This window comes from Sciurus vulgaris, assembly GCF_902686455.1.
Source record: "Sciurus vulgaris genome assembly, chromosome: 16".
NCBI lineage: Eukaryota > Metazoa > Chordata > Mammalia > Rodentia > Sciuridae > Sciurus > Sciurus vulgaris.
In genome coordinates, this window is record NC_136477.1 from 44839408 (window position 1) to 45127765 (window position 288358).

Consider the following 288358-nt stretch of genomic DNA (forward strand, 5'->3'; position numbering starts at 1 on the left):
CCTGAGTCACTCTGGAAAAGGAGACATGTGAATCAAATACCTGAGAGACAAGCACAAACATAGTGAAGTTAAAATGGGAAGCGTTTGAGGGCTGGAGCTATCACAACGCCTGACTTCAAATTATACTACAGAGCTATACTAACAACCACTGCGTGGTACTAGCATTAAAACAGACACGTAGACCAATGGAATCAGATAGAAGACACAGAGACAAACCCACACATCTACAATCATTTGATCCTTGACAAAGGCACCAAAAACACACAGTGGAGAGAAAACAGCCTTTTAAATAAATGGTGCTGGGACAACAGGTTATCATATGTAGAAGAATGAAACTAGACCCTTATCTCTCACTTGCACAAAAGTCAACTCAAAATGGATAAAAGACCTAGGAATTAGACCAGAAACAATGCAACTCCTAGAAGGAAACATAGGGTCGACCTCCAACGTATAGGCACAGACAACAACTTTCTCAATAGGACCTCTAAAGCTCAGGAAATAATGCCAAGAGTCAATAAATAAGATGGTGCCAAATTAAAAAGCTTATGCACAGCAAAGAAAACAACTAGGAATGTGAAGAGAGAACCTAAAGAATGGGAGGAAATCTTTGCTAGCTACTCTTCTGGCGGAAGGTTAACATTTAGAATATAGAAAGAACTCAAAAAACTTTATACCAAAAAAATAAAAATAACCCTATTAATAAATGGGTAAACAGACACTTCTCAAAAGCAGAAATACAAATGGTCAACAAATATATGAAAAAGTGTTCAGCATCATTAGTAATTAGGGAAATGCAAATCAAAACTGCATGGAGATTTTATCTCACACCAGTCAGAATGGCGGTCATCAAGAATACAAACAACAGTAAATGCTGAACAGGATGTGGAGAAAAAGGAACACTTTGACATTGTTGGTGGGACTGTAAATTAGTACAACCACTATGGAAATCAGTAGAGAGTTTCCTCAAAAGACTGGGCATGGATCCAGCTATACAACTTCTTGGATTTATCCTGAAGAATTAAGGTCATCATACTATAGTGATACATAAATACCCACATTTATACACACATACCCACATTTATAGCAGCACAATTCACAATGGCCAAACTATGGAACCAGCCTAGGTATCCATCAATAGATGGACGAGTAAAGAAGATGTGATATATATACACAATGGAATTTTATTCAGCCATAAAGAAAAATACAATACAATACATTTGCAGAAAAACGGATGGAACTAGAGACCATCATGTTATGTGAAATAAATCAAACTCAGAAGGTTGAAATCACGTTTTCTCTCATGCAGAAGCTAGAGAGGAACAAAGAAAAGGAAGGTGGGAGTAGATTTCATGAAAATCAAAGGGAGATCAGCAGAGAAAAGAGACAAAGGAATGGGAGGTAGGAAGTGTTGGGTAGTAATATTGGCCCAACTATATTGTTACATTGTGTACATGTATAAATATGTAATAACGAATTCCACCATTATGTACAACTATCATGAAACAATGAAAAACTATAGGAGAAAGAAAAGAGTTTGAGGTCTTAAGGAAGATTAAGGACAAGAACAATTGAAGAACATTCAAGAAGTAGCCATACTAGTCAATTGGTTGGGTCACAGTATCCAACACGGTTTGGTTCAAAATCTAGCTATTGTGAATTGAGCTGCTATAAATATTGATGTGCCTGCGTTACTGTAGTATGCTGATTTTAAGTCCTTTGGGAGAAGTCCATACAGGTTTTAAAGCTAAAGACCAGTCAGGATGAGGGTCTATTTTTCACTCCTTAGGGTGTCATTAAAGGATTTAAAGTTAACTGTTCCTCTCATGGTCTCTTTGTTCCTACTTTCCCCAATCTGCCCCATTCCTAGATTGGCAAAAAAATTAGTCAGTAAATCTACTGCCACCAACATTGATGGGGAAATCAAATAATCAACATATGACTCAGTGTGTTTAATGCTCCTCTCTGCCCTGAGGCGAACAGGCAGGCCTGTCCTCTATGAGCTCTGAGAGAGCCTTCTCTTAAAAGGCTGTATTTTGGTTAGTTGAGACTGTTGGAAATGTAACCCCAAATATATGGAACAGTCCTATTATTGGCTCTCATATGTAATTGCTTTTCCTGAGTTTTATAAAAGACAGTCTATATTTTTCCAGTTTTAAAATTAATCTGCTCATCCCCTCCTCTCTCTCTCTCTCTCTCTCTCTCTCTCTCTCTCTCTCTCTCTCTCTCTCTCTCTCTCCTTTGACCAATTCTCATTCCAATCAGATGGATTTCCAGGCCTTCTAAGACCAAACAATATGCTTTTGTTTTAGGCAAGATTACCCACTGCTCTGTAGCATAATTAGACCTCCTCCCAAATCTATCCACATAACTCCACCCCCATCCATTTTTTTTAGATTGGGTTTTTAAGGTAAGTTTGTCTGTTTGTTCCAAATGTTAAAGAAACACTTACTGATTTTTCTCCAGTTCTTGCTCTTGCCAAGGCCACAGTGTGATGTGTATATTGAAAAAGCAAAGTGAAAACACACACACTTTTTTTTAGAAGGCTTATTTTCCCCGTTGTCATGGTTTCCATTGAAGACTATTACCTATAGTGATACTATGCAGATAATTTGTTTGCTTATTCGTTTGTTTGTTTTAAATATCTCATCCTTTAGTACTTGAGTGAACAGGATGGGGGTGGAAGGGATTTAAAACCCTCACCCCAGCCTACATTCCAACCAACTGCTTCCATCTGAAAACATATCCCTATCTACTTCGTGGAGCTGAATGAGGTGTCCTGGATGACTTCAGACTCTGAGATCCATGAGAATGTGTTCTCCTGAACGTCCCTGATGGACTACCATTATATGCAATGGCTAAATTCCATCTGATAAATCTCATCTTATGTGACCTCCCAGCATCATGTGACATATGAGCCATTCTCCCTGCTTGAAACAAGGTCTCCTCTTGTCTTCTACATGTCATGCCCAGTTGGGTCACTCCTTCCCAGCATCACTAGCTGTTCTCTCCTGGTCTCCCTGAACCTGAGGTTCAGTCCATTGACCTCCTTCTCTTAGAGGTGAGTTGAGTGATCTCATCCAGTCTCATGACTTCAAATGCCATGTTTATGCTGATGACTCACAAATTTCCATCTCCAACTTGGCCTCTTCCCTCTAATTCAGACTCATGGATCCAAGTGTCCAAGTGTTCATATCCAGTGTTCATGTGGTCACTTCAAGCCTATGCCTAATAGATATGTTACTCTTAACATGTCCCAAAGCAGGATCTTAACAGTCTCCCCCCAACAAAAAATAATAATAATTTCTCCAATCTTCCTTATCTCAATTAAATCTCCATTTGACCAGTTACTCAGATCAATGTCTTTGCCGTAGCCATAACATTGCTCTTACTCCAGCAGCCATCTTCAAATCCTAATGATCTGTGGCCACACCACCCTGAACACCTCTGATATTTTCTGATCAAATCCTATTGTTTCAGCAGGGTGTGGTGTCACATGTCTGTAATTCCAGCTGCCTGGGAGGATGAGGCAGGAAGTGAGCCTGCCTGGACAACTTAGAAAAATAAATTAAAAAAAAAAAAAAAAAAGGGAGGGGGTGTTGGGGCTGAGGATGTAGCTCAGTGGCAGAGCACTTGCCCGGCATGCAGAAAGCAATTGCTTATCACCCCTACTGCCATCACCTGGGTTGAGTCCTGTCTGAATAATTCCAGTAGCCTCCTAACTAATCTCCCTCCATCCACCCTTTCACTTTTCCATCCAGAGTGATCTTGGTAAAATGTAGATTTGATTGAGTCAGTATTTTGTCCAAGATTTTCCATGACTTCCCAAGCAACACAAAGCAAAACAAATGTTTTTTTTCCTGTGACTTAAAAAGTGTTACATGGGCACTTTTACAGGCATATTGGCTCATGCCTGTAATCCAGGGACTTGGGAAACTGAGGCAGGAGGATCACAAGTTTGAGGACAGACTCAGCAATTTAGTAAGGCTCTGAGCAACTTAGCAAGATCCTGTCAAAATAAAACGTAAAAAGGGCTGGGGATGTGGTTCAGTGGTTAAGTACTCCTCAGTTCCATCCCAAAAAAGAAAAAATATTCTATGTGGTCCAGTCTTCATTACCCTCATCATTGACTTTGCTCTAGTAACCCCAGCCTCTTTGCTTTTCCCCACAAAAATGCCAGGCATGTCCCAGCCCATGACTTTTGCACTTGGTATTCTCTGCTTGAATTGCTGATCTACCCGATATCTGCATAACTCCTTTCTCCTCCTTTCTTCAGGTGTTTAAACAAAATCACATTCTCAGTGAGGTCATCTTCAGCTGCTTCATCTAAAACTGCCCCTCCTTTCTTCCTTTATTGCCTATTAGTCCTTATCATTATCTTTTTTCTCTTCCTTTATAATTCTGTTTACTAACTATCTCACTCAGTAGAATATAAGATGAAAGAAGGTGGAAGATTTTTCTCTTTTGTCCATTACCAAATCCCCAGCTTCTAGTGCCTGAAGTATGTGTTGAATGAGTAATGCTTAATGAACACAGAGATAACTTTATCTAGCCAAAGTATTTACCCTAAACAAAAGGAAGTTAGGCCAAGGAAGAGTTGCTCAGGAAATGGATATGAATAGTCACACAGGGACCACAGCTGATCTTTACTGAAGCAGCATAAGATGTTACACACAGCCAGAATATGCACCGGTTATCAGATGCATAAGGTTGGAAAGAAATGGACACCCCCCCAAATCATCAGGCACATTAGGCTGCTCAGAATTTATTTTATGCTAAATTATCTGCATTCTTTAACCAAGACCGCAACTTTTTTCCTTGCAGGAGGCTTAGCAAATTTACTATTCATAGTGATGATTTTATTAGGACCTACGTCATTGTCCCCTTCTTTCAGGTGTATATAAACATAAAGAGTCTTAGATACTGAAAAGAAGGTGGGTGTGGTGGCACACACCTGTGATCTCAGCAATTGAGGCGGCTGAGACAGAAGGATTGCAAGTTCAAGGTCAGCCTCCTCTGCAATTTAGTGAGACCCCAAGCAACTTAGCAAAACCCTGTCTCAAAATTTTTTTTAAAAAAAGTGGCAGAGGGTGGTGGAGTGTAGTTTGGGCGTAGAGCAACCCTGGGTTCAATTCCCAGTGCCACAAAAAAAATTTATATATATTAAAAAGAATCATGTGAGTTTTATTTCTAAATGGGTCTCACAGCTTAGAGATTCAAATCTCTCTGCCTGTTTGCCCTACCCTTTGTTTTTCTTATTTATACAATTTTCCTCTTTGCCAGTTCTGTTTTTCCTTTTTGCCTTCTTTTCTGCTGTTATTATTATTTTTTTTTAATTTGGAGGTACATAGCAGGAATCCTACATAGTTCACTTGAGAGCAACAGAAAATTAGTCAAGAAGTGAAAAAGTACCTGCAATTTTATTACTCAGTAGAGACCAATTTAGACAACTTTTCAGAATTGTGGCAAGTCTTCCAGTTTTGTTTGTTTGGTTGGCTGTTTGTCTGCTTTTCTGCTTCTCTGGTTCCATCCTACCTTAGACCAGGGGGAAACTTCCCTTCCCATATTGTATCACCTACAGGCACAGAGCTACCTAAAGGCTATTGTGTGTGCTTTCTGTTCATGTGGGGATTTGGGATATTACTATTAGGGTGTGGAAGATTTGTTTCATACAGGGAGTTATGTAGCATCTTCAGGGGATCTGAGACCTAGAAAACAGCAGTCCTATTCAAGGGAAGACCATGTTACCAGGGAGCCCAGTTATCAATCAATGTACCACAAAAATTAAACCGTCTCTTATAACAGCAGTGGAAGCACTGTGGGCAATGAATTCTTAGGGGGTGGCAAAACAGATGAAATCCAGTCATCACATTTTACAACAGATCTGCTGCTTGATAAAGTACAACTGGAGAGCAGACTGTTAGCAATAAGGCCATTTCTAAGAATAAAATGAGTTTGTAAAAGATCCGTTTGAATTATTAACTCCAAAAAGTGGCTGGAGAAGAAAATGGTTGCTGATACGACTGGCTTTTCTCCTCACATGTATGATTAGAACAAAGGGAGGCACAGGAGAGCAGGGGAAAGTAGGGGAAGCAAATTTCCCTCCGACATAAGGAGGCACATTTTCACACAGTGCCTCATGGATGCATGGAGAGGCCACCTACCAGGTAAAGAAAAACACTGCGGCCATTGTGAATGCAAGCAGATGCCAAAGCCGGGGAAACCGACACTCATTTTTACCAAGTATCATCTCTTTTTTGCTTGCAGAAGCATTCCTTGAATACCAAGTGGACATATCGTGCCTTTATTCTGCACCCTGTGGATTTTTACCCCCATTTCCAGACACCCCGGTCCAGATTCAATTTAAAATGCAAGCTAGGTTGGAGGTCACAAGGAAACAGCCAAGGTGACCATTAATATCTTCTTTTTGTTCTGAAGTTGCCAATGGAGGGCGAATCAATGTGAAAAAACAACGTTCGTGTCTTCCAATTCGATATTTCTCACCACATTAATGATGCGATTTGAAATCTCTCATCTGAAGCGAAGCGTAGAAACATGTTAAACAGGTCGCGGTGGTCAATGCTCTCCTTTGATTTTATAAGCATGTTTGCTCTATGTTGTAACTACATAAACAGATGCATTCCAACTCCAGAAAATAAGACACTTACAGAAGCTGGTCTGGGAAAAAAAGCAGAGCCATACTCTATGGCTGCTACTGAAGATCTGGGAATATCACTTAGCCTTTTCTTCTACAGGAAGCTGCTCTCAAGACCTTTCCAAGACGTCCTGTTCAAACCCTTTCAGCAGAAAACCCCAAAGTCTTCTTTAAAGAATGTACGACATAGATGGGCATAGTGGCACCTGCCTGTAATCCCAGGGACTCCGCAGGCTGAGGCAAAAGGATTGTGAGTTCAAGGCCAGTCTCAGCAATTTAGTGAGGACTTAAGCAACTTAGCCAGACTCTGCCTCAAAATAAAAAAAAAATTAAAAGGGCTGGGATCGTGGCTCATTGGCAAAGCACCCCTAGGTACCAAAAATAAAAAAAGAATGTACGATATGGTATTTCCAGAATACATGTCCATCAGCTGCAGCACTGTTAATAAGTAGTGTGGAAGTTTCCTCTTTGATGCATTCCTTTCTTATATAAAGCCACTGAATGTAAGATACATTGAGTAGTAGGATGAAATTATCCTTTTAAAAAAAAATCTCTTCTTGGGAGAAGAGTTTACATGGTAAGTATTGCATATCTGATCCTGATATGCACTTTAAGATACAGTAAAATACCAAAGGTTAGAAAGAAAAAAACAAAAGCACTAAAAATGTGCTTAGTCTAAAACTCTAGAGAATGGGAAGGGCAAATCTCGTTCACCAATTTCTGGAATCACAGAACTGTAGTACTTGAAAGAAATACTTTTAGGTTGGATTATTGTTGTTATTTATTGTTTTTGACTTAGATTAAGGAAATTTTTCATACAGCAGGGTAGACATAGACTTAAGAAGCTATGAAGTTATATATATGATCCAAAGAAGATCAGATTCATTTTATCTATATGTATTTACTATCTTTAAAGAATTCTTCTAAGCACTTTTTAATAATTCACTCAGTAATCCCCACAAAGGTCCAGAAAGTTAGGCATATGTATTATTCTCATTTTTCAGATGGAAACTGAGGCTCAGAGATGTTAAATAATCTGCCCAACCTCACACAGTTGGTAGGTGGTAGAGCCTGACCCTAGGGTCTTTGGTCTTAACTCCATCACTTCTCATTCAATCATATGTTTCATAGATGTTCAATAAGCCCATTCTTAGTGGAAGGAGCTGTACAAAAATAAGTTAAATGCTACTTTCCTTCAACACGTCTACGGATTAAGAAATGAAATGAAACGTGGATACAAATGCCCTTAGCCTGAAGAAGCATGAGACAAGCTACCTATCAGAGATGGTTGGAATGTATGAAGCAACTCCATAATCCCTAGAGGTGATCTGAGGGGAGTGGGGAAGTGGGAGGAACAGAAGAGAAGAATTTAGGAGGAGGAACTAACCAGCATGAGGAGGGTAATTATCAGAGAGCTTGTAGTAATTACTATTCAGATCTTGGAAAAAGAGAGGTTTTTGTGAAAGAAAAGTGAATTCTTACACAATCCTGGGGTTTACCCTGTGGACTCATGGAGGCTAGGTTTGTTTCTGGGAAAATTTTGAATAATTTTTTAAAAACTAGATATATGCCTATCCTCTGACCCAATAATTCTACTTTTGCTCAGGTATTTTCCCAAGAGCAATAAAAACAGATGTCAAAAAATAAAAATAAAAAAAACACTTGTACAAGAATGTCCACAGCACTAAAATGTGGAATGCTTTGGTGTCCATCAACAGGAAAACAGCTAAACAACTAGGCTATGCCCATATGATGGAATAAAACTTAGCAGTAAACAGGAACAAACTACTTTAAAATGCACAGTAATTGCAAAGGCATGGTGCTGGTGAAAAGTTTGTACAAAGGACTGGATGCTGTATGATTCCATTTATGTGAAGCTAGACTTGAAAAATTATTATATTGTGGAGTCAAATCAGGACAATGGTTGACTCTGGGCAGTGCAGAGATTTACTGAGAAGAAACATGAAGGAACTTTCAGGGCATTGGTGATGTTGTGTAGCTTGACAGAGTTTGCATGATATAGAGATATATATTGGTAGAAATTCACTGAATGGTGATTAGTGATTTATACATTTCATTGCTCATGAATTTGACCCCCCAAGACAAGCAAGAATGAAAAATATCAGACACTAGTGACAGATGTACATGATACAGTATTTAGGAACAAAGTGTACTCAGATTGGCTACTTACTTTAAAATGCATAAAAATAAGGTGGACTGATGAATAAATAGATGTGTGGAAAAGCAAGTATATTAAAATGTTAATTATAAAATCTTTCTGTTAGATCTATGAATGTTCACTGTACTGTTATTTCAATTTTTGCAGTGTTTGAAATTTTCCATAATAAAATATTGGATAAGCACAACTCATTCATATATTTTTTAAAAGGGTTTGAAGATTCGCATTAATTATTAGATAAAGTTTCTTTGGGAGAGGGATGTTTAAACTTTTGCTTGTGAAACTACCCACCTTTATTGAAGAATCAAAGATATAAGATATTTGTCTCTCCTGTATCTTAGAAATAATTTGACTATATATTTATGGGGTTTTTTGTTGTTGTTGTTGTTGTTGTTTTGCAGTGCTGGGAATCAACCCCAGGGCCTTGTGCTTATAAGGCAAGCACTTTACCAACTGAGCTATCTCCCCAGCCCCTATGGGTTTTTAATTTTTTAAAAAACTCAAATGGATAAACAATGACTTTGGAATATATGTACATTGTTGGCAAGGGGGTCCTCTGAAAACATGTTAAAGACATTTATTGCTTTATGCATAGAAATTTTTATTGATTTATTTTGTTCTTTTTAATTATGTATAGAAATTTTTTAAAGCCCCTAAGTGCACAGAGAAGGAAGAAAACCACCCATAATCCATAGATATTCATAGTTTGAGAAGTGTAGTTCTAATCATTTCTCTTTCCATAATTTTTACACCATTAAAATGATAGAAATAATATTTCTTTTTGTTTCATGTAAATAAAAATGTTTCCAAAAATAATTTTAGGGACTGCCTAATGTTATTTTAAATGAGAATGTCATATTTCACTGTGGAAATGTGACCCTATAGATTGCTTTCACTTTATTTCGTTATTAAAAAAAAAAAGTAATATTGAAGGGAAATATCTTTGGGCAAAAACTCTTTATATCGCTATTATATATAGGACAAGAGATTTCTGGAAATGTACATTTAACAGAGAATCTTAGCTGGCTTATGGGCTAAGAAGAGTCCCCATGCACTCTTGACAATGTGCTCTTATGCCTACAGACAGTTCAGTAATAGGAAATACGAGTTGAAACCCCAGCCCATGGTCTGTCCACATTTTAGGAGTGCCTGTCTACAAATAGAGGTACTGTCTACATCTGTAGCTCATGCCAACATGAACTTAACTCTGAAAACGGGTGGGATTGGGTGGGGAGTGGGAGGTGATGGTCTCTCATTTGGAAGTGTTTCCTTTGTTTCCCAGCAAGGGAAGCATGGAATAGAATCTTAAGAGATGCAAGATCCCAGCAGTAAAGGAAACACTGAGAAAACCAAGGTAACAGTTGTGCCTGTCAGGGTCAATTGGGTTGGATCCTCCAAGCTGAGGCCCCCGGTGGCCCCTAGGTATCCCTGGAACAAGCAACCTCTGTCACAAACAGAGGCTGTGGACAGAGAAAATAAGGTATTGCTGTGCTACAGCAGAAAAAGCTATGAATTACAGAGAGTCACTCAGAAATGGGGAAAAGAACTCAATTAAACTTGAAGTATCCTAAAGGCAAAAGGACCTGGTGCAAGGTGAGAAAAGATCTGTATCTCTCTCATTCTCTGCCTCAGCAAATGACTCTTGTCTGGTAATGTGCTGGAGCTGGCAGGCACCAGCTGGAAAGAGCTGATTGGTAAATATTCAGGAATTTTGCAAACCGGTTTGGCAACTTGAAATTGGCCATGATGAGAGTATTTACAGCATGGAAATCAGCAAATGCTACAATTCAGAGATTTTTTTTTTTTTTTTTTTTTTTCCTGGAGATCCGGTTTATCAGCTCACCACACCTTAAATGAAAAACTCCTTTCTGATTTCTCTCCTAAATCCAAGACCCATTATTGCCGACAGCATTCAGGATGTCTCTATCTGTTTCAAATTCAGTAGGTTCAAAAGAGAATGCATCATATTATCTCGCAGGTAAGATCTTTCTCATGTGTTCTGTATTTTTGTTAACGATTTGCCATCTTTCCAAACACCAACACTCAAACCTCATAATCATAGTTGACACTTTACTCAGTAATGAACAAGAAGGAAAAAGGAGGAGGTGGAGAGTTATTCAAGTGGCATTAATTTCTTAACACATTGTGTCAGCACTTGTGATAAGCCCTTTACATACATTCCCACAACACCTCTTGAGAGAAAGTATTATTTCAGTTCTGTAAAGGGAAAACTGAAGTTCAAGGAAGGTTGTTCCTTCTTAAACTTCCACAGCTAATAGTTTTTAGAACTATGGTTTGAATCCAGGATCCTGTAAAAAAACCCACACTTTACCAAATATACCATATTTCTAACCCATCAGTTGCCAAATTTCAACCCTGGTTGGTTTTTATAAAGGTATTATTTACATACAATCTTAAATGTTCATTGGGTATTGACAAACACACACACTGGTATAACTCACACAACTTATCAAAATATGGAACATTTCTACCAACCTAAAATTCTTCTCCTTGCTTGTGCCAATCAATTCCCATTTGTTACAGTCAATGCAATGTTGCTATTACAAAATGCAATAAATTGGTGGCTTATAAATTACAGAAATTTATTTCTCACAATTCTTGAAGCTGGGAAGTTCAAAATCAAGGATACTATCAGATGCAGTGTCTGATGAGTACCCATTTCCTAATCCATAAAGGGTGCTTTCTTGCTGTATCATCAAATGGTGCAAGGGGCAAGACATCTTCCAGGGGCTTCTTAATTGGATAAAGGCCTCTAATCTCAATTATAACGGTTCTGTTCTTATGGCCTAAGCACTACTCCAAGTTTCTGCCTCTTAATACTACCACATTGGTGGTTAGATTTCAACATATGTATTTGCAAAGGACAAAAACATTCAGACTATAGTATACTGCTTTGATTTATTTTATCACAGATAAATTTTATCTACTTTGGAACTTGATGTAAATGGACTCACATAGCAGGCACTCTTGTAGAAAACCTTTCAAGCTGAGCATTTTGGGAAAAATCCATATTACTTGTGTATATCAGCCATTTGTGTCTTTTTATTGCTGAGTAATATTCCACTGTACAGATAAACCAATATTTCTCTACTCTTTTATTGATGGTCATTTGAATGGTTGGCAATTATGGATAAGAATGCTGTGAGCATTCATTTGTGTATAAATCTTTTTGTTGGCAGATATCTTCAATTCTGTTGGGTAAAGACTCAAAGTATTAAGTACTAAGTCTTAGGTGAGCTGTGTCTTTACTTAAGTGAGAAACTACCCAAATTCCCAAAGCGGTTTTGCCATTTTATCTTCCCACAAGCAGTGTATGTTGATTCTACTTGCTTATCCCCGGTGCACTTAGTATTGTCTGTCTTTTTAATTTTAGTCATCCTAGTGAGTGTTTAGCAATAATTCATTGGTTTTAATTCATGTTTCCCTAAGGACCTATGTAGACCTAGACATTGAGGAAATCCCTGGAGCATATTTTACAGTCCCAGCAAAAATTCTTTTCACAGGATGCAGGAAGCAGTAAATATAAAAGAAAAAGCAAAACGAGTGAATTTTATAAGAATTAAAACCTTAAACAAAGGAATAAACAAAGGAATATACTGAAATAAATAGATACATACAAAGGACTTTCACCCAGACTACATAAACAGCTCCTAAAATTCAATTTTTAAAAAATACCCTGGGAAAATACGTGGACAGAGCCTGGGCGTGGTGGCACATGACTGTGATCCCGGCAGATCAGGAGGCTGAGGCAGGATGATCTTGAGTTCAGAGTCAGCCCCAACAATTTAGTGAGGCCCTGAGAACCTCAGTGAGACCCTGTCTCTAAACAAAATATTGAAAGGGCTGGGGGTGTGGCTCAGTGGTTAAGCACCCCTGGGTTCAATCCCAGGTACCAAAAAAAAAAAAAGGAAGATTTGAATAGGCCCCTCACAAAGGGGTGTGTACAACAGTCAAAAAGCACGTGAGGAAGTGCCTCACAGTACTTCATCTTCATTGTTTTTAAAAGCCATCATCTTTTATTTTGATCCACAGTTTGTGTTAAGTACAATTCCCACCCCAAACTGGACACAACATGGAAGCAGAATGGACATTCAAGGCATCTTTGTAACCCCCAGGTAGGACTACATGTGGAGTCCGGAGAGGCTCACTGACATTTTCAAATGGTTTCTGATGATTGAACAACTGTATACCTTAAGCCCTTCTAGCCGACCATTAATATTGTAAACAAATACAGCAATAACAATGGAGAGTGCCTAGAGAAGAAAAACAAAGCAGATAACAAGAGAAATAAGCCAAAGAAAGGGGGAGGGGGTACTTCTGAAAGATGGGAGAAATGACATTTAAAAATGCTAGTGTGAAATATAAAAGGAAATAGGGTGTGAGGATAAAACAACAAAGATAACGTGAAACAAACCTTTCCAAAAATAAGACACCTACTCTTTTGCATGGGCAACCATCGCTGTGTGGGTAATGTTGCATCTACAAAAGCCCAGGGGAAGCTATCAGACCAAAACAGGAAGCCCTGCATGTGCTCTCGGGCGGAAGTTACCACAACCTGCCCCTTGTGCACCCTGATGTGCATCCTGCCTGCCCAGAAAATTCAGGTGCCTTGTCAGAAATGACGACAGGAAATGCAGGTGGCATCACTACTGCATCGTGCTCCCAGATTCAGATTCCAGTGACATCATGGAATTCCCAACCCAGCCTTATTTTAACTCCTGGAGGACATGTCCCCTTCCAATAAAATCCATTTATTGAGGCATCTGTGAATAACTTATGTGAAACTTCCATGTAAAAAAAAATGTATATTATTTCTTGATAAGATGTCAAGATATCATTACTTCAAAGCATGGAAATTCTGACCAAGAGAAGCAATTTTCATGGTTCTGGGTAAAATAGAAGGAAAAAGAGAAGTTAGAAAGACAAGAATTAAAGGATTTAGAGGACCCTTAAAAATGATCTTCCAGAGGAATATCTTACCTAACTACACAATATATGTTTATGGGGGTGCAGATGGATGGTAATCAGAAAGAAAGAAAACGCTAAGTGAAAGCTCTTATTTTGTCAGGAAAACCTTGAAGGCTGAATTAGCTGTCATGAAACCAACACATAAAGCTACTTTGTAAAGCAATGGAAGATGGGAGCAGTTAGCTTAGAAATAGGCATAATTCATATACACATTCATTCATCATTTAAACCCCCGAGCAAGAACACAGAATGTTCTAAATGTAAACTGGACCCTAGTTTCAGTGCATTTTGAAACTCAAAGGATACCATTTTAGGATAAATTAATGTCATTTCCTATATATAAGAGAGGAAATCTGTCGATCTAAGATGTAGTGAGTAGGTTTGGTCAATGCACATCTTGTATTTCAGTCCCACCCCAAATTCCTGTAAATGAATTCAATCCACCCTCACACTGCCCATGATTAGATTGCTCACCGCATTTCAGTCTGACCTCCTAGACTTCCACCCAAACTACCACACTCTTCTTGGATTCCAGGTTCTACTCATCAGCTCCCAACATTACCCAAGTCCCCCTGGGTGTGACACTCTTGTTTCAGCCCACTGCTCCCACTATACTTCCAAGACTTCAGCTTTTCCTGTCCCACAGCAGGCTCTCAGGTGAGAATTCCCAGCAACTTGACCCAGGGTGATGGAGCCAATCCACATTTGCCTACTCCCACAACATTCTCTGTAGGGAAAGGGTTAGCAACAACTTTGGTGAATTCTGCTTGCCATCTTTGTTATAAGTGATCATTTTCTAGGAACTATCTCCTGGAAACTTTAAAGGCAGGAGAAGGCTTGACAGCTACCAAGTCATTGAATCAACTGCTTCAGATTTGGAAACTGTTGAAGAAGCAGAAATTAAGCATTTGCTGCAATCACCTGCTCTTGTAGAAGGATCCATTTGAACAAACATCCTGACTCTTGATGAGAACTGGAAAGTATACTCCATTCCACTGTCCCTTGACAAGGTTGGGAGACATGAAAGACCACAACCTAAGGAAATGAGCATGCTCAGGAAGGTTTGAAATGCATTTTAGATTTCAGAGTGAATGTATAGATGCGTAACTAAACCAAGCATAACATCAGAGTGGAACTATATTAAAGATTCATAAAACAGTATAACAAAACTGAAAATATTTCTTGCCTGGTCCATGTTGCTTAATGACAATTTCCTATTTTACTTTTAGTATTTGGATCCAGCTCTTTTTATAGCCATCTTTTCGGTGTTAAAAAGGAGTATTAGGATATTTATCTCTACTCAAGCAAAACCTACCAAGATAATAAGCATGACTCCTTTAAAAATTTAACCAAAACTGGTATGCCATCTCAAAAGCATCATTCTGCAATTAAAGATAACCATCTATAACAAATGACACACACGCACACACACATGCACACACGCGCGCTCCTGTGCTCACACCCACATATCTTAACACCAGGCCTGAAGCCATAGTAATACATGCAAAGAACTGAGAAGATGGAAACAGCAAAATGACAAAGGACCCTTAAACCCATTGAACAGACAACCTTCAAACCACCCTTAAAGACTAACTTCTCTCTCAATTTCTCTCAATGAATAACTAAAAAAAGAAGTGTTTGTGACCAGCACTGGGAGAAAATAGAGTTAATGGTTCCAAGTGCTAGACTGACATCAAGGTCAGAGCAAATTGATTCCAGTTATCACATTCTTTGTCCTTTCTAATTTATGGCAAATGGAGACTGAGAATGCATGCTTGGGGCCCCCCTGCTCTCCTCGACTGCCCTGTCCGGGAAATGATACCTTAGACTTTTCAATAAATTCAGTGCATCCCCGTAAAAGATAGACATATATCATTTTTTAGATCTGTCATTTTTTTTTTTTAAATTCTCAAGAAGAGCTTATTATTTAAAGGACTCCCCCTAGTTTGTGTATGCTGAAGTTCTAATTCTGGCATTTGGGACTCCCATAAAGTGCAGCATATCAGAATAGTATTCCATTTCAGAATCAGTGACTGGGTTTGCTACACTAGAATGTCAGGCTTCAGCATGTTATTTTTATATTTTGTTTTACATCGCAATCCAGTTCTTTTTTGTGACTACCTAGCCATTTCTCTTTTGAATTTTGCTGGGTGGTTTTAAGCCTTTTTAAGTCCTATCCTACCCACTCTTCAAGATGCTTAGTTTAGCATCTTACATTTCCCCCTGGGGTTTTATTTGTGCATAATTCTTGGGTACCCCAGGCAGTAGGCTCTGAAACAGTTGGGCTTTCTGTGGCCCCCAAACCATCCCAAAGAATATGAGGAATATGGGCAACTTGGGAGCATCTCAAAGGATTTGGTGCCTGGGGTAACGTGTGCTGCTTGTTTAGTGAATTAGCACCTCGGATAAAAGATTGTCAAGAAGGTGTTCCTGATGGCATGGAGCACAAAAATAGGCAGCCTGCTCAATCTGTTCAGCACTGTTTGGTGCACTGTCAGCACTACCCAAATTTTAGACTCTGTTTTAAAATTGATAACCTAGAAGAAGTTTTGAGCCAGTGTTTACAGTGTTTGAAGATACTATTTAAATATCAGCTGGAGGCCCATGATCTTGGAGGAAGTTTCAATGAGACCATGGTATATTTGGTGGCAGAGGATTCAAATGTCTATCTGCTTCTTTTGTGCTTCTTGCTGGGTTTGCAGGGACCTCGACTCCGATGCAGATTTCCCTAAATTCTGTGCTTTAGCAATAAATCTGCAATGAATCTTTTAAGATCTAAATATATGAAACAAGGTGAAAAGGAACCTGCATTATTACGGTAGTAGCAATAATAGCCACTAGTTCTGTAGTGCTATTTAGGGCACAGTCACCAGACGAAGCTATTTACATACAACCAATCATTACCATAATGCTGCAACTTAGGTTCTATTATCCATATTTTACAAATAAAGAAACTGAGCCTTTTGTGGCTGAAAATATATGTCACCTTGACGGCCAAGCCTGTTTTTGACCTTTATGCTACACTGCCTCTCTGTGTAAAGCATTTAAGTGTACTTTGCAAAGGCACAACATGCTCTGTAAATGTCACGTGGTACAAGTAACAAGGCAGCTGGAAAACAGTCTTGATCTTGCCCTATTCTGATTGCTGCCATCTGAGAGAAGCAATGCCTTAAAGTGGTATGAATGGTATAGCTATCCTTGTGAGCCATGTAAGTGAGAGGAGTTCTCTGGGAACTGGGTGCAGTAACACTTCAAAACCAGTGTAGCATAACTTCAAGAACTCAAGCTATGGGCCAGTGTTACCAGATGCTGCTCCTATCTATTTCTAAGAGTGAGAAGAACCTTGACAAAAAAAAACATAAAATACCAAACAAAACAACTACTTCAAGGTTGATGAAGGCCTGCCTTGGATGTCTACATTTTTCTACTATAATTACAAAGAAAACGTTTGCATTCTGAGAGCACTTCAGAATGAGTTCATTTATCTGCTCCTTGGAAGATTACCTGTATGTTGAGTTCTCCAAGGAAAAGATCTTGTTTCTGTGACACCACAGGTTAGACATCTGTTTCCACTATCCATTGCCATTATTCTGAAGTGAGATAACGATTGAAGGTGAAAGGTCAAGACTCCTGAAGCAGAAAACTCCCACAATGTTTTCAGTACTCTGGGAGTTTATGCCAATATGACAACTCATAGTTTAGGGGTTATTGTTCTCTGACATATCTCTGTGGGGGGAAAAAAAAAATCACTTGTCAGTCTTCCCTGAAATAGAAGCCACATATCGCTATTGAGACATGAGATTGCTTTTGCTAACAAGTTGATGATTTGGGCAGCAATAAGCAATTATAAGTTATCAATAATTGCTTTGTTAAGCAAACAGATTTCAGCAATATCTCGCCAGTAAAATATTGCTTTCATGACATCAACCCTTCAGCTGAAAAGAGGAATTTATCTGTCGTTGAGGCAACACAGTGATGTTAATTACAGCTGTGGGTTTGGTCTCACCCATAGATTAAGGAAACAATTTTGTTGGTCTCAATGGATTCTTAAATCTTCAAGCATGACCCCCTCCTCACACACACACTCCTTCTCTCTTTCTCTCCTCTCTCTCTCTCTCTCTCCTCTGAAAATTATGCAAGAATCTTCAGGCCTAAGCTGATGTAAAAGACTTCTACTCAGGAATTCAAATTATGTATCTCTTCTATCATCGTTAGTAAACACTGCTTCGGAGCAGGTAACAACAAACAGCCTCTCTCGGTACAGAGGGAATGAGGTAAGATACCTGTGATCACACACCTTCAGGAGAGAGCAGATGGGGTGTGTTTGGGTGAGAAAAGTGAAGAAGCAAACTTGGTGACCATCCAAGCCAAGGGTAACTCCAGACCTGGAACTGGAATATGGGAGAGAGCTGCAGAGCAAAGCTGACTTCTACCCATTTCTATTTTTTAAATTCTTATGGAAAAACTGTCCTTGGTATCCCCCTTTATCCTTTTGTTTTCCTCTACCCTAAGGAAATCTCATTTACCATTGCACATAATTTTAACTTGTTTTGTGTTATCACCAATTCATCCCATTTTTATTTTATCTCTATTTTATTTTGGAGGGGACACCTTGAAAATTTCATCCTCTCCTAAGGAAATGTGGTAGAGAATCCATGGTAGGCTTTTTAACCTCTTTCATTCTATATCTAAAGATACAATTAGAAAAAAATCATGGGGCTCTATGCAAATTATTATTCCTGATTAAGTGAGACAATGTCTTTGCAATTGGTACTGTCCAATCAACATACACTCTGCAGCCTTTAAAAGAAAGTGGGAAGGTCCATAAAAGATTTCTGACAAAAGCAGCTAAAACATGTTGTGCGTGCGTGCGTGTGTGTGCGCGCGTGCGTGCGTGTGTGTGCGCGCGTGCGTGCGTGTGTGTGCGCGCGTGCGTGTGTGCGCGCATGCACTTGCACAGACACAGGCATGCACATACCTTAGGTCTGGGGTAGAAACCAGAATAAGAGATGAAAATTAAAACTGATAGGTGAAGTCTCAAAAGTCTAACTATTGTTTTCAGTCTGAATCTTAAAGGAGGGTTTGAGTGGTTCACATTCTAACTAAAATGGTTTGCTCATAAATAATGAATGATAGCAAGGCAGCTTCCACACCTAAAGTCCCTTTCTATCCAAAAGAAAATTTACGATCCTTTCAAAATTTTAAATCATTTCAGACTGTGTAAAAAGAATACCTTCAGGTATTATTCTTGACCAAAGTTCTCAGGCAACTTGCTAGAATTATATTCCATATAAGGCAGGATTACTCAACCTCAGCACATTTGGGACCAGATAATTTATTGTTCCTGGGGACTGTCCTGTGAATTGTAGGATATTTGGCACCATTCATGATCTCTAGTCACTAAATGCTAGTAGCAAACCCCAATGCCAGTCGTGGGAATCAAAAAAGTCTCTAGTCATTGACAAATGTCCCTTGGAAGGGAGAAGAACAAAATCACCCCCAACTAGGATACACTGCTATGTGAACAGCCACAGAGTGTGTGAGTGTGCTTGGGGAAATTGAAAGGGGTGGAGTTTCTTACCAAAGAGACTTAACTGAAGTATAGTTTCATTTGTAAGATGGTAATTGTACATGAAAGACATGGCCACAGCATTTGGCATCTCCTCTCATGAAAAGTGAAGTGTATTCCTCCTCCTCTGGAATCTGGCCTTGCCTGGTGAAGAATGTTGACCCAAAAATTTTGCAGAAGTGACATTGTGTTACCACAAAGCTAGGTTTTAAAAGGCCTTAAGTTACCAATTTGTTGTATTGGGGTGTTTCTCTAAGACTACCAGGTAAGTAAGCTACCCAAACCTCTGAGAAGATGAGAGGGCACAGAACGAACCACAGTCCCCCAACCAAAAGTGAGCACCACCTGCCAGACGCAGGAATGAGGCCATGTTGGACCATGCAGGCTGGTGGTCCTCCAGTTGTCAGCCTCCTGAGTAAAGCTGGGTAGAACCATCCAGCTAATAGAATCAGGAGAAATAAGGAACTGCTGTTGTTTTACTCCTCTGCATCTATGTTATGCAGCAAGGACTAACCAGCTGATGGTTCCCTAGTTTGAGCCCAAAGTATATTGCTACCAAGAGGCTCCATTGTAAAGTGGGGTAGATCAGATCTAGAGAGGTGAGTGAGTCAAGATTCTAGTCAGGACATGGTGCCAAGCATCCTTAGAAATTTCAGTCTGCTTTTCAGGAGCATATTTGTAAATAAGATACTAACTTTCTGGAGGATTGTTCAATTCAGTTCAGAAAAAAATGCATTTATAGGATATCAACAATGTATGTAGTACCTAAGGGGAGAAGGGAGAAGGCTATAGTTTCCTACCTGTTCTAAAGCAGATTAAGGCAAAGCTTTGCTATTTGCCTCAAAAAATTGATGAATAAATAAAACACATTACCCTAGAAATAATATAAATGTATGTATTAAACAGATAACTATTGTGGAGGTTTCATATTGCTAACTTATCGACTTGACATACTGGAAGAATTTTCCTAGAATTTCCTTTCACTTGTGGTTCCAGATAAAAGTTGATAAAAAGAAATTTGCAGGAGAATTTTCCAAGGTGAAGGTGAAGGTGTAGCTAATTATATTTTGAAGATTTTCATGATTAGATTCAGGGAGAGACTGATACATAGATTACCAATGGATTCCAGCATGTCCTTGCCCCCACCCCACCTTGTGACCAGTTCTTTCCACTTTCTGGTGCTGCTGAAGGACAGCTACCCTGGACCCACCACCTGACACAGAGGCAACACTGTCATGGATTTCTCTAGCAGCTCTCCTTCATAATACAGATTTAGCATCTGGATATACTTCCCGGATTTTCTTGTAAAGAACTCGTACTCCCACACCAGCGTGGGAGAAGGAAGAACTGGCTACTAGTTTTGATCTGCTTCAGCTCTTGGACTTCTCTCCAATGTCTCCCAGCTTGGTGTAAGGTCTTCCTATTGTGGATTCTGTCTATCATGATACTTTATGGTGGTTTGGCATCTGTTGAAATCTGACAGAGGTTATAACACAGAACACAGCAGATCAGAAAGAGGAGATGCTAAGGACAAGAGTTTGCTCTGGCATTCTATATGACGATATGTTATTTTGAGGATGCCATATTAATTTGATTCCAAGCATCAATGATACTGAAAAATGTCCTTCTATTACCATGTACACACAGGTCACTCATTACCCATTGAGTTGTAGAGAAACAGAATAAGAGAGAACATTAAAATCATTCCTGTTTACTTAAGATCTAGGAAGGATTTTCACAAAATAGCGAGAGGGTTTCAGACACTGTCTAAAGAGATAAAGATTTCATAGGCAAAACACTGTACTGAGGAACAGTAATCAGGAGCCTTTTTAAAATCAAAAGTAGAGCAAAGGTAACACTAGACATTCTGGTGAGACAAGAAAATGTTTATGGCATTTGAAGAGAAATGTATCTCAGAAATAATTTAAATAGGTTTCAGTGCCTGTCATAAATACCAAAATACCAAAAGAAAAATCTGTAGGCAAATATAACCTTGAGGGGTATAAATCAGGAAAGAACAAAAAATTTTCTGTAAGACAAATTGAAATGTGTCAAGGAGAAATAAATGCTATGAGTTCCATGCTTGATAAAAGTGAGCTTTGGACTTCTGAAAGTATTACATGTGCAAAAAGTTATAATGATCATGTCCTATTCTGTAATGGTGGAAGGAATTTTGAAATTATAAAAATGGCACTACAAAACTGCAGTTCTAAACTGTAGGTAATATTTTTAAGCTCAATGGATCAAGTCAAATAAACATACGCTACTGGTTTCCACTTACTTTGGTCCCCAAATATTTATCCTTGGGCCAAAGTAGATAGGCGATCTACATAAATGATATTCCAACTCTATAGTGCATTGGAAATCTTCTGGAGACTTGCTGAAACTAGACCATCTAGGCCCACACCAAGACATTCTGATTTAATAGATCCTGAGCAGAATCAAGAGCTTCAAACTTGAAAAAAAAATGTTCTAGGCTGATATAGCTCAGTTGGTAGAGTGTTTACCTCACATGCACAAGGCCCTGGGTTCAATTCCCAGCACCACGAAAAAAAGAAAGAAAGTTCTAGGTGATTCTGACCTAGTTAGTCCAATATCCAAACAAAGGGAAGCAGTTGTCTGGTTCCAATGAACAAGTTTGCTTGTTCTGAGTATACCAAAGGAAAAGATGTAAATGTTATTTTTAAAGCATAAAAAGTTCACATAGAACTTTGCTGAAACAAAATCAAACATATTGTTTACTTTTGCTCCCATGAAAAGTGCACGTAAATTCCTTGTTGGGTGGAGGGAGTCAGACAGAGGCAGAAACAGAGAACATCCTGTGCCCTTGATGTGGGTGAGAAGACATGAATGTGCTAGCAGGCCCAGAAAGACAGTTTCAGACAAAAGCAAAATTTTCTCTCATTGCTATTGGCTAATTCCAAATAAATCCTTAAAATTGATCATAGGAATTTATTGATACAAGGAAAATCTATATTTTCTTTCTAATGCAGTATATTTAGGAAAATTAAGGAAAACTTCCATGCACTATGAAGAGTTTACTTTCAGCAAAATGGATAATGTTCAAACATCAAGCTTTCAAAAGCAGCAGAGGAGTACACATTTTGTGTTTAAGGATTTCTCAATAATTCAAATACGAAATGGGATATCAATCTTCCAGACTTGGCAACTTGATTTTGCTTATTTTTCCGTGAGTGAAAATGGCATATCTGAAATGTCATCGCATTTAACTAAGACGAGTGTCTCAAATGTTCTCTCTGGCATGCTAGCTTCATAGACTTTGTTCCCCTTGTACAAAATGATTCCCCTGTATTTTCTCACCTAAATAAACCCTGCCTTCCCTCAGACTCAGTTCAAACTGCACCTCACGTAGCAACCTTTACATGAAATGCCCCCTGTCCCCACCATTTTAACCCTCTGAATTAGGCATTTCTTCCTAACTGGTCTCACTCTAGTGGGTACCTTCCCTCTGTCAGTGGTGTGACACCAACAGCTGTGGCCCCTTTGCCTCTGCCAGTAATGTGGGAGTTCAATGAGGGTCAAAAGTCTGGTCCTTTTTATCTCTGTATATTTCTAGGGCTTAGCAAATAGCAGAGGTAACAAAGTATATGAATTTTTAATATTGAAGATTATTTACCATTCAGAAAATCCTAATAAGACATAGCAGTAGTGTCTGATTGTTAGCTGCATGTTTTAAAAATATCAGATCATTCGTTATAAGATGTGTGTGTATATTGCACAACCACAGCATCAAACATGTACCTCAATATGAATCTAAGAGAGTAGATCAACACGTTATGTTTAAGTGTTGCAAAGGTACAGTGTGATTGGTATGTGTTTTCCCCATTACTTTGCGAAAACACCGCACACACACACACACACACACACACACACACACATACACAAACACACACACCCACACAATGAAGTTTTCTAACTCTTTTTGTTTGTTCCATAACACAGAGCACAGAACTGAGCAAGCAGTGATTGGTCTATTTCTTTTGATTTTATTAATAGGCACAATCCAGTACTATTCTTTGAGGTAAGTGTACAAATTCTTCTAACCAAGAATAAGAACAAAAATAAATGCTTGATTTTCAAAGAAAAGGCATGAAATATTTCCCTTTCAATGATTTCTTTATTTAAAATACAACTCCATCACTTAATTAACATTGTTTATTTGGGTACAATTTTTACATTTGTTTGTACTGTTCAAAAAAAATTTTTTAAGTACAGATTGCCTATTTGTTTTGTATTCTTTTCTCCCACTGCAAGTTGAGCTGTGCAATGCCAAGCAAAGTGTGATTAAGAAAATGAGTTTTGCTTTTAATCAATTAAATTAAAAAGTTGGCACATGGAGCTCATAGCGCCTTAAAATAATGGCTAAATAAAGAAGAGGTAGTTTAATATTTAGCACAGTGAGACAATAATCAGAAAGTAATAAAAACAGACATCTTTAAATAGATAAAAGTGACAAACCTATATAATGCATAGGGTTTATTCCAATAACCTCCAAAATTAATATCTTATGAAAAAGTGCACCTTTTTCAGTGCAATCAAATTGAACCTGCCACCTGACTATAAAGCTATCATTGCTGAGGCGTTTATATCCTCAGCAAACAAATATTGTTCAGGAAGGAAGATGAACACACATGGAAGAGAAAAACATGTATATATTTCAAACAAAAACTATTTATTGAACCAAAAAAAAAATCTTCCAATATTTTGAGACCTACATTCACTCAAAAATCCCTAAATCACTATATCATTCTTAGAAATCAAGAAGCTTTATAATTTTAAATATAGTCCAAGTAGAGATGTGAGTGAAGATATCTTTAATCTTCTCTGAGGAATAATACCAGGCAAGCTGATATAGATATAAGATTAAAAAAGAAAAAGATGGTTTACCTACATCTTGGATTCTGAGATAGATGTGAACTAACACATTGATATATGTTATTCCAGAAAAGTAGTTAGACAATGCTGTGAAAAGAATTCTAGTTTATTTTAGAGAATATGCTGAGGGGTAATGTGAATTTGAGGTTTTTGAGTAAACAAAAATGATTTGCCAATTTAAGTAGAGGATAAATTCAAATCTTCCTTTGGGATCAACTTTCCTTTTGTAGGAGACTTAGAACAATATTTCATCATCCTATTCTGGTTTATCTTCTTTATCTTCACTCAGATGATTCTTGGCCACTGAGACCTACTCTGAAGACCTGTTTAAAATTTAAAATTGAAATCTCTCACCACACTAGTGATCCTCTTTACCCGGGTTTATTTTTCTTTTTTTAATTTACTTTTTTCACTTTACTTTTTTCCTAACACTTGTCTCTATTTAACTTGTGCACTGTGTTTATGCTTAGACTGCCCTCCTCGCCACAGAACATCAGTTCCTCCAGAGAGGCACTTTTTATCTGACTTGCTCAGTAGTGTATCACCAGTATCCAGATCTGTGACTAGCACATAGTGGGCACACAAGAAATATTAGCTGACTTCCAATGAATTTGCATGCTGTTTGATGAAGTTAAAATATGTTTTAGTACCCACTTTATCCATATACTGAAGTAGAACTCAAATATTACTTTTTAAAATTTTTTTGGTACTGGGGATTGAACCCAGGAGTACTTTACCACTGAGCCACATCCCCAGCCCCTTTTATTTTTTATTTTGAGACAAGGTCCCACTAAGTTGCTGAAGACCTCACTAAGTTGCTGAGGCTGGCCTTACACTTGAATTGTCCTATCTCAGTCCCCCAAGTTGCTGGAATACAGGAATGTATTGCTGTGCCTGCAACTTAAGTATATTTGACATCTATTCATGGTACAAATTTTAAGACAATTTTAAATTGTACCATAATATTCAGGTTATTTCCAAATATATTTTTGTTAACATAAATATGCCTAAATCTTCTCTACACTAGACTGTGAAACTATTTTATTTGCCTGTTTACAGACTTAGGAATATGTACCTGTGGGGAAAATCACTTTTACAAGATTATCTTAAAATTCAGAAGTCTGATAAAATTGAAGACCTGGGTTCACTCTACAGTCAAAATATTGAATCGGAAAACTCTGGCTTAAATCTGGTATTAGGAAATTTTGAAAGAAAACAATCAAAAGGTGTTTTCCATAAGACATTGTTTTATACCAGTTTCCTTGATAATCCAGTCCCATCTCCATTGCTCATCTACTGCCTACGTAATTATACATCCATCAAATTGCAAACCCTACTCTTTGTTTTGTCAGGATAACCTCAATGTTCTATCACACAAAGGACTATGAGCAGAGCAAGAATATTTATTATTTCTATTAGTACATTTTTATTAAATTTTTCCAGAGCCTACCTTTCCAGTCAGAAAAATGTAACCTTGTCTGTAACTTCTGCTATGGTAATAGGGTTATCTTTGTCCTAGGAATGCCTCTTCTTTTCCAAAAGGGCACTGTCCTCTTTAATCACACAGTGCATGTTTGGAGAAGAACCTTAGAATTCCCTGTGGATTTTAGGAATAAGTTGCCTGACCCTCTGATTATCATTTCTGGTCACTTGGGCTCACAATTTGGAATTGATCATGATTTCTCATTACCGGTATTCAAGTACCCAGCAACCCTAATATTCTTTTAACATCTAGCAGCCCATAATCTCTCTATTATGCATGAAATATTATTCTAAAATCTATACAACATGTAACAGTATCAGAGGTGTAGAACTTCATGCACTACTCTTCCTTTTTATGGTGTGAATAATAAAAATAGTAACTATTTTAGTCAGCTTTTTGGCTGTGGTGTCTAAAAGATCAGACCAGAACAATTGTAGAGGAGGAAAAATTTATTTAGGGGCTCACAGTTTCAGAGGTCTTAATCTGTAGAAGGCTTACTCCTTTCCTAGGGGCTCAAGGTAAGGCTGAACATCATGGTAGAAGAGTGTGGCAGAGGGAAGCAGTTCACATAATGCTCAAGAAGGAGAGAGAGAGAGACAGAGAGAGAGAGAGAGAGAGAGAGAGAGAGAGAGAGAGAGAGAGAGAGACTCCACTCTCCAGATATGCATATATATACCCCAAAGGCAAGCCCCCAATGACCCACCTCCTCCAACCACACCTTAACCCACCTTGGGTTTCCACTCAGTTAATACTATTGGTGATTAATTCACTGATTGGGTTGAGACTCTCATAACCCAATCATTTCTCCTTTAAACCTTCTTGCATTGTCTCACACATGAGCTTTTGGGGGACACCTCACATCCAAACCACAACAGTAATCAAATGAAACATAATGCAAACATTGTGATCATTGTGGTTGCTGATTAATGATGTGGTGCTTTATAAAGAATCTTGTGCCATTTTCAAATAAAAGTACAAGGGAGATTTTGGGTCAAGTGCATATGCTCCTCTTCCCATCTTTGAAGCTGCTGCAGCTTAGATGATAATGATCCTTCTGGACTAGAGCAATCACCTCTAAGAGACTTCCCCTTTGCAGTTCTATCTTTTCCCTTCTCATCCGCCACAGTATTGACAAAATTACCTTCCTAGATATTCCTTATCCCTTTCTATCTCCCTATTGTGTATATATATTAAAAAAAAAAAAAAATCCAAACTCTTTCAGAAAGTACCTAGACTAAGGAGGCCCGACTTGCTGGTCAGACCACTCCTGTGTCTACAGTCTCCCACCTTTTCCCACGTATCTTAGAGGACCATGTTTGTGGTCTGAGATGTTCATGATGTTCTGCTTATTGGTGGGGAGCTCTGTCGGCTTGTCCCTTCCGTGAACTAGCACGGAACCTCATACATACTTGACATCATTAAACAGATTTCAGGTTCAAATGTTTGGTCATTACTTTTAAGCACTATGTCCCTTTCCAAATCACATGGGGATAAACCTGAAGGTAATAATCTGTCGACAGCAGTACCAGAGACACAGGAAGAGCACCAACAGCAGATGAGCTCAGTTGGGAATTGGAAGAAGATAATAAACATTGGTGTGTAAAATCTCCAGTAGAATTGAGGAATATGTGGCCCAATATATGTTAAAGAAAAGGTCTTGAAAAATTTTTATTGGTGCATAATAATTATATAGAAAAGTGGGTTTCATTACAGCATATGTATACATGTACATAACACATTTTGATCAATTTCATTTCCCAGTAGCCTCCCTTGCCCTCCTCTCCTGCCTCTCCCTGACCTCCTTCTATTTTTCTATTGGAAAATAGAAAATATTTTTTCTATTTTGGACTCCCTTTCTATTTTCTATCTGGACTCCCTTTTTATTTTCAGGAGACCCCTTTTCCCCCCATACACTTTTTTTTTCTCTCTAGCTTCCACATATGAGAGAAAACATATGATCCTTGACTTTCTGCATCTGGTTTATTTCACTTCAGATGATATTCTCTAGTTCCATTCATTTTCCTACTAATAACATAATTTATTCTTCTTTATGGCTGAATAAAACTCCACTGTGTATATATACCGCCTTTTCCTTTTCCGTTCATCTGTTGATGAAAACCTTGACGGACTCCTTAACTTTGCTGTTCTGAATTGTGCTGTTATACACATGATATGTGTGTGTGTCCCTAAAGTATCCTGACTTTAATTCTTTTTTAAATTTTATTTTAAATTATTTATTTATCTTTTAATTTTTTTACAGACTGCATTTTGATTCATTGTACACAAATGGGGTACATCATTTTGTTTCTATGGTTGTGAACGAGGTAGATTCATACCATTCGGGTAATCATACATGTACATAGGGTAATGATGTCTGTCTCATTCCACCATTTTTCATACCCCCCTCCCTCTCATTTCCTTCTACATAATCTAAAGTTCCTCCATTTTTTTCTAACTCCCCACACCCCCACCCCTATTATATATCATTCTCCACTTATCAGGGAAAACATTCGGCCTCTGTTTTTTTGGGATTGGCTTATTTCATTTAGCATGATATCCTCCAATTCCATCCATTTATTTTTGCAAATGCCATAATATTATTCTTATTTATGGCTAAATAATATTCCATTGTGTATATATACCAGAGTTTCTTTATCCATTCATATTTTGAAGGGCTTCTAAGTTGGTTCCACAAACTAGTTATTGTGAACTGAGCTGCTATAAACATTGATGTGGCTGTGACTTTAATTCTTAAGGATAAATAACAAGGAGTGGTAGAGCTGGGTCACATGATGGGTCCATTCCTAATTTTTTTTTTTTTTTTTTTTTTTTTTTTTTTTTTGGTGCCAGGGATTGAACACAGGAGCATTCTACCACTGAGCTACTGCCCCAGCCCTATTTTGTATTTTATTTAGAGAAAGGGTCTCACTGAGTTACTTAGGGCCTCACTAAATTGCTGAGGCTGGCTTTGAACTCTCAATCCTGCTGCCTCAGCCTCCATATGGTGGTGTGTGCCACCATACCAGGCTCTGTTCCTAATCTTTTGAGGAAACTCAATACCAGTCTCCATGGTGGTTACACTAATTTACATTCCCACCTACCGTCTATAAGTACTCCCCCATTCTACCAGTGTTGTTATTTGTATTCTTGATGTTTGTTGTTCTAACTGGAATAAGATGAGATTTCAGTATAGTTTTGATTTGCTAGAGATGTGTAACATTTCTTTCATGTCATAGTTGGCAATTTGTACCTCTTCTTTTGAGAAGCGCCTATTTACTTACCCATTTATTGAATGGTATATTTGGGGCTTTTTTGATATGAAGTCTTTTGAGTTCTTTATATATTATAGATATCAATCTTCTGTCAGAAGAGTACCTGACAAAGATTTTCTTCATTCTGCATGCTCTTTCTTTGTGCTGTTGTTTCCTTTGCCACCTGGAAACTTTTTAATTTGATGCCATTCCATTTTGTGATTCTTGCCTTTATTTCCTGAGCTATAGGAGTCCTATTGAGAGAGCTGCCACCTCTGCCTACATATTGGAGTGTTGACCCTGGTCTTTTCCCAAGGTTTTTGATCCATTTTGAGTTGACTTTTGTGCAGGGTGAGAGATATATATCTATTTTCCATCTTTAAGTAGGGTGTTGTGAGGCCTCCAGCTTTATTCTTTCTGTTCAGAATGGCTTTGGCTATTCTGGATCATTTATTCTTTCATATAAATTCTAGGAATTTTTTCGTGTTTAGTTCTGAGAAGAATGTCATCAATATTTTGATGGGGATTGCATTGAATCTATATGCTACTTTTGGTAGTGTAACCAACTTTATTTTAATTAATTAATTAATTAATTAATTAATTTGCCATGCTGGGGATTGAACCCGGGACCTTGCGCTTGTGAGGCAAGCACTTTACCAACTGAGCTATGTCCCCAGCCCAGTAATATAGCCATCTTAACAATATGAATTATGCCTATCCACAAACATGAGGAATCTTTTCATCTTTTGGTGTCCTTTTTATTACTTTTTCAACATTTTGTAATTTCCTTTGCACAGGTATTTCACCCCTTTGGTTAGATTTATTCCTAAGTATTTTTTTTTTTTTTCTTTCTCAGCAGATTCATTATTGGTGTATAGAAGTTATTGATCTTTGTAAACTGATTTTGTAACCTACTAAATTATTGGCTGAATTTGTTTATCACTTTCTTGAAGTCTTCTAATAGAGATTTTAGGCTCTTCTAAGTCAAGTCTTGTAAATTTTTGTGGTTCCTTTTTTTTTTTTTTTTTTAGAAAAATTTGGGGTGGGTTGTTTTGTTTTTAACATAGACACAATGATGAAGAGATTAGTGACCTGAAAGATCAAGCAGAGCAATGTTATCAGAATGATCTGAAAAGGGCAAAGATGTGGAAAGTGTGAGGAAACCAAAAAAATAAAGAATAGATTGAGAAGTTCCAATTTGTACTTAATAGGGATTCCATATAGAATGGAGAAGGTATAAGTTTGCAATAATTAAAAAATAATATAACAAAATTGTCCTAAGCAAAAAAAAAAAAAAAATATATATATATATATATGTATATATATATACTTTTTTAGTTGAAAAGACTTTCAACTTCCAAGCAGAAACAGTCACAACCTGGTAAATATATAAGACTTCAAAAATAAAAAGAAAATCACAAAGGAATCACAGAACTATAAAAAGTGTTTTCTTGAGCTTCAAATAAATGGTTTTAGAATAAGGATACAGATGTATCGCCTAAAAAACTGGGTTCTAGGAGACAATGGAAAATTTCTTCTTGGGTTCTGAGATTAAATTATTTTGGACCTACCCACCAAGTTTATCAATCATGTATAAGAGTAAAAGAAAAAACAATTGGGGGCCTGAAAAGATTCTGACAGATTAAAATTTACAGACTTTTTCTATAAGAATTACTAATGCACTACTCAAAGTAAAAAACAAGGTATAATGAAGAGAAAAATAGGATAAAAAATGTAGTAAAGAAGAGCCGGGCACTGTGGCATACCCCAGTAATCTCAGGGGCTTGGGAGGCTGAGGCAGGAGGATGGCGAGTTCAAAGCCAGCCTCAGCAAAAGTGAGGCACTAATCAACTCAGTGAGACCCTGTCTCTAAACAAAATACAAAATGGGGCTGGGGATGTGGCTTAGTGATCGAGTGCCCCTGAGTTCAATTCCCAGTAACAACAACAAAAAAAAAAGTAGTAAAAAATAAATCTACTAAACTCTTGATTCAGTTTAAATGGTCACTTACTAATTTGTTAATTTACTGATCATTTATTTATTAAGTAAATAAAACATTAAAGGAAATTGTTTCTCTAGAAGTAGTCAGCTTTTTAAAAAAATGCAAATAGAAACATGAATAAGAGACTACTATATTACATATTCTTTTAAACCAATACACTGATAAATCTAGAAATCCAAATTCCAGTGCCCTAGATTCTAGGTTACAGTGGGTTTGTAATCTTGTAATAAATAGCATCTTTATTTCTACTAGCCTCTAACTGAAATTTAGCGTGACCTTCAATTATGAATGTAGGCAACAGACATAATGGTACTAACAACACCTATGACTTTCATCTGTAAAAAAAATCACAGAAATGTTTGCATCACTTTTCAGTTGGTGCATATATGTGAACCTATCCTATGGTAATCATTAGATCAGTTCATAGATTTCATATGATCTTCAAGTGTCTGTCTAAAAATGCTCCTGCAAATGAGCTGACCACCTGCCAAGTAAATGTGCCTACTTAATGTTCTCACATTGGTGACCTGGCCACCTATGTTGCTCTGCCAAATTCTTATCTGTCTCTATTCATCAACATTTAAAAAGGAAGTGAGTTTTTTCCTCACTACTTGTTAAACTCTCGCAAAACAAAACAGTTGCAATGAGAAGTTTTAGGTCTCTGTGAGGTGGTATGGTATTTTATAACATAGATAACTTAGGAGCTAACAGTATAAGCCTTGCCAGTTCCAACAAATCACATGACTGAGATAACTGTTGAAATATTATTTAAAATAGCTTCTTGTTCACAGATCTTATAGCGACACAGGGCATCCGTATTGCAAGTTCTATGGCAGTAGAGATTCTTTTCTGTATCTGGCTTGCTCTTCGATTCACATTTAGCCCATGTTGATAGGACATAAGGGCAATCACACAAGAGTATATTGCACAAGCAGTTTTTGTGTATTTGAAAATCACTGAGTATATAGAGAAAAACATTATGAGAAAACAATACCATGATCAGAAAACAGACATTTGTACACAGGCACAGAAAGATGTGTGAATCCATTCACAAGAATATTTTTAACAATGATTTTAAGAAAATGTCCATAGATTTCAATTGTGAAAGCATGCCCCCCCAACACACACACATCTAGATGATCTAGATGAAGTGGATGTTCTCTATGAGGAGAAAAATTAACAAAAATAACCCAGGAAGTGAGAGAAAACTGGGATAGATCAATAACTACAGGAGAGACTGAAGATTAATCCAAGATTTACATACACATAGTCTCTCTCTCTCTCTCTCTCTCTCTCTCTCTCTCACACACACACACACACACACACACACACACGCACCATTTCCCTTACCACCACCCTAAGACTTGTTCCAATTGCTTCCCCCAACCTTTCAAGGAACAGGTCATTTCTGATATTTAAATTCTTTGACCGCCTACAGAAAAGAAAACAAACAAAAGAATGTTCCTCAATTTATTCTACAAGTCAAACGGGCAAACCTTGATATCCAGACCAGGAAAAGCAGGTATACATACATAGGAAAATCATTATAGTAATAATATGTATAAATATGTACAAAATTCCTAAATAAAATAACAGCAAAGCAAATGAATTTTCTCAGTGTAACAAGAAAGAAGAAAGAAAAAATAGACAACTGAGAAGGTATACAAATCAGTTTTTGGAAATTGAGGTTTCATTGTCCACTGAATTGGGAAGTACCATCAAGCTCAGAGAGGGAAAATTGAAGGAGACTAGGGGAAATTCAATTTTTGAGGGAGAATTTGGAAATAATTATGGCAGACATGAGGAGAGTAGTCCAGCCAGAGAGATTAGTAGGCTTGCCAGAACATGTTGGGTGTCTGTTTGAGGTGGGGCATAGCTGCCCTATGGCATGATTTTCTTCCACAAAACTTGTCTGCTTGCTTACATGACATTGCAAATAGGGACAAAAAAAAGAATGTGTCCAAGGAATGATAACTATTTTAAGTTGGAAAAGCAGAGAAGTGAAGAGCTGAGAAGAAATAGATCAATCATCTACAGATCCTGATGTTGGGACAGAATGGTCAGGGTAGGAGTGATGGATAAGGAAGGATATTACGTATTTCTATCGTGGAATACTATTTAGCAATTTAAAGAATGCAATGCTGATCTATATGCACCATAATGTAACACTTTCCAAATATAGTGCTAAATTAAAAGAGAACAGGGCAAGGGGACCATAATGGGGTACAGCTCAGTGGTAGAATATTTGCCTATCATGCACAAGGCCATAATTTAAATCATCAGCACTGGAGAAAAAACAAAATAAAAACCTTAGGTGTGTGTATGTGTGTGCATTTCACCAAATGATGCAATTTTAATTTTTAGGGGAGAAAGCTAATAATTTTCATTTTACTTTCCTATGGTTTGAAATTTCTATACCTGCAACACATTTTTATTTAAAAATATTTTTAAAAAAGCTATAACCATGTTGGGGGGGGGAAGTCATCAATAATTCTGTTATATAGAGATAGCACAGTTAACGATTCTATGTGTTTTCATCCAATATTTTTGATGCAGATTTTAAATATTTTACAAAAGGAATTCACATTGTGCATGCTGTTTTTAATCAGCTTTTCCCACCTTTTTCATTGCATTAAATATTTCTCTAGTACCCTTTTTAATGGCTGAACAGAGTCTGGTTGTTAAATACATGTCTTATCCAGTTCTTATTTCTATCAAAAATATATCCACAAAAATCTTGTAGCTGTAATTTTGCAAACATCCATGAGTATTTTCTTAGTGTGAATCCCCTAAAGTAAAAATGCTGGTTTAAAGGTTTTATGGAAAAATCTGAGGCATTCAATAGCTATGGCCAAACTGCCTTCCAGATAGATTTTAAAAATTCACACCCTCACCAACAGCATATGACAGTACCTCTTTCCATACCATTTTGCCAACACTGAGGATGTGATTTTTAAATCTTTAAAATGTACTTTTTAGTATCAGGTCCCCAAAACCAGATCTATCACGAAGTTAGGGATTTTGACTAAATTATATTTATGAACGCAAATACAGTAGCCATAATGACTGGAAAGCAATCAGTTTGCTTCTGTGGATGTAGAAATCAGGAAAATATTTGTGTGCCTATTAGACTTTTCCCCTAAGTTTCTAGTCTTTGCCAATCAGTTACATTAAAAGATTAAGGATTCGTTTTTTGAGAGTCTGGTTCTAACGGACTCCAATGAGTAAAATTTATTAAAATTTAAATATAAGTATAAAATGCGCGTTGGACCTTTGTGCCATGGAAGAAGGTCAAGTTCAAGCTCCTTATTTCAAAAGACCTCTCCCTAAGAGATCACAAAAGGAAGCCTATTAACATTACATCTTTCCCCTTTCTTTTCCTCTTTGTTCATTTTAAAACACAGCTAATACTGACAAAGAGCTAATACTGACTTAAAGCAGAAAATAGTCATGGCTTATATCATGTTGATGTAGCATCAAAATTGATTGTGCTCCTGCTGAATTCACTAGACATGACTATTACTGGGAGCCCTTGAGGAATTATCCATCTAAACAAAGCCTAGCTGTTTTGATTTCTAAACAATAGAGGAAAGGACCCATACAGCTATTGCCATCTTAGGGATTTTGTGTTTTTATTTTGAGATGAGAAATTCAGAGTTGGGTCTGGTTAGAGTTTGGGCACTCAATATTCTATTACCCCTATAAAGGTCAGTGATAAAGTTTTCAAACAGGAATGTTGTTGAACTATAGCTGTTGCTATAGTTGTGCTGTACATGCAAATAAAATGATAATCCGCTGAGAAAAAGATGAAGATGATGGTGGCAAATGGTTTTATTGTGTAAACGCAGCCATACTCGTCACGTTCATTATAATGACAGTGTTAACTTTTATTGTTCACTCTCATGTAGAAATTTCAAAAATGCTACATGCTGAAAGAAGAGGAGCTGGGAGAGATCAAAGAGGATCAAAAACAATTGAAACCTCTGGTGTCTTAGCAGTTATCAAAGGAAATCACACGACTCTCAAGACATTCAATACTTATTTATTTCATTAAAACACATAGCTGAAGCAAGAGAGAGAGAAAGAGAGAGAGATACCACAGTAAAACGCTATTTTTTGTTCTGTATTTCCACCCAGACTCTTTGCAGACGTGTAATGATGTGCCTATTTGATTAAAAAAAATTATTATTATGAAATCCTAAAACTAAACTTTTACTTTTTCCTACTACTTACCTGGCCACTGACCTTTTTTTTTTTTTTTTTTTCCTTTCACTACTAAGCTTCAATTATAAAAGATCCATATTAAACATGTCTATTTCATGTTATTGCCAACATGATCTTTTTTGTAATCAGCTCCAACAAAATTTTAAGTTCTTGGTTTCCATGGACTTAATGCATTAGAGTAAGGAAGTGGTAGACAATGTGGAAATTTATAAAAATGATGTGCAGAAACCTGGTTCCAAATTTCCTGGAACCCCTCAGCCACCTCAAGGATTTGAGTGTTAAGTTTGGGAGATGAAAAAGGAATTTGAAAAGAGGATAACTCTAAAGGGAATTGCTCTTGAGTTCAACTCCCAAAGAGAGGGAGACTGCTACGTCTTTCCCCAAAACTGATAAAGGGGTCTTCAATAGGACCTCTTAGGCTGCCCCTTGGCCTGGGACCCTTGCAGTTGGGGCATGCCAAAGATCTTTGCTTGACTCCTAGATGGGAAAGCTGCAACAGTTTGAGCAGCACAAAGGGAGGGGGCATTGTTGGTCTGGGAGGTAACTGAAAATTCTCAGACAACAGGTAAAAGGTGCATGAATCCTGGCAATGAAGGGTCAGATGGGAGTAACTCAAAATTCTTCCCAAGAGGACCTCAAAGGGAGTGTGTGTGGAGTGGATCACCAGAGAACCATGGTAGAGGAATTGTGGCTGCCCAAGAAGACACTGACACATCAAGGAAGGTTCAGACAGAACCCAGCAGAGGAATTGCTAAGTGATCTATCACAGTGTCTGCAAGAGAAAGTGTTGACTTGTCTGCCAGGCATAGAGTGGGCATTATCATCTTAAAATGGTACCTGTAACATGGGTTTCCTTCTTCTCTTCTACCTCTCTTCAATCTTTGGTGGGTCATAAATGGTCTTTAGAAAGTTGGGGAAAGTAGAGTGGGAAAGAAAGAAGATTTAACTTCAAACCTGGATACTCTAAATGATCTGGCTGGATACTCTTACTTATGAGACGAGATGGTGGTTGTAAGTGACCAAAGCCCCAGGGACTGGGGATATAGCTCAGTGGTAGAGCACATGCCTTGCATGTGCAAGTCTGAGTTCAATCCCCAGTGCTGCAAAATGGGAGAAGAAGGGTGGGGGAAAGGGTCAATGAACTCTCATTTTTAACCAGGACAAGAAAGGCTACTACCTGAGTATGTTTAAAGAGATTGTGGAGAATAAACATAAAGTTGTTTATATAATTATACCCCAGGAGTCCTAAATGCTTCACTGATCTTTTGAATCTACTTTCTCAAAAATTGCCAATCATCTTTAAAGGCAATGTAATACAGTGAGAAAATAAATGGACATATAACATGAAATCTGAAATCAAATTCTGAATTCTCAAATAGCTGAGTGACCTTGATTAAGTCATTGAACCCCTTTGAATCTCAGTTTTTTTCATCCATAAAGTTAAGAGGTTAGGATAGTTAATATCTAAAATGTTTTCTTGTTTGTAATGCTATTTGTCTTGATTTGGGTTTCCCAGAAACAAAACCTCAGACTGGGATTCTAATGCAAACCTGGGAGATGATCCCAGGAAACCTAGTGGAAAAGACATATGAGACAGGAAAGAGAGTCTAAAGCATGTGTTATCATGCCAGGTACCACTGTGGGCAACAGAAGCTCCATCCTAGTGGGGAACCCAGGGACACTCTGGAGAAAAGAACTGCCCAATAGAAACACCAAGACAAAGTGATAATTTTAAAATTTTTAGTAGCCAGGTTTTTAAAGTAGCAAAACAGGTAAAATTAATTTTAATGCTGTATTTCACTTAACCCCATTAAATCTAATCTTAACACATTTCAATGTGCAATCAATGCAAAAAAATACTTATGATGTACTTAAAGTTTTTTTTAACTTAGTCTTTGAAAGCATGTGCATTTTAAACTTACAGTATACCTTCACTTGGATGCTCAATTTTCATCTTGATTTGTATTTAGATTTCCTCCCATTTACAGTTGAAAAAGTATATTTACACAGCCAAGTTTTTTTTCCCCCGAAAATACTTAAATGTTTTCCAGCAACTGAAATGAATATCACTTTTAAATTTTAAATCGATTAACATCAAATAAAATTAAAAATTCCCTTCTGCAGTCGCACCTGTCACATTCTACATGTTTAGTCGCCTCATGGGCTAAGTGGCTAGTGTTTGGGGCAGCTCAGATGTAGAATGGACTTCAGAGTTATTTCACCTGAGAGGCAAAGGACCCGGGGCACTTACCCACTTCATGGCCATCACTGGATAATGACTGTCTCTGGAGCCGTTGACAGTTGTGCACGTGACTGAGCTTGCTTATCACCAGAACAAAGCTTCCTGCAGATGGGTGCAGGTGTTCACAGTGAGAAGGCTTCTGCACATAGAGGTAAATGCCAGGGGATGTGGGCACAGCCTAGACAGTGTCTGCAGTACTATATGACCTCCATTTTGTCATACATTAGCATTTTTAGCATGTCTCTTCTCCCTGACAAATTGTTTTGTTTCACGTGTCTTCCACTGACAATGCGGCTTTTCTGTGTGCCAGAGGCCCTATGTTACCTAGCACAGTTGGCTAGAGTGGTAGCAAATTCCCTTACAACTTATGTCCACTAATTCAGGCAGAGTGCCACCTTTGGGGACCATGGTATTTATTATGTGGCCAACCCTGCTCTAGTCTTTAGAACCAAATCTGGTTTTAGGTAGAAAGAGCTAAGCTCCAACTTAATACTAGGACTTGACATTTAAATTTCTCTACACCTGGCTGACTCAGAGTTTGATCCTCAGGTTCTTATACTCAGGAGATCCTTTCAAACTTCTACCACAGTTTGTCTGAATCTCTGATCTCTTCCTGGAGCCTCAGTATTTTTTACTAAAGTGTATTTCCTAATCACAGGCAGAATGCAGTCCAGTCAGCCGACTTCTTTGGTAACTGTCTTTTACCTGCTTGCCCTAGGGCCATCCAAATGGCTATGGCTGTGTACCCCCACCCCGCCACACACATTTTATTTCTCAGTGCTCTTGGTCTCAGCTGCCCTCTGCTTTAGCGGATGTGTGAGGCTAAACTCTTGGAATGCCATGTCTGCCAGTCAAATTTTCTATCTTCTCTGCCCTGGCTTGAGCCACCTAAGTGGGATGATCTTATTCCAGGTCTCAGCCTCTGCAGCCCTATCCCATGCCACTGCACTTAACCAAGCCATATAACACCAGAGCCCCAAAATAGGAGAGCATCTGCCTTCAAGCCCAAATTAATGCATATAAGCTATTATTATTCCCCTTTCTTTCTAATTCATTCTGCACTATGAAGTCAGATTCATTTCTTAAAATCTTATACTTGACATGTCAAAATTTGCTAAAGAAATAATTCATAACTGTCCTAGATGGAGTGAGGTGCCAGGGAGACAAAAGAAGTATATGATAATGTTCCTGGCTTCAAGTACTTTTCAAGTGAATTTGAGAGGCAAGATTCATATGCATGATAGAGTTAGCAAATAGTGTAGAACAAAGATTTAGATTGGCAGATTTCATCTGCAAAGGTCCATTAGTAAATAGCAAATATTTTAGTTATCGTAAGGTATACATTCTCTGTTGTGTCAACCTAGCTCTTCTGTAGTATAGACCAGCTATAGGCAATGCATAAATGAATGGTCATGGTTGTTTTTCAATAAAACTTTACTGGACATTGGGGTGGGGAGCACTAAAATTTGAATTTTATCTAATGTAAACATGCTATAAATATTATTCTTCTTTTCATTTTTTCCAACCATTTAAAAATGTAAACACCATTCCTATCTTGTGGACAATACAAAACAGGGAGTGGGCCAGGATTTGTTGGGCTTTCACTTCCCCAACTTTTGGTGTAGCATATAATTTAGTAGATAGTAGGTGGGTTCAAATCCAAAGATACGGAAGTATGTAAGGAAGAAAGAGGTATCATCAAGTTCCCTTTGTAGGAAAGTCAAAACTTAGAGTGAATCTAGAAGATGGTAAAAAATCTGGTAGATGAAGCTAGGCATACCTGTAATCCCAGCAACTCTGGAGGTTCCTCAGGAGGATTCCAAGTTCAAAGTCAGCCTCAGCAACTAAGTGAGGGCCTAAAAATCTTAGCAAGACCCTGTCTCAAAATAAAAATTTAAAAAAAAAATTGAACTAGGGATATGAACTCAGTATAGATACTCCTGGGTTCAATCCCTGATACAAAAAATAATAATAATAATTATTTGAATGATGACAAGATATATCTGGTCCTCATTAGCACAATCCAAGCAATGAGTGGAATGTGGTAGTTTCCAGTGATGAGATGGCACAGCACAGAGGATCGGCCCTTATCACCCATCAGATGATGCTGATATACAATGGCTATCCAAATAGATAAAATGTCAGCATTGCTTCTTCCTTCTATTCCATCCTTGGAGAACTGCTTCTAGAAAAATACTGAACCCTCTTCTAGCCTCCATGATTCTTAAGTTCTCTCAAAATTTATCTTCTCCATACTTCTTTGATCTTTCTTCTGGATGATTTCCTCAGATCTGTCTTCTAGTATCTAATTCTCCTTCTCAATAATATATATTCTACTTTATAACACTTTCGCTAATACTTCAATACACATCTATATATTATTTCTAAAATTTCAATTTTCCCAGATCTTCTTTTTCTAATTTCATAACCACCTTTTCTCAAAAAACACTCCAAAATACAAAATTATACTTTTTTTAAAAAATTGTTTTTAGCTGTGTTTAGTTGTTTATTTATTTTTATGTGGTGCTGATTGGACCCAGTGCCTTACATGTGCTCTATCCCTGAGCCACAACCCCAGCTTTAATTTTTAAAAAAATTAAACATACTTAATAGCATATTTTAGATCGATTTATTATTTCTAGTGCTAATTGTCTATGTTACCCCTTATAATTTTTTATAGTAAACTAATATTCAAGAGGGTGTTCACCCATCAAGCCTTTTTTGCTCAGGATTAAGAAAGCATCCCTACAAGGTGGTTTTGCATTTGTTTCTGCTAAGCCCATTGGTGTTTTACCCATCTCATTACAATTTCCCCATTAATGTCTTAGCCTGCATTAATGCTATGCAGGTGGTATAAACTGATCCTCCAATCATGAAAGGTAGTACTTGAGTTTGATATTTATGAGTGATCATATACCTATTCATGGACTCCTAGCAAAATCCCACTTCCCTGACAGGTGACAGAAGTTTTCTAGGCCCTTCGTCCTGGAGTATGAGGAGGCTCCGTTCTGGCTTCTTGCCTCCCTCAGGCCTGGAGCTGCCTCTCCTGTGCTAGCAAAGGCATTGCTGTTTCAGGCTCTGCCCTTTAGTCCGGGGGTCTCCTATGTCTATGGATGATGGCTACCTGATTGAGCACCTGGGAATTTCCCTTCCATTCGAATTTACCTTTGTATTTCACATATTTTTTAAATGATATTTTATTCAGTATCTTTATGCTTGGGAGGCAAAGGAAGCTTCACCATCCACTTCCATCTGACAAGTTATCTGAAAGATACAGTATTCTTCATCTTTTGAGATGAGGAGACGAAAGCATATGAGGACTTAAGGAATGAGATTTGAAATGGGGAGAGTGTAAAGATTCTAAAGACAGGAAAATCAGATACCTCCAGAGACACTGAGGATCGACAGCTATCTCTGTATAGATGTTTTATTCGTTGTTTTTTAACTTTAGATTTTGAAATAATTTTACATTTACAGAAGGTTAACAGAGTACAGAGTTTCCATATACTGTTCACCCAACTTCTTCTCACACAAGCATCTTTCGTGACCATGATACAATGACCAAAAGCAAGACATTAACATTGATACCATATCATCAATTAAATCACAGACTTTATTCCGATTTTACCAGTTTTTCAATAATGTCTTTTTTCTAATCCAGAGTCACGTGGAATCTATTCCACGATTCCATGTTCTATTTAGTTGGGTTTCTCCTTAGTCTCCTCCAATCTGGGACAGCTCCCCCATTCATTATTGTTCTTTACAACATTCTTTTCATGTTGTATTATTTTATTTTATTTTCTGCAGTGCTGGGGATTAAACCCAGGGCCTCACCTAGATGTGAACCCCACACTGAGTCGCACACCCCAGTTCTTCACAGCATTCTCAATGAGTTCCTAGCAGATGTTTCATGAAATAGTCCTCATTTTACATTTATGTGGTGCTTTCTTATGAGCAGATTGAGGTTATATATTCATGGGAAAGACACCACAGTGGTGGGCTGCTCTTTCAACTGCATGTATCAGGGTCTTACTCCAGGTGATGCTAACCTTGATCATTTTGGTGAAGGTGGTGACTACCATGCTTTTTAATTATTGGAAAGTTACTTTGTTTCCTTTTGTAAATAGAAAAATATTCAGGGGCTGATACTTTGAAGCTACCAAATATCCATTATTTCCATAAATTTTTGCCCCACTAGTTTAAGCAAGCATAAATTGATGACTATTCCTATAGCAATTTTTATCAATGTTATAGTGTCCTAAAGATGATTTTCTATTTCCTCCTTTCCTTTTACACTTATTAATTGGATTTTTCTGTAAGGAGTTGTCCTTTCTTTACCATTGATTTACTTATTCAATTATTTATTTTATATCAATATGAACTTATTTGTTTCATAATCCAATATCTTATCTTGTTGTTGAAACTGTTCCAGCTTCAACTGCTGAGAGCTCTTTTAGGCTGCTGGTTCCTGTGTCCTTTCAGTGTGTCCCACCCTCAATTCTTCTTTTTCTTGGAACTTTCTTGCTGTTCAGTATCATCATATTCTCTAGACTCGTCTTGTATTATTCCTGCCCCAGACCAAGACTCAGTGACTTTTCCAAGAAGCTGGGTAGATGTTTTGAACTATAGTGGTGCATATTTAAAACCTTCTACTCTCACCCAGAGAATGAGAACAGAGTCAGAAAAGAAGGAGCTGGAAGGACCTAAGGAGAAGACCAACCTTCAGAGATTTGGTAGAGAAGGGTTGAGAGCCAACGAAGGAGAAAAAGGGAATTCTCAGAAAAGTGGAAGGAAACTCCAAGCATGGTTTCCACAAGGTAGGAGGAGACACCGCTCAGCTTTAACCTCCGGGTGCCCCATGAAGACCCCCACCTGATCCTTGTTGCCTTCTCTCAGGTTCTCATTAGGAAAATGGGAAACTTCCAGCCAGATATTCCTATTGTTCTGGGCTAACCAAATCCCTGATTCTGGCCAGACTGCAGCCACAGGGACATGTTCAGCCTGTGGGCTTTAGACCTCTGCCCTCCAGCTGCAATGTCTCCTCCACTTCCCCACACCCAAATCCTACTCCTCTTTCCAAAGCCAGGGCAAGTCACAGCTTGTTCCTGAACTTTTCCCCAAACTCCCAACCAACAATTATCCTTTTCTTTTTATAAACTCCATGGTTCTAGCTCTTCAACCAATTGTGTACTTGGATGACAGTCTTTAATTTTTTTTTTCTATTTGTTTCATATTATTTATTCCCCAGCAATACTCCTTTAGGTCAGTCAGGGCCATACCTCATACTCCCTGGAATGCTTGGTAGTTGTTTATATCTAGCTATTATAAGAAATTTAACACATAGATGTGAGTTTAACATTTACATCAATGATTCAACCTCTATAGATAGTCATCAAAGAAACAGTTGCATACTGGGAAGATTCTGGGAGCTATCTTATCTACGCAAGAATGTTAAAAAATTACTCCTTAAGATAAAAAGTTGGAATAGCTATGCAAATGGTTTATATCTCTGGTGGTATACTGAGAAAATGTAACCCAGAGTCAGGACAATTACTTCTCACCAGGAAATAATCCATCAGGATGTTCATAGTTTATCTATTAATCAAATCACTAAAATATGTCACAGGACCATTTCTTGCTTTGCTTTAGAAAAATTACCTGATTTATTTTTATTTTTAAAATCAATTATCTATTATAGAATTAATAGTATACAAAGTTACTGATTTTTCAAAGGACAACTGGGAACGTATTTATGGAATTCATTTTTTAAACAAATCATTAAAAAGCCTGGCATGGTGACGCACACCTGTAATCCTAGGAGGCTGAGGCAGAAGGATCCCAAGTTCAAGGCCAGTCTGGGCAACTTAGAGAGACTCTGTCTTAAAAAAAAAACAACACACACACACACACACACACACGCACAAACACCTTTTGTGTGTGTGTTGAGGATATAGTTCAGTGGTAAAGCACTCCTGGATTCCATCCCTAGTACCACAAATAAGTTAAATAAATATTGTTTTCCTTATTAGAAACACAATGGTTATTTGTTGAAGGGTCAAGAAAATATAGATAAACAAAAGGAAAATAATCCCATAATCCCAAAACCCCAAAACTTATACTATTAACATTTTATTGTATTATACACTATTGTATGAATACAGTGTATGTGTGTGCATGTGTATGTGTGTGAAATGATTTTATACAAATGATTTTGTGACTTACCTTTTTGACTTCAAGTTTATTGTTTTCTCACATTCTTTAATATTTTTCTACACTATCTCTTTGTGACAGTGAAATAAATTTTAGATTAGATGGATCATAATTTATTAAACTAGTCTCTATGTTTGGACATCAGGGTGTTTCCTAATTTCCTCCAATATGTGCTATGCTGAGATCAAAGTTCTTATGCTTAATTGTGAACACACTCATAATTACTTCCTTAGCATAAACTCCTGAAATTGAATATCTCTGTAAAATAGAGCTTCATACAGTTTAAGATTTTTGTTTTGTTTTGTTTTTTAATGACCTGCGTCCACCTGCCACCAAAAGGTGTGCTGATCTACCACCCCAACCACTGGCAGTTAGAATAATTTTCAAACAATGTATCATTTTATATTTTCAAAGGAACCATACATCCCTCTAGAGTCTCTGAAAAGATGATAAAATAAAGTTACACTTTCTTTTTTCTATTATGGGATGCCCTTTACCCCTACAACTTTTATTAATTTTTCAGTATTTTGCTTCCTGATATAAAAAATGCAAAACAACATGCATTACTTAGTGTGAGTTGCAAAGAAAGCACAAGGTCATCTGAAGTCATGCAGTCCAAGGGAACATGGCTGCAACTAAGAACAAAAACACAATGTTTTAATCAGACCTCTACTTATAAATTTCTTGCCAAAATAATTATTTTTAAGTAAGTTTTCCTGTCTTTTTTGGTATTAGTAGTGTATTTGCATGAAATATAATATCTAGGACTTTTTTTGAGATTTGTCAATTTTTCTTATAAGAAGAAACAGGATCAGTTAACACTTGTATGTGTACAAACTCATGATTGAGAACTGTTACATGTTAAGTAAGAAATAATGATGTTTCCCAACAGAAGTATGATCATTAGTTATTTATTGATATTTGTATTTATCTACACACAGCTTTACACAAAGAGTTTGAGACATCATATTTACATTTTAAATAAGAACAACAAATAGAATAAGAGGTCAAGCCTATTATTTCAAACAAACCAAAAAGTTCTAGAAAAGGAGAAATACAAACACATCAATATATGAGCAGTGCTTGAATTTTGAACTTGGTTTCATCTATCACTGGCTTCTACTTGAAATGTAAGTCTTCATCACTAACACACATATCAGAAGATTTCATATAAAGCATGAAAATCACAATTTAATAATTCACAATTATTAATATTTACTTCAAGAGAACAATGAACACAAGTACTGAAAAGAAACAATTAGTAGTGTCTATACTTTAACATTTCTATAGATAAAATCAGAATAATAACGTAGGTTAAGACTACTTTCAAACAACTTTTCAAACAACTGATCAGTCTGCAGTTTAAAAATGTAGCCCACTGGGCTGGAGTTGTGGCTCAGTGGTAGAGCACTTGCCTAGCATGTGTGAGGTACTGGGTTCAATCCTCAGCAACACATATAAATAAGTGAACAAAATAAATGTCTCTCAACATCTAAAAGACACTTAGAAAAAAAATGTAGCCCACTTTCCCCATCAGGCCTGTAAAGGTGGAGGATAAAATCAGTCCGCTTTTTTTCCCCTACTTGCCTAGCATCAATCATGGGTGACTGAATCTCCACAAGTTTGCTTTAAATTGAACAGTCCTCTAAACTAATATTGTATTCTTAAAGGGAGATGGAGTTGGCATCTAAGAAAAAAGAAACACTTTATTGATCCCCAAAGAGACTTTAAGAAAGCCAAAGATCACATAAGCAGTCCGTTGGCAGCAGCAATATCGTAAGGAAAAGCTATTACTAAACACGGCAGTGCCCACCAGGATGCAGGGATCTGCACACATAATCTCATTTTGTTATTTGCAATATTATTTTTGTTTTCTGCAAATTGGACAATAAGTATGTGGTAAGACAAGCAATGTTCTCTTAAACAAAGAAAGAGTTGGTAAAAGAACTGATAAGAGATTAGCAAAGTCAGGCCTGCTCTCGTCCAGTCCATCACAATATTAATGAATCACATATGACTGCCAGAGTGCCTACAGAACCACTGAGCAAGACTCGGGCTGCTGGAAAAATGTCTCACAGTTGAGATGCTGACAGCGACTGTAAATGCATAGTTTGCCTTGGAAGCGACTAATAATGTGGAGCAAAAACACACATATACACACATAATTCTTTATTTTCTCATTGCAATGTTCCAACTCTAAAAGTATGTATTTTTTTTAATTGAAATGAGCTGTCTTTTTGATACAAGAACATTATTTTTCTAGCTGAAATTTTTAGAATAGGTTTTGTTGTTGTTGTTGTTCTGTAGATGAAGAATGTACCTTGAAGAAGTGACATCATTTTCCAAAAACCATAATCATTAGAAACTTTTGAAGGAGGGAACAGATACATGTAGATGAACTCTGCAACTCAGTATTTGAGAACTGTAGATCCTCATTAATAGAAATTGGTGAATTTTTCCTCTCTGGGGAGAGGATATGACTGAATACAGTGAATTGCCTAGAGTTAAAATTAAACCTTCAAAAGCAGATTCACGCTGGGCACAGTGGCACATGCCTGTAATCCCAGCAGTTTGGGAGGCTGAGATAGGAGGATCGTAAGTTCCAGGCCAGCCAGCCTCAGCAACTTAGTGAGACCCTGTCTCAAAAAAAAAAAAAAAAAAAAAAAGGTGGGGGTGGTGCTGGGGATGTCCCTCACTGGTTAAGGGCCCTGGTTTCAATCCCCAGTTAAAAAAAAAAAAAGCAGATTCACTTGTATCCACTGAATGTCTGGGGTCTGTCTTTCACTCCATTCCATCTCAGTGTGAATAATAAAGTCATGCTTTGATTGATGTGTCTTCTCTGTTTAGTTCATTTTGTTTCTGGTCTTACAGAAGTACATACTGTGTTTCCTGTTTTTTAAGTCTCTGAGTGGTAAGTGCTTTCCTTTTGTTGACTGTACAGAGGGGAGAGGAGATGCCTCTTAAAGGGCCTAAGCTCTTGCCGTTCAGAGATCACAGCCTGGCATCATCTGTGAACTTGTTAGAAAAGCAGACTATCGGGCCCCACCCAAAGCCTACTGAATCTGTGTCAGCCTCTAAATAACCACAGGGATGAAAATGCAAATCAGAGTCTAAGAAGCCCTGTTCTGGAGCACCTTCACTCTCCCATGGTGAGGCATTTTCTCCCTGGCCATTCTCTCGCATAGAAAGAGACGTAGCTCTTTGAACACTGGCCCGTTTTTGGAAAGACATGACTGACATTCATCCACACTCTGTGTATGTGGCCACCTTCCTTGGTTGTCTGGAGACATCTACCCTCAGGATGTGAGGGATTAGTATGGTTACAGTAAGACTGTAAAGAAAAAGAGAAAGAGTTAAAGTTCAGCCGACAATATTCTATATAGAATGTTTTATTCTGCAAAAAGCTAAAAAGACTGGAAAGCCAACATTTATTAGGAGAAAAAAAAAAAAAAGGTACTGCCATGCCTGTCTTCCCCTTCTCATCACATCATGAAGCAGGCAGATGCAGACCAGAAGTTCTCCCCAAAGAATAGAGACGATAACCTCTCTACTTATTCCCCAGTGCATGAAGTTTTTCCCTCATTAGTTTTATCTTAAAATAATTTTATATTTGCAGAAAAGTTACAAAGATAGTACAGAGAGCTCCTTTATACCCTGCACCCTGCTTTGCCTGATGTTTAATCTTATAAAACCGTGATCCAATGATCATAACTAAGAAATTAATGCTATTGTAATACTAGACTTTCTGCTGACTTCTTCAGGTGTTCTACGAATGTCCTTTCCTTTTGGTCCCATTCGTAATGCCTTATTGAATTTAGTACATTAATCTCCTCCCAGTGGTGATCATTTCTTGCTCTTTTGTTGTCTTTCATGACCTCCACAGTTGTGAAAAGAATTGGTTATTTCGTAGAATGCCCCTCAACTTGAGTTTGTTTAATGTTTTCTTATTGATTTGACTGTGCTCATAGATTTAGGGGAGGAAACTAGAGAGGTGAGGTTAGGCCATAGATGCTCATTCTTAACATATAAGGATAAGCTGTGGACAAAGCAGAAAGCCAGAAATTTGCTCCTTCTGTTCCCTTGGGATGATATGGATAAGAAAAATAGGGCAAGTAGATAAGATGATATTAGGGTTTGGGTTATCACTCTTACCCACACACACATTCCTGGAGCCAATCCTTAAGGGAAGGGCAGCTTGGTAACATCTTGATAGGTATAGATAGGGTGATCAGGGGCCACTGGGTTAGTAGCTCTCTTTCCCAGATGCAGGCCCCTAGGCAATGGTGTGCTGATAAATGTTTAACAACTGGCTCCAGGGGTGGTGATGGAGGTGAGAGAGGGTGGAACCCTGATTTGTAATGTTTGCCAATGTCCATGATGTAAACACTCTGACCCTGGCTGATTTCAAGCTAGTAAAGTGATGTCACTGAACAGAGTTGGGAGGAGCTGTAGGGTCGTGTGCCACTACACAGTATTTTTACCAGACACAGCTGTAAAATGTAGAACAATAAATAGGAAGTAATGACTTTGTTAGTATTACCTTGTTCAAAATGTAACTTATTTGAATGTAAGTTTCTATTATTTGTTAATAATGGCCGTGTTTATCAACTGGCTGGCAAAACTTCTGGAAACTTAATAATCAGCTGAGGTATAAGCTACATCCAGCACTTCACTGTTTCCAGAAGAGACTCTGCTCCTTTGGCTCAGTAGCATATTCTATGTGACTCAGAAGCAAAGTCACAGAGGTGGCATATAGGACTTAAAGAGCATTCCTGGCTCACCCTGGTCTTTGTGTGAGAAGCAAGGGCTCTAGGGGTTTCTTACTTTCCCATTGAGAGTCCTGGTGAACCTGCAGAGTTTAGGGGAAAAATATCATGGGAAGGCTTTGATACCAGGGGAAATGACAAGCATTATGACAGTAATGATAAGAGCCAGTGCATACCATGAGGTGGGACTTAGTCACATTCAGTGGTCCCAATTCCAGGGAGAAAATTAATCCAGCCTGTCTACAGGAGAAATTGTCCATCATCCAGAGGACACTGCATGATCCAATGATGCCACAGGGATACAAGACCCCCATCACATGCCCAGATGCTATAATGGGAATGAGAAGCAAAAGAGAGGTAGAGAGCTTGAAAAAGAAAACATGTATTCCTTGGTCATTTACAACAATGATACTCAAAGTGTGGTCCAATGGTCAGTGTCAGTCCAAACTGTTGGACCAAACTGTTACTGGTCTGAGGGGAGATAAATACAGGTGGGAATTCATGTTTAGAAACCTGTATCTTAAATTGACATTTCTATGTGATCCTAGAATTCGATCAGTGAACTCATTTCTTTGGAAGAGGATGTACACTGGTTCAGGTACATTGAACTGACACGGTTAGTTGCTTGTGGCATAAGCTGAATACAGGTCATGGGAAACGGGACTAAGTATTTGGTCCACAATCCACTGGAAAGATGAATCAGTTTGAGAACCATTAATCTAAAAGATGTTTTAAACCAACACCTGTAGATGGGAATTAAACTCTGAATGGTTTGAATCAGAAATTCTCAAACTAACAATATGTATGGACTAATAATATCAGCATTACCTGGGAACTTATTAGAAATGTAAATTCTAGGGCTCCACCCCAGATGCACTGAATCAGAAACCCTGGGGGTACACTCAGCAATCTGTGTTTTAACAAGCTCTCCAAGTGACTCCAAAAGCATGTTCGAATTTAAGAAATAGTAATTCAAATGCTTAAAGTGAAAGAACAATGTTCAAGCTGGAGAAGAGTGAAACACAATAAAGTGTGAATTATCTTTGCTAGACTGAAGAACTGGGGTCCATGAAGAGGACCAGACCAGGTAGAAGAAAGAAAATCAAAGTTTCTTTGCACATTTAAATGACATGCAAGTAAATGAGGCCAAGATGGTAAAGTTGAACCCTTTTAATGGGTAATCACTTTTAATTTTTCTCTACAAGTTTATCCATACTGCTGTACCTCCACATAGCCAAGCATAACCCATTCTCTGAGCCCACATCAATTTACAAGTATCAAAAATAGGGTCATGGTAATAGCATGGAGCAACAGAGGAGTAGTTCTCTAGTTTTATTCTCACCCAACAATTGTTGAGTTTCTGGCTTTCCTTACCTTCCTTACAACTATTCCTATTAATAGTTCAGGAGCTGGGTGTGGTGGCATACACCTGCAATCCAGACTGAAACAGGAGGATCAGGAGGATTGCAATTTCAAGGCCAACCTGGGCAACTAATGAGACCCTACATGAAAATAAAATTTTTAAAAAGGACTGAGTATATGGTTCAGTGGTAAAGTGTGTTCGTGCACACACACGCGCACACACACACACACAAACACACACACAGCCAATGTTTAGGAGACCTCCCAGGGTTAATTTGTATAATCCATCCTTCTCTCTCTGGGCTGTTCTCCATCCCTGGTACTCCTAATACATAATATCTCTGATGCATCTACTGTATCCAAGGTAAGACTGATCTAGTTCGAGATTACAGTCTGGTCAACCATGGATATTAGCCATATTACAGCCAGAAAGAAATTCTCTCTGCTCTCCCCCTGTGCTACATTATCATAATGGGGGATGCCACCAGGGCTGATATGACATTCTAAGGCAGTCATTCTCAGATTCCAGTGAATCTGTGAATCTTCTGATTCCGCAGGTCTGGAGTGGGCCGAGGATCTGCCTTTCTAACAGGTCCTAGGTGAAGCCTAGGCTGAGAGTTTGTGGACTATATATATGTTCAGAATCAAGGTGGAGAGCAGTGATTTTCCCACTTTTACCATGCTTTCTCCTCAGGCCTGCAACACAGGTGGCAGAGAGCGGTGGATAATCTTAGAGAGAACAACTGTCCTGGTTTGACAAGGATTGCCCTGCAAAACCCATGTCACAGGAGAATCCCCAGTTGTGGGCAAACCAGGATATGGCATTCAACCTGTCTATACTGGTCATTCTAATAACCTGAACAGCTCCCCTGTTTCCCCCTGACCTCCTACCCACCTCCTCCCCAGCTCACATACTGCCTTTGCTTCTTGATTCTTTTTCCTTTAGATAAGTGTTTCCTTTGAGGCTCTTCACTTCTCCTACAGGTAATATGCTCCCATTCAGCATACATGAATCCACAGGACCTCAAGACATAGTTTTGCAGCCAACACTGCTGGCCAGCATTAGGAAGAGCTGCCCACTCAAATTGGTTTGGAAGGTTCTATTCAATGTTTCCCCACAGTTGATCAAAACTAAGAGATATACTTGCTCCTCTCTGCAGAAAGATTAGGGCCATATTTGACAGCTTGTCCTAATATTTCCACAAAGACACTCTCATTCTACATCATCTTGCAGAACAAGTGGGTTTCACCAGAGCTGGGCAGCAATGCTTACCCTGCTTTGCAATTATAAGTGATTAGGTAGGTATTATCTGGAATTAGAAAAAAAAAAAAAAAAAAAAAAAAAAAAAAAAAAAAAAAAAAACTTCAACTCTGGGGCTTGGCAATACAGGGTTTTGGTTTTTTTTTTTTTTTTTTTTTTTTTTCCTAATATTTCCAATTGTCTTATCCACACTGAAATTATAAAGCCTTTTAGATACAACCTCCTGCCTCTACATTCTAGAAATATATATCTCTATATATGTCTCTATATCTGTCCACGGTTGAAAACCTTCATTGGCATGGAATTAACTCAGATTAAATTCCAAACTCCTCATCTTAGTACAGAGTCATAGTTCTCAAACTTTACTATGCATCGGAAAGATCCAGAGAGATTGTTAAAAACAGATTGCTGAGCCCCACCCTAGGACTCAGATTCAGTAGATCTGGATGGGGTGGGGTGGAGAGGGGTTTGGCATTTCTAACAAGTTCCTGGGTTATAGTGATGTTTCCGAGGGCTTCATGGTTTCTGAAGAGCTGCCACGTGCAAGTTCCCATTTGATCCTCTCCAGAATCTGAAAGACTGACAGGGCAGGGATTATTTTACATCTCTCACAGATGAAGAGACAAGGTAAAGAGGAAAGTGGTTCATCCAGATCAATGCCAACTCATCTTTTAGTCCCAGGCCAGAGTCTTTCCACTCAACCACCTACTTCAGTCCTGGCTCATTGGATCCCCTCCCTCTTTGCTATACAAAATATACCCTTTCTTTAAAGCCAAAACACTGCCTCTTTCATGAAACATTCCCTGGTATCCCTGGTTAAAATAAAACTGTCTGCTCATAAACTAAGACAGTATTTTGTCTCTCTACTGATTTTATTTTTTTAAAGATAACCTCCCTTTAGACTCCAGTCTCCTTGAGAATAGGATTAACACCCATCTCTCCTTTTTGTCTCCACAGTACCCAGTTCTTAGTTTATAGTAGAAACTCAAAGTTCTGAGAAATGAAAGAAGGATTGAAAGATGAAGGCATGGGAAATTCACCTATTTTCTGAGTCAATGGTTTTATTTATAAAGTCATCAGTGAAGGATATATTTGAATATTAAAATGGAGTCTGTGTTATCTCTCTTCTTTCTAGCTCCATAAATAGAGGTGGCTAGCATTGATTAAGTGCTTGTTGGCTGCCATGACATTTTGCTTTTATCACCTAGTAGACCAAATAGATAAATGCCTCTGTTCCCATTTTCAAATGGAGGTACTGAAGCCCAGAATTGTTAGATACTCATCCTAGTTCAGTTCAGACACTGAAAGCATGTTAGAGAGGGGAGCAACCCCAGTTCCATTAAACCCCATATGACAAAATGAACACATATCACATCTAATTATATTACAACAGTAAGAAAGTGTCCAGTACCCAACATCACAAGAAACAAATTCATATGTAATACTAACCTTGAGACCTCCATTTGGTAACATTATTTACCACCTAGTAAGTGATTGTCATTAACTCACCAATGTTGATTGAACCCTTGAATCCATTCTTTCAAGAAGGGAAAGGATTTCACTATTACCATGTTCCTTTCCAGGTCTTCTTGTGACCAGTTATCACCAGTTGTGAAATGCTGGTCTGAGATTTAAACAGTAAATCTGTCTTAACAATGGAACTGTGCTACAACAGAACATGCCTGTTGGAAAAAAAAGAGTACAAAAGGTTTGGAGAAAGTTTTGGAAAAGGGCGGAGGGGTCTGGATAAACCCAGCAATACCTTCATGAACAAGTTTGAAAGGAATAAAAACTTTAGAAAAAATGGAATACACAGACACTAAAACAGTATGTTGTAACATTTACCCTATTATAGAACTGAGAATTATTAGAGGGTTTAACCAAGACTGTGCCAATGAATGTCATATAAACTCAATAGAGGCAGTTAACTGACAGCATTGTGATAAGATGAAGTAACCCTAAGAGATTCACACACGAATTGTGCAGCTAGGCTCTTAAAAGAACAGAGATTTGCAACATCCTGAAAACGAAAGAGATACATCAAAGGTGCCTGTTCTCATCAATATGTGAAATAACAGTGCACATTCCTTCTTCTTAAAGGTATTGCTGTCCTATCTGTTTAGCACTTGTTAGTTTAATTGGCAGGGGTTCTTAAAAGGTCTTAGTATTTCATTCGTTGTTAAGACAGCTAACCATAAGTCTTGGCAACTTAATGAATTTAAAATATATATAATTTTTATAATTTAATGAAACTATATCAAGAAGGAAGGAAATTCCAAAAGCTTCCAAACTTTTTGGATCTACCAGGTAGGAAAAAAAAAAGTTTTAAAGCACATTTTTCAGGCTCCCTGGAGTGTTTGATTCATACACAAAAATCAATTCATAGCAAATGTCCTCCTTCTTAAACAGCTTTCTATTATTATTCTGCTTGTCAGTTCAGAGACCTGGAAAAAAGTTGTGCATCTATAGACAGGTAGAAATTGGTGAAGTAGATATTTTTTCTAATTCAGTCCTGATGATGTTAATGCTTATTGGCTTCAATGGGCACTTTCAATCACTCTTGCGTGTGTGCTGAGACAAGATAAAAATCAAAATCAGGGAGCCCCTGGGCTGCTGCTTTTTTTTTTTTTTTTGGTCCCAGGGATTGAACCCAGGGGTCCCTAACCACTGAGCCACATCCCCAGATCTTTTTCTTTTCTTTTTTTTTTTTTTTTTAAATGTTTTATTTTGAGACAATGTTTTGCTAAATTGCTTAGGGCCTTGTTAAGTGGATGAGGCTGGCTTTGAATTTGCAGTCCTCCTGCCTCAGTCTCTGAGTTGCTAGGATTACAAGGGTGTGACATCATACCTGGCTGGAATTTTTGGGAAAAAAAAAAAAAAAAAACCTCATCAGATATTTGATCTCTGTCACTGTTTCTCAACCAGCAGCAGGTTAGCTCCTAGAAACCTCTGTATTGGGGAATTCACAGTCAGATCCAGGACAGAAACAAAATTTATTGCTAATGGGTATGTCTACTGAAGACCAGCTGTGGGGAATTGTCAACTTTGCCTGGTTAGCAAGAGGCTCTAAAACAATAAGTATTCTTGTAAACCAACAATAACAACAAAATAACTTATGCTTGCGTATTTTCTAAGTTCTAGAACACTGTTCTAAACATTTTAAAGTAGATTTACTCCTTACAATCACCTTATGAGGTAGTTACTATAATAATCCTCATTTTACAGGCTTAAGTTAGAAACTTAGAAAAGAAGACCCATAACTTGTCCAAGATCACACACCTAGTAAATGGTAACCCAGGCAGTCTGGCTAATGAGCACAAACTATAGCCCAATAATCTCTACTGATCTTTTGTATGTAGATGGGTGATATACTTTCACAACATAAGAAACACAGATTATTAAACATTTTGAAAAAACGAGAAAAGAAACTATTGTGCTTCTAAAATCATGCAATTGTGTTAGCCTGAGGTATTTGCTATCATATTTTTATGTGTATTTTTAAATTTGATTTTGTTCTGTGCTTTTAGGGTTTTTCCCTCTTTACATTATATCACAAGTCATTCCCATACTGCTAAAAGTGGTTAGAATGCTCACTAATACTTGCAAAACATTACATAGACTGGGTATAATGTATTTGTTTAGTAAGTATGCAGCTCTTAGCTATTTAAGTTGTTTCCAAAAGCCTAGAGCATGAAATACATATGGAGGAAGACAGCCTAGTTCAAATTCTTTCTCCTTTACTCACAAGTTATATAATCTTGAGCAATTTACTTCACCTCTCAATGTTTTAGTTTCCTCATATGTAAAACGGGGATAGTAACTACCAACTGGAGTTACTATAAGGATTAACTTAAAATAAAGCACTTAAAGTGTTCAGAGATAGCAAGACACAATACACATTTAAAAAAATCACTTCCTTATGATACATTCTGAGAGAGAAAATGAATGGGTCAGTTGGGTTTAATGTCACTTGCCTGTAATCCTAGTGACTGGGGAAGTTGGCAAGTTTGAGACCAGTCTCAGAAATTTAATGAGATCCTGTCTCAAAATAAAAAATAAAAAACAGGGCTAGGGATATAGCTCAAAGAATGTCTGTCCCACCAAAACAACTGCTGGGCCTGGGTTGTGGCTCAGTGGTACAGCACTTGCCTAGCATGCATGAGGCACTGGTTTGATTCCCAGCACCACATAAAAAAAACTAAATAAACAAAATAAAGGTATTGTGTCCATCTACAACTGAAAATAAAAAATAAACAATTGCTGGGTCAAAAGATATAAACCTCTTCTGTTCAAATAATTGATTCATGTCACTAAATTATTTCCAAAAAGTATTATACAGATTTATATATTACCACGTACATACGAAACCATTTTCAATGCACTTGATTTTCTATTGCTTTGTCTTCCAGTTCATTGATATGTTCTTCAACTGTTTCTAGTCTTCTCTTCTATGCATCTACTGATTTTTTAATTTTTTATATTTCCAATTTATCTCTGGAATTTCCATTTGTTTCTTTATTATAGTTACCACTAATTTGCTGAAATTTTAATCTTCTTATCCAATATCCTTAACTTAACTAATCACAGATATTTCCAAGTCTGTTATTCTTATATCTGAACTTATTCTAAGTCTGTTTTTTGGTTACTTTATCCTACATTCAGATATGCCTGGTAATTTTGCTAAATACCAGACACTGGATGGAAAAATCATAAGAGATAATTTGAGTCTCTAGAAGATCACATCTTCATCAAGTGACGTTTTAGTTTAGCTCCAGATGGTAGGTAGGTGAGGTAAGTAAGATCTCTCTTGGATTCCTTGCTCTCTGTTTTCTTGGCCTCTAGAGTTCTCTCCAACCTAAGGTTCTCCAGTGTCTTTAAACCATGTTTGCTAAATTTCACCCAACTTTTCTACTTGTTTTAGGAGGGTGATATTTAAATGTAATAGCTGGGAGTTTAAAATAGTTGATTAAATCTAAACATAACTTACTTTTTTGTTTTAGTGCATATTCATTTATTATTAAGACTGATATTTTCCTATATTTGCAAATATATTTCATCTTTTGTGAAATTTGTATCCTTATGTCACATATTGGTTAGATGCGATTCTTTTCTTATCTCATACATAGGTTGGGTATTATGAGCTTGTAGGAGCTCCTGTGTAATAATCATTAACCCTTTTGTTTATTATGTTTGAATAGTTGCTCCTACATTGTTTATTGTTCATTTTTCCTAATATAATCAAATGTATTTTACTGTTCACTTTGTAACTGGTTACATTTTTCAGCCTATAAAGTTCCTTTATACTTCCTATGGTTTGAGTTTTTATTATATGTATATTGTAAGTATAAAAGTTGATATTTTTGCAAATTAAACAGTCCATATATTGAAAAATGTTTCTTTCTTCATTGATTTATGTCCTCTCTTTATCAAATATTTTATTTTTATATAAAATTTTTTGGCCATATATTTTGTATCATTTATTTTAATGACAGTATCACATGGCTTAAATAACTATAACTTTATAATAAATTTTAATATTTGTTAAGAATAGTTTCTCATTACTCTTCTTTCTCAGATTGAGTTTTGCCATTCTTGAATATTTTCTCTTTCAGATTTATGCTAAAATAAATTTTCCCTCACCACTTCCTCAAAATGAACAAAAACAAAAGAGAGATTCTTATTGGATTTTCATTAAATCTGTACTTTAAAGGATTAACTATATAAAAATGTTATCCTCTAAACCTGAAGCCCATCTTTTGATTAAGATTTTTATAGTTTTCAAAGTTTTGCTTAGATAGATCACATATTTCTGGTTAAAAATCAGTCATAGAGCTTTATATATTTCATTGTTCTTATAAAATGAATCTCTTAAAATTTCATGTTTCAGATAATGATTGCTGTTATTTACAAATACTGTTGCTTTACGATAGTGTTTTTATTCTAATATTTTACTAATTAATTACATTTATTCATGTTTTCATTGATTCCTTTACGTTTTCAAACTAAAAATATATTTTCAGTACATCATGATAGGTTTTATTTTTTTCACTTATTATAGCTCTTCTTTCTTTAGTCTGTTTTATTACATTGATTAGGATTTTTAAAATACTAGTACATAATATTATTAAGGCAAATCCATTATAGTAACTTCACCCTACCCATTTCAAACATACATTTCTAGAATTTTTATAGTAATTTTAATGCTGATAACTAGTATTAAATATTCATTATCTAACTAGTATAAAATACTCGGTACCATTATCAGGTTTTGAAAAAATATTTTACTTTTTCTTTTTTACCATTTTATCAGGAATAGGTATTAAATTTTATCTAATGCTCTTAAAACAATCTATTAAATTAATAATTTACTTCATTTTATTTTATCCTATTATTATTAAATATTTCATAGTATAGTTTCTAATTTCACAAACTTTTATAATAGTTTGGATACACATTATTTTGCTGTGGTGAGTTCTATTATAATTAAAAAATAGAATGTATAAATCATTATTGTTTAGTTGTTTGCTGTACAATCTTTTAGTGTCATTATTTCTTCATTGGTATTACACTATTAGTGATTATAAAATAGTTCTCTTTTTCTTATTTGACAAAAATTCTGCTTCATTTGAATTCAGATTGCTGTATCTGATTTGGATATGAACATTTTATGCTTCAGAAAAGTCTTTGCTATTAAAAAAATTGTCATCTTTCTCTAAGTATTACTCTTGGAAAACATCACATCATTAGACCTGTATTTCAATTTACTCTAAGGATCTGTCCATTTGATAGGAAAATTTAAGCCATTTATATTTGTCATAATTTTTAATTCGATTGGACTTATTTTATACTTTTTTTTTTCTTCATAGTTCCTTGTTATTTCCTTTCCATTTTTTCTTTGGCCTGGACTATGTTTTATTTACTTTTTATCTTCTACAATAATTTAAAAAATAGATACTGTAGTTCTAGTTCAACAGGAGTTACATTAAATTGTCCTTCACTATCCTAAAATGTATTCTTATCTAATGACTGAAAAATAAAACAACATAATGCTTTTGTTTCTTTCATCTCCCCTTTCCACACTGTGATTATTAGTTACAGATTCTGCTAAAAATTGAAAAGCCTCCTCCTCAGAATTATATTGAAAACACTGCTCCCTCAGTAAAAACTATCTAGCTGCCAGCATCAATTTTGTATTCACTTTGACTTCACCACACATTATTCATTTATTATTTTGTCTCAGTGTAAACTCAGTGATTAGCATTAATATTTTCCCATTTTTGAATTTTTAAACTCTCATCCCTCATTGACCAGGAAAATCTCTCCCTATAATTTTTGCAGAATACTCTTGTTTATTGTTCTGTTTTTGATACCTGATGAATTTTTAAATTTTATTCTATAACTTGTACTTGTACAAGTAAACCAAGAATTACACTCTTAATGCATGGAGAACAAAACTAGTTTCCCTTAATATTTGTGTGGAAATTTACCTGAGGTTTTAAAAAGTTCTTCTTCCTTATAAGAAATGTGAGGGTATATGTTTTTTCTTTGGATATGCTTGCAGGAATTTTCTTGTCCTAGAAATTTAAAAATGTGCTAGCTTATGACAGGCATTTATTTTTCTTTATTTCTTAATTTTGCTCTGAAGAAGCCTTTTAATGTTAGTGCAGTTTTCATATGTGGATGGTTTTCTTCTGTTATAACTAATTTTTCTTCCAATTCATCCTGCTTTATTTTTAGGAGAACAAAATTATTTTGCTAATAAATTCAGGACATATTTATTTAATACTAATAGTACATGCTATGTGTTAAGTCCTCTGTTAGGAGTAAGATTATAATATGATATTTATTGTTGTTAAAGAGCTTACATTCTAAGTTAGAACACCCATAATTTGTACACCAGTTTCCCTCCTTCCCTTTAATTCTCTATTCATTCATACAGATACTTAGGAAGTTTTCCCTCTGCATCCCTGATTTCTATTTCTGCAAAACAGAAATTTACCCTAATGCATTTTTTAGTTCAGTCATGATCTAGTATTTTTTTTTTTTGGGGGGGGGGGGTTTACTGGGGATTGCACTCAGGGGCACTTGGCCACTGAGCCATATCCCTAGTCCTATTTTGTATTTTATTTAGAGATAGGGTCTCACAGAGTGGCTTAGTGCCTCACTTTGGCTGAGGCTGGCTTTGAACTCTGCAATCCTCCTGCCTCAGCCTCAGCTTCAGCAGCTGGGATTATAGGCGTGCACCACTGCCCCAGGCAGTCATGACCTATTGTTACTTTTACTTGTTCTTGTTTAATTATAAACAATACTATCTCCTCTATTTTATTACAATTGCATTTCAAAGAAGGTTCATGTTATCAAAAGGTTATCATAAAAACAATAATTTCAGGGGATAAAGGGGCTAGGGGATAAAGGAGTTGCAAATACACAATAATTTTTTTTTTACAATAGTAGTCTCAGTTATAAATGTTTGCATATTTCTATATGGTTTCAGCTGAAATTACAACTGATACATTGGTTGATCAAAACCAGTAATTTACAGTCTTAAACATTACTTATCGAGTAAGATAATACTTACAAAGTAAAACAAGGACAAATCTTAGACAAGGAGTTTCTAGGACCATAAAATAAATTATATCATAGTTTCCAAATGTCCATGGTAAAAGAAAGACTTCAACACTAATTGAGCAACCAGCCTTTCAAACAAATCCATTTCAAATTTTTTTATGAAACAACTTCATTTTGATGTGAATAGTTCCAGTTCTAAATATGCCATCATATTAAAACTAATATTAGTCAATACAATTAAATAATTTATCTTTATGTACCAATGATATCTCCACTTCCATCTATAAGACCTCAGGAAGTAGATGTGATCGAACTATTATACAGAAGCAGTTTCTGCTACCCTTCATGCATTGGGATGTTAACTGCTCCAAGTTCAAAAAACTGCCTGGAGATTCAAACCACAGGGAGCCTAGGAAGAAAACTCCCCCATGCCTTCAGTGTGCTTTCACAAATTTTCCCTTCTGCAAGCTCACAGTCAGCTTCTAGCAACTCATAAGTAGAGAATAAAGGAGAAAACAAAAAAAGACCAAAGGAGAAGATTGTTATGGTGCTAACATATTTCAAGCTATTGGTGTACAGGGCTCAAGGTCATCAGATGAAAGCTTTTTATGTTTCACCATTAAACTATAGAGATGCAGTTGGGGCCAGCAGTAACTTTCACTCTGCTAACACAGAAAATTCCTAAGGTATGTCAGGGTCAGCACCATAGATGAACACAGAAGCATGTTAGAGAGCAAACTGGAATTGAAGAAGCAGATCCCCCATTCTTTCCAATAACTGATATATGCTTATTTTTTATGTTTTTATTGTTGATCATAAATCATTTTTCAGATGGTCCTAAAGCTTTTTAAAAAGTAATTTGGTGGAAGAGTGTTCATATTCTGCAACTCATTTGGTGTCTTTCCAGAAGTCCCCCAAATTGAAATCTTAAAATATGCTTATTGGGATGAAAAACCAGCTTAAAATCAGTTTTGTCAAACAAGTCTGGTTTTTTTAAATTCAATGAATGATTTTAAAAATTAGCTTCATTGTTTTTTAATTCACCATCTGTTAACTCAATAAATATGAGTTCTTAAAGTTAACCTAATTGTCTTGGAATTTGCTGTTTTTGAAGTTGATTAAAGTTATTTAAATTAATTTTATTGTATATCCAGACTAAAATAAACCATGTCTGCATTTGGATAGATCTTGGCTAATAATTTACAAATAAATGTGCCCATTTGTAAAATGAACCACTTATGTTTATGGCTCTTAATATGTATCAGTCAATATGTGAATATGCAGAAAGAGATGCTGATATTAGATCATTAAGGAGGTAGTATATCAACACACCAAAAATAGTAGCCATTAAAAACTGACCAAGTACAAAATTTTCTTCAACCCTATCTCATATCTAATAAAGAGGAAATGTAGAGTGGACATACTGGAATGCAATTTCTTTTCACCCTGCACCCCAATGGATCAGAGGAGCTACTATGTTTCCTTAAATACTTGTCTTGGTCACAGTTTATTGGACTAAGGGTGGACACTGAACCTAATCCATCAGTCTGATTATTTCCTGAGAATTGTGAAATATAGTCAAGGCATCCTGAGATGAAGTAATCTGGAACATCTATGGTTCAGGAACAACTGGCAACAATGATTCACTACGTGAACTGAGAAGAAGGAGCTGCTAGCTGCTCTATCATAAGGAAGAAAGACAAGGATGAGACATGCGGAGAAAGGAATAACTGAGTTCCCTATAGTAATTCAATACTCTATTCCTGAGGCCCTGTTGTATCCTTGACCTTGGATTACATTAAAAGCCTCAATGTGTTCTTCCCCTTTTGCTTAAGCTCAGAGTCAGCTTCTGACATTCACAAGTCAAAAAAGCTTGAACTAAATGCAGAACAGAGGAAATCTTCCTAGTGATAATGACTGTTTAACCAGTGATTTCCAAGTTTCATTCCTCACCTCTATTTCCTTCATATAAGGCTATGTGTTTAATTTTAACTTGTATTTTTTTATTTTGTGGTTATTGTTTTCTAGGACTTAGCTAAAAATCTTTATATATTTCCAAGTCACATTATATTTTCCACCGAAAGTTTTATGGTTTTAGTCTACATTTAATTCTATAACCCATTGCAAATGAATTTTGTCTATGGTATGAGGTAGGGATCCAGGTCCCTTTTATCCCCAACATATATTTTTTGAGAATATGGAGCTGTTCAGCATCATTTTTTGAAGACACTTCCTTTTGCACATTGGATTGTTCTGGAGAAGGTGAATATGAGGTGAGAAGGGAAATGTGGAGAAGTCGTTTGAATCTCAACTTATGACTTAGATTAATGGAGGGGAGACTTGTTTTATTTTATCAGTTTTAATCATGTGTTTACTAAAATGATAGTAACTTTATTTAACAACAAGAAAATGGGTCAATAACACATTCATCAAAGTTCACTTTTTCCATAAGCTCACATATAATATATCTAAGACACATCTGATAACTAAGAGTCAATCAAGTTTTTTGTTTTTTATTGTCTGCTTACCCCTTCCATTCTTTGCATAATGTGTATTCACTTATGCTCCAAACACAAAAAGGAGCCAGGCATGCTGAAGCTATACCCATTTCATGGAATAGGCTCTATTCGCTCATGATTACAAAATAACAAACTGATGACCAAGTCAAAATGGTATTCATCTGCTGGTTCTGCTTTATTTCTTCATCTTACTTTGTATTATAATGAGAACTTTTATTGTCTTTCCAAGTGCATCAATGGACTTCAAGTTTTTCTCACGAAGATCCCAGAGCAATAATATCATGTCATGTTTGAGATGAACTCAAAGTGAGGATGATTCTTACAATCCGTTGTCTGAATATAAATCACCTTCAGGGCAAAACAGAAAATGCTTAATATTTGCCCCCAAACACTAGGAGAAACATAAATTAACTGGTTCAGGGTCTGTGCCCATTGAAGGTACTTTCCAGGTCTGGCCTGGTCTCTGATTGCTGAAGGCCTCAAAATCTTGGTATATGGGTTATAATTTTATAACAGTATTTTGGGCCATTATCAACTAAGCTTGTCTCAAAACTATATTGTAGGTGGATGGAGATCTATAGCTTGAACTAAAAAGCAGCCATTATGCTATTTCTCAAAAAAATTTACCCCTAATTATCCCAGAAAACCATCCCTCCCTCACCCCCAGCCTACATGATCTTAGTAAGGAGACTATACTACCAAATTCGAAGGTGGACATTTGACCCAAGGGCACTGAGACAGGGAATCACAGCTGCTGACCCTGGTGGTGAATACAGGAATGTGTACATTACACAATTCGATGCAGTGACAATCAGGTAGAGTTCTTTAGCCATAAAGTGAAAAAGGAATATTCTTTGTGCTGGAGTTTCTGTGCCAGAAGAATGGAAGCTAGGAGAAAAGCAGGTCTAAGAATGAGGTTAAAACAGAAGTTAGCACAAAAGAAAACAGAACCAAGGTATGATTGGTAACATTGTTTGCGCACCTAGACCAAATTTTGCCTGAAGTACTATTTACAAAGTTTTTTTCAACTTACATGGGGAGAGGGGAGTAGAGGAGGGACATAAGGAAAAAAAAAAAAAAAATAACACCAAAAATAAAACTTTTTTCCAAGTTGGATTTATCTTCCAAATCCATTTGGATTTCTGGATTCCACCTGGTTCTAGCAAATCTGAATTTCTGGGCATAAAGCAAGGAATCTGAATTTTCAACAAATGCACCCATTTTAATTCTATACCACTAAAGTTTGATATCAAATTATCCACTCTCTTCACAGTACGGGTGAGCAAAAAGAACTCTGAAGACTAAGTGTCTTTCTCTAGATCACTTCCCACCACCTATTTATTCTATGTGTGTGAGAATTATCAGTGAAATAGAAAGATGGTCTCTACCTTCATGGACATCAACAAGCCAGAGGCTTAGTAGCAGAATAAGAACCAGAAATTGGATCAACTCTTTTCTTCTGGGTAACCTGATGTCCTTTAGGTCATGCTCTAATACTAGGCTTCCTTACTCCAACATGTGTTTTGTTTTGCTTTTTGTTTAAAATGTTAACATTTAGTAATGGCAAAGATTCTACATTTGGGCAGGATTTCACAGCATGTAAAAAATAGGAGGTACTTTCAAGACTTGAAGGTAAATGTTTCTAGTGTCTGTGGTCTGGTACTTGCAAACATTTCCACCAAAGTGATAGAGAAGGCAGCAGAAGGAAACAGACACTACCCAGCCCACCTTTACCCCCAAAGTCTCCAGCAGCCAAGAGGTCTTTAAAGACTCTTGTGTTTTAAGAAAATCATATAAAATGCTGCATTCAATTTTGTTATATGTGTAACTGTTTTAATAGAAAAAAAATTTTTTTCTTCTAAAATCTTTAAGTGAAAACTAGTCCAGAAATAGAGGCCATAATTATTATTTGACTTGTACATCCCCAGCACACCATCAACTCATCCATGAAGTACATACCTCTACCCCACTTGTAAAAGTTCATTCACTTTTCTATTCTTAGTCATATGCTAGGGTTTTTTCTACACATGACATTAATAACAAAAATAACAAGTGCTGATCTTTATTGAGCACTAACTCTATGTTGAAGCATTCTGTATGTACTAACTCCTGGAGAAGGGCATTGCTATTTTCCACCATATTGAAGAGGAAATTGAGGCAGAAGGAAATAAGAAGACCTGCTCAAGGTCATGTAGGTAGTAACCAGTTGAAGTGGGATTAGAATCCAGGAACATGAACACCTGAGGCTGTTCTGTCCACATATATTCATTTACTCCCAAGTCCACTTGAAACATAATTTTCTCATACTGCCCCTTTCTATTCAAAACTCTTAGAACACATAAAATGGGTGGTTTTATGGTACTTTTATTATATTTTATTATATTATATAATTATATAATAAAAGTCAAAAAAGTTGGAATAAAAATTGTTGATGTGTACCAAGATGTTAAGAATCTAAAGACCTGGCAGGATGTGTGGTGGTGTACCCCTATGATCCCAGAGACTCAGGAGGCTGAGACAGGAGGAGCACAAGTTCAAAGCCAGCCTCAGCAACTTGGTGAGGCCTTGTATTAGAATAGCGAAAAGGTCTAGGGATGTAGCTCAGTGGTTGAGCACCCCCGGACAATCCCCAGTATAAATATGAATAATATATGGATAAATGGATAATATTGGGATGTCCACAGGAACAAAACCTATGAGAAACTATTCAGCATGCATTATGAAAGAACACTTAGTGTTTCTAATATTTTAAAGTTTATAGGAAAATGTGAGGTATTGTTGCACATTTCTAATTGTCAAGTGGCAGGCAAACATAGCTTCAAAGCAGGAGAGGAGCTAACAAGAATAAGAATTAGTGGATTAAATTTAAAAAGTAGAAAAATTAAAGATTAAAAAATAGAATTAAAATTAAATTTCCTCAAGACCGTCTAAGCCACATTGCTACTGAATAGATAGAGTTAAAATACACTCTGATTGTTTTAACAAAGAGTTCAGCTTTCACTAGAAACACACATGTATACATAAGCTATCTGAAACGTGTCTGCAGGTTAAAATCAGCTTAAGGCCTTCCAGTATACTTTAACATGTGGATAAGTTGTCAATATTTAATGTTTAAAAATGTTCATATAAATCCAAATTTTCAGCATTTCTTTACAAATTGGGAGATCGGATACTTGGCATCAAAGGCATTTACTTTCTGGTTTAGACACAGAATATATTCTTGGGATTATAGCAGTCCCCACCACTGCTTATGGTCTTAACTTGTTCTAATGGTCACTAATATCCGTGTTTGGCTCATGGTGGGTGTAAAAGTTTGCAATCCCTGATGTATGGAGTAATGTCCCAACTCCAGAGAGTGCTTTCAAGGTCCTTCATAATTTGGAGCTGTTTGATTTCAGCCTTTACAGAGACCCCATGTTCCAGCCTCATTGAATTTTTAAGGACTTTCCTAAACAACAAACTTTGTCTAGACGGGTCTGTTTGGAATATTCTCCCTTCAATTTTCATTTCTGCCTAGAGGAATCTCACTTATCCTGAATACTTAGTTCAAATGTCAGTTCCTCCATGGAACTTTCCTAAATCCTGCAAGCTTGTGATCTGCTTCTTCCTAAGTAACACTTGGTGCCTCTACTAACATTGTAATATCGTTTTATGTTTGTCTGCCCAATCAGAAAATGTGTTCCTTGAAGAGGAGAACATTTAATCATCTCTGTATCTCCGTCCTTAATAGAGTGCCTGGCATCTACTAGGTATGTACTGAATAGTTACTGAAGGAACAAAAAGCAGTCTAAATGAACAAACAAATACTTCCATCAGAATTTTTTGTGTTACAAGATGTTATAAAGGATTTAACGTTTACAATAAGGAAGTAACTACTCAAGATTAACTTGTAAATTTTGATAATGATCATGACATTTTCAGATAAAAGTTGTTAAATAAAAGTTCCTGTTCGTTGTACCCTTGACAGGAAAACAAGTCTCAAAAAAATAAAATGTTTGTAATATTAGTAAATGTAAGAGTGACTTCAAATTGATATAGTGCCACACTTAGGTAAGGGGTGGGAGTTTAGTACTTCATTCAAAGAGACAGTTGATGGTAAAAGAAGTCACAACTGTCTCCCTATAACCTGGTGACTTATCTGGCAATGTTTACCCTGGAGAAAGGAAGACTTGAGCCACAGATTGATGGGTTGGGTTAGTTTAGCTAGCAGGCTGTGATAGGACAAGGGTTACTGCTAGTTCTTAGAACTGGGTACCATTGCTCCCTACTCTTGGGCACAAGCTATGCTGCTGTGCTTTGTGATGACGTGTTAATTCCATGAAGCTATGCGATTAGTCTTGATTGATCAGTAGTGAACCCAAACAACATGTATCATTTCTTGGCCATAGAACTTAAATGCAAGTGTGAAACCCTCCAGAGTGAGCTTGTTTTTGCCACAGCAACATAAAACATCCAAGGTGGTAACTGCTCCAGTAGCTTGGGACCTAGAGTATGAAGACATGGAACTGACTGGCTGACCTACAGTAGATACACAGCATAAACAAGAAGGCAATTTTTGCTGCTAATAGGTTACTAAAAATTGGAATTGTTACTCCAGTGTAACACAGCCTATCTTGATACAACAGATTTGCTCTTCTTTGCTGCAAATGTCAGAACTAACAGTAATGGCTGGAAATTTCAGGAAGATCAATTCTATGCAATATAAGAAAAAATGTAATAACTTGTACAGATATGGAATGAACTATTGTGGAAGTTATTTATTCATACAATAGATATTGAGCTCACCCCTGTAGTTAAGCACTATGTTGATTAAATCCCTGTCAATATTGGGGGTAGGTGGTGAGTTTCTCTTCACCCAAGATGTCTATGCTGAATGACCCCAAAAGCTTTGAAATGACAAATTAACTTTAAAAAAAAAAAAAAAAAAAAAGCCTTTCAACCCAGAGCTTTAGGATCTCTACTTTTTCTGCTTTAAAAAGAAAAATAAGAATCTAAAATAAAAACAATTATTCACTCAAGTCCTTCACTGATCCATTGAGTTGTGTTTGCACATTTTAATGTCATTTTCCCAGCAAATAAGTTCCCTGAAGGCCAATACTGTTTTATCTCTCCCCTTGCATCTTTCTCATATTATTTAGTAGGCAATATTTTACTGTCTATTCTTCTAGGAATATAATCAGTACAATCTTTGATACTGGCTACCATTATTGAACAGTTTATGTGTTTCAGATTTGTCTTTCAACCATTTAAGTTGCATTTGGACTTCTTAAAAAAAATTCAGTAGCACAAGCATACAACACAACGTTGTCTTAGTCCATTCTGACTCCTAGAACAACATACCTTAAACTGGGTAATTTATAAACATCAGAAATTTACTGCTCAGAATTCTAGAGGCTGGGAAGTCCAAGCTCAAGGCACAAACAGATTCGGTGTCTGATGAAGATTTGTTCTCTACTTCATAGATGACACCTGGTTGCTGTGTCCTCATCAAGTAGAAGGAGCATAGGTGTTAGTATGAGTCTTTTTTAATATGGGCATTAGTTTCACTCATGAAAACTCTACCCAAATGCCCTCCCCCAATATTATCACGCTGAATGTTAGGTTCCAACATATGAATCTCAGGGGGATACCAACATGAAGACCATAGCAATTAATTTTAGAACTTTCAGGCTAGATCCTATTTTCTTCCAAAAAAGGTTTTAGTATTGTGGTATTAAATTTATGACCAACTACAATATTTCACTAACATCTTAGTTCAGTTAAGTATTTAATGAGTCCCTACTGTGTGCCAAGGGATAAAGCTTGCCCAAGAGTTCATCAAACTATGCTATTTAGTGAACTACACCCAGAATTACCTACTTCTGTATTGTAATAGAGCCTATGAGCCCTCTTATTAAGACTATTTTGGGAGGGAAAAGCAAATTTAAAAGGTCGGGGGCAAAATGTTCTCTTGGTTTAACTCCAGGGAGTATATCACACCTTAAATTATGGGGGCTTAGCTGATAATTTGGGAATGTAGATTAAGTATGTAAGTGAGAAAACAGCAATTCTATTTTTGAATTTCAAATTTCTGTTCAGCTTCATTTTAGGCTTTCAGAATTAGAGAATCAGCTGCCTGTTAAAAGATATTACTAATAAGCAGTAATTAAAGACAGAATATATATTTTATTATTCTAAACCTGATGTCTTTCTCAGATGGAGCTATTGGTGAGGCAATTCTGCATTTTGGTAAATTAAGGCAGGAGAATTTGACATCACCTGAACCTGTGGGGCAGAAAACAATCCAGGAAAGAAAACTTGTGTTTTACTTTGTTTTGCTTATTGCAGTCATTCATATCTTTATGCTTTGTTTTATAAAACTAGGACTCAAGGTGGGCACTTGTGTCTTAAAAAGGGAGGGGGACTTGTTCCCTAAAAGAATACTATTATATAAATTTTTTATATTGTATCTTTGGAATTGTCTCTGCAGAAAATGAGATCAATAGAAAAAGATGGATAAATTCCAGTAAGTTCAATATCTCTGGATAGAAGGTGGGGGTGCATATCAGAAAGCAGCATGAATGCACACGCTATTTTCCTTTATTTAGAAAAACCACACAAAAATACAGCATAGTTGATGTGTTTGTTAAGAGCTTGAAACACAAATCAATCACGGTGTAAAAGATAAAATAAGACTGCACGGATATCAGGATTTTCACAGCGTGTTTTATTCATAGGCATCTGACAGAAGAGGACCTAACAGAGCTTTTAGGAAAAACTGAATTCTCAGCCCACAGTCACTTTCCAGGAACTTCCCTGCAAACAGTGCTCTGCACTACTGGCAGGATGGAAATCTTAGCAATCTCTGTCCTGCTTCTATAGTTTCCTTCTAAATACAATTATTTATGGGGACTTAATGAGAGAGCAAGCCTTGTGTGAAAGGAACTCAAGAAAGTACAGCTTCTAAAAATACACCTAGGCAGCTTTACAGTCCTTATTGTTACAAACTGACGTTCTGCAGTTCATGCCATGAACCTAACAACTCCACTCCTTGCTAAACACACACATACAAAGAGAAAAAGTAAAAACTGTTTTCTCTTCCTGCAATCGCCTTAACTTTGAGTAAACAGTAGTAATTTGCTGTTGTCATACTCTATGCAAATTCTCCAAAGGCGACACAATACAAAAGACCTGTTAGCTTCCTTAGAGTTAGGGGACAGGGGTGGCAGGGGGAGAGGGTTAAGGCTGATCCAGTTCCAGTTTCTTAACCTGGGGTTCTTAGCCTCCAGTCATCCTGGTCTTTCAGAGGTCTCTGGAGTTTTCCCATTTGAGAAGGTTCCCCTAGCCTGTCTCTCCCGAGTCCCTAGTTAATGAAATCGCATTCCTCCCATTCTTTGCCCCTAGCTTCTTGGAGGAAACGGTACATCAGCTTAGGCATCTCCTTTCAGTGGGCTGAAAAGTACAGCTGCTACCATGAGGATAAATACTGAAACAAATGCGCTGAGGTACAGCGTGGGGGTCTGCAAGAGAGGACCCCCTCTTCCTCCTTCCGCCACGTGTTCCTCAGTTGGGGTGCAGGGCTCCTGGATGGGGGGGGTGCTGAGTGGGAGAGAATGCCACGAAGAAGGCTGAAGGGAAGGAGGCCCTCTAGTACAGAATATCTTAACCGAATATTGACAAGAAAAAAAAATTGGCCCACATGTCCCTAGTGGGGCGCAACATACCCCACGCAGGTTAGGTTGGGGGTGCTTCGAAGCCTCTCACCTGACTTCCTACTCCGCGGGCACATACACTGCACCCTCCCCTTCTTTGCCCCCCCAAAAGCCAAGCCAAACAACGAACAAGAGGAAGCCGCAGGCGGCAAGAGGAGGGGTGCCGTGGTGGGGGCCCATGAGAGGTGAGGGGGCAGGGTTGGCGGGCGTCGAGAACCTTGCCGCGCACCCCCAAGCGCACTCCCAAGCGCCCACACTTACCCCTCGCGGCTGAGGGTCCGGTCTTCAGCACCAACCCCAGTGCGCGCCCCCTCGCTGCTCCAGTCCTCCGTCCCCACATCCCGGCAGGCGCGCTGGGAGGGCGCCCGGGAGCGGCGGTGGCAGCGGTGGCGGCGCGGCTCGGGCTCGGCTCGGCTCGGGCTCCTGTGCGCTCGGTGTAGCCGGCGGCCGCCGAGGCTCCTACCGCCAGGGGGAGAAGCCGCGGCGGGCACTGGGAGGCGGGCCGGGCCCTGGCCGCTCCGCCGGCCAGCCCGCGCCTCACAAGCTCCGAAGCAGCGGCGGCGGCGGCGGTGGCGCGGGGTCCGCAGATCCCCGGGGCGCAACGTGCCCGGCCCGAGGCGCCGCGGCTGGATGCGCGCCCCGGGTAGCCGCGGGCTCCCGCGGGGGGCGCCCCGGACGCTCCGGTGCGCCTCCAGACTGCGGGCGCCGCGACCGCCGAGCCGAGAGCAGCTCCCGCCGGCCCCTTCCCCCTCCCGCCCCCGCCACCGCCCCCTCCCCCTCCCCCTCCCCCCGTTAACATCTCCTCCCTCCCCTCTCCTCTTCCTTCCCTCGGCCCCGCGCGCTCGCTCGCTCGCTCCTCGCCTCGCTCTCCCCTTTAAACGCCCACTTCGGATGGGGAAAGAAGACAACTTGAAGTCAAGTTGCAATTAACTTCCGCGGCAGCCGCAGCTCGGCGGCGGCGGCAGACGAGGCAGTAGCCGCCGCCTCGGAAGTCCGACGCCGGCGCGCCCGCCCGGGGAGCCGTTCCTGGTCTCGGGCCCGCACTCGACAGCCACCGCTGCCCCCAGCGCTCATGCCTGAGTGAGTTCTGCTCTTTTGCCTCCCTTTTCCCCATGCTGCTTATGCTCTTTTATCTATGTCTGTGTCTCGCTTTTTCCGGAATCGATCCAAACTTCTCTGTATCACCCACCCACGGCGCCCCTTGTTGGGGCGGCTTTTTTCACCTCTCCTGGGCGCCTGGCGGTAAGGGGTCTTCCAAACCCCTTCTCCCGCGCTCTGACGGATCCCGAGGGGTGGGCCGGTAGAGTGAGAAGAGCGGTTGGGATAGGGGACTTGAAGATGTCATTCGTTCTCTCTCAGGGTGTGGACATCCTAACACACCTGCCCGACAGATCTTGGCTGAATAAACTCATCCAGGTCACCGCTATGGTCCCTTTTAGAAGAGAAAGGGGGAGCGAAAAGGACCAAAGGAAGCAAACGGGGAAACGGGGAACCTCTCTGTGCGCCCCGGAGCTGGTCAGGCTGTAAGGTGCCCGGTGGATTGAGCTGGGGGATGGAAACGTTTCCCCGCCAGATCGCGAGTCGGCTCAGCATCCTTTCCCAGCCCATCTCCACCTTCCTCCGCTCCGGGCCAGCGCGACTGGTTTTAAGCGGCAGCGGAGAGGGACCCGGGAAGTTTGTGGCAACTTCTTCGTCCCGGGAGCTACTCGGGCACTGGGGCGCTCAAGTTGGAGCTCGGAGTTTGCAAGCCAAAGCACTTTGTGTTTAGAGCCCTCGCCGGCTATAGGGAAGTGGGCCCTGGAAGGGCTGTTAGCGTGAATGCGGGTTTGGAGTTGGGTTGGAGGCAGGAGGAAGTGCTGCCCTCTTAGCCGGGGCCGGGACAACACAGGTGCAGCCTCGGGGTCTGCAGGCAGTTCTCCCTTCCTACTGTTCTGACCCGAGCGCAGCGGCCTTCTCCGAATGCTTCTCCACTGCCGAAGTTCCCCGGGCGGCAGAACCAGGTTTTGGGAAATCACAATGAGAGGGTTGAAGCAGGCAGGTGGCAGGTCCAGGGAATAAGTAACACGTGCATACCTGGGAAAGCACTGAGCAGGACACTCTTAGGTTGACCCCAAAAGACCAAGAGAGATGAGCGGTGTAAAGCTGTGGGTGGAGGTTTTGGCTCTGGCCTCCACTAGGGCCAAATTTCACTTACGAGTGTCAACCACAGGGTCATCTCTCAAAGTGCCCTGATTGGCAACTTTGACCTTTGCGCCTTTCCTCGGAGAACTTTTCTCAGCGGCAGTCCGAATTTCTAGGCAAATGGTTTAAGATTCCACATGATTGTAAAAGCTAGTGGGAAAACAGAAAGAAGGCCGATTCCCTGGAGACCACCTTTCTGCCCCGAATGTGAGGTTCCATGTTTGTATCCTTGGAGGCCAGAGGACCTGACTTTTCCAAGAGGATTGAGGAGGGGAGCAAGATGAGTAAAACGCCTCTGCTCTGTGTCAGGTTTGTCCTAAGCAGTCCCTCAAATTTACAGTGTTTGTTGCAGCTCTCAGAGTAACTCCCCAGTCCAAACTTTATTGAAATTTACACCCTATCTAAAGTGGATTTTCTGAGAATGTGAGATTTATACTATAGTCGAATGTTGCTGCAATAAATAAATAAATAAATAATAGCCCTCTGCTTTAAGTCTGAAGAAAACCAAGGTTGAGGTGTTTCCTTTAAAATCCTTTATTAATCTCTTGTGTGGTACTAGTGCTATGATTTAGCAGCAGTCCTTTATTTCTATTGCATATTATTTTAGTAGAACAGTAGTACATTCATATACTGGCTGCTCCAGTCTGCTGGCAAACATTAGCATTCAAGCTTACATTTTTGACAAATGTGCAGACAGGAATAGCATGAATAGGCATCTTAAATATTAACAACCTAAGCATCTGTTGTGAAACAAATTTAATATATTTACTCTGTTTTTCTCACATTGTTAGAAAAGGTTATAATAAGTGCATAATTTCAACTTTAGTTAGCAGAAGTAACTGACTGTATCTTTCACTACCTCTCCAAGTGTTTAACACAATCACCAGTCATAAATACTTTAATTAACTTGGTTAAGCACATTATTAAATACACTTTCAACAATATGCATACTGTGTAACATGTAACAGTAGCCAAAGATGTATCCTAATTGTGCACATCTTAAATGACTATACATTTTATAAATATATCAAATGTTTATTCATCACATTTGACACCTGCTCCTTTATATTCTTTTCTAATGAAAATAATATTTTAAATGTAGAGTTGTTCAGTCACATGTTATACATAAAATGTAAATAGTACCTACAAAATCCAAAGCATTGTTAAATTGGAGTATGGCTACATGTAACAAGATTATGCAAGAGAAATAAAATCACTGCTCAATTTTATATTCCTTTCTGAATAATGAATACAAATGATAGATGAAAAAGAACAGGGATTTCCCTCCTAAAGAACTAGCTCCTTAAAATGTGGTGGTGGAGGGGAGATAAAGAAGACCTAAAGAACTTCCAAAAGTCTGAATAGTTATTTCCAGAATCAATGCATTCCTCACTTTCCCACAAGCTGAAATATGTAATAAATAATAGTTCTTTGTATGTAAAAGTATTCAAGAGGAATGTCTTTTGTTCAGTTGTAATAAATTAATATATTCTTTGATAACCTACAAAAGTAGTTCTTTTGTCTACCAGCATCTTAATCAAGAACAACAACAAAATGAGTATTGGTTTATTTCTGCCAAGAAGTCTGTTGCCAGCTATATGAGCCTGTGATTGAATAAGATTTGATGTGCTGAGTGATGGTTAAGAAACACTACGTTACATTAACAAGGACTGAAATTTCTAGAGTAGAATTTCAATTATTTTTTTGTGTGACAGGTTGTGGATTGTAAATTAGGCCTAAAAGGTCAGGTGACAGGCACCTGTTCCTCATTATTGTAAAAATCTTTTGGTTACAAACACTATTAAGCTAAACACAACATGGATATACAGCAGGGACTCTATAAAGCACTCTAGTGGTTTTTCATCTGCTCTGTAAATTTCCAGAAGAGCCATACATAGATAAGTCCTTTACAGAGATACATCATTTCTTCCATACATGTTGTCTTGGATGACTGCAATTAATATAAAGTACATAAATGCATGTGACTAAATCAATTTTTAGATGATGTCTAGACATATAGTTGAATGCAAAAAAATACTTTTTTAAAATCCCTCTTTCTCCTTTACAGTCTATTGATCAGTTATCAGAATTTTGTTCTTTTTTTAAATAGAAACTTCCCCAAATTGCCTCTTATACTTTTTAGATGAGTTCTCATTTTAAATGCTACCACAAAACACTTTGCTCAGTATTCACATATAAGGGGGAAAGTAGCTGCTATATATCGTCATAGCTTTCTAGCATACATAAAATGGGAAGAAAATCAGGTTTTTCATGAATGCTGTTAGGGAGGGTGTCATCATTTGATCTTCAAACTTGCCACTTCTCTCAGGAGTGTTCAGAATTCTTCTATTGGGACTGGAGAGTGTGGATTAATTTTATGAATGGTTCATCTTTAGATATTGCAGAGAGCTAAGTAAGCATGCATATGGAAAAGATCAAACGACAACAAGGTTACAAAATATTAAAGGTAACAGTTGCTTTTAATGAACAAAGGAGGAGGATTTGGAGTAAATTAGATAAGTCAGATTACTCTGTTATTTAAATGTCTTTGTCTTTTTTTTGGTTTTACATAGTTTATGCTTATTATATTAAGTATTCATTTTTAGCATTTGTGATCAGATTATGAAACAGTCATTACTCTTGCTTTTCAAATTGATTGGGTTTTCAAACTCCAAAACTCTGTGATGATTTTTACAAATTGGTTTACATTTTGACAGAACAGAGTTAAGTTAATTAATAGATCAGGCACGAAAAATCATCCACGGTAGGGTATATTTTCTGGTAAAATGAAAGTTATGTTTCAGCATGATGAGCATCAGGCTTCAGTAATCTGTTCCTCGTGTGGAATGAACACTTCCTACTTCGAGCTAGCAGGCACCTACTGTTTATTTACGCTGCATTAAACTGACAGCTCAGCAATCAGAGGAAAAATATTACTTACCTTCCTGAAGTAAATACCAGTTTATAGGTTAGTGCACGTATTTATATTCCTGTCACCACTAAATAACGGCTCTGTCTCCATTTTAATATCTACCTGTGCTATAATCCAAGGCTTCAGACTCTTCCTGGTTGGGAGTAGGGGTCGAGAGGAGTTTTTCTTATCATTTCCCAGTGGCAAAACTTTAAAGAAGAGTAATTTCATCTTCTCATTTCTGTCGTGTGAGAACCAGTTGAAAGAAATGTTATGCACTTTTACTTTGCATACCTCAACTATAACATCAAAACCCCCAAAGAATCTGCATGCCACTTAAAATAGTCATCTTAAAGCAACCTCAGGACAAATATGTTCAAACACATTCAAGAGTGTGTTTGCTAAATTAACTTTCTACAAAGTTCCAAATAGGTTAAACTATTTGATTCCTTAGATAATGACTATGATAAAGTGTCTTCCCTTCCAAATCTTAGATGGAAGGCTTCAGTTTTTAAGGAAGTTAAGTGGGACTCTTTGGTTGATTGATTCTCTTAGCTTTCCCCTGGAAATACTCTTGTGTCCTTCATTTGTCTTGTTAATCTGCTATACTTAAAATAAGGTAGATTTCTACTTTCTTAGAATATTAAGTGTATTTGTTGTTTTCTTTTAAAGTAAAGGTCCCTTCTCTTTCAAAACCTCTTTGAAACATCAAAATCCTGTTCAAGTTGAAGTCCCAAACTCATGACTGACTTTTGAGAAAATGCTTATTTTCACTTAAATTATCTAAGAACCTCTTATACTCACTGTCTATTCACAGTTGTCAATCTCTAATCACATATTCCACTGACATTAGAGCAGAATATGGCCTTAATACAGCATATAAATCAAATCTGCTACACGAGTTTCTTTTCCTTCACTATACCAAAGAAAAAAGTGTCTACTCTGGTGATTTATATATCATTCCTAACTGTGATTCTCAATGGTAAGTCTATTTAAACTTGATGTCTTCATAGAGTGTGATCAACACATTAACACACATTATTTTGTACTTTTGAACTTATGCCAACGGTACCTTTTGCTGTTTATTTTTTTAAAAGTCTTTTTTAAGATCAGATATTTCATTTCAGAGTAAATAGATACAGATTGTGTGTATATATATTCAGGGTGAGATTTAGTAGTGTAGCATTTCTCCAGCATATTGGCCTATTTTTATTCTTTCAAGTTATTCTGTATCATTCCACAGTTGTTACTGTCTGAGATTCCTAATAGAAATTGTAATCACCTCTTTCAATGGACTTTCAAGGATGTAATTCAGTTTATGTGGTGATTCAGTTTAGTTATAAGAGGTGAAAATTAGTTAGCAGGTTCCCCAGGATTTATGTCCCTAGTTTCTGCTGGAATTTATTCAGTCCAGTTATTTGACATTTAGTAGAGAAGTGTCTTATAATCAAAAATTAAGAGTTGGTTCAGTTTCCAGTGGAGGAAAGATCTTGCTAGATAAAACATTTAACTGTGCAAATATTTTATTATGCTCATCACTCATTTTAGAGCCCGCTTAGTGTTGCATGCATTTTTGAGTACCTAGGGGTGCAGGTCCCCCAGATGAGGCTGAAATGCTTGCAGAAGAGGCAGATGTCTAGCTGCACCTGGTTGTGCCTTTACTAGAATGTTTGTGGACCCGAGCTGGCCCCCCTGCTCTTTCCCCTTCCCCCCAGGTGTGCAGGAAGTAGAGGGCGGTGTACCCGGTGAAGTGGGTGGACTCTACCCAGAGCTATGACCTGATTTGTGACGCACCCTCAGAACTGCAGTAATGGTCCAGCTGCTTCACAGGCAACTGGTAACCTCCTCATTTGGGGATGCTTCTGCCTTGCTAGCAGTGCCAGAGAGAACTTCATCATTGTCACCTCATCAAAGACTACTTTTTCAGACCTTTCCTTTAGGGCTAGTTTTGGAGAACAGCCTCTGAAATTTGGAGGGTAAGTGCCAGAAAAGTTCCTGCGGTCAGTTCCATATGGAATATCAGAGCTACAAGCCACAGAGAGGCAGGCATTTAGTGTCTGGGGGAGGTCTCTATGTTGGGGATGTTGCTTTTTCTCAGCTATAGATGATTTGGGACTAGATACCAAGAAAAATTCTTCAGTGATCATTTGTGTGTGTGTGTGTGTGGTGGGATATGGTAGCAATTTCCCAGGGGAAATTATCAGCCCTTCTTTCCTTGAGGTATTTGAAGAAAAGGTAGTCCGTACTCCTTGTGATGGGGAATTCTTCAGATGCAATTTTCCTGGAAACCAAGCATGTAGGAGAGTTTATTGCTGGAGATTCCTCTTTAGTTTTACTCAGTGGTTTCTGATATGCTGTCAAGAGTGTGTAAATGATAATTTGGCCTTTTAATGTTTTTAATATTGAGGATTTTAAAAAGTTTTATGTTATAAATGTTTTATTGTAATAATTACTATGAATAAAATAGAACCTGAGATATGCAGATACTTCTTGATATGAAGGTAGTCTTGAATATAGCATATCCATAATTAGCTGTTTGCTGTTGAATGCAACTGAGTTTTCCTGTTTCAGTGAACCACACAATGGAAATCATTGGGGATTATCAGCAGAGCTATGTGATTCTTGATATATAGCAAGTTCTTATTTCCCCCAGAAAGTATTTTATCAGTGAATAAAGTACTAAATCAAAATGTTTACAGTTCTAAATTTTAGAAGAATTTTTGAATTGGTAAAATAATGTTAAATGTCTCCCTTGTATTTTCACCAATTGAAATGATACTTACACATTCAGTTTAATGGTAGACAGATTCTGAAGACTGGGAGGAAAGGACAATATTTTAATAACTGGGCTTAAAAATACTCTTAGAGGTGGGCTCCTTTTTGGGTGGTTTAAGAGGACTAAAAACAATTTAGAACATTATCTTAAAAGTTTAAAAATGACAGCCTTAGTTTGTATGGAGTCATTGTATTTTAATAATACTGTGCGCTTATTAGTGTTATTAGAGCAGTAGACAGTTAATTACAGCCTTTTCTGAGACATGTTAACTGTATATTAACAATCATGTTAAAAAAGAATGATGTATACTCCTTGCATACAAGCTGCTGCTTGCTAAACTCTAAAAAAATTTCTTTTAGAATGTATGGAGTCAGATTTTTGGTCCAGCATCATCAAAACATTTTTCTACTAAGATTTCTTAATTTTAAAACTTTTTGCTGGATTATAACATTTTCTTCTTGTTTTCCTTTTTTTGTAATTAGTATTGGCTTGATGATTTTTGCTAGTGGCATTAGAAATTATTGCCCCTCAGCAGTTTTAGCTTTCCCATATTGTATTTGGAAATGCCCACATTTTCTTGTTTTTTTGATGACTTTGATCCCTTAAAAGCTTATTGAGTTGATTTAGCACCTCTTAATACTTCTTTTTGTGAATCATTTTAGTTACTGTTTCTTGAGTCAAACTCTTTCCTTACAATTCTGTATAACCTAATATTTCAAATACATTTGAGCAGCTGATCAGAATGGCATTTCTAAAATTATTTCATTATTCAGATCTCAAACCTGGGTTTTAGCTGTGGTTTGGAGCATGGCAAAACAACAGATAACTGAAACTACAGGGGTTTAAAGCTGGATTTACCTTTAGACGGTTCTATCATATTTTTTAATTCTTTGAATTTTCTTGATAAATCAGAATTTGGAGACCTTATAATATGGCATTCAAAAATGCTCTAGGATTCCCGCTTTATCAAGTTCATAGGTGCTACTATTATTTATTTCTGTAAATTATTAAACTTCCAAAAAGGAATTAAGTTTAAGGTACATGACTATTCTACATAAAATAGGGAAAAGAGTTAGCTGTCTGTGGCTTGTTTGTACACAGTAAGCATTCATGAAAGAAGTGCTAAAATAATAACAAAATAAATATTGAAAATAGATCATGCCGATAAAGATTTATTGGGAAAAGAGACTTTTCTTCCTCACATTCTGTTTTTATGGGGGTTATCTGAGCTCTTAATCTACACATGCCCCAGTTTTCTGGATAATTGGCTGCTTTTCTTCTTTAACTATGTGTGCTGTCATTTTTTTGACAGAAGCACCAGGGTTTCTGTTTTATCCTCATTGTCTGACCTTCAGGATTAGGTTAAGTATCTCTCTTCAGGTTCATGGTCCTTTGGTGTATGATTGTTGTAATAAATGTACTAGAGTCAACTCTCCTTAGTTCCTTACAGTTAGGACACCATGTGGTGGCCTTTCTGATATTCCAGAGCTCAAAGTACCACAGACTAGTGGCCCAAGGCTAATTGACCTCTACCTGTTCTTTCTTACCATAACAATTTTTTTTCAGGATGCCAATGAATAAATATTAGCTATGATTATTGCATAAATACATTTTTATTTACTGTAGCTGTATACATTGTTTTTAAACTTTTCTAAGATTCAGGGTGCTTATATTAACAAAGATTTCATTCCATTCCTTAAAACTAATACTAGAGTTTCAGTAGGGTTGTTAGCTGCATCTAAAACATCCTGAAAAGTTCAGGCATCCTATGAAAGTTACCTTAAAAAAAAAAAAAAAGACACTTCCTTTTAAAATGTATTCTCATTTTAAAATGTGTGGGGCTATTTGCAGACATTTCTATTTAGTTACACAAAAGAAAGAATTCTTTAAGTGGTGTACTGCTGTGTGACCTATTACATTATCATGCATATTCTGTCTCTTTAAAAACACAGTCTCCTCTATTTGCCCTATTAATTGTTGATATGTTGCCATCCACGAGACAAAAATTAGAGCTGTAATTAAATAATCATGTGATGCTCCTTAGTGCCAGTGAGAGCAAACTCATTTTTCCAGGCCCTGATGGTCACTGATTATTGTATTACTACTGGCTTGCTTTATTTTTTTTAATGATTCTCTATCTGTGGCTTACCTAACTCCTGTCCTTCTTTTCAAAATTAAAGAAAGTAAAACATGTTTAGCCAGTTAATTGGCTGGAGGTCCTCAGGGACATAAGGTAGACATACCTCTTTTGCTTTTGGTCACCTGGTAGGTTCTTTGGGGAGACTACATCAGTGGTGTGGTTGCCTGCCATTTAATTTACACTGGTGTTTTGGCTGGGATGGAGGCATATGGGGAATGCCAGGAGAATTACAAAAGGAGCCGGGTATTAAAATTCAGAAATGATTAAAATTGAAATAAAAGGATGCTGCTTCTTTGCCAGTACTCTGGCAGTCATAATGACACATAGAGATTAGTTTCCACCTTCATCTTTTCCTTCTTTCTCATTTCCTCTTGTTTATTGTTGACACATTTTCCTTATGTCTGTCTCTTGTCTCTGTGTCTTTTTGCACCATTATGCATTCCTTCTTCTCTCTCTTTCTTTAAGCATGGAGAAGCCTACTTAACCTTATTATAACAATAACAGAATAGGTTATTAATATTTAATATGCACATGATTAAAATTTCTCTCCCTTAAACATAGGTCAGCTGTATTATTATTAACCGGCATGTAATTTTTCATTTAAAATATTCTTATTCTGCCTTGCTGTTTCTGAAATGCAGTCTACTTTAGTAGTGATTTAATACATAATGTTTAGAAAACTGTGGTCGGCTAGTGAGAAAAGAACTTACCAGTCATGGATAATCAATTATGCATGAATTCAAATGTAACAGATGGAATCTGGTGAGTTAAAGTTTCTCTTTGCCTTAGTGTTTTTTTTTTTATTTGTTTGTTTGACACCTGTCTCTTACATATAGATAAACATCTAGCATAGCGTGTGAGAAATATCCTCACATCTTTGTTTTGTCTTCAAAGTGAACTTAATTTTTCAAATTAAATGTAAAGGTAGATAATTTTTTAACTGGTCTTAAAGATTTTCAGATTCTGTTTCATTATTTTATAGATATGGAATCTGATCCTGCTTAGCTAATGAAGGTTCCCCTTTAGATAGCTAGTGGAGTAAAAAGCAATAACCAAATCTTTGCTCCACTACTTTCCCTCCTATGTTATTTACCCCCTATCTTTCACCCGAGTTGCTTAATAAGAGGGGTGTTACATTAACTGTGGGTATAAAGGATTTCTGATGGAAACAGTGGTAGACTAGTTTTAATTGTGTAATACACTCTTGCATGACATGTAAGTATTATCTGTGTACACAAATGTTATGCTATATATGTATATTGTAGATATACACATTTATTCATACTTGAATGTTGGCCATACAATTGGATTTCTTAATTTTACTAAGAATGCCATAAGATTTGGTTTTATATATCCTAAATTGTAGTATGTGCCAGTCTTGCTTGCAGGGTTGTAAATTTTTAGTGACAAATTCCTTATGTGCAAAGTGAGCTAAAAAGTTATTTTTGAGGGCCTTGTTGCCTCCAATGAGAGATAAGAAGTTCAGTTTTCATTATTAAATAAATATGTAGTGTTTCCTCAATTGTAGACGTAATAGAAAAACAGTGGATATTGACCATCTTTAAAACAATGCATTCTCAAAACAGTTACAAGCTGGTCCCCATCAAAATTTTTCATAAATATGTTGTTTGTTTCTCTCCCCAGTGTGTGTGTGTGTGTGTGTGTGTGTGTGTGTGTGTGTGTGTATAAAATACAAATGAAAAGTCTTTACAAAATAAATAAAAATACTTGATTAAAAAATAGCCTCAAGGCTATTTCTTTTTTTTAAGCTATAATGTAGGATTATTTATAAACTTTTTGCTTCATATCAACTAGAAATTTGCATGCATATTTATAGTCCTTGTCAGTTATCTAATGAATTAAATTTCACAATAAACACACTAATAAAGAAAGGCACCTTCAGGATAGTTAACTAGGTATGCCTTAGCTATACTGTGAAGCTGTTTTTTAGTATTTTATTTAATGCTTTTATACATGATATCTTTTAAATTCAGCTTCACTATGTATTAATATTCCTTAGTCATGCATATCCCAGATACATATACATATAGGTATAAATTTCAATAAAATATAATTTGTAAATGAATTTCTAATTCATTAAATTCTCTCAGTAATATTAAATTATATCCTAATATAAAATATACTGATAGGAATAGGTTGATTTAAAGTAGACTATAGGATAATGTGTTAGAGGAAAAGATATTTCTAATTGTATAAGAAATAAATACTTTAATCCTTATTACTATCACAAAATAATAATTGACAAATCAAATTCAAAAGACTTTCTTTTAAAAAATCATTTTCTTTTGTTTTAAAAAATGGAAACTAAAGTACATGTGGACAATTTATGAATTATTATATAGATCACACTTTTACAGTGCTGCACATCAGTGTGTGACATTCTAAAAACTGTTTAATGGGAATGTGTGCTATTTCACGAATGATTTTTACTCTTTGGAAAAACATCCAAAAAGAACTTTTGGATTTAATATACTCTTGTTTGTTTGAGTTTTGTCTATGTTTCCTTATCTTCATTTTCTAATATTTTGTATCGCATAAAACCTTAAAAGGGAACCATCTTCTTGCATTGGAGAACCCGCAAAGTGGGTGAGACCTTGATCCAGAATTAACCATCCTGTTGATTATCCTTGGGTTGGGTATTCATCATATGGATAGTTATCCAGGGTAGACTGGACTGTGGCAGTCAGCAGGGAAGGACAAAGCAGAGGAAATGCGTTGTAGCACATTTTTTCCCTGAAGGTTGACATGATATTTTCATGATACTTCTGCCAGTCTTAGGTCTAAATGAAAGAATGTTTTGCTTTTTTTTTTTTTAAATGTGATAATATATGTAACATAAAATATGCCATTTTTATGATTTTTAAATATGCAGTTCAGCGACATTAATTACATTCACAGCATTGTGTAACTATCACAATCTGCTTCTGACTCCTTTCTATTAGCCTAAGTAGAATGTGCTTTAGTTTTACATTGAACTTTGTTTTGCTTTAGCAAATCTCAAACTTTACAGACATATTTAATCGTTATCCAGTTGTTAAGCATTTGTTTCTGGTGGCGACTTTCCTTTCCAATGGACAATTCATAGTTTAGCATCCTGTGGTCTTAGGCATGGAAGTACAATATCAGATATTGCCTTTGGATGATGTTCCCACAAAAATGACCTTGACTAGGATTCAAGGCCCATTGTAACCTGAAACTCTTTCTCCCTACAATGAAGCCAGGAAAAATTACCAATAATATTCATATCACTAAGAAAATTTTGATATGTCTTAGCTAAAGGTTGAATGGGAAGGAAGGGTGCCTTTTGACTTGAGAGGAATCAAAATCCCTTGAGCTTCCTGTGAGTATTAAAGGCACAGCAGGTAGGGCTGGGATGCCCTGCAATTGGCCCCAGGGCATAGACAGTATGAGCACTTTGGTTCTGCTCAAGTGCAGTGATTCAGTCTGGAAATAAATTGAGAAGCTCACTCAAGGTTGAATTTTTTTTGGGGGGGTGGGGAAGGGAGCATGCCCAACTATGTTGAAAAAGAATTAGAGGAAACTCAGATGGTTCTGGCTCCAGTAAATAATAGACTGGTTTTAGAACTGTACTTCCATGTGTAATTTTGTGGTTAGTTGCTTATGTCTGTGATGATAAATCACATACCTACACAGGATTTCTGGCACCCCAGTAAATCTCAAGCAAGTGCCCAAATGCTAATTTATCATGGTTCCTCAAATAGCATACCTTTATTCGCCAAATCAGTGATCTAATGGCTTCTCCCCCTTACTCTTTTTTGGTTTGAAACAAGTGGCTCGCTTGTACATACATACATACATACATACATACATACCTCTTTCCTTTTTCTCTCTCTTTCTTTCTCTGTTTTCTTTTCTGTGGTAATGAAGCTCGAACCCAAGGGTACTCTACCACTGAGCTACCACAAGACCTTTTTATTTTTATTTGGAGACAGGGTCTCACCAAGTTACCATGCTGCCCTTGAACTTGTGATCCTGCCTCAGCCTCATCCCCTACCCTCTCCTGTAGTAAATGGAATTACAGGTGGGCACCACTAATACCTTTCTTAAATTTTGGGCCACTGCTGACTCCTAGAAGAGAGTTAACATTTCCAAGTGATGCCAGGATTGGGATAAAAACTTGACCTCACAGGTGTCCTAGTCAGCATATTTGATTCCCTGTATTGAAAACATTAGTTAACCCAGTGGATGCCAAACCTGCCTGTACCTCAGAATCACCATGGGAATTTTAAGAAATTGAATGACCAGCTCCCACCCTCAGCCATTCTGATTTAATTGCAGAGAGGTGCAGCCCGAACATCCTGAGTGTGATCCTGGCACCTGGCTTTACTTCCTAAAATTGTTAAGCAGCATTCTAAGAAGCACTGGCTCATAAAAAAAGCTTTTGAATTTCTTCCCTGTGATGGCAGGCACAGTGAGAGACTCCAGGAATATATACATAACAAACCTCGAGATGCTTACAGCCTTGCACTTTGGTGATGTAGGCATACAAAATATGGAATGTCACATTGCAAGCAGGATCTGTAGAGTAATGGAGCATAGGAAATAACCAACAGCTGGAGCAAGCTTTGGACAAAGAGGTGAAATCCAGCTGCGTATTACAGGAGATAGCAGAAGGGAAATTTCCAAGTGAGAAGGACCTGGAACAGCACTACAGGAACCAGGGGGACAAAATGAAACATCCTAAACTCTTGAGTATTCTGGTGAAGATCTCTGCACTGGTAGACTCAATGGTAAATGTAGGAATCTTTTCTGCTCCCTGTTCAATTTTGGATCTAGGTCCATATAGAAGTACCAGTTTTGATGAAATTATTACCATTGTGGCTGGTCAGAGGTATGATTCCTACTAATATCTATGAAACGAAAGGTAGCTTTTCAAAGTATTTGTTCAATACATTTTTGCTAATATAAAAGTAATTTTCAACAGCAGTATTTCTGGGTGAAAGGCTCAAATATCTTGTTGGTTTCTAGAAGCCAACTGCAACGGTTGCTCTTGTCCAGATCTCCCCAAACTAGCAAAAACATTGGTCTATTTTTTTTTCTCTGCTATAGTCGTGACCTTTGTCTATTAAACCATATCATAAATTACCAGTGGGTATTTATATCTACCCCAAAGTAATTAGGAAACAACTTTTGATCACCATCAATCTAACTGAAACTCAACTTATTTGGGGAAAAAGATTAAAAACAAAAACATTAAGCCCTATATTTAAAGTTCATTATCATTACTCTTATCTCTCCTGCAACATTTTCAAGCCTTTTGCCATTATTTTCTGCAGTGTACCATTATTTGTTTGGTATCTGGATGCCCTCCCAGTTTGAGTAAGTATCTACAATTAAAGCTTCCAAAAGAGCCATTTCCAAGGGCAGCTATGCTTACTTAATGTGGGGGCCGAGGTAAGGGTGGGAATGACTCTGTGGTTTTTAACTTCACCTATGAGATATTTAAATGCTCATGGAAAGGAGCATTTGGAGTAAATGCATATTATTCCGACTGTATTACAGGACCCTTTCCTGTTCAGACATGTTTAGAAAGTTGTCTTAAATTTGTGTTCAGCAGTACACAAGTATAATTTCATGCAGCTTTACAGATCTATGGGCTAATTCTAAAATGGAAAAATGGTCTTGATTCAGACATTATTAGAAAGTTTGATAGCCATTCAGTACCACTAAGATTCCTCCTGACCAGGTCATGGATTGTCTTTTACAGGAGTTCTGTAGGTAAACTCTATCCAGTGGAACTTTCTGCAATGGAGAAGTGTTCTGTAGCTATACTGTGCATTATGATAGCAACAACAGTCCCATGGGGGCTATTGGGCACTTGAAATATGGTGGAGGAACTAACTTGTAAATTTCATTTCATTTTAATTCAAATTTAAATGGCATAACCACCATCTCCACTATTCCTTTCTCTTCACTTCTGCAATCTCTGAAAAGTATTGTCAATGTAGTATATAGTGGAAATTGGTTTCAAGTGACACTGTGAGCTTTTTGCTCCTATATATTCATTCATAATGTAAATATTATGAGGATACTGCATAACATTTCTGGTAGAATGGCAGTGAGCACAGACTTCTACCACAGGGCTTCCAGTCTAATAAAGGAGCTATTTATTAAACCAGTAATTAGCAGGTTTATTAATTGATTAAGATTATGATGACGGTTACAAGGGAGAAATACAAAGTATTGTGACAATATATAATGGAGGCCAGACCTTTTTGTAGGATTAGTCAGAGAGTTGAGTCAGAGAAAAGCAGTCCCTTCCCCAAGTTCAAGGCTGGGTCAGTTAGCTGCAGGACTCACAGTTGAGAGCAATGCAGCTAGCATGGGCTATGCCATGACCTCCAAAGATGTGGGATCTGTATGATGAAGCTACATGCACACACATACCGCAAACATCTGAACTCGAGCAAGTGAATTCTTTCTAAAACTGTTTGCAGTTGTGATAATGTCAGTTATAGATAATACGTGATAAGAAGGTGCAAATGTTTACAGGATATTGCATTTCCTCTCCAATATATGTTTTGACAAAGTTGTTTGGGCTGCAGCCCCAGCGTTTCCTCCCTGCTCTTACAAATTGGAATTTGGTCCATTCAAGAAACGATGTGGAAATCAGTACTGACATCCCAGACAGACAAAATGAGACACATGACAGCAAAACATATGGCTTGAATAGACATCCTTATATGGCCAACACAGACCATATTCCCAGAAATTCATATATGGAAAACACCACCTGCAGCTAAAGCCAAAAAACAAAGAGTTGATATGACAAAAAGAGCAATATGCTACATAAATTGTGATACTTTAAAAGTGTAGAGAGATAGCCAACTGTATTTGAATTTAAAAAGATGAAAAAAAAAAAAAAAAGAAACATGTCCTTAGAAAGTGTTATGGTGGTGAGCATTGCTTTACTAACACAGTCACTTGCGAAGTTGCTATATCTTAAAAGCATTCGAATTCTAAATGCTTTCTCTGTTTATTACAAATGTATGTGCTATTCAGAACTCTGAATGTGTTTTAATGCTTTCAGATATCTGCCTGCATATTTATCTTAATACGTTGCCATCTGAAACATGCAGTAGTCCTTTCATTAAGTTTTTTAAAATCTTGTATATCAGTTACAATATTTTATCTTTGCTTCCTTTGTGTAGGAATGCCTTCCAGTATGAATGCCTTCTCATGTGAGAGAAAATTGATGCACTCTGTTTTAACTGTATGTCCACATGTTAAATAGTTCATGTATTTGAGTTGTGATATTTCATGTTCGTGAAGTTTTTGATAGCAGTATTTATAAAGTTTGACTTTTTAAAATGCTTGCATCTTTATGGCTAAATATATACCTATGTAGAATCAGTTGATGATTTTTCTCCCTGCCATGAGAAAGAACTTTCGTTTACATATGTCTAGGCAGGTGATATTTTCCTAATTATCTTTCTTTTTTCTTCTTTATTTTAATCTGAGTTTACCCTGACCGTTAACTCAGTGGCTACAATGAATATTCTAAAAGAGTAGATATTGTGTAGTAATTCAGTTCATCAATGTAGTATACCACTATGGTATAAAGTTCTGTGTGCCATTTTACTTCTGTCCTTATAATCATACAGTTCTGGAATAAAGAATATGCTCTGGAGAAAATTATTGTATCTATGTGATTGATAGGTCCATGAATGTAATATATTGTTACTTTTTATAATAAAGTCATTATTAGATACCTTATGATGCTTATTCTGTTCATCATTTCCCAAGGTCATGTCAGCCCCTATTACATACTTTAATGATTTGTGTTTATGAATAGTTTGTGATTCCTGGATAAAAGTGCTATTCAGATTTAAAGACTATTATTTTAATCCCTGTATTACATTAGCATTGATCAGGTCATTAGGAAGCATTTTGTCTTATTTATTTGTGTAAAATGATGGGATACACATTTATAATATTTTATTCTGATGTGTCTTAATATCGATATTTTCAGTAAACTTATGTTAAGTTTTCTTATGTTTTAGATCAAATTTTGTTTTGCCCTACAGTCTTCTTTTCTTTCTTTTCTAGTCATTCAACTTGAGGTGAAGTTGCATGAGTAAATGGCATATTCTTCTGTAGTCTGGCATTAATTTTTATTTTAAAAATTTTGCTATTATTTTTAAATTTGTTCAACATGATACTAGAATGCACTGTCCCTACTGAGAACAAGTCAGGTTTCAGGGAAATATGTCAGGCATTATTAATTTGGAGTAGCTATTAGAATACCCATATTGGAAATTACAAATTTAACCTGTCATGTTGAGAAAAAAATCATTATCATAATATTCTGCTTTTTCTTTTAAATGTCTTTTTAAAATATAATTTTAAGTTCATCTACCCAGAATAGACATCCCCACAAAGGTACTACATTTTGCCCTTTTTGTGTATTTCCTTATCAATTATATTTCTTAATTTTTAAGCTAAAATAGCCTCCTCCATATTTCCCCACATTTCAACTTTAAAAAATGTAGCTTTTAGTAAAAATTGCTTTACATTTTCCCCCCTTGTTTTGGGTGCTCTGTCTTGTTTGATTAGCACATGTTCTTTTACTCAAGGCTTCTGTTTATGTGTGCCAAGATTCAGGTTGCCTTCCTCGATTTTGACTAACCTTTCCGGTTTGTGGGTGAAACTTGGATGCTATTAGAGTGATATATTTTCATTGTGTTTCTCCTAAAGTTGTCCTCCCCCAGGAGGCCATAATTTCCTATGCTTTATCTTCTACTTTACCTTCTGCTTTTCTTAGATTTCTAGTGTAAACAGTGTGTCTAAGAGTGTATTGGTAGCTTTAAAGAGCCTAATTTGCATATTTCCCTCTTATCTCAGTACTTGTGCTAACTTGTTGCTTTTTTTATGTGTAACAAAATGTTTATCTGACTGATTTTTGTCTTTTCCCTACCAGTGTTTTCTACAAAATAATTCTTATAACTTTTTGTTCTTGTTTAGTGATTAAAGGCATTAAATCTTATGTTTAGTACCTTCAGGGTGCTAAAATGGTGGTACCAAAACCTGAAGGCCAAATGACGCATTTCTATTTTGGGTGAGATTGTAATGTTCTTCATTTTTATATGAGCTATATTTAATAGATTATCTAAAGATCATACTTAAGTGATAATGATCATTGATCTGAGGACTTTACCCTAGATTACAGCAAAAGTATATTTATTGCTACAACAGATGTATTTACCAACCCCAACTTTCCTGTCTCTCGCCCGATGTAAATTATTTTAAGAATGATGACATCTTTTCCTTTGTAATAACAAGTCAGGTCTCTTTCAAGTGACCCAAATTTTAATTCCACCATTATGGGCCGCATATTTCTTCCTCCAAAGTGTTCTATGACTCTGACTTGTACAGAAAGCTCTTACTCGGCCGCTTTTAAATGTTGACTCTTAATAGTTTAGGAACCACCATCCTTTGAGAATAAATACTTGGGAGAGCGTTTCAAGGCTCCTGACCTTTATTGCTCTGCAAAATGTTTCTGCACCCTCTGCGCTTCTCCAGAGAGATCCACCTCCCAACTGTCCCCTGCAGTCACTTCCTGAAGTCTGCCCACCTCAGTCCTCAAGCGCCTGTCACCTGCAAGACTCCGTCCCTTTCCCGCGGGGAGAGTGCGTCCTCCGCGCCCCCGCCCCCCGGCGCCCGCCTGTCCCTCGGGTGCCCGCCTGCGACGCCCCCGGCGTATTCCTTTTTGTGGTTTTTGTGGCGTGTGAGTGGGTGGTTAGTTTTCCCCCCGGCCCTCGCCCCCTCCTCCCCGTCACTTTCATTCCCCCCGCCCCCGAGCCCGTTCTGCCCCTCCTCCCGCCCCGCTCCCACTCGCACACCTGCCCTCGTCGCCCGCGCGCCGCGCGCTCCCCTCCCCGCTCCGGCGGCCGCTGCCAGGGAAGCCCCCTCTCCTCCTCCCCTCCGCGCTCTCCCTGGCGCGCCTGGCGGCGGCCAGCGCTAACCCTCGCGCAGCGCCCTGTTATTCTGGGTATTGTGTGTAATAAATGTCGGGCCGCCTCACTCTAATCAAGCTCATTACAAATTCTTGCGCGCCCGGGGCCGGAAATCGTGCGCTCCCCCCACCCCCAGCGCCCGCACTCATTCACTAGTTACTTGTCTTTAGGCTTTTTAACTCGCCTCCACCCCCTCCCCCAATCCCGGCCCTCCAGCCCGGGTTTTAATCCCCATCCCTTTTCCGCCTTCTCCGTGCACCCTGCCCCCCCGCCGCCTTCCTCCTCCGCTGCGCACCCCCTTCCTCCTCCTCTCCCTCCCCCCGCCGCCGCCGCCGCGGCCGCCGCCGCCACTTTCTCGCTCGCTCCCGCTCCCCGGACGCGGCGGATGAGCCGGCCCCGCTGGGGAAGGCTCCGGGCGGCGGCGGGCGGCCGGGAGGAGGCTGCGTGCTCGGGGCTGGGGCTGCGAGCGGGGTGATTTTGTATTAAAATGAGGAGGAGGAAGAAGAGGCAGCCACAGCGGCGGCGGCGGCGGCAGCAGCAGCAGCAGCAGCAGCAGGAGCAGCGGCGTAGAGGGCTGCAGCCCGGGCGGACGCGCGGAGCCGAGCTGGGCACGGCGGCGGCGGCGACAGCGGCCGGGATGAGTCAACTAATAATTTAATGGGGGCAGAGACGGCAGCGAGGGGGAGAGCGACCGAGGGAGAGAGAGAGAGAAACAGCCCCGTCCGGGGACTCGCGCTCACACGCACGCACACACAAACACACACACACACCTCTCCCTGTGCCACCCAGCAACAACCGGCCTCGTCACAACAACAACAGCAACAGCCGCCCTCTAGCCTGCCCGGGGGCCGTGCGTAAAGCCAGGGCGACTCCAGAGGACGCTTCCCACCCTCCTCTCGCATTTCGGGAAACTCCTGATCAGTTTTGTTGGGTTCTGGGCTTCTTTTTTTTACCCCCCAAGTCCTAGTGCCATTGTGGTGCTCGTTGTTTACCTCGGACTCTGGCTGAGTGAGAGCTTGGCGACTTTTTGGGGGGAGGGGGCGGGGAGTTCGTCGCTGCCGAGGCGGTGGAGGTGGCTGGGGTGCCTTCTGATCTTCCCCCCCCCCCCCCCCCCATCCTCTCTCTTCCCCTCACTCACTGGGCTCCCCAGACGCTCCCAGCCCCGCGTCAATGGGCAGAGCGAGGGTCCTCGGGGCTGTTGTCAGCGAGGGCGGAATCAAAAGTGGCATTTTAGTGCCTTTCTGGGGCTTTTCTCGAGACCCTCTGCCCCTCACCCTCGCTGTCCCCTGGTAGATGCCCTCGTTGGGGGTGCGAGGCTGTAGGGAAAAAGTTTAAGGTTTGTTAATATTAGTCGCAATCGTTGGGGAGGGGGTGGGGGCGATTGGCAGGGAGGCGAGGTGGCCTTCCCCTCTCCGCGTTCTCCGGGGTTATTGGAGAATAATATTGCAAGTGACAGCCAGAAGTAGACTTTCTGTCCTCACACCGAAGAACCCGAGCGAGCGGGAGGGAGGGAGGGAAGAGAGAAGAGGGGACCTTTTTTTTTTTTTTTTTTTTCCTCCCCCTTCCTTTTTGGAGGTCTTGTCCGCAGTGATTTTTTTTTCTTTTTCTTTTTAAGAGATTCCTCAGTCACCACCTCGCCTCCCCACCACCACCATAGTGTACAGCTCATAACGGGTTTTGCTTTGTTTTTACGATTCCCCCCCCCAACGAATCACTTGTCAGATCAATTTTATCTTCTCCCTCCTCCCTACTTCCCACTCTCCCCTCCTCCCCACCGAAAACCCCGTTCTCTGAGGTTAGACATTTTACAAATCATATACGTTGATTTTCGAATTGTGATTTTTTTTTTTTTAAACCCCCTCTCCCATGGCTACTCTTGTAGACGTTTGTTTCTGCCCTTCCCCCGCTTACGGGGGGCGGGGGTAGGGGAAGAGAAAATAATACAATTTCAGGGGAAGTCGCCTTCAGGTCTGCTGCCTTTTTTTTTTTTTTTTTTTTTTTTTTTAATTAAAAAAAAAAAGGACATAGAAAACATCAGTCTTGAACTTCACTTCAAGAACCCGGGCTGCAAAGGAAATCTCCTTTGTTTTTGTTATTTATATGCTGTCAAGTTTTGAAGTGGTGAGTTTCAGGTCGGTTTTGCTAATTTCACTCAGTAAAACTGCAGTGTTTCTGTTTCTAGATAGTACTTTGCTTCTTTGTCTCTTTAAAAGGTCACAGTGAAAGCTTGGCCTGGATCGTGCCGGCCATATGGAATGGATAAGGGCACAATCTCTTAAAATGTGATTATGGGGTTCTGTGGGGGCAAGAGAGGCGATCCAGCAAGGAACTCACTGAAAAGGAACCCACAATGCAAAATATAGGTTCTTGAAGCCAAAATTTCGTGCTTTTATTTCTTTCTTTTTAAGGGAAATAATTGCTGAGACTGAGTTTACTGTTTCATTCAGTAATTATTATATATGGTCTTAGTTTATGGGCAGGGAAATGGGATTTTGAGAAAGTAGCCTGCTTTCTGTGTGCCAGCCAGACCTTATACTAATATGGGTTTTTAAATGTGTAACTCAAAAGAAACTCTTCAGCCTGGCATCTGTTGAGACCATGGTTAGTTCCTGCTGCTGTCAGTCCAGGCAGGCCTGTTGGAGGTTGCTCTTTTCAATTCCAAACTGAGGTCTGGTGAACTTTAGCCCTGGGCATAGAGTTTAAAGGAGTAAATTGGGTGTTTTATGTGCATGTAATTTTGCTTTATAATATAAAGCTTTTTACAGGATGACTTAGTGTTTAATAGATGCTTATAGGTGGGTATTCAAAGGACAATTTTGCATGACCTATATTGTATTTTGATTGTCAATACATTAACTAAATTATAATCTATCACTTTCATTTGCTCTACAGCTTATAGTGCTGTTAAGCCTCATGATTACTTAATATGTTTTGTAGCATTAACTTTGATGCTGCTGTCTATTCCCTGCCACCACCATATTTTTTTTTTCCTCTTGGGTTGCCCCAAGGGTTAAAGATTTTCTTTTCAAATGATGTTTTAAAATTTGTCTTCTGCTCTAGGGTAAGGCAACCAATTTTAGAAAAAGCAGCTCTGCATTATAATCCACATGAAACATTATAAAGAGTGTTTTGAATAAGTTAATAATCATCACTCTCTAATTTTGGCTTTAGACTGCAGTTTAACATAATGGAAAAGAGTAATCTTGATAAAAAGTGGTTAAAAAAGGCACATTTATTGTTAATGAACCTCATAACCAAAAACAGATGGGACCTCGATCAACGGTAAACCTTTAGTTCTCAGCGTGCCACCCTGGAGTCAAAGATAAATAGCCATTATTATTTCTCAAACTTTATAGTTCTTCAGTTGGCATTCTTAAGGTTGCTTTCAAACCTCCAGATTAACATTGCTCCCCCACTTTTCTTGATTATATGGGACAAAGTAGTCTGTAGTTAAACAGGGGAAAAATGTTTATAGAAAAGCCATGCTAACACAGACTGGCTTTGAAGAAATCTAGGATCTAAATAGGTTTGGTATAAAAATATTTTAAAAAGCACAAGATATATAAGATTATGAGATAGCTAGAAGAAAATGGTAATTATATTCTCTCTGGTTTTCCTTAGTATGTTCTCTTTAGTATTGATAAGTCCACTACTTCATGTCTGATAAAAGTTCATGAAATATTTCTTCTCACCTTTTTTTATCAATTCTAGTTAACACTCTGTGTTAGAAGTGACTTTGATATTGTACTAATTACTGCATTATAAATACTATGAAAATTGATGCCCAAAGATAATATCTGGCTTATATAAAAATTACAATGTTAACATCATTGCATGATGATTATTTGTGGATGCTGGAGATTGTGTTTTTAACCAATATCATTAAGATTTTTTTGAAAGTGAGCTTGGCTCTTCAACTTGTTTGTATCAAAGTATTTTCAAGTTTTTGTTTTGTTTTTTAAATTGTTAGCATTATTCTATTAGTAATGGACACCTAAATATTAACTCTGAAAGATAAGTTGTAATGCTCCTGTACCCATGATATTTGAGGAAACCCTCTACTTCTTCCTGTTTGCTTAGGGGTGAAATGATCTAGTCACATGTTTGACCCGAACCTCCACTAGATCTTTAATAGGTTACGGGAACTCTTGAAACTTTGATAGCAGAAAACTTTTCTTAGCATGAACTTGTGAAGCCAATGGGGAGTTTAAAAAACACTTAGATGTTTTCTACCTTCTTTTGAGATGGTATTTTTTTCATAAAATTCAAAAAAATGTAAAAATAGAAACATGCATTAAATTTAATATTTTAGACTCTGATAATCTTGCCTGTGATAATGTTGCTGTAATAAGTTCATCATTTTTAAAAATTCGGACCATAAATACAACTTGTTATTTTCTTTTTAGCATGTGTTTTTTTGTCTTAAAAGTAAGCCCATTTTTCTTACACTTAGTTGTGTTTATGGATGACACATCATCTTTTTATTCATATGTGTTGGTACAGTTTCCCCAAATTGTTCTATTAATTTGAAGAGAACTGTAGTGCTGTCATCTAAAAATATAGTAACATCTGTATTTTATATAGGTAAGCAATTTTATGAATATATATGTGGAGAGAAATGTTTAGAGGTACATCATATGGGACACATATATAGATACAGACCCCCCAACCAATTATAACATGTCTTCTTTTTAAATTCTGGCAGGTGATCTTTAGACAGTGACTGAGTATGGATCATTTGAACGAGGCAACTCAGGGGAAAGAACATTCAGAAATGTCTAACAATGTAAGCGATCCGAAGGGTCCACCAGCCAAGATAGCCCGCCTGGAACAGAACGGGAGCCCACTAGGAAGAGGAAGACTTGGGAGTACAGGTGCAAAAATGCAGGGAGTGCCTTTAAAACACTCGGGCCATCTGATGAAAACCAACCTTAGGAAAGGTAAATACTCTGGAACCAAATCCTAGAAAGCTGCAAGCTCTGGTGTCTACCCAAGGTCACTGTGTGGGGGTGCTTGTATATTCTTTTCCTGGATTCTTTCTGATCTGAAAATAGTTACATTCTGAGTTGTATTGTCAATCATGTGTTGAAAGTGTATGCTCTGTTCTTGGGTGGAGCCTCTGACTATCCTATAGATTGGAATCATTGGACTTTTTTGGATGATAAGGACTTAAGGAATTAAATATAGTGGTCTTAGTTAATGCAAGGGTCCATTCATAAAGTGTTGATGTAAGAAAGGATATGTAGGTGGCTGTTACTTAAACTAACCCTGAGTAAGAGTAGGACACTTAGGTTGTTTGAGAATCGCCCTAGCTTTTCATATGATCGCTAGTTGTAAGGCAATTTCACAGATCATGGAAATCTTACATAAGATGGTATAAAAGTTTGGTGATGTCATTTTCTGTGGTTTATTTTCTGAAGAGAAAACTCATTATTTAGCAGTAAAAAACCTGATGATTCTAGTTTTAAAATTTTTGCTATATTTGGGTATTTTGGTAAAGGAAGGGCAGATTTAGGCAAGTTTATAAAGAGAAGATGTGCAAGTCTGCATGACTCTTTGTCTACCAATATTAAATTGATGAAGTTTAACAACTTTGTGTTTGACATTGTTGTTCTAGTAAAGCAGTGCCTATAGTGGTATTATGTATGTGTCTCATAAGGGTCTTTATTTTGTCTATGAATTACATGTATAGGAATGAGATTTTCCTTACATCTGCTAAGCAAAGGATGAAAATGCCATCTTTTAGCAACCAAGAATATTAAGTAGATAAAGTTAGAAGGCAGAGGAATTTCATTGTGTTTGATGCATAACATTTATCATACAATCATTTATTTTTTCTTGGTTTGGCGAAAACAAAGAATATATTGATCCTGAAATGAACAGACACAGCAGTCCGTATTGTTAGATCTTTATCTATTAAAAATGGAAAAACAGCACTTCAGCAAATTCTTTGGCCTCTACTCATGATTACCCTATTTATTGATTGTTTGCCAAGAATGTATGCATCTTAAGAAAGCCAGGGTAAGAGCATTAAAAATATAATTTATTACAGCTTTTCAAACAGAGTGCATTAATATTGTACTGTGAAGCACTGGGGCTCTATAAAAAAGACTTTCTGACGCCTGCAAACATATAAGTTCCATAAATTCCTAAATAGGAGATTTCAGCTGTCTCTGGTATTATGTGATATTTGCACAGCAAACTTTAATGCCAGGACAGTTTTAGACAAGGATTCTACAGACTTCACTGCTCCTTATGGCAGACGTGCTGTTTACACAGGCTCATAAACCTTCAGCAAAAGCTTCTAAGACTGCCTTCAGGTTTAAATCATGTGGTATTTTTAGCATTCAGCAGTGACCAGTGCTCTCCCCTTTTAATGCTGGAAGGTTATGAAGTTGCTGTAGTTGGAAGTCTTGCCAAACACTAGCACGAATAATCAGTTCAGAGAAGGCTCCTGTTTAGCATTACTCCCAGTAACAGGAGGGTAACCGTGACAGTTTGCTAGAAGATTTAGCAGCTAGATTTGTAATTAGATGATACTATTGTTACTTTATCCGTGGCCACCTTTATTATCTATAAAGGTACCTCTGAATGTGATCAATGAAATACAAAGTATATCCAGTATATTTTAATAGTTTGAAAAGCCTACAGTTATGTCATGGGTCTGCGGAGTTTTTTCATAAGTCTGAGAAGCAGCATGTAGTAGAACACATCTGTTTCATTCCATAAGAGGAAAAATCAATGTATATGTTTTTGTCATACTAAACCAACTCTTTGAAGACATCACAGTGGGAGAAGGAACCACAGTATAGTAATTTCACTTCCTGCTCAAGTGCTTTTTGAAAAATGTATTCATAATGACTTATTTTAAAATGCATTTTAATTGTAGAAAGGTCTGTGCTAAATCCAAATAACAAAATTACTAAAGCCTTTTGGTGTTTTTTTTTTTTTTTTTTTCCCTCATCTTATTTTTTCATGTGCATGGTTTCTGTTTGACAGGTGCTAGATAAAAATTGTGGCTGAGATGAGAAAGCACTACTAAGAAAAAGGGGTTGAATGTTTTCATTTGTTTGGGAGATTTTGCCAAAATACCTTCAAGCCAAGGAAGAAATCACCAGTTTGCATATTGCTGTTTTTGCTGTGGTCTCCCCAAGCCGTCTTCTGATCCCTGACGGGTTCTCTCTCTGGTATAAAACAGCTGAATGAATGACAAGAATATTGGCAAGCTCTGCGGCTTGTTTTTCATGCCTAGCCTGTTGGTACTTCCGAATGAGTTTGTGAGCTTTTCTAAGTAAACCTAAAGGGGTTTATTTGTCAGGGCTAGAATCTCTTGTGAACAGTTCACTAAAGCTTTGGTGAAGACACACATGTGGAAAAATGTAGCTGTTTTATTGCCGGCTTTTGTTCATCAGAAACAAGCAAATAGAGAATTTGTAAAGGGCCTCTCTGGTGTCAGTAGGAAATCCTGATTTTCAGCAATGGTTGGAATGCACTAGGTATCTTCAGAAGTTGGTAGGATTCTGCTTGTCCAGAGGACAGAGATCTTATGCAGGCATGGATGTTGTAGGACTAATTGGGGATCCTGGGTGCCCTGTTAAAGTAACCCGTGTCATCATTTATGCTAAAGATGATACCCTCCTGGCAGTTTGCCACAGTACAGTTCAGATGCATCTGTTTTTAACCCTTTTCTGTTATCATTGGAGGTCTGATAGTGCGCTGTGTAAAACACCTTGAGAACGACAGCAGTTGATGATTTCAGTTTCTAGAACACAAGCCTCTTTTCTAACAGTGGTATGGTCTGTGCTTATTAATCATCTGGCTACTGAGTTATTACACTGGATTAAAGTAAACCAGGAGAGAGCACATCAAATCCATGCAGATTCCTTGATCCTAATATATCCTGATGAGGCCAGTTTCCTTTTCTCTTTCTTATTTTATCATGGAGACAGTTAATTTTAAAGACCTATGGCCAGCATGGTATCTTTTTAGTCAGGTAGATGAAATGAGTAGTCAAAAAAGTAAATGTTATTTATCTGCGTGGTGCACATATTGAAATTGCATGTTATAAGCATCAGTTTGATTAAGTTTTGTGTTTCTTTTATGGAACCAGTTGGAGAAAATATCTCAAAAAGAAAGAAAATGATCATTTTATAGTCAAAGATAATTTGTTTGGACACAAATAGGAAAAGTTTATTATTAACAAAAGCATGTAGGCAGCAAGAAGGTGGGTTCAGACAGCTGGTTTGCATACTGTAAACTACTCAGCAAATCAGATAAGACACACTTATTTCTCTCTCGTAAGCACTATTATTTGATCAAAAAGGTAATTCTACATTCGTTGCTTTTGGAAAATGCACTGTTAACATTAGAGCAGAGACCAAGTTATCTTAGGACCCAAGTTCACATTCTATTTAAATATTTCTCTTGCAACTTAAGAAAAGATTGTATATATTTATGTGTGTGTGCCTGCATTTTTCTACCCAATCTGGCTTGGAAGCACAGTCTCTTCTCTCACTGTTGTGAAGATTTATTTTCATAGCTTAGTTTTTATTCCCCCCCCAGATTGTATTTCTGAAGATTGTTGGTTTTCTCTCTCTTTTTCTCTGTTTTTTTGATAGGAACCATGCTACCAGTTTTCTGCGTGGTAGAACATTATGAAAACGCCATTGAATATGATTGCAAGGAGGAGCATGCGGAATTTGTGTTGGTGAGAAAGGATATGCTTTTCAACCAGCTGATAGAAATGGCATTGCTGTCTCTAGGTTATTCACATAGCTCTGCTGCCCAGGCCAAAGGTAAATAATGCATATGTGGGGTTGGAAAAATTGCTTGGCATCCTTTGTTTACCTCGAAGAGAAAGCAGTGAATATTTTTATTCAGATAACTGTAGCCCGGGTTTTACATTGCTTCCTTATAGACTGTGACTTTAAAAAATTGGCTTAATTCAGTTTGGTTTAGTTAACACACATTTTGCTCATGTGGAATGTCGAGGTAGATTTTTTTTTTAAATTACTTCAGCTGAATCATTAGTATGCTTATTGACCTTAATAATCTGCTCCACTGAGGACCCACAAGGAAGTGAGGAGCGTATTTGAGCAGATGGACTGTTGAGAGTCAATTTGCATTTATGACTGAATATCTAGTTCTGTTTCTTTTATTCTGTTTCTGATGGTTTTATGGGCTGTAAAGTATTTTTCAATGCTGATTCCCACTGCAATAGAGAATCTTATCTAAATCGTAAAGCCATTTAGAACTGGTTCGGCTATGTCTTATTAGAACTTCCTTTAAGTTAGGAAAATGTGGCCTTATGCATAGGTTTTATTGATGGGGTTTTATTTCCAAAATAATAAACAACCCTATAGTCATTTACATAATTTCACAATTTGGAGAGCTAAGCTGTGAATATTTTCATTGACCTGCCTTTTAGAGGAAAGGGAATCATTCAAACAGAAATAACAATATTGCTTGTAGTGGGGGCAATGGAAAAAAAAAAAAAAAAACCTTCAACTAGATATATTATCTGAGAGTAAAATATTCAGTGACATATTCTCTTTATCTGGAATAGGGCTAATCCAGGTTGGAAAGTGGAATCCAGTTCCACTGTCTTATGTGACAGATGCCCCTGATGCTACGGTAGCAGATATGCTTCAAGATGTGTATCATGTGGTCACATTGAAAATTCAGTTACACAGGTGAGTCAAGGCAGCAATTCCAGGGCGAAACATTCTGTTTACCTGGTCTTTTGAAATAAAGCATTTCTGGGCAGTCTTCTGTTTTTATTTAACCTAAGTTTCAGAAAGGTGATTTTGTTACCTTAACTCCTTCTGCTTTTTTCCTTAACTTTAGTGTATAAAGACAGTCCTCCCCAGATTTGTAGGTTTTCGCAGATTATCAAAAGACAGGACTTTTTTATATTTAGTCGATTAAATGATGCATTACAAGAAGGCATTTTACATAAAGTTTACTTAAGAAAAAAATATTTTTGCATATCATGAACAGTGCCATCTGTGTACATTTTGTGAAAGAATGCCTTATTCACTATTGCCATGATCTTATTTATTTATATATTTTTTACCATTTTAGTTCGTATGAACAGAGTAATGAAAGGAAATCAGTTAATACGTTAATGCTTTTCACGATGGCTCGTGAGAAAGCAGTACACCTTAAATTGTCTTCCCAAGCGCATCAGAGCAGGAAGGTAGAAGTAACATGAAAAAATAGCCACCACAGGCAGCTGATGTATAATTCATGCATCGATACAGCAGATGTGTTGTATAAAGTAATTAACTAATCGGAACAATCAGGAGACCGAGAGCAATCTCCAGATGCATCTGTTTGATGCGCAAAATGAAATCTGTCTGTCTTAAAGGAATGTTCTGCAGCGGGATGCAATCTTGTAATAATCCCCTTTCTAATCTATGTCTCGAATAGTTGCCCCAAACTAGAAGACTTGCCTCCTGAACAATGGTCGCACACCACAGTAAGGAATGCTCTGAAGGACTTACTGAAAGATATGAATCAGAGTTCGTTGGCCAAGGAGTGCCCCCTTTCACAGGTACTTAGCATAGCATGTGATGAATAATAAGGCGTCATGGGCAACCTGGACTGGAGGTGTGCTGGGGTTCCACAGTTTCAAGCATCTGGTATCTGAAGCAGGAATGTGCCAAAAATGCCAAGTGACTTGACCATGGGTGACCTTTTAAAATATGCCCCATTCATTCTGAACAGATCCTTTTCAGGAAAAACAGTTGAGCTCAAGACTCTACTGGCTAGTTTATAAATTCATCTTCTGAGTGCTTTGAGCATGGTAGCTATATTCTCCAGAGTGCCCTTTCTCAGGAAGAGTCAAGGTGGTCAGACTTTCTCAAGCTGCATGGGAATGCCTGTCAGTGTTAACATGCAGAACTTCACCATGCTGTCTGAGTTAAATAAGGGTACAGTTATTGGTATCTTGGTTCATTGCACAGAAAGGGAAAAGGAAGTGTTTAGTAAAAGTAATTATCAAAATAAGGACAGAAATCTCTTAATCAGAAGGTCAAATAGTTATTGCTCACTGGGATTTTATAGCCAGTTTTGTATCTTTTTTTCTTTTTTGTAAAGCAGAATCTTATATTTTTCCTTCAGAGATGCCTGTTATACCATTTGTGATTTTTTAAATGAGACTGATTTATTACTATTATATTCCTATTTTTTGGAATAGATTTTGGTGGAAGGTAACTAAAACTCTAGGTAGGGACTATTCTTATTTCCAAATTTAAAACCAAACATCATTTTTATAATGCTCTCCTGATTTCAGATAAGAAAAAAAATTTGCTGAGGGCCTGTTCTTAATAGTCTGCTTACATGGTCACTATGTCATGTGTTACAATTCTGTCCCTCAGTGCCCAAACCATTTTAAGGTCATTCCATGATATGGTATAATAGTGCTGGTCTAACTAGATTTTTAAGTTTCCTTTTAGTTCAAGTTTAAAAGGGAATTCTGAATATTAGTCTGTCATTTGATTTGAATTGTATGACTCTGCTGTCAACATTTCTGCAGCTGAGAGACTCAAAGTGTATTTCTACTATAACCTGAGTACTAGATGTGTATTTATTATGAAGTTCAGGAAGATTACTGGGCACCTTTTTAAGGAAGCTTGTGGGCTTTTGTGCTGCTGTTTCAGGGAGACTTCATACATTTCACATGTGCAACATGGTCCTACAACTTTGTTTTGATGTTTGTTAGCAATTTGAGAAATGTAGCAAATTCTAAATTAAGCTGTAGCCACAGATTAAATATTTTCTGTGTATGTTAAGTATCCACTTCTTACAACTTAGAGCAAACTTTTTGTCAATTCAGTTACACCTTCAGCTAATCTCGTTTTATCTTGCCTCTCTGACCCTTGGAATAGAGAGCACATGAATCTATAACCATCAAATAAGAGTAATTTAAATTAATTAAATACAGTTAAATCAAAAGGTTGATATACTGAAATAGGGGGACTCTTACTTCTGGAAATTGATGTTTTACAGACAATTCCAGATAACGAGTCACTTGATTATTAGCATATGGAAGTTTGAAATGATGTAGAACTAAACTTTGTTGTTGTTGTTATTTTACCTCAGAGTTAAAACATAATGTAGACATCCGTTATAGGAATATCATGTATCTTCATGTTACTAAATGTCCAGTTGATTTTAGAAGTAAATTTAAAGACTTAAGGCATTTACTCTTAACTGGAGAGGAAGATGCTAATACTAATATTTATTGGTAGTGTCAGGGAGAACTACTTGTTAAATGACATCAACATTCAGGCCGTAAACTTCACCTCACTGTTGCTTATAAATAGAATTGTGAATTTACTTGATGTTATCATGGAAAATGAATTGAATGCAGACAGTTTCAAAAAGAATGGCAAAATGAAATTCAGGACTTGGTTTTGAAGTCATATGTTGGTGAATTTCTTTCAAGAGGCCTTGGGAGGAACACAGAACCTTGTATAGCTGGAGACCCCACCCTAATAAGTAAGTGATGGAACTAGTCTACAGTTTCAGTGTGAGCTGTTATTACAGTTTTTCTTCCTTGAAAAGAAAAAAAAAATATCAAATTTTAGCAATGGCATTAAATATTGAAATTAATTTTGCATTTAATATTTTGAAAAAAATCAGCTTTTCTAAATGAGGGGATATTTTATATATTTATATTTGTATTTTGCTGCATCATCTTCTGTTTCTTTTCTAGAATGAATCCATGAATCTAAGAGTGTTTCCATTACAGATTATTTTCCATTTACTTCTCCATTACATTTTTAAAACTGAGAGATGATTATTAAGATGAGAGATACAGGCTCCCTAAGGCCTAAACCCAAAATATATAGTGACTTTGAAATATAAAATATATAGTGACTCTTCCTCCTCTTTGAGATTTGATGATAATGTAGATATAATGGTGAAAAGTGCATATCAAAATAAATATTGCCTCACTCTTGTGCAAAATGGAACCCAATACCAAGAAATGCCACAAGATGACGGCTTTACTTCTCCCATGGATTTTGTGATTCATTCATGTGAGAACTTTCAGCATATATTTCAGTATACATATTTTACTGGATGTTAGGGTTTTGTTTTGTTTAATGTGATAAAATACTCTAGGAGCAAGAAAGGCTGCAGGTTGCCTGAATGTTACATTCAGTAGAAAGTCTACTCTGAGGGCAGGTGGAGTCCCTCCATAGGGCAGAGGCTGGGAGGTAATAGGAATGGGAAATTGCCAGGAATTTGCCTGGGTGTCTGACACCCCCTGCCTACAACACTCTAGGAGGATTGTCTGACACTTGCTAAGCAAGTGTCCAGTTGGACTTGGATTCTTAGAATTAGAAGGGATTATCCTTCCTAGGCTCCTCCTTTGACAATCAAAGGAGTTAGTGTCCCTAGAGATTAAAGTAAAGGTGCTGGTTAATGACTGACCCCAAAGTCCTGATTTGCAAAGTCTATGTCCTTGCCCAATGGTAAATTTTAAAGTGTTGATTTTACAATGAATACTTATGTTTTGGTGCAGTGCTTATGTTTTCTTTGCTAATATTTGCAAGGTTTCTTGCAGCTGCAGAAATTCCATAAGTGGGTATGTGGTATGATTTAAAACCCATACCTTTATTTGTGTTATTACTTTCCTATCATAAATCTGCCCAGATAGATTGACATGTGTTTAAGTTCTGTGTATCATGTGTTTGTTTATTTTTATAAAATGTTCTAAGACATAAAAAAAAAAAAAAAAACTGCTTAGTTCATTATAGATCTGAGGTTGGGTGTTTTGTTGTTGCTTTAGCTTTTTTCAGTGGATGTGGTTAGATAAGTTTGATGTTGTATTCTAAACTTCAGCTGAGTAGGAGAAAACAAAGTCTTATTTGGGGACAAGAAAGCCTGTAGTTTGAAACTTTGAGGGTATGGATTTGGGAGGTAAATTAGCAGTTAAAAGGACAACATTTTGATTTTCAGTGAAACATTATATTTTGATGTTAATTTTCCCTGGAGTTTTAGACACTGAATTTAAACATTGGATAAATATATACATTCTGATACAGGGATAGATCATTTTCTTGCAAGTACTATAAGTAAAAGGTCAGCTATTACTTCTACCAGCCTAATGTTTTCTTCTTAAAAAATATTCAAGTCTAGTATTCCAGAGAGACTTTAATTTGCAGTCTTCATTCTTTCCTCTGCTCCTTCAAAACACACACACACACACACACACCATGACTTTCGCATTTTTTAAGGTATTGGATCATTTTCTATTTTATGTCTCACCTGGGGAAAAGAGATTTCCAAGCCAAGTCCTCAAGTGAGTGAGACTTGTCACTTTTATTTTCAATTAGTAAAATATATGTAAAATAATAATTTTAAATCCAAACATTCCTTTTAGAAGTAATATTGAAAAAGGTAATTTTTCAATTTTCCTTTCTCTGCCAGCTTCTGAGAATCTAATGCAGGTTGGATTTTTTATTAGAACTAGCAAAACAGATAATAAAGGAAACTGCCTGCCCTCCTGAAGCTTAGCATAAGACTGATTTTCTGAAACCTGACAGTCATTTCCATAGACATAGATTTATATATAAACTAAGTGTTCAGTCAGTTTTTCAGTCTCTGTTATAAATAATGCTGGTACAACATTTTATTGTTATGGAGATGTTTTTCAAAAAAAAATTCACTGTTGTTTCAGCTCTAAAATTATGAAAAAAAAGTTTCTTCAAGTTTTAAATAAATAATCACATTCTTTCAAGAGAATATCCAGCATCATTATGAATATATTGTATTTCACATGCATGACTAACCTTTGAAATTTATTCACATATTCATACATTTATTCACTCAGAAATATGTATTGAAAAATAATCTTAAAGAGTATTGACAGTCTGCTGTGCTAGGCATCCAACTTCTGATGTCATAATGAGGATAACACATCTTAATAGTTGGATAATAATATATGATTAACTTCCAATTAGTGCTTTTGATGTATATAGTGCTTTTATCACCCTAAGTAGTAGATAAAACCTTCAAAGAAGGATGCTGGGACCCAGGACGCTAAGTCGAATACCATGGCTCCGTGGCTGGCAAGTGAAAAGGGAAAGATGTCACACACACAGCCTGGGAGCTTAACCAAGTGTCCTTAGTCACAAAGGAAATTAAAGTAGAAAAAAAAAGAGGACTTTTCAGATTAACTTGCTATGTTTCATAACGTACTTTGATTTCTCTGGAGTATTGATAACTACTTGTTAGTTTTTCTATTGTATTTGTCCTTACCATGGAAGATTTTCTTTGACATATGTGTTTTTCGTTTTGTGTCTTTGGTTTTCTTGTTAGTATATCGACTTGTTTTGAGAGTACCATCATTTTACACCCCTCATTTAGGACCTGAGGGAGTGATTTAGACCATGGGCACAGACTGCTGGATGATCTAGCTTCAGGGAGAGCCAGAAGATTTGAATGTGTGTAGTCTGTGCCGGCACTTCTCTTCCCTATCCTCTCAGTCCTCAAGATCAGGAGGTACAACAGAACTAATAGTCTTTTTTTTTTTTTTTCCTTTTTCTTTAATCTGAAGTAATGTTAAGCATTTTTATTGGAAGTGGTAGGCAGTTAGATTTCTCTGGCCTGTTTGAAAGTACAGACCTTTGTCATCAGACTGACTTGATCTGATGGGCAAAGGATGTAACTGGCAGCTCCATTTAAAATTAGAAACTTTTTATTTGAAATGTGCTTAGAAGATCTTGTACTTACCCCTTTCCAACATAATATTATAACTCCTGTGGTTAAGCTTTCTGTTATCTTGAAGGAAAAAGTTGATCAACAATCTTCTTGCCTTTTTAGGATCCTTGGCCTTCTGGCCAGGTGAAATCTGAAATTATGGATATTTACTTTGTCAGATATTTTATAACTAATAGGATATTATTACCACTTTTAACAGTTGTATTAGTGGAGGGATAAATAAAGTAAATGGTAAGCTAGTTTTACATGAATAGTTGTGTGAATTGAAAAACTTATTCCAGATCATTTTTTCTTTCTTTCTTTCTTTTTTCCAGTCATATCATTCTAGTTCCTCTTTCAACATAGTGAGATGTCTGCTCTGGGTTGATATAATGATAGATCTAATCTACCTAAAAGAAAAAAAAGTGTCCTCCAAATTGCAGATTTTCCGTTTTGAATCTACTGTTTCAGGCTCCTTTTAACTGAGTAAGATTCGTAAGGATTCCATAGTTGCTTGATGTCAGCTCTCCTATCACCTTTCATGTATATTAATCAAAAAAGCCAAACTTAATAAAGCCTCTAACTTAAAAGGGATTGATCTCAAATATTTTATAGCCACTATCTTTTCACAATAGTGAAACATAAAAGAGTTTAAGCCATGCCAATTTAGAGAGTGCTTAACAGTGTGTAAGTACTTCATTTTCACTTAATAGATTTTTGCCTATGCCTTGTTTTAGATCAGAACATGTTTCCTTTGACCTCAGAATCACTAACGCAGGGAAAATTACCATATCATGAGAGCATTGCCCATCTTTTCTTCCCTGATGCATAGAATAATAAATATTCCCCAGGCTTAGGAGTAGACATGATTTGATGGAGAGAGACATGATTTGTGAGAAAATGCTATTTTCTAATTTATTTAAAAAAAATAACTTGAGCAAATCATGCTCAAACTAATTTTCTTGTTAAATGAAACTGGTTTTCTAGTGCTTTTTCTGAGCATTTTTTTCCCCTCACAACTGAAATTTCAAGCTGGATTTGATCTGAATTTCCTTTTAAAATCTGCTTTATTTCATGTCAGATTTGGGCCCCAAACAAACTCATAAACAGACCAAAAAAAAAAAAAAAACACCCTAAGTTAAGAATACTCAAAAACAAACAGATATACACACCCAATTTTTTCCTCTTTCATTGGAAACTGCTTGATTATAACGTGCTCTGAGGATAAAAAACATAAGAGAGCCTTTAACGTGACAGGAGAGCGCCACAGCCCTGGTTCTGCAGCTCATTGCCAATTGAAGCAAGGAACGCTCTGGCTGTTGGGACTTTTAAATCTAGACTTAAAAGTTATTTGTTCTGTTTAGCATTTTTAAAATGATTCTATTAGGAATTGTATGTGCTTCAGTTTTAATTTTAACTCATAATGATTGTAAAGCACCCTGGGATGCTTGCATGAAGGGCGCTACAGAAATATAAGATTGTATTGTGTGCTAATATGCACTATTATTACAGGGTGCTGGCGTTTCATCATGGACAATTCATAAGGTTGCAGGATTTCTCATTGTAGAAAGGTGGCTGACTTTCTTTAAAAGTTTTTTTTTTAATTTATTTATTATTAAACTTGATTCTTCTTAATCATATTCTTTAGAAAATACCATTTATTTTGTATTGCAATATTTTCCTGTAGAAATGCTAATCTAATTTACTTTACTCACAGGGTTAAAGATGCAAACCAGATGATACCTTTGAAGTTGGAAGTTAAGAAAAGATTAAACTTTGTGATTACTATTTAAGATCGCTTTCTTATGTGGATATCAAGACAGAGTCCTTTTTTAGTGGGTACCACTGACTGTCAGAGGCATATCCATTTTGCTCTCAATCCAGTGTTTTCCCAAGGCCATCGAAAAGTATATAGCTAAATTGAAACAAGTATTAACTTTATGAAATGTCACACTGGGCATTTCCCTTGTATTGAAACTCCTGGGCTATGTTAACATATGAGAACTTGATTTCATTTTCTTTTTACTTTTTAATGGGGCTATTTCTTGGAGTAATGCATTTCTTTAATGACTTCATTCTGTCATTTTTTTATGTGTCTTTTTGTATCATTGCTCTTTACCATCTCTGTAGTTACTGAACTCATAACATCATAGCAGTCAGGAATGTGAACTCTGCCATGACCCTCTGTATGAGGCTGGGTAAACTGATTCTCCATGCCTCATTTTCCTCATCTGTAAAGGAGGAAGAGAATAGTACCAGTTTCTTAGTATTGCTATGAAAATTACATAATACTGATAAACATTTATAATAGTTTTCAGTTCTAAAGTGTATAACAACTTCAGTTTTTGTAAAATGTGGGCCTGGAGAGTTTGAAATCACACTTGTTTGGCTCACATGGTTTAAGAAACTTTATTGCTACATAGATTTGGATCAAGTTTTTTGTAGTGGGAACAACCAAAAACTTTTCACTTGTGGAAAAAATCAAAATACCCTATTATAATTCATTTTCACTTTTAATGGATCCTATTAAAGCATCACCCTTAAAATCATAATAAATTATAATGTATTTTTAAATGGAAGTAAAGGGAGACTCAAATCTTGTGTTTTAAATAAGTCCATTTGCAAGTTAAGCTAACAGGATACCTTAGACTAGACAATGTCAACAGGGATAAAGATGTCTTCTGAGACTGTCCACCAGGATGTGAGCCTATGGCTTTATCTACCTTCACCCCCATTCCCTAGCACCCAAGGCTCTGTCCTTTTATCATCCTCACTTTCCAAGTTGCCCTGAAATTATCTGTGTGATAATTAGGCTGCCTATATTTGTTGTAATTGACTGAGCCAAAGGGGCAAAGTTTTATTCATCATACATAGCAGCCCTAGATCCTGATACGTTGTAGGAACTCAGGAATATTTGTTGAACTTAAACAACCCTGTAGACTTGTATCATGTTTATTTCATGAACCAATACATGATGCCAGTAGTTTTATTAGTAGTATTTTCTGGATGCTCTTATCTAGAATGTCCAATCCTACAAATTGTTTTCCTATTATACTTAATTACAGATAGCAAATAACTTCTGAAGTTTTCTTTAAGAAAGCCTACTGATATTCCATATCTTGTATTTTCTACTGTTCTTGAATGCATGCACAAAACTTATGTTTAAAAGCAGAACAGTTGTCTTAGAGATATACAAGACACTCCGAGATCTGAAAAAAATGTTAAGAAGGACAGTTATACATCATAGTAAGCACAAGCTGTGACATTCTAGCATTTCTGCACACATTTTAAAAACTTCATTCACAATTGAACATGTATTTCAGCCTGACTGATAATTTTCATTTTACCTCAGTTCTGTTACTTTTGAGACCCCCATTTTTTTTACTGTCACTCCCATTTGTGCATTTTTTCCTCATATTTAAGTGAAAAACAAAGAGGAAAAATTTCAGTAACAGACCCAAATGATTTATAGACTAAGCTGCCAACATGGAAATGTTAACAGTTTCACCCATGTTTACCTTCAATGTCCATTTCTCAGTTTTAATGTTCTAAAGTCCACGTTTGGCATTGGAGATTCCATGTAGGGCTATAAACATATAGTGTTTTAAAAATCAGTAGTATAAAGGTCCAGAATCACCTGAATTTAGAGAGAACTGCAGGTGTAGATAACTGTTCAGCCATTCCAAATGGGGCCTTAGGGACTTGGGGTGTCCACCCATCTGCATAAGCACCAGCCTGTCCAACGATGGACAGGGCTCTTTATTTCATGATGAGCAACTCATCCCGACATGTTTTTACCATTTTGCTGTAACTCTTGAAGAGATGATTACCAAAGGATGGCATTTTCCTAGACTGTGAAGGATTTCCATAATATTGATAGAGATGAAACCAGATTAATGTGATTTTTTTATGTCCTAATCCAGAGATGACATTGATATATATTTATCTAGCAGACATTGGAGATCATCTAGTTCAACTCCCTTTATATTAAAACCCCTGTGTGCAGTTTACTTGAAAACATGCCCTTAGTAATAACATACCTTTTAACAAATATTTAATAATTTGAACTCTTGATTAACATTTAATTGGCTTGAATAAGGTTTCAGTGTGGTAAGAAAGATTTAGATAGGAACTTAATATAGAAGGACAGAATAGGGAATGTAGTCAAAATATGTCATCTAAGCATTATATAAATTTATATGGAAGAACCATATGAACTGCACACCATTTTCTTTAAAAAATATGAATTTGGTGTTTAAATAACTAAATAAATTTTCCATGCTTTGAAATGATCACATTTTCACCTTTAGGAAATATAGTAGGAAAATTAAAACAGAATTGGGTATGCTCTCTTTTTGTATTCCTTTGGAGCTTTGTACTTGAGTTTCCATTTTTAACGGTCTGTTAGAGTTACTTTAAGTGAAAATGCTGTTTTCAGGCACTGGGATTGATCAAAATGGCAAGAACCATAACTACAACAACTGGAGTTTAAGTAAAATTCAGAAGTGATTAGTCTCTTTTCAATAAATTGAGATTCCGAATCTATTCCAGTTGTTAAGTCCCAAGAGAATTGCTTAAAAAGCAATAGAGGATCCAGAGGGAGAGATTTGGGGAACATAAGCTAAAAAGTGCAAACAGAATTTTACACTTAGAAATCCTGCTTTCATAAATTGGAGCCATTTCCTGTTCACTCCCACCCCAAATACCAGATGGGGACTACCTGTTAATTTTCAACAAATTCATTCCATGTCAGTCCCATATGAGGCCTTCTTTAGGTCTTCTTGGTGGTATTTGATATCCCTTGGGATTGAAAGAAAATCTTATTTACAGGGATTCTCTATTAAAATTGTGTTTGAATGTGGAGTTGATTCAATCTGTTTGAATGTGGGGTTGAAGTTAATGTTTGACTTCTCAGTTTTCCACGGGCATGTAAAAAAAACAGCTATGGAAATTCAGACCATAGGTAAACAGGATATACACAAAAGGGAGGGTGATTGGACTATATGAAGTTGAAACTCTGATACAAGGAGAATATAAAATAATGAGAAGCCAGTAGTTTGACAGATTGTTCAGTAAATGCTCATTTTATTGAAAATTATAAAAAGGTGCTTAATGCCTCTGTACCATTAATACAATACATAAAAGGTTACTGTCAAGATTAGTGTTCCAGCCCTGAAAATTAACTCTGGGGCTTTATACATCACTCTGCATAGACTGAGAAGTTAAAGGTTTTTTTTTTTTTTTTTTTTTTTTAAGTATACATTTTGCATGTGTGGGCCTTTATTTCAGAAAACAATTATTTTAGACTTTATGCCAAAGACATTAGCAATGATGTGCTTTCATCTAAAACACAGGCATAACAGATACATATTATAGACAAGGTAGAACCGTGAAATTCGCCTTATAGAATTAAACCTGTGCAAGATTATTCCCCTTGCTGTCTCTCCAGAGTATTCCAATTCAAAACATACATTCCTTCCTACAGAAAAAGATATTCAGATTCCTTAGTTGAAATTAATTAGCATTCAGAAGCCAGATAGCATGTTTTTGGGTATTCATGAGATCTCTGTTTGAAAAAAATGTTTTTAACTTGTAGAAATGTGTTGCAACACACAGATGGGAAGAAAAAGAAAAAAAAAATCTCTTTAGCAAGCACTGTGTGTAAAAGGAATATTACATTTTGCACGCTCCTGATTGCTCTGTGTAAACAGTTTTTGACATCTGTCTTTATAGTTTTCGAGGAGAGGAAGACTTTGTTAAAAGAATCATTTTTATACAGCAGTCACCATTTCAGTCTTGCTTTACCTGTATTATGAAAGCAGATGGTCTGCATGTCTTTTGAATATTTATAACTATCAAAAACAATCTCTTGCTATTCACCCTTAGGCTTATGAGATGTCAGGACTGTTCTGGTTGAAAAAAATCATCTTGGGTGTTTACAGAAAGAGGATTACATTAAGCTGAAATGACTATACATTTTCCAGTTTAATATTTGTCCATCAGCTGTTTAATCGTATTTAGATAATTGTGTAAATAAGATGTTGTAGCCCTTGCCCTCTCTGCTGAGGGAGCCGAAAGCTTTAAACATGGGTGAACCACCATCTTGTAGGTTGCTGTTTCTACCTCCTCCCACCTCAGTTAACCCATCTGCAAGTCCTAGGTAAGTTTTGATCCTGATATCACAGTCCTGTTTAAAAAAAAAAAAAAAAAAGTACACAAAAAGCCTGTATGGAGATCACATGAAATGCCAGGGAGCTGCTGGCTTCCGGTACAGACTGTTTAGTTTATTAAGAGTATATTGTAATATGCAAATATGGTATAGCACTCCTGTTACCCTTTAAGGATGGCTTGGCTTTCTCTTTATTCTCTATGAGCATGTGGGGCTCTGAGGGTATTTCAGAAAACTTTTGGTATAGTGGGGGTTAACTGTTTTTTGACTGGAAGCTGAGCAATCAGAGATAACAGATTTTGCTGTGGTTGGTTGATTTGGCAGAAAAGCATGAACAGTTTTGGTTTAAATGATTGAATAACCTGATTAGCATTGTTTTGGGGTGGGTTTTTTTGGTTGTTGTTAAAGGCACAACAAAGCAATTTTAAGGGTGATCAGATCACTGCCTTTCTCTAGTTGATGAATCATTTTTTTGAGAAGGCCTTACCTCGCCAAATCCTATCCATTGGCTACTAAGATGACCACATAAAAAAAAAAAATGAAACTATCTTGCTTCGTTTTCTAAGTGTATTGTACTTACATACCGACTGTGTGTATGATATTCTAGCAGGGGTTTGAAAGAATATAACATTTGGAAGAATTATGTAATCTCAACCAATTCCTCGTGTTTTTTTGTTTTTCAAATTGAGAGGCCTGCAGATTTTAAAGATTCAGAATGTTCTAACTATATGAAAGTCAGGCTTTAGAAGAATTCCACCCTTACCTTTTCACAATTAGAAAGGTTATAAATAATGTATTTGGCTGAAAAGGAAGCTCAGCCTGCGGCAGATGGTATCATTCTAGAGGACTGGGGTTTCTGTGAAGATGGCATTCTTTCAGATCGGAACTTCAGCAGACTCGCAGAAAGAACCGAAGCTCCTCATAGGGAGTAGACATGTGCTTTATGGATCTTAGAAAAGCTTACAACTTGGCTCCTAGGATGAGAATATTGTGTCACACTGGGGTTATGAGACCCATAGCCAATTTCTGCCGACTTCCAAATTGTATTTCCCAACCCTGGAAGCTGTGGCCTATTTATTGATTGGTGTACTGTGTAGCATTTGAACTTGGGATTTCTACCACCCGAGTTTTGCCAGTTGGATTATTTTTTGCCTGGAACATTGATTTTATTTTTTTATACATACTGGCCACTGAAAAGGAAATTTGCCATACAAGTTGTGTCTTTTTCAAAGTGCTTTGGAGAGCTCGTATAAATAGACACAGAGAGAGAACTGGAATAACATAACCACTGAGCACTGCAACTTCCGAGACATCTGTGTGGATGTATTTTGAAAAACCTGGGAAGGGATCTCTTGCAAATTAATGAATAATGATTCTTGAAATTGTGATTTCTTTTGTGACAGCTATAAGTGATGGATTCTAAAGGTTCATGTGACAAGCTAACATTACCTTTGACATATAGGAGAGAAGGAAAAAAGAGAGAGGATGTCCTGGAGACCTTCAGGAATGACTTATTTCAATGACTCTTTAATTATCACCTAATTGTGCCCAACCCCATGATGAGTCCAGGCTGTGTTGAGATAAGACCTAAGGCTCTTAATAAATAGCATGACGAGTTCTGTGTTAGGAGGCTTTCTAAGGAGCAGAGATACTCCTAATATATGCTGGAGGATGAGCCACTGCTAGGCAGAGATGGGAGAGAACACCTGTCTACAGGAGTCAGAAGAGTGGTCCGTGTTTAGTTTCAGGCCAGCTTCAGAAAACATTACCAGATGGGAATATTGAAACAAATAGAAATGCTTTTCCCTTGGTGTTTTCCCTTGTTACCCATTGGCTAGACTTGTTAATAGTTTAATTAGTGCATTCTTCAGTCTTCCTAAGAAAATGTATTTGATTTAAAATATATCATCTCAAAAATTTTATCTGATACTCTTCTGTTATTTAAAGCATAGTTGACTGATCTCTGTGATCATATAATAAAAGCCCAATAAGGAGGAGGAAGCAGAGCGTTGTCATAGTAATTAACATCTCGTAAGTTCATGCTTGATATGTTCCAGGCTCTGTGCTAATTGCATCACTTCCATTATTTTATTTATTGTCTGTCCGAGTGTAGCTAGTATGGCTCTTCAAGCTATTACTTTCCTAGTGCTCCGTGCTTGACACATAGTAGGAGTTCAGTAAACACATGCCAAATGAATGGGGAAAAATGCCTGAATGGAATGGATTTTCAAAACAACCCCACGAAATAAATGCTACTATTATTTCCATTTAATATGGAGAATTGTGATAGAAGTGTCCATTAATTGACACTAGGTCACACTTCCAGTGTGTGACACATCTTGCACTTGAGTGCAGATTTATTTCTATTCTGTTTCATCATGAACATCCAATGTATATTTAATATATGCCAGGCATTGGGCTGGAAAATAATATGGAACCCCAGCCCTGCTAGTGCAGTCTTTTTAAACCAGTGTTGCCTTTGGATTGGCTTAAAAGTCCCAAGGCTTTCTCATTTAAAACACAGAACTTGGTCTACCTGTGTGAATCCTTCACCTAAAAAATATTACCAGTCTTCACTTTGTAATTTGTATCACTAAAACAATTGGTGTTCCTGCTTTCCCAGATTTAACGTGGCAGTATTGGATATGATACTTTAAATGCCGTGTGTGTGCACTACAAGGTTCTGCAGTCTCTCTTCCATGCTGCTGAAAGGCACCAGTGAACTCAGATGCCTTACCTAAGCCTGCAGTAGGGATTTTGCCACCAGGAAGGAGAGCTTCATAAAGTGGTTCTCAGAACAGTTTAGTCATACAGATTGCTGCATGTTGTTCCAGTGAAAAGAGAGGTGACCCCAATTTATCTGAATTATGGAATATTTTCTAGCGCTGCAAAAGCACAGAAAGAAATTTCAAAAGTTGCTTTGGTATGAGTTATAACCTGTGAATTAGCCTGTCGATTTATGCCAAACTTAGGGTAATACTTGTTTTAATCAGAGTTTCCTAAGCACATATCACTCGACAGAGTACAAGCATTCAGAAAAATCACCCAAGGATATAGTCTACCAACTTAGGATTGAATGAGGACTGGACCAATGATGCACATATATGGATGTTATTTTCCCAAGGTAGATAATAATGAATGACATGTTATTACATATAGGCTCTAACTTTATAAAATATTTCAGATTTTTAAAGATATTATGGATTCCTTCTTCCCCCCACCCCATATATTTTCAACTGTTAGTGTACTGAATCATATTGAATTGAAATGACTAGCTTACATTATCTGTCTTCCTAATAATGATAAAATTCTTGTATGCAGAGACTGTATTTTATCCATCTTTGAACCAGTCAGGCACATAGTAAGTGTGCATCAAAGAGCAAATTTCACAAATCAAACTATTGGGAAGTTAAAATAGATTTGATACTTGTCAAAAACCTTAGCAAAACTTACATAATCCATACACTTCTAAAAAAGAAGATATGAACTATGTCTAAAACTTGTATTAACATATATGCATCTGTCAGAGTGTCTAGATAAAGAGTTAATAATTTTTTAAAAATTAGACTGAAGTGGAAGAACATCAACTGTCATCCATTTGCAGAATCACCGTAATCCATCAGTGATCTCAGTAGTTTTATTAGTGTCTGGCTTTATTGATCCATTATTACCATAGAGTAAGTGAGATTGAAGCTGACTGATTGTTAACTGGATCAGGTAATCTTCTGACTCTGGTTTTGGCAACCTTGCTAAGTGTCTTTTTGCACTGTGGACTGTGGGAGGCTCTTAGTGAAATTGCAAGCTATTGGATTAATGGCAGAGCATCATGAGCACATTAAGAATGTCTTCTTAGAGAAATAAAATGTGAAAATGACTATAAAGTAGAAAGTGTCAAAAAAAAAAAAAAAAAGATACCACAGTGCCTCTTAGGAGAGATAGCCGTTTTTTTACATAAATAATGCAACTCTAGCTTATCCATCAATCCAAGTTCTTTAGAGATTCCCCCAGATTTACACATTACGGAAATGTGTGCATGCTACAAAATTAACACTGATAATGGATGTCAGGAGAATTAATAATAACCCAAAGAGCTTTACATTAGAAGTAGCTTAAAGACGATAATGATATAAAAATACTTTTGTCCCCAAACTGGCTTTTCTGGTTGTTCACTCTCTACTGAACAATGCTGCCTTCTGTGAACTATTTCCCTGTAGACCAACTGCAATCTGAAATGTACATTCTCATGTTTCTACTCATTGGGGTGAGGGATGGATTGGTGCTGCAAAGCCTTATTCTTAAGCCTTAATAGAAAATTAATTTAGATGCTACTAAAGAATATGGATATTCTAGCTTAAAAGAACATGGAATTAAGTCGCTAAAATTACCATTACCAAAATTTTCTGGGAAGAAAATTGGTTGCAAATGAGTTAAAAAAAATACCTCCCCATAATACATTAAAATTATTGTCTTCATTTTTACAAGTTAAATGGTTAACTCTGTTTCTAGGGCTTTTGTTAAAGTAGTATAAAAAAATGACAAACTATGTATATTTTCATTTTCCTGGTAGCCTTGAGAAATTTAATAAACATGAGATGTATATATTTAAAATTTTTTACCATCAGTTGAAATTCAGAACTCAGGCTTTACTATAGATAAAGCCAGCCATAAAAATCTCAGGATTTTTTCTTTCTTCTGATAGAGGATCTCTTTGAATAGTTTGTTTTTCTTGAATGTGATCAGTTAACCTTTGAACAGTATTAGTGCACCTGCAATTGAACTACAAATAATAGAAGTGAAAGTGCAAGCAGTGTTTCTCAGGTTTTAATGTGCTTGCAAATCCCTTATGGATCTTGATAAAATGCAAGTGCTGATTGCCTCGATCTGGGGTAGGGCACAAAATTCAACATTTCTAGCAAGTATCTAGGTGATTGCCTGTGTTGCTGGTCCCTGGACCATACTTTGAGTAGCAAGGGTATAGAGTCTAGTCATTACATCTCAAAGTATCATCTATTTATGAATTGCAAGCATAATGTTGTCTTCATGTATTTGAATTTATTGGAATCAATGAACATTTGTCAGGCTAGGAATAGATGATATTGATAGAGGTTGGATAAATAATCCTAGAGCAGAGTCTGTGGGTTTGATAGCTTTATACTGGTCTCAGTGGGCTGTTGCTTGCTACTTAAATAAGCATTTGATGGTCTAGTTAATGAATTTTAAGAAGTTGAAGCTTTAGGCTAAAGTGTAAAACAAAAATGTATTGGTACTCAGTTGATTTAAAAAAAAAAAAAATACAGTTTCCACAATGCGGTGTTGCATCTTGTGCTGCTATGTATTACAAATGTTCTCCCCCCCTCTTCATGCAGAGTATGATTTCTTCCATTGTGAACAGCACTTACTATGCAAATGTCTCAGCAGCAAAATGTCAAGAATTTGGAAGGTGGTACAAACATTTCAAGAAGACAAAAGATATGATGGGTAAGCAAAAAAAAAAAACCGGTTGCAGCGGTGGCTACATACCATTATGTGTCATTTGGGGGTTTATCAAAGTCACATCTAAAGCCAGGTCTTTTGATTGCCCAATTAGAGATCAATTTAGAATGTTTCTTTGGGGGGTGGGGAGTGGGTATGAGTATAATGAGATAATTAAATTCAATAAATGTTTGTGTTTAAATCAGCCAAACTGACTTGGTTGTCAGACATGCAGGAAATCGAGGCGTGAGGAGGGGAGCTGTCATTTTTTTTAACATCTCAGTGAAGACCTAACCAGGCCTTGAATAACTAATATTAGCCGTGATTTCTCTCAGAAGAAAGTCGTGCTTTTAGGCTTTTTGTTTTTATTTGAGAGAAAGGGTCTATTTCTCCACCCACATTTTAAGGAAACTGAACTGTGTCAGACTCATTAAATAGCTATAGTTTCCACAATTAAGTTCAAGTCACTTTTACAGCTTGCCCCCCCCCCCCCAGCCCCACCTGGCAGTCATTTTGATGGACATCCTGCTTCCTCATTTATACCAGAACAACCATTGCATCATTTCCAAACTAAAATTCCAGTGTAGCATTTTATCCTCACATGTAACTCTAGTTCCGTGTCTGTTATGCAGGAAATTTACCTGCAGTGTAAAATGACAGGTAAAGGTTGTGTCCTGTAGCTTAACATTTAGATTGTGGCATTTTCTCCAGATCAAGTTTGTTATGTTCACAAACGCAAACACTGTGGTTAAGGGTAATTTTTAAATTTTCTATTAGTGTTTTCTTTCACATACTCATACCTTCCAAATAATTTGTATTTTAAAATAATATAGGAATCAGGATGTTTAATATGCATAGCATTATGCCCTGTTTTAAATCTATTTCTGTTTATCTCCATTACATTCATTTAATAATAGCAACAATAATAACTTTTCCTAAAGATTTTAAGAGACAAGAGAACCCGAATTTTGAGCATGTTTTAGCTTTTAATATTTGAAGAAAAGCCATCCATCTACCAAAACAGATTCTTTGCCTTTTATAGCTTAGGGCTGTAATGAAGACAATGCATCATTTTTGGAATAATTGCTTGAATTACTATTCTCTGTGAATGGCCCACTTGGGCTGGTATCACTGATAGAAATTGAAGGTTTCTTCCCCAATTCTTAGTTATATTTTACATATATCATGACTGTAGCTATATGATAAATTCATCTGAATATAAAACCTACATATTTAATGAAAAGAGAAATGATGATTAAACTCAAAATAGAGTATAAAAAGGGAAATGTGTGTCCATAAATTTGGAAAGACTTACCTATTTACATAGAGCTCCATGCTCAACCTTTCCAGACAAGAGCCTCAAACCAATCTCCTCCCTGTAGCAGCAAAGAATTTGATGCACTTAGAGCTGATACTCAGCCAGTCCACATGCAGGATCCAGCTAAGGGAGAAGGAAAACCTGGGCAGGTGGAAATAAATTGCAGAATTGTGGCAACATCACTGTTGTCCCAGAATGACTCCCTGCCTTCCTTATAGAATTGTCTTTAGCCTCTGGTGATAGCCAAAGCTTCCTGAAAAAAAACATTTGGGTCATAGCAAACTGGAGATGCTATAGAGTGCATCACTTGCCTCGTTCCAAGAAGTATTTGCAGATATACCGCCTGTCCCTGTTGGTTAGAATTCACTGAAACAAGCCACAGAAGATACTCAGAACATTGCTCAGTTATTACTGTTATGTCCATTTTTATTATTTCTTTTTTATATCAGCCACTTCTTTATATTCACTGCTATATAAAAATTGAATGTAGGAAATGTTTTGTTTTCTTTTTTTTCTTTCATACCTTTTGTCTAGATTACTAAAGTTAAAATATAACATGAGAAAATACTTGTAAATTTCTTTCACTAGTTGCTTGTTACCGGAAGTTTATTTTCTTAGCTTGGCTCACTGTTTCTAGTTTGCTATCAAGCAAATGATATTCTTCTAGAAGTCATTTTAATATAAACATCATTACTTATAAACCTTCTTGGATTCATAAGTGAGAATGAGAAACAGTTTGACCCTAAAACTAGTTACAAAGAATTTGGATATAGTAGATTTTATGCCTTAAATATAAACCACATTTAAGTGAGACCAGAAGTGTTGTCCCACTTTCAGTCTGTGGGGTTGCTCAGAAGAGGAAAACCAAGGTGCAGCCTGGTGAGTCCTGTCTTGAAATTGTCTTGGTTTCATTGACTCTTCAGTGTGCCTTGTGCCTAGTGTCTTTGTTTTTCAAATTTATAAAACTGAATGTAGCAATTCCTATCAGTTACCCATCATTGTTGACTGAACATGATTTTTACTTTTTGTCCACTTTAGTTGAAATGGATAGCCTTTCCGAGCTATCCCAGCAAGGTGCCAACCATGTCAATTTTGGCCAGCAGCCGGTCCCAGGGAACACAGCCGAGCAGCCTCCGTCCCCCGCGCAGCTCTCCCATGGCAGCCAGCCCTCTGTTCGGACCCCTCTTCCAAACCTGCACCCTGGGCTGGTATCAACGCCTATCAGTCCTCAGCTGGTCAACCAGCAACTGGTCATGGCCCAGTTGCTGAACCAGCAGTATGCAGTGAACAGACTCTTAGCCCAGCAGTCCTTAAACCAACAGTACTTGAACCACCCTCCCCCTGTCAGTAGATCTATGAATAAGCCTTTGGAGCAGCAGGTTTCAACCAACACAGAGGTGTCTTCCGAAATCTACCAGTGGGTACGTGATGAACTGAAACGAGCAGGAATCTCCCAGGCAGTGTTTGCACGTGTGGCTTTTAACAGAACTCAGGTCAGTTCCATTCTGTCTGTACATGGTTCCACTGTCTTTCCCTCTCCCCTTTCTTCTTTCGTTAATGCTGTCTATGCTAATGTTTATTCTTTTATGCTACACTAACCTAACATTTTATCTCTCTCTTCGAGATGTGATCATATTGCTTGTTCCTGGTGGTACCTAAATTTTTATCACTCCTTTCCCTACGGTACAGCTCCTCTATCAAGGGAAAGCTATGAGCAGATTGATCTCAAGTCAGAGACTTTGAAAGAATAAATTAAATACCAGAGATATTCCAAGGTAGCATTAGGTGTGATCTTATATAACAGAATCACAAACTGTTAGTAATAGAAGATTAAGGAAAGTTTCATGACTTGGTTGAGGCCACGGGTAAGATTCCAGGCTTCTAGCGTAGTGTCTTTTCTGTGTTTCCACTCACATCAAACTGCAGTATATAAATGTGTTTTATTGAAATTTCTTATACAGTTTTTCCTTTTGACACTCTGGAACTCACTAGCAATTTCTGGCTTGGATTTCTAAGCAGCTATTTTGAAAGAAAATAAGACTTATTAATATAAAATATTTCTTAGCTTTGTTCTCCCCCAGGTTACTATCAACGTCCTTCCAAACCTCATTCTTTAGACTAGAGGTGAGCACACTTTTGTCTTTGAGAGGCCAGATGGTAAATATTTTAGGATTTGAAGGCCATGAAATCTCTCCTATGTTGTAGTGACAGGCAGTGGTAGATTATGAGTGAATGGGTGGGAGTATGGTGGTGGTTTCAGACTATCCACAGAACAGACAGTGAGGTAGGGGTGGTCTTAGTTTGCAGACCCACTTTTAGACTTCCTGTTTGATCTGTGTACACCCCCGGGGTTTATCCGTGGATCCTCCTGGGAGAATTCCTGTGGAGCTGTTAGCATGGATAGTATTTAGAGGGACATGGAGGAAAGGCGATACAGGGTATGAGAAGTCATAAAAAAAATATTTGAGAATCCCTAAACGAATTGATTTTATTAAACAGTGAATGAGAGAACTCTTTCTCTGGGAACTAGTATGATGTGTATAGTGTTTATTTTTGGCCAAGGCACACTACAAAACCAGAAGAGCGTGTAACTTTGATTAGACTGAGGGCATAAGATCTTTTCACAACTTGTTTTGCCACTGGTTCTTTTTGTCAGTCTGTTTTTGTTTTCTTGGCCTGACTCATACTTTCGTATTTAAGTTATTTTGCTTATTGTATGATTATAAGAATAAAATTCTGGTACAAAAATAATCTAGTATTAATTCCTTGTTGGCAGAGTTTCCATACCTAGGAGAGTCCCAGCTGTGACTTATTTTTGGCTTGCCTTAACTCACTTGGGCGTTAGGAGACCTGACAAAGCCTTTAATTCGGTGTTTGTTTTCAGTTTCTTCATCTGTTTTTCTGTACATCATCAGTTGGGTTTTTAAAAGGGCAGTTACGCGCAGTTATGTTTCAGGTCGAAAATGTATGATTTTTACCTAGGTCCATATTTTACAGCTTAAAAACCATTGAGTATTAGCTTGTACTTTTCATAAGACACCTAAATTCAGTGTGTGCGCGTTGGGGGGGTGATTATTAATTAAAATGAATGAATGAATCAAAAGTTAACCCTCTAGGTATTTATTTATTTTTGCAAGTATAATAACTACTAATAATTCTCAGTACTGAGCCAAAAAAAGAAAAGAAAGGACTTTACATAAAAGTCCAGTAATGCTTGTTGGATTCAATTAAAAACCCACAGACAAAGATAACACTGACATGGACACAAATTATAGACATAGATTTACTGATAAGTTTAAAAAATTGAGCCAATAGTTGTATCTTAAAGCATGAAGGAAAGAACATTTAATATGGTGAGGGATGCCAGGAGAGTCGGGACAAGAGGAGAGTCTCCATCCATCACTGAGGTCTTTCTTCTGGGTTGTGATGTAAAAAGCTCTTATTGTAAAAAGTTGAACATTTTTCTGCTTTTGGTTCTTATGCTGAAAATTTTTACAGATATCTACAGGATTTATTACCAGAAGAAAGGTAGAGTTTTCTCCTGTTAGGCCAAATTAATCTCTTTGAAAAGATGGTTATCTCTGTAGTTAATATTCAAAAACAGTGATTTCATTTTTTTCTGAGGGTTAAAAGAGAAAGACAATCTGGTATAACGTCATACAGATTCCTGTTTTTGAATAGCCAATTTAGAACAAAATCATTACCAAAAAATTATTTGGAACCCTGGATTATAAAAGGGTTGGTGTTTTAAACTTGGCAGTTGGTCCTCCTCAGTAGAAGTAGATGTTGGGCCATATTGGAAGCTGTTTGGTTTAAATAGCAGTGATTTGATATGTATATTTAAGTGTTCACTGGCAGAGGGCTAGCTTTTGCACACACAAGCATGTATGTATTTTCAGCAGTCATACTTAAGAATCACACGCGCATACACACACACAGCTGCATTTATTTTAATGATTATGCATTCATATGAATGCATGTAGTGTGTTTATTTCAAAGTGTATGCATTTCAATAAAAGCAGGTGCAGAGTGAGAGTATGGTGTGAGTGTGGAGTACGAAAATATACATGCTAATGCATATGTATAGAAGAGGAGCTCTGCAGAGTTAAATCACACACATCACACACTGGTGTGCACTGATTGCAATGTGCAATTCCAACTCCAAGTTCAAAAAAATGTAAAATATGTACATGAAATGTAAAGTTATGTAGTTGGATAAAGACATTGTACTCCATAAACAGTCTGTTAATACATTAATATAATAGCATGGTTATGAATTGAGAATTAGTTTAGTCATTGACAGCTCTGAATAACTTTAAAATCTTTGATTTCATGTTTCAACTCTTAATTGAGAATTTTTTTCCATCATCTTAATAGGGTTTCCTAAATTCACACATCATCTTCTCCTAAGACTTTCCTATGTGACTAATTTTTTTAAGTCTGTCTTTTCTGAAAATTTATGATGAAATTTATAAAATTACTTGTTTTAAGGAATTTCCTTTCTTCTGAATAGATGGGCATATGTTCTTTAATTGCTATTGAAGATACCAGCTTTTAGCATGTCATTCATTCAGTTATGCCTACCTGATGTCTTTTTAATGGAAACCTATAGCTAAAAGTCATTGCCACAGCTTCTGGATTGATACTTTTCAATTCACCTCTCTGTAATATTGCTATTTAAATGTGTGATACAAGAAAATATATTCTTTAATACCCCTCTTTTTAGAAAAAATAAAACTGAGTTTAACTCTGATCCCACTCTGGCTTTTTCCCCCCTCTTTTCTCCTCCCTTCTCTGGTCCTTGGCACACTTTATTTTCCAGTAAAATGAAGAATGAAGATGGATTATTCAAAACTGATAACAGTAATGGACCATCATGTAATGTTTTATTGAATTTGAGTTCTGTAAATTATGTGGTGGAGAGAAATTTCCCTGCTTAAGTATAACAGAAATTGCTGTGTTCCTATAATTCTTCACAGTGTAATTTAAGAAAAGTCCACTATCCATGTCACTATTGGATAAAAGGTAAAAAGGTGCTATTACCCCAATGTGACAGCTCTCAATTAGCCTACCTAAGGACAGAGATAAATGCGTCTACTTATAACTTACTTGGCTTGAGTCCAAGGAGTGGGTGGAGTTTGAAAATAACTCTTTCACCTGGACATGTGATTAAGAATTCACCAAGGGACAGAGGTAGGTAGCCTTGAAAAATATTCTATGTATTTTCTTTTTAGGAGGGAGGTTTCATCAAATCATATTTTCTTTCTGAGGGCTTTGAAGTTCCATGAAGCTGATAAAATCTATTTGAATCAGTGATTATGTTCAAAGAGGAGACAAACGGGAGGCCAGACAGGCTTTTTGTTCAGATTGGCAGTCTCTTTTGCTTATCTACTGTTTTAAAGAATTCATAATTAGCTTTTGGAAGTACTGATAATATTTATTGAAGTTTTTTTTTTTTTTTTCCTTTCTCTTACAATTACTAATGAATTTTACTTGTAACAACTTGTAAACTCTTGTTGGGATGTAAAAAAACAAAGGTTTAGGAATTCATCATTAAATTCATTATTTAATTGAAAAAAATGGGATTCTCACTTAACCACTATATGACAATAATGCAGAATAATTTTATGTTTTCATATATATAGAACACATCTAATTATTTGTAAGATGTAAAGTCCCAATGAAAGGCAGCTTCTCATTCCAATAAAATTAATATTCATGAGGTTCTGGTAACTTCTTATGTATGATACAAGTCCTCTAGTTCTTTCTAGAATCAGAAATAGGGTTAATCATTTTGTTTAGTTCGACAGATTTATTGAGCATCTATCGTGCGCAGTAATGATGATATGTTTTAATGGTGATGGCTCAGCATATTCTGTGATACAACTACTAAGGTACATGGTGGCCTTTACTCTTTTTTTAAGCATAAAGAAGGATTTTTTGATAAGATTCCTCTTATCAACCATGAGGAATTACTACAAATTGCCTGACCTAGCTTGGCAAGTCTGTGCAGTATTTTCAACTATAGAAAATGAGAAGTGGATGCCACATACACCTTGAATCCATAAATACAGCTATTAAATAACCATGACCTAAACAGGATCAAAATGTACATTCCCTTATCTAGGTTCTGATAGTAGTCATTTTGCATCGAGAAATATCCTAAAGTGTCTTTTTTCTTTTTTTTAATTAACACTAATCAAATGTTTTCTCACAATATTTTCAAGCATTTCCACCAGGGGGCACTCCCCTCATTGAAAGCTCTGGGCCAAAAAAAAAAAAAAAAAAAAAAAAAAAATTTCTAAAACAGGAGATTGTCCACACTGGCCACTTTAGAGCTCTTGGAGTGTTCCAGGGTTTAAAACATTGCTTCAGATCATCAGCAAATTTCAGGCAGAAAAACTGCACTCGTTCCAATAGGACAATTAATTTAATTGGAAATAAAATGTTTTGCTCCTGCAATACTTTCATACTTGAATGGGAAGGCATGCCAGTATCAAAATATGGACAATAAGTAGAAAACTTTCTAAATTTTCCAGTGACACACTGTTTCCTACTCTAAGTCATACCAGCATGACTTTGTCTTGCATTAACAAGACTTGAGAGAACATTATCTTTTATTTTTTTCATTTGTTTGATTTTCTCACTATAGTTTTTTGCTTCTTCAGGAAACACTGGCAGTAGAAATATGTGAGCTATTTGTTCTTTAAGATTTTAAAATGTCTAATTTTAAGTTTCCCAAATAGAAAGAATCCTAAATATTTATAGGATAACTTTTGCCCTAATCTACTTTTTTTAAATTACTGAACAATTAGTATAAATAAACATCTCACAAAGTGCCACATAAATTTTCAATGGAGGCACACCCTGAGTGCTAATAATTACTATTAGAATTTATCCCCAGGTGGCTTATCTTTTTCACATTTCTATTATATTTGCAGTCTTTTTTCCTTTAGTGATCTCTATAAACATAATTATTAGGTTAAATATCAAACCTGCATGTGGTAGGTGTATTGTGTTGGAATGACAAGAGGTGAATATTATACTCCAGGAATTTATGAAATTTATGTCACTGAATGTTTGCATCTCTCTCGTTTCTGTCATTGATATTTATTGCTTTGCCAAGTACATTTTTAAATACATAACATTTGGTGGGGAGGGTTATTGAGCAAGGGCTATTTTATTATTCTTATTTCAGACCAGGTTTTTTTTTTTTTTTTTTCTTTTGACCTGTGTTTTGACTTCAGTATGACATATCAAAAACACAGTCAATCTAATTAGTTAGCCTTGTGCAAATTAAATGGCTGCTGAATCACTAACTGCCTATTTGAATTTTAGTTAAACTGGTTGAAAGTTTTGTTCTTATGTGGAGTTTTGACATGACCCCTTTGTCACGAACCCAAGGATGTGTCCTCAGTCACATTGCTTAATGGCGAAACTGAAAGTTCAGGTCCAGTTTCTAGGCTTTGGTTGCAGTAGACCAAGTGAGGTTTCTTTAAAGTTAACTCTTCAGCCCCCCAGAATCTATTGAAGGTTATTTTTAATTACCAGCTTATAAATCATTTTAAAAGTGGACAGTGCTTTTTATACTATCTACACCCAATTGTTATATTTAGGCAGGATGGTACATTATCTTGAGGAATTGCAAATAAAACTAGGTTTGTATTTCTAGGAAAATATGGGAGAAAAAAAACCCTCAAATGTTACAGCCTTGGGCTCCATCATTTTGATAAGACACTTTCACCATTTCTACAAGATTATTGCAGCGTGAATTTGCAAAGTATATAGAAATCTTGGTGAAATTTTGTTCTGATATATATATTATGAGAACCTGAGATTCTGGCTAAGTGAAGAAAACATGCTATTTCAAGTACTACTCTATGTACTTGAAAGATTGAAGAGACAGGGACTGCTCGGCTCTTACGAATGACCAGAAAAAAATTTCCAATACTTTTGTTTTATATTAGCCCTAAATATATTGAAAAAAGCCACCACATTTTTTTTAAAGTCCTTTTAAAAGTTAAAAAAATTACTTGAAAAATAATGCTATATTATTTGGGAAAGAAAGACACCTTAGAGGAGTTTTCTGGTTTATAAATTTCTTTGGTTACTAGTAACTATTTTGATTAAGAAGTTTTGATAATTACAGGATTTGGTAATATTCTTTTCCTGGGGTATGCTATGATGAATTTTTGCAATATGGAAAAGTGGTTATATGTTGCAGATTTTACCGGTGGTTTCTGAAGTCGAGAATTTTGACCTATTACCCAGGTCAAAATGTAGATTAGCATAGCAAGATGGTACTTACAATGATTTGGGATAGTTTGTGGTTCCCTTTAAATGGCAAATTGAAAGGGCCACCTTGTGTCATTTACTTTGATGATTTGAAGATTAAGGAGAGTGTTAAAATATTGCTTGTGAAAATATAAACCTTAAGACATGCTTTGGTAATATTCGTTTTTTTCCTGATACGTTGCAATTAATTTTCTTCGAAAGGTCTACTTACTGCCCTCGAAATGGCTTTGTATCTTTACATATTGAGCTTGTTGGCATTCCACTTCCTTTGTCTAGGGAGCTTGAGAACTATACAGTTCAGTGCTATTGTATTATGAGGATTTCATTTATTCTTCACTTCCTTCCATTGTCTCTCTGTGAAAGATTTCATGGCAAGTTAAGCTACTCAAAGGAAGGAGACCAATTAGGCAGTTTCAGTTTATGTTATATGTAAAGCAGATGCTTAATAAAATTAGGAATACAATTGAGACTCTCTTCTCCACCACTTCAGTTGTAACTAATGTATTCCTATGTAGAATCCATGCCTCTGACGGTTCACTTTCCAAACCAAGGGGAGAAGGCAAGGGGGCGGATCACCTCTGGCTGGCCAGAGCACGGGAGCAGGCTCACCCTCTGCCTTTCCTTCCCTACAGGGCTTGCTTTCAGAAATCCTCCGGAAGGAAGAGGACCCCAAGACTGCATCCCAGTCTTTGCTGGTAAACCTTCGGGCTATGCAGAATTTCTTGCAGTTACCAGAAGCAGAAAGGGACCGAATATACCAGGATGAAAGGGAAAGAAGCTTGAATGCTGCGTCGGCCATGGGTCCTGCGCCCCTGATAAGCACACCGCCCAGCCGCCCTCCCCAGGTGCAGTGTCCTCTTCTTTGCCATTCTGTTTTCTTCCTTTCCTTCTTTTTAATATTTAAGGAAGAATCTTAACAAGAAATCAGATAACTAGATAGATACAGATTTTTTTAAAAAATGTCGTAGAGTTTCTTGAGGAGAATTTAGTCCCAAATTACTAATTCTGATATAAAAACAAGCTACTAATTAGATAGAGGAAATAAAATTGCTTTGTGTTGCTCCATTCTTTGGGTGCTTTCAGAGTGAAAGGAGACTTTAAGTGGAATATCTGCCTCTACTATTATTAAGTGAAGAAGTATTTTAAACTCAATAGGAAAAAAAAAAAAGGATAAAGTCGGTTTTATCCCTACCAGTTTTAGTACTGCCATTTGAATAGTAAATAAATAAAAATAAATAAGTAATTCCATTTGTATTTATGCTTTCCAATACGAACTGCAGCTGGTACCAATTACACATCATCTCATTTGTAATCTTTCATAATTAAGTTTAATACCGTCCTTGAAGGCAGCTTTAAATGGGGCTGATAAGGAATTCCATCTATATTCCCAGAAATGGGCACATTTTCAGTTTTTCCAAATTTCTCCACTTTTTGTGGGGGAAGGAAGAAAGTTACCTTTCAGGTAACTTGTGTGTACATGTGTATTACAAGTTTTGAAATCAGGTTTTAAAAGTAGCCTCATAACTATTATGAGAATTAAAGAAATTCATTTTCAGTTCAGACCATTAAGTAAAAGTTTGATAGTGGCTTAGACTCAAAATCCACAAGCAAATGTATTGTCTTACATTGTTTAAAGTAAATTAAACATGTTTAACATGTTTAAATAAGGTTAGCTTCAATGGATAAACATTGGATGTGGAACACAGATTCAAAGTATTCACATAACAAAATGTCATAATGAAATTATATGAAGTTAACTTTTTTCATCAATAGTAAAAAGAAAATTATATTTGTTCAAGTATAGAAATCTAGAGAAAGCCTATTCAGCACTAAAGGATGAACTGCTACAGAAACTTCATAAATGAGGAATAGGCATAATATTCAGGGACTGTTGAGGGTCTGAAAGTGTATATCATGATGTTCTGAAATAATGACTTTTTAGAAGTGTCCCCAAAATCCATTTTCTCCATTTTATTTAATGAAAATAGTATTGATGTCTGTGTGAACAAACTGTAAGGAAGTCATTGCTGTATGTGTGAATAAAAATGTCAAGTTTTTCTGGAAGAGAAGAATGGTAGCTACATACATACATACCTGCCTACATACACACAGTAATGGAGTTTGATCTGTAAGTTCCTAAAATAGAATGAGGAATTCTTTATAAATGACTTTTATAGGAGTGATTAAGCAAAAAAGTACTTTACCTGGGATGTGGTTTAACACTTTTGTGTGTGTGTGTGTGCACTATTTAGAATTAATATACTTTTACTAGTTTTGTTCTTGTATTTATCACTGACCAGCCTCTGGGCAGAAAGTTACTTTGCCTATCACTCAATTGACAGTGCTAATAAAAGGATGACTTACTAAAGACCAATGTGCATTTGAACACTGAGCATCATTTTTAAAAGTCTGCCCCAATATCTGACTCAATGATTCCTTGATACTCAAATTCAAAATATTCTTTTGCCTTGTAATTTTTCTAGGATTTTGAGAATTTCCATTACTTTCCAAACTTGAGTATGTTATCAGTATTCACTAACCAACATTCTCTTTAGCCAAAATTACAATATTTTTATTAAGTGATATTTCTTTTCACATATATTTAAGATTCTGTGGGGTAGTTTTCCCATCTGTAGGTATAAAGACATTATTTGCTGTGTTAATTTGAGATAGAAAATATATATATAATTTCTTTTGGCCTGTATTACTGATTACTTAGTTGAGCTACCCTTAGCGGTATTAGTTTGTTCTCAAGAAGGGTGGAGATTAAACTAAAGTATGTAGATACTACTGTATATTCTTAGTGGAATTCTTTCAAAGAAAATGTGTCTATTAATGCAGTATTACTGGCAATCTAACCAAATTCTGAAATGATTATCTGGTACATATACATATGTCCCATTTTATAGCTGTAACATAAATCTTTAAGGTATGCTGTTTTCCTTAGGAAGAATCCTTTGGCATTACTTAATGTTACTGCAATCAAACTCACTACCAATTTGTTCACATTTTTACTCTTTAACGGTGATTTGGTGAATTACATTTTAAGATATTCTTGACCTATTAAAGGATTTATTACTACAAAATGAGTACTTTGGATTTGGGGAAACATGCTATCAAGCATTGCATTAGTACTGTTTCATGGCAGAGTTGAAATCGAATGCTGAAACTGGAAACAATGCACCACACAAATAAAAGGGGTTTTAATAATATGCTAATTACAAGTGACTAAAATGGAAAGAATAAAATGGAGGAAACCACAGGTACATAAACAAATTGTAAGATTTTATCTTATTATGTATTTTGCTGGAGAAGAGTCCATGTGAAATACCAATATTGTACTTGAACTGGACCTGAACTCTGAGTTCTTTCTATCAAGAACTTTGAGTTAAAGGGAGAGAGGCCCTTATTGACTCAGGGAAGGCCCAGGCTGCCGAAAGGCTTGACAGACTGATTCTCTTCAGCTCTTTATAAGGTGGGGGTCACACATGACTTCGGAATGCCCCTAGGGCAGACCAGATCAAACAAGTGAACACTTGGGGCACTTGAATTCTAAGTTATCTTCAAGGAGGGATTGCTCTGACTAGAGGCAATCCTATACAGCTCCTAGGAGTACCTACCTGAGAAAACATAGACCAGATTCTGGAAACAACAGAGCTCTTGGCTGGCCCCGCCCAGGTTCAGGGCCTCCTCTGCAGACCTGTCCCTTGCCCTTCAATGGCAGCAGCCTTACCATAGGTTTTGCTCCTCTGGCAGTAAGCTCTGGATCAGACATGTTTGATGAAAGTATATTTTCACAATTTCCATGACTTAATTCAAGGAGTAAGAATACCCTGCACTTGATAATGGTTCACAGTTTTCTAAGCACCTTCATGTACATTAATTCATGAAATCCTCAAACCAGCCTTTTTGCTAGGAGAAAAATGAGAAACCCAAGTGTATACTTTCAATCAAAGTTTTCAAATACCCCATGAAGTCTCATTCTTTCCTTGGCTACAAGCCACCGCCTCAAAATACAAACTTATTTCAGAAAGGGGAAAATGGAACCTGAGGACTCTTTCTGTTTGTCCTAGGGGATGAGAAGGTGTTTCATTCGATTAGGAAGAGGAACACATGTGAACATTGTTCTGATGAAATAAATGAGATATTTGACAAATGATCCACATGGGAAAACTTTGAACAATGGCATTTCTGGGATTATAGAGAAGATATCCCTTTCAAACTATGGTCCTAAGAAAATACCTGGGAGAACCCAGTTCCCTCAAAGTTTCCTGGTCCTAAAGGTTTATTTTTTTATGCTGCAGATTTTCCTAATATGTTTATTAGAGGAAGTTTTTTAATAATAATTAATGATTATTTTCTCAGAATGATTTGTTCTATAGAACAGATTAGTTTTAAGTTGATGATTTCTACCTTAGGTATGATTATTCTGGTTTTATTTGTGTAATTTTATACATGTGAGTTTTGGAGTTAAATTAATTTTGCAATTTCAGTTTCCATAAGGACTATTTGAAAGCATATAATTATCAAGTTATAACTCATATGAGTTATATAATTCTTTTTTCCTTCTTCTTAGCGTCTCATGTAATTCTTTAGCTTCTTCTCAAGTAAGATGTGATATTTCATAACAATGCTTTAGAAAATGATCAAAGTTCATATAAAGAATATATAATTAACCTAGTAGCTACACCATTGCATCTCTTTACAACAAATTCCTCTAAAATATAATGAAACATATGTTCATCTCAATTTCAGGTTCAGTTATAGGTATGAACTTAACACTTGATAAAAGTTTTATTTGTTATGGATCCCTTGAAAACATTAAGATCCTACTTAGGTGCTTATAAAATGCTTCTCATCAATAGTCCTCTTTTAAAAAGCTGTAAGACTTCTAAAGTCTGTTTGGAAAGTAATTAGTATTGTTCTTACAAAAGAAAAAGTTTCTAAAAAGATCAAAACATGATACCAAAGGCAGTATTAATATAATATATATATTAATATATTATAATATAATATAATATATACTTATATATAATATATATAATATAATATATAATATAATATATATTATATAGTATTAATATAATATAATATATACAAAAATGTGAGTGTGGGGATTATTTTTCAGCGCTAATAAGCATGACACGGGATAGCACATTCCTGACACAGTATTACTAAGAAAACATTTGTAGTTTGAATACCTTAGAAAATAAATTCAGGTTGGATTTTGACCATTACTTTTAAAGCCATTAGCTTCTGAAACTCAGATGCTAATGAGCTAGATTTAGCAAATGCCCATCAAAAAGCAGGCCCAGCATCTTTTAATAAATAAGAACTTTTCTAAGTAAAGGCCAAGAACAGCACAAACTCTCTGTAGTTCTATAGTCTCTAACTATAAGCACTCACACCAGACAAACGTAAGATTTTAGCCTTAAGCTGTGGACAAATCACTTAACCTCCGTTAAAACAGAATTTTTTCAATTTTAAAATGGGGTGATCATAATACCTACTCTGGTCTGTTATGTAGGTTAAGCAGTTAATATGCATTAACAGAATGCCCAACACATAATAACTAACTAATAAATGTCAACCTTTATTATTGTAATTATTAAAAGTACATAAAACTTTAATTTTGTATATGTGAGAGCTAAGTGCTTGCAGGCAGTTCGTCATGCATCAAAGAGCAGTAGCAGATTCACTGGTCAGGACAGAAGTAGAGTTCATTTTGTGCAATCCAGAAGTATGATTTGTGGGTTTAAGTAATACATAAAGAAGCACAGTAGAATTTGCAGGGAAAATTTGTGTTCTACACAATTTTAGTGCAATATAAAGCAGACCCTAGTACTGCACCCTGTCCCCACATGGGAGAGTAAAATAGCAGAAGCTTCCATTCCTAACTACTTCCCTGGCGCCGCTGTAATAATGGAGTAGTACACACTACCTTGATAAAAGCTATTCAGAAGGCAACTGCATTTATTTCACCTCCTGTGCTATTTGCGGAGAAGAGCTGAAGAGTAGTTTGTTTTGCCTGGAATGAACTACTTTATGAATTTTAATGTGTGATATAATATTAAAAGCTAAACCAGGATTAAAGAAGATTTTTTTTTGTACTGAGCTAAAATAGTACTTAGTAGAGTGAGGTATAAAAGATTTTTGTTTCCATTTTTACCTGGGGAAAAATTCAGCTTTCATATTTTGAAAAGCTGTCCAACTCAGTTCCCCTTAAGCAATAGCTTGTGTTTGGGGGAAAAAAATTGTGATTCCAGAATTCTAATAGCTTATCTACGATAAGATGCATATCTGGGCCAACAAGATGGTACAGAACTCTTCTAAATATTTTTTAAATAAATAATACAGAAAGATACTTTTCTACTTCATAGTTTTATTAAGTTTTATCCTCACATTCTTTTTCTAGAAAATGTCTCATGTATGCTTGTTTTCCACTTTTGATTCAATTGTGTTGGCTATTAGGAAATGATTCTTTGATTTTTTTTCTATGATCTAGAAATCTTGCAATTGTAATTTCTAAATCTTAATTTTTAGTGCAAGTTGTAACCCCTTTATAAAATGTGTATTAGCCTAAGAAATTCTTAGAAACAAAATTATGGGGTCGAAACAAATGATTATAGCCCACCTCAAAGATAAATTCTCAAGTGTAATTTTTACAAAAGAATGAGAATTATTTCAAAAACAGACAAAAACACCAAGTTTCCAAAGCCTGCTCTTCTAACTATTGCTAACCAGATTGCTCCTAGGAAACTGTTTCTTCCTAGGCACTGGACTTTGTGCCCCCACTTCTATAACATTCAATTTTCAAAGCAATTGAAATGGCTTTTCTTTCCTCTTTCATTTAAGCAGTGAGAAAAATAGGTATTAACAGGGACCCTGTGGGGTGCCTAAATCTTATCCCTCTGCCTCAAAGCAAGACCACCCCAGAGCAAAGTTTCGAATCTCACCAAAGCAACTTTGTAGGCAATTTATGGTAATGCGTTAACTCTTCTGGCTCCTAAAGTGGTGTTTAGCAGATTATTGCTTCAAAGCCCTGTGTGCTTTCTTGGAGGCCTCCAGTCGTTAATGGACCTCTGTGAGGGCCCTTGCTTACTGTAAGTCCCAGAATTGGAAAGGAGACTCTGGAAACCCAGCCTGGACTCATGCCCTTCTGTCTCCAGGTAATAGTTGAAAGGAGGCAGTGAGGCCCAAGCAGTGGGTCACCTGTCCCGCTTCACTTGCCGTGTCCTCTTCAGGCCTGTTGTCCAGCTGTTCCACACCGTTATTCTTTGTGCGCATAGAGGAGCAATGTCATGGTGGAAGAATCTGCAGCCTCCTCAAGAAAAGTCATAGGTGAATTATTTTGTGAACAGGCTAGAAGCTAGAAGGATTCAGAAAGTACATATCATACCAATTAAAAAAAAGTACATTTCAGAGGGGACTTATATTTATTCTTAAGAAGTAAATCTCTAGGGATGATCTCTATTTCTATTTTCATGCCAAATATTTTGGGAATCAGGTAAAATAAACTTGGAAGTCTTACAGATTGATAGAGATGTGTGTCATTCAAAGCCAAAAAAAAAAAAAAAATCTTTCATTTATCCTAAAATATACTTCATTTTCTATTTTTCATAGTTTATGTGAGAATTTGTGTAAGATGGCAAGGATCTAGTGGACAGAAACCTGGGATCTGTAAAGGACCCTGAGAAGTGAGGTCCTTAAATATTTTTTACTTTGTGTTTTCATTTTTTCTGTGAAAATTCAGCTTCGTAGTTCATATGTAAATTTTCAAGTCTGGTTCATATAACCACATAAGGAAAAATTTGAAGTTAGGAAAACAGTCCTGTCAGTAAATTTTGAGGTTGAGATTTGATTTTCTCCCTAAAATTGTGTGACATTTTTCCTGCTGTTTATCATTATTATCTATAGCATTGGTACAAATTTTTTCGCTGGTACTAATGTATTTGTAAAGTCACTGATTACATATTTTGTGTAACTTACAATAATGTTCTGTGAAATGTTGTGAAACATTTTCTTATTGTCTAGTTCCACAAGTCAAAAGGAAATAGTTATATACAAGGGTGCCAGAAAAAGATGAAATAATTACACAGAACAGCTTGGACATGCACGTGTGAAATGCAACCAGCCTTTATGATAATTAAGGAAGGCACTCTACCTGTTTCATGGATGGATAGAAGATTTAAATATGCAGTTCTGCAAATGGCTTTGTTATGGAAGATTTTTAAAATGAAACATAAGAGGAAAAGGCATAAAGAAGAGTCTAAAATTAAAAAGGCCATAGTATATAATAGCTATTAGTGATGCAGTTGTCTATTAGGCACCAGGTACCCAGTGAAGATGCAGCACTGTGCATTATGATTTTAATTGTGAGTTTCCTTTGTTAGGATTGCAATGGAAGGTAATTGGGAGACAATTAGTTTAGGGTTTTCAAGTCTTTGAAACTATTCTGTTTTCCAGCAAACTTACTTTATGGCATTATAATTCCTGGTTGTCAGCTGGCAGTTGCTGTCACATTACAGATGCAATCACCTGTGACAATGTGACTTCCTTAACTTAAGCAATCTGATCTCAAGGCAATAACTAATGTTGAATGACTGCACTGTTGATCACCTTGATCATAAAAGGAGCAACAGTGTCCAGTTTGGATGCTGAGCCTGTGATGCTTCAAAACAATTTGGCCAATGAAAAATGACAGCCATGTTCAAAATGTTTTGTAGGTGAAAACAGCTACTATTGCCACTGAGAGGAATGGGAAACCAGAGAACAATACCATGAACATTAATGCTTCCATTTATGATGAGATTCAGCAGGAAATGAAGCGCGCTAAAGTGTCCCAAGCACTGTTTGCAAAGGTTGCCGCAACCAAAAGCCAGGTAAGAACCTCTATTAGGCATTGGGAATGTTTGTCTGTGATGCCTGTGGAATTTTCATTAACGGAGGTGTCTATTTTCAATGTGAACTTGCATCACTGAGAGGTCACAATCTCTCAGATTATGTACAGAGCTCTGAGATGAAACTGTGTTCAGATGTCATTTATGTTTGCTTGGCTTTGTTTCCTCCAGTAGTCACTCCTAGAATAAGGATTTCTCCGTCTATCCCTGCATCAGTTCATAGTTGCTTTCAGGGGTACATCATAATATATAGGAAGTTTCTTGTTCCGTTCATCGTAGTAGAACCATTCCCTTAAATGATTGTTTCATTGTTACTTAGATGACCTTGATATTTTATTCTACAATAGTAGAGCAAAAGTTACACAGTTTGTCTACAACTATTAGGCGCACTTATTAAAACAAACTGCACACATCTTTACATATTAATGATCTTAGTTTTTCTGTAGATTTATACACTTTACACAAATTGAGTTGCAGTTTGAAAATTCGTCCAATTCTAATGAGTTGCAACTGCATCGATTTGAATTGGAAGTTGCACATCTCTACAAAAACAAGATTAAAACAAAAGACTGTGTTGCCTTTTGTCACATTACTGTCACATATTGATAATTTTTGATCATTTGGAAGAACAAATTCACAGTTGTCTGTAAACGCTTTTCCAAAGCCAAGAATACTTTTTAAAGGACCAGAAGAATACTAAACTTTCTTCCCCTTTGCAAAGGATTTGATAACAGCATCAAGGTGAGATTTAGAGGCAACCAAGGGCTCCAGGTGAGATTTTGAACAACTTGAAATTTTACATGAGCATGTTTTTATCATCACTAACGAACCCTCTTTTATAGAACACCCAGCTTGTTATATAAAATATAACAATTCTGGGAGTATTTATCACATGACATATTTATAATATGATGCCTTTTTAAGTTTTCCTAAAATTTTACTCTGTTGACATTATTAGCAGTACTTAGTGGGAGTTTTGGTTTAGAAAAACGTTGTTCTTGTTTAAGTTATAGGCTGGATGAAATACTTAAGGGATATCTTGGAAATGTTATATAAAAATGATTAAACTCAAGCTGTGGACTGTAAAAATTATAGCTTTATAGGCCACATGCCTGCCTACCCTTCAATCACTGTCAAAGTGATAATTTCTACAATAATATGTTTCTTTTATTGTGAGATTCTAAACATCAAGTGCTGTTTAAACATTAAACTGAATTGTTTATGTTAGTGCTGTACTCAGCGTGTCATACATCAGGCCACCGTAATCTCTCATGGAATGTAAAATTCTGTCATGAATCATGGCTTGTATATCGGAAATTACTGTAATTTTGATTGGAAATTACAGGGCTCTTGAAATGTTTCTAATTATGATAGAATGTTAGAGCCGCTTCAAACCTGTGTGCTTCTTCAGATGTCTTCATTTACATGCCAAGACTCTGCATTAAGGAGAAGTGTCCTGTTCTCACCTCACCCACCCACCCTGCACGTTCTTGTTTTGACTATTTAGTCTAATTATGATGAGGATCTCTTATTTAAATATATATTATCTTGCCTTTCTTTCTGAGTCTACATCTTTTTCTTCCCCTGACCTGTCCCATTATCAAGAATAATACTTCATTCCTAGGAGGACCACACACTTTCCCCAAATCTCTAAACTGGAGAAACTACATGTGCAACATAATACAGGTGCATTATTGTATTTATTATGTTATTATTATGTTTTGAGGTCAGGCTTAAAACAAACAAAAGTTAATATTAAAGCTTTTCAATGCATGTCATTTAGTTAGTCCCTGTCATCTGTCATTTAGAGCAAGCTACTACTGCCCCTTTCCTGTGTCCTTTCTGACGGTAGCAGAGCTCCCTGTGGTTAACAACCCCTTTGCTACCTGTGACCTGATTCTTTCTTTTAAATGATGCTCCTGGACTGAATTACTGATTTTGGAACAATTCAGAAGGTAGTGGCAGTTGGCTAATACTAGGGAATTTTTAAACATCCTTGCTCTTTATTCTTGTCCTTGGAGTTCCTCCTAAGTCCCTATTTCAGCAATGTTGGTGGGCAGCTTCTAAGCATCTGCCACGGTGGCAGATTTTCCAAGATGCCCCAAACTCATAGCTGATTTCCTCCTTCTGGTTGACTAATAATTCAGATTGTAGGCTTTACAGGGAAGCAAACTATTAACTTTCATTTCTTTCAGTAGTTTTTCCTAATTTCTAATGGATTCTAACTTCCTATTTTGGGAATTTTCTCTTAGCTGTTCAGTTTAGGTTAAATTAGTTTAGGTATCAGCACTACCCTCTTTATGAAAATATGCATAAGCATTGATGATTACTAAGACAGCCCAAAAACAGTATCAGTGGCAGGAAATCTGATTAATAATGAAAGGCGATCATTTACTTAGTTTTTATTCTTCTGCCATGATGTCATGTGAAGGAAACAAAAACCAACAAACCAAACAAACAAACAAAATAACCTGCTTGGAATTTTACCCAGCCTTTTCATGGTCAAATTCCATTACTACTTAAATATTTGTTCATACCTTAGATGTATGTGCCAGGGCTTGTCAAAGTGACGCAGTGCTCCCGCAAGATCAAGTGTGTGAAGCGAGAAGAACCAGGGCACATCATCTCAGTCCTACTCCCTCCATCTGCTTCTGTGTCTCTCCCTGGTTGTCTGGGTTGGCCCAACAGTCATCACCTCTTTAAAGCTCGACCCTATCCTGCATTACATATTGTCCACATTTAATTTAGTAACCATGTGAGCTGCTGTTATTTTCATCTGCTTCCACATGAGGGTCTCTGAGCTAATAAATGGTAAAGCCAACTCCAAATTGCACCTTTCTTACTGTTGTCCTGAGGGTTCAAGGCAGTCTCAGTACTGAAGTCCACCCTCTCCTGGAAAAGAGGAATTAGGGACACTGGACTAGTTAGTAATAGAAGCTATGTAAGCTTTCCTTTCTTCATTGGTTTATTCATGGACTCTAGGAATCCAGGCTTTTCCTGCCTGATGGGTATATGTGCTGTAAGAGTCACAGGAGTCTGACTATGTCTAGGTTGTGTCCCTGGCTCCATGATGTTGGGAGATTAGTTAACTCTATTGAGCCCAAGATTCTTTTAACATGGGAGGAGGTCACATGCTACAGTGTATGCAGAGGAGCTCTTAAATTATACAGCACTATACACAAATGGATAACATTTCATAATATGCTAAGTAAGGGGTTCCATACTCTACGTGGATAAGAGTGATTTATTTATCATGTATTTATGTGTCTCAAATACCTTCCATTTTAAAAGGTAAGGCATGCTCTGCTGTGACTAATGCACAGAGTATTTTCAGTAAAAGAAACTCATGTAGTTTTCATCATTTCCCATGTATTATATTCTCTCTTCTCTTCAATGAATAATAGAATTGAGATTGTTTTTAACTCTAATAGAAATGTCTGAATAAAATATGCAAGGAAAAACTGAAGGTAGGCTACTTTCTGTGCTTGGTTAGGAAAGCAGGCTAATGCAAACTTTAAAAAGATGATATGCTTTAAACATAATGTGAATAGCTACAAATGAATACACTTTATATTCTGGGTATTCAAATAAGCAGCAATTTTTCCAAGTGAATCATATTGGAATTTTATCAAACATTTAGTCTGATAACATTCAAATAATTATGAGAGCAGAATTTGCTAATTTTACTGTTTAAAAAAAATAGTTGATTTGGGTAATAACCATTACGGTATCAAGGTTCAGTTACTGTTCATTGGTTACAGTGTTTTCATATGGGAGATGGAAATGGAATTTTTTCCTTAATAGTGGCAGATGTTGGAATCTAATTTTATTCCACAGCAAACCCCTTGAGAGCTCTGAGACTTAAGGTGTGTGTCCAGCAAGGGGACATTAGCAGCGCCGTAGGCCTTGCCTTGTACCTCGGATTGTTACATTGATTTTCATGTTTGCCGAGGTGCAGTTTGCAGATAGTGTGGTAGTGTGGTAAGGGGTAAAGGGCTTTCGCAGAGCAGCCTTGCAGCACCAATGGTGTTTAGAAAATGACTCCTCTCTCGTGTTTCATTGAACAGGGTATTTCTTTGGGGTAAAGGAACTAGATGATGAAAATTTTATTTGACTGAATATACTTGCAGTATAATCTTTTACAATCTTTGCAAGTTATAGGACTCTGGCCACTACAACTCCAAGTAGATCCATAGGTATGGTTTTCAACACACACACACACACACACACACACACACACAGAAAAAAAGATGATTTTGGATTCTATAAAAATAGCACAACTGATAGAAGAGATGAAATCATATAAAGTCTTCTTTCTCCCATCTACTTTTCAGACTCTTATTTTTCATTACAGTTCATGGCCTCTAGGAGAGGGAGGTCAGGAGGAAGGGAGAACCTGTGCTCATTGGGTTCATAGGCTTAAAAGAAAAAAGCAAGCAAGCAAGCATCATTCTCACTTTTAGGTTTGGAAATTCTTAAGTGATGGAATGAATTAAATACAAGTACAATACCTGTCACAAACCAGTGGGGCTAGGAGCAAGGCTAAAAATAATGTCATTTTTACAGCCAGGAATTGGAATCTATAGTGACAGAATCAGGAGTAAAATCTCCAGTGATACTATTTTCTGTATTCCAGCAATTTAGATGGGAAAGACATCTTTTATTTGTTAGAATTAGCTTACATTTCATGGAAGCCACAGCCTGAAGCTGTGTGCTGATTCATTCTTTTGGAATGTACGAGCAACAGACTTTGCTGCAACAAGAACTCACCTGTGTAGCCTTCTATTTAAGGCACACAGGCGGCCCTGCAGACTTGGGAGTCACTGTTTCTGTTATTCCTGGTGCCACATCCTTCTGTAGCTGTCTGTGAGAAGGTGTTTACATTGTGTCCTCAGAGCCCCTTATCTTGGGCACAGGAAGTTTTTCTTCAGCCAGGATCTGAAGAGATACCCTTACACGTTTTCCATCTAGTCCTTAAAAAAAAAAAAAAAAAAGTTGAGTAGAAGAGACCCTGGGCAGGTACAGCTCACATCCCCCTAGATCTGTTTGCATGAGGAGTAAGAGGCAAAGGGAGCATTTGTGGGAGAATCAGGAAAAAAGTAAGACAGCCCAGAGTGAAGCCCTACAATCTCACATCTCAGCCATATGCCCACGTGAAGTTTGCCGTACATTTTTGGAAACTCCGGTGCTGTATTCTTGAGTGAGAAGAAGGTGGAGTTCCTGGGTCTCCTATTTAAGGTGTTCTGCGTTAGCATCCATTGCTGAGACTCACGTCTAAGTGGTGGGAATCCATATGGGTTTCAGTTTTCTAAAATGTTGACCTACCTTTATATTTATAGTTGAATGCCAAACTGGAACACTGAAATTAATGGCTTTTGTGACATACTCTGATAGTCTGAAGGTACATGATTATTTATTACATATTTTTAAAGATCTGGTTAAATTCATGGATCTGATATATGAGCCCATTTCAGATTTTTGACTTCCGAAAATAAGCATAGGTTTTAGTAAATCTAGGGTTTGATCAAGAAGGTCACAGTTATTAAATAGAAAACTTAATTGCCTATAATATTTTTGGCTAGAAAGCAATATACAGGGAGGGGTATTCTGTCTCCCATATACTTGGTATTACCTACTTTATTTAACAAGTTGGACAAAAGATTTTTGGCTATCTTGTCGTTACTTTCAAATAAATTTTTCACTTTTTCCCTCTAAACTTAAAATTGATTAGCTGAAAGCCATAAATACATTTTCTTCTTTGACTCATTTAATAAGTTTAGCTGTTACAAATATAGTCATAACTCGTTGAGCCCAGTTTCTCCCTTTTTTAGAAAATGTCACAAGAAAATTTTTAGACAAGATTTATAGAGACTCCATTTGTAAGTATTGGGCCAACTCTTTAAAGAGAATCATCGTGTGATGAAGGACAAGGAAGGTCACTGTAGGAGAGGCCACTTTACAGTACTTCTGCGTGTACGTTCTGAAGCTCATGTGTGTCAATTATTTGGTATTTATAGAAGCCGCTTTAATCTCAGACCACCCTTAGTCCTAAAGTAGTAACATAAGCTGAAAAGTATACGTTAAGAATATTCCATGAAGAATAATACTCTTTTTGGAAGTTCTTCTGTATTCAATGTTGGCAGTGTAGTGCTTCAGGACAGGACCAGGTAGCCACAAAAATGTGCCCAGGGAATACAGCAAACCAGCTGGGTTTTTAGCTCCTAATGGAGTTAATCTTAAAACTTGATGTCATTCAATCAAACTTGGCACACAATTGTTAACAATGATGTAATCCTTTAACAAACCACCAAATTAAGAGACAAAGTGTTTTCTCAGAAGTCTCAATCGTTGTCTTTTATATTTTTGATAATAAAGGTGGGTTTTATTTTAACTTTATCTTCCTTTTTCCTCAAGTGAGAAATGAAAATAAAGACCCTGTGAAATGAATGAGCTATGAAAATGCATTTATGCAAAATGACAATAGGAAAATAGCTCTGAAAGAGACTGTACTGTTAAAATTCCACGTCAGTGAAAGGTGCTAAGAGAGGCATGGAAGAACTTACGTTGGTAATATGAATCTAATGAAGATTTCTTTTTCTGCCCTATGAAGAGTACCTTCAGTGTCTTAAAAAGTAACCTCAAAGATGACTCATTTTTCTAATTATTCTTGTTATACTTTTACATATGCAGTTCTTTTGCTTGGCAAAATGACACAACTAAATCATAGACCACCCATTTAAAAACAGATCTCTATATTTCAGAGATTAGTAGAAATATAACCACTCTTTATCATTAAATTACCTTGTAAAAAATGCAAGATCCAAACCATTCGTGTCGTTGACATACAGTTGTCAAATCGATTTTTTTCCCCTAAACCTTCATCTACTTCTGCGATGTTAATACAAAAAAAAAAAAAATCGATTCTCCTTTGATTTCTTGATTCCACAATTCCAGTTGTCTTTGTGTATTCTTTTAAAATAATTCCCTTTCAACCAGTATGCTGTAGGAATTGGGTTTAAACACACTGTTTCATAAACTGCCAGCCTCCTCGGCCGCCCCAGTGCCTCTGATTCCGTAAATCAGATCATAGGCAGCATGCTGTCATATAATAAGGTGTCTGATCCTTATTACCAGTTTGTTGATGCACAGACTCCTTCAAATTGACCATTGCAACACATGGTTTCCCCTGAAACTAGCTGTGATAATTAGCGTGGTTCTAATGAGACAGAATGTCACTGATCTTGTGCTGAACTGTCGAGTATCGACGCTACGGATGGGAACTGTCAGAGCCTGCCATCTGTGACAGTGCTTGGCATATTCCAGTGGCAAGGTAGAGCATGCTCAATAGAGTATTTTTAAACAAATGGTCCTTTTCTTGACAAGGGCCCCCGTATTCTGTTCACCTGGAAGAATGTATGACCCAACTTTGTCCTACGCTAAACCCGTTTCAAGATCCAAGTGTGAATAAATATTTAAATCTCTGTTGTGTGTTACATAAAAGAGGAATCTTTTGTTTTGCACGTGAATTTTAAGTGGCGTTCTTTCTCTTGTTTTTAGTTTGTTTGTTTGGTTTGGTTAGGTTTTAGCCTCTCCCAAGTGCCCCATATTGTTGGTTAGTAGTAAAGCAGTCATTGAAGATACTTTTCCCCGATTTTAAAATTGCCTTGTTTAGCAGAGATTTGTTGGGGAGTTGGGGATGGCTCCTAGAGATAAAGCAGTCTGATTTAACAGAGGGAAAGGAGAAATGAAGAAATAGTTCAGAATATGTGTAAGAATACACAAGTCAAGTAGAAGAATTAAAATGGACAGTCCAGTTAGATCTGTAGACTCCAGAGAGAAGTAGAGGTTTTTTGCAACAGTAAAAGTCCAGCGCTGCTTATCATTCCAAAATATGCTTTGTTGCTTTTTATTTCCTCCTCTCTGGCAGACCACACAGGGCTTGTTCTGAAGAACATTTTCACTAATCTGATCAGGCAGCCAAATACGCCGGGAAAACTGCTTTAATGATCCCACTAATTACCTCAAGTCAATATGAACTGTATTATTAGACTGAGGGAAAATATTCCATTAGGTCTCCCCCTTGGGAGTTTCTCCGCTTTGTGATGTCACTGAAGCCTTCACCCTCTCGCTTGTAATTAATTTTATTTACACACGCAGGCACGCACAAGGTCACACCTGCACAACCGGCGCTGGCCAGGGAGCTTGTGGCACTCCGGCTTAATCAGATCTGTCATAATTACCATTCTGCATGTTTCTGACACACGCTGTGAAATATTTCAATTTAACTGCCGCTACCAGCACAACCAGATGTAGTGCTAGTGTGGCTGCATTGGAAATATTATTCCTCAGGATAAACTCTCTCCTCCTCCTCTTTCCTCCCACCCCCCCCCCCTTTACAGCTAATGTGGCTCAGAAGCTGATGTATCCTGTAAATCTCGAATGCAGCGCTAGATTGATAACAGGCGATTAGACAGTTTAACCACAAACAGCTTGTTCATTTTTCACAAATGAAAACCACATGTGGTGTAACTAAAATTTCATGCCCTTTTTTTTTTTTTAAGGGTTGGGGTATGTATTCGTATGTGTTTAAGATGTGCTTAAATAAAAATAAAATAGAGTCAAAAGAAGTGTCCAGAGAAATGGAGTAGTTGCGTAGCTTCTTTCCCAGGTGTTCTATCAAAACCTTGAAAAATTTGTTCCATCAGATTTCACTTTTACACTTTCACCAAAACTCAAACAGGAAAAACGATGTACTCTCCATTGTACTTTTCTTCTGGCAGGGAGCATAATATCTCTTTACCCTATGTCTTTTTCTGTTTTTCTTTTTTTTTTTTTGGTGTGTGTTATACCTTTTATTTGAATGTAAAGCCTGAAAGGATTTCTAAGAATGGGCAATTTTTGTTTCTTCTAAAGAGTAGTTTTTTTTACATTTTTGTTTATTTATTTTGTTTTGTTTTTAGTGAAAAGTTGTTACTCTAGCCTTTATGGTCAAGTACCAGACAAAATGATCCCAGACAGAAAATCTATTTCATAGAGATGTTTGTTGATTCACAGAATCATTTTGAAAGGTAGCGTTCTGTGGAATGCTGGGGATCCCAGACAGAAGATGTAGGCTCAGTAGGTAACCCTATGAGGACAGAGTTAGCACCAGTCTCAGGAGAATCCAGCCATAAAAGAATGTAAAGTGCTGGAGCCATAAGAAATCACTAAGCTGTTGGAAAACCTAACTCAGAGAGAGGGAAATGGGATCAGTGGTGATTTAGAATTGTACCTCTAGAGAAGGTTCCCAACAATCCACTTTAGAGAACATTTAAAACACAGATATAGCCTAGTTAAATGTCTTTTAATGCCAAATAAAATGCACTCTTTTTCTTTTTGTTTTACTACTTCAACTTAGAAGCTTTCTAGAGTTCTGTGATAGTTCTTATTATCTGACTGATAAGAATGTGTTTTCTCATGGAATAGTGAATCTTTTCTTTTATTCTCTTACTTTTAATCCACCCCCCCTTCAGTAATTTTCTCAAATCCTTTTCTTTTTTTCTCCCTTTAATCTGTGCATCCTAATTTTTCACTGGAGCCTGCTTTCCTCTTAACCTAGCTATTTTCCATGTGTTTTCTGTTTGCTCCATATTACCTTCCAACTTTGAAATCTAACATTTGCCCAGTCATACTTTTCTTTTGGCCTGAATATCACTTTAAAGGGAAAATAAAGTATTTGCCTTTTACTCAAAATCTTTTTTTTTCCATCTAAGCTGCTAAGTTCACATAGTTAACTCTTTAGTTAGCCCTTCCTTCCTTCCTTCCTTCCTTCCTTCCTTCCTTCCTTTCTCTCTCTCTTTTTTTAATTCTGACAGTTTTAATCTTACTTTGTGCTTATTTTACAAGATGTCATTATTGTGGAAGATTTGATTAAATCCCCACCTCACTCATCTATCCCAGCATTTGCCTGTTGAGTACATAAATTACCTCGGAGTCTTTCTTTACACATAGGTGAAGGGCACCCATTGCTAATAGTGAAGATCACATTACTCAGTCCCTTGCATTCTAAGATGCCCCAAAAGGGTTGAATATCCATAAAATAGTTGAATGGGGATGAGTTTAAGAAGTGAGAAAAGTAGAAGTAAATAAGCTTATGACTTTGTTTCTAATGCTCTTACTTAATAACCCTGAAGGTATTGCACAGCTACTTTTAAGATATGTGGGGGATAAGGCAGGGTTCAGGTTTATAGAATTTCATAATCACAGGTAGGGGTCACCATTAAAAGGAGCCTTGAACTCTTTGCAAGTGAAAAATTTCACTTACAATGTGAAAAATGTTTTCCTAGTTTTTCATATTTGCCGACTTTAGGTTTTGTATATTAGCATTTCTCTGTGCCTAGCATACCTGTTAATACAAAGAGCAACAGGAAAAAAGAGCAAAGCAGTTGCTATTTAGGGACACCATGATATGTATGCAGTTTGACAGTATTTGATATTCAGAGTACAAGGGAAGAGCACATCTTTCCATTAAGTTTTCTTAGACTACAAAAATTCCACTTTTCAAAGAAAATGTTTTAATTTTCTTTATGGACACTGCTAGATTCCTGTCTAATAAGAGGCTGGTTTCCGTGTGTGCATTAACAACTTACAGATGCAGACTCCGTTGAAATGTAGTTTACAAACTTCTAGCCCTGGCCAACCACCGTTCTCAGCCATTCTGCGGGTATTCTTCTCCATCCCTCATGAAAAGGTGCAGGAAAGAAAACAGGCTCCATATAGTACTCTTTGCTGTCTTCATTTGGACCCACTATCTTCATTTTTGATCATCTTTGTTGAACTCATTAATATCATTTACAGTGTAGCTCACAGCATCTGTATTCTTAGCTGAAATGAATTAGAGGGCCTGGTTCCTGATTATCTATATGAGATAGAAATAGGGTAATGGTGGCTAATTTGCAAACCCATAGATGATTTATGCGACAACTTGTACATGAACCTCATCTTTTAGAGGAAAGCATCAAGACTTGCAGAGTAGTGGTCCCAATTCCTGTGCCAACATGCTGGATAGTTTCAGGCAAGTTGCTTAACCTCCTAGACTTTGAACTTCCTCTGCAGGAAAGTAAAATAGGTCAGGTCATAAGGTGTCTAATGCACCATGCAGTCCTAGGTTCTGTGAGTTTGTGACTGAGACAGGTGTACAAGTGTGAAAGAAGATTCTATTTTGATTGAAAATACTGCCAACAGGTGTTTCAGTCAGGGAATGAGTCATGGAGAAGGTAAGGGATTAAATGGTAAAGCTTAGTTTGGGAGCAGGGCATGCTATTTTGGGGTCTGTAGCCAAGAAGGGTTATTTATGGGTGGCACACAGTGAGCAGAATTGGTTTTGGGAATTCAGTGTGGATTTCACGTTACAGAGTGTGAGATGAGCTCAAAATTGATGTGATCTTCATATGAGGTTTGTTCATAGTTGATTGGAATAGTTAGCAAACAGGGAACTAGCAGAGTCAGGGCAGTGTAGAGCGTGAGACAAGCTGAATTTAGTTGGGGGATGGGCTTACGTTGTTGGGTGGTGATTGCTAGTATAGTTTGATTTGAAAGTCACTCAAGAGTCTCCTTAAATAAGTCATTTTTTTGTTTTGTTTTGTTACCACTGCCTGAAGGTTGATCTCAACTACTGCTCCTTTTCTTGTTTTGTTGGGTTTGGTGTTTTTTTTTGTTTTGTTTTGTTTTGTTTTGTTTTGTTTTGTTTTGTTTTGTTTTGTTTTTGTGTGTGTGTGTGTGTATTGATAGATGTTTTTCTTGGAAGGATAGTATAGTATGTGAAAGATGAAAAGACAGGGCAGTCTAGATCCATGAGAAATCACAAGTTTGGAAGAGGTTAGGGAAGTAGGGAGTTAAACAGTTAAACACAAAGCAAAGGGAAGTAGGAAGGGACAGCCCATTGAAATAAAGCAGATCTTGAAACCCATATTTGCAAGTTCATAAATTGGTACCTGTAGCATTTAATAGCTGTTGGTAAATGTCCATACCCAAACATCTCCTTTAAACCTCAGCCCATTTTACTCATGGTACCAACAGGTGCTACTTTGGCTGACTCATGTATTTGATGCTTTAAATGAAATTCAGATTAGGTAAAAAATAAATTCATTAAGGTCAAGGATGTGAAGGCTATAAATAAAATATACATCTACAAACAGACAAATGCTGTTAGGAAATTCAGCTCCGTCTAGGCTGAACTTTTACTATCTAAATTGCCTTCTTTTTTCCTGACTTGCAATTAATTTTTGTTTCTATGTTTGGAGATTGGGGTAAAAGTAATAGCCTAATGGGTAATGGTTTTATTTTAGTATTTTGATTAAAGAGACTAAATAACTTGGACCCTGGATAATCATAAGGACTAAAGCCTTATTCATCAAGCTTAATTTCTAGACAGAAGTTTTTGTTTATATTTTCAGCTAAATTTAGCATTGTTCTGTGTTGTGATTTGCAGTCGTGAGATGGTTATGTGCTCGGTTATTCTCTACCTATCTCTCCACTTACCATCTTCCCTAGTCACTCTTTCTTTTCCTCCTTTTATCCTGCATTTGACTAGCTGCCTCTGTCCTGTCCTTCATTCTGAAAGGCAAACATTATATAGCCATTGTCTCTTTGAGAAATGAGTCCTTTTAGAGCAAGAACCAGTATTTGATAGCCCCTGGCTCCCAGCATTTGCGTGGCTACTGTTGTCCCCAGCTGCATCCCCCCTCCCTTACCCCTAAGTGCCTGTGCCACAATCTTTATTCCAATCTTCATTCCTGCCTCTATCCTGTGTCCACCCTGCTACCTTATCCCTTCCCACTTGGGAAACCTTAATGTCGTCTTTGTAAAAACTTAGTCTTCCTCTCCTAGCAAATGGACATTCTCAAGGGATACTTTGCTAATCTTTTTTACCTTCAGAATTACTTGGATGGTATGAAGTTAACTAATTTAGAATGCCGATGCTGTATTCAAGGGTTTTAAACTCATTCTGAGTTTGCTATTGGATTGGGAAAACAAAATAGTGTATATATGCTAGTCAGTTGTCAATCAACATCTTTTAAGCTATAGAACCATTGTTTTATGAATGAAATCTCATCTAAAACTGAATTGTATAAATCAGATCAAAGTTCTGTATGACTTTGATTGACCCAGAGATTGAGTAGGGACAGGGACCTTCTTATCATCCCCGCCCTACAACATATGCAAGGTACTTCTCCTGAAACACATGGTATGGAAACCTGCCTTAGGACAGTCTAGGAACTGGTCCACTCCTGATTAACTGTTCTGGAAAAAGGTGTATGTGTGTATGTGTAGACAGATAGATAGGTGGATAGATAAATAAATAGAAGGATGGGGGGCATCCCATTCAGAGATTTTTAACCTACGTCTCACTTCCCCAAGGGACCATGAACTTGGTTGAAAAAAAGAAATGTATCTTTATTGTCTTATTGAAAGTTGGCATTTTATTCAATTGTTACCATAAACAACCAATCAGTATTAGTAATGCCTATGGATTTGTCACCAATTAAAAAAAAAAGTCACAGATATTTTCATATCACATTGGGTTACTGCAAGTATTTTGAAATATCATTTAGGCTCATCACTAAAAATTGCAATGTTATTAGATCTGTTGCTCAATCTTGTTATTTAGTGTGTTGATAAAGAAGTACATCTATTACTATAGTAGATTGGTTTATTCCAATCTACCCCCAGCCTTGCTATCCAAGTTATATATAAGCCAATTCTGTATTTAAGTATAATTAATTTTCTTTGTAATTTTACAGATTTTATTTTGGGCATCCATGAATTTCACTAGACTGCTAGACAGGTCTGTGGCACAAAAGAGTTGAGATCAACAATTGGATAAATTGTGCAGAGGAAAAATAATGTTTTTTTTTAAACATGTTAGCAGAGGAATTCTTGAACGTTTTTTATATATAATTAGTTTTTTGCTTTTTGGTGTGCTTACTCTTCAAGTGCCCTTCACTCAAAGCACATAGGCAGGGATTACCCTAACTGCAGTAACATTTAAAAACAAAAGCAGACATCCACCATTCAGATGCCCACATGTGGTGTTGGACTTTGTGAGACAGTGCCTTTACCCCTAGACTAGAAATTATTCGCCAGTTGGACTACACCTTTAATATCAATTTAAATCTGAAATTTAGATAGTTCTTACCTCACTGGTTAAGAAGTGTTGACAGAAATGTCTCCAGTATATCTGTCCCCACATCTCCTCTTAGCCTGCATAATAGCTGGCGCATAGATGGCACTCAGTAATTATTTGTGGAAGGATATAATAATTCAGAAGCATATTTCATGTGCTTACAATATTTTACCTAAAGAGGAAGCATGTTTGTAAGGGAGTTCTGAAGGAACTGTGGGAGGAGCAGCTGGGGGGACTCTGGACAGAGTAGGGTCAGTCAGCAACACTCCTGCCTCTCCCCACTGGGGTGTCTGTGTTTGCCTTTCCAGATGTGAAATAGATCAGCAACTGAGAGCTAACTGAGACAGCCTGTACAAAACCTCAGCTTCCCTTGTCTCCTTTTATTGGAAAAATTATAACCCCACCATTATCACCAGGGCTCACATCATACGTCTAGAAATATTTATGTTTTCTGTTTTTAATGCCTACTTGTGAATCACAAGATTTGACTTTCTAAAATTAAGCCAACTTCTTATTATCAGGTTTGCATAATGGATAAAATGATGTGAGTTTTGGCCACAAAAATGGGCGTTAACTCTATCAGTAGAATCATAAGCAAGTTGGGAACTCATAATGACCCTGCTTGATTGTTCCTCTCAGGATGTGATTCCCATAACTTTTACAATCCCAGATTGCCTTCTCCTGGTTTTAAAAATTCTTTGTTATCTCTCCTAGAACATCATAGAGGGAAGATTTAAATTTTTAATTCCCAGCCTCGAAATATGCATAATGGGGAGTATAGCTCATTTTAGAAGATATCTGCAGTGTTGAAAAGTTTTATATAAATCAATTAAAATGCAGTACAGAAATTTTTGTTTTAAAACAACCTAGTAGTAAATTATTTTTGTAAGCAAACAAACTCCCCTATCAAGGTAAATCATCTCCTAAAATTGATTCATTTTATGAGTTCTTATTTTTGTATTTTTTTTGTACATGGCATATACAAATATTCTGCCACATTTTTTAAATGATCATAACTATGAATAGGAAAATACATACTGTAAATTTGTAATACTGACACTAGGAAGCAACACGGTAAATTTACTTCATAAGAACATGTATTCATTTGAGTTGAGGGTTGTGGGAAAAGCAAAGTTCACTGTCTTAAGCTACAACCCCAGCTTGATAAACTCCTTTTTAAAATGATCACATGTATTTGCCTTTGACAGAGGTTTCATTGATGCTTCTCTGCCTCCTTAGATCAGTAAACTGATATAGCATCATCATGAATTTACCCTGTTGGGCTTTGCTACCGTGTATGAGCCCCCAGGAATTAAAGAGGTGTGCACAGCTTTTGGCCACTTGCTTAGTGGCCCCAATTGTGCCATGTGTACATCTCTTCCTATCCTCCAGTTTACTGCCACTTCACTTTGCTGCAGTGACTCTTTTGCCATATTTTTGCATTTGCTATTGAATTTTGAGCCTCCGGATGTTTCCAGGTCCCTTGGAAGAGTTTGCCACTCAAAGGGCAGTAGGAGTGGAAGAAAAGGAACAAATCCAAGAGATGTTCCAAAGGAGTAGAATTGATGGCAAATTATGATTGGTATGGAGGAAACAGACAAAAAAACAGATCTTTAATTAAAGTCATTTGCTATATATTTTTATTGCAAAAACAATACATAGCCATTATAGAAAAATCAAAAAATATAAGCTAAGGAAGACCATAAACATATCCATAATTCTAATCACCTATAGATAGCTGCTTGCAATATTCTGGTTTATTCTTTTTATATGCACACCCATCACACATGTACTTATATATATATGTATGTATGTATGTATAGCTATATATTTGTGTTCATATATGTCTTAACATTTGTTTAGTTACATGAATTCTCCATTCAGGAGATTTAGGTTATATTCAGTTTGTGATGTCACAGATTAATTCAGATGTAAACATTATAGTTAAATATTTGTACAAATATTTCATTGCTGTTTCCTTAGGGTAAACTCTCAAAAACAGGATTATTGGATTAAAAATTTGTTTACAAATGATCTTCATTCTACCTTTTCACATTGCACTTCAGAAAGATTATACCAATTCATGTTTCAAATAACAAATTTTCAGCCTACGTGAGTAGGTGGATAGCAAAGTTATTAACTGAGTTAAACTACCTAGTTTAGGAGGAAGATATTGGGTTTAGACTGGAATGTGGCAACTAAATTATCTTCAATAACTTCTTAGATTCAGGTCCCTTTGGGAAGAAGCAAGTGTGATAATGTCAACACTAATAAAAACAATAATAGCTGACATCCGTCATAACTGTTACCAACTGTCGGGCCCCTTCCATCGACGATCACACTTAGTTCTCACTACCCTGTGAATTAGGTGGTAAAATGGGACCCCATTTCACAGAGGAGGTAGTGGAGGTCTAGAGAATTTGAGTAACCTGCCCAGGGTTAGGGGGCTGATAAGTGGTGGAGTAGACATTCAAAATCAGACCCAGGCTGCTTAAGTAGACTTTAGAAGACAAGAGGTTATCGTAACTAAGTTGTAGCTTCAAGAAATTATGGTAAGGAGTTAACTGTAGCAAAAGAGAAGGAGGCATAGTCACTTCACAAGCATCTGGTTTGATTTTGCCCAGCGCTTAGCTAATCCAGTCTCCTCTCTTTTTGTTTCTCTCCATCATTCACCTGACTTCTCTGAATATTGCCCCTTCTTCAGAGCCAAGCGGTATCACTCTTCATGCAAGAAAGGCTTCTTGACTACCCTATCCCATTGCTTGAGGTCTGCCCATCAGTGACCTTTTATCACACACATGTATATGCTTGGGACTAGGAGTTTCAAATGTCAGATCTTCCCAAATAGACTGTGAACCATTTAAGGCAAGTGCTTTTCAGTCCTTTCATGAGAACTTTGGATAACTATCACGGGACCAGGAATTGGGCAAAATAAATTTTATTTCATTTTTGCCACACACTGTTCTGTGATATTAATACTATTTATTCATCTCCACAAATTCTCAGAAAGGTAATTTGCTCAAGTTCATGGAGTAAAAGAACAAACTACAATATAAACCTTTATAGGTATGCAAAGGTGCTTGAGCATAACTTGAAGGAGCAGTAGATTTGGGTGGCAAAAGCCAGAATTAGAAGCTTTCCCATTAGAGAAAACCATAAGAGGTAAGTAACCAACAGGGCAGTGTTGGACAATACTGATAAATAGTCCAACATAGTAGGATGTGAGCATGATTGGGAGTAGTCTTGAATGCAGCCCTGGGGAATGAGCTTTTCCCCTATGTTGGGAAGTCCCTGAAGGTCACACTGAGCCGTAGAATAACTACAGGCACTTTAAAAGTAGAAGACCAGTGCATTGCTTTTCTTCCTGGGATCGAATCTCCAAGAATATCTCAAAGATGGTTAAGGGGATTCAAGAAAGCTTAATGAAACTTGCATATTTACCAATCAGGAAGTTCCATAGACTAAATGAAGCATGAGATGAGTTTGCTTTTTGAGGAATCACATCAACTCTCTGATGGCAGTAGCTCCCTGTTCATCAAAGCTCTAGTGATGTACTTACCCCCCCTAAGTTAAGAGAGGAAAAGGAATGATTACTTAAATGCTTTTCTGCTCAGGAATCAAAGCAATTTTCCACTGGAAGTAGTTAAAAAGAGTAGTACCTACGAGATTGTTCAAGGAAGATATGCCCCCAGTTTAGACCAGTCTGTGGTGGGCAGAGTGGAAAGAAGTGGACAGTTCTTAATGATAGAAGCAGAAACTAAAATTAATGACTGTGTTGTAGCATGAACCTTGGGAGTATTTTCTGTTTTTAAATGATACCATCTGTGAAGATCGAGGAGGAAATGAAAACTTAAGATTTGAAGACAGAATGTATAAAATGTTAGGAATCTCAGAGCATATCACTGAAATTTATATAACATTAATAATATTTCTTTGGTTGAGGGAAGAAACAGGTAAATTCTTTTTTAGAGTCTGTAGTCAAGTATCAGACTTATAAGCCAGATATTTTCATTTTGTTTCAGCTTTGAGAAACCTATCCTGAATACAAGTTTGGACTATATGTAAAAAAATAAACTTTTAAATCAGTATTTTCCAATATTTAAAAGTTAGACCTTCTTTGTAAATTCCCTATTTCAGTCAAATTAAGAGATTTATTTTCTTGCTAGCTAGTTTAATAAATTGTCTAGGATTTCATACTTTTATCTTTATTCCTTTTCTCCCACTTCTCAAATTTTCCCTCCTGAAAAATATCTTTTAAAATATGGGATTCCTTTGCCCAAGAACCTTTTGAAGTAAGAACCATGTGTATGTACGCTGGCCAGGTTGTCATTTGATAATCTTGTTATGAGCAAAACAATTTGTAGCAAATCCCACCCCCCAAACGCCACTGCCTTGAAATTGGTGGCTTACAGTAGGTAGAAAAGAGATACACGTAAAAAACCATAGAAAACCAACTATTTTAATTTTTTTTATCTGATTGAGTTTTAAGTGAAATTGAAAAATAAAGATAATTTACTGGGGACTCTGAATATCTCTTCTAAAGCCACTGAATTTTAATGGACACTTTTCCCCAAGTTGTATAAACATCATTTTTTTATGTTAATAATAAACCTCCAGAAACTCTGCTAAAGTTGCTTAACCTCTTAATGACAAAGTGACAAAATTGACTCAAGTGAGAAATTTCTGTGTAGTCATTTTGTGTACTATTATTTCCCCAATATTAGAAGCCCATAGATTTTTGGCTAAAATAAGAGTCCCTTGAATAAATTGGAGGACCTAGATGAGTTTAAAAACACTTTCATGGTTTAAAATAATTTAAAACATTTTCTTTATTACATTTTTTTTTTCTTTTTAGTAGATATAGGTATCAGAAACCACCCTTTGAAAATAAATATTTTGGGGGATATATACACACACATGCATTTTGAACTGTATTTCTTTTTAAATGCATCTTTGAATAAAGAGACTGTAATGTGCTACTTTTAGAGTAGAAAGTGCATTTGCTTGTGTGCGTCTGTTCAAATTTATTTCCCATGTTTTCTTGAATAAGACCAATGTTAACTTAGCGGGAAAAGTTACTCCCAGTGCCTGCTGAGAGTCTCTTTGCTTTACACAAAGTAGATGTTATTAAACTAGGAAGAAAGATGAATGCATTGCCTACTCATTCCATGGAGGAGAACATGTATCTTTATTAATGTAATGGTGGGGGCCTCTCGTTATGTTATAGAATAATCTGCTTTAGCAAAGGTTTTCCTCCTAAAGAACTTCATAACATTTAAAGGTTAATATGTTAGGTAAAGAACAATATCTTAAGACAGGCATTTTTATTACAGGACATGATGGAATCATTTTTATTAAATTATATGATGATTTGAATGGGGAGGAAGAAAAAGTGCATCGCTTGATGCCCTCAACTTTAATGCCTTTAATCAAATAATGATCTTCTGGAAAATAGTTGATTTTAAGCATTTGGAAAGATCAATACCACTTTGCCACCAAAAAACGGCCTAGATGATGAAATTTGATGTATTTAAAGTATCATTTCACCCTTTTAACCTAGTAAATAATTTAAAATGCTTTCAGTATTGCTTTGCTGCTGTTCTGTTTCTCACTGTTCAAAGTGTTAGGTTTGTTTGTGAGAAGAGATTGGAAGTTGGTGTGCAAAGCATTCAGGACTCACACCTAGAATCAGACTTGTTCCTCAGTTAGGTCTTAGGCGTCTCTGCATTAAGCGCACCCAATTATATGTTTAAATACTACAATTGAAGGACAATGTATATAGAGCATAAAAGGTGTCAAAGTAGAACCCTTCTTCAGTGTTTTAAGTGTGGTTTAAAACATCGCTAGTCCTGGTACATCTTTTGTGGTATCATTAAACCTAGATGCTCAAGGTGAAGGATTCGGTAGCTCTGACAATTAGAACCCATACCCCTCTCCATCCTGCTCCCAGCCTAGCTTACAGAACACTGGTATGAAATTACCCTTGAATGCCGACAGCAGCTTTGTAAATAAAAAAAAAAAATTGCCCTCTATTAGCATGTTTGTGGGCAGATTAAAAACTGTCTTCATTAGCATAAGTAACACTTACAGATTCTTTTAGAAGTAGAAAATTATTTGCTGAATGATAAATTGCTAGCTTTATAGTTAGTTGTTGTTGAAAATGTACTCATTCAAAATGCCTGGTGTAGTTTAGTCTACAATGCTGAATTTTTTGTAGAGGTACTATTTAATGGATTATGTACTTAATCCTTGTTCCTACTACTTGCAAAAATGTAATTCATGCTTTCTACAAAAATGTTTGTATCAAATAACTTTCCTATTTAGGTTGATTTCTTTTAATATCATATATTAGTATACTATATGCCCCAGAGATTGGAACAAAATACTCCTGCAAATAACACATAAAAGATGAGGGGGAGGGGAATAAATACAGACTATAAAATGTTTTGCTTTTTAGAGCTCAAATTACCATTCTATTTTTTTAATGTATTTTTCCTTCTTAGTTGCAGCAAAAATTGTCATTTTCTTTTGCTTTTTCTAGCTCTCAGTTTTAGAATGTATGTGTACATAATGATGATATATATAAATATATGCATATTGTATTAAATGATTTTGTTATCTCAGAGAATACCAAAGTCTGTTTTCCTCTGGAAAACTAGTTGTGTTATGAACTCTTACCTTTGTCACAGACCAGGTTCTGTAAGGGTTCTGTGTGTGAGGCTTTATAGGTACAATAAATTCATTCATGAAAGGATGTTGCTGTCCCAACTCAATTAAAATCATCCGGCACCCCTTACCCACTAAAATGTTAGAAGCGAATTGACTTGAATTAACTGTTCTAAAAAAGAGTGGGGTGGAAATCAGAGATTGAGCTTGGTTGGAAATTAGCAGCTGAGAGATGAAGGTGCCAGGATTTTTATTTAAATGTGGTACAACAAGATTCTGTCAGTAAAGCACATCATTAGAATATTGAGTTTAGAACTGCTAATTTTTCCTTTAAAATGAGCATACAGTCATGTGTTTCATGGACCATAATAAATTGCCATTGTGTTGTCATTGAGTTTGTTTTGCTTTTTTGCAGTACTGGTTTGGCAGGCATTCTGCATTTTCTCTTTTCCTTGTTTTGTGTGTGTGTGTGTGTGTGTTTTCCTCCTCATTCTTACATTTCTTTAATAGATCCCTAACCAAAACCGGTCAAAAGAATGTTATTTATTTCAGTCTTAGGTTTAGCATCTTTTGCACCGTTTTCTTGCTTACGGTAGCAAAGACATTTGCAGATGGTTCTTGGTTACTATAAAGTACATAACAGTATTTCCTTTGTGGCAGATGGATTTAAGACTTTTAGTTCTCAATAAATGTAGGTTTACAATACATAACTTTACAGGATTTGTGTTGTATATAACAGGTTTGAACATATTATCTCAGAATTCATCTGCATGGCATTTTCAGCTTATTCAGGGTCCTGCCAGTTTTTTTAAGTAATAGGGGGAGCGCTGTGATTGATAGCAACAGCTCAAGGCGTGATTTTGAATAGAAACAAAGGGTTTAGAACAGAAGGTGTCAAATTAAACTTTGTCAGTTTGAAAAGTAGTAACATCCTGAAAGTTTTACTAATTTATTTACATGTGGCTACTGTTTATATTTTGCCCTCTTTATATGCAGTGTAATGTTGCTTGGCAAATTTACTACATTTAAAGTTTAGGTTGTTCCTTGTACCATTTTAGTTTTCTTAGAATGGATTCATTGGTCTCATTATTTTGAGGCTGGGAGGCCCCAGCCTTTTTCTACTGTTCAAAACAGTTGTGATCTAATTTAATTTTGAGAATAGTAGTTACCATTTTTCCTGTCTATGGTCTTACAGGACATCAAGTCCCAGGGACCAGTCTTAAAAATGTAATTATATTCACATTTTGCAGCAAAGCACCACATTGCATTCCTTATCTCTCTTCTCCCAAGTATATCTATACAGTTATCACTTAAAGACCAGCATCATACTTTGTGGAATTATTTGTCAAATATTGCAAATGTTCTGACCTAGGAAAAGGTATTGGGGAATTAGAAAGCATGACTTTTTCAGTCATTTTTTGCAAAACACGGATCAAACTACTGTTGTCATTAATGGCATAACAGTCAATAGGATTTGAGATCGTCAAAATATCTCAAGGTTTTTTTTTTTTAATTTTAGAATAAATTAACCTTATTTTTTGCCTGTAATGTGGGAATGAATCAGTTTCTTTCTACACTGACAAAGAACTAATGTGTCATATTGTCTGTTTTCCATTATTTCTTAAGAGATACACACATTGGGAAAAGTTACCCCCTCCCCTCTTGTTTTTGGAATACCCTTGTAGAACTAACAGTTCCCAGCTGCACCGTTAAATATTTTTCTAAGAAGCATCTGATTTCAGTCTCTTAAAATCATCGTGTCTCTTGAAAGGCTAGCGGAGACATGCTTCAGCTTATAATTCATCAAATTATTTTTAGATAAGGAATTAGAAGTATTATTTAAGGGCAGAGGTTAATAGCAAACTACTGGAAATGTTATGTTAGTCATGGGCAATTAATAAAAATAAGGATCTGTCTCGTAAGTGTAGAGACACAGAAGTGACAATATAAGCAAAATATTTGTTGAATGAGTCAGGGCTCTTTTTCTGAAATATTTGTTAAACCAGCATGAGTGTGATTGTTTAGGAATTAGCTATCATTATTAGCCATTTTAAAAGAACTAATGATTTTCTTTTCCAAAGAACATCTGTGATCCACATGTTTTTTCACATATATCCAAGTGCTAACTGATCTCTGCATTACTTTAAAAAGTTTCTAAAGGATGTGAAAAATCATTGGAGTTTTGCAGCTCTCTCCAAGAAGCTTTTCCTACATGAATCGTTCTTAATTTAACTTTTAGCAATTTTTAGTTACAAGCATTTATTTCTAAAAAAAAAAAAAATTGTAGAAGCTCAATGTTTAGCATTTATTGCAGTAGCAGGATACTAGCTAAGTTAAAAAAAAATCTTTTCTGCTCTGTTCTTGATGAACCTCCTAACTTCTCTTGAAAGGTAAATAAAATCAAATAATTTGTGTTCAGGGATAGAGATTCTTCTATCAGTGGTGATAGCTGAAGGATACAGAAAGGAAGAGAACAAAGTCATCTTGAGCATAGTTAATAGTCAAGCCCACAGGAAGATACATATCTAAAACCACTCAGCAACAAGATTTAGAAGTATAGTGTAACAAAACAGCTTAGATATAGGAAAATATATGATATTTTCATGTTTTAATACAGATAGCAAATATTTACGCATAAAAGCTAAATAAACATCTCCAGGGTAGCCTATGCAGGTGGTTCTCCAATACTACAAATACTCAAACACAGTTTTGTAGTTAATATTATATTCACATAAATAGAGCTGAAATATCTTACAGTATGCTGGGAATAGCCATGGAGTTGCTGTAGTTAGGAGAGAACTATTCTCAGCGATCAGGTCATGACAGGGATTTTTTTATTTAGCTGACATTCTTTCAGGTGAATTTTCAGTTTGCTTCTTCCTCTCTTCACCTTGAATTATGTGTCCAGTGGCACTGAATAAGTGCACAGTTGCATGGCCATCACCATGTTGTTTAGTTAAAAGAGCTGTTGAATAAAGAATCAAAACTCTCTTAAAAAATTTAGTATATCTCAGAGTTTGTGGCCATCCCTTTTGGCTGGTCTGTATAGGTGAGCCTTGAGAAGCTGAGGTATTCGTCACCATTTTTTTCTTTTAAAAATCTCTCAAGTAGGCCATTTTGGCTTCTTTTCACTGTATGTCACAATCAAAAGATTTCCCATGGAACTAAATTGCTTGAAATTTCCAAGAAACTCCTTTGTCCTAAGTCAGGTTCCCTTAAAGCAGAGCCCGAATTAGGAATCTGCTGCTGGTGGTTTGAGGAGGACCTGGAAGGAATGAGGGAAAATAGGGCAGAGGAAGAGGTCCAGTAAGAATGTGGTCCTAGGGCTCAGGATGTAGCTCAGTGGTAGAGCCCTTGCTTAGCATGCAAGGCCCTGGGTTCCATCCCCCAGCACCGGAAAAAAAAAGGAAGAAAGAAAGGGTGGGAGTGGGGAGAGGAGGAAGGGAGGGGAAGGGAGGGAGGGAAGAAAGGAAGGAAGGGGAGGAAAGAGAGAGAGAGAGAGAGAGAAAGAAAAAGAGTGTGGCCCCAGGTGAAGTCCAACCCTAGAATGATAGGGGTGGAGCAAAAGAATGGGGATGACCGTCTCCAGAGAGAAAGTTGAAGCGCAGAGCAAGTTGTCCTCTTGAAATAAGGATTGAGACTTTGCACCACTGGATTAGTAAATCGCTGGCCACTCCTTGGTGAGAAGGTCATTGGGGAGATGGAGCAATCTTCCAAGCATCTTCAGGTGAGATGGTTTCAGGACATTTCTCCAGAGAAGAGTTCAGCGGAGAGCTGTTAGGTGAGAGGCCAACTGCTGAGGTCTGGCTACCTTGGCTGGTGGGAGTCTGGGTAGGTCACCCCATTGCTCCTTACCCCAGTGCTAGGGTCCATCCTGGCAACCAGGATGAATGTGTGAGATGGTGACTGTCTTGGACCATTCCATGCCTCATAGATAACCTAGAATCAAAACCAGGGCCTCAGAACACACCAGGGAGGTTCAGATTTTAGCATTCGTTGGACATTTCCTTCTCTTTTAACTCAGGAAGCCTCTTAAAATTCTTGCCTGAGCAAATCATGTGCTCACACTGCCACAGGCAGAAAACAGGACTCTGAGGTCTCTTTTTGGAAAGTTCTTTTCTTAGAGAATTCCTTTAATGCTCATTCTAATCATAATGCCTAAACTGGACACTATTCTTGATCACACAGCTGCACATGTCTCTCCTCTGCCGTACATACACGTACACAAATATACATGGGGTTTTTTTTCCTGTAATTAAAAAGTATAAGCTTAGGAAGTCCTTTTATTTCTAGGATCTGTTCTACCCCTTTTTAAATACCTGCAGTGTCTTCAGGTGGCCCCCATCAGACAAGAAGATTAAGCAAGTATAGAAGCACACTTATTTTTGCTTTTCTCCTATTTCACATATTGCAAAGTCTGTGATAAGTGCTCTTTTACCCTTGGAGTCTGAAAAATGTCTTTCTTTTAAGATGCAAATCTGAACATCCGTTAGAAACAGAACCTGCCTCCTTGACAGCCACAGCTATCCTCTCTTAAAAGGTTAAAAAAATTTTTAAGTGGATTAGAGTATTGTGAGCATTTGAGAAAGTTACTATATAGGGTCTTTCCTTTTTGGCTCCTGATAGAAAATGCCAGCCCCCGCCACCCCATAAACCTGAACTGACCTCTCATTCCTTTATCTCTAAGGGATGGTTGTGTGAGCTCTTACGCTGGAAAGAAGATCCTTCTCCAGAAAACAGGACTCTGTGGGAGAACTTGTCTATGATCCGAAGGTTCCTCAGTCTTCCTCAGCCAGAGCGCGATGCCATTTACGAGCAGGAGAGCAATGCGGTGCATCACCATGGCGACAGGCCGCCCCACATCATCCACGTTCCAGCAGAACAGATTCAGGTCCGTTTACCTTGGCCAATTCAGTAGAGCACTAAGTAAATAAAGCTTTAAACTTAGCAGGGAAATTAGTGTCTCTCTTCTTCCCGCCAATCTAAACATAGGCTTTTTAGCAAGAGATAACAATACATTGCCATCTTGCTCAGGGGGATAAAAGGAAAATTAACAACTTTTCCCAACATGTTTTTTATATTCCTTTTCCCTCATCTCCCCACCCTCAGAGAGGCAAGAACCCCTTTTTTGCACTTTTTTACAGTTTGGCAACTGTATCTTTGTTAGTTCTGGGGTTTGTGTGTGAGAACTTAGAAATTTTTTGTATGTTTTTTTAAAAAATCGTTTTAAAACACCACCTATTTCCTAATTAATGCCATTTTGCCCCTGAGGAAAGGAATTACATTTATTCTGTAGAGGAAGTTTGTAGAATCACAGTTTTATACCTTGGACTCTGTCCAAAACAAGGAGGGGAGGGAAATCTAATTGGAATCTTGCTTTTCACTCTGTGGCCCTTCCTTCACCTTGTAGCAGTCTCCCCACACCCGCACAGAGTACAGGTTGGGGGTGAGTCATATCTGTTTGTCTTTCCTTTAGAGCCCCTCTCCCACCACCCTTGGGAAAGGAGAGTCTAGAGGCGTTTTCTTACCAGGCCTGCCGACCCCTGCACCATGGCTCGGTGCTGCTCCTCAGGTGAGCGGGCACAAGTTACCTATGCCAGCAAGGAAGGGAGACAGAGAGGGGGTGGCACAGAGACCTGCTCCTTTGCTCAGGATCTTCAGACCTGCAGGACACACTGAGCATGGCTGTGGCCAGAGACCACCGTGCAGCAGATTCAGTCTTCTACTTAGTCTGTCATGTCATGGGACTTGTCTCCATTCATCCGCTGAGGGAATGCCCCTGGGAATTTAGATGGAAGTGTTCTGGGATCAGGTAGTTCATTGGGGCTCTTAGAAAGCATATTCTAATTGAACTTGAACTGTATAACCTATCTCTGTTAAATCTAAGGGATATTTTTAATTTTCTCCTTTAAGGGAAAATGCCATTGCCTTCCAGAGCCCTAAAATTCTACTATCTTTGTTAAATCACCCACATCATTTCTTGATATTACTGTGGGGGAAAATTGTGTGTGTGTGTGTGTGTGTGTGTGTATGTATATGTATGTATGTGTATATATATATATATATATATGCATGCATATACATAGAGATGGATAGCGTGTTATCCATCCACTAGGAAAAAAAAAATCCTTGAGTGTGTATTAAAGATAAAACAATTTGGAAAGGAGAATCCCTTAGGATATTAAGCACTAAAATAATTGTGAAAGCCTGGAAAACTTACTGTTTTAGCACAAAAAAAAAAAAAGAAGAGAAAGATACATGTTAAGTAATAAAAAGAATACTTGTTTGAAAATGTAAATTGTTTTTAATAAAATTGCTTTTTAGGGGGATGAAAGGAAATGCTTAGGCACAGTACAAATGTTCTAATATTTTGCTGCTTACTCAGATTGATTTGCTCTGCTGATAAGAATTATGGATTTCCAGTATACAGTTAGATGCCTGTGTCACACATTTGTTATGTATAATTGTGTATGGAAATTACAGCACATATACAGATACTAATTATGAAAAAGTGTCTGTATACACTAAATTTAAATCCTAATCACATCTGAGTTTACTGTAGACAAAACAATTCGCTAGCCGTGGTACAGCGGATTGAACCATTATTTTGGGGTAAGAAAAAAAATTTACAGTGTCAGCCTAGCGCAATTTGGTAAGAAATTGTTGTGTTTTAAATCCGAGCTGTCTGATAGGAAATTCACAAAACCCGAGCCTCTTGGAACATCCTCTGGACTCCTAAGAGAGTGCTGCATAAGAGCAGATGCTTACCTTCTTTTCTTGCTCCTTGTCTCTGCCATCTGATGAAAGGGGACAGAACACAAATTTCTTTCCCCGTGGCTCTGTAGTTCACTTTTCTGAAATGTCTTTGAAATCTTTGCTTCTCAATCTTCACTTTAAATCTTTGTTAATTATTTACATCATAATTTGCTTTGCTGTCTTCGTGCCTCTGATGCGTGTCCTTCTGGTGAAGTTTATGGCTCATATTTTCAGAGCAGCTGAGTTTTCTCCTCCTGCACTGATCTCTGATAAGGGAACACATTAGCCTCGAAAGCTGTACAAATTCCTGCCTTTTCAGTTGATATTTTGATTTTTTTTCCCCCCTAAATGCTGCAGGCCATTTGGCTGGTCTGCCTCGTTGCTCTGAATCTTTGTCCCTATCAAAGACGCTATATACGGGATGCATAAGCACGTGTTTTCTAATTCTAGACGGCTTTGTGCAGAACGTCGGGAAAGCGGAGCTCTGATTGTCGCTTGTTTCTTTTTAGCAGCAGCAGCAGCAGCAACAGCAGCAGCCGCAGCCGCAGGCACCGCCGCCCCCGCAGCCGCAGCCACAGCCGCAGGCAGGGCCCCGGCTTCCCCCGCGCCAGCCCACCGTGGCCTCGCCCGCAGAGTCCGACGAGGAGAGCCGGCAGAAGACCCGGCCACGAACCAAAATTTCAGTGGAAGCCCTGGGAATCCTCCAGAGTTTCATACAAGACGTAGGCCTGTACCCAGATGAAGAGGCCATCCAGACTCTGTCCGCCCAACTTGACCTTCCCAAGTACACCATCATCAAGTTCTTTCAGAACCAGCGGTACTATCTCAAGCACCACGGCAAACTGAAGGACAACTCCGGGTTAGAGGTGGATGTGGCAGAATACAAAGAAGAGGAGTTGCTTAAGGATTTGGAAGAGAGTGTCCAAGACAAAAATGCTAACACCCTTTTTTCGGTGAAACTAGAAGAAGAGCTGTCAGTGGAAGGAAACACAGACATTAATGCTGATCTGAAAGACTGAGATCAAAGTATTATTTTCATTCAACAGTGCCACTGGTATTTACTAACAACATGCAAAGTCCACCTTGTATCTGCTCAGAAAACCTTCGTTGTTCATGGTTTGGCCAATGAATCTTCAGAAACTTGCACAAACAGGAAAGTTGGGAAAGGATAGTACAGACTGCACTAATCGTTTTACTCTGTTTTACAAACTGCTTGGCAGCCCAGGTGAAGCATCGAGGATTGTTTGGTATTAGAATTTGTGTTCAAGGGCTGCACCAGTGTGTGTGCCCACTAAGCATGATACCAGAGATTTTTTTTTTTAATTATTATTATTCTGGAGCCTCAAACAAGCATTATAACTTCTGTGATTATGATTTCCTTTCCTTTAATTATTTCTGTAACACTCCACACTGATCTTTGGAAACTCGCCCCTTATTTTAAAGAAAAAAAAAAAAAAAAAGAGTTTGTTACTCTATTGTATGTTACAAAAGAACTATAGACTGTGGAATGCAGTTTAAAGATGACATATGCCAACAAATGCCTTGTATTATATGGCACTGCCGTAATTCAAATTTGTTTTTATTTTGGAAATAAAAGTTCACTGTAATTTTTTTTTCATTCTCATTGTTACATGATTTAAAAAAAAAAAGGAAAAGAAAATGTGAAACACAATTTAGTCCTCATTATTTATTTGTAGATCCTGCAGCGTCATGTTGTAATTAATTTTTTGGAAGTTTCCGTTAAATGTAATATTGCTTCTCTTGTTACCATACTGATTCTTTTCTATTTATAAATGTATTTTGATGGGCAGTAAAACAAAGTGTCTTAAAGTTTTAAATAGAGAAAATGTGCTTTACACAGTTGCCTATAAAAAGTGCTCTATGTTATCCAAGCAATTCATACTATAAGCTTCACTCTTATTGTTGTATGCAATTTTTACTATCATGCAAATAAGCTTAGGTAAATAAAACTAATAGATCACCTTAGAAAATTATGCAATTAATGTGAAAATAATTGATGTTTGCAATGTGTCTTCCTTTGGTTTACAATCAATTTTAAAGCTACATCTGTATAAAATTTCTGTATAAAGGTGTATTTCTTTTTTATGAGTTTATGGCTATGAAAACACCAGCTATTTTGTTACAGCTGGCTGTTTTTATAAGTGTATCACAATTTTCTTTATGCAGAAATGTTCTGATTAGGAGTGGTTATTGACTGTAACTACACAATTAAAATTGTTTGTATGGTATGACATGGTAGGGTTTGTCTGCTTATGTGAAGTAACTTTAAGGAAGAATCAAAGGATGACTCTCACCCTTATATGCATATGTGCATGTCAGTACTTTCCTGATATTTTGCTGTTTAAAAAGAACAATTGAAAAGTCACTTGAAACACTGTAAATTTAAATCACATCAACATACTCTTTACTCTTTTTTTTTTTCTTCCTTTTTTTTTTTTTTTTTTTTTTTGGTGGTACAGCAGATTGAATCCAGGAGTGCTTTACCACTGAGTTATATCCCCAGCCCTTTTTATAATTTTCTATTTTGAGACACTGTTTCTGTTTAGTTGCTGGGACTGGCCTTGAACTTGCCATTCTCCTGCCTCAGCCTTCTGAGTAACTCTAGGGATTACAGGTGCGTGCCACCACGCCCAGCAGCATGCTCATTTTTAAATAAGTATGAAATTTCACAATGAAGATGATAACCTGTTTTGGTTAACATCTTGCTTAATAAACAGAGATAGGACAGTCAGAAGACTTTCCAACAAAAACAAATCTAGTCTCTAGCAGTTATGTGATTAAAATGGATTCATGTGCTTTTATTTCACAATCCTTCAATTATGGCAACACTTTTCCTTAAGCTACTGAGTGTTTTTAAAGGGCATTAATAATAACATAAAATATGTAGGGGGGGAAATAGTAAAAGCCCCTACTAAACATTGTTTTGTTCTAACAAGTTCTAAGCAGAGAAAGTAACTCTGAGCTCGTTTGGCTGCCTATGTCTTTAAGAACTATGTGAAGAAAATAAAAATAACACACCTGGAAGTTAAACACAATCTGCAAAATCCCTACAACACAAAACCTTAGTGAACTTAGCCAGAGTATAAAATAAGGTGTGTTAATGGCCACAGAAAGAATTGAGGCTAACCTTGCAGTTTTGGGTGTTTAGGGTTTTGGGTTTTGCTTTGTACTTTTGTGTTTATCTTTTGCTTCCTCTTCTTAAGGTTCCCTAGATGTTAGGGTTATCTGGGCTCCTGAAGACCTGGTTGTGCAATTGCCCTTTCTCTTTCTGCTTACCATTTCCTCGGGCTCCAGTGAGTTCATTGGTAGGCAACTGGGCTGCTCTTTTACTTTAGAAACTAAAATGGGATCATTGAAAATTCCCAGTAAAGCTTTAAGGTTTTGTTTACTTTTTGAAGCTTAACTGAGCTAATCTGAAGGCTACTGATTTGTGGCAAACTAGTTCCCGATTCTTTTTATTAAATAAGAAAACAACCTCCTTCTTCACTAGAGTTTAGAAAAGTTATTGTATGAGCCAAAGGAATTCAAATGAAAATAGGAACTAGATTTCATGTATTTAAAAAAACAAAATATAAAGTAATGCAATTAAGTTAAAGAAAAATTATCTTCCACCTTTCCCCAAGTTTGAGAAAAGTCTAGATCAGCATCAAAGAGAATTGATACCTTTTATTAACCAACCCATTTAACATAAAGTGTTAAATAGACAAGAAATTTAGTAATTTGGGGGGGGATTAGGTTGCAAATAAGATTTTTCCATTCCTAATAACCTAAATTCTTCTGAAATCATGTTTTCAATGAAATGATGAATATGTGTTGGAAATCAGCATAATTTTGCTAACAAAATCCTCACTGAGATCTTTTCACTTTTTAAGATCAGCACAGTTTTTCTAATTTAGTATAAAGCACATGTTAATAAACAATGATGGCCACGATGCAGTAAGCAAAATTGTTTTCAGGGAAGACGGCACATTTTGAATCATCTAGGTGGATCATCCATATCCCCCAAGGTCATTTATTGCCCACACCAGTCCTCCTCCTCTTGCCTGTGGCTATGGTAAAATTCCTTTGACAAGCTTCATTGTGTCCAAGTATTTCAGAGACTTTTAAAAGCTGGGCATGACATAATGCTTTGTGCTCTTAAGACCTTAGCCGAGTCAGGTAGTTTACGGGTAATATTCAACCTTGTGCATCTGAATCTGTCATGGATTCCTTCACTCAGCACTTTGCCACTAATTTGTATTACACTCTGTGGCCATATAATACTTGCACATTATGCAAAAAATAATGTTGATAGTATCTTCTTGCCACGCAATATGCAGAGTTGACACATAACCTTTGAAAACCAAGGTAACTAATATGTGTGCCCTAGTTGTGTGGCACTTGGTAACAAAGTCTGTACATGTTATGTATAAAATGTGTATTGATTAGCATTTAGTACTAAGGAATTCTGAGTTTAAGAGGTTCCCTCCCCCCGTAGTGATATCTATATCTAATTGTGCTTATCTAAAATACATAGCTTGAATAGAAAGCATTTAAATGGTTCAAGATTGAGTAAAACTGAGAATCCCATCCATTCCATTATTAAATTCTGCCCTATTCCCTATTGTTAATGTCTGGCTGATATTAAGGTCCTTGATTGTCACAATATTTTCAATAAATGAGATATTCTGAACTGCCTGGTGATATTTTCAAAAGGAGCAATTAAAATGTGTATACCCCATAATATAGCTGATAGACATAGGGCTATTGTGTTAAAGCAAGTCAGAAATTTGCATGTTAGTGTGGAAACCAACAGAAATCCAAAAATATTAATCATTGAAAATATTGATACTATAGTCCACCTTACAAATAAATATTTTTGAAATTTCAAGGGGGCAATTTATAGATTCAGTGTTTCTTCTGAAGCAATCTTTTTCATGTAAATACTAAATGCTTGCATGTCTTTGGACAAAAGCTGAACTACAATATATTACTATATACATTTTTGATAAAATATAAAGTACCCTAATTAAAGAAATGTGGAAGGTGTATGTCCAGAATACGATATGTTTAACAATAACAATAAAATAAATTAAATTAAATTAATTAAATAAAAATAGTTTGGAATTAATGTTTAAAAGGTAACATTTTTAAGCCTTTCTTACATTACCCTACTTACGTGGGATATATCTCCAAATTTATTTTATCTAAAGAATGCTACCAAAATCAATAACAGTTCCTCACCTTGAATTAAGGTTGTGTATTAAGTCACCTTTCTCCATCAGTGATTTTCAGCTGTTAATATACCTACTGTGATCAAAAAGCATTTGACGTGGGCCCTGCTCTGTTGATGGTTGAAGAGGTGGTTGATGAGGGAATGCAGTAGTGTGGTGTATTTGCTACCTTGCAAAGTCACCACATGCAGAGATATTAAAATGACATATTTTGCAACAAGTTAAATGTTTAACAGTTGCATCAGAAACACATTCAAATAAGTTTTCATCAGTGACTGAGTCTTTGATTCATGCCATTACACTTTCCAGAAAAGAAACATCCCATATTCTGCCCTGATAATCTGCCCATAAAAGAACCAGTAGCACCTGCTAGATGAAGAAAGTTCCAGTGTGTCTCTTAATTTATTGAGCCTGTAGCAATGTGATACAATTGAGTTTTTGTCCAGAGTAAAAACCTGTCGAACAGCATTTTAATATGGGGACAGGTATCACTTATTCCACCTTTGTGTCCAATTTTAATTTCCAAGTATTCGTTTTGCAAGATCAAGTAAAAAGTTGTCCTACCTTCTGCAGCCGTTTCCCTAGCATGGCCCTCAAACGTTTAAAATGACCATAGTGACATTTGTAGAATATTCCCTTTTCTAAGACACTAACATATCTTGTTTAAAGCTCGCCATTCCACTATGATGTACCTAAGGCAGACATCACTGAAATTCCCACTTCAAAAACAAGGGGAGGGAAACTTTAATAGGTAAATCGATTTGTTCAGCTCTCAAGTGGCTACATTAGTCCAAAACTCAAGTCTTCCATCTTAAATTTCTATCTCTGTTTTCTCCTTAACAAAGACTTTCTCAAATGTACAAAGAAGTAATCACAATCCAAAAATTTTGGACATATAATATTAGCATGGGTTTTGCTTATATGAGAAAGTTGATCACTAAGTAATTGAAATTAAGCATATGGATATTTCATAATGAAATAACCATCATAAAGTTCTGCAGTCCTGGTAGGAGCACTATACACATCAACTATGTCTTAAAAACAAACTTTATTATGGAAAATTTCAAACACATATGAAAAGTATGTCTAGAGATAAACAACTCCCATGGATCCATTACCCAGTTGAACAATGGTAACACTTTTCTATTAACAAATGCTTTGAAAAATCTATGAAAATTTAGATGAAGTTTCTACAAACACATCCAACTGTTCAATGGCATTAGCCCATAACAACATAATGACATCATCTCATTTTCTGCAAAGCAATGAGTTTTCTGATTTCTAGAGAAAACATGAAACTTGAAGTTTTTCTCAGAACTCTTTGAGAATTTTCAAAAAGCCAAGTTTTAGAAGAACCTGTGAGAATTTCACAAATATTTGTAACATAAAAAAAGAGACAAACCAGCCTCTCTTTATTTATAAACAATACATGCTTTCATATCATTGTTGAAACTAAAGTACATAATTTTCAGTTATGCATAATAAAATATGTAATTAAGCAACATTCCATGGTGGATTAAAGAATTAAAAGCTTCAGGTGCAGAAAAGAATTTGTTGGCATTTTCTTTTTCAAGGTGGTATTTTGAGGTGTTACTTTTCATTTTCCTTTGACATCTTATACACAAATAAATAGACAGAAACAGACTAGAAGCAAAGAAAATGAAAAATTGGCTCCACTACAATAGACGTGAAAAGCACCAGGAGGGAGAATATTTGCAACATGCCCAAGAAGATAAAATTAAAAAGGACCAAAATCGTCTTTACCTGGGGATAAAAAAGTCTCTAAATGGGTTTGTTCTTTAAGAAACAGAAATAACATAATAAAAATTTACTAGAGGGTTGGGGTTGTGGCTCAGTGGTAGAGCGCTTACCTAGCATGTGTGAGGCACTGGGTTTGGTTCTCAGCTCCACATAAAAATAAATAAATAATAAAAATGAAGTTTCATCCACAACCAAAAAATATATATATATTTTATAAGAAAATTTACTTGAGTTCCTATATTTCAAACTACATCAAATGAATTCACACTCCAATTGGTACAGTCCAGTAAATTTATTTTTCAAATAAAGAACTAAATTTAATTAACAATTCTGTGCTATATATACTGAAGTTGACTGAGGCATTTGGCATTTACAACCACTCAAATGTCAGAATGTGTCAGGGTGATTCTGAAAAAAGATTTTTTCCAACTAACTTTGTTATGGTTTAAATATGAGGTGTCCCCCAAAAGTTCATGTGAGACAATGCAAGCATTTTCAGAGGTGAAATGATTAGATTATGAGAAGTATAACCTAATCAGTAGATTAATCCACTGATAAGGATTAGCTGGGAGGTAATTGTAGGCCAATAAGATGTGGCTGGAGGAAGTAGGTCACTGGGGTTGTGCTTTGGGGGTTTATATTTTGTCCCTAGTGAGCAGAGCTCTATCTCTGCTTCCTGGTCGCCATGTCCTGAGCTGCTTTCTTCTTCCATGCCCTTTTGCCATGATGTTCTGCCTCACCTCGTGCCCAGAGCTATGGAGTTGGTCAACCATGGATTAAACCTCTGAAACTTCAAGCACAAATTAACTTTTCCTCCTTTAAATTGTCCTTATCTGGTTTTTGGGTCACCGCAATACAAAGCTGACTAACACAGTTTCTAAGAAGAAAATAATGTTGTAGAGATGACATTCTGCTTTGAAATTCATTAGGACTTCCTAGTATCTAATGTTTTCCAGGTATTGCTTAAACTATATAATCAACCATTAAAGTTCAAGTAAATTAATTATCATGTACTTGTACTTCTCAAATCCTGTCACAGAAATATGTTCGGTGAACGAATGGATGAGCTCAGACAACTTAGCATAAATTTTGGGCATACAGTATGGAAAGACAATCAAATTCCATGGACAATCCTCTTAGTAGTGCTTGGACAAATACAAAGAGCCTTCTGATTGTCTTTAAAATATCACATCTCAAGGTCCTGATGACATCTTGTTACAAAACCAATTTGCTAAGACTTTCATATATAATAAAACAAGATTAAAAATAAAAAACAAAATTAATGCAAAATTTGGTAGAAGCTAACCAATTAATGCAAAATTTGGTGGAAGCTTTTGAAAGATAAGCTTGATACATAGAACGCATATCATGATATCCTGTGCAACTGAGTAGAGGGGACTACCAAAATTATTGAAGTATAATTGACATACAATATATGGCCTCTATTCAAGCAGTACAGTTTGGTAAGTTTTGACACATATGCCAAAAATGTATATGACATGTATGTGTGCCTACACGAACATGCAACTAGGAACATAAGGAACATCCCAGCAGTTTCCTTGTGCCCTTTTGTCCCCATGAGTCCCACCCTTTTTATTCTCATCCATCACCATCCCTGTAAAGTCACTGATCTACCTTCTATCCCTATAGAGTGGTCTGCATATTCTGGAATTGTAAGTGAATAGTTGTTCAGAATGTATTTGGTTTGTCTGACTCTTTTTACCCAACCATAATTAGAATAATATTCAGTCATGTTCATTCCTCTTCAGTGTTGAGGAATGTTTCCTTTTGTGGCTAGTGTGCACTTTGTTTATCCATTACATGCCTGATGGATATTTGGGTTGTTTCTAATTTGGGGCTGTTACAAATAAAAATGCTATGAATATTTATATGCAAACCTTCAATAGACACCACCTTTTATGCCTCTTGGGTAAATTCCTACAAGTTAAATACCTGTGCGTATCACAGGTATATATTTAACTCCTGAAGACATCAAACTGTTTTCCAAAGTGGTTTTACATTGCCACCAGAAGTGTGTGACAGTTCCTCTTGCTCCACATTGTCGTCAACACTTTATATGGTTGGTCTTTTCAGTTATAAACATTCTTCTAAGTCTGCATATGACATCTCATTCTGATTTTAATTTGCATTTCCCTAATGAATTGCATTTCTCTTTCTTTCTTTCTTTTTGGTACCAGAGATTGAACCCAAGGATGCTTAACCACTGAGTCATGTCCCCAACCCTTTAATGTTTTATTTTGAGACAGGGTCTCACTGAGTTGCTTAGGGCTTTACTAAGTTGCTGAGACTGCCTTTGAGCTTGGGATCCTCCTGCCTCAGTCTCCCTAGCTGCTGGGATTAGCCAGCTATGATTTACATTTCTTTAACTGAATATATTTTCATGTGTTAATTTGCTATCCACATATATACTTTTTTTGTTGTTTTGTGAAGTGTCTGTTGTTTTGCCCATTTTTAAAGTGTGTCGTTTATTTTCATATTATTTTGTATGGAGAGTCCTTTACATATTATGGCTTCAAGTTCTTGATTAGGTATGTTGTTTGAAATATTTCCTGTCTGGTTATGGTTTTTATATCTTCATTCTTTTAACAGTGTCCTTTGAAAAATGGATGTTCTTGATTTTGGTGATGTCCAATTTATCGATTTTTTTCTTTTAAAAGTCTTGTTTTCCTTTCCTTTTCTTTTCTTTTCTTTTTTCTTTTTATTTTTGGACTAGGGATCGAACTCTAGGGCACTTAACCACCGAGTAACATCCCCAGCCCTTTTTTGTGTTTTATTTAGAGACAGGATCTCACTGAGTTGCTTAGTGCCTCACTTTTGCTGAGTCTGGCTTTGATCTCTTGATACTCCTGCCTCAACCTCCAGGGACATTGGGATCACAGGCATGTGGCACTGCACCCAGCTGAAAGCCTTGTTTTGAATGTTTTATGTGAGTAATATTTCCCTGATCCAAGGTCACAAAGATTTTTCTCCTATCTCTTCTTTTATAAACTTTCTAGTTTTAGGATTTACATTTAGGTCTATGATCTGTTTGGGGTTGAATTTTGGGTATGAAATAAAATTTGAATACAATTCTCTATCTATCTATCTATCTATCTATCTATCTATCTATCTATCTATCTATCTCTTCTTCATTTTTTCTCTTTCTTTGCATACATATTTCTTATTGTTCCAGGATCTTTTGTTTAAAATATCATTCTTGTACCTTTATTTAAAGTCAATTGACTATATACTTGTGTATCTCTTTTGGACTCTGTTTTGTTTTGTTACTCTTTGCCTTTCCTCCAAGACTACCCTCTCTTCACTACAATAGCTTTATCCTGCAGCTACTCTAAACTCACTAGATTTTTTTTTTTTTGTATATTCCATCAGACTTGCTACACAGATAATTAAGTCATCTTACAAATAAACATGATTTAATTTTTCTTTCCAATCTAAATGACATTTTTCATTCTTTCTCTTCAGTTTCTGGAATAACCAGTACAGTGTTGAACAGAAACTGCGAGAGCAGAAATCCTTACTTTGTTCCTGAAGTTATGTGCTGGCCCTATTCTAAGCCCTTTACCATACAAATTAGTCTGTGTAAAAACTGTGTAAGATACATAGATTGTTAATCCCATACACTTGATAATAAAAATGAGACCCAGAGAAGTTGTGTCACTGGCCACAGTGGATAAAAATTCCAACAACCCTATGGCCTCTTAAGGCAGCTCCAACCTTTGCCTTGGTACTCTCTGCTCTACTCTTTTTGCCACTAGAAATACAACTTTGACCTTAGCTCCTGATTCGCTTGTCACACGAGCCCACGAAAATCCTGTCTGACCAAAATAAAGTTGAAATATGCAAAGGGAAGTAGGAGGAGGATTGTACAAAAGAATAAAATGAAAGGAAGAAGAGAAGAAAGCTAGGAGAAAGAAAGGATCACAGGAAGAGAAGGATGAAGGATAAGATAGGAAAACTTTTGGCTGGTGAAATTTCTCAGAGGGGAAGCTTACCTTCTGCATATTTCCATAGTATAAGAAAAAAATTAGAAACCACATTGCAAACTAACTTCTTTTAATGAGTTAGAGACATTATCTATTTATAAGTCTGGTGCTTCTAGGAAATGCCCTCAATTTGGAAGAAGAATGTATTTCCATATATTATATTAGAGGTGACAGAATGATCATACCAATGTCCTACATCATTTATCAGCAAACTGCGGTCTATGGGTCCAATCTGTGCTGCCACCTGTTTTGTAAATAAAGTTTTATTGGAATACAGTTGTACCTCTTATTTTCATCTTTTCTGCTTTTGTGCTACAACAGAAAAGTTAAGTGATTGTAAAAGGGACTGTGTGGTTCACCAAGAGAAAATTACTCTATTTTCTTTATAGAAAAATGTTTGTCAGTCTCTGCTCTGGGCCATTGAACTGTGCCTAGGTTTGCAAAGATGAAGGATTAAACCAATATTCTGGATAGCTTGCATCAAAAGGAAATAATCACTTCAGGACTTTTTTAGAAGAGTTGGAGTACATATCAACCAGAAAACTCTTGTGTTCATAGTTCTGTACTTCACTTGATGTGTATAAAGACCTATTTCATTAATTCCTCCTTACTACCTTGGCCTCCACAAGAGCAGAATACTAGAGATCCTAAACCCTGTTGCTCACCAGGAACTATTCTATAAATTTAGAAAATTATTGAGCAGAAACTTCACCCCTTCTTGATAAACTCTAGAAGTGTTAATATTCTTGGCAAAATTATTTTTGCACTAATTGCTGTATCCATCTGCTCTGTGAGATTGATTAGTCTGTGAGAGCATTTGCTCTCTCCTGCAATCAATGCTTCCTGGCCCAGCAGATAGCTAGAGCTATCTTATTTCCACCCGAGAAGGATGTACCACTGACAACTCTAAGCTTTTCCTTTGAGGATTTGAGATTAAATTGGCACTTGGCTTGATGGCCCTTTGGGAAATAATTCAGTCTGGAGAGAATTCTATTGAAGTACACCAAGACTGCGGGGATTTAAATGATTCCTTCCTGCACAGAGGATCTCCACTGTTTACAAAGGCTATTGCTGCAGCGCCAGTGGTCGGGTGCCATGTCCTGAAGAGATGTTCTTCTGACCCCTAGAGAAGCAAAGAGGAATGAAGGGCTCTCCCCTCATCTCTCCCAAGTCCAACTCACGAAACCTGCAGAGATCAACGCTGTCCATGTCGAAAGGAAAGCAGCTGCAGAGCCTAATTCTATCTGAATTGTACCCAATATTTATTTGAATTTTATTTATGTATTTCTTTTCAAATTTTTATTTGCTAAAAAATCACACATATCACTATAGTCTCTTAATAAAAATAATAAAAATTTTAAAATAGGAAAACATAAGAAAGCATAACATTTTACTCAAAAATAGCAACAAACTACCACCATTACCATCCTACCCACAGACCTTACTATAACATCATTTTGGACGATCATTCCAGATCTTGGGTATACATAGCATCGTGTCCGACATAGAACCAGTAACTAGATTTTTTAAACTGAGTATGAAAAACTACTTCTCTCAGCAATTTCCACAAAGTGAATTTGGAAGGAATATCCTCTGGCAAAATTTATACTCTCCCTTCTCTGGGCCAGGCAGTGTTAGTGTGAAATCATCATTGCAGGTAAGTAAGAGTAAGAGTTCTCATGTGCTGTCTCTGTCCAAGGGTGCCCGTGTAAAGCTGAGTTTCCACTGGACCAGATGGAGGTGAGAAAAATTAAAAAGATGTTGGAGGCAAGAGAAATTTTATAATGCTGAGTCTGACTAGTTGAAAGGACTGAAACATCTTCTGAGACTTTTGGCTTCTTAATTTGGATGGTAACACACCTATTTTGTAAAAAGAGTGATAAATTATGAGATGAGTACTCATACTATTTTTTTGTGTTTCAATGAATACAAAGCAAACCTATTAAGATAATTTCTAAAAATCTTTTGCTTTATGTACTCATGAAATTCAAACCCTAAGAACCTTATATTGGGCCAAAACTTTTGGTTTCAGGATTTCTTTATATTCTTAAAAATGACTGACACTTTCACTTCTGGGAAAATAGAATAGACACTCTTTTCTTCATTCCTCCTGCTAAGGATGATAAAACCCTTCAAAATCATATATTAAACCAATACTTGAAGACTCTGAAAGTTGAGGAGAAGAAAGCAGATCAAGTAGGGGCCTCAGAACCAAGGAACAACATAGTTCTAAATTCCCTGGGTTTCCTTTTTGCATCTATCCCAGACTTGGAAATAAAGGAGCCAGCAATCCAGAAGTACTAGTGAAGGCAGGCAAAGTAAGCCTCCCCAAACCTCTTCTCTACCCTGAGGAAAAGAAAAGACAGAAAACTCTGATAATAACCGTTTAATTCCAGTCAAGCACTACAGATACACCATAGCCCTCCCCCTTCCAGGCCAGGAAAGCAGAAAGGGACACTAAGATTTCTGCCTTCGGGAGGCTGCAAGAAGCTCCCTTAGTATCCCCAGGGGTGGAGTTAAAGAGGACCTAGTGGACAGTCCAGACATTTATTACTGCCCAGTGGTGACAAGGCCTCCTCCTTCCCAAGAGTATCAGTGGAGGCCATAGTAGAGTAGTAACAGTGTACTTCTCCAGACAGTAGAAGGAATCAAACTACTTTCCTATGTCCATATATGACGGCACCACCAGTGGAACTCCACATCATGTACAACCACAAGATTGGGATCCTCATAAGTTGTACTCCATGTTTGTATAATATGTCAAAATACACCGTCATGTAGATTTAAAAGGAACCAAAGAAAGCTGCACTCCTCCTTCTGCTGTCTAGGGAGAAGTCCCAGTGGGGACCTGGCACTCCTGCCCTGCCTTGGCACTACGCAGGTGGCATCTCCACTTCCCTTGCCAGAGCAGCATGAAGAATGAGAAGGAGAAGGAGAAAGGAGGAAGTAGGGCGAAGGGGACGAGGAAAAGGAAAGGAGAGAAGGAGAAGCAGTTGCTAGCTAAAATAATGGTTTTAAGTAAGATCCAGAATTTCATAATATAATACCCACACTATTTCAGTTTCAATTACAAAAGAAAAAATGGATGAGACCAAAACCCAGGAAAATTTTGAACTGGATGTAGACAATAAATCAATAAGAATTGAGGGACAAGGAAGAAAGAACAATGGAACACAGAGGATTCTAAGGGGAGTAAAAACCACTCTGTATGATACCGTAATGGCCTATGCCTATCATTGTATATTAATCCAAACCCAGAAAATGTACAACACTCAGAATGAACTCTAACGTGAATGATGGACTCTGGGGGATATTGATGCATCAGTGTAGGTTCATCAGTTATAACAAATGCACTGTTTTGGAAGAGGATATTGATAATGAGGATGTGTCACAATGAGGGTAGAGGTAGAATGGAAATCATGGTACCTTCCATCAATCTTATGGTAAGCCCCAAACTACTTTAAAACCTAAACTCTGTTAAAATAATTTCAAGCCCAAGTATGTTGGAATTCATGTTTCTAGCAGATAAGGTTTACAAGTTTTTCATGACTATGAAGAGCAATGAACAATTTATAGGTTAAAACTAAACAGAACTGCCCTGATCGCTATGTTGTGCAATGAAATTTAAAAGCACAAGATATATTTACCCACTTTTAGAAAAAAATATATTGATATGAGAAGAGAATTCATGGGTGTTACTTTTTAAAAGACCATCTTCGCAAAATAAGTACATGAAGTACTAAAAAAATACAGTGGATATATGCAAATATTTGAGATTACAGAGATGTTGGAATTATGCACCAATTTTTTTTTTCAGTTCTGGAAACTGAACCCAAGACACTGAGATACATTTCCAGTGCCCACCCTCTGCCTTTAAAGACTTTAAAGCACTCAAAAAATGCTTTACCTAGCAATTACAGACGTTTGGAAGAAATTTAAAAGTCTCATTGAAGGAATAGAAGATATAAGCAAGAACTAAAGGGAAATTTTAGAATTGGAAAGTATAAAACATTAAATAAAAAATGGAATGGATAGGTTCTACAGCAAGCTAATGGAGACAGAAGGGAAAACACAAGTCAGCGACAGAAAGACAGAGCAACATAAGTTACTGAATCTGAACAACAGAGAGAAAAAACACTGCCCAACAAAGTCCATAGATCTGTGAGACTCCATCAAAGGATCAATCATTCCCGTCATGTGAGGCCTTGAAGGAGGAGAAAGAAGGCAAGGTTCAAAAAGGACTTGAAGAAATAATGGCTGAAAGGTTCTTAAACTTAGCAAAAGTCATAAAACTACAAATGCAGTAAGCTCAGCAAAACCCAAACATGATAAAAAACAAAAGTCATATCAAGACCGATGATAGTCAAACTTCTGAAAACTATAGACTAAGAAATTGTCTGAAAAACAGCAAGACAGAAACAACACTTGGTATAGAGAGGAAAACCAATTTGAAAAGCAGCAAACTTCTCATCAGGCCCAGAAGGAAGTGACACGACACATCAATTTTGAAATACAGAAAGAAAAGAACCTTCACACGGAGGTTAAGAAGGAAGTGTGTCTGGTTATAAAGAGAACCATGTGATTCTGTATCCTGACTGTATTGATGTCAATGCCCTACTTGTGATATTGTAATAAAGTTTTCTTGATGTTTACCTTGGGGAGACCCAGGTAAAGAATACATAGATCTCTTCATATTATTTCTGTATGTGAATCTATGATTATAATAAAAGTTTAGTTAAAAACAAATTATTGAATTAAAAATAAAACTACTATGTGACTTCTGGGCATATATCCAAAAAATCTGAAATCAGGGTCTGAAAGTGTTAATTGCACACCCATTTCATAGAAGTACTGTTCACTACAGCCAAAAGGCAGAAGTAACCTACAAGTCCATAGACAGATAAATAGATAAACTAAATGTGGCGCGCACACACACACACACACACACACACACACACACACACACACACTGGAACATTTTTCAGGCATAAAAAGGAAGAAAATCCAATCACATTACAACATGGATGAGCCTTGAGGACATTATATTAAGTAAAATAATCCAGTCATAAAAGGACAAATTCTATGTGACTCTACTTATATGAGGGGTCCAAATAGTCTAATTATGGAAAGAAAAAGCAGAATGGTGTTCACCAGGGTCCAGGGAAAAATAGGAAAGGGAGTTGTTGTTTCTTGGATATGGAGTTTCATAAGATGAAAAAGCTCTGGAACTCTATTTCACAATATGAATTTATGTTACCAAGTGGTATATTTAAAAAGGCTTAAGATGACTGATTTTGTGTTACCTTTTTTATTTGCCATAATGAAAAACAAAGAAAAAAGTACTTGAAGACCCTGAAGAGCTTGTATAAATAAATCTAGTTATATTTATCATATATGACATTAAAACTAAGAAGTATAATGCTAAATCCAAGGCCAACATCATTCTAAATGGATAAAAATTGAAAACATTCTCTTTAAAAACTGGAACAAGATAGGGATACCATCTTTCACCACTTCTATTCAACATAGTCCTGGAAACTCTAGCTGGAGCAATTAGAAGAAAGAAATTAAAGGAATATGCATAGGAAAAGAAGAACTCAAACTATCCCTATTTGCAAAAGACATGTTTCTATATTTAGAAGACCCAAAAAACTCCACTAGAAAACTTCTAGAATTCATAAATGAATCCAATAAAGTAGCAGAATATAAAATCATCACCCTGGGGAGATCCAAAATGGCGGACTAGAGGGAGGCTACGTTCCTTGTCGCTCAGTAACTCCAGTTTCAAGTAGAGGATATCTGTTTCTTGGTAAGGCAGTTTTAGCTGCTTATCGATCCCCTGCTGTTTACCCCATTTGTCTGCTGTGATCACCTGCAGTCTGCCAGCATATCCATGCCTTTTTTGAGTGCAGATTGCTCACTGTCAGGCGCCTATCATCCACCATTTGCCTGCCTCTCGCCTGTCCATCGCGTGCCTTTCACCTATACATCACCCAACGCAAGAGGTTCACCTCCTGTTCGACAACAGTCAGCAAACTGATCGCTGACCACCAGTGGAGCACCAGCTGCCTGGCTGTTGCCTGGAAGTTCACTGTCACAGTACCTGCAGGGTTGATTACACGTGGCTGCTGCCATTTTGAGACAACAGCCAGGCCCCGTAGGACCCCTGGCCGGACTGACTGAGCCCCATCTCCAGGATCCCTCAGACTGACCAATCACTCCCTGCCTCTGGGGCCCTCACATTGACTGACTGCTCCCTCCCGCCAGGACCCCCAGACCAACTGACTACACCCTATCACCGGGACCCCAGACCGAATGATTGCAACCGGCCTCCAGGATCCTACAACCACACCAAACACACCCACCTCCAGGACCTCCTGCTGACCACGGCCACACCCTGAGCTGCAGCTCCCCATTTGCCAACACGGTTCAAAGCCAGAGCAGCCATCTTGGATAATCCTAGAAGCCATAGCTCCGATCTTTAGGTGGGGTAAATCCCATCCTGAGACGCCTGCTGGAGGCTTGAAGCTCATTGTCAGGTACCTCTCATGCATCAGGCTACTGAACACTGGGAGGTTTCATTACTATATGACTGTTATACAGTAGATTTTCTTTTTTTCTCCTTATTGAAAAAGTTTAAGTTTTTATTTCCTTAGTTTTCTTGCTCTCTTTTCCTTTTGTTTACCTGTTCCCTCAGAGTCTCTTTCTCCCTTTTTTGCATGCTAACATCCAATTTCTTTTGATTACACTCTCACCCTTTCTATTATCTAGAACTTCTGTATATTCTTTTCTTATCCCATTAACAGCCACATTCTACATCCCTCTGCATCCTCTTTGTCCTCCATTTGAAACTGCAGACCTTATTGCAAATCTGTTTGTTTTACCGAAGATAATATTTGAACTCAATTCTGTTTATTATGACAATTTTGTTATTGTCCTCATAGGGGCTATTTGGTCTAGGATTGCATAGTGTCTGAATTGGGCACTGCTAATATTGATCTCCCCTTAAAGAAAAGGTTTTGGAAACCTATAGGGCTACTATAAGCCTATAGGGGGAAATCTGCAATACCCCAGATCTGCACTGCTAGAGGGGAAGATACATGAATAACATGAAAAAGCAAGGGAAGAAAATGACACAAACACATCTAGATTCTATATTAATAGAATCCAATGACAGTATGTTAGAAGAAATGTCAGAAAAGGACTTCAGATTATACATGATTAAGATGATTGGTGAAGCAAAGGATGAGATAAAAGAGCAAATGCAGGCAATGAATGATAATACCAATAAAATTATCACCCATAAATCAATTGTGTTCCTATACATCAGTGATGAATGAACTGAAAGAGAAATTAGGAAAACAATCCCATTCATAGTAGCCTCAAAAAAATAAAATAAAATATTTGGGAATCTACATAACAAGAGGGGAAAGACCTCTACATAGAAAACCACAGAACTCTAAAGAAAGAAATTGAAGACATTAGAAGATGAAAAGATTTCCCACATTCTTGGATTGACAGAATTAATATTGTCAAAATGACCATACTACTAAAAGCACTATACAGATCAAATGTAATTCCTATTAAGGTTCCAATGACATTCTTCATAGAAATAGAAAAAGCAGTCATGAAATTTATTTGGAAAAATAAGAAGCCCAGAATAACCAAAACAATCCTCACCAATAAAAGTGAAACAGGAGACATCACAATACCAGACATTAAATTATTCTACAGAGCTGTAGTAACAAAAATGGCATGGTATTGGCACCAAAACAGACACAAAGACCAATGGTACAGAATAGAAGACACAGATACAAACCTATGTAAATACAGTTATCTCATAATAGACAAAGGTGCCAAAAACATATATTGGAGAAAAAATAGCCTCTTCAACAAATGATGTGGGAAAACTGGGAAATCCATATGTAACAAAATAAAATTAGACCCTTATCTCTCACCCTCCACAAAACTCAACTCAAAGTGGATCAAGAACCTAAGCATTAGACCAGAGACCCTGTACCTACTGGACGAAGAAGTAGGCTCAACTCTCAACAAGACTCCTAAAGTACAAGAAATAAAATCAAGAATCAATAAATGGATGGCATCAAACTATAAAGCTTCTTCACAGCAAAGGAAACAATCAAGAATGTGAAGAAAGAACCTACAGAATGTGGGAAAATCTTTGCCACCTGCACCTCACATACAGCACTAATCTCTAGGTTATATAAAATCTCAAAAAAACTTAACACCCAAAAAACAAATAACCCAATCGAAAAATGGGCAAAGGAACTAAACAGACACTTCACAGAAGAAGAAATATGATTGGTCAGCAAATATATGAAAAATTTTCAACATCACTATCAATTAGAGAAATGGAAATTAAAACTACACTGAGATTTCATTTCATTCCAGTCAGAATGGGAATTATCAAGAATACAAGTAACAATAAATGTTGGTGAGGACGTGGGGGAAAAGGTACACTCATATATTGCTAGTGGGACTGCAAATTGGTGCAACCACTCTGGAAAGCAGTGTGGAGATTCCTCAGAAAACTTGGAATGGAACCACCATTTGACCCAGTTATCCCATTCCTACGTATATACCCAAAGGACAAATCAGCATACTATAGTGACATGGCCACATTCACATCAAAGTGTATAGCAGCTCAATTCACAATTGCTAAGCTATAGAACCAACCTAGGTACCCTTCAACAAATGAATGGATAAAGAAAATGTGGTATATATACACAATGGAATATTACTCAGTCATAAAGAAGAATGAAATTATGGCATTTGCCAGTAAATGGATAGAACTGGAGACTATCATACTAAGTGAAATAAATCAAAGGCCAAATGTTCTCTCTTATATGCAGATGTTGACATAATAGGTGGTGAGGGGGGGAGGTTCACCGGATTAGACAGAGCAGAGTTGGGGGAAGAAAGGGGGTGGGAATAGAAAAGACAGTAGAATGAATCCCACATAACTTTCTTATGTTCATATATGAATACGTGAACAGTGTGACTCCACATCATGTACAACCATAAAAATGGGAAGTTATACTCCATGTATATATGATGCGTCAAAATACATTCTACTGTCATGTAGAACTAAAAAGAATAAAACATTTTTTAAAAAATCAGAAATATAAAAAATATTTATATAAAAATATTTATAGATTCATTTTTAGAATAACAATTATAAAACCATTGCCAGTTCACATAAATGGCATATTTTATGGAAATCACAGTATATTTGAAAATAATTACTAAGAATGGTGGTATTCTTTAACACTTAGCAAATATCTTTAATGCCCTCCTTCTCAGAAAACAGCTGTATTTGTATATCTGATTCTGCATTTGATCTGCTTTTATGTCAAATATATTCTGTAACCTGGAAAACAACACTGTACACTCACACGAGAATAAGAGTGAATACATGACATCACATCCTGTTGTTACTGTGAACACAGCTTTGTCTCTGCAGACCTGTGAAAAGGTCTTGCGGAACCCCACAGGGTTTTCAAGTCACACTTGGAGAACCACTAGATAAGATCCTTCATCAGGGCCTTATTGTATGTTGAGTTATTGATCACAATTCCTGACTCCCATTTATATCTACATCTTTTCCATGACCACATACATTCTCCCGTCCTTGATTTTGGGCATGACTATGTGATTTCATTTTGGCCCATGGAACATCAGCAGGTTTGAGGCAAGAAGCAGCTTTCTACCTTTTTGCCTTCAGCTGAAGCCCCCTAATAGCTTAACATGGAGCAGTGAGGAACCAAGTGTGACTGAGTCCCTGTCACAGTGAGGAGCCAAGCTTCTGCAGCATTCCTGTGATAAGAACTTGCTAATGGGAACCTAAATCTTATGAGCTGAATAAAAGGGAACAGCAGGAGAAAACTCACGAGAAATATGATAATCGTATTAAAAGAAATGCATCAGTCTATGTTGTTTTGAATAATATCAGAACAAAAGAAAATGCATTAAAAGCACAACCACAGACCAATGAAATTAAAGACAAAATCTTTGATGGGGGTAGCCATGAATGGTGACTGAAGGGACTCAGGAAGAAGGAAGCTCTCTTTCTTTGCATGGGAGAGCAACTATGAATGAATCCCATGTAGGTGGGGGCTCAGAATGTTCCTCCAGGAAGGGGAAGTCTGGGGGTACTTAGCCATTGATTTCTACCTTCCTCCTTGGGGGAAGGATGCCTCTGGATTTGTTAGATCTTCATCATCATGGTAGTTGTCCTTAATATAACTTTACTGACAAAGAGTTGCCAAGTAGAGCAGGCTATACCAGAAATGTGATTGGAGTGGAACAAGTCAGCTGAACACATCCCAGGTAACCACTTACCTAGGAGCATTAATAACCCTTTGACCCAGAGAGTGTGACCCAGAGAGCAGTGTCCTTGGTGCTTTTTAGAAATACAAATTCCTGAACTTCTGAGGGTGATTCTTTATTATTATTATTTGTTCATAGTACACAAATGGGGTACAACTTTTCATTTCTCCGGGTGTACACGAAGAAGAGTCACACCATTTGTGTAATCATACATGTACACAGGTTAAGGATGTTTGTCTCATTCCATTATCTTTCCTTCCCCTGTCCCCTCCCCACCCTTCATTTCCCTTTATACAATCCATCCTTCCTCCATTCTTCCCTTATCTGCCCCCCAAATTATGTATCATCATCCACTTCTCAGGGAAAAGATTCATCCTTTGGTTTTTTGGGATTGGCTTATTTCACTTAGCATGATATTCCCCAACTCCATCCATTTACCTTCAAATGCCATAATTTTATTCTTCTTAATGACTGAATAATACTCCATTGTGTATATATACCACAGTTTCTTTATCCATTCATCTATTGAAGGGCATCTAGGTTGGTTCCACAATCTGGCTATTGTGAACTGAGTAGCTATAAACATTGATGTGGCTGTATCTCTGTAGTGTGCTGATTTTAAGTCCCTTGGGTATAGGCCAAGGAGTGGGATAGCTGGGTCAAATGGAGGGTCCATTCCAAGTTTTCTGAGGAATCTCCACACTGCTTTCCAGAGTGGCTGCAGTAATTTGCAACCCCACCAGCAATGTATGAGTGTACCTTTTTCCCCTCATCCTCACCAACACCTATTGTTACTTGTGTTTTTGATAATAGTCATTCTAATTGGGGTGAGATGAAATTTAGTGTAGTTTTGATTTGCATTTCTCTTATTACTAGAGATGTGGAACATTTTTCCATATATCTGTTGATTGCTTGTAAATCTTCCTCTGTGAAGTGTCTCCTTAGCCCATTTATTGATTGGGTGATTCTTATAGCAACAAAATGCCAGGAGATTCATTCCTACTGAAACTTAAGGACTAAAGATCTGGAGGAGGCCCCAACACCTGAGCAAGATTCTAATGAAAGAGAAAATATGGCATATTGGAGACATTTTTTTTCCTTATAAAAGAAAGCCAACTAGAATTTACTGCTTTCTAGATCAGTGTCCCACCCACACGTATTATTCTATCTTTCATTCTCTTCAACTCCACAGACCTGGGGAAAGTGTGAAGAACATACCAGTACATCTTAAAACTGGTAGAAAATTGTGAGTAGAGTGTGTAATGGGGAAAATGCTGCCAAAATACAGAGGAAAATCCTCTCTTCAGGACACCTGCCCTAAACTTCATTCCTGAGACTATTTCTCGGTTGTTTTCTTAAACCATGAAATTCTTCTTTCTACTATCTAAAGTGAAGAGGGCAAAAGTGAACTAAATGAGTGGGGCGTATATCAAAGTTTGTTATTGCATGAGTTCCCAAGCAACAGGCCTCCAACATTTATGATTTTTCTTTCATCCTTTTGAATTGAAGATAAATATACAGAACAAGTTAATTTTCTTTAGAACACTTGTTTCACTGGAGTAGAGATTACTGATTAGGTTTATAAGTCAAAAAAGTTAAGGAAGGCTAAATTTAAGAGAATGGAAATTATGCCAAGTATATCTTGGGACATAATGGAATTAAAACTAAAAACCAGTAACAGAAAGGTAATAGGAAAATCTCTGAACAAAAATTTTAAAAGAACTGATAAATAAGCCATGGGTAAATGAGAAAATCTCAATGGACCACAGAATATATTTTAAAATTCAAATACACTTCAGCTAAAATAGTGCTTAGAGGAAATTTATAGTATTAAATTCTTATATGAGAAAGGATGGAAGATCTCAAAGGAATAACTTAGGTTACCATACTCAGAAACTAGAAAAAAGAAGAGCAAGATGAACCCAATTGAATAGAAGAAAGAAAATAATGGGCAAAAATCAAAGAGATAAAACAATAGGAAAAATAAAACCAAAAGCTGATTCTTTAAAACTATCAATAAAACTGAGAAACCTGTAGCAAGAATGGCAAAGACAGGCTGAAGAGGATGTTGGGGGATAAGGAATTTATACTGTTGATGATGCTATTGTAAATTAGGGCAACCACTATGGAAATCAAAAGACTAGGCACAGAACCACCATAGGACTCAGTTATACCACTCCTCAGTACTTATCCTAGAGAATTAAAGTCATCTTACTACAGTGATGCCTGTATCCCCATGTTCATAGCAGCACAATGCACAATAGCCAAACTGTGGAAACAACCTAGGTGTCTGTTTTAGTTAGCTTTTTAACTGGAATGACTAAACAATCCGAATAGAACAATTGTAGAAGAGGAAAAATTTATTTGGGGACTCACAGTTTCAGAGGTCTCTGTTCATAGACAGCAGTCTCCATTCTTGGGGCTCAAGGTGAGGCAGGACATGATGATATAAGAGTGTGGTGGAGGGAAGCAGCTCACATGATGATCAGAAAGCAGAGAGAGAGAGAGATGGATCTCCACTTGCTAAATACAAGTATACATCCTAAAGCCACACCCCTACGCCCACCTCCTCCAGCCTTCAATTACCCCCACCTGCCTTCAATTACCACTCAATTAATCCCAGCAGGTAACAAATTCACTGATTGGGTAAAGGCTCTCATAACCCAATCATTTCTCCTCTAAACCTTGCACTGTCTCACAGATGAGCTTTTGGGGGACACCTCACATCCAAATCATAACAGTGTCCATCAATGGATGAATGGATAAAGAAAATGTAGTGCAATACACAATGAATTTTATTCAAGACATAAAGAAGGAAATTACGTTATTTGTAGGAAAATCAATGGATCTTGAGGACATGGTGTTAAATAAATAAGCTGAACTCAGAAAGTCAAATGTTGTATGCTTTCTTCCATACAAAAGAGAAAAAAGGAAAAAAAAAAAAAAAGATGGGGGTGGGGATCTCATGAAAAGAGAAGGGAGACCAGTAGAGTTGAAAAGGGATGGGGGGTGGGGGGGGGAGGAAAAGGGAAGGGAAAGGGGGAATTATATTGACTAAATTATGAAGTTATACCATGATTATGTACAATTATAATGTAACAATAAAAAATGCAGAAAAAGAGACAAAGTAAAAAAAGACCCAAATTATACATTTGAGGAAAGAAAGAGGAGATAATCACTACAGATATAAAAGAATAATAAGGAATATCATAATCAACTCTCTACACACAAATTCACCAAGAAGAAGTGGACAAGTTCCCCAAAATCCACACACTGTCAAACTCACCCCAAACAAAATGGGTAACCTACATAACCTTATAATTATTTTAAAAATTTAACTGAGAGTTTTTAAAAAATCTAAGAAAAATTCTCCAGGCTCAGGCAGACACGGCAGCACATACCTGTGATCCCTGTGGCTTGGGAGGCTGAGACAGGAGGATTGCAAGCTCAAAGTCAGCCTCAGCAACTCAGTGAGTCCCTGAGACTTAGCAAGACCCTGTCCCAAAATAAAAAATAAAACAAAATGGGCTGGGAATGTGGCACATGGCTAAGCGTCCCTGGGTTCAAACCCTGGAACAACAATGACAAAAAATCTCCAGGATCAGGTGATTTCACAGGTCAGTTCTACTAATTATTTAAAGAAAAAACAATATGAAATGTACACATTAACTTGCACAAAATAGCAGAGAAGAGAATACTTTTTCAGTTTTTTTTTGAGATTAGTGTTATCTTCATACAAAACCAAAAGACATTAAAAGAAAACTATGAACCTGGATTTCTGAACAAAATAGACATAAAAATCTTCAAAAAAGGAGCAAACTGAATCCAGCAATATGTAAAAAGGAATACACACCACCAACAAGCGGGGTTCATCCAAAGAATGCAACATTGGTTCAATATTTAGAATCGATCATTGTAACCCACTCTATTAACAATCAAAAGAAGATTTCTAATTCCACATAATCATAGCAATACAGAAAAGCATATGAAAAAAAAATTCTACTCTCAGCAAACTGGAAATAGAAGATAACGTCAACAAGGTAAAGAGCTTCTACAATAAAAAAACAAACAAACAAACAAATAAACAAACCATGACTCAGCTAGTACTTAATGTTGAAAGACTGAATGCTGTCCACTTAAGATCAGGAAAAAGGCAAAGGTATCCACTCTTACCATTCTAATTTTTAAAAGTAGATCAAGAAAAGCAATTAAAGGCATATTGTTTGGAAGGTAAAATATTAAACTGTTCCTATTTTGAGGATTTTTTTTAAAATTTATTTTTTATTGTAAACAAATGGGATACATGTTGTTTCTCTGTTTGTACATGGAGTAACGCATACCATTTGTGTAATCATACATTTACATAGGGTAATGTTGTTTGATTCATTGTTATTTCTTCCTTCCCCGACCCCTCTCACCCTCTTCCCTCTATACAGTCCCTCCTTCCTCCATTCTTGCCCCCTCCCACCCCCATTATGTGTCATCATCCGTTTATCAGCGAGATCATTCTTCCTTTGGTTTTTTGAGATTGGCTTATCTCACTTAGCATGATATTCTCCAATTTCATCCATTTGCCTGCAAATGCTATAATATTATTATTCTTTATGGCTGAGTAATGATTTTTTATTATAGAAAATTCCAAGGAATATACCAAAAAAATTCTAGATAGAATAAGTGCACTTGGCAAAGTCATGAGAATCAAGGTCAACAGACAAAATCAATCATGTTTCTATAAATAGGAAAAGTAAAATTGGAAACTATAATTTAAAAACTAATGCTATTTATGGTACCGTCAAAAAATTAAATACTTTGGTGTTTATCAAAATGCATACAGGATCTATATACTAAAAATTATAAAACACTAAAGAAAGAAAAAAGGTCATTATTAAATATACTTTTGGATAGGAAAACTGAGCCTGATGAAACTATCAGTTGTTTCACTTGATCTGTAGATTGACTGCAACAAAAAACACCCTATGGAAATTTTTTGTATGATATTTATACAATGATTCTAAAACATGCAGAAATGCCAAGGAACAAGAATAGCTAGAACGATTCTGAAAACATAAAAGCATAAAGTTGGAGGAATCATACTATCCATCATTCACACTTATAAAAATAATCAAGGCAATACTGTATTGATAAAAGGATGACCAGCTGGATCAAGGAAATAGCATGGAGAAGGTAGAAAGAGTCACATAAATGTGCCCAACTGATTTTCAACAAAGGTGCAAAAGCAATTCAGTAAAAAGTACAATCTTTCCAACAAATGATATTAGAGTAACTGGGTATCCATAGGCTAAAGAACCAAAAACCAAAAAAAGAACAAAACAAAAAACCAAAATAACATCAGCTTATACCACACACCTTCTCCAAGTTAATCCAAAATGGAACATAGATCTAAATATAAAATTATAAAACTTTTAGAAAAGAGGAGAAAATGCATATTGTCTTGAGTTTGACAATACATTCTTAAATATGGAGCACAAATCACCATCCATAAAAAATAAGAAAAATAATAAATTGAACACAATAAAAATAAGAAATTTTTGCTTTGCAAATGATACTGTTTAGAAAAGTCAAGCTACAGACTAAGTGAAAATATTTGCAAATCCCATATTCAACAAAAAATTTGTAGACTTTATAAACTCTTGAAACTCAAGAAGAAAACAACCCATCAAATTTAAAAAAAAGAGAAGCAGAAGATATGTATAGACATTTCCACAAAGATCATAGAAAGAGGTTGAAAGGATGTTTATCATCATTATCCATTAGGTAAATACCAATGAAAACCACCATAAGATATCACTACACACCCATTGGGATAGTAAATAAAAATTAAACTGAAAATATCAAATTCTGGAAAGGACATGGAGCAGCAACAGGAACTGTGCTACATTAATAGAGGAAATCCAAAGGAAGACAGTGGACAACTGGTTACCAGTTTCTTAGAAATCTAAAGATGTATTTGCTTCATGATCTCACACTCCATTACTGAATACCCGAGGGAAATGAAAACTTAGGTCCACATAAAAATCTGTACACAAATATTTACAGCAGCTCCATTCACAGTTGTCAAAATCTTCAAACAATCTAGATATTTTCCATATTAACTATAGTAAATCCATATAATAGACTAGTACTGAGCAATAAAAAGGAATAAAATTTAATAGACGAAACAAGCCAGATGAATCATAGATGTGTAATGCTGAATGAATAAAACCAGTCACAGAAAGGTTACATTTTGGTTTTCAAGATGGTGGGCTAGAGGATAGCTGCGTTTCATGTTGCTCCAAGACTCAGGATTCAAAAGAGGAGATATTGAGAGACTTGGGACCAACTCAAAGCAGCTGGGTGAGTCTCTCCTGTTGGGGAGGGGTCCCGGATGGGGCAGTAGTCCTGGAACCAGGGAACTTTGTGAAGTAGAGCTGCCCGGCGAGACACCCCTACCCCCGCTGGAGCAGTGAACTCGGACAACTCGGAGCATCGTAGAGGAGGCCGCTTAGCACAGTGCTTGGACTCGGAGCAACCACTGGGGCTCCGGGCGCCAGCCCAGAGGAGGAGCGGCGAGGAGAGCTGTTTGGACTCAGAGCGACTACCCCTGAACACCCGGGCCTGCCCGGAGGAGGAGGAGAGCAGTGGGTTGCTTGGACTTGGAGTGGCTGCACCAGAGCCACAGGCAGCTGCTCAGAGGAGGAGGCGAGTGGTGAGTTGTTTGGTCTCAAGCGGCCGCACCAGAGCTCTGGGCAGCTGCCCGGAGGAGGCATGCAGCGGGTCACTTGGACTCACAGTGACTCAGAGAAACCACTCCTGAATACCTGGGGGGCTGCCCAGAGGAGAAGGAGGAACGGGGCAGGTCACTTGGACTCAGTGACTGCCCAGGGCTACAGGTGGTTGGCAGGAGGAAGAGGCGCGCAGTGAGTTGTTTGGACTCCTAGTGACAGCACTGGAACACTGGGCAGCTGTCCTGGGGAAGAGGCGTGCGGCATGTCGCTGGGTCTCGGAGGGACGGTACAGGGCTCCAGGTGGCTGCTCAGAGGAGGGGCCACATAGCCAGGCGATTAGGTGCAGAGCAGGGTCCCTGGACCAAGGAGGCTTCTTGGTGGAAGAGCTGCAGAGAGACATGCTTAGGGGTGGAGCGAAGGTTCCAGGACTGCGAGCAAATTCTCTGAGGAGAGGCAGCCTAAGGAGACTCGTCTGCGAAGGGTGAGGCTCCCAGGCCCTGGAGGTAGGTCTGGGCCCCTGGGAACGTTGCAGAGGACGGCAGTCCAGCCCAGACAGTAGTTGTAGATTGAGGGGGACCTCTAGGAGGGGAACTGACCAGTGAGACCTCCCCACCGGGTGAGTCTTCCCTGCCCAGTGAGGTTTTCCCACAAGGACGGTATAACCAGAGACACAGGCCCAAACAGGCCTTGCCTCAGCCCGCAGCCTAGTTACCCTTTGGATGACCATTGGTCAACAAGTGGAGGCACCTCTGCCCACTAGCAGGGAATATACCCCACCTGAAGGCCACCACCCCTAGAGAGGCAGCTTCCTTGTGGAGCACCGCACTATCAACTTCCTCCAAGACTTCAGCCTACTTAAGGCTAAGAGGGGATATACTAGAAATCTTCAGGGACATTATAAATCAATAGAGGAAATCTTCAATATCTCACCGGTCCACTGATACCTGAACAATATGAGAAAACAAGGGAAGAAAATGCCCCAAACAAATCTAGATGTTACATCAATAAAACCCAATGACAGCATGGCAGAAGAAATGACAGAAAAGGAGTTCAGAATGTACATAATTAAAATGATCAGGGAAGCAAACAATGAGATGAAAGAGCAAATGCAGGCATTGAATGATCGCACCAATCGACAGTTAAAAGAGCAAATACAGGAAGCGAAAGATCATTTCAATAAAGAGTTAGAGATGTTGAAAAAAACAAACAAACAGAAATCCTTGAAATGAAGGAAACAATAAACCAAATTAAGAACTCCATAGAAAGCATATCCAGTAGGATAGAACACCTGGAAGACAGAACATCAGACATTGAAGACAAAATATTTAACCTTGAAAACAAAGTTGAACAAACAGAGAAGATGGTAAGAAATCATGAACAGAATCTACAAGAACTATGGGATATCATGAAAAGACCAAATTTAAGAATTATTGGGATTGAGGAGGGTTAGAGAAACAAACCAAAGGAAGGAACAATCTATTCAATGAAATAATATCAGAAAATTTCCCAAATCTGAAGAATGAAATGGAAAATCAAGTTCAAGAGGCTTATAGGACTCCAAATACACAAAATGACAACAGACCCACACCAAGGCACATTATAATGAAAATACCTAACATACAAAATAAAGACAGAATTTTAAAGGCTGTGAGAGAAAAGAACCAAATTACATTCAGGGGGAAACCAATACAGATATCAGCAGATTTTTCAATCCAGACCCTAAAAGCTAGAGGGGCCTGGAACAGCATTTTTCAAGCCCTGAAAGAAAATGGATGCCAACCAAGAATCTTATACCCAGCAAAACTTACCTTCAAATTTGACGATGAAATAAAATCCTTCCATGATAAACAAAAGCTAAAAGAATTTACAAAAAGAAAGCCAGCATTACAGAACATTCTCAGCAAAATATTCCATGAGGAAGAGATGAAAAACAAAGAAGCAAATCAGCAAAGGGAGGAATTATTCTAAAAGAATTGTCAAAGAAAGGGGGAACCAAGTCGTGTCAAATAAATAAATAAATAAATAAATAAATAAATAAATAAATAAAATAAAAAAATGAACCAAATGACCGGGAAACCAAATCATATCTCAATAATAACCCTGAATGTTAATGGCCTGAATTCATCAATCAAAAGAAAGACTGGCAGATTGGATTAAAAAGAAAGATCCAACAATATGTTTCCTGCAAGAGACTCACCTCATAGAAAAAGATACCCATAGACTAAAGGTGAAAAGATGGGGAAAAACATACCATGCACATGGACTCAGCAAAAAAGCTGGAGTATCCATCCTCATTTCAGATAATTTGGACTTCAAGCCAAAACTAGTCAGAAGGGATAAAGAAGGTCATTTCATACTGCTTAAGGGAAGCATAAATCAGCAAGACATAACAATCATAAACATCTATGCCCCAAACAGTGGCTCATCCATGTATGTCAAACAAATCCTTCTCAATTTCAGAAACCAAATAGACCATAACACAATAATACTAGGTGATTTTACATGCCGCTCTCACCACTGGACAGATCTTCTAAACAAAAATTGAACAAAGAAACCATATATCTCAACAACACAATCAATAATTTAGACTTAACAGACATTTATAGAGTATACTATCCAACCAAGAGCGAATACACTTTCTTCTCAGCAGCACATGGATCCTTCTCTAAAATAGACCATATATTATGCCACAAAGGTAATGTTAGCAAATACAAGAACATAGAGACACTACCTTGTATTCTATCAGATCATAATGGATTGAAGTTAGAAATAAATGAAAGAGTAAAACACAGAAACTACTCCAACACCTGGAGATTAAACAATATGCTATTATATGATGAATGGATAACAGAAGATATTAGGAAGGAAATTAAAAATTCTTAGAGGTAAATGAGAACCAAGAAACATCATATCAAAATCTCTGGGACACTATGAAAGCAGTACTTAGAGGAAAATTTATTTCATGGAGCGCATTTAATAAAAGAAGTAAAACTCAACAAATAAACGACCTAACACTACAGCTCAAAGCCCTAGAAAAAGAAGAACAGACCAACACCAAAAGCAGTAGAAGACAGGAAATAGTTAAACTCAGAGCTGAAATCAACGAAATTGAAACAAAAGAAACAATACAAAAAATTGACAAAATAAATAGTTGGTTCTTTGAAAAAATAAACAAAATTGATAAAGCTTTAGCCACACTAACAAAGAGAAGATGAGAGAAAACCCAAATCACTAAAATTCAGAATGAACAAGGAAATATCACAACAGACACGAGTGAAATACAAAACATAATTAGAAGCTATTTTGAAAATCTATACTCCAACAAAATAGAAAATTTTGAAGACATCAACAGGTTTCTAGAGACATACGAATTGCCTAAACTGAATGAGGAGGACATACACAATTTAAATAGACCAATTTCAAGTAATGAAATAGAAGAGGTCATCAAAAGCCTACCAACAAAGAAAAGTCCGGGACCAGATGGGTTCTCAGCCGAATTCTACAAAACCTTTAAAGAAGAGCTCATTCCAATACTTCTCAAAGTATTCCATAAAACAGAAGAGGAGGGAACCCTCCCAAACTCATTCTATGAAGCCAATATCACGCTGATACCTAAACCAGACAGAGACACATCGAGGAAAGAAAATTTCAGACCAATATCCTTAATGAACATCGATGCAAAAATTCTCAACAAAATTTTAGCAAATTGCATACAAAAACATATTAAAAAGATAGTGCACCATGATCAAGTGAGTTTCATCCCAGGGATGCAAGGTTGGTTCAACATCAGGAAATCAATAAATGTAATTCACCATATCAATAGACCTAAAGTCAAGAATCACATGATTATTTCAATAGATGCAGAAAAAGCATTTGATAAAATACAGCACCCCTTTATGCTCAAAACACTAGAAAAAATAGGGATAGTGGGAACATTCCTTAACATTGTAAAGGCCATCTATGCTAAGCCCATGGCTAATATCATTCTAAATGGTGAAAAACTGAAAGCATTCCCCCTAAAAACGGGAACAAGGCAGGGATGCCCTCTTTCAACACTTCTATTCAATATCGTCCTTGAGACTCTAGCCAGAGCAATTAGACAGACCAAAGAAATTAAAGGGATACGAATTGGAAAAGAAGAACTCAAACTATCCCTATTTGCTGATGATATGATTATATACTTAGAGGAACCAGGAAATTCCACCAGAAAACTTTTAGAACTCATAAGTGAATTCAGTAAAGTAGCGGGATATAAGATCAATGCACATAAATCTAATGCATTTTTATACATAAGTGATGAATCTTTGGAAAGAATAATTAGGAAAACTAGCCCATTCACAATAGCCTGGAAAAAAATAAAATATTGGGGAATCAATCTACAAAAGAGGTGAAAGACCTCTACAACGAGAACTACAGAACACTAAAGAAAGAAATTAAAGAAAACCTTAGAAGATGGAAAGATCTCCCATGTTCTTGGATAGGAAGAATTAATATTGTGAAAATGGCCATACTACCAAAAGTGCTATACAGATTCAATGCAATTCCAATTAAAATCCCAATGACATACCTTACAGAAATAGAGCAAGCAATTATGAAATTCACCTGGAAGAATAAGAAACCCAGAATAGCTAAAGCAATCCTTAGCAGGAAGAGTGAAGCAGAAGGTATGGCAATACCAGATCTTCAGCTCTACTACAAAGCAATAGTAACAAAATCGGCATGGTGTTGGTACCAAAATAGAAAGGTAGATCAATGGTACAGAATAGAGGACATGGACACAAACCCAAATAAGTACAATTTTCTCTTACTAGACAAAGGGGCCAAAAATATGCAATGGAGAAAAGATAGCCTCTTCAACAAATGGTGCTGGGAGAATTGAAAATCCATATGCAACAGAATGAAACTAAACCCATATCTCTCACCATGCACAAAACTAAACTCAAAATGGATTAAGGACCTCGGAATCAAACCAGAGACCCTGCAGATTATAGAAGAAAAAGTAGGTCCAGATCTTCAACATGTCAGCTTAGGACCAGACTTCCTCAACAGGACTCCCATAGCACAAGAAATAAAAGCAAGAATCAACCACTGGGATAGATTCAAACTAAAAAGCTTTCTCTCAGCAAAGGAAACTATCAGCAATGTGAAGAAAGAGCCTACAGAGTGGGAGAAAATCTTTGCCAATCATACTTCAGATAGAGCACTAATCTCCAGAATCTATAAAGAACTCAAAAACTCTACACAAAGAATACAAAGAAAGAATCCAATCAACAAATGGGCTAAGGAAATGATTAGACACTTCACAGAAGAAGATCTATAAGCAATCAACAAACATATGGAAAAATGTTCAACATCTCTAGTAATAAGAGAAATGCAAATCAAACCCACCCTAAGATTCCATCTCACCCCAATTAGAATGGCAGTTATCAAGAATACAAGCAACAACAGGTGTTGGCGAGGATGTGGGGAGAAAGGTACACTCATACATTGCTGGTGGGGTTGCAAATTAGTGCAGCCACTGTGGAAAGCAGTGTGGAGATTCCTTAGAAAACTTGGAATGGACCCTCCATTTGACCCAGCTATCCCACTCCTTGGCCTATACCCAAAGGACTTAAAATCAGCATACAACAGAGATACAGCCACATCAATGTTCATAGCTGCTCAATTCACAATAGCCAGATTGTGGAACCAACCTAGATGCCCTTCAATTGATGAATGGATAAAGAAACTCTGGTATATATATACAATGGAATATTATTGAGCCATAAAGAATGATAAAATTATGGCATTTGCAGGCAAATGGATGAAATTGGAGAATATCATGCTAAGTGAGATAAGCCAATCTCAAAAAACCAAAGGACGAATGATATCGCTAATAAGTGGATGATGAGGACACATAATGGGGGGAGGGAGGGGTTAGTGTTAGGGTTAGAGTTAGGGTTAGGGAGGGCGGCAAGAATGAAGGAAGGAAGGACTGTATAGAGGGAAAAGAGGGGTGGGAGGGATGGGGGGAAGGGGAAAAAGAAAACAATGAATCAAACAACATTACCCTATAAATTTATGATTCCACAAATGGTATGCCTTTACACTGTGCACAAACAGAGAAACAACATGTATCCCATTTGTTTACAATAAAAAAAAAAAGAAAGGTTACATTTTGTGTGATACCATTGGCAGTTGACACTCGTTATTCACTAATTCTATGTTTGCTATTTCACGAACTTGCCAAAATTTATTTTTAACACCCAAATCAATATTTGGGACATTTTCATGGTCATTTGTGGACATGTGTTCTTGGAACTCTTCTAAAAATTCATATTTACTTTTGCTAAAAAACAAATGTCAAATGAGAATAACCGTTCAATATTTCTGCTGGGTCTATTGTTATATGCCTATAATCTCAGCAACTCAGGAGGCTGAGGCAGGAGGATAGCAAGTTCCAGGTCAGTCTGGGCAATTTAGCAAGACCTTGTTTCAAAATAAAAAGTAAAGGGGATGTAGCTTGTAGTAGAGTGCCCTTGGGTTCATTTCCCAGTACCAAAAGAAAAGTCAATGTTCCTCATTCACATGAGTTGAGATTTTCCAAATAGGGGTAAAAGTCATTGTATCTCCACCAGACTTCTCACGTACCCAACCACCACCATTAAAACCTGGAAATATCGGGAACATTTGAATCAATTAAAGCAAAAATATCAAATCTTAGTATCTTATCATTGATTAATTACTTTATATCATAACAGAAGTCAGAGATCCAGAGTTAAAATGGGTATTTGAAATCTATACACAAAACACTACATGTATAGCTATATAGAGTTTTTATTCACCTACTCTTCATTAATTTAAAAGTCTATATATAAGGATTGGGATTTTGTGCTTTTATTTCTAATGTTTTGATTGACTTACATTGGTGTAATATATAAATTCCATTTTCCACACTAAAACCATCAAAAAGGCTGGACATGATTTTACTTAAACTCTTTTGGAGATTAAGACAATGTCTACAAAAAATAGAGCATCTTTCTTTTTTTTTGGTACTAGAAATTGAACCCAGGGGTGCTTAACCACTGAGCCACATTCCCAGCCCTTTTTATTTTTTATTTTGAGACAGAATGTGGCTCATTTGCTTAGGACCTCATTAAGTTGCTGAGGCTGGTTTTGAACTTGCCATCCTCCTGCCTTAGGCTCCCAAGTCATTGGGATTACAGGTGTACACCACCATGCTCAGCTAGGTCATCTGTCTTTCTTTCTTTTTCTTTTATTTCTTTCTTTATTTATTTAAATTGTAAACAAATGCAGTACAACTTGTTTCTCTGGTTGTACATGAAGTAAAGGCATACCATTTGTGTAATCATACATTTACCTAGGGTAATGATGTTTGATTCATTCTGTTATTTTTCCTTCCCCCCACCCCTCCCACCCCTCTTTTCCCTCTATAAAGTCCCTCCTTCCTCCATTCTTGCCTCCCTCCCACCCACCCCCCCCATTATGTATCATCATCTGCTTATCAGCGAGATCATTTGTCCTTTGGTTTTTTTGGATTGGCTTATCTCACTTAGCTTGATATTCTTCAACTTCATCCATTTGCCTGAAAATGCCATAATTTTATTCTTCTTTATGTCTGAGTAATATTCCATTGTGTGTGTGTGTGTGTGTGTATATATAAAAGTATATATATATATATATATTGCAATATATATATATATATATATATATATCACAGTTTCTTTATCCATTCATCAATCAAAGGGCATCTAGGTTGGTTCCACAATCTGCCTATTGTGAATTGAGCAGCTATAAACATTGATGTGGCTGTATCTCTGTAGTATGCTGATTTTAAGTCCTTTGGGTATAGGCCAAGGAGTGGGATAGCTGGGTCAAATGTTGGGAATCCATCTAACAAAAGAGGTGAAAGACCTCTACAACAAAAACTACAGAACACTAAAGAAAGAAATTAAAGAAAATCTTAGAAGATGGAAAGATCTCCCTTGTTCTTGGATAGGCAGAATTAATATTGTCAAAATGGCCATACTACCAAAAGTGCTATACAGATTCAATGCAATTCCAATTAAAATTCCAATGATGTACCTTACAGAAATAGAGCAAGCAATCATGAAATTCATCTGGAAGAATAAGAAAGCCAGAATAGCTAAAGCAATCCTTAGCAGGAAGAGTAAAGCAGGGGGTATCGCAATACCAGATCTTCAACTATTTATATATATATATATATTTTTTTTTTTTATTAAAAATTTTGTTTTATTTTTACAGACTGCATTTTGCTGCGGCATCTTTCTTTAGAAGACAAAAAGTGTTTTTTGGATTCTGAGAAGACTGTAAATTCAGAAGAAATCCTTCTGATCTCTGAACCAAAACTTGGGTGCTAAGGTAATATAAAACTCAAAAGGAAGCAGGATGACCATCCTGTTGAAGGAGAAGCTGAGGTCAGCAGCCTCTCTGGGGAGTCCTGGGGCCTTCTGGGGAGACTGCTCTGGAACAACCTAAATGGAAGACACTGATAGGATAAACTAGAGTCCTGCTTCCTTCCTTCTTTCTTCAGGCACATTCTGTTCATGTTCTTTGAAGGTAGATATCTACGGCAGGGACTAAAACTCCCCCGTAGATAATAAAAACAGAAAGAAAACAATGATCTACAGAAAATTCACTGGCTTTTTAAAGGCCAGGATCCTATGATCCAGTCATTTTCCCTCAGAGACATTCACCCAAGAGAAATAAAATCACATGTCCACACAAAAACTTTTTTAAAATTATTTTTATTTAGCTTTTAATTTTTTACAGACTGCATTTTGACTCATTGTATACAAATGGGGTACACAATTTCGTTTCTATGGTTGTACACAATGCAGATTCATACCATTCGTGTAATCATACATGTACATAGGGTGATGATGTCTGTCTCATTCCACCATTTTTCATACCTCCCTCCCTCTCATTTTCTTCTACATATTCTAAAGTTCCCCCATTATTCTCTCATTCCCCACCCCCACCCCCATTATATATCATCCTCCACTTAACAGGGAAAACATTTGGCCTTTGGTTTTTTGGGCTTGGCTTATTTCACTTAGCATGATAGTCTCCAATTCCATCCATTTACCTTCAAATGCCATAATTTTATTCTTCTTAATGACTGAATAATATTTCATTGTGTATATATATACTACAGTTTCTTTATCCATTCATCTGTTGAAGGGCATCCAGTTTGGATCCACAATCTAGCTATTGTGAACTGAGCTGCTATAAACATTGATGTGGCTGTGTTACTGTAGTTTGCTGATTTTAGGTCCTTTGGGTATAAACCAAGGAGTGGGATAATTGGGTCAAAAGGTGGTTCCATTCCAAGTTTTCTTAGAATTCTCCATACTGCTTTCTAGAGTGGCTGCACCAATTTGCAACTCCACCAGCAATGTATGAGTGTGCCTTTTTCCCCACCCCCACACCAACATCTATTATTGTTTGTGTTCTTGATAAAAGACATTCTAATTGGAGTAAGGTGAAATCTCAACTTTTATGTAAATGTTCATAGCAGCTTCATTCATAATAGCTCCAAACTGTAAGCAACTTATGCTGCCATTGACTGTTGGTTGGGTAAACAAGCTGCACAACTGTATTAGGGAATACTACTCAGCAATAGAAAGGAATGGACTATGGATACAATGTGGATGAATTTAAAAACACTATACTGAATGAAAGAAGCCAGGCACAAAGGAGCGTATGCTGTTTAATTCATTTATATATAATTCTACTGGCAAAATCAATCTACGGTGACAGAAAGCAGATCTGTGGCTGCCTAGGGCAGTAGGCACTAAAGTGGGGCATGATAACTTCGTCAGTATTCATGAAAATCATTCCACTTAAAGTGGGTGCATTTTAATTTATGTAGATTATATCTCATTATTGTTGACAAACAACAACAAAACAAAACAAACAACAAAAAAACAGTCACTTTTCTCAAATACCTTCTACCAACCATGCAGCCCAGGATTGTCTTTTTCCTTCCTTCTGTCTTTCCTTCCACCCTTCCTTTCTCCCTCCTTTCCTTCCTTTATTTTTTTTAAATATATTTTTACTTGTAGATATACACGATACCTTTATTTTATTCATTTATTTTTATGTGGTGCTGAGGATGGAGCCCAGTGCCTCACGCGTGCTAAGCAAGCGCTCCACCTCTGAGCCCCAAGCCCAGCTCACTTCCCTTGCTTTCTTCTTGTTATTTTAACTCAAGTCCCTTTCAAGATGCAGGTAATTCCACTAATCTCGGAAATATAAGGAAATCAATATCCTCTAGTCAACATCCTGGAATCTGAAAAAGGGTTTGACAGAATCCTGGAACTCTCTGGAGCTTGCTGGTTGAAGGTAGACAGCGCTGCGTTTTTCTGAAATGAAAATGGTGGACAGACTGCCCACCTGGCACCTCACCTCTGGAAGAAGGCAAAGCTCTTAAGGTGCAGGGGAAGAGGAATCTTCTCAGGCCGAGGTTTGTTCAGTGGTGAGGGTGCTGCTTGAACTGTCTTCATAGAAAAGACTAAGAAAGCACTTTCTCTTTTTTGAATATTTATTCTTCAACTTTTATTAACCTGTATTAATTGTAATGTGAGCAGGATTCAGTGTAATACTTCCACACATGCGCACAGCGCGCACCCATCAAACCCAATCTCCACCCCTCTCCACACATACCCTTCGCAGTCTCCAGCAGTCGCTGTTCTCCTTTCGGGTCTTTTTCCGTGCAATTTGTGCTCAGAATGAAAGAAACCTAGAAGAGGGATTTCTTTTCTGGGACACTACGGTCTCACAATAGGATTTTTTTTAAAGCTTTTGCTTTATATCATCCTAATATAAATAATTCAGTTGCTACTTTAACATGGATTTTATTTGGATCACTAAGGAATGACTCCTTCAGAGAGGAATACCTCTATTTGGTTCGATGGGGCAGTAGTTTTCACTTTTATTATTATTATTTTTTTAATCACAGAGATCAAGTCTCTTCCAAAAGACAAACCATTAAACAGCTAAAATTTTAGTCAAAGAAATAACTTAGACATCATTTAAAGGAGAAATTAAACTGATACTAATTTTTTAATTCCATTTTCAAGAGATTATATTTGAAGGCCTGGCCTAGAACCTCTCTCTCTCTCTAAAGTTTGCTAAGCAAAGGGGAACCAGTAAGATTGTGGATTGTGTACATCCACATGTGTGTGCAATTCAGTGTGGTCATGGCAGACAGGACGGAGTGGGAATATGCGTCATGGTGATAAGATCAGTGTTCTTTTCTAGTTCAATGGTCAGAGCCACACAGGGGTTGAATGGTTTGACCAAACATCCTGAGGAAGTTGGGACAAGGGCAGGAGACACACACAAGCCCATGCACGTGTGTGTAATGACTTCCTCATCCCACACTCATGCTAGTCACTGAAAGTTCAAAATGCTTCCTTGCTTATATGTTAGCCACTCCCCACTCAAAAATTAGCCAAAAGTTTAAATGATAGTCAGAGACTGACCTAAAAAGTGGCATGACATACTTTGATAGAATGATATTATTTGCCAGATACATAAAGTTTCATTTTTTTTTTAATTTATTTTTATTGTAAACAAATGGGATACATGTTGTTTCAGTTTGTACATGCAGTAACAGCATACCATTTGCATATTCATATATTTACATAGAGTAATGATGTTTGATTCATTCTGTTATTTTTTTCCTTCCCCCCACCCCTCCCACCTCTTTTCCCTCCATACAGTCCCTCCTTCCTCCTTTCTTGCCCCCTTCCCACCCCCCATTAAGTGTCATCATCCGTTTATCAGTGAGATCATTCCTCTTTTGGATTATTGAGATTGGCTTATCTCACTTAGCATGATATTCTCCAATTTCATCCATTTGCCTGCAAATGCCATAATTTTATCATTCTTTATGGCTGAGTAATATTCCATTGTATATATATACCACAGTTTCTTTATCCATTCATCAATTGAAGGGCATCTAGGTTGGTTCCACAATCTGGCTATTGTGAATTGAGCCGCTATGAACATTGATGTGGCTATATCTCTGTAGTATGCTGATTTTAAGTCCTTTGGGTATAGGCCAAGGAGTGGGATAGCTGGGTCAAATGGTAGGTCCATTCCAAGTTTTCTAAGGAATCTCCACACTGCTTTCCAGGAAAAGTTTCATTTCTATACAAACATTATTTTTAAGTTGTAAAACAATATAATGGCAAAAAGTTATTTCGAAAGGCGAGGGTCTTAAGGACCAAATTATGTTGTTAGAGTATGTGCAGGTACAAATATGTCACAACAAATCCCATCATTATATACAACTATAATGCACCAATAAAGATGTAGAAAAAATAAGATAAAGTCCTAATATCATCATCCTAACAGGATTTTTCTGATTTAGAAATTTAAAAATGTTTTATTTACATTTCCTTATTTTTTTCTCTGTAGTAATAAAGGCTAAATTTTTAAATTTTGAAGTAATTTATTTATTTATTTTGTAGTGCTAGGGATCTAACTCGGTCTCATGCATGCTAGGCAAGCACTCTACCACTGAGCTACATCCCCAGTCAATTTTTTTTTTTTTCTTTTTGATGCCAGGGGTTGAACTCAGGGGCACTTGACCCTCCACCCTGAGCCACATCTCCAGTCCTATTTTGTATTTTATTTAGAGACAGGGTCTCACTGAATTGCTTAGCACCTCACTTTTGCCGAGGTTGGCTTTGCACTCGGGATCCTCCTGTCTCAGTCTCCCAAGCCACTGCGATTATAGTGAAATTTTTATTAGCATGTGTTCAGTGTGATTTCAAATTTTTATTTACTTTGTTGAAATCTTGAATTATTTACACTTTATTTCATGATTTTGTTATTGATAATTTTTCATAAGACCTAAAATACTAGTAAAGAATTTTCATAGCTGAAAACTGTCATAGAGATCATTTAATACGCTCATTCTTAAGTCTTTTATGTAGATTTTAATAGGTGTTAGCCTGAAAAAAGGAATACATGATTAAATATGTAAGTTGATTGACTTGTGATAATGGTTACTTGGACCCAAAAAACAAGTCTTTATAGGTCATAGTTTCCAAACCACTTTTATTGCAGGCTTCTTTTGAAAAGGAGCATCTTATATAATTTGTGTTTTACATGATTAGTACCTTACAAAACACTATTGAGATCAATTTCTTTATCAGAAAACTGAGGTTCAGGGAGATTCTCTAAGACTCAGCATTGCATTAGCTAAACTGGGGACAGAATCCAAATGAGAATCTACAGGTAAATGTCTAGTAATAGGACTTCTACCAAAATCTCCTTTTCTATTTTTGTTGGTACAATTGACACCCAAAGTTCTCAGCTATTAACAATATTCCATGAGCATATTCTATATCATGGTATCCAGTTGAATCAAGTATACAAATGGAAGCCTCTTTTGACCTCAGAGAAAAATAAGCTGTAGAAGTCTGAGTGAAAAACCCCAGGGGACAGAGTGACAGTGGACATTCAGAGCCCTGGTGACGATATTAGCAAAATCAACGCCTGAAGACAAACATAGATGGGTTCAAATTGTTGCTACATTCTGTACTTTGAAAAACAAAACCATTATTGAGAAACCATACCAAGAACATTTTAAGGAAAGAGCTTCATTTTTTGCTGTTATTTCTAAATCTCTTACAAATACTAAAAACTACTGCATACCCCTCAACTCACAAGGGAAACTGCTAGAGAAAGAGTGCATTTTTCTCGGTCCTATAGTGTTTTTGTTTTGATTATGGAACTCTGCAAAATATCCGTTCTGCTTACCAGAATTGGTTGACGAAATTCCTCCGTATTAAAAAAGAATATATTCTTGGTTTCCAACATGGTTCTTCGTGAACATCCTGCTAGCTCACATCCTATAGTTATTTAAAGAAAATTCTATTAGTAGTAATGTCTTAGTTCAAAGCACTTTTGCTCCAAATGATTTAACATTTTTTTCTGTTTATTAAAAAAAATAATAATAATCCTTTCCCTCATCCTCAGGACAGTAGCAAACATCCCCAAGGTAAACCTGTATTTCCTTTAAGCTTATGACTTGATCCATGTGTAATACCAGTATAACCAGGTCCTCAGTGGTTTGTACATGCAAATGAATCTTCAGGAATCCAAAATCCTTGTTCTTGTCCCTGTCAGTCCAGACTAGACTATTGTTCTCTTTCAAAATCTCTATTTCTAGGAGTCTGCCAAAGATTTGACTTTGACTGCCAGGTACTGGTGTACCAGTTCTTTACAGCTGACTTCTGGTCTGATGCGCTATCATGGTGTTGTGGTGTACAAGTTTTTACATATTTTACACTGATACGCCAGTATATGCTGACAAACTAGGCTGTGTGCTCTGGAGAACAGCTGGCCCCTGTTCTTCTCTTACACGCTCTGCACAGGGGGCTCTCTCTTAGAAAGCCACTCTCAAATTTTGCTCTTGCCATTGCCAGCGGAGCTTAAAGCTTGCTTTCGATGATCTCAAGCTACCAAATCTTCCAAGTAATGATAAACTGTGCAAAGAAAGGGAGAGTTGCTCCTGCCCCACTCCGTGCCACACTTTGTCATCTAGACGCTGAAAAACAAAAACAAACAAACAAACAAAAACCTTGCTTCTACACAGAGCTTCACAAAGTCTCTCTTGAAAGGAGTCACAGAGTCCTTAGACACTGCACCAGACAGACCCCAACCCAGCCCCAGGCGCTGGGTGAGGGCCAGGTGTTCGTCACCTCTCCTGAAGCCCTCCACTCCTCTCCAAGTTTCATGGATTCCGCCCTCAACCAAATCTTCCCTTCTCAACTAGTCACAAAATGACAGTTCCCATGAATATCAATGAATGCCACCTGATACTGGTGGCGGCTTGAGAGTAGGTGTTGTTTCTACCAGTTGCCACCTGGATCCCATGTCAGAAAAATACCCCTTTATACTTATTAAAAAGAATCAGCCCTCAGAGGGATAAATATGCACTTAGTATATACAAAGAGCCTGACATAGGTGACAAAGGAAAAATGTGGAAGGGTGGAAGACTGGGATGAAGCCATCTGGAGCATTTATCTGGGTATTTATTGAAAATATTGTTCACAACCTAGACTCTTCTGTCTCTACTGAGTAATGACTTTCTTCTTTAATGCTGCAGAGAATAAACGGCTTTTTATTTTATGTCAGGAATTTAAGTTATAGACCTACACTTTCAGATCTAAACACCTGACCTTTGATATTGACTGAGGACGGCAGTCAGTTGAAAACTTTGATACTGGTCAAATTCTATTTCAAAAAAGTCCCTTTAAACAATCAGAAATGATGCAGACTTTCAAATAAGTTATAAAATCCCAATCAGTGGAGCTGGAATCTTTCCAAGATTAAGAATGGTAATACTCTAAAGTTAATTCACATATTAAATCAATGTATCCATGTAACTGTGGCATCTAATATGACTTTTGCTCCGTTTTTCAAGTTACCATGCTAAAAGAAATACTCAGAAAGTTAAAACAAAGCCACATGATACAGTAATTTTATTCTTCATTTGGAATTTTCTTCAATTTAACTTGTATGGTGATTGCAGTTCCAAGATATATTGTTTTGTAAGCAGCAGTAATGGTCAGTTTCTCTGGTTTGATTTAAAAATGCTAACTCCGTAGTTGCTTCTTTAATTATACTACACTAAAGGCAAGCCCCTTTGGAACTTCTGACTGGTTTTGAGCTGAAGATGGGCCTTTGTATGCAGCTCAGGGTTTTAGCTTTCATCAATTACTTTTTGAACCTCTAGCAAGACAGACGAGGCAGAGAACCACAGAACTCAAATCTTCTGACTCTGGGTCACACTGTACCATCTCTGAGAAGATCTGGATGGCCTGAGGGGGCTGGTGGTGCAAGTGGTCACTTCAACAATAAAAGGTCAAGAGACAAGTAACAATGAAGGTATCCTAGTAAGATCCTAATGTTTAAATAAGGATTTCACAAGGAACAGTGATTAGATTTCTGCTTAGAAACCAATGATTTCCAGTAGTGACTCCCTGAGACATTATTTTGATAAGGATTCTGGGACATTATTTTGATGAGGATTATTTTGATAAGCAAGCACAGTGTAGCCATCAGATAATACAGTTTGCCTTGACCCACAAGGAGGGTAAACCAGTGGCACTAAGCACTAAATATTTTTTGTACCTGCATTAAGTTCTCATTAGAGGCTGTTTACCAAGTCTTAGTTGTTTTCTCCCTGGGCACACCATTATGCTACATTTCCCAAACTTTCTTGTGCTTGGGTGTGACCTTGTGATCAAGTTTTAACCAACGGAATGCAAGTAAAAGTGATGTGAGCCATTCCTGTCCCAAGGCTTTTAGAAAGTGAAGATTTTCCTAAGTTTTCATTTTTCTTTTGTAGGTTGAATGTAGACAAGGACAAGATGCTCTTTATGCTAATGATCTCATAGTCCAGTGGATATAGAAAACCTGGAAATAAAAAATTGCAACACAATGAGATGAAATAATAGATCTTTATTAGATTTTATGGGCTCCAGTTTGGATGGGTCTTGCACCAGAAAAAAAAATTGCAGAATAGATGATGCTTGAGTTGATATCAAAGTAGATTTGTGATTAGTGAGTAGATTTTACCAGGAAGATAAGGGAAGAAGAGGAGGCCTGAGGCAGCGTGGGAAAGGATGTTCAGTGATTCATTGGTGCAAAAGAGTATAGAGAATGAAGGAGATTGTGATCCTTTGCACTGCATGCTTATGTGTACAGACTGATGTGGGATTGTCAGGAGTGGCAGGATCTAGCTCCTGAAGACTTGTGTTGGTCCTTCCATCATGTAATAGCTGTGGAGCTATGGGCTATGGAAGGGTTCGAAAAGCAGGTACCAACTTGTATTTACAAAGATCAGTCCAGCACATTAGAAAGGATGAACTGAAGCCCAGAAGTCTGAAGGTGGAGAGTCAAGTAAGGAGGTAGTTGTAAAAGTCTTCGTAAAGATGTGTGCCTTTAATAGCTAAGCTGTGGACTCAACCTAGGTGCCTTCAACAGATGGATGGATAAAGAAAATGTGGCATAGATACACAATGGAATGTTAGTCACAAAGAAGAATGAAATTACGGATGGAACTGGAGACTCTCATTCTAAGTGAAACAAGCCAATTCCAAAAAACCAAAGGCCAAATGTTCTCTTTGATATGTGGATGCTAATACACAATATGGGGGTAGGGGAGGAAAGAATAGAAGTTCATTGGGTTAGACAAAGGGGAATGAAGGGAAGGGAGGGAGGATGGGAATAGGAAAGACAGTGGAATGAATGGGACTCAACTTTCCTATGTTCATATATAAATGCATGACCAGTGTAACTCCACATCATGTACCAAACAAGAATGGGAAGTTAGATTCCACATATGTATGATATGTCAAGATACACTCTACTATCATGTATATCTATAAAGAACAAATTAAAAAAATACATGAGCCTTTCCTTCATTGGCAAAGGGGGATCCTTGTTTTCGGTTGTTTGTTGTTTCCACAATCCCAGAGGGCTGGGGACTCGAACCCGGGCCACCAGCATGAGAGGCAGGCACTCTCCGAGATAGGGATCCTTGTTTTCAATCATGAAACCAAAGGGACCGGATCATTCCTCTTCTTTCCCTAAGACAACCCAGATCTAGGTGGGGACACTCATCCATGACTTTCAGGGTTGAATGTAAGCAGTAAGAAGGTGAGAATGAACTCCCCACAATGGTAGTGCAGACAAGCTCAGATCTGGTACCTCCCCAATTCACCTAAGCTGCCTTGCCCCTCCTGATCATCCAGTGTCCTAATCATTTTTCCAATAAATTTCACTTTCATTTAAGATATCCAAGATAGAGTTAAATGAATTATACATAAAAAGATAAGCTATAATAGTTTCATGATATAGATAATGAGTAAACTTTGCTTCAGCAGAATTAAAATCACCCAAGGTCACAGAGTTAATTATAGTGTAGATGGCACTAGAACTCATGTCTCAACTTTCAAGCTAAGGTGCTGGACTTTTTTTTTTTTTTTCTTAGTTTTTATTTATCTATCTTTTAAAAATAGTTTTTTAGTTGTCAATGGATCTTTGTTTTATTTATTTACAAGTGGCGCTGAGAATCTAACCCAGTGCCTCACGCATGCTAGGCGAGCACTCTACCACTGAGCCACAACTCCAGCCCTTTTCCTTCATTTTTAATTGTGGTAAAATACAAAGACCCTTAACATTTACTATCTTAATCATTCTTAAATATATGGTTCAGTAGTGTTAAGTACATTTCATTGTCATGCAACCCATTACTAGAACTCCCTTCATCTTAGGCTCACGTGCTTTTTGTCTCACTAGTCTGGTAGATACTTCTGTATATACCTCAGAATTCATTCTTTCCTTCTTTTTATGGTGAAAGGATTCCTCTAAACCTCACAATTTTTATGCGGGCACATGACCACCTAAGACAAATCCATTTTCTGAGCCTTTCGTGTAGCTAGGTGGACCAATAGATATGAAAAGATAAGACTTGTACAACCTCTGGGCTGTACCCTCAGAAGAAAATGGCAACTCTTCTTTTTCTCTTCCCTACCGAAATGTGAACAATGGATCATATTATTGAAGGCAAAACACCTATGGATGAAGACAGAACAAAACTGAACACCACCCTGACATCTTCAACAAGCAGACCTACCATGATAACTTGGACTATTTTATTATATACTAAGCAACAACCAAAGCCCCCCAATTTCCATACCATTGTAAGCCACCGTAATTTTGGGTGTAACTTAAAAAGCTACACCAATCACATCTAGTACATCCATAATGAACTTTATTTCTCCTTCTTTTCTCAAGTACTCGAAGAAAAGTGCAAAGAGATTTAGGATCTTTCCTTCTGAGGTGCTGAATAAACAGAGACTTACACTTAATTTTTTGGATAGTTCAAGAAGAATGGAATTTATTTAATTTGTTAGCAAGACCAAGTTGATGGAGACACATATGCATATAATGCTACTTTTCAGTGGCTAGGAAAACCTGGGAGGAAATCTATTTTGGGCAATGGGTTTGAAGTGAGACCTTTGTATAAAAACAGCTTACCAGAAAAATAAAGGGAAAAAAATAACCATCTCTTTTATTCAGATTTATTTCTGGAAGATAAATGTGTGCAGGTGGGGCGGAGGATGAGCAACAAGAATACTGCACAAACATTTAAACGTATTCTTACACATGTGAAAACTAGGAATATTCACTCAGGAACTGGTAGTTCTACCAGGTGGTAAAATGCTGGATAAAGAATTCAGGAAAAAGATGTTTAAGTTTTGTATTTAGCAAACCATGGAGAGCACTATAAATGTTATTTATTCTAATTCACAAAAGCTTATAATTCTTATGAAACACTTTACATAAAGATGAATTATCATGCTGAACATTTTTCTTCTGGAGACGTCTTGGATAAAGTACATAAATCAATCATGTACTACTTCATAATAATGACAGCAAAGCTATTTGATTTTTTTTCCCCTAGGAAGGTTACATAGTGTATTCACTATGGATGCTCACTGCCTTAAAATTACCTGTCTGGGAATCAGACAGACTTGGGTACAAATTCTGCCTTGATTACTTGATAGAGTAGGGTTTGGAGAAAGTTACCTAATTTTTGTGAGCCTCAGTTTCCTCATCTGAAATTGTAGACAGTTATATTTGCAATATAGGGTTGATAGGTTGATTAGAAAATATAATTATGCGAGGCAGGAGGATCATGAGTTTAAAATCAGCCTCAGCAACTTGGTGAAGCACAAGCAACTCAGGGAGACCATGTGTCTAAGTAAAATATCTTTAAAAAGGTTGGAGACATGGCTTAGTGGTTAAGCAGCCCTAGATTCAATTCTTAGTACCAAAAAAAAAGAAGAAAAAAAAAAAAAAAGAAAATATAATTATGTAAAGTGCTTAGCATATTAGCCAGTGCTACTAAATAGTACTTGCTTCTATTGTTTGTTACTGTTTTTATTATTACTTCTAAATGATAATTTCATTAGAACAAAGCCTGACAGTTGTGAGTACTCCCTCCCATCTTTCTTCTTGGACTTTTAAGATGTTGTTGATTTAATATAAATTTTTGAACTTAAAAATGTTGGATTTTAAACTAGATAAATTTCAGTGCAAAAATGTTTAAGGAGAAATTCTACCTGGATTTTAGAATTGGAATGAATAATTTCTTCAAAGAGGAGAGAAGGAGAAAGAAAAGGAGAAAGTAGGAAACTATGTCGTGGTGCATTGGATGTTCTAGTCTTTATATCATTTCCACCTTACTCTGTTAGAAGCAAGTCACTAAATCTTGTCCACACTCAAGGGAGGGGAAATTAGGCTCCATCACTTGAAGGGAAAATATAAAACACTTGTGGTCAGTTTTAGAAACCACCATACTGTATGAGTCCAGTTGTGGGTAAGATTTCACTGATCTTTTTTCCTGCAAATTATTAATTCATGCAATCTTACCTTTCATTAGTTTAGAAAACATTTTTCATTAACACCTTTGATATTTTATTCTGTTGTACTTGTGTTAGCTTTCCTTCATGAATTCCAGTTTATTCTACAATATGTATTCCAGTTTTCTGTCCTCTGTAATTCTCTCTCTTTTCTGTCTTGTAACGTTAGTATTTGTGTACTTTTCCTCCATAATCTGGTAAAGGATCTCAAGTTTGAGCTTGTGTTAATCAGCTTTCTGTTGCTGTGATGAAACACCTGAGATAAACAACTTATAAAAAGGAATGATTTATTTTGGCTCTCAGTTTCAGAGTTTTCAATTCATGGTCATATGACCTGGTTGCTTTGGGCCCATGATGAAACAGTACATCATGGCGGCAGGAGTATGCAGCAGAAGAAGGTGATTCACTTAATGGCATCAGGAATCAGAGAGAGGGAGAGAAAGAAAGATGGAGAGAGAGGTGATGGGGAGGGCACAGAAGCCCAATATCCCCTTCAAGGCCATTCCCTGAAGACCTAACTTCTTCCTGCTAGGCCCCACCTACCAAAGGTTTCACTACATCCCAACATCACCACAGGCTGGTGATTAATTCTTTAGAACATGGGCCTTTGGGGATCATAACAGTGCTGTACATCAATTATTCTTCTTCTGACCACTAATATCATTTAAAATTTTCCTAATACATGTTCAATGGATCTACAATACTTCCACATCTCGTTCACGTCTGTTATTATCTCATACAATTGTCATTTCATGTCAACTTGATGGCTTTCATCCTGGGTTTCTCTCACTGTGCACATTTCAGCTCCTCTTCATCAAGGCACATTTTTTCTTGCATCAAATGAAGATGCCAAAGAGTTTCAAGATTTTTTTTTTCTGAGCCATAATTTGATAAATTTTATAATTATGCTTCTCATCTGAAACTTCCAGATTGGCATTGTTTTTCCACAGGCTTGCTGGTACTTTCTTTTTAGAACAACCTCAAATTACATCAGCAAACAAGATGTGTGGGTTCCTTCGGTTCTGTTCACTGGTATATTACATGTCCTTATTCACGATACCAACGAAAGGGTGGGCTGATGAGCTCCTGCCAAGCTCATCTACTGAAGCTCTGCTTTATTGAGATGGCATCTTCTGCCGATGCTGTGGACAGGTACATTACCTGGAGCACAATGCTTTCTGACACATATTTCCCGGCATTCTGCCTATCTCTGTCTGTATCTAATAAGATGGCAGTTCTTGCCTGCAATATCCCATTTACATTCTAGGTATAGCTATTTCTGCGTATGGGGAGAGGTGTGATAGAGAGTAAGGGACAAGAATGGACACCTTTAAGAAGCAACAGTTGTAGGGCAAAGACCAGCTTCTAATTTTCTGTTTAGGGAAGATCTTGGGATTCTGAGCAGGATCAGTTAGTGGAAGTATACACAAAATCCTCCTTTTTAGGGTTCTGATGATTTCCATTTCATAGGAGGTGAAGGTTGGGCATTTCTTGAGGCAAAATTTAAAGTCTTTTTTATTTTTTGCTCAGATTTTTCTCTTTAATCATTTGTCATTCCATATTCTACCTTGTTGTTCATAAATCATAATTTTTAGAATTTCTGAGAGGTTTGATTGTTTTCTGATCTTGATAGCTGTTTTAATTGGAAATCAGAGGAAGCTGTTCTATGCAACCAACCAGAAGAGCATTTTAACCTGGAACTCTCTCTGGCGTTATTTGTATGATCAAAAAGGGAAATACTTTAAATGCCCATTAATAGAGGATAAGCAAAATAAATTATGGCGTATCTTTGCAAAAGAACACTTTGTAGTCATTAGAAATCATATTGTTGAATCATATTCAATGGCATAGGGAAATGCCCACAATTTATCATTTGGTTAAAAATAGTACACAGTAGTATGGTTATAGTTTGATTACAGTGCGGTTACAGTTTCACAAAGCAAGAACAGCAACAAAAAAGAAAGCAAAAAAGACAGGAAAGATATGTAAGAGAGCATTCTCAGAGGTTGCCTAGACAGCAGGATTAGTGCCAACTTTTATGTTTTGTTTTTAATATTTTTCTTTATTTCCTTATAATTTTAAAATTGTTTACTTATGAATATATGTATATATAAGTTAAAATATATATTATATATATATATATATATTTTTTTTTTTTTTTTTGTACCAGGAATTGAACTCAGGGACACTCAACCACTGAGTCACATCCCCAGCCCTATTTTGTATTTTATTTAGAGACAGGGTCTCACTGAGTTACTTAGCCCTCACTGTTGCTGAGGCTGGCTTTGTACTCCTGATCCTCCTGCCTCAGCCTCCAGAGCCACTGAGATTACAGGCCCGCGCCACTGCACCTGGTGTGTATGTGTTTTTTAAAATTGATTTGTGTACAGTAGCTACTGTAATAGGATACTGGTATCTTCTCTCTGTGGGAGGACAACATTTGAACAAGTAAGGAAGAGAAACCAATAGCTCAGTGTTTCTCAAAGCGTGGTTCACTAACCAGCAGCAGCAACATCACTTGGACTCTTGTTAAGAAACACAAATCCTCAAGCTTCACCCAAGTCTGAATCAGAAATCATGTGTTTTAACAAGCCCCGCCACATGCAAATTTGAGAGCCATTGCCATGGCCTTCATAATAGGAACTTTACCAAAAGTGCAGAAGCCTTTTGCAGGTGATTACTTAGAAATAAACATTCTGAGCAGCAGAAGCCTCTGTGATATTCAGCTAGATAACTATTTAGAAGATAAGATCTACTGCAAGTGCCAGATTGAACAACAGGAAAGTGAGAACATGATCTTGTTTCCTTTGTCGTTCTGATATGCCACTTGTATTTATTGTGGAAAACGAAAAATAAAAAATACAATGTGTCCTATAAAGTTCTTGTGAACCCATCCATTCAACTCATATGTTACCATGATGCAAGAATTAGCAAAGGCCAGAAACCTATTATCCTCTGGTGGAAACAGCTTGCCACCTTCTACCCTGTCAAATGACTGTGCTGATGTTGATGAATGGGTTCTGAGGTCATTTTTTGGAGCAGTACTTAGTGATGGAGACCGGGGGATAAAGATCAAAGACAGTAGAGCTCAGAGACTCTGCAGGAGGCTGGCTCTTCTTCACTTCCCCTTTTCCTTATGCATGGCTGGCACAGAAGAAGGTACTAGGTCATGGCGCATTAGGAGGAGGCGACTTTATGGGGAAGCCTAGGCTGAGTAGGTGAGGCACATCTGCTGTGGACCTTCAGGAGGAGATCTCTTTCTCCCACTTCCTTGCTTGAGGTGTGGTTGGTTAATTAGTGGGCTGGGAATGAAGTATATGATTGGGAAGTGCATGTGGATCCAGAGGAAAGGGACCAAGAGGGCACAGCCTCAGGCTTACAGGGTAGCTCAAATAGTGGGAATCATTTTTCTCTTACTATAGATTTAATAAAAACAAAGTGAACCTCCCCAATGGCCACTTAAATTTGAATTTCAAATAAACAACAAATAATCTTTTAGTATAAATACGTTCCATGCAGTATTTGGGACTTACTATAGAGTATAAGTTATTTTTGTATAAAATACACAAAATACGTTATATGTGAATATTTATTGTAAGTTATTTTAGTATAATAAAATCTTATTATGTTTTCATCGTCACTGCATTGGATGTTTTAGACTATGAATTATACCTTATAACCCTAGTATGTAATATTTGGGATATCTTTATGCCTCTTGTTATTTAACGAAAATTCGAATTAATGGGGTGTTTTGTATTTTGTCTGGAAGCCCTACTAGGTAAACTTGGTTTGCTAGGAGAGTCCATAAGAATTTGGGACAAAGTCTCAGAAAGGAAAAGAAAGATTTTATCTAAACGTTCTTCCTCTTTCAGGATCCTGGCCTGGGAATAGGTGCATGACAGAAAATTGGGGTGCTTAGCATTCCTGTGTCCCAGGCATCATAATAACGGGGACACATCATAATGACTGGGACACATCTTCTTAACACAAATCATGAACAGGTGTGAGGTGCTTGACCACCTCTATGTTCAAGGCATTTCTTTCCTTGAGTAATTTCCAAAATTCTGAAAAGGACTGAGGGTGAGGCAGAGCTGGTTCTTTTACATGAGTCATGATTAATTGCTTTTGAGAAATATATTTTCCTGGTTCACTAACTGCAGAAAATACAATATGGTATCTTTGCACACAATTTTCAAACAGAAATAACAGCATCACTGACAAATGGGCCCATCTCTAGGACTAGCAGTCAGATTCAGCCAGGAGCTTAGAAAAGCAGTAGTAATTTAGACTTGATTTTCATGTTGTGTCTCAATGACAGTTTAGGGAATCAATTTTACTACCAAAATAAAAGGATTGTTCAATGAAAGAAAAAATGCCATTTTTATTTTTAAAAAAATTGAGTCCTAAGCTCATCCAAGAAGGTTAAAGGAATTTATTTCATGTTCTCCAACTTGGCCTATTTGTCAGTCTGGAGGCATGGCTCCGTGCAAAGGCTTTGTGTGCTGCTGGTTTTCAGCTGGGGAAGTTGTGTATGAGCTATTGCTTCTCTCCCAGGTGAGAACAGGTGTACACCACTTTAAATTTCCCGTGGATCTGATTGCATCATTTGTTATATTATCCAACATAATGACATGAAATACGTAAATAATAAAATGCCAGTTGCCTGCTGAAAATTTAAAGTGGCAGATCCTCTTTCTTTCGTTGGAGAGGCTGCTATCTGGTGATGGAGCTTTCAATGCGAAAAAATGACAACCGAGCTGAAAGGAGCCACAGGGGAAAACTTACTCCTCTGGCTGATAAAGTGAGTACAAAAAGGAACAGCAGGACGTTGCCCCATCTCCACTCTACACGACTGCCATATCTTCCTGCAGTTATCATATGCTTGACAAAACAGGTTAACTTAAATCATGACTGTGGAAGGGAGTGTATGTAGAGGTCAAGTGTTGTGCTACAAAGCAACAGTAAAAGAAACTGCAGCATTTTCACCATGTGTTTAAATCTAGCTATATTTTATACGTGTAAAATATATATGCATTATATATAATATATACACTATGTACATTGTGTATTTTGTACACACACATACATACACAAACATTATTTTTGCTTGTCTTTCATCCAAGTGTCAACTTCATGTGTGTTAGGTGGAGGGGGGGTGGATATTTTAATCAGTTTTTTCAACTGCTGTGACCAAAAAACCTGATAAGAACAATTTTAGGGGAGGAAAAGTTTATTTAGGGGCTCACAGTTTCAGAGGTCTCAGTCCATAGATAGCTGGCTCCATTGCTCTGGGCCCAAGGTGAGGCAGGACATTATGGAGGAAAGGGTGTTGTTCAGGTGACCACCAAGAAGCAGAGATTGACTCCTCTTTCCAGGTACAAATTATATATCCCAAAGGCATTCCCCCCATGACCTACCACCTCCAGTCATACCCTACCTGCCTATAGTCACCACCTGGTTAACCCCTATCAGGAGATTAATCCACTGATTATGTGAAAGCTCTCATAACCCAATCACTTCACCTCTCAACCCTTTTACATGATCTCACCCATGAGCTCTTCAGAGACACCTCATATCTAAACCCTGACAGGGGAGAATCAATGGTACCACCCCAGGTACAAATAGAGAATATGTTGATTTAAGCAATTTCCCATAGATTTGGGAACTCAAAGCAGAACTCTTCCAAGTTGATTCCATATACTGTTTGTCTTGCTACCTAAGTTCCTTTAAAGACCAGAAATGCTTCCCAAAATTGGGTGACATCATTAGCAGATCCCTATCTGCAGTGTAAACAAAGTGAACCACAATATTTCATAGAATCGAATTCTACCCAAGCTTGCAGAGCCCCATTCTAGAAACTTTGTGTGATAAGCAAGAAATATAAAAACATGAATGAAACACAGTTTCTTACTCCCAAGAGCCTTATGGTCTTGTGGATCATTTTAATATGAATGCAAGGTTTCAAATCTGTGATGGCATTTCCAACCAAGAGATAAACAAGTTTCATGAAAATTACAATCCTTCATTACAATTCTTCTTTCCTTTTTGAAAAGAACAAAAAGTATAAATTTCAACTAGTGTTCTTCAACCACTAGTGCAGAAAGGATAAAGAAAGATCCCCTCATGGAATGTCTTTAGATGGGAATACCAGGACGAGAGATAAGGGATGGATATAGAAATATGGGATATAAGAATAAATAACCCATTGACCAACTCAAGTTTCTCCTAGCCAATATCATTGGGTTTCTAGTTCCAGGCTGGCAAAATAAGATACATCCTGGAGGCCCTACAGGAGACGTAAACAGTGTGGCATAGGACTTAACGGGGGATTTGGCTATGGAGCAGTTGCTGGTGTGTTGGATAGGAATGCATGCCAGCACTGTACACATTTATGAGACTTGCCAGCTCAAAGTATTATCTGCTTATGAATTAAGAATGCCTTTTGATGGAGCTCTGCTAGTTTGCCTAAAGGAATGAGAATGAGGACTATAGGAATAGAAAAATCTCCCAGATTGGTGAGACACCAATGACCTCAACTATATGTCAGTTGTAGTTGAATATGTATGTGGGAGGAGAAAACATTATGTATTTATATTGTTACCATTCTGGGCAATGTTTTAGATGGTGCACCATCTGACTATAACTATTCTGACTTAAAACTTGTCTTTTGCAACAAAAGTGAAAATGAGTTTTTGAGATATTTATTTAGAACTATCATGGTGTCTTGTGTGTTTTTTCTTTACGTATATTAGCATTGCTTCTGTGTTCTGTGTCTAACCTACCCTTACTTCATGTTCAACTTACCTGTTAGGCATGAGAGTGGAAATGTGTTGCACTAATGAGAGCAAACAGATTAATGAAATATAAATAATATTTATCTTAAACTTGAATGGTTATACAAAGTTCTATTATAGTTATATATGTCACGTCTCATTTATGCTCATTTTTTTTTTATATTAGGTATTGAACCCAGGGGTACTCAACCACTGAACCACATCCCCAGCCCTTTGTATATTTTATTTAAAGTCAGTTCCTTGCTAAGTTAGTGAGGCTGGCTTTGAATTTGCAATCCTCCTGCCTCAGCCTCTGGAGTCACTGGGGTCAGAGGTGTGCATCAGTGAACCTGGCTTATGTTAATTTTTTGAGTGTATGGATTTTTACCTTAGACCTCTCTGGATCCTCTACTGTACCCTAAGTACAATAGATGCTCACAAACCATTTACTGCATAAATAATTAAATAATTCTAGAACTATCAAAATTTGGGTGATTGTAACACATAGTACTTTCTAGATCCAATCTTTCCTAATTAATCACTACTGTTACTATAGCATCTCAAAATTGATACTGCACTGTAGAATATCAACTTAAGTTTGTAGAGTAAACTGATTTTTTTTCCTCAAAGTCTGGCTTCACTTGTACTTGGTCCTTCTATTCAAAGAGTTCACATTCCATAGTAAAGAGATCTAGAAAACTAGTTCTGATGTGCTTGAATGACAGAGGCCAGCTAGCCAGAAAATAAAACTGTTAAACCATGGTGTCTGGGTTCATATGTCTATAAGTTTGAATCTCAGTTCTGCTATTTGCTACCAACTTGACCTTGGCTCTCCTTTCTCTCCTTTGTGAATAAGAGAAAAAGAAGTCGTGAAAATTAAATTCAACAAATGACTATAAAGTATATGGCCAATAGTAAGAAGAACTTGTATGCAATCAAGTTAGGGAATACTGGGGAAGATGGGATGATTTTTCCTAATGAAAGTTGTAAGTAAATGTTGAGCTAGCACTTAAAAGATGAGCATGGGCTTGTTATTTTTTTTTTCTTCTCATTTTAGACATATAAATAAGGGAATGAGATGGCAAACAGAGGAAACAATATGAATAAGAGGCACTGAGGTTAGAAAATTTGTATATTCAGAAATCAAAAGTTCTTCCATTTCTGGTCCATGGGTGGCTCAAGAACATGGTGGTAGCAGATGGAGGACATTCAAAGTCATGGACTTGTTCATAGCATTGGTGTTAGCTGGAATCTATCTCTTGACTTTCAACGAATGGATTCCTTTAATAAATTTCAATCTTCCTGAAAAAAATTTCCAGCATTTTTCGATATCTCTAAAGAAGTTTAAATTTCACCCAGATTGCTGGTTAAAGAATCTATATCCAACCCCCTGAAAGTCAAGAACCTACCTGTTCTGGGTGAATGTTGAAGCCTCCTCAGCAAGCATTGACAATAAGGGCAGATGTTGCTGCCAATATTTTTAGACAGAATTCAGAGACCTGCTTAAGAATTCTGAGCAGCTGAGCATTTCAATCTCCATATAGGCTATTAGTCATCCCACAGACATATCTTTAAATGCCCTCGTATGAAGTTTGCTCATCTTGATCCTGCAATTCCAACGTCAGCTGTTTGTGGCTGGTTACTTAGTAATTGTGAGTTAAAGAAGTGCAGTGGGGTCCATTTAGAGTGGACCAACCTATTTATAGACAGGAAGCCCAGAATTACTGCCATGCTTTGGGAAAATTATAGTTCTAGTTATAATGACTTCTTACTTTCCATGACATTATATGAGGGGAAATAACAACTGTAAGTTCTTAGCTGAGTATTTTTTTATTTGCTGTGTAGGAGTCCAGTGATTAGCACATGCGATGGTTCAGATATTAGGGGTCCACCAAAGCTCACGTGTGAAACAATGCAAGAAAGTTTAGAGGTGAAATAATTGGGTTATGAGAGTTTTAACATAATCAGTACCTTGATCTCATAGGGATTAACTGGGTGGTAATAGTAGGCAGGTGGGCAGTGGTTGGAGAAGGCGGGTCAGTGGGTACATGACTTTGGGGTACATATTTTGTCCCTGGGGAGTGGAGCAATCTTTCTGTGCTTCCTGATTGTCACGTCCTGAACTGCTTTCCTCTCCACACCTTTCTGCCATGATGTTCTGCCCCACCTCAGGCCCAGAACAGTAGAATCAGTCATCTAGGGACTGAGACCTCTGAAACCTTGAGCCCCAAATGAACTTTTCCTCCTTGAAGATATGTTCTGGTCAGGTATTTTGGTTACAGGAACAAAAAAGCTGACTAAAACAACATGTAATGTTCAATAGCATATAGATACTTAGGTGATGATGGTTGTTCCATGACATTGGTAGCCATATTTTCAATAACCATTTGTTGAATATAATGGACGATGGAATCAGCTGACCCATCTCTCAGAATGCATGGACTGTTGGTAGAAACTGACATCTATGGCCATGCTATTATATGCAAACAAGAAGCAAAATACACTCTAGAAAGATTCAAGGGCAGGTGTCAGTTTACTAACGATCAGCTAGTAATTTAACCTCTCTTATTTCTTTGTAGAAAAAATGAAGTGTTTAAACTCAGTGGTAAGTAATATCCCTTGTTAGCTCCAAAGCCCTGTGACCCATATTCTACTTTGGCCAATACCTAGAAGTCATGAAATGATCCCTTATAACCTTTGCCCAAAGTTGAACTACTTTGGTTCACATGTGAAGTTTTGCAGTACTCATTCTTTAATGAAAACAATGTTTCCTTTAATGGCTTGCTGCCTTATTAATATTTTTCTTCTACACTCCCATTGCACTTTATAGATTTTTTTCCTGGTACCAAGTCATTTTTTTTTTTTTTATTCTTACAAACTGCATTTTGATTCATTGTACACAAATGGGGAACGACTTTTCATTTCTATGGTTGTGTACCAAGTCATTTTTGATTCTGGTCTCTCCCTCTCCAGTCAGGGAATCCTGCAAGGCAGGAACGGTGCCTTATTCATCTCTGTGTCCTTCAAGCACCGAGCACAATGCCATGCGTGCTGGAATCCCCTCTTTACAATCCCAGTGCTATTTGTTTCACAGTCATCCTGGAATAATGGTTCCACCCTAATTTGTGGGTTTAATAAAATGCAGCTGCTGCAGCCGCCAACCCATTTTCTCGCTTCTCTCTCCCTCCCTCACTAGGTTCTAGCCATGTGGCTGTCCTTGGATTACTCAAAAAGGCCAAGTTTGTTCTGGCTTCTGGGACTCTGTCCTCTCTAGAATCCTGTTTCCCAAGGTCCTCATTCAGGACTCAGTACCAAAGTGAATATTTCCGAAAGAAATTTTCAGGCCGTCCCCTCTGGGTAACTGACTCAAAAAACATTGCCTCTTAGAGCACCACAACCTGATGTGATGGTAGTTTAAAAACTTGTTTGTCTTTTCCCACTAGAATATAAGATCCACAAAAGCACAGAATGTGTCTTTCTTGCTTTCCACTCTATTGTCAGCAGTTGCAACAGTACCTGGCATGCAGTAGGTGCTCATTAAACATTTGTGAAATAGCTTAAGTATCCTCTCTCTCTTTCTTGCTGCCACCTGCTCCCCCTTTCCACCTGGTCCCCACCGTCTTCTCCCGAATTGCCTGTGGAACAGCTTGGCCATAACTCAGCACTCCCGTGAAATATCATTTACTGCATTTTCTTTTTTTGCTATGATTAGTACCATCAACTAGAAAGTTCCTCATACTGGTGTCCTTTATGACTAAAAATAGAAAGTATAATTTGTAAATAAGCAAAGATTTTATTTTGTCAGGGAACCTACCTAGAAAAATTCTTTGAAATTTTAATGTGATGTTATTGCCAGACATTACGTGATTATGATAATGGGGATGGAGTTGAAGGCATACCGGAAACTTGCCAGTTTATGGAATAAGAGCATGCTAATAATAATCATTATTATAAGGCTTCATTAGAGATGATACTATCTTGGGTTCTATATATAGAAGAAAGAAAAATAAATAGCTCATCATAAGGCAAGGCAAATAAACTAATATTTAAAATATAACGATAATCTGATGACATAAGAGAATGTTTTGTGTGCCTTGTAAGAACAACTTTTCATGCAATGAGACCTCTCATAGAACAGTTGACTACAGAAAACCCTATCAATAACCTAGAGGTGGAACAGGAAGTAGATGCAATTTCAGAAATAAACCTGCTGCAGTCCCAAACTTTTCCCTAGATGCCCTTGGTGGTCATTGGATTTATTATTTGATCGACTTCCAACCGTCTCCTGCTCTGCTATGAATCACAAAGAACAGAAAGACCCATTTCCCAGGTTTACCAAATGACTCTCAGACTCTGTCCAAGGGCTCCTGCAAGGGTGGGAAGAGCCAGAGTATTTTGCCCTGCTTCTTTGCTTTGGGCTTGTCTCCTGTGGTAGCTGCTCCTTGCTGATTTCCAGCTCCCAGGAGGGAAACTCTGGAGTCTGGGCTCTGGTTACAGGACCTCTGTCTTCCATTTGCCTTTCCCATCCTAGAGACTGGCACAACTTCCTGCTGTGGTTAATATCTGGACTGCCTCTCTCTCTCAGACTACCCCCTCTGGGTAACTGACTCAACAAACGTTGCCTCTTCTTACAGCACCACAACCTGATGCGATAGTAGTTTTAAAACTTGTCTTTTCCCACTAGAATATAAGATCCTTTCTTTCTTCCAATATCTTTCTAATTATTTCTGAATGTAAACTTCTCCCCATCAAGAGAGCGACAGTGAGTTCTCTTCTCCTGAGTAGATACTGATGAGTACAGTAGACACGGAGTCATCAATTTGGGAATTTTTAGATTTAAATTTCTGAAACTGTGGTCTTTAGAGAAACTTTGAGAAAAACAAAACCCACTCACATGGGCCATATTCTTTTCATGCACATTCTACAATGCTTGGTCTCCATTTAAGAAAGTAATTGAAATTTTAAAATGATGGATAATTCACACACAACCACAATGAAAATAGGATTTAAATATAATAATGGGAACTTTAGTTTTTAAAAGACCCATTGAAGTATCTAATTAATAAAGGAACAAGGAAGGGCAATAAAAGGTTCCAAATACAAAGAGATTCAAACTGAGAGCACAAATAAAAATAGCTTCTTAGAAACCAAGACCGTTTGTCTATTCAAAGGACAAGAACATCTCGAAACTCATTTTCCCAATCCTTGAGAACAAACTAAATGCAAAGTCAAACGGTATTCAACAGAAGGTTTCCAGAGAGTTATGTAACTCTAAACAATCTGTGGAGACGATCAACAAGAAGGAATTCAAAAGACTTCACTGGTGATGGTTTCTGGAAGATTCCCAAATCTGAAAGACAGGACTATGATCCTATAGTAGGTAGAACCCTTTGTGGCAGAAAGCAGGGACAAAATCATTAGAAAATTAGAAACAAACTGGACAAAACATTATTTTAAAAGTCTACTATAACTGAATCTCATGAAGGTCAGGCCCAAGGGTATACCAAGGTATATGCAATTGTGAACAATTCAACAGCATGCCTATTCTGGGGAGAATAGTTAATGATATGAAGTATTAAAAAGTCATTGATTTCAACTGCAGCCTCCAATACTTATTTACTCTTTGTTTCATATGAGATGAATTACTTAGCTTTCACGTGCCTCTGTTTATTTCACCCTTTAAAGGGAGACAATACTAATAATACTGTATTGGTCAGACTTCATAAGCAAGAGTCTATTTTGGCTATTTGAAGGTGAAATCAAACATTTGAAAGGATACAAGGCAGCTCATAGAATCTGTAGGAGCCGTAAAGGAAGAGGCTCCATTCTGAAGTTTCCAGAACCATGAGCAAGCCCTAAGCCATAGCGAAGAACCACATGGGTGAAGATGCTATCACAACAGCTGCTTTCCGAGCCTAAGGGCACAGGAACTCTTCTGCACCCACCACTGCCACTCATTTCTGCTGTCACCCCCACCCATGAAGAGACTCCTACTTCAGACCACTCAATTTTGAGTCAAGTCTTACACAGGTGGATGAGATAGGTTGAATTTATGACCCATCTCTACCCTAGCGGCAAGGGAGCCTGGTAAAGCAAATGCTTGGGTGTACACCTTGGGAAGGTGGCGCTCATATTGGGAACCATCGAAACAACAGATGTCCACTATAAGTACTCATCTCCCATACTTGGAGTAAGGCATGCTCGGGGTGGTGTGCTGTGTTAGTCAGTTTTACAACACTAGGACAAAATACCTGGCACAGGCTTCCTATGAAATAAAGAGAAGTTTATCTTGGTTCATGTTTCTGGAGGTTCAGGTCCAAAATCAGGCAGTGCCATTGGTTTGGTCCTCTTGTGGGGTGACATGTCATGACAAGAGTGCACGTAGGAGTAAGTAAGGAGGAAGCAGGGAGGGAAAACTGACTAGAGTCCCACAATCCTCCAGCAATGGTTGAAGGACCTCCCACTAGATCTCAGCTCTTAAAGATCCACAACACCTTCCAATCCTGTACCCGAGGCCCAGTCTTTAATATGTGAACCCTTGGGGGTACATTCCTCTCTTATTCATTTATTTATTTGGTAACAAGGATTGAACCCAGGGACATTTAATCACTGAACCACATCTCTGGCCCTTTTAAAACATTTTTTAAATTTTAAGACAGGGTCCTGATAAGCTGCTTAGGGTCTTGCTAAGTTGCTGAGGCTGGCTTTGAACTTGTGATCCTCCTGCCTCAGCCTCCCCAGCCACTGGGATTACAGGGGTGCACCACCATGCCTGGCCAGGTTCACTAATCTAAATCACAACATACACACAGAATGTGTCATAGGTTTTCAATCTATATGGCACTCTTTGAAAAGGACATGCCTTATCAATTGCTGTTGTAAGAAACTGGGATTGACCTGAATACCTAAACTATGCACCAATGATAGTTTATTAGGGAAAACTAGCTCAACCTGCTAGACGCTCTCATATGACTCAATGTTTGTTTTAATGAAATCAGGAAAGAGGCTTCTGTAGATTGATTTGATACCATAGGCCAAGTGAACTAATGCTGTTAGGATTTTTCTGGCAGACTCAGTAAAAACGGAAATAAACATCTAAATATCATATAAAAAAATTTTAAAAAGAGGCTCCAACCAGTGTACATGGAGGACACAGGCTATAGATGGTATAAGGACTTGGAAAGCAGCTGTCAGGGTGTAAGGATTCATGTGTGCAGATACGAGGAGATCCTGGGAAGCAGATTTTGATCAGACATGAGAGAAATGATGAGATATTTAAGCTTTTGAAGGGGGGGGTACCAGAGATTGAACTCAGGAGCACTTGACCACAAAGTCACATTATTTAGAGACGGGGTCTCACTGAGTTGCTTAGCACCTCGCTGTTACTGAGGCTGGCTTTGAACTCCCGATCCTCCTGCCTCAGCCTCCAGAGTCACTGGGATTACAGGTGTGTGCCACCGCACCTGACTGAGATAATTAATTTTAAACAAAATTCTACTTTCAAAGAACCCCTGGCCTTGTATGACTCTGCTTTTATCCACTTATTTCTAGGTGAGAGAGATATGTGATCATTTATATTTCGAATTACATTTATATAGAGAGGGTATTATTCTTTTAATGGCATTTTTTCAAACAGAATATAGATTATGTACCGAGACATCCTAGGATGCATACGCTACCTTTCCTTCAAACTCTCCTAAGAATCCGACACCTTGCCATGCAGAAGATGCTATTTTTCCAACACAGAACAAGGCAAGGAGTGGTTTGCATGGATGCTCGGGTGCTGCTCCACGGTTCTCCTTTGCTCCTAGAAGGTGGGCTCATATCCTGCTTCCCTTCAGCATAGGAGGCACCTTCAGTTTAAAATGCAGATGTCCTTGGTTACGGTTGCTATGTGAAATGTTATGAGATAGAAATTACTGTCATAATTAATAATAGGTAAAGGTTTTACCTTTGATGTGCTGCATTCTACATTTGATTGAGTCTTTTTGATTGTATTTATTGTACATCTCTATCATCCCATTGGTTTTCTGGCTGTTTGTGTGCTTAGCTGGATGTCTGTTTCTATTTAGTCAAGGCTATTAATGCCTTTCTGACTTATTTTAACTGCTCTGTAAACCCATATGGTTTTAAGTTTAAAAGGAGATTTACACGATTACACTCCTGGATATTAAAACCCACTTGTGTCTTTCTTCATTTTGCTGTCCTTAAGAAGATGCTACAATTTATCAAAAAGACACACATAATTTTGTATCAACAGCAGCCAAAAGAACACAGACAGTCCAGATAATAGACCATGTCAGAGTCAAAAATTTTGTGAAATTAAAAAAAAAAAAAAAACAAAACACAATATACGTGAATTTGTTACAACTTGCAAGGCCTGTTCACATATACCGAGGAGATACTCAGTGTGATACCTTCATGTAAATTGGGTTTTCTGATTGGAGTGGACACAGCCTACTTTTACTTGTCCAGTTCTTTTTCCCCTTTTTTCCAGATCCAGCATCCTAATTTTATTTTTTGGGAAATGCCTTCCCAACTGACCACAGTGCTGGTGAGACAGGTAATCAGGGTGATCCAAACTCTCCTGGAAAATGGGTTGGCAGATGATTAAGGGGACATCCATTTGTCTTCTTTCTCCTGAAATGTGAACATCGATCTTTATTCCTCAAAGAGCGAAAGTAACTGCAGGTCATTCATTCAGACCATGTACCTCTGAATAGACTGCCTTTTAATGTCTATTAAAATGTCTATTCCTAACTTTCCAGAGCTGTTTTAGTTCTAGTGCTTTCCAGCTTGAATTTGAGCTTGGCTTCCAATTCTGAGAGCTATATCCATTTAGTAAGATCATACATTCTATTTTTCTTAGGACCTTTTGTTTACAATCGAAGAACCCTGATACAAACATGGAGGAGGGTACTGCCTACACCATCAGGAAAAGGTGTACTGTTTGAAATTGGTAATTAGGTAAAAGTTACAACAGCAAAATCACTAAATTACTGCCTCTGGTTACTTGGCATCATATGCCCATCAGGTTAAACCAAAATCTGGAGTACGACTGGTGAAAACACACCAGGAATTCTGGAACTGGGTGTGGTAAGTTAGCACTGGCTACATTCAAGGTGGAGAAGATGCCAAATCGTGTATGGCAAAATATGTCAATTTTTGCCTCAGGACCCCAGCTGAAATGTAGAGACTGTCCTGACCATCATTAAAAAAAAAAAAAAAAAATCTCTTGCCTCACAGAGAAATGGACTAAAATCTCCAAAAGACAATGCTCAGAGTAAGATTCACAAGATTGTTGAATTATGATGATGATGGAATTCATAGCCATATAAAGCCTTTTATGTGAAGGTTAGGTGTATCTGACTCAGGACATTAGGAATGGTGATATTTGGAGAGAATTCAGGCTCCTTGGAATACCCTGAATCTACCAGCATCCTCTCAAAATATCCCAAGAAGTACTCCTTTAACCTCATAAAACACTCCTCCATTGCCTGGGGAAGCAGTCTTTCTTGCTGAAGATAATCATAGCTGCCCCTCACTGGCCCCCAACCATAATTATAGGCCAAAATTTAGCATCTGATCTCAATGTCGACTAGAAATTTGGAGTGAGAGAAAATTAAAATTTGCAGATATGTTATTTATGGAGATGGATTTGGAAGATGCTTGATCAAAAGCCATTGACTCATCTGAATCCTTTGATATGAATGTGCTTTTGGAATTCCTGCCATCAATGTGCTAGCTCAGACAGTGAGCTGTGCTTCTAAAAGCTTCCCAGATTGGTGGATGCAAACAGGGATCTAGTGTTTTCCTCAGTAAATTAACTGAGATGCCAGAAATCCTACAACATAACATAGAACGGTGGTTTTCTAAGTGATGTTCCCCCATCAGGAGCATCAGCATTATTTGAAAATTTCTTAGAAATGAAGACTTGGACTCCACCCTAAACCTGCCAGACTTGATGAGTCAGAAGCTCTAGGGCTGGGGCACAGGAAACTGTCTTTACCAAACCTTCCAAGTGATTCTGATACATGTTCAATTTAAGAACCACAGATGTCAGGAAATAAAAGAGTCAGAGAACGAACTGCTGGTTATCTGCTCCTCACTCCCCACCTAGGCCCTTTCAGAGAGCCTGAGATTCTCACATTCAGGAAGGCCCTGATTAGACGGTCATGGAAAGGTCTGTCTCTTCGCCTTAGGTTGACAAGGCTTATGGACAGGATTACAATAGAAACATCCCCTGAACTTCAGTGGGTGTGATCTCACAACAGCAGAGGGACCATGCCAACTGTAACAGCCATCAAAGCTGAAGTAACCCACAAATTTTGAGGTTATTCTGGCTCACAGATATCCCTGGATGTGCTTGATGATTAACATGGGCTTGTAAGGAATGTAATTAAAAACAAGCAAAGAGCAAAAGTCTTTCTTGGTTTTTTAACAAACCAATAACAACTCTTCAGGTTGGCGAATAGAAGTTCAATTACAGCCATCAACCTAGAGACTGACACCTCTCACCAGATCCCAGTCCTGACTTAGTTTACACACTCAGGAGTCCCCAGAATGAAAGAGAGGTAGGACTCCTGGAAAAGAAATGCCGCTGCTACACTCCTAGTGCTTACTGCATACTTTCTCTGTAACCCTCCTTGAAAGGGACCTGCCAATATGTACCTCAGTAACTGTGCACTGGAAAAAGAAACTTCCAGGGGAGAGTTAGACTCCACTCTGTCGTGGGGGATCCAGTGGGATCGTGAATATTTCCCAAAGTTACTTCCCCAGACTTTTAAAATGCAGTTGAAATAGATGTTGCTAGCCACTGCCAGAGTTCCTTCCCCAGATATTTTAGGAAGTCAGAGGTATCACAGAAACGGACTAGATGAACTGATGCCACTCCTTCTCCACATCAAAGAAATGAATTTGAAGCCATGGAGTATCCTTGAAGAGAGTACAGCAATCTGAAGCTCTGTAAAAACTTTATAAATGTAGGGTATCTTGGTGCATTCATGTTGCTATAACAAAAACCACAACTGGGTCACTTATAAATAAAAAAATTTGGCAAGTTGTATCCGATTCATTCTACGGTCTTTCCTATGCCCATCCCCCTCTCTGCTTCACGACCCTTTGTCTAATTAACCCAACTTCTTCTATTCTTCCCTCCTACCCTTATTGTGTGTTAGCATCCCCATATCAGAACATTTAGCCTTTGATTTTTGGGGATTGGCTTATTTCACTTAGCATGATAGTCTCCAGATCTATCCATTTACTAGCAAAAGTCATTCATTTTATGGCTGTGTAATATTTCATTGTGTAAATATACCACATTTTCTCCAACATTCATAGACGAATACCACCAGTGAAACTCCACATCATGTACAACCACAAGAATGGGATTCTAATTAGAATAAGTTACACTCCACATATGTATAATATGTCAAAATATACTCTATTGTCATGTATATCTAATAAAAACAAATTTAAAAAAAAATTTATTTCTCACAGTTCCAGGAAGTCTAAGGCACTGAGAGATTTGGAGACTAATAAGGGGCTGTTTCTGGTTCATTTCTCATTGTGTCCTCACATGATAGAAGGGCAAGGCAGCTCTCTGGGGCCTCTCTTATGATCCCAGTGATGAGGGCTCTGCCCACATGATCTAATCACCTTCTAAAGGTTGCACCTTCTCAAACCATCACATCAGGGACTAGGTTTCACACATATGAATTTGGAGGTAACACAAACACTCAGACTATAGTATAGCATAGGCAAAGTGTACCCTTCACATATCAATCACTAAAATTAAAGGTGGAGGTAAGGCACTGATGATAAGTACCATCCATCCTTAGACCCTTGGTGTAGTACAGCCATCAAGGGTATGAACTGCAACACCAGACGACCTGGGTTTATCCCAGTTCTGCCACTTAGGATCTGGATGACCATGGGTGTCATTTAACTTCTATATGTTTTCATTTTCCCCTGTAGAACATGGAAGTGGTAGTAATAATTTCTAAGTAATAGAATTATAATGAGGGATGATATTTATAAAACCATTGGACAGTATCGAGAACATACTAAGTGCTCTATAAAGCACTTGTTGTATAAAATCAGAGTAAATCAGAACTCTGCCTTAGTCTGTTTTTAATTATTCATGCTCAATAACTAGACTTGCCCTGTAGGTGATCGTGTCAGGGGTTTAAGCTGGTTCACATCACCTGTATGCTTATCTGGACTGTGGAGGGTCCCTTGGGGGCATTAGTTTCTGTATTTTTGTTTTAGCATCACTAGGAAGGTGGATGGAATAAAAGAAATTAATTCTCTCACAGTTCTGGAAATCAGGAGTCCAAAATCAGGGTGTCAGCAGGACCATGCTCCCTCACCATCCTTAAGGAATCTGTCCTTGCTTCTCCCTGGCTTCTGGTTGTTGCTTGGTAACATGTGGCATTTCCTGGCTTGTAGATGCATCATTTCCACTCCTCCATCTTCTCATGACACCCTCCCTCTCTCCTTGTCTGCATCTCTTCTAAGTAAACCAGTTTTCTTGGATTAGGGCCCACCATATACTAATATAATCTAATACTAACTTATTTCTGCAGTAAACCTATTTCCAAATAAGCTCACATGCTGAGGTACTACAGCTCATGACTTCAAAATAGTTCTTTTGTAGAGACCCAATTATATCCACAACAGCATCTTAAAATGAATTTTAGTGACTTTGGATAGGCATATGTTTTGATTTTGAGGCAGACCCCACCACTCCATATTGTATCACACCTAACTTGCTTTGCTCACTCAGATTGGCTGCTTTCCATTTGCTCTAGACCATGAATATTAAAAACAATTGAATCAGAAAAAGAGAAGCAACTTTATTAAAATGTCACATTTAAAACTGATTTATATTGTCTTTAGTCAGAGACTCCCAGGTGTCAGTATTTGAATGTAATAGAGAACATCAGAATTTAAAACTTTTTTTTTCTTTTTTAAGACACAAATGTTGGAGTCAGAGTTATGTGGGAGCTAGACTATAGCTCCAACCACTCACCAGCTCAACTGAACGTGTTTCATCTTCAGGATGGAGAAATTAGCATCCATCATATAGAGGTAATCTGATGATCAAATGGAATCATGCATAAGAAGTAATTAATATGGTTTCTGCCACACAGTAGGTTCTCAAAAGATAGGAGCACAGGAGTAGTAGTAATACTAGTAGGAGCAGTAAACATGCTGGTTATTCCTAGGTAGGTATTAATATCAAAACAGACAAAGTTGATCTTAAACCAAGCATTCTGATTTTTTAAAATTATATTTCTTGTTTGTATATTCTTATTAATCTTTTTTTGGCTAATTTATGTTTAATTTGATGTCTTTTTCTAAGAAAGCAAAGCTTTAATACTTATCTGTCCTTATACTTGGCACAGATTGACACTGTCTATGCCCAGTGACATTAGTACACCATTTGAAAATTAATTCCATATAGTTTTTATATTCAGCTACCTCTTCTGCATGCTCTTAGCATTCAGACTTCATGTATCCTTGGGTCTATGTTTGCATTATTTGTTCACCCCTAGAGAAGAAAGCCAAGGAAAGATTAATTCATAAAAAATGAATGGTTGTTGAAACTCTTCAAAGCCTTGATTTACTGCATAATTAGGAGACAACACTAGAAAACAGAATATCTTTCTGCCTGTGAATTAAGTAAATTGATTAATTCATTAATTACGTATGATAACACCATAGATAGCATAATTGTATCACTGGTTAACAAAACACAGAAAAAGAATCAAGCATGTTTTCAACATGGTCAAAAATTTCATTTACAATATTGGGTCTCCCTCTTAGAATCCTAATTAAAGATCTTGGGAAAACCATATAGAGTCCAAACACATTTCTTGAAAGAGAGTTGTATTACTTACAAAGCATACTATGATTAACAATAATCATCTTTTTCTCCCAGAATTCATTCCTTCATTCCCTAAACCAAAACCTGTGAACATCTTTCATATTTTGGTTACTTTCGTAAGCCCTGGGGAGACAGCAGTGAACAAATTAGATAAAGACACCTGTTCTCATGGTGCTTACATTTGAACACTATTCTGTTCATTATGGTAGCCTCAAGTCACGTGTGGCTATTGCATTTCAATTTAAATGACTCAGACTTAGAAATTTAATTCCTCAGTCCTACTAGTCAATTTCAACTGGTTAGTAACCATATGGAGCTTGTGGTTACCATACTGGACAGCACAACAGAATGTCTTCGACATGGCAGAGAAGTTCTCTCAGTGTTGTTCTAGAAAGTGAAGACAGAGAACAACCATAAGCCATTTAAGAAACTGAAAGAAATACATAGGAGAATATGAAAGAGACAATTTGGGGATGGGGATGGCCATCTTTCACAAGGTGATCAGGACAGACATCTGTGGTACATTTGAATTGAAACTTATAGAATTCAACTACTTCAAAGTCAAGGTCAACATGGGCAAAGGCTCTGAGGCAAGAGAGAACCAGATGTGTGTGAAGAGAGAAGAGGTTGGTGTGCTAGGGCACTGTGAGCGAGGGGACAAGATGAGCAGGGGAGGGAGCAGTAAGGAGGAGGATTCCATGCTATGTCCATGGAAAGTGACGAAAGGAAATGGCATGTTCTGATGCATGCTTGAAAATACACATGTTGGGTGAAGAATGACTTGGATGGGGGCCAGAATGGAGGGTGACGTGCCTGTTCAAGGGTAAGATATCAAGGCAAATGAAACTAGAATTGTGGCAATTAAATTAGGAACTAGGCTGGAATTAAAAAGTGATTTGGAGAGGTGACTGTGCTTGGTGATGGAGTAAATGGTGGGTAAAAAGCAGAAGGTGGAACCACGAGGATTGTTGAATTTCTACATTGAGCAGTTAAGTGGGGGTCAGCAGGGGTGGGTCCAGTGACTGAGGCTGGGAAGATTACGGGAGAGCAATTTGAGATAAATTAAGGTGATTTCTCACTTGTCTGTGTTAAGTTTGAAATGCCAGTTTAACATCTGTATCAGGACATTGAACAATAGAGTTGGATAATAAGTCTGGAATCAGCCAAAAAATGAGATATGATTTGAGACTGATCATCAGCTAGGTGGTATTTAAATCCACAAAACTGGATGAAATCATCAATGCTGAGTGGATAGATAGGAAACAGAAAAAGAAGGACAAAGACCAAACCCTAGAACATCCCAACATTTACTAGAAGGGTAAAGGAAGAGGAGCCAGAAGAGGAATGTTTGAGTCAACTTTTCGCTGCTATGACTAAAAGACGACAAGAACAATTGTAGAGGAGGAAAAGTTTATTTGGGGACTCACGGTTTCAGAGGTCTCAGTCTATAGACTGCTTGCTCCATTCCCCAGGGCTCAAGGTGAGGTTGAACATCATGGTGGAAGACTGTGGTGGAGAGACACAGCTCACATGATGATCAGAGAGCAGAGAGAGACTCCACTTGCCAGATACAAAATATATACCCTAAAAGTACACGCCCAGGGACCCACCTCCTCCAGCCACACCCTATCTGCCTTCAGCTACCACCCAGTTAATCCCTTGGGGGAATTAATTCACCTATACCCCAATCATTTCCCCTCTAAATCTTCTTGCATTGTCTCACACATGAGCTTTTGGGGGATACCTCACATCCAAACCATAACAAGGGAAATGAGAAGGAGCAGCTGAGGAAGCAGGAGGAAAACCAGCCGAGTGTGGCAGTACGGATGTCAGCAGCCATCTAAGGGAGGTCATTAGAGACCCTTGGCAGGAGTAGTACCAGTTGGGAAGTGGGGATATAGGTTGGAATATAACTTAAATCATAAATGAGATGTGAGAGAACTGAAGGGAACGGAAAGGGTTGGTGCAAAACTTTTGCAGAAATGAGGCAGAAGCTGCAATGTAACAAAGACTGGAGAGAGGATTTTTTTTTTTTTTTTTAAGAATGAGAAAGAATGGAGAGTGTTCCCATGCTTATGAAGCTGATGCAATAGTGAGGTGAACATAAAGGAACTAGGAAACACACGAGAAAGAGCATACACAAAGGGTGAGTCTTCTATCATACTAGAAAGAAACGTAGGAAATACACATACAGATACAGACAGATTTGCAGATGAGTGGCTAGCTTGGAAAGTGAGAGCATTCTAGTAATATTGCTTATGGCTGCACAACCAAAATGTTAAAAAAATCTTGAAGCCACAATTATAAGATGCAGTAGAGCAAGAAGGTCTAATTGTTTTCCCATGTGGGGCTCTTAGAACAACTTTTCTGAGACCTCTGGAGTCATTAGCTAAAGATCATGCAGGACAAGGCTTTGGAGATAGACCTGTTATCAAATCTTGGCTTCATCACTTTTGAGGTCTGTAACTTTTTGAGCAAGTTATTTAGATTCTCTCAGCCTCCACTTTTTCATCTGTAAAATGGCAATTACCACAGAGTAGCCCACTAAACTTCTGGAAAATGTACACATAGCATATATACATATGAAGTGCTTTTGAAAACATAAGCAAAGGAGACATAAAAGCAGCAATCAGAGATTGCAAAAAAGAGGGACACAGTATCATGAGTGTCAAGGGAAGAACAATTTTAAGAATGGAAGTGACCCATAGACTCACGACAGACAGGATGACAAAAGGAGATCCAGGTGCAAAGAGAGTCACTGTGACGAAGATGTCATGGATGACATCTTAACATTATGGCTTCCTTGAGACGATAGTTACAAAAATCTGAATGTGTGGGCTTTGCATATAAGTTGACAAAGAAGAAGTAAAGGCAGATGCTGAGGAGGTTAATACAAGAGTAGAGTTAAGGCCCAGAGATGGTCCCTTTTAGTTTGAAGGAAATGGTACTGAGCTGCAGGCAGATAGGCAGTAGTTAGGCCAAGAGGAAGAAGATACAGGAGAAAGTGCCCATGTTAACAGAGAACAAAGGAATCAGAACTTTGGAAAAGCAGATAAACATCTCAGAGGGGAAGGAAGAGATGGGATTGAAGGAAATGGATGTGGGCTGCTATGAACTCTAAGCAGCAGAGGAATATAGGCTCCATGCAAATCAGAACTGCTAAAAAATTGGAGAAATTGGAAAATGGAATGACCATAAGAAATGGTCCTTAAGAAAAGGTCCTCAAAATTAGGAATTACCTATGCAGAAGACGCCTAATGGGGTCCATCCCTCTTGGCTTCCAAGACAAGGAAACATCAGCTACTTGTTCTTTGTTTATTCTTTCTCCATGATCTGTTTTCAAATAGGATACAGCACAGCAGATCGGGTTGCTCCTTGCTAGACAGCAAATGAGTTTCTAGAAAGCCACCATTCTGAGATGTCTCCCTTATCACTGTCACTCTGAAATTTGTTAAGGCGTGCTAAACTCTTGAGTCATAAACTATAGATACTCCTACAGTTGGATAATCGAATGTACTGTTAGTGGAATTTATTCCCTGAATTCTTAATAGAAAACCTAAATCTATTGCCTCTATGAAGATCAGTAACAGGATATAGCGAAAAATCAACAAATTCACAGATTGATGTAACAGGTGCTCATGTTGGAATGACTGCCCATCGGAGTCCTCTTATCAGTCTCTCTCTCGTTCACATCCCCCTCCCTTGTCTGCACCCACCCCACAGAAGCCCTAAACTGTACAGTGGAAATGATCGTAAGACACTAGCTCTCTCCATCATGACTTCCAAGCTCATAAGCCATTTCATTAATCAGCTGGCATTCCCCAAACCTCCAGGTTGTAAAAGGAGTCTATTTATGAAATATCTGGCTATAGTGTATAATAAACAATGCCAGAGTGAACTAAAAACAGACTAATTTAATAAGCAATTCCTTTACCCTACACTGTTTAAATTTACATAATCAACTGGCTATAATATTTAGCATACTTTTAATGTTTCACATTTGTTTACACTGTAGTTCTGTGCTTTAGACTTCTCCATTCACCAAAATATTGATTGGCCTACAAAGGGTACAAAATAGCAAATATTCCACTGGCAATCATTATATGCATGTGAAGGAAGTGAGAGGTGGAGCTACTGTATTTTTCTTGTTAATTACAAACCTCATATTCTATTAAAATGTATGAGATGACAAAATCTCAACCAACTCTTTAAAGCTATTACTAGCAGATAAAGTATTCTACCAAAGTATTAATATCAGCATTATTAAAATAGTTTTATCAAGTGTGCGTTTATCTTCAGATTGAAAACAAAAGCAGCCTGAAGGAGAGAAATACCCTTGAGAATTGTGGTATGAAAGCCAGTAGCAGTTTTAGAGCCACATATAGTCTTCTTGTGGCTTCACAGCTATAAGGGAAAAAAATTCTTGAAGCCACAGTTATAAGACGTAATAGAGTAAATGAGTCTATTTTTCATCACCTTGGGCTCTGAGAAGAAAACATTGCAGTTATCTCGATAAGGAAAGAGCTCAGATATCAAAATACATTAACTTTGCTTAATTGATTTAAACAGATCCAGAGCTTTCTAAATGCACATGATGTTATTTCTGCATTAGTGGACAAAATAGATCTGTGTTAGATTGCAAAGCTCCATCTCGTATCTCTGTCTGGCATAGGGGGATAAAACTCTCCATCTCTGTCTCTCTTCACACACACACACACACACAGGAAGACGTACATATTTATTACCTCTACCTAAATAATTTTTTCTTTATTTTTTCCACAAAATGTCTTTTGGTAACATTAATACATTGTTTTCCTGCAGCTCAGGATGTGATTATCAGGTAAAAACAACAATAGAGAACCACAGCCCAAGTTTCTTCTACACCATAAAAATAAAACCTTTACTCCAACCCTTCCAAATTTCCAACTGAAATTATTCTTTCACCAGTTCTTCCTCTTTGTTATTCTGTTTCTGCAGCAGGATTTTTAAAAAGTCAAAGAAGAATCACTAGGGTAGAACTAACCGGAAATGGTCACCAAAATCACATCCAATGTACTCAGAGATGAGGAAACTGTAGCTCAAAAGAAGGGAGGTGATTTATCATGGAATTGTATGGCAGAGTCCACTCAAGACTCTAAATCTCCTTTATGATATTTGAAACATTTTTATGGGTCCAAGAGAAAAACAATGATAAGTGTAAGTACAGACTTCCATTTCAATCAACTGCTTTTGAATTTAGTATCTTTCAGTTTGGGGTCAAAACCCCCCAACAATCTTCTTTTCTGATAGGAGAAGAACATGAGAATTTTATAGAAGTTTTTCTGGCAGTTGAATTGTCTCTTGGTTCTTTCAGAATATTTTTTTCTTCTAGAGTCTCTGCAGATTAGAGTCCTGCTTCTAATTGGGGGTTTACTAAGTGCTGGTCAGGGCCTTAAATATAATGTTAGAAACATATGCTGATTCTCAGGAAGGTAATGTCCAAGGAGATGAAGAATTATACCACAGCCAAACTCTTGGCAATGCTCCACTCCACGTGGAAGGATCAGCAAGTCAAAGAATTCACGTTAGCTCACCGTGTGAAGGCCAAAACTATATTTCTTTAATAATCCTAAAACAAATGCTATCGAATGAACGGCCTTAAGTGCTTTGTTTATTTTAGGGAAATATTTCCAAAGGAAGCCTTCCTATGTGGGACATGAAAAGGCTTTTATAAAAGGATATTAATTATATGCTGAAAGTTGGAGTACTGCTGAATAAAATACCAATATACTATCTCAGAAATTTACTAATTTAGGCTAGTCCTGATCCTATATTTCCAGCTGAGAACTGGAATTATTTAGCAATTATTTAGCTGAGCATAAATATTTAGAGACAGTTTTTGCTAACAAATCTTGCTTCTAGGAGCCAGGCCCATAACAATATTCTTGGCGCTGGTTTTCCACACATAAATCAAGCATCTAACTTCACACCTTCTCTATTTCATTTTTACTATTCTGTATGGTACCTTTGCTCCTTTCTATTCCTAGCTTCCTTTTGCACTCCCATGTAGAACGGAAACCTGGCTGTCCTCCTGGGGCCTATACTGAGAGGTTGGCAAGATGACCCAAGAGGAACAGGTTGGGGTTCTTTTCAAGTTCCATTTTGTATTCATAAAGTGTATGAGTTTAGGATTTTCTAGGTCTGGGTTTTGACTTTTATAAAATATGCTACCGGTTCAAACATTCTCTTTTTTTCTTATTTCATGTGCATATAAGCCCAAGTATACAGCCCCCATCTATCATGTGGAAGGCTAGGAAAAGCACCAAGCTGTTTCTCAACTTGTAAGAAGATTCCCCTGCTTAGAACAACCAACCAATTGTGAATATGAACGTGAGCATTCGAAGCAAGATGTGCCCTTTGGTAGAGTTGGGTAGCTTTTCCTGCATCTTGAGGTTTGTTATTTTATTTTATTATAATTTTTTTTAAGCATCATGACTCCTGTGAACTTTTACCCTTTGAAAATGGACAGCCTCCTTGGAAAGGGTTCCCTAGTTTTCCAACTCTCTACTAAAATTTCGCATCGACAGCCACACTCCAGCTGAGTTCTCTATATATGGTAAATAAATCATGTGAACAACAATCCCCAATTTCACATTAATTGTTTGGAAATCTCCACAACATCAAACATTCTGTTAAAAGTCTAGAAAGAAATAAGTGTAGCTCTTTTGTTGTTGTCGCCGTTGTTTTGCTTCCGAGTGATTTGTTCTAAATACAGCTTAACAGGCAGATGACTGGTTTGTGACTAGAGTATCTTTTCTGAGATGAAAAAGCAATACAAATGCTTTCCCAAAGGATGCCAACCAGGCACAAAGCAACACGGGGACCATGGAATGGGTGCACCTGGGGAAATCCTTATCGCAAATTGGATTGACAGGGAGGACTCGGTGCCTTCCCCAGCACACGTGCCTCTGAAAAGCTGAAAGGGAATCACAATGCTTTAGGAATGAGATCTGGGAATTGCCTAAATATGAGAGTTTCAAATTGCTCAGGCATTAAGAGAATAAGAACATGAAATGCAAATATTGCAGGAATAAAGGGGGAGAAGATATGGCGCAGAACACAGATCATTAAGAAATGGAAGCAGAGTCTGGAGTCATACTCGGGGGCTGGATTGAGAGAGATCTTGTGCCTCATGGAAGGCAACTCACTCCTCCTTTTCACAGCTGACTTCTGCACCGCACACCCGAACAGAAAGGGAAGACAAGGATTCCTTCAAGATGCAGCGGACTATGGAAGGTCAACATCTGTTGGTCAACATGTTTTTCACTTGTGGAAAAAAAAAAAAAAGAAGTGACAGACCGAACAGATAAGTAAACACCAAGCTACCTATGTCTACAAAAGTCCTTGTAAGGGTTAGAAATTTAGGCCTTTGATTTGTTTTATGCAATGCCCTCTTGGCTCTTCTAGGAAGTTAAGATGCCTCTGCTACCATGAGGGATTAAATGGCATAAAGACGCAACAACGAACTTCCCTCCCCAAAACTTACCTGGAAACCCTTCGCTTCTCTTGTATGATCTTTCCATTTCGTCTGCCTTGTAAGATCATGGCAAGTTATACCCATGGTTTTATCTTCGTAAGACAGATCTCCAAATTCTTGGTTTTAAAGTGTTTCCATTCAGTCAGTCATGGACCTTCAAAACAACAAAACAATCATTTTATTATTATTCTGATGAGCCCGTTCATTCCAGCTATGGCCATGGACATACACATGGACATTAGGCATTGGTTTGTCAAGAAATGTGAACCTTTAGACATTACAAACATTTCTGGAGAAGAGAGCACCAAGCCCCACTGCACTGACTAAAAATTCACAAAGGCAATTTTATAGCCACGAAGGGCAGAAACAGCAGCTTGATTTCTTTCAGGTCAACTTTCTTCACTCTTGAGGACAGAATAGAATTGAGACATTTGCATAGATCTGTGTCAGTGGAGGTTTAAACCTTGGTGCAAAGAAATGGATCCTGTTGATTCTTCTCCACAGAAAACCAAAGGAACTTGTTGATAACATGAACAATGTGAGATCCCAGGAGTTTCCCTCTGAAGCATGAGCTCCTATATTTTTCTTCCTTTGCTGCTTGGGATAGCAGATTAAGAATTTGTATGTAAGAAGCAGCAAAGGGTTCCTTTGGCAGGGCTAAAGCACCAGAGAGTGGGAGGTACGAGAACCAGATCAGGAGGCTAAACTCTGCTCCTGACTTTTAGGAAGCATGGGCTGCTGCTTTATTGGAATGTTGCTTCCTAGAATAGAAATGAAGGGGCTGGGGAGATAGCTCAGTTGGTAGAGTGCTTGCCTCTCAAGCACAAGGCCCTGGGTTCAACTCCCCAGCACTGCAATAAATAAATAAGTAAATAAAATCCCACAGGGCTCTTACCAACAGGCTTCTTCTGCATTATAGTGAACTGGGGACCTCCAGGACTCTGCCACTTGTTTGGCTTGAGTTGAGCAGGTTGCTCAAGCTTCATAACCATCGACTGTCTCATCTGTAACACAGAGCTGGCACTGCGGTCTCCTGAAGTGGTCAGGAATATCGAACGACAGGGTGTAATGTAGCATCATCTGAAAAATGCCAGGTTCATAGTAAACCTGCCATAATGTTTGCCATCAGCACCACTGTTCTTCAAAGATGGTCAATAACATTTCGGGAATAGTGACATGACCAGATAGGGGATGATTAGGCACAGCCTCTGCCCTCGAGGATAGAGGTGATTTTTCTTAAAAGGTTAACCCGCCTTTCTGCCTGTGGCTCCGTAAACATTTGTATATCCCCTGAAGTTCTAATGTTCCACGTGCAGCTGGCCCTTAAGTGAGATGGGCTTCTACCCTGGAATTTTTTTTTTTTTTTTTGTCTTTTTACCGGAAGCTAAAAATGAAAAGGCTCAGATATGCTAGTGATCCTTGGAAGAGCAAAGCAAAAACAGTAATACTAATTAGTAGCTACCAGAGCTGTTCAGCATGGCAATAAGCTATGAATTTATGGTTTTGTTAAGAGTCAGGATACATTTGAAATCTTTTATATAATATTAGATATGAAAATACACACCATCTGGACCTCTTGCTGGTAGCCTTGAAATGTCTACATCTCACAGGAATCAAACCCATTTTACCTGCTAGGGAATAAAACACCTGTTTCACATATTACTTCACACTGGGTGATGAACATTTCTACCATCTTCAGCCAGAAAGAAAAAAAACCCCGAAATTGTGCCTTCACATTGTTGAGTAGATTTTAACAAGCTAGCAGTGTCGGGGGCTGTTTTACTATCTGGTTGGAAAGAAGGCTCTGCACATTGCCCCTGAAACAACCCTTAATAATTTGGGGGAGTTCTCTGCATCCTTGCTTTGTATTGGTAAAAATGCATTTCCTCTCATTATAAATCTGCTTATGAAAACAGTTAGTGAGAGGAGCTAACTGTATCTTGCCTGCTGGTTGCATCTTGTAATGGATGGTCCCAAAGTGGAGAGAAGGCTGTAATTCACCAGAGGAACTCAGTCGATGACATACCAGAGTTGAACAGTTTATGAATAGCCCTAGAATCTTGAGAGAATGAGGCTTTGCAATTTTCCCTAGGACATCTGTTGTTATTCTATAGATATCCTCCTGCATTCTTGGGCAGGGGCGAGGGGAGCCTCCTTTTTTAACTTCCATAAATCCTTTTGTTCTTCAGTTGAAACTAAACTGCCCTGATAGGGAATCATTGTTGCTTTTTCTTGTTGTCTTTCTTTTTTAAACACAATCACCATGACATTATCCTCCTTGAAAATATCACAATTCCTTAAGATCTTTAAATATACAACCAGTTCAAGTTGCCATTGCCCCTGATTTTTTGAAGTTTATTTTGTTTGAATCCAGACCCAAGTGAGATCCACACATTTCCTATTTCCTCGAAATATATTTCCCTGCCGTTTATTCCTTGCACCATTTTATGTTGTAGAGATTGTCACAGTCTGCACTCTGCTGATGGCATATCTGGGGTGTCATTTAACACATACCTACTTTCTCTGAATCTTTACAGTAGAATATACCATGTACAATAACACTAGATTGCATATCGGAAGATCAAAGGTTTGATTGATCGGTGTCTACGGGAGATCAAAGGCCTGATCTGATTCAGGTCTGATTTCTTTGGCCAGGTGGTCTGGTTGATGGTGTTTCTTTTTCTACCAGAAGTCATATATTGTCTGGTGACTTCTATTTCTGTCCTTTCAGCAGTCATTAATGATTACTATTGAGATTCACAACTGAGTTCCTTGAAAAATATTGCTATTCTGATCCTGTCTCCCCTTGTGTATTTACTATAATTCTATAAAGAAAAATTTTTCTCTGATCAACTTTTGGTTACTCAGTGGAACAATTTACATAGGAGAGGCAGCCTAAATACTTGGGGGTTTTTTCCCCCCTTTATACATCAGTTTTTAAAATAATGAGGTGATTTTCTAGCCTTGCTAATGGTTATCTGTTTTTTAAGAATTATTATGAACTCATGAATTGAAACATACATGAATGTTTCAATTATTTAAATTTTTAGACATTTTAATGGCTTTTTTTCCTAAAGAAGACACTTTGAACATGACTCTGGTAAACTTTAGTAGCTTCTTTACTATCTGCTAAAGGATGTTTTAGGCTTATTTTGTACATAATCTGCCTCAGACTTGGATTTAGCCTTTTCTTGAAGTTGCCTAGGTTTTTCTTAATAAGAAATAGTACTAGGATCCTAAAATCTGGACACTCCTGGGTGTTGCTGGTGTAGTAAATGTTTCTAGACTGTCCTTCACAGTGGAAAGAGCTCAGTGCTGTCTGAACCATTAGTTTATAGTGATGCTTCCAACTCAAACTCTGGACCACAAAATTTTTACATAAACTCTTCAGCCTTAAATCTGTATCCCCCTCCCTTGCCATAAATCCAGTCTTCAACATTGACAGTTGCTCATCCCACAGTGCATTCACAAGGTCAGAAGAGCAACATCTGCTCTATCATTGACACTATAATACTATGATCACTGGAAATAATTTATGATTTTTACTTCTTTTTTATGTAAGATCTCTTCCCTTGAATATGTCAAATTACTGTTTTAGTCTCACATTAAATGGTTTCTCTTTTTGTTGTTTTGCCACCAACTATATATGCAATGGCTCTGTTTGTTTTCATTTTGTTTCTAAAACTTTTTAAATTTTACTTTTATTTGATAAGTGTGTAAAACACTTATGTGGCATGAAAGTCAAATCTACGAGTAAGACAAATTCAAGAAATTCTAGCATCTGTGCCTATCCCCTATTCCCTCTCTCTTCCGTAGGCAACTTTTTAAAAATTTAAAAATTTATTAAAAATAATTTAAATAATAAATTTTAAGAATCAAATTAGAGTATAACTTTTCAGTTGTTTATTTGATAAAAATCAGTTGATATCTATCTATCCGTATCTTTGGATAAATACTAGTTTACTATACATACTTTAATCTCCTTTGCTTTTGTAACTGCAAGTACAATTTGAAAATCTCCTCAGAGTAGCACATGAAGATATTTCTCAACCCCTTTAGTGGCATAGTACTATGGTTTATTCAACGATCTACTTCTGGCCATCTGGATGGGTTTTGGACTTTTGTTATTAAAAATAATTCTATAATGAGTATCCTAGTGCATATACCTTTTCATATTCTTACCAGAATAGCTTTGAAATAGAGACCTAGAAACGGAATTATTTAGTAAAAAGTAAATGCCTAATATTTAATAAAAAGTAAAGGCTGAAAACATTTCCTGTTTAACAGCTAGCAAGAATGACAATGTCTCAGTTTTATAGAAACAGGGTCATAAATTCTGCCAACAGTCAGAAGAAACTCAAAGCAAATCTTTCACTAGTCAACTCTCCATGTGTGGATACAGCCCACCCTTACCTTGAGATCAGCTTTATGAGACTCTGAGCACAGAGCCCAGATACACCATATCAGGCTCCACTGTTAGCTAATAATTTGCTGTTTTCTAGCCTAAGTTTGTGATACATTGTTATATAGAAATAGCCAATTAATAAACCCTGCTTTCCCTTAAGAATGCCTTTTGTCTTAGTATCTATTTCATTTGTTATGATTATAGTTGTACAAATTTCCTTTTGTTAGTATTTTGGATGTATTTCTTCTATCCTTCTATTCTTATGCTTTCCATGTTACTATACTTTGGGTATTGTTTCATAAGCAGCACAAACTGAATTTTTAAAATCCAAACTGAAATTCTCTGTTTTAAGAATTTTGCCCAAATACATTTATTGTAATTACTAATGTGGTTAACCTTGGAGCTAATATCTTTTTCCTATTCTTTTTTCCTTCCTTTGTTGCCTTAAGAAGATGTTTTTAAAAATTGAGTATTTCCTTTCTTATTGGTTTGGAAATTATCAATTGCAATTCCATTCTTTTAGTGGTTCCCCTTGAAATTTTACAGTGGATATTTAATAAAAAGATGAGGATTTGTATGAATTTACATGCCATTTTTGTACATAGAACCATGACAATTTTCCTATATCGTCTACACTTATTAAATGTGTGACCAAAGTGAGAAGTTTCCCAGTGATTTTTTTTTCCTCTTACTTTCCCTTTTCTGAAAAGAGAGAGGAAGCCTGTCTTCCTATTCTTCCCATCTTTCTTCTGTCCATCCACACTGATGCTGTCCTATGCAACAGAGTTTTGATTGCAGAATTCTTTTTTTTTTTCAAGTTTTTTTTTATTGTAAACAAATGGGATACATGCTGTTTCTCTGTTTGTACATGGCATAAAGGCATATCATTTGTGTAATCATAAATTTACAGAGTAATGTTGTTTGATTCATTCTGTTTATTTTTTCCCTTCCCCCCACCCCTCCCACCCCTCTTTTCCCTCTATACAGTCCTTCCTTCCTCCATTCTTGCCCCCCTCCCTAACCCTAACTCTAACCCTAACACTAACCCTTCCCTCCCCCCATTATGTCATCATCCACTTATTAGCGATATCATTCGTCCTTTGGTTTTTTGAGATTGGCTTATCTTACTCAGCATGATATTCTCCAATTTCATCCATTTGCCTGCAAATGCCATAATTGATTGCAGAATTCTTACTTATTATGAGCCCTCGGAAAAGTCCTTACTCTTTGAGCTTTACTTAAAGCTTTATTTAATAGCAAAATTTAGATTATTATGATATGTGTGAGAAATAAATCAAATAATATAAGTATAGCATTTAGGTAAGTGCCTAGTTCTCAATAAAACTATCATCTCTGATCATCAAGTATTGATTTCATTTTGCTTCCTTTGCTTAAAATAATTGTGTAGGATTTGTCTATCTTTATGCACGTCTGTGTTCATATTGCATCCCATTTTGTGTTGCTGAATTATATTCTTGAACTAGACAAAGTGTATTGTTTTAGTTAGCTATTTCACGGCTGTGACTAAAAGAATCTGACCAGAACAACTGTAGAGAAGGAAAGGTTTGTTTGAGGTCCATATAAGGCTGGCTCCATTCCTCAAGGTGAAGCAGGACATCATGGCAGAGGAGTGTGGCAGAGGAAAGCAGCTGACATCATCAGGAAGCAGAGAGACTTCACTTGCCAGATGCAAATATATACCCCAAGCCACGCCCCAATTCCCACCTCCTCTAGTCACACCCTGCCACGTAGGTTACCACTCAGTTAATCTCTATCAGAGGATTAAACCACTGATTGGGTTAAGACTCTTACAACCCAATCATTTCTCCCCCAAACCTTCTTGCATTGTCTCACATGTGAGCTTTTGGGGGACACCTCACATCCAAACCATAACATGTATTAAAGGTCTTGCTATATAGGGTTTACAGGTGAAGGTTAACAGGGTTAAGTGGAAGGTGGTCCTTTCTATGTAACTATTGAATATAACATGGCACACAATGAGTGAGTAGCAATAAATGACAACCCAGAGGAAAATATGATCACCGTTAACAGCTGAGAGTGATGCAACTTTAGTAAGCTTATGTAAATTAAATACCATACAATTTTTAACCTATGTATTTGGACTTAAGTAAAAGGCAAATGGAGAGCATTGCTCCAAATAGACTTTCAAAAAGGGTTTATGAGATTTTAGTAGCTTTCTAAATTTGACCATGGATGCTTATACCTTTTAATTTAGTGGATTCGAAATGCTTGGCTTCAAGTAGCATGTTGTAAGAAGGTTATTTCTGGACTTTCTCCGTGTGTAAAGTATAAAATTAGCCTCCTTCTTTGGCAATTGAACTTCTTTATTTCAAATCTAACCCAACTCATCAGATTGTTATAGATGAAGACTAATTAAATGTTCTGCTTTACTTTTAAATGCTTTATTGGCACAGATACCTAGAGGTCAAATTGGAGTGGCATGAGTCAAATGATCTGCAGTATTACAATTATATCAGAGCACATAAAGTTGAAAAAATAGAATTACTGCTTTATGATCACATTAAAGTCACAATGTAATTATAATTGTTGATCTTCAAAGATTCAACCCAAGTGTGAAAATAAGGAAGTCTGTTTAAAGGATGTCTCGGACCTTCACATTTCTTTATTTTCTGAAGTTGAGCAGTTGCAACAGAAGCTGCCAGAAGTCAGCTTTCCACCCAAACTACAAGAAGTATCCCTAGCTTTGCCAAGGTAGCTAGAACCTAGGCATGGGTGAGGGGCAAAGCTGCTCAAAAGCATGCAAATCACCACCCAACAAAGAGACAGGTCCAAGGTCACCACTGCCAGGGGCAAGCCGGAGAGTTCTTTGAAGACTGAAAAGCACACAGAACACCATGTTGTTTTCATTTTTTCAAGGAACTAGGAATGTTACAAGCAGGAAAATGTCGAATGCGGGAACAGACAAGCAATATAACAAGTTTCATTGTATTTCTCCTTCCAAAAAGTTCCACCAAAATGAGAAAATTGAATCATTTTGCAGGAAGGTTTCATGAAAAGGAATCCATGGGGCACTTGAGGAAGAGAGATGTGTGCAGAGGGTGTGTTTGGATTGCTTTCAGGAATCCAGATAGCACGGGAGTCTTCTCTTTGAGGCACTCTGGATTCTTAGTTGTATTCAGTTATTCTTCCCTAAAGCCATGGGAGGCAAAACCATCTTAAAGATAAGGAAATGAAGATAAAGGAGAGTTAAGAAATAATAATCACAATACTTCTATCATTTGTTAAGTACTAACAATTTACCAGACATTGAATTAGTGAATTATAAAATCTCACTGAAGGCAGACAACAATCACAGAGATAGGTCACAGGATCCAATGTTAGAAGTTAGAAATGGAAACACAGATATCATACTTTCTTCCCATAGGCAGATTGTAAGGGAGTGATGAGTTAAAACTTGAACCCCAACTTGTTGAATTCCAAAGACTTATTCTCTTTGCAAAAGCTTTCTAATGAAACGTCCCTGCCCACACACTGTATTCCTCAGTCAGGGAAAATCCAAGGTGACAACATGTGCATCATGATCAACAGCCCTGTTTGCTCCACATTTCTGTGGCAGCTGTCACTCAGATGCACCACTGAACTTAGAGGGGCATGCTACAACTGGAATCTGGTAACTGTCATGGGCTTCTGTCACTGCTGGTAGCCTGGTGTCAAAACAGACTGGGACAGCCCCAGCAGATCCTTTGTGGCTGCTACAACAGGTGTTAGAGCCCATGGTGTGGCCCACCATGGTGAGCTTTAACCTCTAGCTTGTTGTCGTCATTGTCACTGGTATAAATTGGTACTCAGGTCTCTGTGTCTCTTTCAAGACTGGGGGGAGGGCAATATCCAGCTTAAAATAGTGGCTGGGGACTCTGGCTTTCTTTCTATCATTCACATTGGTCTTGCCTCAAGGCAAAGCCAGGCTCATACGACTGGATAAAGAGTGGTTCACTTTGAACCACTCCATTCCTCTTGGCTCTGCCTATCCTCCTGGTGATTTATCTCAGAGACCTTTTTGCCTGACTCTAGGCCTTAGAGACATTTGTTTCTCTAACATAATAACTTTCTGAGAAATCAACCAGTAGTCTGCAGTGGTGGCAACCTTTTCTTCTATAGACTAATCAGAGTAGAATGTAGCATCTTCCTACTTTCTCTTGGTTGAAAGATCATGTTCCTAAAAGATTGACTTCTCCTGGCCATGATGGACTAGTGGTGTAGAAGTGGATAACAGTAGCAAATATTTCACAGCAAGTAGAGAATTGAAATCTGGGTTCCAGTGCTGCTTGGTCCTGCCTGAGTTATTGGACCTCTACATTCCTCCATTTTTCCTCTGTCAAATGGAGATAATAATGGTACTGATGTCACAGTAGTATTGGGAAGATAGAGTTAAAATAGGTTAAGTGCTTACAACAGATTTTGGCTCATAACAAGTGCTATATAGTGTTTGTTCAATGAAATAGAGGGATACTTTCATCAGAGGGTTTCCAGTGTATTGCTGTAAATGGAGATGGGAAGAGGCTTTGAGTTCAAGAAATAATAAGAACTTTAGCTTACCCCTGGCGGATTCTGGAGACTGGGAAGAAAAGACAGAACATTTTAAGCACCAAAGGGAGCAGAAACCAGATTGCCAAGTGAACTGCCCCATGACGCTATCTGCATGGTAGTCATGTAGGCTGGGCCTTCAGGTCACATGGCCTTAAAAGTGCCAGAGACTAAAACTTAATATTGAGGGAGTTGGGATGACAGCAGAGCTGGAATCTTACATAATCCATGCAGGCATGACAGAAAACTGCAAAGTAGTCTGAGATTCTAGATCCTCATTGATTGCTCAGTATGTCCACACCCCTTCACTTGTGTAAGTGAAGGTAGGGGAAGAAGAACCTTGAAATGGAAAATTGACCAAAGTTGGATTTATCATCAATTTTGTCAAGTGGCTAGATCTGGAGTTCATTTGATTTACTTAAAACAAAACAATAACAACAAAAAAAGGGATTATGATCCTTTTTTTTTCTTCCAAATCCATGAGTTATAGTGATCTTTTATAATTTTAATCTAGTTGTTTTGTAAATTTTAGAGATAATGACTGTTTTTATAGTTTTGCCAATAACTATAGAGTTTTATCATGAATTGCAGGAAGCAGGAAGTATCTAACCAGTACGGGAGCATGCCAATGAAAAGAGAGCAGCTATTTTACACCAATGTTTGACTTTCTAGTGACATAAAAAGTAGAGGGATGTCCACTGCCTTGCTAGTCTCATTTTGATGACATAAGGAAAAATCCTCATAAAGACCATGGACTAATCAGGAAGGATGCAGTTCCCTTTTAAAGGGTGTTTCTGTCACATAGAATTATTGATCTTGGCTTCTGCCACACTCATCCAACATGGTGGATGCCAGATGGTGAAGCTCAGCACCCTTCCCAGACTGTGAGACTCTCACAGACATGCTTAGCTTGGAATGCCCCTTGGGAGAGTTGAGTAATTTCCATTTTTAGATTCGTTGAACTTGGGTCTAACTGCTTCAGTTATCTAATTCTTCTCAAAATATGATAGTGTTCAGAATATGATAGGCTCTGGTATTGAAGTAATGGGTTCAAATCCTGACTTTGTCACTTATCATCTGTGGGACTTGGAGCCAGTTGTGAAACTTCTCTGTAGCTCAGTTTATCATCTCATTAAAATGGGAATGGTAATAGTCAATTTCTATAAGGATTAAATGCAACTCATACATTTATAATTAATGCATACAACACACTTGTAATCATTCTGGCATGTGACCCTGGTCACATGAGACATGTGACCCTGGTCACTTGAGACAAGTTGGCTATCATTCTCTTAGTAACACTATCACTTCACCATCATGGAGAATAATACCTGATGTAGTCCTCTGTGGCCATGCAGATGATCATACTTATGGTCCAGGCCACTGAATTCTGTGGAGTCTCAGAATTCACTACATTGGATATACACTAAAGAGTCTCAGCTGGGGCACTGCTGGAGATCTAAGGCTGGACATTCTGAGTGGCCTGGGGTGTGGACTTCCAGAAGACAGCAGAGCTTTCTGGAAGAGCTGTGAGGAATCATCTGAGATACAAGCTTACTGAGGGAAAGTGTCTTCAGATATTCATTGTGGTCGATGAACAGTGGCCAAGCCACTGGAGAGAATGTGGAGGATGACTCCATACATTGGGGTCCTATTTTGCCCTCCTCAAATTCCCTTGATAACGAATGCCTGAGAAATTGAGGGCTGTGAGGAAGACCAAAAGCATTACTTTCATGAAAAACTTTGCTACATTGTTACAAGGAATCCTCAAGAAAAACCCTCATGAAGGAAAACCTTCAAGTCATGGTTTCTCTTCCTTCAAGAGCGCAGGAAACTAATGGATTGTGACCAAGTTGGTTAAGCGAAAGAGGCCTGGGAAATACCAGCAAGATTTCTAGCAGAATTCCATGGGGGAATCTGAACGTTTCCACTGTGGCCAGAAAATGTCAACTCCACTCTTTTGTAATGAAGAGAACCTGGGAGCTTGTTGAAGACTGAAAGAAAGTGCAGATGATTATGCTGATTCTGGGTGCTCAGAGTAAATTGAACGAGTTCTTTCTGTGAAGTTTGCAGGCCTAATGATTTTCCAGAAGGAACAGCCTGGCTGACCTGCATTCATATTTCAAAATTCTGATCTTTGGTAGAATTTTTTTTCCTCTCTTCCTTTTTATTTGCTCTTCCCTGCTCAAGTAATACTAACCTGGAGTCCTCTGAAGACAGCCGTTCATGCTATTGGCTTTGGTCTGTATTTCCAAGAGATTTCTTTACAACCAAGGGTACAATTAACAGTAAAATGTTTCCTCTTATCCTATCAAACATTTACTCTGCTCCACCCTCCTCTCTTCACTTTCCCTTCCAAAGAGGTGAGGTTTTGTTCACAGAAACTTGTTTTAAGATAGAGACATTCATCGTAAGGATAATTCACTTTACCCGTACATCCAGAGAGAGTGAAGCACTGGAACAGTTATCATGAGAAGAATAGGAAGCTGATCACTCACCATAACTGCTCCAGGCATGGAATCTGGCTTCCATTGAAGCCTGGCCTTCTTCTGCATTGTGACTGGTCACCAGAACTAGAAAGGAAAGACTGTGGCCTGGTGAGATTGCAGCCATGAATAGAGGGCTGAATAGGGCACTTCCAGAAGATTAGCTCACAATACCCCTGAAAAAGGAGTCTAATAGGGTTGGGGTCAGAAAGCCTTCACTGTGATCACCTTCTAGGGCTTCAAATTTCATCCCAGGCATTTTCCTTGATTGTTAATTTTCTAAAATCCAGTAAAACAACAATAACAAACAAACAAACACCCTCTTGTTCTAATGACTTACTGATAAATTTCTCTATGGACCATCTCCCTGGGAGCTACTGAGAACTTCTACCTATCAAAGTTGTTGAATTATACATCCCTTAAATAGAATGACTCAATTTATTGCTGAATGTCTTCACACTTGTCCTATTTATTGGATCTTGCTAATATAATTTCATCTAACTGAACCAAAAAAATTTTTTTAAAAATTTGCTTGGCACCACAAGATGAGAAGGAACCCTCTTCCCTCTCTAACTACAAAGCTTACTGCCTAATTGTACAAATATTTGCGGGTTTGGCAAAGGTGAATGGCAATTTGTTATTTTAATAGGAAGCTGGAAAGGTTAGGAGAGCACTAAGAAAATAGGACCTGAGTGCACATGACGTGCTGAATTCTTGGGAGAAGCCAAGCCTCTGCAGAGAGGACTTTACAAGTAGAAGCTTGCAGAAAACCTGAAAGGAAATATTTTTGGTGGTGATCAGGTATGTAGAACAGGCAAGAAGAAAAACAGGCAAGAACCTGCCGTAGGGTAAAAAGGAATTTTCTTTTCTCTATATAGATTTGCCTTCATTGAATTGTCCTCTGCATTTGATTTTTACTTTAGAAATTCGTTTAAGGATTATAAGGAAGGGGATGATTTAAGGAGTCATAATGCTTCAGCCTGGAAATTAGAATACTCAACAATAAGAAGCAATCAAATAATTAAAAATTGCAAATATGCCTTTCCTTATGTATCTCTAAAATAGGTGTGGTGTCCCGTTAGGAAGATGAATTAGTTAATGACTGGGATTAGCTTAGAGACCCCTCAGGTGAAAGTTTTATTGCTCTACTGGATTTATTTGTCTCAGTTAAATGTTCTGTGCTCTAAGGCAGTGCTTCTCAAACCTTAATGTGCATTTGAATTCCCAGAGGGTTCTTATGAAAATGAGGATTCTGATTCAGCAAGTTTGGGGTGTGTCTAAAAGCCAGCAAATGGGAGGAGCAGACAGTGAGTTCAGTGCTCCAAGACCAACTGAGAACTAGGGCCTGAAGACTCTGCTTCTCAAATTTGTACATTGAAGTTAACTGGCAGACTTAAAAAAACTTCCCAAAGATTCCTATTTAATTAACCTGTCCTGAGAATTGGAATTTTTAAGTCCCCTCCCTGAATCTAGGGTCCAATGTGCAGCCAAGTATTCAGGGACCGGTATTCAGGCCAGTTTCAGAATTGGCGAGTTGGGGATTAAACGAAGCCATGCTGCAAAGTACACAGCCCTGTCACATTGTTACCCTTCACGATACCCTGATTATTATAAACAGCTTTGGCTGTGGCAAGAGATGTTCCCAAGGCACAGACAATGCCAACCCACAGAATAGTCATCTGTGGCAGATGTCAAGTTCAGTTGCAAGGCGGGGAAAACTCTGGTCCTCATTAGCTGCAGAGCAGGCAGTTCCATGCTGGTGGAAGAAGAGAGGAGATGGGGCAGCTGGGAAGCCATGTGTCACAGCCTCTGAAGTGGCTTGGAACTTGGGAAGGAACTTTAGAAGGGTGGCTCACACTATGGGAAATGGTATGGCAGTTCCCTAAAAAATTAAAAATAGAATTACCATATGATGCAACCATTTCATTTCTGGTGATATGAATGGAAAGCAGGGTCTTGAAGAGATATTCATACATCTGTGTTCATCATTCACAATAGCCCAGGAGAGGAAGCAACTCCAGGGAGCATCCAGGAATGAATGGATGAACAAAAGGTGCTTCTACATACAATGAATATTGTCAGGGTTAAAAAGAAGGGAATTTGCCCAAAAAAACAAAGGCGAATGTTTTCCCTGATAAGTGGATGATGATATGTAATGGGGGTGGGGCAGTGGGGGTGAGAGAAGAATGAAAGAACTTTAGAGTATGTGGAGGAAAATGAGAGGGAGGGGAGGTATGAAAATGGTGGAATGAGACAGACATCATTACCCTATGTACACATATAATTACATGAATGGTATGAATCTACATCCTGCACAACCACAGAAATGAAAAGATGTACCCCATTTGTGTATGATCAAAATGCAGTCTGTAAAAATAAAAAAATAATTTAAAAAAAGAAGGAAATTTGGACAAAGTGTATGAACCTTAAGGACATTATGCTAAGTGAAATAAGCCAGTCACAAAAGGAGAAATCTGTATGATATAACTGCTCTGGGGTACCCAGATAATCAAATTCATAGAGATAGTACAGTATACTTGCTAGGGCCCTCGGGGAGGGAGGAAGGAAGTTCTTGTTTAGGGGGTACACGGTTTCAGTTTTACAAGATTCAGAGAGTTCTAGAGATTGGTGGCACAACAATGTGACTGTACTTAACACTACCAGACTGTTCATTCAGAATGACTCAGTAATTTTTATGTTATGTGTATTTTACAACAATTTGAAAAAAAGGTAAGAAAAAAAAAGCAGTAATAAAAAAACCCTTTTCATTCTCAGGACACTTGAATGGATAAGGAATCAGAGAAATGCTGGTTGCTTTGGGTCCTGCTTTTTCTTCTAGACTTCTGGGATCTGTGAAGTCCCAGGTCCATGAGGAAGATGTTTTTGAAAGTATCTCATAGGATATTTGACTATCCAAATGATAACTTTACCAATTGAGAACTTACTATGTGCCAAACACTGTGCCAATCATTTTAAATTAATTATTCACTTTACCCTCATTAAAATCTTTGCAGTAGATTAGGAAATGGAGGCTGAGAAAGGTGGAAGGATTGTGAGAGAATAAAAAGCTGGGATTCAAACCAACACTAAAACTATCCTCTTAACGACTACGTCAACCTATGCATAACAGTATATGCTTAGTAAATAAACTCATTTATTTTTCAGGTCTAAAACCTCATGTTATTTGTTAAGAGTATGAAACCTACTTCAAAAAAGTGTCCCAGAAAAAGACTGGTGGCTAAATTAGTCAGGAGTTTGCAAAGATTAAATATTTTGTCCACAAAAAGAAGGGTTTGGATTACAACACTAATGCATTTAGAAGCACCTCATAAAAGTCTTCATGTTTAAGTATTATATTACTAGAGATCTGCTGGATTAAAAAAAAAAAAAAAAAAAGCCAGGCAATGGTTTTTCTTGGGTAGACTAAATGACCTCTTGAGCTTTGACTTTGTATATAGATTTACACTACTTAAGTGTAAATTGGAGATTAATTATTAAAAGTAAATTTGAGGTTAATTATTGTTTCAGAATGCTTCATTTAGAGATAAAGGCCATATCAAATGACGTATGGAATGATGTGGGCATAAATAAATTTACACAAATACACACACAAATAAGGGGATCACACAAATACACGCATAAGAGAATCACTATTATTTTGGGAAAGATAAGAAAAGATAAGACGAAGCTTGTACCTTTGCAAACAGTTCAAGAAGAGGCAGCACACATTCATGGAATTACTCAAGAGCAAGGCCTCAAAAGGTAATGTGTTATCTCTGAATTCACCTCTTACTATGTCATAGATACTGTTGCAAGGTGTTTTGTATATCTTTTTTCTTTAGTTTTTTTTCCTTAAAGTTTATCAATTTATTTATTTTTTATTTTATTTTTTGCATATATTATATTACCAGACCCTCACAACCACTCTGCAGGCTAAATATTATGCTTCCCAATGTACACACAAGAAAACTGAGACTCAGAAAATTTGAGTGACATGCCCAAAGTCATGCAACTAGTCATTGGCAGAGCCAAAATTTGGATCCAGGTCTTTCTAATTCCTAAACCTGAGTGCCCCTGGGAATGTTGCTCTAAGGAAAAATTGGGACACAGATTGCAGAGTTCCCAAATGACATTTTAACAGGTAGAGCAAGTTGGAGCTCATAAAAAGTGATGTCAAGAACTTAGGGATGATGTTCCCATATATACGACACCTCTACCACATGCCCCTTCCTACTTGTATGACATTATATATTATTGGTCATTGCTGAGCCACTGCTGTGTTTTACAGGTGATCACTTTTTAAAATGAGATTATCTATTCATGAGAGGGCTTGAATGTGTGAAGGTGTTTCTTCCATGATGTGAATTACTGTTTCAGATCCTAAAAGCATCTGAGGTCTGAACATCGAAGGAAATGGAAGTGTGAAGGGGCTGGTAAAAAGAGGGATGACTTTGAGACCTGCTTGGGGAGAGCCCAACACTGGGTGTTTAAGAAAATGGACAGACTGAGGGGCGCAGGGAGACCAAAGACAATCTTCCTTCTACTTTGCCATTCACAAAGTGAGCCATGAGATGACCATTGAAGGAAGCATCTAGAAATAAAACAAGGACCTGATGTAAGCCAAGATGGAGGCAAGGCTAAGTGGGCAGTGAAGGGGATGGTCTGACTGGATAGGCGGCTCCCCTCTGTGGAGCCAGAGATTGGAACCTTGTTGGATAAGATAAGATTTTTTACCAATAAATCAGTGGATAGGAGTAAAAGAAGAGGCAGTAATGAGTTGCTCCAGTTTTAGATTAGAAAAATGATGGTCTGGCATATAATATGAAGGATAAGAAAAGAGAGAAGCGAGACAAAGGGTTTCTGTCAGAGTCTTTGATTCTGATGACATTTATTGGGGTAGTCACCATCAAAATGGAACAAAGACTAGAACACAGGGACAGTGTTGAAAAGGCAAATAGGCAGGATTAGGGGATGAGTTTTAGCCTCTGTGGTTTAAGAAAGGTCTTTGAACCAAAGGGCAGATTAAAAATTTGGGAAAGAAGATAATGAGTCCAACTGGAAATTTGGTAAATGTGGATTCCTATTGGTAATAATCTGCACAGACTGATTTTAAAGTAAGTGACCACTTTAAAAAGTTAAATATAGTTATTAAATTATAATAATATCAGCTGTTATGGTTTGAATCTTAAGTGTCACCCAAAAGTTCATGTGGTAAAAACATGATACTGTTGGGAGGTGGTGGAGCCTTTGGGAGGTGAGGTCTAATAGATCTTTAGCTCACTGGGAGTATGTCCTTGAAAGGGGCAGTGGGACCCCACCCCTTCCTCTTTCTCTTGCTACAACATAGTATCACAACCATGAGGTGAGCAGTTTTGATCTGCAGGCAGTTCTGCCATGGTGTGATGCCTTGCCACAGGTCCAAAGCAATAGGGCCAATGGATCATGAACTGGAACTTCTGAAACCATGAACCAAAATAAACCTTTTCTCTTTATAAGTTGATTATCTCAGGTATTTGTTATAGTAATGAAAAAGCTGACTAATACACCAACCAATGTGCCTACAGTACATTATAAGATGCTCAAGCACCACCATGTATTCATTAAGTGATTAGAGTTAGAATTTGAATCTGTGACTTCTGGCTCCATCTAGAGTCCATGTTGACTTCTCTAATCTGCTTGCTAGGCCACTCTTCTCAATGATGGGAAGCTATAAAATGGTCAAATTAATCTGAAAGAACAGTTTCAGCCATGGATGAAGAAAAGGGAATATTTGTCTACAAAAATGTCAGCAGCACTTATCAGGGCCTCTTTAAGTAGCTAATAGGTTGGCAACTACTTTTCCAGAAAACTGAATTTTCTCGGAATTGTGACCACTATATGATTGAATAGCATCTTTGTTATCTATGCTGCCCTTTACTATTTTGGTACTCTGTCTTTAAAATGATGCAGGCTACTGGTCAATCCCTGGAGTGAATAATGAACTTCCCTGAAGATAAAAGGTCTTGGTTAATGTGGTTAGCAAATAACTTAGCTAGTATTGGAGTGATAGATCAAATGATCTGGCTCAGGTCAAGACATGGAGAGACACTATTAATTTTCTTTATTAAAAAAAGTTTTATTGAAATGTATTTTGCATACCATGAAATTCACCAGTTATAAGTATACTGGTAAATGCCAGTAACCTTTTAGTAAACATAGTGTTGTAACCAATCTAGTTTTAGAACATTTGCATCAACCCAAAAATTCCCTCATGCCAGTTTCTAATGAATCTCTGACCCCACTCCCAACCCTAGACAACCAGTGATCTGCCTTCTGTCACTATCACTTTGCCTCTCCTACACATCTCAAAGAAATGGAATAATCCAATATGTAGTCTTTCACACCTGAATTCTTTCATTTAGCATGTTTTTGAAGCCCATCTATGTTGTAGCAAGGATGAGTACTTCATTTCCTTTTATTGCTTAATAATATCCCTGTGCACAGGTATGCCATATTTTGTTATCCATTGACCAGCTGATGGAATTTTAGGTTGTTAGTTTGGGGTTGTTATGAATAATGTTCTAGGAACATTTGTGTACGTGGCTTTATGTGGACATACAGTTTTCTCTTGTATAGATTCCTAGATGGAGAGTTGCTGGGTAGCATGGAAAGTTTACGTTTTTAGAATTCTACCAAACCATTTCCAAAATAGCTGTACCGTTTTATATTTCCACCAGCAATACAGTTTCTCCACCTACATTCTTCCTATAGAAGATTCCAGTTTCTCCATATCCATCCTTCCCTAGATTTGGCAATGTCTATCTTTTTAACTAGGGTCATTCTTCTGGGTATGAAGTGATATCTCATTGTGATTAAAATTTGCATTTTCTGATGATTTATGATATCAAGCATTTTATATATTTATTAGTCATTCATATTTCTCTTGGTGAAATGTCTATCAAATTGTTTGCTCATTTCATAATTGAGTTATTTGTCTTCTTATGAAGTTATAATACTTCTTTTCATATATTCTGCCTAAAGCCTTTTATTGAATACATGATTTGCAAATATTTTCTGCCAGTGTGTGACTTTTTGTTTCATTATCTTAGTGGTGTCTTTTGAAATATAAAGCTTTCAAGTTTGATAGAATATAATTTATCAGGCTTTTTTTTTTTTTTTTTTTTTCTTCCTTTAAGGATCAGGTTCTCGGTATAATAGCTAAGAACTTTTGGTCCAGTCTAAGATCACAAAGATTTTTCCTTTACTTTCTCCTAGCAGTTTTCTTGTTTCCACTCTTAGCCTTAGACCTACAATCCCCACTGATAGCACCTACATAAGGAATCTAGAATCAAGGCTATGTCTATTGGGATCACACAGCATCTAATATAATTTTCTTCTTCAATGTATTCTGGAGGTCAAGCCAGAAAAGAATCCCTGAAATTTAAGTCCTATGAGGGATGCATGCTTTGGGTGGGGAAAGTGTTTTTTTGTGTGTGTGACTTGGATGTAAGTGTGGAGGAGGAGAGGACAGGGCTGGGATCTGCTGCAAGCATGTCCTTTTCCAGGTCAGCCAATCAGAATGTGCTAGATGCAACAGCAAGTAGAACTGGCCATCTGGCTTCAGCCTAAAAATGAAAAATGACTATTTAAATCTGCTGTCTATCTGCTCTAGGCATTACTTAGTACATCTGCATGCTCAATAAATAAAAATCAATTATAAATTCCATTTCTCTTTACAAGCCTGTGTTCATCGGGTTACAGGAATGGTTTGGGCACAGGTAGGGGGAAATGGGAGACAAGGTAATGGACTGGGATAAACCTAAATTAAGATGCAAAACCATTTTGGGTTGTCAGGGCAATTGAGGATTTTGTGTTAGACCTAGCAGAAGATTTCAAGAATGTAGTAATTTTCCCAAATCTCTTCCCATCCCCAGCCATTAGTCACTTAAAACCATGCTGTGGCTGTTAGACTCCCAGCCTCTCTCCAACCAGTTTTCCTTTCCTTCCCAATTATGACAGGAGCATTCACAAACAACTGCCACAGGGCTAATAAATAACGCCTCAACTAAAGATAAACAAATAGTGATAATGATGGGAGCCATAAAGGAAAGGTAATGTGCTTGGAGAACATCTCTGGGCAAATGCCAGATTGAGCGGGAAGGGAAGCATTGCCCTGGGAGGCCAGGAGGGAATGCGGTGGATGCTCACTTCTGTACAGAGACAGCAGAGCTAATCAGCGCAGGACTAAGAACTGACAGCAGGAACTCATGGTTCAAAACTAATTTTAACTACAAAATAACAAATAAACTAATGATTCTCTTAAAAAAACACTGTCTGCAAATAAGAGTGGGAATGCCCTTTGTATCGCCCCTGCAATCTCCAGAGCTTCTCCCTTCCCCTTTTCTAAGGCAACCCTGCTTTGGTGTCTGTTGTAGCAACTTTCACTGCACTTAAGTGCATGTATATACAAGTCCCCATAAAATTTGTAAGTGTTTGGGGTTTCCTTACAGAGACGATATTGGGCCATATGACTATTCTGTAACTTACTTTGTCATTCATTAATACATCTAAAGAGATCTTTCCACACCAGGACAAAGAGACTCTCCAGACCACCCTGGTGGTCCGGATGTGGTAACTTGAAATGGTTAAGAGCATATGCATCCTGTTGGGTTCACATTTCATCTCTGCCCAGCCAAATGCCCTTGAGAAAGTTACTTAATTTTTGTATACCTCAGTTTCTGTGTCTTTAAGGATAGGGATGGTATCTGCATCAGAGAGTTTTTGTACATATTAAAGAGTCAATACATGAAAAGCACTTATAACAGGGTTTGTTATATTGTAAATAGCCATGAAATGTTTTCTCCTGTTACTCATTTTAATGACTGTGTCTATGCTATAGTTCATTTCCCTACTGATGCACATTTAAATTGTCAACAATTTTGTCTGTTATTAACAATGAAGGCTTCAGTTACTGCTCCTAAACATTCTTCTTTAGGTGTCCATGTCAGAGTTTCTGTAGAGCAGATTCCACGAAGTAGAATTCCACGGATGCAGGAATCATGCATGTTTGATGTAGCAGTCATGCCAAATTTGTCTCTAATTTATATTTCTGTCCACAAACCAAAATACCCACTTCTCCACACTCTTGCCATCAATTAATGTTTGAAATGTTCATTCCTCTAAAAAAAAAATGGGAAATGATTTTGTAATGTTTCAATTTGAACTTCTCTCATTACTAATGGGAACAAAACTATTTTCACCTGCTTATTGGTCATTGAGGTTTCTTCCTAGGTGAATTCCTTCTTTCTAACCTTCGGTCATTTTTATGTTGAGTAGATTGATTTATTGACTTTCTTAATATGTTTGCAAGCTAATACTTGGTTTGTAACATAGGCTGCAAATATTTTCCCTTCAGTCTAGGTATGAATTTATTGAAGAACTCCAAGGAAAGCTTAGCCCATCCTCAAGTAGTCTGCAATGACTGGGATCTCAAGAGGATTAAACCACACAGAGACCACCATGACCAAGCTACAACAGCAGCTCTGAAAGGCTGAAAGATGGAATGAATGGACCAAAGCTGTGGAACAATCCAGAAGAGACTTTCTGCACCAGAGACATTAAACTCTCCTGGTTCAGGGGAACTGAATTCAGAGTCCTGAATTTTGTGGAGCTGATCATTTTTATGTCTTAAACTTCAGCCATCCTGAAATATGATTCCACTGGAGGAGGTGGTGAACTGCAAGCTCTTGGGAAGAATCACAGTAGATATGAGAAACAGGAAATAAGAATAAACTGTTGTGAAATTCCTCTGGGACCTTGCTATTCAAAGTAGCAGCAGCAGCATCTTGAGGAGTTGGCTAGAAATACAGAATCTCAGGTCCTGCCCCAGAAATACTGAAAAGAAACAAAATTTGCATTGTAGCAAGATCCCCAGGGGTTCCTGTGCACATGGCAGTGTGCGAAGTACAGCTCTAGCCTGTTTGAAGAGGCCAGAGCTGTCTGCCTGGTGGACTTAGGGTTTCATTCACCATCTGTCATAAGTTGAATTTTGTCTTCCCTAAAATTTGCATGCCAAAGTCCTAACCCGGATCAGAATGTAACCTTCTTTGGAAACAGGGATGTTGAGGACATTATTAGTTAAGAGAAGGTCATAATAGAGTGTCATGGGCCCCTAATCCAGTCTGACTAGAATTCTTGTCAAAAGGAGAAATTTAGACATAGGCACTTGTGCCTGAAGATCACCATGTAAAGATGAAGGCAGAAATTGGACACATGTCTATAATGCCAGTGGATTGGGAGGCCGAGGCAAGAGGATCACAAGTTCAAAGCCAGCCTCAGCAACTTAGGAGACCATAAGCAACTTAGTGAGACCCTGTCTCTAAATAAATATGAAAAAGGCTGGGGATGTGGCTCATCCCCAGATGAAAAGCACAGAACAGATGTAAAGCACCTCTGTTGTCAATCCCCAGTACCAATCACAACGACGAAAAGATGAAGGCAGAGATTGGGGTGATACAGCAGAAGCCAAGTCATGCTTCAGATTGCCAGCCAACCAACAGCAGCTAGGGGAGAGGCATGAAACAGATTCTCCTTCAGAACCCATGAAAGGAGTCAAACCCTTAATCTTGGGCTTCAAGCTGACTGAGAACAAAATTCTGTTGTTCAAGTCACTTAGTCTGTGGTACTTGTTACTGCAGCACTAGCAAACTAATACATTGTTCCTTAGATTTCTTATGAATCCCTAGGCATGGATTTATCTCATGGATAATAAAGAAAAGTTCAGGGGGAATAAACTGGGCACAGGCTGCCACCTCCCTCCACCTCAGGCAGTCATGGTGCAACACCTGCTCCACATTCTTGACTTCACAGGGTCAAGAGATGCCTCTCTAGTTTCAGGAGTGGCTGACAGCACTCATACTGGAGCCCCTTGGGTGTTCCCTACCTTTAAATAGAAGTGGGAAGCAATTAGGTGTGGAGAGAAAGGCTGGCTGATGCAGGGGCCCATTATCCTTGCTTGGGCTTTTCGAAGAAAGTGTTTTAACTAATAGGCTGCTGAAATGAAAAGAAAAAATGGATTTGAAAGAGTATCTATTTCTTCCTTTATCACTCATTAGTGACTGAGAGCAGTTAAGTCCACAGGTCCCAATTTACTCACAACCTGTTTAAGCGGTCTGTAGCCTTGATTGAATCAAAGAGTAGATGAATCGCTCGCTACCTTCTGTATGGAGGTTAGTTACTTCCTCTTAGGCTTTCCGGAAATGGACAATACCTGGGAAACAGGGTACTTTTGCCACGGGCCACCTCACCCATAGGTTTATCTCTGTAGATCAGATGGTAAAATTTTCTTTATCTTAAATAGATCTTTTACAATGATGCCCAATTCTTTTCAGAAAAAAAAAAAAAATTTCCAAATAAAAAGAGTGGTAGAGTGATGTTTATTAAGTAGTTAAATGTGCTAAGCACAGGGCTCATCGTTCACATGTGGATTATCTTAATCTTCATTATATCTGTTAAAGGTGGTTGATATAACTATCTCCATTGTACAGCCAAGAAGCATGCTGAGGCACCTCCAAGCAAATTCAGCTGTTCACTCTCACAGCAGCTAATAAGTTGTGAGGAGTTATCTCGCTGGTCATCTCCTATGGAAGGTATATGTTAATAGCTCTCTAAAGGATACAAAAGAAGCACATTTATATTCTACTCCTAAAGAATCTTTTGTAAAGTGGGCATGGTGGGACGTGACTCAGGAGGCAGGAGGATCCCAAGTTTGAGGCCAGCCTGGTCAACTTAGTGAGACCTTGTCTCAAAATAAAAACAAGAAAATCTGGGGATGTAGCTTAGAGGTAAAGCACCCTGGGTTTAATCCTTAGTCCCCAGTGCCAAAAATAACAACAACAACAAAACAAAAATTTTGTTACTGGCATCAAGCAGCGGGGTGGGGAGGCAGTAAATAATAGAGACCAAAAGAATGAGATGATGAGGTTTTGCTCTGGAGGTAGCCAAACACAAAGGCTAAATAAAACTGCAAAAGTCAAATCAAGTCTACAGAATAAGTTTACCAAGCCTACTGCTACAGGGAGCAGTAGAGTCTATGCAGGTTATCCAGCTTGAGCAGGTATCAGAATCCCCTTGAGGGTTTGTTAAAGGACAGGTGCTGCGTTCCACCCCCAGAGCACCTGTTTGAGTACCTGGGTGGGACCTGAAAATGTGCCTGTCTTTAAACTCCCAAGTACTGTTGATGTCGCTTCCAGGGCCACACTTTGAGAATCGCTCGGCTTGCAGTTAAGATCACAGATTCTGAAGTCAAAGAGAGATGAATTTGTCACAATCTTGCCACCGAACAGCTGTATAACCTTGGGCAAGTTTTTAATATTCCCTGTACTTCTGTTTCCTTCAGTATAAAATGGGGCTCTAGATTGTACCTTATCTCATACATTAATTATAAGATATGAACAAGAGTGTAGTAATGACTATTAAAAAGACTGACACAAGCCCTGGTGCTCATTAAGCATTCAACAAATGCTAGAGGTCACCACCACCATCATCATCGTCACCACCACACTTGTATTCTTATACGTATCATTTATTCTTCTACCTCTCCTAGTACTTCCGTCGGGCTGGACATCATGTTTCATGTGAAAAATAGATCTTCATAACAGCTCCTATGTCATGGGTTTATTGTGAGGATAAAATGAGTCACTTCTTATAAAGAATTTTGCACCCTACTCTCTATATAGTCAGAGATCATTATTATTACTCCTCTTCCTGCTCTTAACTGCACATTGTACTATTTTATATACATTATGTCATTTAACCCTCAGAGTGACACTGCAGAGTAGAAACTGTTATGACCGTTTTATTGCTGTTATTATTGATTTATTTTGGAGTACCAGGGATTGAACCCAGAGGTGCTTAATCACTGAGCCCCATCCTCAGCCCCCACCCCCACCCCCTTTTTTTTTTTTAGACAGGGTCTCACTAATTTGCTCAGGGTCTAAGTTGCTGAGACTGGTTTTGAAATTGTGGTCCTCCTGCCCTAGTCTCCCAAGGTGCTGGGATTATAGGTGTGTACCATCGTGCCTGGCTGTTATAACCATTTTATAAATGACAAAACTAAAGCATTGAAGGTAAGTAACTTGATCAGCTTTACTCAGTGGTTAAGACTTAACTATAGATCTGTTTGTCTCAACAAATATATGATGCCCCTCTCCTGAGGACTCCTAGATTGACAGTACTAAGAGAAAGCAAGTTTTTGCTTTAGAATTGTAGATTGGAGAAAAATCGTTTCACTAATTGGTCCATGAATTGGATCAAGGCTTGCTGGCATCCAACCCCTCTTTGTTTCTTAGATAATCAGGGTGACTTCCAGCCTGTAAAAATTCACTGAGAAAGAAAATAGAACTGCCACAAGCTAGGCTCATACATATTTTCTGAGTCACCAGCTAAACAGCATTTATCTTACTCCTGATTCTATACCTCATTCCCTTGCTGGGACATTGTCTATCCACACAGCCAGACACAGGGATGTTGAAACCATAGTTATAATAATATGAAGCCGGCAAATGTAATGTCACAATGTTAGACTCAGATTTCCCTGAAGGAAGAGGTATTTAAGAATAATCTAGGTACCAGCTTTGAATCCACCTGATTAGCTACAAGATGAAAACGATTTTTCTTTCTGTAACCACCGAGGTGGTCCCAGAAGATAAGTTTAGGATATTAAACTGGCACCAAATGTCAAGGAGTGTTTCTAGGTAGCTTTCAAGGTTACAGAGGAGGGCCAGATATTTACAGAGGCGGGAACCACAGGCTTGACCTAGGAGCCTAGCGCATTCCAACTGATGCATGTGGTTAATGTTTGCAGGAAGGAGAAGCCGCTAGCAGTAGAAGATCATATTTCTATTTACCTGGAGGCAAAAAATAACCATAAACAGGTGCTCTTGAATGTTCAACCATGCTGTCTGAGTACTCAACCAAATACCTCCTCCACTACCTCAGTTTTCAGGGAGAAGCAATTTTAATTCTCTTCCTTTTTATCTCTGGCTCCCTTTAAAAATGTGAAATAAAATCTTTTAGGATAACAGAACATGTGTACAGAATATGGTTGTAGCCAGAAGTTATCCCATAGCTCTGGCCTGTGACCAGTTTGCCTGGGAGGATTTATTTTAAGCTATTCTTATCTGAATTCGTCTGGCTGCGCCAGCATGGGAGCTAATTCTCTGACAATAAGCCTGCTGGGGTGTGTTTGGGTCTCTGTTTGTTTGTTTTGATGTGTACAAAGACTGCAGAATGGAGAGCCCGCATCACAGCCTCTCTAAATGTGAGGCGCAGGCTGGCACCACGCGGGAGGCTTGACAGCATTTGGGAATCTGGGTAGAGAACAAACAAGCCCTTCAGGGCGAAGGCAGGTAGGCTCATTCTGTCCCACAGGGAGACCCAGAAGCACAGGGTCTCCCGAGATGAATAGCCCTCCCCGGATTCAAACACACCAGCCTGACAAGATCATTGCTAGAGAAGTCCCCAGGTCTCTGATCTGGCAAGGAATTCGGCTGAAATGCAGAGCTGTGGGTGGCAGGAGCTTCAGGGACCCCTGGCTCAGGGTACTGCAAGTACAGCTGAGGGGCGCCCTCGCCCACAGTCTTCTGCCATCACCCAGTCTCAGCGGGCAGCGTTGGTGGCTGTTGAAACCAACCTCTTCGGTGCCCAACTCGCCACTGCAGGGCGTCACCCCAGCCACAGCCTCCGACGTCATCTCAGGACTATGCCACTCACCGACCCCTCCAGCTCCTGCCTCTTGATGTCCACTGAGCGCTACTTCCTCGCCACTCCATCTCCATGGTGCTGGACAGCCTAGATCATCTTGCTCTTCTGATGTTCCCCAAACCTCATTCTTGGAAATGCTGTGTTCTGTCAAATCCCGGGGGGGGGGGGGGGGGGGGGGTGTCAAGATTTTGACATTGGGTTGTTTATTAAGTAATCTTACTTAATTTCCTCCACAACTCTGCAAGCAGGTATTACTTCTTACTTTTTATAGATAAGAATATCAAGGGTAAGGGAGTTTAAAAAACTTGCTCCAGATGACAAATGGTATGGTATGGAATGCTTTACCTGGAAACCTGGAAAGGGCATTGGTCTGAAGGTTAGAGGATCTGAAATCAAGTCCTGGATTGGACACTGAGTCTGTATTTTGAAGGCATCATTTAGCCTTACTGGTAAGATGAGGGCAAAAAATTCCATGAGTGTTACCCAACTCTGAATTCCCAAGTTTTTATAATTCTAAGATGGTGACCTATCTTCGTCATTTCAAATCCAGCAAGAATAGGACTTGATCACAGGTGCTTCAGCCTGTTACTCTGCATCAGGGCTTTGACATTTCAGAATCACCAGCCAGTGCCTTTACAAGGGTTTTTCCCCTTGATAGGTGTAGGGTATGTTATCCTGAGACCATAATTGAAACAGAAAGAGAAAGAGAATCCAGTCCTCATTTTCTACTAGAAAATCATTTTACCAACCACCTGCAAATGGTGGGTTGGGAACATATTAAGTGACATCTTTGAGGGTGGTTCCTTCGGGTTTTGTAAAAAGCCACTTTAAAGATCTTGGAGTTTCAAAATTTTTTACCTTCAAGCCAGTCTGTGAGATGTCCTGGAAGACAAAAGGACCATTAAAAATACATAAAATCATGCAGAACAAATCACTTCACAACCAATTAGGACTTACTAAATCAAGTGTCAGTGATTTAAAAAAAAATCTACTTTTTCTCTTTACAAAAGTAATACAATCTTAAAATAAAAAGTATAAAACTACAGATAAGAAAAAATGTCATCCACGAATCTACATCCTAGGGACCACCATTATGAACAGTTTTGCATACAATTTTTCAATTATTTTTTCTTTCTGTACATGCTTTTAAAAAAGGTGGGATCCTACTGAGAATACTGTTTTAAAATTTAATTTAAACATATTTCTTGGTCATCTTCCTATGGTATCACATAAGTTTTCTTTAACCTCTTTCTAAGCCCAATAATCTGGAGTCAGGATGTATCTGTGTATTTAATCAATGTATAGTGTATTTAATAAATCTCCTAATATTAGCTACTTAGGTAATTTTCATACTTTTATTCTTCTAAACAATGTTCATTAAATGGCCATATAACAAAGATGTTGCACAAATCTTTGAATATTTCTAATTCATTTCTAAATGTGGACTAGGAAGATCAAAAGGTTTGCAAGTTTCAAAAGTCTTTGATATCATTATTGCCAAAAAGGTTGTGCTAATGCATTGTCTGCCCAAGAACAGGAGCTTCCCTACCCTCCCTTCTTACCAGTGTTTCGTCCTATTAATTGTGAATTTTGCCAAATTGGGAATTGTTGCAATTCGTGCCAAATTAAATTCATATCAAATATTATGCCCTAATTTTTCACATAATACTGTCTTTTTGTTTTGTTTTAGTGTATTTAGTATTTTAGTGTATTTTAGTGAAAGGAGAAAAACAGCTTAGGAAAAGAGAAAAGAAACCCTAAAGAGTTGGTAAGACTGAATGACTATGGGGTAACATTTATTTCTTGAAATTATTGACGTAAAAATCTATCAGATAACTTGGTAGAGCCTCAGTTTCCACTCTGGTGAACTAGGAATAGTATCATTCTCCTGCTTATCTCAAAATCATCAAAAGGCTCAAATAGAGTTATCATGCAAAAAAAAAATCATTGTGAACAGTTAGAATCAAAGACTATAAAGTTAAACATGGTGGTATATTAAAATTCATAAATCTCACATGACTACCTTAAAAAGATATCCACAAGATTTCTCAAGCCCAAAGCATCAGCCACAATCTTAATTCCCAAATCTGGAAGAGCCATAGGGTTCATTTTTGCAAAACCTTTTAATAGCTATTGAAATCAAATACACTTGCATTTTTCTGTTGTCTGGGAAGGCTGACTTTCTTAATTTTGCCTTGGCAAACCCCATATCACAATTTGAAAAATATGTTGTTTCCAAACCACCCGACTTTATCCCCAGAGTATATTATGTCCTACAATCTGCCAGGTGCTTAGTCTGAAACTCCAGAGTCCCTTGATGTTTGTCACTTCCATCTCCTCCCACTCTGTATCAAATTAGCTAAGGAAAAAAAATCCTTCCATGAAGATGTATACAAAGTTCTTAAAACCTCTTAATCAAAACTATAAAATTAGTCCTTAAAACTCAAAGTTAAATAAAGTTTTAACTTAAGCTGGTGAGTAGATATCTTAATGTGCTGTATTTTTATACTGAATGATAATTTGCTATAGGACTTGTTTGCTATTTTGCAAAACATAAAAATAACTTCGAACATGAGTTTTCTTCTTTCACAGGCAAGTTAAGTACTTGCTGTTGGAAAGGCATGTTGATTGGTTGAAGTTGTCAGTTTTTCCTGTCCCAGGATTGAGACTCAAGTTATCAGCTCTCCTGTTAACCCGGAGAACTTGAACATGTATATATCAGCACATCAGAGGGCTGTTTTCTATAATAGCTCGGAAGATCTCAGTAGTTGGATCTCTTTCTTAAACAGCTGCACTCTCCAAATGCTGCCTGTGACTTTGTGGTCTAAGGAGATTGTTTCATGTAAGACAAGAAAGGAAGTGATTTACTCATTTAGCTATCTTTCACGATGTACCAATTACCATGATCCTCGATATTGGAACCATGTTGGATAAACCAGTGTCCCTTGTGCCCATGGCCCTTACATTCTAGTAAAAGAGATTTATTTCAAACAAGTAAATTGATGCCTGTCAAATGCCACAATGTGTAAGTTCTGCAGTGGTTAAATTTTATGTAATAACTTGGCTAGGCAATAGGGCCCGGTGGTTGATTAAACACTAGCTTAGATACTGATATATTATCTTTTAGTTATAATGAAAATCTCTAGTCAGTTGCTTTGCTGTAAAAATTGCCCTCAATAATGTGGGTGGGCCTCATTCAATCAGATGAAGGCATTCAGACCCCTGAGATTTCTCCAGAGAAAAAAGGATTCTGCCTCAATACTGTGACACAGAAATGCAGCCTGAGTTTCCAGACTGCTGGCCTGCCCTACAAATTACAAACTTGGCAATCCCCTTGATTGCATAAGCCAATTCTTTAAAATAAATCTCTATATTTATATATTGACATATTCTATTGATTCTCTCTCTCTGAAGGACCCTGGCTATATAAGTGCTATGAGGGGAAAGGAAGCAGGTGAAACAGGGAGATGATGTGTGGATGAACCTGGGGCCCAGTTTGAAAGGGCTGTTGAAATGATGTTTCAACAGAAGCCTGAATCAGGTGATGAAGTAACCAGGCAAGAAACAGAGAGGGGGTCTTCCACCTGTACCAAACCCAGTAGGGAAGGTGGGCAGAGTCCAAAATTATGTAGCACAGTAGGGCAACTATTTCTATACTGTTGACTCACTATTTCAAAGTAACTACAGGAGAAGAGTTTGAAGGTCCCCAGCACACAGAAATGGTACCATGTGAGGAGATGGGTGTGCTAGTTAACCTGATTGGATCACTGCACATCATATATAGGTATTGAATTTAAACACCTTACCCCATATATAAACACAATATTCTGTGTCAATTTAAAATGAAATAAAAAGAAACAGCAAGCACTGAGGTACAGAGGTGGAACTGATGTCAGCATGTTTGAAGAACAAGAAAGCAAGAATGGGGGGCACAGTAAGTGGGGAGAGGAGTGATAGGCAGTGGGTTTAGGGAAATGGGCAGGGGGAATCCTGTAGGGTCTTGTTGCTACAAGTGAGGTGATAAAGCATTGGGGGGTGTCAAGCAGGGAAGCAGTACAGTCAGATAAACCCTAGGAGACACTTGCCACTCCAGCTGCTGTGTGGAGAATGACCAAAAGTGAGCAATGATGGAGGAGGGAGACCAGACCTTCCAAGCTGGCTGAAGATGACGGTGACCTGGAGTAGGGTGGAAGGACTGGAGGGATTGAGAAGTGTGCATGTTGGAAGCAGAGCTGACATCACTGTATGCTTCCCCATCTCTTCAACAGGCTATGTGGCAAAAAGAGAATCCAGGATGAATTCCAAGTTTGTAGCATGAGCATCTTAGCAAAACTTCTGTCATTAAAAAGATGGGAAGCCTAAGACAGTGAATTTTGGAGTAATAGAGAAATTGAGAATTCTGTTTTGGATATGACCCACTTGAAGGATCTATTAGACATCTAAATGGAGATGCTGTGTAGGCAATTGTCAATCCTGGGGAACTGCCCAACTCAAAACATTCGAGTTTCAGACATGCAAATCCATTTTGTTTTCTGGATGTCAGTTATGCATCATGGAAGGGCAAGTGGGTATTGTCTGAAGATTGCTCTCAATAATCTCAATGTAATAGCATGTTTATTTAAAGATGGCTGCTCTCCTTGTTAGCTATTCAAATGTTGAAACAGGTAGTTTTAGGAAGAGTAATAAATTGCAATTACTTTTTCCCAAGGCCTATGTTTTAGGAGTTTTCATGTATCCTTTTGATGTGATAAAAGCTCTTGATAAGCACAATAATTAAACAAATCGTTATTAGGTAAAAAGAGAAGAGGCAATATCTATTAACCTGTTAATCACTGATAAATATCAATTATGTATACAACTATACCTAAGCGGATAATTCTGAAATCTCCACAGATATTGGACCGAGCCTCCAGAGCAATGTGATCAGACTTGATTCAAAGGCATATACACTGCTCAAGTGTTTTCAAGTGTGAGTTTCAGCTACAAGCTGGATCCAGCTTCACTTGAGCAAAAAAAAAAAAAATTTTTTTACAAGTACTGGTCCCAAGAAAATTCCCAGGAGAGCAAGCTGCCTATCTAATTGACAGAACTTTGAGAAAAAGTTGAGAAGGAATCCAAAAATTCATCATCAATTGCCCTCTACATGTGCTTAGGAAACAGGACCCATACCAAGCCTTCCTGTTTCTTTCATGCCTGCTCTGGACAAAGGACCATCATCTGAGCTTGTCACATGAAACCTGGCCAACTCCATCACACTTTGCAGGAGTCCAGATCTCTCTCACTGTCGGCGCCTTTGGAGTCACAGAATGATAGTCAGCCTGGCTGTTATGGATGCCCAACACATGGCAGACCTGAAAATAAATGTTGTGAAAAAGGCCACAGGGCCATAATCGAGTTGTTATTAGAGCCGAGCTGAGTGCTGCAAAATGACTGAACATCCACTATCCAGAGAGGAACAGAAATTTCCGAGACTGTTTGGGGGTAGATGACTGGCAGAGCCGGCCGGTTCCAATTTCTATATCTGCAACCAACACACAGAAGCTGAAAAGGCAAAATGTACTCAGATGCCTTTTTTTAAAAAATGGAAATTAAACAAACTATGAGTGGGGCTAGTTTCCAATCAGCAAAGGGTAAAGAAGAAATGGTGTTAATTCTGCTGCATTCCTTCTCTCTGACATGGAATTAAGAGCTTATTATACTCAGAAATCGGAGAGGCAGGTAGGAGAGATCTGGCCTCAACTGCTCTGGCAGAGAGGAAGGAATGTGTGTACCCAAAACTTCAGGGTTCAGATGCTGCAAAGCATCACCCCTCTTCCTATATTCAGCTCTTGTTCTTTATAAATGTTCATCTTAAAAGGAATGTGTGGGTTGATTTTTTTCTTTAAAATTGACTCGACTCTGTCAAATGATGTAAAACTTTTTTTTTTTGCCAAAATTCCTATTCTCTACCATACAGTACTCATAATGACTTAAAAAAAAAAAAAAAAAAACTTATATTGCATTTTGCCCTGGGAGTGTAGACAGAGTCTTCTGCTGCTCCTATTGTTAACTCGTGATCCAGTTTTCAAAATAAACTAAAGCCACATTGTTTTTTAAAAATATTTTTAGTTGTAGATGGACACAATACCTTTATTTTATTTATGTATATGTGGTGCTGGGGATGGAATCCAGTGCCTCACACGTGCTAGGCAAGCGCTCCACCTCCCCACTAGTGAAGCCACATTCATGATAGTCACATTTTACTGAATGTCCAAAGATCTGACTGACAGAAAAGTTTCAAAAAGTTAATTTTCTGACCATCCCTCCCATGTCATTCTTAATTCTGTCACCTTGACATCGTGTTGACTCTTTCAGGAAGCTGTGTTCAAAAAAGTGAAAGCGTGTCAACGGGTGGTGTTGTGGGTGAATGTACTACTCTGAAGGCATTAAACTTTCATGGCTGTGTTTATGTATTATACATGTTCAAGTCAGCAAGTCTGTATTAGAAATAATCTGCAGAAGCAATAAATTAATGCTGTATTATTAATATTTGCTTACATGTTCAACCAATGTTTCCATATTTGTGGCCAAAATCCTCCCATCACAAGCTATCTAATACCATTGTGCCCTGGTGTCCAAACCTCCTCAGGATGAAGCCCTGATGTGCCCTTTGCAGCCTGAAAAAAAAATGTCAATTTGCATAAAGATTCTCAGCCTTCTGAATTATCTTTGTTTCTGTGTGGAATTGTAAAGGTTGAGTGGTGAGGGCTTAAAGAATCCTCTTAAATAATTAACTGAAGTACACAAAGTAACATCTTGAGGAGTGAGGTTTCCCCCTCCCCTTGGGAGAAAAATAGCAAATTCCTTAAGATAATAAATTAGATAGAAAGGGTAGAGTAGGAATGGGAGGGAGGGTCGAAGAAGTTATGCAGGTTTTATTTAGTTGCTGCTGACTTCAGAAGTGGTTTCTTATTTTAGTTTAAATATTTGTTTTTGGCCCTACTTTCAAATTGTATCCATTTTTTAATTGGCACATAAAAATTACATATATTGATGGGGTACCATATGATGCTATAATTCATGTATACATGGTGTAATGACAAATCAGGGGGAGCATACATGTGTCCTTGACAGAAATCATTTCTCGTGGTCTTTATTGACATAAAAACAGAATCCATGAACAGTGAGGACTTAACAAAAATACATTGCAGGCTTGCTATAAGGGATACTAAAGATACACCATTAATGGCATAAGAAGAACGTGTGTACATAGCAGTACCCTCCTTAAAAGTGTTCAATGAGACTCTGAAGAAGCTGGAACACAAGGGATCTTCTGTCCTTTGAAACTACATGTGACTTTCATGAAAGATGTAATTTTGAAAAGTGGAAACAGGAACATTTTACCATGCCATCCATAGTTTAAAGAAAATGTGAAAATACTTGTGCAGAACTGAATTTCATTTTCCAAGGGATGAAGGGGAAATATGGACTTCGAGAGCAGGTTCGTTTTGCCAAGTTGAAGCAGCTCCAAATGAAACCCAGAACCAAAGGTTTTCATCATTCCTTTCTACTGTGGTTACAACTCTCGCGGGATTTGTGAGTTTGAGAGACAACCTCGCATACGTTTATTAGAGCTTCGAGATCTGTGGTGTGTGCAGACTCCTTGTGGTGTGCAGATCCTCAATATGATTAAATTCCTTTGCATAGTGACTTCAAACTGTGTACCAGTTGCTCTGTTATTTATTTCCCCTCTTCTCCCATTTATCTGAAAATCAGACCTTAGCTCAACAAAATGAAATGTCATCCTGTACATGTATCTCATTTACCTCATTTCTGCATCAAAATAGATCTCCTTATCGCAAACACTGCATTCTTTAAAATTCATCCTAAAGTTTCTTTCTTCCATGAGCTCAATCCAGTTCATTCCCATTTATTATAGGATTCATCCAGCATTCATTTGCCCTCAAAACTTTTGGGAGCACTTAACTATATATATGGCAAAAAATAGGACCCGGGACCACAGAGATGAACAAGTTGAAGTCTCTACTCTCAAGGAACGTATAGCTCAAGCAGAGAAATGGGCAGCAGGTCACTGTACAACTCCTAGGGATTCATGAATTTGTAAGACAGACTCATAGGAACGGAGGATGCACCTAAGGTGGTGCCAGTGGGGACAGTAGGGAAATTTTCTGAAAGAGATAGTATCTCCAGTGAGTCTAAAAAGATAAGTAGAAGTTAACCAGACCGGGTGTCCAAGGCTTGGATGTTAGCACCAAACCTGGGGATGGGATGACAGGAACTTCCCTTGTCACTATAGCTTTATTTGCCTAAGTGTTTATCATAGTCTGTCTTGTCTCAACCTTCAGACCATGGGAGGGAGAAATGAAAGGAGACAAAGTGGTAGGTGATGGCTTCCAAAATAATAATAATAATAATAATAATTAGTCATATTGAGGATCTACACACCACAAGGAGTCACGATAATAATAATAGTAACTATTATTATTATTATTAGAACTATTTGTTTACTATTCGTCTCATCTTGAGTACTATTATAGTTCTCTTAAAGGAGTATTCAAGTCCCACTGTTTTACTTCTCTCTTGTCCCTCTGGTGGCAGGCAGGGCAGGAATTGGCTACTGAAGCTGCAAAGAAGACTCAAGGAGGTAAAGAGGGCCATGACATTAAGCAGAGTCCCCAGACTTCCTGTTAAGGGCCCTCTATTAATGTCACCAGGGTGTGGACAGTGTCTTTCCTTGAGGGAAGGCAGTAGACTGCAGAAGGACACAGCAGCTAGCATCAACACTCTCTCCCCAGCAAGTCAGGCTGGAGGGAAGTGGATGCTGGGGAGGGGTGGTTAGCTCTGAAAAATGAGAGATCACACTCGAGTTATGTAGGATCAATCAAAATGTATAAATGTGTTCTATGGTCAGGTACAACTAATTAGAAGAAATAAAATTTTTAAATTTTTTAAAAAACATCCTCTACTTGTTTTCTAAACATTACTGCCAATGAATATTGGGGTTTCTTTTTTTCTTTTTCCTTTTTCTTTTTTCTTTCTGGTTTAAATGTGAAGCAAAAAGACACATGATATAATATTTAAGTATTATCTCCTTCAGTCTTTATTTCATTTTAAGAAACTGGATGATCACCAAAATTGCATCATTAAAATGGGTGGCAAAAAATATGTCGACGATTTTTAATATAAATCTGTCTCTCCATCGGTTTCCACATCGCCTGCACATGTATGTCAGATCTCAGAAGCCCACTGAAAATTAGCAAAAGAAGATGATGTGCGAAAAGACAGAAATAGTATCCAATCCCTGCCGAGTGTCTCATTTAGGAGAATGGGGAGGCCGGCGGGGAGAAATAATAGTAATATTTTCTCTCCTGTGTGGCCCTACTTGCTTTTTCATTCTTTTCCCACTTCTCATTTGTTGTGGCCTTGCAGCTGTCTTTGACAGATGGCATCAGAGACAGGTAACAGCCACTCTAGTGACACCCAAGCCACACCTCCCATAGCTGCTGCATCCCACGCGCCATCCTTGCTTTCTCCTGCCAAATCCTCCTGCTTTCCTCACAATGAACGCAAGTCTCCGATCGCACCTCAAAATAGCTGGTACGTTCCTCACTCTAGCTTTGTGACCAACGTCACAGGAGCCCAGAAAAGCTGTAGGCAGAAGTCACGCATTCTGATGCCCACTGGGACCAGCGAGATGGTTTCAGAGGGGTCCAGGGCAGGGTGAAAGAGGCTCTGAAGAGGTGGGGACCCAGGGGAGTGCCGGCTCTGCTGCCGGGCAGGGATGTGCTGCAGCCAGCGGGCAGGGGCTCCAGAGGGCCCGCGGTGCACCTGCCCTCCCAAATCCCTCTGCAGGGTACTCAGCTTGGTAGCTCAAAATGGACCACGTATACCATGGAAATTTGCAAATGATATAGATCAGGGCTTCTGCCCCACCCACAGCCCCAGAGGGTTGGTTGTTAATACTTTGCATAAGAAAATTAAAATTCGATTTTTATGAATGGTTTATGAGCTAAATGAAACTCATTTGCTTCTGTGTCCTGCCCAGAAGCTCCGAGATTGAGACCTCTGATCTAGGAATCATGCTGCCGTTGGCACTGTGCGGGCTTGAATCTTTGTTTCTTTCCTCTCTTCTTTCTCCCCTCCCCTCACTGTCTGACTTATGAAGAAAAACACCAATAAGGTGACCCTGCAAAACTGTTACAAAGAAATAAGAATTCAAAAAAGTGCCAACAGGTGTTTGAGTAACTCATCTCAGAGTTACCCTCTCTCAGTTGAAACTCTTCAGCCCACCTCTATTGTTAACACCTGTGAAATTGTTCAATAAAACAATCCCACAAGCCCTGTTCTGCCTCTCAGATGTGTAGTCTGTTACATTTCTTGTCAATGAGGCAGCACATAATTCATTTAGAAGGCCACGTAAAGTGTTCGTGAATAACAAATGAAGATTTAGTTCAAACATTCCTGACAGGTCTTGGTGCGCTTACCAGGTTTATGGATCTGTTTCATGGGAATGCACTTTGCAAAGTTGCATTTGTGAGCTGTTTATTCAGTGAATAAAGGTATCCATTATATTTTTGTCATTGTTGTAGACATGAATAAAGGGGAAGAAAATAATCAAAAAGTGATTCCAGATTTTTGCAAGTGCTGTGTTAAAAAATGGAACAATATGCCTGTCATTAGATGCTTTGTTGGATAAAATAATTCTAAGTATATGTGCATTTTTCTCGTCATAGAACAATTTCCAGATAATATTGAAAAGTCTTGAAAAATAAATTCCATAATCTATCTAAGATCAGATCCTTAAACTGGAGTTCACATATTCGAGGAGGGTCCCAGGTAGAATTCAGAAATTTCTGGGGACTTAATGGAAAATCAATTACATTATTATCACTCAACTCCAACTGAAATCTAGTATCTTTCAATTATGAATATAGGCAACAACCAGTAGTACCTGTCTTTCTATCCCCAAGAGAAATCAGATATTTCCCTATCAAATTATAGTTGTTGTAGATATCTGAAAACATTGTTTATATTCATTGCTTCTTCAAAATTATAGTAATTATTAGATACACTGCTAGATTTTGTTTTTTAAAAGCACATACATTATACCACACATTTGACTTTTATATATTTTGATATGTATAATTCCATATAATTGGTTTTCTTTGTATTCCCTATACATTTTATTTTATGCACTTAAAATATTATCCTGAGATGGGGTCCATAGACTAACCAGAATGCCAAAGGGAATAGGATCCAAGAAACTAACAAATGCCTTTAAAAAAGAACACCTGTTCTAAAATTGGCCCCATTTCATTTATTCATTCTTTTAACAACAATCAATAACATTTAGTAACTTTGACATATTTTGCAGTGTCCTAAGATCTAGGAATATAAAAACAAACAGGAAAAAAATCCTATACATTTAATTCACTTTTCCAGATACACATCTAATCTCAAAAGCAACAAGAGAAATACAAGTGGTATAGATTCTTACTGCTCAAAGTGTAGTCCATAAAACAGCAACTTGCGTATCACCTGGGAACTTGTTAAAAATGCATCATATCAGGTCCCAACCCCAAACCCCCGAATTTGCATTTTCATAAGACCTCAGGAAATTAATTACAAAGTTTGAGAAGCACTAGCTTAGCCTTTAGTCCTGCTTACTATCAACCTTACTACTTCTTTCTTCCCATTTGACCTGAACAATGATCTAAAGCAATGGAGGGGACCCGCCGCCCCCCCCCCCCCAAAAAAAATCAAGGAATCAGGAGACTGCTAATAAAGTCAAGTCTACACCAAATTGATTTGTACAAGGATCAGGAAAAAGAGAGTGACTCTTGAGAATTCCACTTCTAGCAGCAGAGAAGAGTAAAAATCCAAGCTGGGAGAAAAAAGGGAAATGATTGAAAATTTTATTGCATTTTCTTGAGCTTAATTTGGTCATTCCTTTGTACGAAATAAATTCATCTTGCCTAGTGTTACCTCAATGGAGTGAAATTGGCTACACCGTTCTTTCACTCAAAGAGCTATTCATAGATTTCTATTCTCAAGTATGTTATTTATACTCTGCCTAAAAGTAGGTTTCACAGTTATTTAGAATCATGCAACATCAACAGAGTACTTCTTTAATTTTGATTTAAGAGTGAAACACATTTGAATTTCCTAATATAATATTTGGGGAGAACCCAAAGTGAGAAGCTTGAAAGAATTATGATATGTAAGAAAAAAATAATAGAACTCAGTGATTATTTAAAAGTTTAAAACTAACCTAGTTCTAATTGTGGTGAATGCATCTGAAATTAAATGCAAACTGAAGTAATGTGGTTTCATAATCTAAATTTTATTAATGGTCCAAGGTCAGTGTTCTCTGCTCACTGCACTGTCTGATCCTGTTTTATTTAAACTCTAATATGCTTCCCATCATAAACTTCTTACATTAATTTTTGCTTTATAAGGATTTCATTAAAGTCTTCTTTACAATGATCACCAAGCTTTTGGACACCCCTTAAGTTTTGCCTTTGAGATTCTAGTCTGGACCCACTGGACTAGCCCTTAAGTTTTGCATTCGAGCCCTAATCTGGACCCTACTGGTCATCTGAGGTTAGGAATGAGGAAATAATTACAAGTAGAGTAAATACTAGGAATAAGAAAAAGTATTCTGTTTTTCCAACAATTGTCTTACTTCTAAAACACAATCAATAGCATTATAATAATTTTTAAAATCATCATAATGATCATATTGCATATATGTGTGTCTATTTATGAATATAATATGTACAACTCATAAATATAATTAAGATATCTTGTTTTCAGCACATTTTACAGTTAAGAAGCTCTTCCATTTAATTAGTAAGTAAACTGAGGCTTGGATCATTAACTTGAAGATTCGTGGTTTCTCCAAACTGTTCCCAGAGTAAAATGTTTACCAAAAGATAACCCCACTGTAATATAAGAAGCACTTTTATGTTCATACATTGTGCGAAATGCTATTGTCATCAAAGTTAATCACCAAGAAAGCTAAGGCTAATAAATGGCTTAGATGAATTGGAAAATTTGATCTTTACTTGGATTTAAATTAATGAAATTATACGGTATCAAAGGCAGCACCTCGCTAGGCCAGTTTAATGTTAACAACTTTGATAATAGTCTCACAGGGCATTGTTAAGGGGAACTCTCTGAATTGCCTGATGAAAAACTGCACTGTACCAGTATTTTTGCAAACAAAGTGTAGCATCAAGTAAAAAGGGGTACATTACAGGAGAAATAAAGTTAAACTCCATTATCCCATAAGGTACAAATAATCCCAAACATCCCCTATGGCACATAACTGAATCATAATGGTCTCATGTTGTACCAAATACTTCCTCAAAAGACAGGAGATAAGTAAATAAGACTCTGTAATCAAACCCTCCACTTTCTGTGGGATTTAAGAAGCAGAACCTCACTTTGCTTGATTTTGAGAAGCAGAACCCAACTCGACCTGGGTCAAGTTCAGGAAGTAACTTTTCAGGATGAATAGGAGAAAATAAGGAGGATGGGATCTATTGGAAATGTGGCTAGTTCTGAGATGTGCTGTAGGTAAAAAACACATTGGATATCAGAAAGTTACTATAAAAATAGATTGCAAAAATGTTTATACTGATGCATTAAGAATACTTCGGATATATTAGGTTAAATAAAATATATTATTAAAATTAATTTGATCTATGCCTTTTTATTTCTTTTAATGTAACTTTTAGAAAATATAATGTATGGTTTGCACTTCTGCCTCATGTTTGTCGTTTGGTTTTGGAGATGGGGGTCTCCCTATGTTGTCCAGGATGGTCTTGAACTCCTGGGTTCAAGCCATCCTCCTGCCTCAGTCTCTTGCGTAGCTGGAATGACAGGTGCACCAAGCTGCATGTTGTATTTTTACAACAGCTCTTGGGATATGGATATTGAGGAAGATGTTAGGGAAGAGAATTCTCTTTATACAAAATAGGAACAGCAGCAGGACTTCAAAGTGAACCATTTCTGAGTGTGGACCTGACCAGGTAGAATTTGCTGCTGACCCACTAAAGGGTAAGAAACCAGTAAGTAGGGACTCCAGCTACCACAGAACTACCCTGGAAATCTGCTGTACTGTCTTTTTCTCTCCCCTCTTCCCTCCTCTCCTTTTCTTTCCTTTCCTTCCTCTCCTCCCTTCCTTTCCTTTTTCCTTTTCCTTTTTTTTTTTTTTAAAGACAAGTCACGATTATTCCAGTGGGTCAGACAAGAAAGCAAGTTAACCACTTAACTATAATACTTAAAAAAAAAAAAAAAACCCAACAAGTGAAATAGCACACATTAAAAATTAAATGTTTATTAAGCTGAAACCTGAAGGCCAAATCCTAACTGTACTCTGGGACTGGACATGTCTCCTTTCCCGTGGAAAAGAGGCCCCGCCTTGCTGAATTATTCTTCCTGATCAGCTTCATGCTGGTAGAGGTGATTCTGGAATGTTCTTGGAGACCATCGTTTATGTGTCTGTCAAACAGATTGCATTTGTAACATTTAATGCCCACAATAACAATAATAAAACATGCTGGCGTGTGCTCTGTGTAAACACTTTCTTCTGAAGATAGAGCAGTGAAATGTTTTAGGAACTTTGACATTTATAGCTATATTTATAATCTTTTTTGGATCATTTCCTCACAGTCACATGTTTGTATATTTTAAATTCTCTGGAGAAATAAAAATGTTTAAACATAACGTAATGATATGATATGCATTTTATGAGCCCTTGCTCACCATGTAAGCATGAGTGAAGTGCTGTGTGGTGAATCCTGAGAGGGGTGTCCATGTAAATGTGGAATTTTCTAGATATCTGCCACAATGCTCACAATACCACTGACTAGAAAGGGAAAGGGGAGGGAATATTCGACTCACACAGAGACTTTTTATTTTATTTTTTCCTTTTGGCTTAAAATCAGGTCACACTAAGACCAGGAAAGTTAAACATGGCTCATTTGGGAATATGCTCTGTGGACAGTTTTGTGCAGACACTTGTGCTTTGTGCGATCTCTAAGAAAGTGAAGGAGATCCAGGAACTTTATTGTCTCTCTCTACACATGCATATCAGAGGAATTTACTTATTGTTTTTTTCTTGAAAATACCTTCTGGAACACAGCAGCCCAGGATGTATTCCTCATGGGTCATGGGAAAGGTTAATATTATGATGATTCCTACAAACAAATAAACAACCCCTTTGTTTTTAGCTAAAGCAATGAAGTTTATTTTTACTAAACATTTAATCTGATATATGCCATGTATCTTACATGTGCTCATTTATTAAATACTCATGACAAATCTGAACAATGAGTGACCAAACTGGTATTAAACCAGGGGATTTCTTACACCAAAATCTGTTTCTACTTCAGGTACCATGCAGGAATGAGAGAGTATAGCAATTTAAAAACATATCTTCAGATGCTTTGACATTCCTCCTAATGAGAGGTGAGGTCTATACCTATTTCCCTTGAATCTGGACAAATTTTAGTGATTGGTTGACCAGCAGAAGTGACAGAAGTGATTGGTGGCTTCCGAGATTAAGCCATAGTGGAAGATCATTCAGCTTCTACCCTCTTCATTTGGGACACTCACTTTTTCCCACTTGGTTCAGATCAAAAAAGTAATGTGTCGATGTTAAAACATGATTTGAGGAAAGCACTTCTTACACAATGATGTCAAAACCCTATCATGGTACTTATGAACCATAAAAGGCTTTAGAAGCACTCACCTTGGGAGCCCTGCACTGTTATGGGATAAACATAAGATCGCCATCTTGTGAGGAAGCTCAAATGGCAGTTTCAGGGCTTTTTCTTACTAAAGTTAAAAAAAATTATCTCTATTGTTTTAAATTTAAACAGGAACTTTCTGGATCTTAAGTTCATATGGAATTTTCTTTTACTGAATCATATGTGGTGGGCAACTAGATATACTTTTCTTTTGGGTCCGTTTATTATTTATTATTTTTATTTCCTAACCAATAACATACTCTATTTAAGATCTAATTACAGGATTTTAAATCCTTTAATAAAATAAAATCCTTTAATTAGTTAATGTAGCAAAATAAATTAAATGATTACACTATATTATAATGTGCTATCATGTTTGGATGGCAAACATTGTTCTCAATGTTCTTATTAAAAAGTGTCTTGACTTTTCTCTCCCCAGATTTGGGTATCATAAGACTTTCAAGTAATATTTAAATGAATTTATAAAGAAGTTATAGGTCAGTGATAACAATCCAGGAACATGGTATCCTTTTCATTTACTAAGGGCTTCTATAAAGTTTTATGATATTATTTCATCTAGGTCTTGCAAATTTCTTTTATTCCTAAAAATTTAATTGTTTTGTTAAAATTGTGAATAAATAATTATCAAAGTTTTATTTAGTTATTGCTAGAATATGGAAAAGCAATGGATTTGTGTGTGTCGATCTTGGATTCAATCTCTATCTGTATTAGTCAGCTCAGGCTGCTATAACAAAATATTGAGGAGTGAGTGACTTAAACAATAAGCTTGTATTTCTTACAGTATTGAATGGAATCTAAATCAGTAATGAAGTCCAAGAGCAGGGTGCCAGAATTTTCTGGCTCTGGTGAGGGCATCATCTGTGAGTAATGACTATTTTGTCTCTTCCCAAAAATTCACAGTTCTTTTTTATTTTTTATTTCATTGACTAAAACTTTCAGTAAAGTTTTCACAGGTCAAGGTGGTAGAAGACTCATTTTGCTTGCTCTTACATTTCATTACTATGTATAACACTAGCTGTGAGTTTGTGATATAAAACTTTAAGAAGACAAGAGTTCATTCTATTTCCAGCTTTCTTGGAATCTGATAAAAAGTGGGATGTTGAATTTATCAAATACCTTTTGGCATCAAGATGTGATGTGGATTTTATCCTTTCATTAGTTATTATAGCAAAATAAATTATATGATTACACTATATTTGTTCACTTAATACATATTTATAGAGCACCTATTATATACCAAGAACTCTTATAAATGCAGAGAATAAAAATGAGAACAAGACAGACATGTATTCTACCCTGATGTTTTACTAATCTTTGATTCCCTATTTGACTTAGATGTGTTACTTTTTTAATATGCTGCTGAACTTAATTTTGTTTTGCCTAGGATTTTTGCATCTGTGTTCATTACTGGTACTAGATTATGTTGTTCTGGGCCCCATTTAAAACCAACAACCTTATAAGTTCTAAGCAAATAAGATGGATCAAAGTATAGTGTTTTTCTTCATTTACTCATGCTTTCTTTGAAATCCATAATAAATTTTCATAGTTTTCTTCCTGTAGGTCTTAAATATTTCTTCTTAAACATACTCCTAGATAATGTAATAATTTCATTATGAATAGAATGTTTAAATTAAATCTTCTTACTAATTATTACTGTTATAAATAAAGCTGGTGCAGTTTTGTGCATTTGACTTAGAATTGGTCACCTTGTGAAAGCTCTCATTAAGCCTTTTGATTTTTCAATAGTTTTTCTTCTGTTTTTGAGACTTTGGGATAGACAATCATATTATTAAGTAAATGATGTTTATCTTCTTCCTCTTCAATAACTAATTTTTTTCCTTTGTGTGATCTTACATTTTGGATTATAAATTGTAGAACAATGCTAAATAATTTCATAATAGGTAAAATTGTTGTATTTTTCCCTTTAAAATGAATGTTCCTAGAATTTTTTTTTTTTTGTTGGGTATTATATATTGAGTAAATATTCTCTATCCACTTGAGAAAGAAGAGTTTATTTCTCTTCTGGTCCTGGTTATTAGGCATGTTTACCAGAAACAAGTGTTACAGTTTTTCTCAAATCAATTTTTGGTATATTTTGGGACTCTATTTTTTTCTATGATATACTGATGTGAAAAATATACTATATGAATCATAATATTGCGTTATCTTTGCATTCTTGAAACAAAATCTATTAAACTTTCTTTGCATTATTTCATAAACACCTAGATAAATTTAATATTACATTTTAGATTTTAGCTTCTACATTTGTGACATTATTTTGTCTTTTTTCCTTTTATATAAGGTCTATCCATTTTTGGCCTTAGGGTTTTGCCCTTAGTGTTTGAACAGGAATTTTTTCCTCAAGTATTTTAATGTTTTTGAGTTAACAGTCAGAAAATTATTTGTTCTTTTAAATTTGAGAAAATTATTTGTTCTTTAAAATTTGAAATCCTTTTTCTTTAAATGAGCTAAACAGGTTAATTTTTAAATTTGTTTTTCAGTTTCTTCTTGAGAAAGTTTTCTTTGCCAGCTAATAATCGTATCTGATATGAATGTGAATGATTCATTATACCAAGATTTCCAAATGTTTTCATATCTGAGATGTCATCTCCTTTCATATCCCTAATTTATGTCTCATATTATTTCCTTGATTAGAATAAGTAGAGGTTTCTACATTTTATTCTTTTTGTTCTATTTATTGTTTGTTTTTTTTCCACAGAACCAGTCTAAAATTTATTTATATTCTATTCCTTTTTGCACACTAAATTTTAATTTCTGCTTTCACCTGTGATTATTTCTTTTTTTTTTTTTTCATTAGGCTTGTCTTGTTTTCCACTTAGTTTCTCAAGTTAATGGTTTAATTCACGTGTTTCTTTTATTATTTAAACATGATAAAAGTTTGTTTTGCAAATTTTCCTGATTATAGCTTTGACTCAGTGTCCTGGGTTGGAAGATGTAGTGCTTTTATATTATAGTTTGTAGTTTATAATTATCTTTTTAATCTCCTATCTGACCCAGAGTCATATAGAAGAATTTTGTTTTGTTTTTGTAACTATCAAGAGCACAGGAACATTTGAAAGAACTATTGTTGTTTCAATATTAATTTTATTGTATTCTGATAAACTTTTTTTTGCATTTAAGTCTATATAGATCTGCTTTTAAGAAAATTTTGATGTTTTCTTTGTGATCTAATGTACAAAAACCTTTAAGTGTTCACAAATATTTAAAAAGTGACTATTTTATCTATTTAAGATAACTGAATTCCTACATATATTTTAAAATCAACTCAATAGATTATCTTATCTGGTCCTCTAATTCCTTGTTTATTTCCTTCTTTGACACTCAAGAACAGAAGAGTGCTGTTTTCTTACTATGCATCTATTTCAGTCCGTTCCTTTTTTCTACTTCTGGCAGTTTTTGCTTTATGCTTATTATATACTTTGAACATTGAATCCTGACACATTTCATTTGGGATTTTCGTACCAACAATGGAAAAGAAAGATCATCTATGAGACATTTACTTTTTACCTTAAAAATCTACTTCCTTTTACATAATTGGCTATAATTTAGGGGAGATGGATAGTCCTTAACCTATTTTGGTGGAATCTTATGCTTCCAATTTTCCTCAGTCACTATTTCTTAAGTATCTTTTATAGACATCTGTTGCTGACTGTGGTCTAATCTTCTCCATTTAAGGTGCTCAAGTCCTATTATATTTGATAAGATACTTATGATATTGATATCAATATTTGTCATGTATTGCATGTTGTGTTTATTCAGATTGATTCATGTTTCATTGTGCTTTACTTTCTTCACTGTTTCCTTTGATATTTATCCCTGACCCTATCATACATCTTTTCTTTTGCCTTTTTCTCTTCTAATGTACAGGCATGCATCCTATTTTTAGTTCTGCAAAAAGTTAACTTTCAAAGATAAATGCCTCTTTTTCTGTCCATGTCAAGGTAAACTAATGTCTACCACTTTCCCCCGTGTATAATGAAGGCATTACCATGACATTCCTTTCATTTATATGTCAATGCCTGGGAATTCAGACCCAAATTCTTATTTATTATACATTATCATTTATGTTCTATGTCTTCTCTTTATAGAATTATTGATCAGTTTTGCAAACTGTTATGGTTACAGTATATTTACAATTTAGTCCTGAGCTCATATTAAAATATTTCTGGGCTTATTGCTAGTCCTTTCATAGCACACCTTCTTCCTTATTCATGAAGATTTTGTTTTTGTTTTTGTTTTTACTGGGCTTATTTCATGGTTGTCTGGAAAACTGTTTTTTCATTTTTTTAATTGAAATTAATTTTTTTAATTGTTTTTTTATTTTTTTATTTTTACAGACTGCATTTTGATTCATTGTACACAAATGGGGTACATCATTTTGTTTCTATGGTTGTGAATGATGTAGATTCATACCATTCGTGTGATCATACATGTACATGAGGTAATGATGTCTGTCTCATTCCACCATCTTTCATATGCCCCCTCCCTCATTTGTTTGCTTTTGATGAAGAGAACCTGATTGATTTACTTTCTGATGCTTTTAGGAGAATGCTTTAGTGTTGACACATACCTTTATTTATTTATTTTTATGTGGGTGCTGAGGCTCAAATCCAGTGTTTCACACGTACTGGGCAAGTGCTCTACCACCGAGCTACAACCCCAGTCTCTTGTATTTACTTTAAGTGTGAATCACAACATGTCTAACACAGCAGTCTTAATTTCTTCCCAAATTGGGCCATAGATGATGCTCTATTAACTTCTGGTTCTGAATTTTCTTCCCTTAATTGCTAACCTGTTTGTTATTTTTGTTTGTTTTATTTTGTTTTCTCCTACCTTCCAAGATTCTTTCTCAAAATTAAAATTCAGCACTTCTATAGAAATTGTTCTCTTTATATATGTATTTATATGTTCTCTTTATATATGTATTTGGTCTGATACATATCAAGTCCATTTGCTCTGAATATGTCACTTCTTCAATCCAGGAAAGTTATTTTCTATGCACTGAAGGATTGCTATTTTTCTATTTGTTCAGGTGTCTTCTTTGGAGACACTCATTTTCTTCATGTTGGATTTCCACTCTTTGCCCTCTAAATCTAACATTTCCTTTCTTAGTTTTTTTTTTTTTTTTTAATCTCATTTTCATTTTCCTTAATTCTGGAAGAGTGCATCTCATTTGTCCTACTACTGATTTTATTATAAGCTGTGTCAATGAAGTGCTTTAATGATCCTAATATATTTTCAATTTTGATGGTTCGTCTATAACATTTTGTCCTTTGTTCATCTTCTCCCAGTTTCCCGGCCAGTTTTCTCCTCATCTCAAATGTTTTCTTATCTCATTTTTCATATCTTGCTTCATGGGGTCTTTGAATGTTATTTAGATCACAAAGCATATGCTGTTTGAAATTTATTCTCATTTCCTGTAGTAAATCTTTTTCAAAGTATGCTCTTCCTCTGCCTCTTGAGTGCTATATTTTCATTTCTTAAAGTTACAAAATTTTTCACAAGCCTCATAATGAGGTTTTATTTTGCCTGTTTATTCATCCTTGAATGATGACTATTTTATCAGGCCTGTTATTTCTTTGCAAAACAGAGTGAATAGATTCTTGTTGGATCCCATCTCATTTTACATGTTATCTTTTTTCTAATCCTTTCCTATGTCTTATGCTATACAGCATTTTGCCCATTCAGTGGCATACACCCTAAAGGGAGATTTACTCTGACCTCACAGGAGCCAAGGTCATAGCTTTCTTTGTGTAGGGCAAAGCCATTGTACCAGGGGCCAGATCTGAAATGGTCTGGCCTCCTTTGGGTATGTGTGTGTGTGTATGTGTGTATGTGTGTGTGTGTGTGTGTGTGTGTGTGTGTGTTATGAACAAAACACAGCTGAAAAAGCCCTTCAACTTTAAGAAACTTTAACTTCACATTCCACTTGGTGGTCACATGGTACCACCAGAAGTGGCTGCCTTCAGGTTCTGTAGGACTTTCAAGGCGAAGGAACAACATGGATCCTGTATTTCAGAGTATGATTAAAGTGCCTTCAGGATCTCCTTTCCTTTTTTCTCTTTCAAGATCATATCAGTTTCTCAATAAATTAGACCTGAGTGTACTTTGTCAATAGGGTCCATCCATGAAAAATACATCTGACATTGCTCCATGTGAGAGGTGTCTGTATTAGTCAGGGTTCTCTAGAGGAACAGAATCAATAGGAGATATGATTATAAATGGGGGATTTATTAGATTGGCTTATACAACCAATAAGCCACAATGGCCATCTGCAGACTGGAGAACTGGAGGAGCTAGT

General features: G+C 37.4%; 2 protein-coding genes across 12 annotated transcripts; one reads left to right on the top strand and one right to left on the bottom strand.

Moving 5' to 3' along the window:
• Positions 1–45929: 45929 nt before the first annotated feature.
• LOC306646536 (uncharacterized protein) lies at positions 45930–70669 on the bottom strand. 5 transcript variants are annotated; one of them, XR_013759868.1, is made up of 4 exons: positions 70126–70669; positions 68353–68437; positions 52596–52768; positions 48657–48791 (listed from the first exon to the last, which is right to left on the bottom strand). XR_013759868.1 is itself a non-coding variant. In XM_079115163.1 (3 exons), the coding sequence occupies exons 1-3, from the start codon at positions 70661–70663 to the stop codon at positions 46834–46836; spliced, it is 885 nt and encodes a 294-aa protein (XP_078971289.1). In that variant the 5' UTR covers positions 70664–70669; the 3' UTR covers positions 45930–46833. The 5 variants fall into 5 exon arrangements, 4 of the variants coding, with proteins under 4 accessions (XP_078971289.1, XP_078971292.1, XP_078971290.1 ...); XM_079115163.1 differs by lacking the exons at positions 52596–52768; positions 68353–68437 and adding an exon at positions 45930–47028 and having other exon boundaries at positions 48640–48791; XM_079115164.1 differs by lacking the exon at positions 48657–48791 and having other exon boundaries at positions 51224–52768.
• A 256-nt stretch (positions 70670–70925) lies between these two features.
• Positions 70926–166915, top strand: SATB1 (SATB homeobox 1). 7 transcript variants are annotated; one of them, XM_079115157.1, is made up of 12 exons: positions 70926–70944; positions 94576–94810; positions 98489–98665; positions 99436–99562; positions 100302–100425; positions 117120–117231; positions 119582–120036; positions 127471–127683; positions 135565–135720; positions 161256–161459; positions 162045–162140; positions 163834–166915. In XM_079115157.1, the coding sequence occupies exons 2-12, from the start codon at positions 94600–94602 to the stop codon at positions 164341–164343; spliced, it is 2385 nt and encodes a 794-aa protein (XP_078971283.1). In that variant the 5' UTR covers positions 70926–70944; positions 94576–94599; the 3' UTR covers positions 164344–166915. The 7 variants fall into 7 exon arrangements, with proteins under 7 accessions (XP_078971283.1, XP_078971284.1, XP_078971285.1 ...); XM_079115158.1 differs by lacking the exon at positions 70926–70944 and adding an exon at positions 76763–76932; XM_079115159.1 differs by lacking the exon at positions 70926–70944 and adding an exon at positions 90189–92002.
• Positions 166916–288358: the final 121443 nt, after the last annotated feature.

What these genes read in the sequence shown, in the direction of transcription:
- LOC306646536 (XM_079115163.1), bottom strand. Translation starts at nt 70,663, where the DNA reads ATGTTAACGGGGGGAGGGGGAGGGGGAGGGGGCGGTGGCGGGGGCGGG. An exon ending in CGGACCCTCAGCCGCGAGGG is followed by an intron (nt 48,792 to 70,125) that starts GTAAGTGTGGGC and finishes TTCCCATTATAG; the next exon opens with CATCTGGGCATGTGATGGGG. An exon ending in TGACTAAGTCCCACCTCATG is followed by an intron (nt 47,029 to 48,639) that starts GTATGCACTGGC and finishes TTTTCTTTACAG; the next exon opens with TCTTACTGTAACCATACTAA.
- SATB1 (XM_079115157.1), top strand. Translation starts at nt 94,600, where the DNA reads ATGGATCATTTGAACGAGGCAACTCAGGGGAAAGAACATTCAGAAATG. An exon ending in TTGAAAATTCAGTTACACAG is followed by an intron (nt 99,563 to 100,301) that starts GTGAGTCAAGGC and finishes TGTCTCGAATAG; the next exon opens with TTGCCCCAAACTAGAAGACT. An exon ending in TTCCAGCAGAACAGATTCAG is followed by an intron (nt 161,460 to 162,044) that starts GTCCGTTTACCT and finishes TCTTTCCTTTAG; the next exon opens with AGCCCCTCTCCCACCACCCT.